The sequence below is a fragment of the Molothrus aeneus genome, chromosome 4 (assembly GCF_037042795.1).
Source record: "Molothrus aeneus isolate 106 chromosome 4, BPBGC_Maene_1.0, whole genome shotgun sequence".
NCBI lineage: Eukaryota > Metazoa > Chordata > Aves > Passeriformes > Icteridae > Molothrus > Molothrus aeneus.
Genome location: NC_089649.1, coordinates 15812730 through 16093158, shown reverse-complemented (window position 1 = coordinate 16093158; position 280429 = coordinate 15812730). Strand labels below are relative to the sequence as shown.

The 280429-nt window shown below is 41.4% G+C and overlaps 3 protein-coding genes across 8 annotated transcripts; 2 read left to right on the top strand and 1 right to left on the bottom strand.

Annotated features, from left to right (window-relative positions):
- The first annotated feature begins 58773 nt into the window (after positions 1-58773).
- SMAD1 (SMAD family member 1) lies at positions 58774-102387 on the top strand. 4 transcript variants are annotated; one of them, XM_066547984.1, is made up of 7 exons: positions 58774-58926; positions 79168-79791; positions 91139-91396; positions 94092-94208; positions 96984-97205; positions 99354-99610; positions 100988-102387. In XM_066547984.1, exons 2-7 carry the CDS (start codon positions 79392-79394, stop codon positions 101129-101131), a joined length of 1398 nt encoding a protein of 465 aa, XP_066404081.1. In that variant the 5' UTR covers positions 58774-58926; positions 79168-79391; the 3' UTR covers positions 101132-102387. The 4 variants fall into 4 exon arrangements, with proteins under 4 accessions (XP_066404081.1, XP_066404078.1, XP_066404080.1 ...); XM_066547981.1 differs by having other exon boundaries at positions 79158-79791; XM_066547983.1 differs by lacking the exon at positions 58774-58926 and adding an exon at positions 59070-59172 and having other exon boundaries at positions 79158-79791.
- A 16062-nt stretch (positions 102388-118449) lies between these two features.
- MMAA (metabolism of cobalamin associated A) lies at positions 118450-124695 on the top strand. Of its 2 annotated transcripts, none has more exons than XM_066548963.1 (7): positions 118450-118473; positions 119095-119571; positions 120597-120719; positions 121796-121966; positions 122272-122357; positions 122709-122858; positions 124167-124695. In XM_066548963.1, exons 2-7 carry the CDS (start codon positions 119151-119153, stop codon positions 124452-124454), a joined length of 1239 nt encoding a protein of 412 aa, XP_066405060.1. In that variant the 5' UTR covers positions 118450-118473; positions 119095-119150; the 3' UTR covers positions 124455-124695. The 2 variants fall into 2 exon arrangements, with proteins under 2 accessions (XP_066405060.1, XP_066405061.1); XM_066548964.1 differs by lacking the exon at positions 118450-118473 and adding an exon at positions 118494-118861.
- A 21968-nt stretch (positions 124696-146663) lies between these two features.
- On the bottom strand, positions 146664-258753 carry ZNF827 (zinc finger protein 827). 2 transcript variants are annotated; one of them, XM_066547979.1, is made up of 14 exons: positions 258687-258753; positions 220235-221245; positions 216178-216350; positions 205800-206283; positions 194019-194252; positions 182525-182749; positions 181772-181829; positions 177170-177273; positions 157969-158106; positions 156272-156443; positions 154635-154801; positions 151507-151698; positions 151235-151412; positions 146664-148517 (listed from the first exon to the last, which is right to left on the bottom strand). In XM_066547979.1, the coding sequence occupies exons 1-14, from the start codon at positions 258742-258744 to the stop codon at positions 147710-147712; spliced, it is 4002 nt and encodes a 1333-aa protein (XP_066404076.1). In that variant the 5' UTR covers positions 258745-258753; the 3' UTR covers positions 146664-147709. The 2 variants fall into 2 exon arrangements, with proteins under 2 accessions (XP_066404076.1, XP_066404077.1); XM_066547980.1 differs by lacking the exon at positions 258687-258753 and adding an exon at positions 245163-245249.
- Positions 258754-280429: the final 21676 nt, after the last annotated feature.

Here is a 280429-nt window from a genome sequence, read left to right as displayed (position 1 = left end):
TGCCAAGCCACACAGGTTGGAGGGATCTCGCCACACCAAAAAGGTTGGGGGTGTCCCCCCTCAGCCACACGGGGGGATCACCCTACGGCCACAGAGGTTGGGGTGGACACCCCTCAGCCACACAGGTTGAGGGGCACATCCCACAGCTGGTTGTGCTGCCAGAAGGAGAAGCTGCTGAGCTGTGCCCTCGGTAGGTGCGTGCTGCCACAGTAATTGTGTATATTTCTGAAATGTGACCATATACAAAGAGTGTGTTCTCGTATCCCATTGCTCTTCCTTGGAAATGCTCTAGCAGACATGAAGAAATATGTGAAATGCTTGTAAAGAAATAGTGGGGAGGTTGTGAGAAGAGTAAGCAAGCGTGTAGCAAATTCAAATTCGATTTTTTTTTTCCCCTTGACTAAAAAGCTTATTCAGGCTGGGAACTCAAAAGCAGCGTGGCCAGCAGGGCAAGGGGGGAATTCTGCCCCTCTGCTCTGGTGAGAACCCACCTGCAGTGCTGCATCAGCTCAGGGTCCCCAGCATTAAAAGGGTGTGGAACTGTTGGAGCCAGTCCAGAGGAGGACCATGGACAAGCTCAGAGGATTGGAGCACCTCTCCTATCAAGACAGGCTGAGAGGATTGGGTTTTTCAGCCAGAAGAAGGTTCTGGGGAGACCTTACCTGCAGCCATTCAGTACCTAAAAGGGGCTACAAGAGAGCTGCAGAGGGGTTTTTTACAAGGGCCTGTGGCAATAGAACAAGGGGACATGGCTTTAAACTGAAAGAGGGTAGGTTTGTATTAGACACTAGGAAGAAATTCTTTACTCTGGGGATGGTGAGGCACTGGCACAAGTTCCCAGAGAAGGTGTGGATGCCCCATCCCTGGAATTGTTCAAGGCCATGTTTGATGGGACTCTGAGCAACCTGATCTAGTGGAAGGTGTCCCTGCCTGTGGCAGAGGTGCTGGAATTCGAACCCTTCCAACCCAAACTGTTCTGTGATTCTGTGAGTCAGCTGTCCTGGCCAAGCTCCCTCCCAGCTTTTTGTGCACTTCCTCACTGGCAGAGCATGAGGCACTGAAAAGTCCTTGACTAAGGGTAAGCACTACTTAGCAACAACCAAAACATCTGAGTATTTTTCTCATACTGTATCCAAAACAGAACACTGTACCAACTACTTTAAAAAAAATGAACTCTATCCCAGCCAAATCCAGGACATCATGGCAGCGGTGTTGGAACTAGGTGATCTTCAAGGTCACTTTCAACCCAAACCATTCCATGATTCCATGATTCTCTGATCAGCACTGAAACACATGATCAAGCCAAAGAGTTTAGGGGACATTAATAAATAAATACTTCAAGCTAGCTAGCATGAATATTAATAGTGGTGATAAAGCCTGATGCTTAAGGGAACACTGTTTAAAAAAATAAGAGGGTGATCTGGTTATAAAAAAATATTTTAAGTTGCCTATTTGCTTAGTAGTCCATGATGAGATTTGTGTCCTGTCAAACCCCAGCCTGAGAGACAAAGAATGTTAGAGTTTGAGTTGTCCCAGCCCCTTCTGAACTGAATCTGAACAGCCTGTTAAAAGTTTTAGTTTAATTCCTGCATTTAATTCCATTTTATTTATGGATGTCTGTGTGTGGACAAACTTGGATTTAATTCTGCTGGTGAAGACTAGGCCTGGATTTCATGTCCCTCAGGCAGAATAGAAGTTCAGTTATAGCAGAATATAGTAATGGTTGCACTATTCCTACATGCTATTTATAGCTGACTGCATCTTTGTGCTTCATGTGTGAGCCAAAGGTTGTACACTCCCAGCATCTGCATTCCTTCAGTGCATCTCAGGGAATTACAAAAAAACGCAGTCTGTTTGACTTTGAAATTTAGAAAAAAATGAGTAATCATGTAACATTTTGCCTTCTGGAGAGCTTTGGTCAAGGCCAGAATTTTAAAAGATTTAATACCACATCAACGTTCAGGTGGGCAGCACCCAAAAAATGATGGGCTGATGGCACGGGCAGCAGCTTAGTATCTCAGCACAACAGAGCAAGCAAAAGAAGGCTGGTTTGAGTTTGTGGAATGAATTCCTGTGGGAACAACTAATTAATGCTGTCCCACATAGAATGAAAAAGACAGGATAAAAGGGCTGCATGTGACACGAGGGTCACCCTTCTTAGTTATACCAGAAGTATTATTTATGCTGCTGTGAAAGGTGTGTCTTCAGACTCTGGGCAGAATATCCCATTGCAGTCTCTAATTTGGGGAAGAGTATTTTCCTTGGTTGGATTTTTTTTTTTTAGACAAATGGTTACCATTCAGTATAACACAAATGACAAAAAGCATGTTGTGGTAAAAGCTATTCTTTCCACCCTTGAAGAACACTTCATAAACTGTCTTGAAGCTGTTGGTCTGAGGATTTGTAAAGTCAAGAACTGCTGAGAGTTGAGGCAAGAAGGTATTTGAGGTAAATTGAGGCTTGTAAGAGCTCTCAGAACTCCTGAATGGTGGTACTATAAGTACAGGAGGAAGATGGCAGAACCATATCATTTTAAAGCAGCATTTTTAGTGGTGTAAGGATAGAACATGAGTAATTGGTTGTGAACTGGGGGCTATCACTTCAGGTAATGTGAATGGCTGTTTACATATTTACATTGTACTAAAAAAGTACTCTTTTCACAGTTTCTTTATGCTACCAGAGTTTTGTATAAGGTTTGTGTGGCAGGGTTTTGGCAGAGGACGCCCACAGGGATGGCTTCTGCAAGAGGCTGCCAGGAGCTTCCCGCACGTCCAAGGGAGCCAATGCCATAATCCTGTTTACAGAAGTAACTGTGTGACTGCAGCAAGAAAAAGCCAGGAGTCTGGCAGCAGTGTTTGCAGAAAAAATATTTCCTGGAGCTTGGAATGAGTAAACAGTAACACTTTGGAGGAGTGCTTTAAATCAGTCGTCATGAAAATTAGTCCTAAGCCAGTGAACAGAAAAGTTTGATTGAAATGATTGTTTATATTAAATTACAGTTCTATTGTGTCTTAAAGACTGATTTTTCACTGTTTGGTAACCATTAAAATGTGCTGATTATGGTCTTCATGCATAATTTACCATTTCTTTTTGCTAGCAAAGAGGACATGGTACAGTTACATACATCTGAGACATTTCAGACTTTAACATAACATCTTAATTTGTACATACATTTCACTATTTGGGAAGATGAGGACTGTTTAAGTTCTTTTTTTTTCCCTATGTAGTTGTTACACTTTTAGTTGTGGATCATACCAAACTCCTAGTGGATAAATATAGGAATTGAAAGAAAATAATCAGGAAAAAAAACCCTCTTTATAGTTGCTTTTAGTTGAATAAGGTAAATGTATTTGATCCTTCTTCTTAAGGAGATTCTCTAAATATGTTTTGCATGAGAAAGCTTTTATTAAAAAATTGAAGTATACTTGCAGGAAGAGAATGTGATTGGTTGGATCTCTCACTCATTCCAGTGTGTAGAACTAGTAGACATCATCCTGTAATCTCCACCTCTTTTTTATTTATGGATGGAAAGAATGAAAAAAAAATCAGCAGAGGTAATCCATTTAAGTGAGCTGGTTGAATGAACAGAAATGCAGGAAATACTGCCACCTTGCTTGCAGAAAAAGATGCTTGTCAGAAACTCATTCAACACTTCAGCAAACCAAGATTAATCCTTCAGCAGCTTGATCAAAAAAAGTCCATACTGCTTAATAATGCTACTTCTGTAGTATTAGTATTATTATTATTTTGTTTTGCAAAGTAAACATGTTTAAAATTAAATTTTAAATCAACCAACTTGATTGATTTTATTCTTATTATTTTATTTTAGAGACCCAGAGAAGTTACCAGGGAAGAACCATTTATTTGCCTTACATTTAAATCAGGCACAAAATCAGAATCTTCCAGAATCCAGGTACTTTTCTTCATGTGTATGGAGGCTGTATGTGATTGGATGAGCCTGTCTTTTAACAAGGCAAGAAAAAATATCACTCAAATATATAAATCTCAAATATTGCAGCAGAACATTTATTCTTTGAAGTGTTTTGGAAGAGGCAGCAATTCGTAGCACTATCAACTTTGTTTAAAGTAAGTGCAAGTGCATGAAATGATATTCATCAATAAAATCAGAATGAGTTATGTTGCTAATAGATATTTAGTGGCAAATAGAAAAAAAATACAAAGAGATGGACTTTGTAGGAGCCAATCTTGCTGAGTAATAAGAATTATTTTTGTATTTTGGCATTCCAGCTCTAGCCTTCTGTCGCCTCTGCCGTTCTGAGCCCCGGAACAAGTGACAATCTGGGGCGTTTAGGGGCAGTGGTTTTCCTGTGGCTGCCAAGGCCGGGGCCGTGGGTTGTAGTTCAGCTTTCGGTCGTTAGATGCCGGTAGCTCCCCGGGCATCTCGGCCTCTGGGTTTTCTGACGTGTCCAAGCGCAGGGACTTCGGACTGGTGTTTTGGTAGTGGGACACATTCCGTGCACGCTGTCCGACTCCAGAAAAACCCAAACACAATCTCCCTTCCCCTCCCCACAAATCCCCAGCAAAACAAACCAAAACCACCCCACAACAGAAAAAGAGGTTTTTGACTGAAAATGAAGGGTGCAGCCCGGCTCCAGAACAGAGGGCTAAATAATGTCCATTTCTCTGGGCTCAGTCTGTCCCCAGCCGTTGTGCTGCAACAGCTCTGAGGTGTAAATAAAGCAGCAGGGGATTGCCAGGTTGTTCTCCCATTTGTTGTGCTGCTGCCAGCTGAGCACAGGCACAGAAATGCATCTTTTGTTGGCTTGATGCCACCAGAGGCTCTTTGTATGCATTAGTGGCTCCCTGTGCTGTGGCAAGGTCAAGTCCTACTGTTGATGTGTGCAGGGACAGAATTGCAGTGTCTTCTTGTGATTAGGATTATGCAGAGGAGTGCCACTGACAGCACACTGCTTTGCTGAAAATACCACTGTGATCCTGGCTTCTGTCAGTGCCTGCAAGCAATGCTCTTTGAAACTGTAGATTTCCCACATGCTGTGTTGCATTTCAGTGGGATGCAGGCCTTCTGCACGTTTTCAAGTGCAACATTCACGTGCATTTTGTGTAAGAGTTAGTATTAATTCAGCTGATGGTGACACTTTGGGGCATTTAAACTGTGTATGCCTCTACTGCAGAATGTTTTCAGTGATAAGCCAAATTAACTGAAAAGGAAAACAATTAAGTAAGGCTGCCATAGTTAACAATGGGCAGTTCCTCCTTACCTGCAGACCTTTTTAAGCCTTTTTTTCATCTCAGTCTCAAAGCACAGAACCTCTTGAACAAGAGCTTCCCTGTCCATTTTGTACATGAGGAAACTGGAAGAACAAAGTTTGATGATAGGTACATGATCATGCAGGAAGTGTCTGATCCACCTGGAAATGAAGCCTGGGTGGGTTCCTGATCTCAATTCTTGTGCCTTCACTGCCACATTCATTTTTCCATTTGCTGTACAGCTTTATACGGTAACAGTGGTGTTGCTGTTTTTCACAAGACAATCTGAGCTGGTGTCCAGATTAGAACAATGGCCATGACAACTGTTTTCTCTTTGATAAAGTACCATAAAAATGCACAGTGCTTTCAGGCAAGCACATGTATCAACAAAGAATGCAATGCCTGTTCCTTGACTTAAAAGTTTCTTTTGTGAGCATGGAGTTCAAACTTCACAGGATGCTACTCCATGGACTTCCACTGTTTTTTCTGAAGTCAGTGAGGCTGCAGCTATACAAGTGAAGTCTGAATTTTGCCTTCTAGTTTCAAAGTAAGCATTTAATAATCAAGTAGACATCAGAGTGTATTTTATGCTGGCTTTTAACCCAATGATATGCAGCGCTGCAGCTGAGAAGGCTTTCATTGCAGCTATGTCTCAGCTTGACTTGTAAGGTTGCTAAAGGAATGTCTTGTTCTCATGCCATATTTGTCTTGCTCTTTTTTTTTTGCAATTTGTTTGCTTTAGAGAACAGAACCAGACATAAGCATCTGTTTCTGAATGAGGTTGGGTATTTTGGGGGGGATTTGGGGGTGTTTTCACCCAGTGTTACAGATGGTTTCACTAAAGAACATAACAGTTAACTGAGTAGCCCAAGGTGATTCAGTGAACTGATCAAACTCCCTGAAAATGTTAAACTCTTCTGGCTCCTTGTCTTTTAAACTTGTCTAGCCACTAAATCATATTGGCTCCCAAATGAAACAAAACTTTGGGAACTGGAAGTCACTTTTCATACTGCTTAATTGCCATTCTTATGTGGGAAAATTAGTATAAAAATCCTGCCTGGGAATGCTACCAAAATTGTTTTAATAATGTTAAACAAACTCTTTGCATCAAATAATTTATTATCTGTTGACAGTAATTCACACAGAGTATACGTAGGAGAAGTTGAGCATGTTTTACTGGGCCAAAGCTGGCGTGTGTGAGGTGATGTTGTATTGATCTGCCCAGCAGAAAACAGATGCTGTTTTAGAAAAAGACAACAGTTTCTGCCAGTGTAAAAACAAAGGGAAGAATTCTCTCAGAAAGCATCTTTTCTTGTATAATGATTTTAAAAAACAAATATTTCCAGTTACTCTAAATTTTTCTTTCCAACTATTATTCAAAGACTTTCTTCTCTCTATGCTTTTTCCTTTCCCATTCCTTCTGTTCCAGTTTGGAAAGTGTTATGATGACCATGACAATTTGAGGCAGTAAGTGAGGAAAGGTTTGTGAGGAGAATTGGTTATTAGACTGACAGAGTGGTAAAAGATTACCATACTTTAAGGCACAGGTGTGATCTGAGGAAAGATTTGTTGGTTCAATACCTTATCTGTGTTTGTTACCGTGTCACCTGATGTAATAACAGGAAAAAAACCCAAAACCTTGACTTTTATTTTCCATTTGTCTGTCCAATTTCTCTGCCCATCCTCTGTTTTCAACTCTGAGAACAAATGATAAAAACAAAGGGAGATAAAATATGGAGAAATTTGAATAGAAAGGGAATGTTAAAACTTTTTTCTTATTTATTCATGGTGTGGGGAGGGGCTTGTTTGCTTTTAGGAGAGGGAGATGACTTCTAATAGCAAAACATTACTTAAAAACAAATGAAAAAATGCTACTGCATAAATAAATTTTGCATATAAATTTATGTAAGACAAAACCCATTAACTGAAAATATATACCTCAGGTTAAAGCTGAGCTCACATCTTTGTGTCCTTTGAAAAATACCATTTTATTTTGCACACCAACTTTTAAAACAAATTATGTTTCTTTCAGTTATGTGGCTTACAATGTAGTATTAGCTACTGATGTAAAGATATTTTACCCACATTTCTTCATATTTCTTTTCACTTTCTTAAAATACAAACTGTTTTATGTAAATGCTTCTCTAAAATGCTCTAAATGCTTCTTCTCTATGAAAATCTTTCCTAGTTTGCCAATAAAGGAAAGATAAATATATATACTCCAGGAAGCATTGACATAGCTGTTGCATAATCCACTATTCCAGGATAACAATTCTTGCTTGGATAGGCTTTTCCAGAACAAAAAATCGGTTTACTCCAAAATAATGAATCTTTTTCCAAAGTAGAATTACTCTGCACTGATTAGGTTCTTGTGTGCTGAAATACAACACTTGCCTGAGAATAGGTGTATACAAATAACCCCTTTGTAACAAATACTTTTCCAGGGCAGCTCAGGGAAGATGTTGGCATCCCAAGGTTTTCAAACAAGGGGAAATTATGTAAGTTTTGACTGAAACAAGTACCTACCCAGCTCATTGAATCACTCCTAACTCACTGAGACATGCAGTTTGGAACTTCAGAAGAACAGCAATTGGGAGATATTTCTCTACAACAAAATGTTATGGTTCAGGTGGAGATTGCTTGACTTCTTGTTCAGTAACATTCACATTCCATTCTCTTCAACCTTATCTTATTTACTCTAGCAACAAACTCAGCTGATGGGTTTGGCTGGCACTGTTCACTTCTGCTCTGAGTCTTGGCCACTGGAATTTTTAACATTCCCAAAGGTGTTTCCAGGGGTCACAGACTCAGAGTCCTTCCTGCTGACCAGCAGACCATCATCTCATCCGGATATTAGTCCAGTGCTCAGGCAGCAGAGTGGTGACTGAGGCAGACAGATAGTGTCTTCTCCTGCTAGATTAATCACATAATTGTCAAATTACTCAACTTTCCTCCACTGGCACGGGAACTGAGACTGTCTCTATTCCTGCCAAAGAGTATTCCCCTATCTTTGGCTGTATTTTAAGCTTTTCCAACTTGTGCAGGCTATCTCTGCCTATTATTTTTCTGACATCATACATTTTGCTGTCAGTAATCCTGCAACACACAAATAATTTGTTTTTTATGTCTGTAATTTATGCTTCAGAGTTGAGTAAATTGCTGCACTTCAGACCCAATCCAAAGTCTAATTAAGTCATTGGAAACATTCCAGTTGACTTCACTAGGCTTTACATCAGGCCCATAAGTGGTACTTGCCTGCCACTGAGTCAGAACTTATAAAAGACAAACAAAGCAGGACACTTTTTTACCATTCTTAGTCAGAAAATGCCAAGGTAAGAAAAAACAGTAAAAAAGAATCAGACTATAGTTTAAATTGCAACTCTTTCAGCTGCTAGTCCTAAATAGTGCTTCATTCAATTAAAAAAAAATAAAAAGCTATTTAAGCATCACTACATTAAAGGATTTATGAAGAAGTTTCTTTTATTTATTTCTGGGTTTTTTCTTGTATTTTAATTGCCTATTTAGTGGATTCTACATCATGCTAATATGAATAGAGCTCTTGTGATTGCTAAATGTTACTTTTATTTTCCAAGTCTCACTTTATATGTTATGGGCATCAAAGTGCTGCAGGTAACACCAAATGTGTGACTCACTTGATGAACAAGAAAAATTGAATAGATAAGAAAATAACCCAGTATTTATTATTTCTTCTACTGAATCCAGGTTGCAGTGTGAGAAACAGGCGCTCTTACTCCTCCTAGTAATGCTAACAATTGTGCAAACTGTTAAACCTCTCTTGAAAACACAGAATTTGAAATGTTTAAAAGAAAATACCCACCACACTGATATTTTCCCCAGGGGTGCAGCAGATTCTGTAAGGTAAACAAGCTGTAGCACTGTGCTGTGGGTGCAGGTGGCTAATTAGTGCTCATCCCTATCTTTAATCCCAGGAGAAAGGAAAAAACCTTTTAAATCTCTCTATCAAAAATGGATGTAGTCAAGCTTGAAAAGAGACTGTGACAAGCTGACTGTAGAAGCTGCGTGAACAGTTAATTCAATTAGATCTTTAATGCAAATATCTTTGGAATACAGTTATATTTGCATATCCCTCAGCTAGGACTTAAGCCAACATTTTTAGTACATTTTTCAGCATCCATTGAAATTAAATTAGTGAAATATTTGTGAAATGTAACTGCAGCATCTAGAAAACAACAGATCAAAATACCATTTATGGAATAAATGAAAAAGAAGATTAACTGAGTTTTAAGGTGCCAGGAAAGAATCTGAAGAACCTGCCAGAATCCAAAGAGCTGGATTCTCACAATTCTAAATAGGTCATATAAAGTCAGATTAACAGATTTAATTAGGTATCTCATTTCCTTTGGGCTTCTTAGTGATGTTATGAAGATCTGGTTCCTAGCTTTGCAGCTCTTGGTTCTGTGGATGTTTCTCTCAACAGCATGCCCTCAAAAATAGGAAAAAAAAGGGAGGAGAGCTTTTAATGTTGGATCAGCTCTCTGCTCCGGTTTGTTACTCAGCTCCACAGACAATCGCAGCAGAACAAACAGGGCGTGGGCACAGGCGTGCAAGTGATCAGGGGTGAGGAAAGGGGGCTGGAAGCACTTAGCTCTGCCCATGTGAGAAGTGGCCTTGGAACCAGAGAGCCTCATTTCCTCAGCCCTCAGCTGCACCACGAAGTTTTCCAAGCAAAGTTGCCTTGTGTTCCCACACGAGTTTGTAAGCTGGCAAAACAAAACCATTACTCTGGGTGAAACTTCCCACACCACAGCAGCCCTCAGCCACCAAGCACTCTGCTCATGACAGCAGCAGTGGCATCCAGGAGCTCCTGCCCCAGCTCATAGCAAACATTTTTTAAACAGTCATTTTTTATATAGGGGTGCAAATCTAACAAGTCTTCTGAGAGGTGATGGCAAAGTGTTCTGGTTATATAGATAATACCTATTTTGTTCCATTTTTCTATGGAAGTGACCCCTTTGCAGTCAGACTGTTTGTTACTGGTAGTACACTGTAATAATCTTTAAAAGCTTTCTATCAGGAAAATCTTCCATTTAAAGACAACTTGTAAATCATAGTTATCAAGTATGAAATACCCAAGTTTAAAAAAAGAGAAAACATTTTCTATTCCATTCACATCTGGGAATGAGAGAAACGAGAGAAAAAAAGGAATTTTCTCTCTGTGAGCAGGTTTCCAGAATTTAATTTCATTTCATTTGGGAGACTTGTCTGTTGGTGTTGTAGCACTTACACTCTGTGGTGACTGATACTGCATTGCTTGGTAACTGTTTGGACAGGAAAAATAATATAGTACAGAAGCAGAAACACCTGCAGTAAACCAGCTTTGTCCACACAACAGCAGGAAATCCTTGTGAATGCAACAAGTGCACGAGGTAGATACCATGGCAAAGAAGCCAAAACCAGGGTAAATATTTTGTGCTGATTTCCTTAAGCAAGGTACTTGGATCAGTTGCACTCTCCTGTGTTTAAGCCAACAACATGTTTCTTTTCTATGAACACTGACAGTGGCATGTGGTTATGCAAAGAGGTCCTCACCAGGGAAAGCAGTGGAACTGAATGAAAAGTCTGTTCCTGTTTCTCTCCTCAGTGTTCAATCAAATACACTAAATGGAGAGAATGGGTTTTATTTTTAAAACTTTATTAGTTGTCTGAAGAATGTCTGCTGCACAAATAGGATGACTGTTTGCATTTTGAAACTGGTATTTTTTTGCTACATCAGTTAAATTCTAGAAATGCCTACTAAGATTTGCACAGGGGCATTCTAAGTCCTCACAATGTCCTTATTTAGTGGAAACTTGAAAAACTAGGCCATGACATACAAATGTATATGTCTGTACTAATATAGGCTAGGCTAAGGCTTTTACAAACTTTTGATAGTAATTCTCATTCTGATGGCAGGTGCTGAGAACTGTGTGGAACAACAGTCCAATTTGGAAAAATAAGACCAAAATATGCATCATTTCAAAATATGCATAATTTCTGCTCTTGATTTACCTTATTACTCTTCTTTATGCAGTAGTATCAGTAAACACACTATCATGGCAAATTTTATCTTAATCATAATGAATGTAGTTCTCTCCTCATCCTTGACTATAGCTATATAAACCATTATTATCAAAAGCACAGAAAAAGCTAAGAAATCTTTTAATATTTCTTCACTGACTCCATCCTCATCAAAATGTGTGATTGCTGCAATTGGAACATAATTTTCCCGGAGATCGTAATTTCCATCAATTTTGAGTTTAAGATTAAGACATCTTTTACACACTGGCCCTTTATTTCAACTAAAAGCCTCATTCTGTGATTCTGTGATCATATAGATTTAAAAACCTTTTTCTTAAAAAAATTCTAAAAATCCTTTACAAATTACAATAGCTACAGTTGATAGACATGGGATGTAACACTATGGAATGACTATTTTATATGAAAAAAAGAGAAACAATGAACAAGCAATTCAACCCTGCAGCACTAGCCCTTCTTTACTATCAAATAAATCTTTACATATACTTTCAAACACCACTTCTATCTAGACTCTGCAAAATTTGAAAATAATGTAACTTTAGACTGAGAAATGTTGTCCCTGTCATCTGTAGTGAGAATAATGTACAGGAAAAGGTGATGTAATGATCATATCACTTACATTATTCTCTCCCTAATGAATAATCTTCCACACTAAGGATGAGCTCACTTACTATTATTGGAGCCACATCTGTAGGCCACAGCACACTGCTGAATGCAGCAGAGTTTGGATGCTGTATAATCTGCCTGTAGCTAACACTTTCCATTAGAATTGCAAAACCATTCTATGTACTACATATGGAGTAAATTTTTCTCATGAGGAATCGGACAGAATCAAAGAAACAAAGCTTTTATTCACAGCAGTTGTACTTGGGATTCACACACTTCCTAAGAACAGCTATGTCTTTCTTTGAAAACCGGTCCCAGACTATTATTAGTTTGAAACATCTAAAACATGTGATGAATGTTTTCTCTTCTTATTTCAGCCAGAGCTCACATGATTAGTACGGTAGTCTGAGTTTGATTTCAAACTAAGGATAGAAAATCGGCTCTATTTCCATTCCTATTCCTGTTTGTACCTTCAATGCAGACAGTCTGTGTGCTCAGTTGTGCAACTGTGTAACTGACTTATGTAACGCGCTTTCTGTAAATGATGAATCATATTCTTATTTATACCTGGTAATATGAGTATGGCTGGGAGTCAGTTTGGAACTCAAGAAATAACATAATTAGAGCCACTGAGTAATGTAATTCAGTATTACAAATGTCTTGAATACACAAGCTTTTATTAATATTAATGAAGCAGGAATGGACAAGGAAGAATACAGTGTGTGTAGAAAGTCTAAAATAAATAGTCTGTCCCATAGAATAGGCACATTGCCTTATGCTGTTCTCCTCATGTATCTCATCCAGTAATTGTACTCGGCTGGGAGGAATACTGGGAACATTTTAGGCTCCAATTCAGGAAAGGGTTAAGTATGGGCTTAAAATGACATGTGTTTCTATGTGTTTTGCTGAGTGCAGTACTAGGAGCAGAACATAACAGACCAGATTCCCTTTTTGTGCTGGCAGTGTGTGTGTCTATGGGTAACTATAAATTTCTCATTTAAGTAGGAATAAAGTTTTCTCATTTCAGTGTTTTGGCTCTGTACTCATAAAATTGGTTAGAGAAGTCAATTTTCATATAAATTTTTGAACTAAAAATATATCAAGGATTTCAAAGGAAACTTGAAAACCATTTCTCTTCCAAATATGGTCCAAACCCTGGGATCTTCCCCCTTAGCTACACCACCTGTCATCACAAATGCCAAGCTAGACTTACACGTGTGTGTCCCTATGAACACAGGCACACCCTTGTGTAAGCAGTAGTTACACTGTTTCAGATTTGAGAAGCTGACCTCCAGCGATAGTGATGGCCCCCTCAGGCTGCTCCCCGCTGACACTGATGTCCCCATTGTCACAAGAACTGACCCAGCTCCCAGCCCACCTTGACTCCTCCATAGCACTCTGGCTCCCGGTGTCCCCTCTCAGAATGAGCCTGTGCTGCCCCTGGGAGTTCAGGTGAAGCCGGTGAGCTGCTGGCCTGATCTGTGGGCCAGATATGCAGCTCTGTGGAGAGTTCTTCCCAGCTGACTCCTGCTGGAAGCTGGAGCAGCTTGTCGCATTTGTGCTGAGGCCTGCACCAGCCTCAGGACTTGCCCAGCTGGACTGTGCTAACAGAAAAGTTCCCGGTTTGGATTCAGCCTAGGAGGTACCACAGCTCCTTGAGGATTGCCTGTCATCTGTCCCTGTGGTTATCTGTGGGAAGGAAGCACCAACAATTGGCATTAGTGGAAGATGGGCCACTCACTGTGAGAAAGACATTGAGGGGCTGGAGTGAGTTCAGAGAAGGGCAATGGAGCTGGGGAAGGCTCTGGAGCACAGGTCTGATGGGGAGCAGCTGAGGGAGCTGAGGATGTTTAGCCTGAAGAAGAGGAGGCTCGGGGATGACCTTTTCACTCTCTGCAAGTGCCTGAGAGGAGTTTGGAGCCAGGTGGGAGTTGGCCTTTTCTCCCAGGTAACAAGTGATGAGACAGCCTCAGGTTGTGCCAGAGGAGGCTGAGATTGGACATTAGGAAAAATTTCTTCCCCAGAAGGGTGGTGGCAGTGGTTCCAGGCAGTGGAACAGGCTGCCCAGGGAAGTAGTGGAAGTGTCCCTGGAAGTGTTCAAAAAACATATGGTTGTGCCACTTAGGGTCATGGTTTACTGTTGGACTTGGCAGTTCTGGCTTAACAGTGGGACTCCATGAGCTTAGAGGCCTTTTGCAGCATTATCAATTCTGTGATTCTATAATCGTATGTGTAGAAATTCTTATTTGCTTACTAAAATTTGAACTGGACTCATTGCAATGCAGTGACATTTTGTCTTCCTCTTATGCTTAACTGGACGTCTTTCTTCTATTACTTCCATCACAAAACATTTTAAACTTTAATTTTTTGGATATGGATGTGTCTTCTAGATTTACTAATTGGAGCCTACAATACTTGCCTTGACACATTTCGTAAACATTTTTTATGTTCTGTTTCTATTAGCTCTCTTTCTCCTAGCTGTCTCCTCACCATTTCCTTTGAGAGGCATCAAGATTGTTCCTCTGCCCTATTTCAAGACCTGAATAATTCTACAAAATTAAGGCATGATGTCAAGTATGGGTAGAAATAAGCCATTATGTCCCTCATCACTATATTAGTCATTGATTTATTCAGCTCACTCTCAACCTCCATACAAATATATCACATCTTATAAAATTTCTGTCTGTTGCTATTTTTAGTGGATAAACATCAGCCAACAAAATAAACATTTCCATGCCATAGTATAAGATAGAATGGAGGAAAATAGATTTGGTTCGTCCTATTAATTTCACTTGTCCAAGTGGTTTTTTCCTCACTGTTTGTGTCTAGTCTTTGTCTGTGTAGACATATTTCTATAAATTCTGGAACAGGTCAGTTTTATCCTGTGCAGTGCAGGATAAAAGCATCAGTGCAGGGGCTGATGCTTTCACTTTGAAAGCATCAGCCCCTACACTGACAAGCCAGTGAGTAATTTTCCCCTCTCTCAGCCTGCAAAATATTCAGAAGTATATATGTATATATGTGCATTTTTTAATTACAATATATTTTTTCAGAGAATGTGAAATTTCTATAAGTGCAGCCATGGGCACAGTAAAACAAGAGTAGAGATGACTATAATTTGCACAAAGTGAATGGAAGTTTGTTTCCCATAGTGAGGCAGGTAAGGAAAAGACATAAAACCTCTTTGTTGAAAAGGGATGATGTTTCCACATCTCTTACAAAAAGCACTTGTTTTGTAAATTTTCTTAGTTCCACTAAAAAAATCAGGCCCAAGAAGTGTGAATCGAATGCAAAATAGAAATAAAACTCTTTACTGTAAGGAAAATAGAATGGGGGTAGAAGTACAGTGTTCTGAGACACTGGTCAGGCTACTTTTGTACCCCTCAGTCCTGCTTCAGCATTTACTGCCATGCCTCATTTCCTTTCTCAAAGCTGCAGCAATCCTTGAAAGGGATTTTTTTTCCCCTCTTTGATTTGAAGTTTTTGAGTTAATAAACTGGTGAACGACTTGCAAGAACCATGTGATGAGGACATGCTTCTTTAGGAGCATCTGACATTGAAGTATCGGCCATGCAACCTGGAGTTAGTGTCTGTTTAGGGACAAATTGCTTACTGCCTCTTATACTACATAGTAAAAGACAGTCCAAAAAAGAATATAACTCATTGGAATTCTGGTGTTGCTATAAAAAGAGAAGTTCTTTCAAGCATAAAAATTATGAGTTCAGCTGGATTTTTTCCCCGTAAGAATCCAGATTAAATTAGTTTCTGAAGTAAATCGAAACGGTTTCGTTTGAAAATCAGATTGAAAACCTCAACATCTTGCATGACTTAAGTGCTTTCTTGTTTCATTTGTGCCTAACATACCACAAGAGTCAGAACTTTTGTGTTCATGTTTCAGTGAACACAGTACTCAGGATAAATCAGTATTTACACTTGAAGTGTCTTCACAGTTAATGTTAAAAGGCAGCGACTTCTGAGCTTAATCGTGGTTACTGAGTATCAGTGCAGAGCAAAACCTGGGACAGCTAGGCAAGAAGTGAGGTTCAGCTCAGTGGAATACATTTACCCAGGCCAGATTGTCCCTATTCATCTTCCTTTCAATCACAGAGTGCTACAAGCTGTCTCTTTTCCTGGTAGGGAACCAGCTGTATCCTCCTTGCATACATGGAATCCACTAGGCCAGGACACAAGGGATACAGTGTCCAGCTCAATCATGCAACGGTATTCGCCCTAAGGAAACTGAAACTCAGAGAGAGAAACACGATTTTCTCAACCATCTCTCTAGGGCACATGAGAACCATTCCAAATCATCCCACCATGTTTGCCCTGTCCAGTATGGACTTCTTAACACAATGCCACTATTAGGAATATACAAGAAGATAGATTATCTGAAGCAAAATAGCAAACACTTAATGAGATATTTCACAACAACCAAGCAACACACTGCATACCATTCTACAAGCTAAAAATTATCACATTTCATTTCAATTCAATTCAATTTCAATACTTGTTTTTCAAATTGTGCAATAATACAAAGTAGATTTGATTTCCAAATGAAGTAGCTTATTAGAACAGCTGGTTTCACACACAAAAGCTGTGAATATTAGCTTTGAGTGAATATTAGCTTTGAGTTCTACTTTTTCCAATGCTTTGAGATTCATGACTAATGTATGAATTGTAGAGAGGATGTTTTATAGATTTTATTTAGCCTAATGTATAAATTTGTGATTGATTCTCAAGTTCACTACTGGTAAACATCCATTTGCCATCTTTGAGAACAAACGTTTAAAGTATCAGAAAATTAGCTGTAATTTTAGCTGTATGATACATGGCTAAACCCTATACACCAAAAATACAAATATTGTAGCTACTGTTAAAATTTCCTGTATTACAGATAAGTAATCTGGTGTGCTTTTCTATTTATATTATGTATTCTGATAATTGGAAACTTAAATATATACATTTCATTTTTTTCATTTCACGTTCCCTTTGTTGTAACTCTACTTCTGACTGAGAAAGGATTTTTGAAGCCAATAGCACTAAAATCCATGCAGCTACTGAAAATATTCTCCTCTCTCCAGCGGCAAAGCTTGCTGCCTAGTGCCAGAGAATTAATAAATCACGTCAAAGGGACAGTTAAGGAACAACTTGAGAGCTTGGGAAGCACTGTCAGCCCCTCTGCCCATGGGTTCCCTATTGATGTCTCCTCCAGTGGCCCAGCTCAGGGCTCTCACCAGATGTGATCAGCCGCATTTCCCACTCGGGGCAGTGGGGACACAGAGAGCCCATTCATCCCTCTGCACCCGTGCATGGGCTACTCCCACCCCCCCAGGCAGATCCCCAGGCAGCTCAGAGCCCCATCTGGTAGCCATTCAGATCATGTGAACCCAAATATTATTTGAAACTGCTTCTTTCTTCTTTCACTAGGCCCCATTGTTGTGATGAGACATCACAGCTGATGTGAAGCCCAGAACTTATTTCATGTTACAGCATTAGCAGCAAACAGTATTATGAACTTCTTCCAGACTGCTCAGAAGCTTGGAGGATGCTTCAATGTGGAAACTGCCAAATTTCATCAAATGTTTAAATAAAAGGATAGATTTAAGTATCTGTAATATAATTTATTTCAAAAACAGCTAGGAAAGGAACTGGATAATTATTAACCACTTTGGTTACCATCATCAAACATAGCTGGCAGTGAAAAGCATCTAAATTGTAGTTCTCTTATGGTGTTTAATGGGTTACACCAGAATAGGAACAGAAGAAATAGTTCCATCCCTGGGCAGCAGTATCTTTCACATCTCATTTTACATGTTGGCACTGCATTATCGATTACAATAAATGGGAGGAGCTAAGCAGATTTTCCAGATACTTCTCTGACTGTCACTGCCTGTAAATTATGGTACATTATGTAGTATTTAAACTTACGTAATACCAAGTTCCCTCTTATTTTACTCAATTTGTCAATGAGATTGCTGTAGAAATAGATCTGAAAACAGGAAAAAGTATGATATAATCAGAAGAGAAATGAGTCATATTTGCTGCCCTGAGATCTAGCCTGATCTATTGACACCATACACTCAGAGATCTTAATTAGCTGGTCAATTGTAAAATGAACCTCTTGGTACATGTGGAGTCTTCAGCTGTGCACAAAAAAAGGATTACATCAACCTGATTTGGTTATGAAATCAAAGGGTAGGATTTTTAAGTAAGAATTTTAACTAAAGGTTATCTAGAATTACTTGGATTTAAAAAATGAGACTTTGTAAATACGGAGATAATTATAGTAGTCTTATGTGAGGTCTGAGAAACAAATGCCTTCTTTAAAAAAACAGGTGAAACAAGGAGCAGAAATTAAGGTTTACCAATTCAGAATTTGTCTACCTTAGATCTTGCATCTAAACACAGGAAAACCTTCAACTCTCCAAGTCCACTATGGGTAATAGTAGTCTCCTTATAGACAAGGAAAGCCCTACTCTACTTTCATAAATGCCAAGAAGAAAGTCGTGAAATGTGTAACTTGAAATCAGAGGTGTCACCACCAAGTTTCTTCAGGAAAACACCTGACTTTAATTAATTCCCTGAATACAAACTCAACAAGTCTGCTTTTCACTGAGGCAGATCTTGAGCTAGAAGTATCCTGTTATCAGATGCAGCTCAATGCAATAGAAAGCCAGTAAAAAGGCCCAGGGTTTGCATCAAAACTAAAGCAAAAGCTCCTAGGATGGTATTGCAATATAGCCAACTCCCCATCTCAATTTTGATGTCAAATTTGGCTAGTTTAACCCTATCCCAATCCTAAAGTGTATGTGCTTTCCCCTGGTGCCTCAGTGTATGACACAGTCTTGCATATTTAAAGACTTTAAAGGCAGGATTAAGAACTGGTTGGCTCTTAGACCTTTAAATATAAAAGTGTTTCAGAGCACTCTACTGAACTGCTCTGAAACTTCAAGCACAACTAAATCCTGTGACACTTCACTACTGCTGGTGCACTTTAATAACAGAGATATCCACACCAGAATCCTCAAGTGTGGTGCCAGGATCACTTGCACTAATCTAAACTCAGGGCTGGTGCCAAAAGGAAAGATCCTACTCTGCCCCAAGGTGTGCATTTCCACAGCCTCCCTCAGGCTTGACATGGGCATTAGAGCAGCCAGGAAACAGGCCAGATGACAAAATGGATGTGGCTTAAAACTGTCTCACTAGAAGAGAAGAATCCATCACAAAAAAAAAAAAAGGTGAGCTGGAGTAGAATCTTTTCTGTATCATATAATGATCATATGGGCTTTTTAAGATACAGGCTGGAAATCCTCCTGGCAAAAGGACCTGTGGGTGCTCAACAGCCCCTGACCATGAACCAGCAGTGCCCAGGTGGCCAAGAAGGCCAGTGGCATCCTGGCCTGGATCAGCAACAATCTGGCCAGCAGGACCAGGGCAGGGATTATGCCCCTGTTCTGGGCCCTGGAGAGGCCTCACCTCAAGCTCTGTGTCCTGTTCTGGGCCCCTCACTAAAGAAAGTCACTGAGGGGCTGCAGCAAGCCCAGGAAGGGCAGTGGAGCTGGGGAAGGGTCTGGAGCACTGCTCTGATAAGGAGGGAAGTCACAGAGTCCATTAACTGTGTGGAACAATGAGCAATGGCATGTGAATAGATTCCTTTTTTTGAGAATGTTGTTGCAACATAAATTTGTTTTAAAAGGCACTGTAAATAAAAGAATATTATGCAGAGGTCTATAAAAGTATAATTCACAGGGCAAATATTTCAATTGAGTTAATGTAAAAAGTAATCTGCAATATTAGGTCATAAATGAAAATGAACATATAGGCACTTTTGTCTCCAACTATTCCCAACACCAGAATAAGAGACACTTTGGCAGAGGTCTATGAAAAGAATAATCTCTCCTCCAAAAATCTCAAGCTAGTGATAGTGGGAATCCTACAAGCCATCAATGGGAACAGGCTCATCAGTATTTGTATGGGCACGCACAAAGTCTGTCTGTGCTAAGCTTGGCTGAAGCCACCGCTATGAGTCACTCACAAATTTAAACAAAAAGTGTTGTGGAAGATTAAACAGAGACTGAATAAGGAGTTCACAGTCTTCACCATGTGTATTTAAGATTCTGGTCATTTTACTACAGATTGACAACATGAACAAAACAAGGGGGCATTTAACAAGTGTTGAAGACAAATGCCTTCAGTGTTCCAGGTTTTGCCTCATTTTCCCTTCTACTCCTTGCAGCAAACTGAAGGAATCTAAAATAATTTGTTTAAAATAAGTGTTTTCTCATTAAAAACTCTCATCATATTTCAGTGCAGCTAGCTATGTTGGTGTTGTAGAGAACAAAATTTAAGATATGTTATTTGGAATGGTTATTGACAAATATGTTGAAAATTTAGGTCTCTTGCCATCTTTCTCCCTTACTGAGGAAAGCAGAACGTTGAGAAGGGATATCTCCAGGTTTCTACATGGCAAGACAGTAAGATAGGGCATTTCTGTCAGCTTTATATAAAGCAAAGAGGTAGAAAGCAGTAACAAGTGATACAGTAGCTGTTATTCTGTTACTTTACCAGTAAGTGCTGGTAGTTTCAGAAGGATGCAGAAAAAAAGGGATTGATTCTTCACCCTTCCTGTTCTGGTTTTATAGATCTCTGATATTCAAGGCCTGGTATTCATTTTTTGTAAATGGAGGCTTTCTAGGTATCTAGAATAGATAAAAAATAAATACAATTTAATATACTAGAAAAAGGATCCTATCTTCTTTGCCTTTTAGGTGATTGTCTAGTTAAGTTTGTACTTACACTCTGGATGTTTGTCAGTTGCCCCTCTGGAAGTAACAAATGCAGGATATCGTTCCATTATCTTGTAAATTAAATTACATTCTAGTTAGCTGAGATGTGACACCACCAGTGTACTGCAGCACATAATTCAATCTGATTTCAATTTTCTCATCTTTGTGTGCCACTTGTAAAATCCAGCTGTATTGCCAAGCTCTTCAAACACATTTCCAGCAGCAACATGAGCTGAACAAGAGCCTCTCATTCCTTGACAGACTCCTCAGGCAGCTGCGTGGGTGGCTTTGGAGTTTCTTTGTGGTCTTTCATGTGGTTGAGTTGCTGATGGGCTGTTTTGTCTGCTTTGCCCTCCTGGGTATCAGCTCCCATCTTTATCCATCTGAGAATATAGTTCTGGGTAAAACTCTTCTAAATTATGCAGAATCCACTTCTTTGTTAGAAAAATGTATCTTCTAAATCCATGACTTGGATTACAGTGGGACTGCATAAAAACTCAAAATCTGACATTGAACATTTCATTTAAATTATTTATTTATCCATTTTTAACAACAGGCATCCTTATGGCACCCTGATTATAGTTTATGAAATATCAACAGAAAAATAGGAAATAGAAATTAAATGTTTTCCTGTCAAGTTTCTCAAGCTAAATTTTATGACTGCTGTATCCAAACAAATCATATGTTTAAGACATGTTGTTGTGTAGAAACTGGATGGCACTGAATTGTGATTTTAAACAAACTGTCAGAATTTTAAGAGTACTCTTGTTCTTCCTTTTTTTTTTTTTTTTTTTTTTTTTTTTTTTTTTTGACTGATTGCAGCTCCTGTCTGTGATCCCAAGAATTTAGGGGTACTGTTCTCACTGTTCTTCTCTACCTGGCTACAAAATAGTACCATATGTAATCACATTCCTGCTTGCATTTGCTATTTCCCTACACATAATAGATAACACAGAATTAAACCACGTAATGAATACACCAATAAAGATTTTTAAAAATAGTTAAGATTAGTCCTGGGCTCCTGAAAATCTTTGCTTTGAACTGCTGAAGTGTGACAAACTGTTAGATGTAAAATCTTGGAGTGTTTGTCACCACCTGATAGCCTGTTACCACTTGTTACTGAGCTGGGCACTGTTTTTTTTTCCCTGAGGGTGGCTGTTTGTCAGGGAAGTTTTATCACAGCAGGGCTCCTGACACAACAATGTTTATCGTGGAGCAGGAACAAAAAAGTGCTCCTGGCATCTGCAGATAAATATGGAGAATGTGAACAGCGATGACAGAAGGAGAATATATTTATGATAGCTCAGCTAATTAGTATGATTAAATTAGAAACAGATGGGATAAACTGCAGCATACAGTCTAGTATTTTTTCTTGAGTTATTTTAGTTCACAAGATATTCTGAGTGAAATGGAAGAAGCCTCTAGACTGAACAAAGCACACTGTTGTAGTAAGTAGGATGACATAGTAAATCTTTTTGCCACTAACTTCTGGGCTATATTGTTCTATGTCTTTATGATCAAGGGATATAGGAAGCTCTCTGACAATAGAAATGGTAGCAGTGAACATGTAAATATGTTTATTTCTCCCTGATAGACTTACTCTTTTCCATTGGCAAAACTTTATTTGGGGCTCTCTTAAAATTATGATCCCATAAAGTGGTTTATATTCCAAGCATAAATTTTCAATATACCAGTTTTTAAAAAGAAAAACTCACAGTAAAATAAAAAGCCCCACAGAACTGATATTGTAAATGACCACATAACACATCTCTGTCATATCAATGACAGAGCTGGTTGTGTCCATCCATTAACTGCATAAACTGAAATTTATTGAAAGGGTTGCAGCAAAAAAGGTGGGTTGCAGGTCTGCTTTGATGTGCCAGTGAAGCCAAGTCTATCCCTGTCCATTTCACACCATGGAAAAGTTTGTCTGGTTAAGGAGAGTACAGGTGAGAGCTACCTAGAGATAAGTCTGGGGCAATGCTGGCCCACGGGAAGCAGGCAAAGCTAAGGTGAGAATTGTGTCTGTTTCTGTCACAGGTGGTACAGAGCTGCCACCTTTGTTCTCCATGGGAGTAGTTTGACCTTTTGACCAAATCTATCAACCAAATCCATGATAAAACACTGTTGAGCTGAGCATGGTTATTATAATTTACTGTTTGGTAGGCATGGTCTCTTTTCCTTTCATAAAGCAGTGAAGAGAGCAGGGAGGAAAAATGGGATCCAGAACTCATTTCTCTGTGTGAAAGTGCCTCTCAGTGCTTCATCTGATAAATAAATCAGTTTGTACTCCAGCCATCCACCTTGTAGAAGAGAAGTGCCTTGAGCCACTCTCTGGGCCTAAAAGAAGTGAGGCATGGATGAGAATGACAGACTCATCAGCTGCTACATCAAAAAATGGAAAGGAATTAGCAGAAATTTTACGCTACAGTGGTTCTGTCTGTATTGATGATAATTTCACCATCTACCATACAGACTTCAAAAATTATGATTTTCAGTAATGCTTTTCAGCAATAGTACAAGGGAATTGGATTTGGATCTGTCAAATCATGGCTACATGAGATATTCAAACACACCATCTGAGTCTGCATTTTTCAATCTGTTGTGGTGTTTTTTCAGGCAGATGTTGTAAATTATCTATAAAAATATTAAAGGCAGGCAAAAAATCCCTTCTGGTAGTTTTAGTGTGATGTGGAATCCACAGACTTGCTCACACAGACACTGAAACTGATATGACTCAGCAAAGATCCTGAAGTAACTTGAAATTATTTTCTGCTGCCATTTGCCCACTTCTTGGCTTGCAGCCTCAGCCACACATCTTATTAGCTTCCCAGAAATCTGTGAAGTACCGAGCTCTGATGCTTTCCCTCAGCCACAATGAGACATGAGTGCTTTAACCATTAGTCTCCTTTAGCACACCAAATAAATAAGGTCTAGTGAATTTGAATTACAAGACTTGTCAATATAGAGCTGCAGCACCTTGGCAGTTTAGAAGTAAAATTCCTATGATCCTCATAAAGGAACTTCAAGGAAGCTAAAATTTTGCTCTGTCTTTTAAATAAACTCGTCTATATCACTGGTCAGTTATCAAGTGTTGCTTATTGAATGCATAAAATACTGTCTCCAGTTATGGTAAAACATGCACACTATTTTAATCAATATTGAAAGTGGTTATCGAGAGGATTTTGACTGTATCTGCTGACAGATAAATGTGCATGAATAATGTACACTGATATGCTTTTACTGCTCTGCCAAATTTCTCTGCTGTAAGCATAGATGCAGCTAATACCAAGTAGCTGTACAGAAAGCAGGTTTTTGCTCCTATTGTCTTGAATTGCTTGTATATAAAAATCTAATAAGCACAGTCCAAATCATGATCTTCTACTCAGCAGCTACATCACTGGGGCCATATTGTTAAGGAACTGAGTTTGAGGTCTGTTTGAGATAAAATAACACTAATTTGTTTCCAGCCTGATACCTGCCGGCACATAAGTGTGTGCGATAACTGGTGATAAATAATCTGCTATGAAAAATCAAATTCTCTTCCCCTCTGTCCTCACAGTGAATTGCTGACAGGCTTTCTTGATGCTCTCCTACAAGTAAAAAAGCTGCAAGTATTTTAAAAAATACTTATTCTTGAGAGCAAATAGATTCTGAAAAGCAGGGAGTCGGTGAGCACAAGGCTGCTATTTGGAAGCACTTTGCCTCACCGTCTGTGTGCGTCCCTGCAGTGTGAGGAGGGAGGGAGGGAGGGCTGCTGTGTGTCAGCAGTTTACCTCATCAGGAACCCAATCCCAGGGGCTATTTATTGGCCTCACTTTCAGAGCAGTGGTCAGGACACGAGTCTCAGCACTTTTTATAGTTTTGGGTGGAAGGACAGAGCTGCTGCTGTGAGGGAAGCCCAGTAAGTATCTCTTTAGCAATCTCTTATCTCTGTAAAGTGTCTCTTAAAGCTTAACTTTTAAGGAAGTGTCAAGAGACACTTGAGCACATGAGCACAAGGTAATTTATTTTCTCACATCAAGAGACAGACTATGTTAGAGGAGAGATGTAGCTGGAGTCTAGGAAAGTGCAAAGTGCTTTCATCTTTATAATTGAGGCCTGCTGGTTAGGATAAAGGAGGTTGTGGTAGTGCTGCTTACTAAATATGGCCCCCTCAAGGATATCAGTCTAATATTTTTCTTCAAAATTTGCTTTTTGATTTTTTATTTATGACAGACCTTCCAGGTGTCCTTAACAAAACAGACAATATCCTTGCTTTCTCTTCTTGTTTCTGTGATGGTGACTACATCATAGCTCTTGTGTGATAATTACTGAGATTTGAACATGAAGTTTATTCATATGCTTGGAGTAGGTTATCCTTTGGGAAAATGACAATATTTGAGCTGACTGGCAAGTATATTATTGTTGCTTGTAACACACCTGGTAAACTAAATATACCTGTGTGGGTTACTTCATTTAGGATGAGAGGACATAGTCTCAAGCTGCACCAGGGGAGATTCAGGTTGGACACCAGGAGGAATTTCTTCACAGAAAAGGTGATTAAACATTGGAATAAACTGTCCAGGGACATGGTGCAATCACCATCCCTGGAGCTGTTTAAGAAAGGTGCCATAGTCTGGTTGACATGGTGGTATTCAAAGGTTGAATTCGATGATCTCAGAGGTCTTTTCCAACCTAATAGATTCTGAAATTCTCTGACTCCTTATTGTCAGCTGCTACTCTGAAAAAAGACTATGAACATACATCTTGCATTTTCAATAATACTGTGATAAAGCAAGTATCTTGCAAGTCAGTCTTGGCTAACAGGAGAAAATCAAGAGCTTACTTTAGTGAGTGAGACAAATAACTGGACTTCATAATAGAAGGAGCACTTGGGTTAAACCAGAATTTGTCGTATATACAAGTCACTCAGAAAAGATGCATCCATACACTTCCTTTCTTATAACTGATGCCAAACAGTCTGTTGTGTACTAAAGGATGTCTACCTAGCCATGAAGGCCTAGCTCAGCCTTTCCAGCACCTAGAAAGCAGAAGTGGTTTTCCCATCAGGATGCCTGTGTTAGGTACCCAGACCCTGGCTGGTGTCACTGGAGAACCAGAGCTCAGAGCAGGTCACTTTGGTGACCGTGTGAGTGGAACCTACGTGTGATGGGGAGCATCACAGCCCCCTGCTTAACACCACTGCTGCTGTGTCAAGTCTTAGAGGGACCACAAGCCCCACACATTCTGGCTAGCAATACCATTTCCATTTTTGTTTTTTGTACTTAGCCTACATCGCTTAGAAACCGAATTTTCCATGGAGCTTCTCTATCTTGCAAACATAATGTTTGTTGCAACTGCAACAAATGTTTAGATGTATCACAGATGTGGGTGTATGTTATCTGTGGTTGTAAAACTTCCTTTGCCTAGGTGCTACAATGTCTTGGGTTTTTTTTCCCATCTGAATACAGTAATATATCATTCTTCAGTTTATCTGCTCTCTCTATGCCATGTACATATGTTCTCAGTTTTCTTCACAGGGACTGTCTTTTTCAGGGCTCTGCATGTCAAGAGATGCAGGGATAAGTGGAAGCTGATGAGTTACACAAGATGCAATAACATTTCTTTCTAACTCCTCTTTCAGTAGCTTCCAGCTCTACTCAGATAACCAATGTGTAACAAATCTTAGTTAGTAATTACATTAGTAATTAGTCTAGTAATTACATTACCAGTGTTAGTAAAAATACTAACACTGGTAATGTAATTTTTGACATTTAGAGCCAATGCTCAGCCTAAGGTAGCTTGAGGCAGTAGTACATAGGTCCTTAGGTATGCTTCCCAGTTATCAGTATCTTTTCTTAATGTTAATTTTTACATAATTGCTAAAGAATAGCAAAATTTTTGCCATAAAATAAAGATCTGAAGTGTTTATTAGAAAAAGAACTACACTGAGGAGAGAGCTAAATTGACAAGTCTGGAAACAACCAGAAATACAGATTTTTGTTTCATATGGTAGGTATTTTCTTTAAACCAGAATACCTACAAATTTTCTTTAAACGGTATCTAAGTCCTGTATAGACTGAAATACCACAAAGTGGCTGCAAGAAAGATTTTAGTAGAATAGATTATTAGCAATTGCTATTCCTATGGCTGCATGGAACTGGAAACAAAGTCTAGTGACTTTCTAAATTGTTTAGAATCAGAAGGGCCAAGGTCTCCCCTTATCCTCCAAACAAGCAGTTTCAAAAAATATTTATCAATATGAAAAAAAAAAAAAATGTATGGATAGGAGTTCTGCATGACACAGCTAAATGACTTGACAGCTATTTCTGTCTCTAGATGTGTGTTTCTGATACCACTGCTCACTTTCAATTAAATAAGGTTTGGGTTATTCTGCACTTTATCCAGCTCAAGTGAAAGGCTGCAGACAGGATTTGCATCCATAAAGATTATAGGGTTTATTTCTCTCCCTTTTAAACAAATTCCCTTGCTATCAATGATGCCAGTTCAGAAAACAATATGAATCTGAGTATAAATTTAAGCATTTTAAATCTAAGGTCATTAGCTCCAGTTGATCTCAGACAGGTTTTTTAAATTATTTGCTCAATAGGTGACAGAGTTCTTAGCTACATTAGGATTAATATGCTTTTCACTCTGAGCCTTTCTAAGCAGTTAATCCTGTGCAAAATCCACTTCCACACTCCTGATAGCTCTTTTTGTTGTTATTGTTGTTTTGGGGGGTTGTGGGGTGTTTTGGGTTGTTTTATTTTCCTTTCTTTTTTTTTTTTTTTTTTTTTTTTTTTGCTTGTTTGTAAGATATTTTTGAGATTATTTTTATTTCATTTTTTATTTCATTTGTGCATCTAAAAGTATTGGAATGCCTGGTTGTCTATCAATCACAGGTTTAACCTTACTGCTGAGGTTTGGTTATGTGCCACAGGTAATGGAAACAATATAACCATTCTAGTGTTTTCAAGTTAAAGCTTAGCACCTTTGAAAATGTTCCCAAGTACAAAGGAGTTCATTCCTAGCTGTGACATTGGCATCTGCTACTACCTTTTCTCTTTATTTCATTTTTTCAAAACCAGTGAATGCAAATATTTGTGAAAGACATGAAACTTGTTTGATAGTCACAGAAATTCTCGTATAAATGCATCTGTGGCCTCTGAGAAGAACATATATATATATATATATATATATATATATATATATATTCTTCTCAGAGGCCACAGATGCAATTATACCAGAACTTGAGCATATAAGTTTTTATGACAGGTATTTTTCTGTTTGTTTTATCTCTTAAACCCTTAACTTAATCATGTGGCTTTTAAAACTCATTGTCCATATGGTGTTAGAACTTATAAAGAATAAACCCTGTAAGTTAAAGTCAAATGTTCCCTTTCCTGAATAAGCAGGAAAAAATTTGGTTATGTCCCGACTAAAACTGATAACTGTAGTAGTGATAAGCTCTCTAACAATATTGATATTTTAATTGATACTGATAGGATTCAAGGCCAACACACAACAATGACTTTGCAAACTTCTCCAGATATTTCTGTACATGGACCTTGTACAAGCACAGATGGTTCCTTTTTAATTGTTGATAACAGTCTAGATCAGCCTCCCTGTTTGCAGATTCACAAAACATTCCTTATGGCACTGCAGCTATCTGCCCAGCAAACTTTCATTTGCTGGTTTTAATTCCTTATCTCTCCATGGCCCTCTGGAAGCCACCCAGAGACATCTTGAATTCCACAAGTTCCAGCATTTTTGTGGCTCAGCAGCTGAAAATTGTTCAAGGTTCTACGCCTATCCAGGGACCTGCTGAAAAAAACTGTCAGAAAAATCAGGTGATCTTGAAAATCTGTACCCTTTCACACATGCACAAACACAATCGCTTTTATTTTCAGTATAAAACATTAATGGAAGTTTATAAAAAATTTATTAATTCTTTAGCTGGTTAAAATATGAAGAGAAAAATTTGTGAATGTTTTCCATCTTATGTTCTCTTGGTTTTAATCTGCATTTAAAACCAATAGGTTTTTAGAACAGCTTTTATGTTTTTAAAGAAGTTGAAATAAAATTCTGCTAACATAAATGAAAATACTTTACACTGCTGTGGCTTGTGTTGGGATTTGAGAGGCTGAAACCATGATTTTCCCACAGATTTTGAAGTGACCCGGACAGCAATAAAACTGCCTATGGCTCTGAAAATCCTGCTTCATTGGCCAGAATAGCTCTTCAGAATAATTGTGCATATGTGAACTGTTATCCAAAATAAATCAATGATTTTGTGGAATAAAAATGTCACAGTAGGGAGTCATTCCAGGCTGACACCACCATTCCAGAATAGCTGCACTATTTGCTTTTCCTGTGCAGTCCTGCAGTGTTGTCCATGCTTTGCCCATGTTTTATTGCCTTGCCTGATTAAAAGCTTCTACTTGCTTGCATAAAGTAAATTTTAAAAGGAAGAAATATATTAATGGAAAGTCCCAATCTCTTTATGTTAGCAACAAATATTAGCTCAAAGCCTGGATCATTTAAAAACAGTGACATTCTGGAAAGGTGCTTCTCTCCTCACTGCCACCCTCACATGCAGTGACAGTATTTTTTATGAAGCACCTATCAATCATGGGTAGAATGGTTTGGGGAGAAGGGACTTGAAGATTTTCCAGTTTCACCCACCCCTGTCGTGGGCAAGGAGGCCACCCATTAGATTTGGTTTCTCAGGGCCCCCATCCGACACCTGAACACTTCCAGGGATGGGGCATCCACAATTCTCTGGGCAACCTGTTCCAGGGACACAGCACCCTCTGAGTAAGGAATTTCCTCCTACATCCAATCTAAGTCTCTGCTCTTCTAGTGTAAAACCTTTTCACTGTCTGATCACTATCATGTAAAAAGTTGCATTCCATCTGTTTTATAAGCCCCTTTTTGGATACTGGAAGGCTGCAATGAGATCGCCCTGGAGCCTTCTCCATGCTGAACAGCCCCAGCTCTCAGCCTGTCTTCACAGGAGAGGTGCTCCAGCCCTCTGATAATCTTCCTCACCTTCCTGTGGACTCACTCCAAGAGGTTCATGGCCTTCTAATGTTGGGGGACCCAGAGCTGGCCACAGCTTATGACACAGACTCTGGACAGTGTTGCTAAAACTAGAGGTTGAGGAAGAGCTAGGAAGTAATTTAGAACACAGTTAGAATACCTGAACATAAGAACTGCTCACATGAAGACACATGAATCTGTGTAGCCTAACTTCCATTTTGGAGCAGCAGTGGGCAGTCAGAAACACTTAGGATAAAGACAATAAGCCAACAGACAGCACTAGCTGCTTGTTAATTGTCTGAGCTTGTGTGCCATCACATTCTAAAGGAGCTGGAAATTCAGGTGGCCCTTGCATCAGTGTACTAGAGCATGCTAAACAGTTCACCCCTGTTACCCCATTCAGATGTTAGGTCAAGGTCTGATGTGCCAGGACAAACAGAGTCATTGCGGGCTGGATTTGGAAATTCTTTCAGACAGCTGGTGTGCCAAGGCCAAACGGAACCCGGTGAGATAAACCGGACTGTTCAAGGTCAAAACCCAGGAAAACAAGGACTCTGTCATCTAGGCCAAGTGCTGGAATGAGATGGGCTGGTCTAGAGATCTATTCAGTTTTCCACTCAGTTTGCATCTTGTTGTTTGACAGAGTGTACAAGAATGTGCAAGGTCTGACTGAGTTTTGTTTTTCTCATAGTCTCAGGAAAATATCTGTAAAGGAGGACTCTGTGGATTTAATAATTTTATGCTTCTGCCTTTCCCTGATAGGCAGAAGCATAAAATAGCTGATAGGCATACACAGAGAAATATTTTCAGAGTGTTTGCCCTTTGTGCATTCCCTTTCTACATAAAACTTTGTAGGAATCTGATTACCTTGAGATCTCTGTGCTCTATCAAATCCAGCCACATGGATGTGAAAGGTATTCAGGTTGACAGAAAGATGGGCAGGGAGGCATTGGGATCATAATGATTATGTTTCCATTAGTACAAAAAATAAAGAGAAAGGATTTCAGTAACCTTTCAGCTTTCCAAAATTCCTAATGATAAAGGGGAAATCTCATATGTATTAATGCAGCAGCCCTGTCCTTTACCTTCTCCAAAATGGGACTTGTCACAAAATAATTGCAGCTTACCAGAGGAGGGTGGCTCAGCCTGAAACCACAATTCCATCACTGTGTTAAAACAAAGAGCTCCCATTCCCAGACTGTGCCTTTAGCTTAGTAACCCCAGGGAGGGGAGAGATGTATTATTGCTGAGGTGGGAGGTGTCAGCATTCCAGCAAGCTGCTGCTCATCTGGAGTACCCCTGCTCCATGTGCATCCCATTGATTCCTCCCTTGTACTTAAATCCTAGGAGTCACAGTGGGTGTGCAGTTAACAAAGAGGGTGTGTGCATGCTCTGAGCTCTGTATAGGGGTACTGGTAGTGCTTTTCAAGGTGTCACTGTCAGTGGCTGTGTATTTAAGAGAAATATCTGCATAGCATGACTTTAATTTGTAATTTGGGCAAGAAAAAATACAGTCTGGAAGACATCTCTAGAAAGTTGTCAATCCTAGTCTTTTTTTAGCCATATAGGTATCTTTTTCATGTATTATTGATTAGATCATATTGGTCTTCAAACTGGATGTGCTGCTGTGGAAGCTTTTTCCATCTGACAGCAAAATCATTACGACTAGCATCACAGCTATTACCTTTGCTGGTAGTCAAAGTAAGAAGATAAAGTATCAGCTGCAAGTAAAGGCTAGCACTCTGTAGATTGCCAAAGCCTGTGACTGCCTATCCTCTCCAGTTTGTGAGGCCTGGAAGATAAAAGAGATTTTAAAATACTTCTGGTCTTTTTTCTTATGAGGAATGTCCTGAAAATATAGCATGATTAAAAAAAAATCACTCAGGTGGAAGACTGGTCACAGATTTTTCTGAGATTTAATAGGTTATTTGTGGTTCTCTGTCAGAAACTTAGATCTGGAGAGAAAAACATACCTGTATGCCACAGAGTGTTCTGGGAAGGCAATCTGTGATGCTGTCAACCAGAGCAAGAGGCTGTGGCAAACTCCCTAATAGGTATCAGGAAGGATAATCTGGGTATAACACAAGGTGTAGTTTTACCAGGTGGAGCAGAGAGCACTGATAGGAACTACCTGGCTGGCCTATGTAATATAGGTCAAACATTCAAAGGACCTAAAATTGCCTTATGTGTTGCATTGTGGTGTTATGGTATCACTGCTTACAAGGTTTTCTTGTTCCAAAGAGCTTTACAGGATAGGAAAGCTGGATCTTCTCCTCCTATGGAAAAAAGTTAAGGTTTCAGAACCTGTTTTATGTATTGGAAATTCTGTAGGCCTTACACCTTCAGAAGATTTAGGGCAAAAATGAAAAGTGCTTCTTTCTGGCGATAGGGAAAATACTTTCAGTACCAAGCTTTTATTCTGAAAGCAGGTATAAGCAGACACATTAGGAACAGCTCATCATTTGTGCTATGCAGGCTCCTTTTTACAGACAGATATCTTTCTCTGGTGTCTGTGCAACTCATCCCTGCAGGGACTCTGACCAGCTCCACACTGCTGCTCATGCAGCTACAGGCTGCTCATAGCTGACATGCTGACACTCAGCTGTAGTTGTTTTTTTTTCTGAGCCAGAGTACCTGCAGGCATTACAGGTGAATTGACCAGCATTCTGCTCTGTGGGTCCCTCTTGCCATTAGTATTGTTGCTGTCACTGTATCTTTGCTAGTCTGGCTGCTTCTACGAAAGATGCTCTTTAATTGTAGTGGCAGCTAAATGTTGGGAATTTGATAGACAAACACTGATGCCAAAACAAAATAGGCTATGATTGAAAATGTCCATACTAGTCCCATGACAGTGTCCTAGCATCAGTATAGTACTGAAAGGTTGCTGAAAGCCCTGGACCTTCTTTATTGGCCACAATTGGTTGTCTCTTGAATTTCTTAAAGGTGCTGTCCATTGTTTTCTGCAGGCACTCTTGAGGAAGTGTTTTTCTCATTAGGAAAGCAACCCTGTATGTAATCCTGCCTGATTTACAAGAGAAGATACACAACAGCCCGGAGCTGAAGCTGCTCCACTCCTGGTGTGACTCAGAAGCAATAACATGAGTGGTACTACCAATGTAAAATCAAAACTGCTGGCAGAGGCTGCACTGAAAGCATTTGGAGCTTGTTTCAAAACAGTTGTGGTCAATATCAGGGAAAGGGTAGAGCAGAGAAATTAGCCTTCACATGTAAAACTACAGCTGAAGACAGATAACCAGTACCTGCTGTGGAACTGAAAGTTCTGAAGGCAGAGGAATGCATTTATGTTGTGGACAACATCAACTATAAATCTTAATTGTCTGCAGCATTTAATAGTCTAGAATTCAGCTCAACATGTAGGCAGCATCACCTCACCTTTCACTGCTGTTAGCTCAGGCCCTGACTTGTTTGGAGAATTGTCATTTGAAAATATTATGTATGCCAGCAATTATGCCAAACTGTTCTGTCAGTGGAGTGGATCAAGCAGTCAAAATGATGCAGCATTTACAAAGTGCTTAGTTTCTCATTTGCTTACTACAGCATATGAATAAACATTAAGCCGTGGTCTACTCCGAAGGAAAACTTTCCCACAAATTCTTAGTGCTTCTAACCTATATTTGGGAAAGATATTTCAAAATTGCTGGTGGTGTGCAGCTCCAGCTCTGGGGACACAGTGCACTTGGAAAGTGTTTGTCGGGCTGGGACACCCTTCTTCATTCTGTTTCCAGTTCAGGATCCCGATGTATCTCAGGCTTTGCTGACAAAAAAGGGTTTCCTTCCAACAGCGCTGTGGGAAAAACACGGCTCCATTTGAATATTGTCTGTATGACAGCTTCCTCAGGCACTACAGCTGACAGCAATCCTGATTAAGGGTTACACGTTCAAAAAAAAATCTCACAGTAGGCAAGGCCCTGCTGACTTTTATTAAAGTTACTCACATGATGACTACAAAATCAACAGTTGTTTTTCCCATATAGAGACCTGTTTGAGAAAAGGTCTTCAGGAAGAATTGTTTAAATACAAACTAAGTATTGGAATTGTTTTAAGAAGCTGCCACTCAATTCACACTAGAACAAAGTCGGAATAATTCATTCAAGGATTTCTTTTTTTTTTCAATAGAACATTAGGTAGATTAGCAAAACAAAAGCTCAACGTCCTTGCTGCCTATTGTAACTTTTGAACAAACCCATTTCTGAGTTTTCCCTTCGGACCTTTTTCCCTAGACTGATTAGCCAATGTTTGTTGTCTGTAGTTTTGTAATTTCCACTTCTTGGGAGAAATGTAAATCAAGACAACTTTATTATCTCGGAGCTTTGTATTTCTGTGAAAAAAAGGCAAAAGGTTTACTGTTAAGGCTATGTGTGAAAAGCCACCTTCTCATATGTAAAGAGCTCAGCCGTCTGTCTTTGTTTTGATGTGGGTGTGGATTAAGCGTTTAACAAAAAGTGTTGGTAAAGTTCACACTACTTAATGCTTTTGTGAAAGCTTGCTTACATACAAACTTTCTAAAATAAAACGTAATTCGAGGCTTCTCAATAAACAAACGTATTTTAATTCCTTCTTTAACTCATTGATACTCACCTGGGAGCCTTTGCTCAATTATAATATTGTCTACATCAAAAAGACGTCCTGTCTTTTATATGTGAAATCTTGGATGATTTTCCCATCCCTAACACTTGTTCTAATGAAAGACATTACCTCTTCCTGCAAACCTTGGTTTATAATATTGCAAAGATGGAATTCGAGAGGTTATTATGGAGAGATTTTTTGCATAAGAGTCTGAAAAGATCAGAACTCTTTTAGAGAGGGAACAAAATACCTGGCAGATTTATATTTTAAAAAAAAAAAATTAAAACACAGAAAGGAAATAAATCTGATCTGGTTTCATTGCATCAGTTTATAGCCTGGTGACCAGAATGATGTTCGTGTTAACTGTATTTCTGTTGCATTGGAAATAAAGTTTCTTTTCTTTTTTTTTCTTTTTTTTTTTTTTTTCTTAACTATAAGGGATTAATAGCTTTACCAGGAAACTTCTGTGATTTGAAAACTCCCCAGGGAAACGTTTACTTCCATTTCTTTTGCAGTCAGGGTAAAGTGACTTCCTACATCTGCATGGTTATATCATTCATACATGATAAACATGGACAGGTCATCATGATTTGTAATTAGGACATGTTTTTGGGACCCAGGAAGATCTTATTTTCTAACACCAACTCTGCAACTGATTTAATGAATAATTGTGGGCAAATCATTTGGTCTTTCCACTTCAGTTGCTGCATTTATAACATCTCACCTCAGAAATAACCTCTGATGAGTCTGTGTGTGAGTTTTGGTCATTATAAGAATGTTCCTTATGTTAAAAAAAGATTAAAATTTATCTCACCAGTATTACAGGCAATATCATTATATACTGCAAACATTTTTGAATGTCAGTGGACTGAGACTTGGGAATATATTCTGAGCTAGAACAGTAAGGAGTTGACAATTTTCCTGTGGGGTTTTTTGTGGTTAATGGAGAGCCAAGCTTGTCTTACTCACACTTTTGATATCAATGTGACTGCTGTCTTGTAGAATGGGATTGGTGACTTGCAGAGTAAGAGTTGTGAAGTGTTGCCCTATGAGGTAACTTTCTGGAAGATGCAAAAAAATTCTGTGATTTCTAGCAATGCTAGTGGCAGTTATGGGTGAAAAATATTGTCACGGGGCTGGAAAAATAGGGGCATATACGATTCATTTTGACTTAAATTTTTTTATTTAAGTTAATATCCATTATTTCTAACAAGAAATAACATTCCATAGTTCTTTGCCTTAAAAATAGATTTCTTGGGGAAATGGGTATAGTCTGTTCAGGTCTTCCTTGTTCACCAGGCTAAACCTATCTGCCTAATTGCATTCCACAGCATCCAAACTCTAGCATTGATTGGAAAAAGCCCCCAACAAACAACAAACTTCTCTTTGCATCTAGATTATCCAAAAGCATTTAAAATGTATCTTTGTAGAGCCTAGTAAAGCAAACACTTCACTCTGTTAGCAGTTATCATATCATGAGTAATTAACTGTTAACAGTGTTCTCAGGAAAAGCGTGACATTTTGTTAATGTTCTGCAGGGACACAGAAATACAACCAAGGGAGAAGTTTCTTAGGAACATCACAAAGATAGCTGGCACAGAAGAACTAGAGGAGATTGTAACCTTGGAGGAAAGGAAGGAAGATTAATTACTGATACATTTCCTGGCATTCACCTTTATGGTTTCAAATCTTGTGGTAGCATCTCTCCTCCAACCCATGAAGAAATCTAGGAGTCTGACTCCTGTGAATTTAGTGTGTTTGTAACAAAGATGTGTTCTGTAGAGGGCATTTTTTGTTAAAAGCAGTGTTTCTTTTGAGTTTTCAGAAGCAATTGCCTTTTCCAGGTGGGTGATTTCCATTTCACTTAACCCAGCACAGAATTATTATTTTGCTGGCTTAGTGAAAACTCTTTAGTAACTGAAAGTAATATTCCTATTTAATTTTTCTGATTCTGACTGGGACCTTTTAAAAAGGCTATTCTTCTGCTAATGAAAGGGAAATTATTATGACAAAGTGATACCAATCTCATAGCTATAAGGGCCAGGCCACTGTCTGGCTAAGGGCACCAAAGCCTACTCCCAGCAGGACACTGGTATTATGTGTATTTCAGTCTTGCACTTCTTTTGGGCAGGGTATCACCTCTCCAGGGAGGTCTGCCTAATATTTGAAGAAGCTTTAGAGGGGGAGAGAAAATAATATGCATATCCTGGGAGAGGAGAGAAGTGGGAAGAGAGAAGAGGGAAAGGCGTGACTGGAGAAGGTATGGCAGCAGTTAGCACAGTAAATTGAAACTGGGGAATAACGTGGCTCACAGAAAAAGCCTTTGCTTTCAAGAGCATCCAAACCACTGCCTCCTTCTCCTCCTCTGTGCCCTTCCCTCTGCTGGCCCAGGGTGAGCAGCGCTGCTGCCACGGCAGCCCAGTGGTTCTTCCTGTGCTGCCCCAGCCCAGGCTCACCGGTTTGGGCACGGCCGCTGAGGAAGGCAGCTCTGAAGGGCAAGGCTGCAGGGCAAGAGGTGGTTGTCTCAGGAGGTGCCTTAGCAAGCAGAAGGGGCTGGTATTAGGGAAATGAAGGGAAGGGCCCGGAGGCAGTGCTTTGATGAGGCTCTGAGGAGTGCAGAGAACCAGCTGGAGATGCTGGGGGCTCCTGCTGAACATGGGCAGCAGGACTGCCTGGATGAAGCCTGCACATACTCTGCTATATATTTTTTCATGCAAAGACTTGGGGCAGGGAGAACAGAAGGTGGGCAGAGTTTCACTTGAAGAACTGGAGCACCTGGGTTGGGACAGGCAAGAAAGTGAAGATAGGAGTAAACAGGAATGGAACAAAGAAGGATGACAAAAGGACTGAAAATGGCAACAATACTTTAAAAAAAAAAAAACAAATAGGAGTTGGAAAATTTCCCAAAGCTGGGAAGTTACTTAAACTGGTTGTTACTTAAACATTGTATCAGCCTTGAACTTTCTCTTGCTTTAGCAGCTGGTGCAGACTTTTCTGGGAAGCACGGCTGGAGATAAAGATACCACCGTGAATGAAAAGTGGAACATCTCTCTGGCTAGCTAGGGATGGAAGAATTTCCTGTGTCTTTGTTTCTCCAGAAATTATGTCTGGTCATTTTAAGTACTTAAACATAAAACCTTTCATGTAAGCAATGTGTCCTATTGTCCAGTATTAGCAATGGCTTTGTCTTGATTGCAAGTTTGTCTTTCAGTGATATGAAGTGGTTAGGAAAGACACCCTCCTTCTTGTGAGGCAGCTCAGTAAACAAATGCAGTTTTTTGGAATACCTGACAAGATCTGCATTTGTGTTACTTAAAAAAGATCAAACATCCCACTGCCTCAGTGGGCTACTGTGGTGTGGGAGGAACAGTCAGTGGCAGGAGCAGAGGAAAACTTAATGCCTGTGTTTCTGTAAAATCCACATTGTTCTTTCAATCTGTATCACTTAGGATCCTATTCTACAGTGGCTTTTTTAGAATATTTGCAAGTTCCTTAAAATTCTTGCCTCTTACTGACATCAGTTTGAATTTGCAAATTGCTTTTCTCACCTTCACTGATCACTTTCTAATACTTGCCTGAGGATGCAAAAGCATGACTCAATGGATTATCACCTGTTTATTGGTAAAGTCAGCATATGAGCCACTAGAATCACTCACTCTTCAAATGTGCTTGTCTAGACTTGGATAAAGTCTTAATTTTTGAGAACATATTAGCTAATCATCTAAATCCCATGATCATGCTAATGAAATTGCCCAGTCAGTATCAGAAATTTAGACCATTTTAGAGTTCACTCATCAACAAGCAACAAAATAACCTCTCTATTATTGCACTGAAGGCAAAACTTGACTAGTTTGGGGCATGTGATAAAAAGAAAAGGGGGAGTCCTACATCTTAACAGGCTCTGGACAGTAGAAAGATAATTGTTGGAAACTAACTCCCCACTTCCATGGCTCTCAAATGTGTTGTGCCCTCACTTTTGAATCACTTCTGATCTATATTGCATGCTGTTACGCTCTTTGTCCAGAGTATTTGCCCAGCAAAAGTCTATAGACACCTCCTTTCTGTACTTGGATCCTTTTTCTGCTCGATTGGTGATTTGAATGGCCTAGGAGATGGGTCTGACAAGCTCTGAGGAGTGCAGCTGGAAAGCAGAGTGCTCATGCTGCTGTGAGAAGACTGGGGAGGCCAGGAGAGCAGCAGCGGTGAGCTGTGAACTTCATTTCCACCAACTGAGCAATTTTGGAGGGTTTAACAAAGCAAAGACTTCCGATAGCAGTGGAATCCACAGATGACTTGAGCCCTCTAAGGCCCTCTCCTAAACTGAGCCCTATTCACATGGGTCATGGAAAGACAGCAGGTTGAATTGCTACTTTGCTTGCCTGGGCATCTTGATTTGTCTTGAATATGTTTTGAGTTCCATTGAACTTTTTTTCTTCAGAGGGACAGAAATCAAGGTAACTCCAAATATTATTGAACTGTGGCACCAAAATGAGACATTGCTCACAGTTAATTGGGCAGGTCTGTGACTTTATCTCCTGCCTACTGCTGAAATAGTTAACGGTGTTGACATGTAAATTATCTTTACTGTTTGTTTAATAAAGAGCAGAAATTGTTTCTTCCAAACAGGTACAGTCCACCCAATGAACCATTACACAAATACCCCAAGACTTGCTCCCAGCTACTTGGTTGCTTAATTACATACCCCACCTCTTCCTTATCAGACCAGGAACCCTATTTCATCAGCAGCAAAACTATCACAGACACAACATAGCCAGCAGCGCTCCTGGGATAACTGCAATCCCTTCTCCTCACACGCACTGCCAAGACACTGCTGGCCAGCTCATCCTCAGGGACACGGCTCTCACCAGTGCTAGGCACAACCTGCCTACCACAGTGCACATTTCACTGGCCTGGGATATTTGGACATGGCAGAATTGCCATCTCCGAGGCTCACACACTTTCCAGTCTTATTTGTCAGCCCAGCAACCCCAGTAATCAAAACTGACAACAGCAATGGGAAAGAACCTCTGACACTGTTTTACTTCTGTATCCGTCCCAGTCAGGTGAACAACTACCTGCCTTTGGGCTCCTTTGCTGCTTCTGGAGCCAGTTTAACTGGTTTGGATCTGGCATGGTCTGCTCTGCCAAAGCCAATAGTGCCTGGGGCACCCAGGACAGCTTGTTGTGCCTGTTGGTAGTGCAGAAGGTGCTTTGCTCTTGCTCAGTAGCTTCTCTATTCCATGCTGGACAAACTTCTTAAGAATGCTGCTACAGATTTGGATGACATTGATTGTTTTGTGACTGTTTGGGTGAGTTTTGGAACTGTTTTAAACCTTGGCTTGGTTAAGATACAAAATGCTTGCATAAATAGTGAAGTGGATGGAGAATTTCTGTTTCTAAAAGTTATCTGCTATTATAGACTTTAACACAGAAATCAAATTGCTTGTGTTCTGGCACAATGTAGGAAGATGCTTAAGGATGGGAATATGCTGGGGGGAAGCAAAAAGAACAGTGGGGATTTCTGTAGGGAAAATATCTTCAAATATCTGTTTAAGTATGGCCTCAGTCAGATGAGCATATCACACTATCTGTGTAGCTTTGCTGTGAACCAGAGAAGGGAATTAAGTGCCTTTGTTTCTTTTCCTTTCTTACAGCTTGATTAGGTCCCTTATTCCCATTCCCAGGCACAGCTGTGCACACTGGCACAAGGGGACGGATGCTGTAAGTGAAATTTGGACAGGTATAAACTCTGTGTATGTGTGCAGGGGGAAATTGTAGTGCTCAGCTACACAACAAACCAGTACTACTGCTGAAGCTACAGCCTGGGGCACTACCTCCCCTCAAAAATAAAAGGGGGCAGCTGGAATATTTTTATTTTGCCTGAGTTTAGATATCCACTTTGCAGCATAGTCCCACAAAGTGGCAAAGCTGAAGGAACAGGATGCAGCAGCTTCAGGTCGGGACAAACAGAAGGGGGATGCTGGGAGTTCCTGCAGCCTCAGTGTCTGCACAGGGAACCACAGCCTTGGGACTTCTGGCAAGCTGATGGAGTAATTTATGTGAAGGCTTGGACAGTAACTCAGCACAAATGAAGTTGTAGGTGTAATGATGTTTTGAATCAAAACAAACTAGTTCAAAATTTAAATCAATAACAACTGCTTAAAGCTATCATTCAGGAGAGAACTACTACTGGCATAATGGTCCACAGTTTTGAAATGCAGATCAGCAAACCTCTCTGAAGGCCATTTGTTGGGCTTCCTGTGAAAGTATATGTGGTTCCTAAGATAGGGCTTTAATGCAGAATGTGTATCAGCATATTCTTAACTGTAGTTATGTGAAGTCTTGTTTACCTGCATGGCTGAAATGAGACAGAGGATGTTGTTTCACTATGCTTTTAGCTGACAAAAGCCAGCACTGCTGCCCAAAATAGTGCAAGAGTGGAATTAGAAGGTCCAGTTGAGCCAAACTAACAGGTCATTGCTGCAGAAAGGGGGAGATTCCTCTGTCCTTCTCCTCAGCCTGTCTCCCTGCCTACTGGCCATGCACTCCTTCCACTCCTCTTGCCCTGGCTCTGTATTCCTCTGCTCCTTCGGTGAGCTGTTCCAGCTCCACTGCAGTTAAAACACATCAGCAGTGTCCCATGGCTTAATGAGCTGAGCTGGCTCACTGCAAGGTCACTTGGACTTCAGGGATGCACAAGCAAGAAGGACCTGGCTCCACAGCTGCAGACAGGTGCAGAGGAGAGGGGGAAGGAGGGTGTGGGACTGATGTTTTTGGCAGCAGCAAGCCAGTAAATCAGCTTGGCTGCCTCTTCTAGCTGGAAGCAGAGCTAACCCTGCTGCAGTCCCACACAGCTCTTGGTTTTTTCTCCCCCCCCCCCCACCTCCCTCCTTGTGCCAGCACCAGCATTTGCACAGCCAGCTGATGAGCTGTGCCAGGCTCCAAAGCCAAACCAGACAAACAATTGCTCAGCTCTAACCAAGATCAGCTTCACAGATGAATGGCAAGGAGGCATGAAGAGTGGGGCATGGGAGTGCAAGGAAAAGACTCTGGGGTTTTATTTCAGCAGCAGAGGCTGCTTAAGGTGTTGGTGAAAGTACATCCCTGCAGGCCTGCTACTGTGGTTAAGCCCTAGAAAATGAGACATAACTGAGTTTCCAGAGCAGATTTGCATGAAGCTCAGAGGGTAAAGGCAGTGGATTCCTCTGTTTCACATTTTGTTCCCTGACTTCTTCCAGAGGGTAACTTGACCCAGTTATCCATGTCAGGCAACCCCAAATTTCTCCTCCTGTTAAAATCACCTCGTGATTTAGTAAGGAGTGTGGAAATTAATCACCTTGTCAAACAAGTGGAAAAAAATACACTGCCTTTCACTTTTTGAACAACATCTTAACTGTTTGTTTGCTAGATATTTGCTTTAAAACATAATAACTGTTATTACTGCTGAGACAAACACAATGCAATGCCAAAAGCTAAACTGGATTCACTGTCGACTTTGCATTTTTAAGCTCCAGTTACCCAGGCTGTCTGTTTTCAGTTCCAAATCATCACAAAACAATCCAGTTTTATCTTCTCAAGAAATGTTGGATTTACTTGAAAGAACTTCATAGATATTAAGAGGTTGTTGGATGTGTTTTAGTGTTGGCTGTAATGGCTGAAGCTTAAAAGCTTGAATTTTAGATTACACAAGTCTAAGGAGGCTAGAGCCAAAAATGGAAAAGCTGGAGTGGCGATGGGAGTGTAGCTCACACATTGGCTGCAGGGCTGAATGCGCAATCACACTTTTCCCCAAGAAGAGCCCTGATAAGCTGCCCCACAGAATGCTCATGATGTGGCTTGGAGGAGGAATGGTGCAACAGCTGGGCCCCTGAAAGGAACATCTGTATGGCTGTAACCTGCAGGGATGTGTAGGTGGGCTGCAGGGAGAGGGAGTAATGGTGATGTGGAGGGTGTGAGACTGTGCTGAGGCTGCCACCAAACACCTTCAGGGAAACCTCACCCCCAGCTGTGGCCTTGTTTATGTGTTTATTTATGATTGGGGAAAAAAACCCTCACTTTTCCACATTACAGCATCTTTACTGCATTGCTTGCACATTTAAAAAGCTCTTTATTATTTGCTTTATGCCAGTGTTTGCTGGCTGTTATTAGCTAGGTATGCTATTTTAATGTGCAGGAATTTTCTTTTATCTATTCTCTTTCTACCTGTGAAAATAAATTGAGCTTCTTCTGCAACTGAAATTTGCTTTCTGTATACATGCATACACAAGCAACTTCAGTGTTCATGGGGAAAAAAGAAAGGTCAAGCAAAAGATGAATAAAACTAATTTTAAAATCTGAATTCACTTTAGATTTATAATTTTTTTTGTGCTGCAATTACGATTCTGAGTTCCCTTGCTCTAAGTAATCTGCTCCATTAATTGAATGTGTGTGTTTTCAAATTAACCCTTGGAATGACAGGCTAGATGAGGTCAGAGTATTTTAAAAAGTATTTCATGAGAGTCAGAGCCATAGTTACCACCAAATGCAAGAAATTATTATAAGTCAGTCAAAACTTGGGGTGAGTAAATACAAATCCAAAATACTCACTCCATGAGCATTCCATTTAATATCAGCTTGAGCCAGGTTGTCCATGTACACAGATTTTTAGCATGCTATAAAATGCTTTTAGGAACAGGCCATCTTTGGGCAAAGTCCACTATCTGGTAAGAAGCAAGAAGAGAAGAACTTTTTCACTCCAGAAAGAAATATCAAGAGACAGGCCCATATTATCACATCACTCATGATAACATCATATTTCATGGTATTAGAGGTATTTAAAAAGCACCTCCTTCAAAGCAGCAGCTCTTTTTTCAGTCATCTAAACCAATCTTGCTGCTGCAGCCCTTCCTTTGCACTAGTGCTGACATCTGTCTGAGCTGCCCCGTTATGCTCATCCAGCAGAAAGTAAATTCAATAGTTTTCTGCCACATAAGGAGTATCTCTACTACTCCTAACATGTCACCACTACATTTGCTTACCTTGTGTCTATAATCCCCTTCTCAATTCTTCTTGCTATATGAAAACGTTATTTGGACAAGGGAAAATGGTTTTAAACTAAAAGAAGAGAGATTTGGATTAGATGTTTGGAAGAGGTTCTTTACCGTGAGGGTGGTGAGGCCCTGGCACAGGTTGCCCAGAGAAGCTGTGGATGCCCCGTCCCTGGAGTGTTCAAGGCCAGGTTGGATGGGGCTCTGAGCAGCCTGATCCAGTGGGAGGTGTCCCTGCCCAGGGCTGAGGGGCTGGAATGAGATGATCTTTAAGGTCCCTTCCAGCCCAAGCCTTTCTATGATTCTGTGATTGCTATGATTCTATGATTCCATTTCTGTAATGTTCAAGTTGTAGCTCTCCAGAGGAAATCACATGGCATTTCTTCATCTTGCCCAATGACTATAAATGAAAATTTACTTTTTTTTTAATTTATGTTTGTTCATGCATATATTTTTTTGATATTGGTTACCTATTTATGGCTTTGTGCTCTCCAATCTCTTAGTACATTCTAATTGCATCAATTTGCACTGCCCATTTGAAATCTCACTTATTTTTTAACCTAAATGTAGTTTTATACTACAATAAAGATAAAAAGGAATACAAATATTTTATTAATTAAAAGTTCCACTATTCAAAATGAGGGCAAGTGTAATTGCATTTTTATTTGGTTGACCTTTTTTATATACACTCAGAACATATTTAAGAACAACTCCCATATTTTACAAGCATGGGGCAATAACATACAAATACCCCACTGACACCTGAAAGTTTAGATTCATATTATTCAAGCCTGGGATTTTAGTACTTTGTGTCATGCCTGCTGCTGAAATAAAGGCACATTACACCTATGCAATTTCACCACCTTGTCATTTAGACTGGACCATAACAGAACCTGAGAAGATGCAGGCAGGGAAAATACAACATACCACTCATTTCACTAACTCACATGCAACATGCTGAAAAATGTTGTTTCTCCTTGTGAATAACCTTGTCATACCCATTTCTACTGAGGCTTCACAGCTCAGTCCTTGGAAGTTGCTAGAGAGCTTGAAAATGATGAAGAATGAAGAAAATACCATATGAACTAAGCTGTGAATCTCTCTGTCCTCTCTCATTCTGTTCCCACTGTTGCTTTCCCTCACACATGGTGTTGTAAGGCAATTAATATAAATTGAGATTATTCATTTTGCTCATCCCAGAAGTATGAAGTTTCATGTATGTATGCCAAACTTATTGTCTCATATATACTGTAGTTCATGTTTATCCATGTTTGGAAGTTTCAGAGAGCTCATCAGAGGAAAATAGACGTAGTTTTTCCATTGCACAGTGGGGCAGACACAACGTTAGTCCAATATTGTACCTGTGTCCCATTGTAATATCTTTGTTAGTTTAAAGACTCTAAGTCCCTCTGGGAGTGTCACAAATCCATATAATGTCCCTCAGTGCTAGATTTTTGTGTTTCTATCTCTGATTTAGTAGACAGATGTGAAAAAGCATATGATGCCAGATAACTCCCTAGTAACCACACAGCTGCAAGATGTTGAAGAGAGCAAGTTGTTCTGGCTAAGGTCAATATTAATTTGTGCTCAAGACTTTCCTTCCAGACATGCCATTTTTGATGGTATAATATATCTAACTGGTATTTTGGGCTGATCCCTCCCACATTGATCAAACTGTTTCCCCATCTGTGGCCTCTTCTAGCATGAAGTTGCTTTTCCCAAGCAAGGAGAGTAGTCTTAATTCACAGTCAAAAGCAAGACTGGGTTAAAAAATTGAGACAGCAGAATTTCAAGGCTTTACGATCTTTTATATCTATGAGAGTTTGCAAAACCCATTTCCTCTCTCCCTTCATCTTGTTATTTCTGCTCAGAAGGGCAAAACAATAATCAGAAAATAAATTCTAGGGGTTTTTTTCTCTTTCTAATTGCCAAATTCTGAACACTCATGTCTCTTTTTCTCTTCCCTTTGATCCATCTAAAATTCCTACCAAATTGCCATTCTGCTATGACCCCAGGTTTGGCAGAACCACATGTTGAACTCTGTTTAATGTAAACAGATAGATACAAAATAAAAGAGCTGCTTTGCAGTCATTGGCGTTAGCTAGTGGTCATTCACAGTAGGGTAATGTGGTTGCATAGTACTTTAAAATTTGGGGTGGGCTGGGTAATGATGCAGTTTTAAAAGCTATTTTTAAACCATAAACTTATCTTGTTTAGCTTGGACAACTGCCTTTCCCATAAAAGAAAAAGTTAGTTTTAAAATTTTAAAGCATATTTTAAAAGATTCTATGTTAGTGAAGGTAATTCAAAAGTCTGAGAATCCCTTCTGGCATCCTTCTGAGTTTAGTAGGAGCCTTCCCACCTTTGTCAAACATCACTGGGTGTTCAAAAAGCACAATCATCCCACCTTCAGTGAGAAGGCTTGAAACACTACATGGAATGTTGCAGGCATCTGCCTTTTTGCTGTCCACCAGCCAGCAAAGTTACAGAGCTGCCCTAACCTGGCCCTTTTAGCAGTTCTTACTAGTTCCAGCTCAGTACCATGGTCATGAAGCTGAAGCACTTCAGCTCAGCTTGGAGCATGGATCAGGAGCAATTTTCATCTGCACATAACAGGTTGTGTAGATGCACCTACAAAAGATCACCCCACACACATTGTCCAGTGTTGAGGGGATCTATCAGTGTCCCAACAAATAATCTACTCCCAGGGGATTAGGTCAGTGTCCCAACAAATAATCTACTGCCTCTGGGAGCAGAGCAAGAGGAATTCATTTGGGAAGGAATTGATTCAGGTTTGGAAAAGAGTACCAAAAGAAATGTCATAACCTACTGGGTCAGGCTAAGAATGGTACCAGTGCTATAGTTTCCTTGGTACTATTACACAGAAATTAATTGTGCTTTGAGATGAATACCTGTCTCCGAAATATATGTCCTAAAACTTTCCTCACCTGACACATAAACACTAGTCTCCTCACAGGAGAATCTCAGTCTTGGTTCATGATCACAACTGGGAACAGACTTTTAATTGGACCTGAAGCAGCAGGACAAGGGACAAAGGTCTTAAACTAAAAGAGGGTAGGTTCAGACCAGATATATGAAGGCAGTAGGACAGGGTTGCTCAAAGAGGTGGTGGATGCCCCATCCCTGGAAACATCCAAGGACAGGCTGGATGGGGCTCTGTACAATCTGATCTGGTTGAAGATGTCATTGCTGGGGGTGGAAGTAGATGATCTTTAAAGGCTCCTTCCAACCCAGTCCATTCTGTGATTCTATGACTTGTGTCACAACACACAGTATTGTGGTGTTCATGCCTGGAGATGGAAACAGCTATTTTGTTTCTGCTCCTTACCAATTTTGCCTGCAGGTTTTCCTCCACGTGCAACAAAGGTTCAGTGTTTGCATTTAAGGCAGTGGCAGAGGATTTTTTTTCTTCCTTGTAGCCACTTGCACTGGAAACAAAGAGACAAAGTCAGAGGAAAATGGTCTCAAGGGAAAACAACAGCAACAACTACAAAAACAAAAATAAAAAATTGTTTTTGCAAAATTCATATCTGGGGAAAAAATATGAGTAGACTATTATTGTTTGTAATTCAGTGACCAGGGGTCTGGCCAAAGCATGCCCTCAGCTAGTGTGCCTGTGTTTCTCCCCCTGTGGTGGAAGGCGAAGTGGGAGCCTGATGAATGAATGCATCTGTCTCACTCAGATAAGGCTGTAATGTGGCTGGCTTGCACACCCAGGAGTTTGGGAGCATTCTGGGTGCTTAAGTTAAGGTATAGTTACTGTGATCTTTAGTAACAATAATCCAGCATGTTAACTGGGTGGGTTTAGTGTGGTTGTAACCTTTTGCATTCTTTGGACTTTGGTGTTTATCTGGTATTTGTGCTATCAGACACACATTTAAGACACTCCCTAGATCCTGGTTTTGTTAGTGTGTCTCTACTGCTTATGCCAGTGGTTGTGATCTATTCTGAGAGGTGTTACTTTGTCAATATACACTGCCCCTTAAAATCACTCTTATTTATTGCCTACAGCACACATGTAATACCCATCTCGAGCAATTTGCAGATGATCTCTTGGAAATGCTGCCAAAATTCCAGGAAGGCTTCACGATGGCTCCCTTTACTTGCTGGATAGAGTGTTTAATGGCGAGCTCATTTCATAAATGCTTGCCATGTTTGTTCAGCTGTGCACCTGCTTTGGAAAGAAACTTGCAGTGGAGCCTGGTGCTGCCCTCACAAGACAGAGCAGGCTGACCCCAGGCGCAGGATCACACCCGGCAGCAGAAATTCCACTCACCAGGTTTTGCAGATGCCAGATCCTAAGCTTCAGCTCTCCAGCACTGAGCTGCAGCGTGCCACGGATCTCATGCCAGAATCAAGGCTGCCTGCTCATAGCATAGACATGTCTTTCATGTTTGAAATTATGTCTAAGGAAGAACCGGAGATAAGACAGATATTGGCAAAGGGAGAGAGGAGAAAGGAATTTCTACACTTATTAGTCATGTTATTGAAGAAAGAGGGAAGATTTTATCATGCCTGTCTTGCTGAAAGCAAGGCTCTGGGTTCACAAGATTGCTGGCTAGAGTTTGTAACCAAGTCTACTTTCCTACAGGTTGATGCTCGAAGGTTACCACTGCTTTCCTCACAAAAAGGGAGAAAAAGTTCTGTCAGCAGGGTGTGTGCTGCATGTGTGCCTCTGTAGGCACGGCCAGGAGGTGAGAATGAAGCTGGCATTTTTCTAACCTTGCTAAAATGAGTGTGTGTGGTGGGGAGGAACACGGGACTAATCCCCACAGGGATGGAAGGAGAGCTATGGAATGCCCAGCCAGATGAAAGGGCTGAAGTCCTCCTAGCTCCCCACAGCTTGGTAAACAGGTACCTGCTGATTAAAGCACTTATCAAAAACGAAATAAAGACTAATGGTGTGAAGAGAACTACAGCATTCCTACCTATGGAAATCCCTTTAATGGACAAAAAAAAAAAGGCTGGCTGACTAATGGGTTTTACTGTTTCACTGGTGAGAGGAGCATGGTCCCTTTAAGAGCCTTGGCCTCCTTTTCCAAACGTTGTTGCTGAGCTGTGCCCCACGCCTGCATAAGCAACACCTGCATACCTGCAGGGTACTGTCTGATAGCTTGTACACCTTAATAATACCTGGTGGTGGAGTGGTCTGGGCTTGGGATGTTTCTCTATCCAGCCTATTAATGTGAGGACGCTGAGGGAGCATCTGCCAGATCCCTGGTGATGTAATAACACACAGTGCTCCTAATATCCTTTTTACAGCAGTTGTGTTCTTGGTAGCCACTGAGCTGATGAGTTTTAAAAGGAAAAAAAAGGCACACAAAGGCACCTCCCTCCAAGATAAACTCAAATGGCAAATCCTAGCAAGCAGAATACAAAACAATTCCAGATGATGTGGGAGCTGTGCACCACAGTTTTCTCATCAAACCAATAGTGTTCCAGTTTCTCAGTGCTGACTGACTGCTTGTGACATATGTTAAGCTGAACTGGGGTATGTGCAATTGCTCTGGATACAGAAATGCATAACATGTCCAGGAATCCTGAAAGTACAGATCCTATGTGGTCTGAGGAAGCCTGATGGATTTTAAGGAGGAATGAGGCATTTGGGAGTGATAGAATATTAGAGGCTTCCAGAAATCTTTCTTCAGCATGCTGTATATGTGTGCATCACTCTGAGAAGAAATAGCTAACTTGCAGAAAAAATGTAAATGGAGTAAATAAAATACTCTTTTGACAGAATTAATTAAATCTTCATTGTGTGGGAAGGAGGAAGAGAAAGAACAAAATGTTAAGGGTGAGATCAGGGAGGTAAATACACATAGAAAAGTAGTTCCAGAGCATGAATTCTGGAAATGTAAGCTGCAGAAGGAGACATAGAAGAAACAAATGTGGGGCTTACTGGGTTAGGACAACAGGAGTCAGGGAGATGGTTGGCAGGGAAAAAACCCAAGCCATGTGCATGCCCACCAGAAAGAGCTGCACAAATATTAGCTGTGCTCTCCAGGACCAAAGAGCAAGTGCAGTGTTTCAGTGTGTGTTTGTACAGGGTATAACACATGCAATTTCACTCCTGATTACTAGTAAAGACAGTGTATACACAATCAAGAATTATCACATAAAAGCCCCAGTAGGAAACACAAGACAAGGGGTTGGCAAACCACTGGCTGACCTAGTCTGTCACTCCTTGTTTTGTTCCCAGTTACTCATTGTAGAACTAATTAGTGGCAAATTGCAGAACTGAGGTCATTAAGACTTAGAACTCCTTGCATCTTCCCCTCCTAATTTTAAAACCATCTAGAGTGCTTTGGTACGTTTTCTTTCTGTAGGCAATGCCACTGCATTCAAACTGCCCCCCCCTTATTTTGGCATTTGGATATTTGCACATGGTCACTGCCATTAGTAGGGTTCTTTAAACACACTTTAAACACACAACACACTGGCTGGAGATCTCCCAGTGCAGACACACTGCTGTTCTTTCCTCTGGACCACAGTCATTCCCTGGAATAGGCAGGAGCAATACCCAAATTCTGCCCCTCATGCTTCACCACCAAAAGGACCTTGGCTGTAGATGGGAAACTGAGCTGCACTAGGAAAAACTTCCAGGATGACAGACAGCTCTGGAAAATCCAGTCAGCTTTAAAGAGAAACACTGCATTCAGCTGTCTCTGTGCTGACAATGAGCATTTACAGTCCTGAGATCCTGACAACTGCACCATGCAGGGGTAATTGTCTCTTATAAATGGCACCAGAGTAAGGAGGAGACCAGTGATCTGTCCTTAACATGATTATACACCACAAACCAACGATAAGGCAGGCATTGCTCCTCTGATTCTCTTTCAGCAAAGATGAATGACCATAACACAAAGAAAAACAAAAGTCAAAACAAAGCACATAATGTGAGGATGTTTTGCAGACTAAAAAAAAATCTAGAAATTAATTCTTTTGTATGCTGATAAAATCATAGAGAGAATGCAAGCTTCATAAATTAATTTTGGACTTAGCATTCACTCTGCAGCATCCTGCACCAAACAGCATGCAGGAGGTGTTCTGCTGAGAGGGCAGCTGGAGAGCAGAGTGAGTCCTGACCACTTGAAATGACCTAAATCTTTGAGGATCATATTTCTGTTTAGCCCATCATGTAATTTCAGTGTCCTGGCTAAATTTCAGTTTGATTTGTTACATTCTGACTACTTAATGTCCCAAGTAACATACTTGTCATCATTTTTGATTATTTGGAGATAAGAACTTGCTTTTTTTTTAGAATAATAGTTATCCATAAAATTCTACTATGATACTATATTTTTCAGACAAAGAAAAAGATAGAAAATTGAAACCAAGGAGCTGAAAATCATTCTAAAAATGAAACCATATTAGACCAGTGTCTGGGGAAATGAGTTGAGTCAAAGACTGTTAGGTGGGAGTGTGAATGGATGGGAAATGTGAATGTAAAGGAAAAGGAATGTATCTGTAAAGCAACAGATGATATAATTTGCTTTATTTTGCATGTGTCTTGCTCAAAAGTTCTCATGGTGTTTGCAGTCTTAGAGGAATTTAAATTTCTTGAGTCTGGTGCCCTAGTATTGAAAAGCTTTAAAATGGGATTTTGCAGAGAGAAGGCTAGCAGGTTGTACTAGGATCATAGAAACCAAACAAGCTCCTTTTCTTCATTTATGTTGCCTCTGAAAATGTCATGTCCACAAGCAAAGACAAGCATGATTTATTTAATTAATCACAAGGCATGACTGTAATTTTATTTCTGGTCTGAAAAATGAGAAATGTGGTTCCAGCAGTACAGTGCCCCTTCTGCATAACAGACCAGGGACCTGTTTGGGTACCTCAGACGTCTGGGAATCTAGCCTGAAATTGGGACCGTGCCTTGGGAGCTCTGTCAGATGAACCCTAAATCTGAATCCTAAACTGTTTCTTACAGTATCCATATTTTCCCTAGAGTATATCTCATCTGAACACTGACCAATCTTGACCTATTTTGTGCAAGATTTGATTAGATCACAGTGCAAGGCTGCAGGCCATAAATTGCAATCCTCCATCTGGTTGCTCTCTGACAAATGAACATGGTCCATCAGCGCTGTCTGCCAGGTGCTGCAGCCTTGGGCACACAAGCAGGGTGGAGTAGCTGGAGGGTCCCCCAAGATCCTGTCAAGTTCTGTGCAAATGAACATCATAGCAGCTGGACTGTGTGGCCTCTGACCCCAGGTTTTCAGACAGAATAAGGCACCACTGCTATCCCTTGCCACGTGCACTTTTCTTCTGGGGCCTTCTGTGGTAATGTCCATACTGAATGTTTGATCCTTGTCTGTATATATGGGACTTTTAGACATCCAGATAAAATGCTTCACACTGAAAGCTACTCTTTGTCTGAAGAGTGGGCCTTATTTTTTTTTTTTTAATGTGCCCTTTTTTTTTCATTTCCACCCCTTTCTAAAGAGCCACTGACTGTGGTATTTAAAGCCATGTATACCTTTCCCTTCTCTCTGACACTTCCAACAACAGCAGGATCTCTGGATGTGGACTGGATGCTTTGGTCCTTTAAACTGTATTATTAGTGGACTGAGATCATCACTTGTAATTCAAGTTGCCCAGTACATCGCCCATTGAGACTATATTGATTTTATGTGTTTAGAACATCATCAAACATTAATTGTACTTGGTGTGCGCTTTGGGCAGAGTATATGTAGAAAGTCAGTGAAACAGCTTAAGTGTATCTCAAAAGAGGATAAAAATAACGCATTTATTTATCAGGACTGGAAATACTAGAGAATTTTTTTTTTGAGAAGCTCTAAAGCTCCTGTTCACTCAAGAAGAGAGCTTAAATTTGGCAGGGAAAGGGAAGATGAGGGATGAGCTGTGTTGAGGATGAGCTGTGAGTTGCAAGGCAGTCTTAGTTTTGCAACTAAATATTGCAAAACCAGCATTCATAATGACTAGCTCCAGCATGAACCTTGGGAGAAAACAAAATAATTTCCCATTATTTGACCACTATTTGTTCTGTTCACTGAATAAGACAGAGTCTTTAGAAAGGAACATAAATGAGCACTCAATTAAAGACAGGTACCAGGATGCACTTAAACTGAGTTCTTAACTAAGATTATACTAGCAATGCTAATTTGTATTTATTGCAACTTTCAAGTGTTTAACTTAATTTTTTTTTTAAATTACTTATACAGAGGATTTATCAGCGTGATTTGTGTAACATTTTATGAAATGTGGAGGGTTTTTATTTAAAAGCTGCTCAAACCTGTTTGTCAAAAATTTGACAATTTTGGGTGAAGCAAGAAAATAGTGGCATTTGAAATTGGTCTAAAAGCTTTTGTCATGTGGGCAATCTTTTCCAACACTTTGTGGGACTGCCAGGTTGTCTGAAACCTGCAAGGTAATTTCCTCCTCAAAGTGCAAAAGGAAACTAATGTAATACACGTACATTCATTGTCAGGGCTGCCTGCTATTGAGAACTCACTAGGAGCCCATTGCCTTGTGATGACTAATTAAATCTGATTTACTTACTCTCCAAAGTTCAGTTTCTTCCACGCCTTAAGCAAAGAGCAAAGGAAGATTCTGGAGAACATGGGAAAGGGAAAAACCCATGGGCATGAAGGCATACCCAGTGCTGAGCTATCGGCTTCTTTTAAGACAGCTGAGAATAACTGTTTTCTGAAGAGTCAATTAATAATTTTTGGTGGGATCCTTGCAATTCTTTGGCCTCTGGTTGGTTCATGAATGGCAGAAGAGCAGCAGGTTTTTTTCTTTTTACCATGTAGTGCAATGTCCAACAGCTGCCTTTTCTAATATGCAGTGATCACATCAGCTCACTGAATTTCTCAGTCCAGTCACACATTCTTCTTGTCGTTTGTTATTCACCAGTGAGCCCTGTGCATGTGGTTAGTGCAGTTCTGAAAACATCTTTGCAGTTATGCTCAAAATTAAAGTATTTTTCCTCGGTTTAAAAAAAATAAAAAGTTTGCTTAGTCTATCACTAAGTTTCATAACCACCTTAAACTGGCTGAAGTCAACAGCACAATCAAAAAGATAAGTTTCACCCTTCCTCCTACCTCAGTCCTGCCTCTGCACAAGATCAGCACAAGGATTTGGACAACCACACAACGAGCCAGGTCAGGAAACTCATCCAAATTAAAAATGAGCTTGGCCCCTGAAACATTTGCTCTCCCCAGCCATCTGAGTTCCCTAGGCCTGCTCAGCTCACAGCTGCACAACAACTGTGCCAGCACGGCGCGGGTGGGTGACACGGGGTTAGGGCTCAGCAGCCCTCGTGGAGGAGGGAGGGTGGGACTGCTTCACTACTGACTTACTCAGCCAAGAGTGACACTGAGCTCAGGCAACCTGACTTAGAATCCAGAGCCTTTTCCTTTTATGTTTTTAATCATTGTATAAAATGGGCTGAGTATTTTGTCACAAAACATCAACAAAAACATGGAAGTGAAGGGATGCGTTCAGATGCAGTATGTGCAATTTCTTCAGTCTTCCAGTGGTGTGATATAGTGGTGGTCTCCTCTTTGGGTATAAATGAGACAGAACCCTCTGTTGAGACAATTACCATGGTTTTTCCAGCCTTCACACATTGCCACAAGCAGTCCTGCTCCAAGGCTCCTTATCCCATGGATGCGAGTGCAGCTGGGTGACCATGGCAGTCCTGAGTCCTGCACAGCAAGCTGTGGCACACAGCCACTCAGCCCAGGCATTTGGACCCTGCTTGAGCAGCCACAGCAACCAAGGGACCAAGAAATAACACCTCAGGATTGCCAAACCACCTTTGATTTCTTTTCTCATAGAGTTATTAGCTTTAATTTTGTCTCTGCCACCTGTCTGAATAAATTTTAATATATCATTCTCTGGTGGTTTTCACAACAAGATGTAACTGGGACAAGGACTGTAAGAACTTGAAAACGGTAATTAAAGTGGGAGATAAGGTTAATCTTAGCGGTGTCTTCCAAGAAACCAGCAACAGAGATAGGTTATTCCAGTTATGTAAATCTTTTTAAGCTGAATGACTGAAGAGAAATTTAATTTTCAAAGAACCAATAATGTTTGATTGCACTGAGTCCATTATCCCTTGCTGAGGTGATAGCCAGGAGAAAGTGAAACTACCTTCAAAAGCTTCTACGTGCATTCAGGCAAGATCCAAGGGCAGAATTCCATTCTCTATAAAGTACAATACTGGTGCAGTACAGTGAGCAGGAATACTGCGCTTTGTGGAAGCACGTGATGAGCTGTCAGAACAGAGGGCAACCTCCCTTCTTTACCAGAAATGTAACATTCCTGGAGCAAAGTCCTTGCATCCGAGTCTGATGAGAAAACAACCAATAAAGGAGATAGGGGAGAGCCCTGCTTAATACTTTATTTCAGCCCAAACCTTTTGGAATTGTAACTTTTAATAAGGATCTTGGCAGCTTTAGCTGGGCACATTAATCTTAAGAAAGTAATGAATTTAGGTCTGATTCCCATCATCCCAATGGTGGAAAAGATGAATGACTACTCAATCTGATCAAAGACCTTTCTGGTATCTGCAGATAGATTTATGGCAGAAGCCTTATTTAATATAACAGAGGTATTATACACGTAATAACCTTGTAAAATTATCAAGTTCTACATTTATTCTATAGGAATCCCACTTAATCATGGTAGGCCAGTTTAGGAAGAACTTCTGAGAGTGAAATGGATTCTCTGTTCTTTTGCCTATGACAGTGAGTCAGAGCACTAAGGCAGGTCCCAAGCACATATTTGACTCTATATAGAGTCAAACTCACACAGGTCCCATTCTAGATAATGGCCAGACTCCCCAAAGCAGGACTACAGAGAGCCCTCGTGTTACAAGTGCTGCCTTCAAGGCCTTTCACAACTTAGTTCCTTTTTTCCTGGGCTTGTACTGTGCCTATAGAGGAGCTTGTATCCAGATGGGCTTGGAAAACCCATATGCAGTGCTTCACAGTTATGATGACCTCCTTAAAATGCTCCTTACCTTCTCCCACATGCTGTCTTCTGCCTGAGGCACCTTTCCCAAACAGATCTATGTAGTTGCTAAGCAGTCTGCATATCCTATGTTAATAATGCTGAGGTGGGAGGCTTGTTTAATACCTCACCTACTCAAAGACGAAGCAGACAAGCCATGGATGATATAGGGTGATAAATTTTAGCAGCCAGCCTAAGAAAGAAGGAAATAATGAAGTCCAGTATCCTTAGGAAGCTATTATTCTTCTTGGGAGAATTGCCTCTTCTCTCTGAAGATATTGTTGGTATTTTCCCACGCTAGGGCAACATACATGGCTGAAAAGAAAATTACTCCAGTGATTTTAATGTAAATAATAAGTCGTCTGTTTGATATAATTAATTATTTAATTATCCATGAAACTCTTAATTTCTGGCAGAAATAAGGTGTACATGAAGGTAAAGCAAAGTTACTGACTTTGGAGCTAAACTATCTCCAGAAGACACTCTCCATCCCTGGAATCTCTTGAGTAAGCCTGATGAAGCCTGGCTGAAGTTAACAAGAAATACCAAATCATAACCTACATACAAACTTGGATTTTGGAGGAAGATTGAAAGCCAGTAGTGGTTGTAGCCACAGCATTAGTAGTAGTAGTATTTCTTAAATACTTGTTACATAACAGAAGAGTATAAAATATGCAGCATAATGAATGTCTTTTAGCACTCAGCCTTCTGATAATCGGTTTCCAAACACAGATTTTAAAGGTGATTGGGCAGGTGCTTGGTGAGGTGTTAGAAAGTGTCTGTGAGATTAAAGTTTCCTTTGAGAATCATAATAGACATTTATCTGCCTAAGTGCCCCAACTCCTTTAAAATTCAGGTTCACAGGCCTTATGACTGATGGTGCCATCAGATTGTGCACCTAATCCAATGAAAAGCCAGGTAGTTTACAGAAGGAATGGTTCTTCTCTTTCTTCATTGCCCCAGCCTCACAGCCTGTTTTCCTTGCACTAGTCTGAATGATCACATAGTTGCAGAGCGAAAAGAGAAAAACCCATTCTCTGTTGTCTCTTGAGATAGCACAGCCCAGTGCAGAGGAGCATCAAGGTTGATACCCAGGTGTACACACCTCCCTGATCTTCTTTTTTCAGTTTTCTTATGTTATTCAGAAAGGGCAGGAAGAAGTTAATGATTCAGGGTATTTAAGTAGCCAATGGAGTTGGAAGTGGTGAGTGTGCAGTAGGACACTGCTGATACTGCTCACCCACAGAGCAATGGGTTTGGGCAGTCAGCTCTGCCTGTACATCCTAAAGCAGGGGGCAGACTTGAAGTTTTGTTCTGGCCAGTGTGTGCCAGAACAGCCCAGCCAGGGAAGCCTTGAGGCAGATCTGGGCAGGGAACACTGTTCTGCCTTGTCCCCTGGCCTTCTCACACCACTGCTCTGTCTGAAGCCAGGCTACCCAGCCCTCTCCAGGACAACCACTCTGGTTATTAAACATCAGAGAAAGATTCTCTTAGGCTGTTTTATAGCCTTTTTTAGGGAAAGCAGCATATTAATGTGGTCCATCCCAAGCCTCAACGTTAGTAGAAAATAATTTAATTCTCTCATGCCAAAGCCAACCCACCGGTCAACCCTAACAACAACAACAAAAGCAGTAAAAACATGGTTCTAACAAGACACCTGACAAACTGCAGTGCTTCCCTAATTATCTCCTTGTCATGTCTGTTTACTGTGAATCATGAATTGATACTTCAGCAATCAGGATCCAGTGGTGGAGCTTGTGCCTGCCAAGTCAGGGTGCAGAGCAGAGCTCAAGCACACATAAGGCCTTTTCCATCTATTTCTCTGTGTGAAACCTAGACTGCCAAGCTCTTGGGGAAGATACTACTGCTGCATCCACTACTCTTGATCCAGGACACCTGGATTCAGATTAAGCACTACCACAGTACAAAAGCCAGTATCGGTTTCATGTTTCTTCTGTACCTTGCTTGCAAATGTCTTCATTACACTGCCAAAATTTAAAGACCTTTCAGTTTGTCTTGAGATAAACTTTACCAGTTGTATCTGCAGTCCAGGGCTGCACTGTATCTGTGATTGCACATAAAAAGAAAAGTTTACTTGTTAAGTGTAGTCATGTAGAGTGCAAGCACAAAATACACATTAAAGCTGATTACTTGAATCATTCAAGGTTCAAAATTTAAGCAGTAAAAGAGTAATTTAATTCCAGGCTTTCCCCATCAATATTATGGCATCATCCTGTCTGGGAGTTCCTGTACTATTATTGTAGCATTCTACCTAACAATATGGTAAAATTCACCTGTTTGCAATTTATGTGGTATTTATGTGGCAAAGAAATGGATGAATTTTAGATTATGAAGTTAGAAAGAAGTGCTGATACCCTCACAGGCATAGACCTGGGTATTTTTTACTGCTGCTCCTTCTGTGACATTGGTCAAGCCATTCCAGTTCTGTGTCTTCAGACTCATAATGCACTTGGGTGGGCAGGACAACTGTTCATCTCTCAGAGCCTTAAGTCCTCCAGGCCTCAGTGTTGCTGGATTTTAAAATTAGTTTAAGGTCACACCAGAACTGCCTATACATGTGAAAATTTATTGGCCTAAGTATAGGGATATAATTATGCATATAGGTGTATCAGAATGTTTTGCAAACATCTTGCACTTGTTGCTTCAAATCTCCTTCCAGGAACGATGACTGGGTAAAAGCCAAAGTGTTTGTTAAAGAATCAGTTTCAGTTCAATCTTGCTTGCGCAACACTTACCTGCCTACTGCAAAGATCCTGCGAGCAGGCAGGACAGGCTCTCCGTTCCACATGCGGGCTCCAAACTTTCAGCCAGTTCCACTCTGGAGCTGACACTTGCAGGTCCAAATGGAGTTCAGGTCAGAGGGACAGCGGCGTGAGGCTTCATTACTGTGGCTCGGGCTGCACAAGAAGCCTCACGCACTGGAATGGCTTTACTCGCATGAGCGAGGACTAAGTGCAGCAGCACCTATGGGCAGGAGGATGTCCACGTGTAAAACACCTGGGGCTAGAGAGTGCTCTGTCATTGGCAGGTATTACAGCAATTACTTCAGTATTAAGACTAGACCAAGTCAAGGCTGAATCACCTGTGGCAAGCGGCAGGACATACTCCTATTCTATCAGGAATAGACTTTAACAAGTCGGACAGCATCTGCCGCTGTCCCCGCAGCTCCGCTGCCGGAGCTCCCCAGCCTCCCCGGCGGGGCAGGAACGCCTTTTGAGCCGCAGTGAGGGTGTCGGAGGGGGCTCACACCCGGGGCGGGGGTCGGGCTGTGGCTTAGGGCACACAGCGGCCGCGCCGTGCCGGGCTGGGCTGTGCCGTGCCGGGGCCGCTCTCCGGCGGCGGGCGCAGCGCTCCCAGCGGGATCCGGCGGCGCGGCGGCGGGGGCGGGAATTTGGGGAGGATCCCTGGCCGGGCCGGTGCGTGTGTGTGTGTGAGTGTGTGAGTGTGTGTGTGAGTGAGTGTGCCGGTGAGCGGCGCGGGGCGGCTCCGGCCGCCTGACGCCAGCCAGGCCACATCCATCCCGATCCCAATTCCGATCCCGACGTGGAGGAGCTGCCTGCTGGCCGCCCGTCACCGCCCGCCAGCCGGTAACAACTTCGCGTCCCCCGCGCCTCTCCCCGCTCACTGCCCCCGGGGCCGGGCGGCTGTGCCCGCGCATCCTCCTCCTCCTCCTCCTCCTCCTCCTCCTCCTCCTCCTCCCCGCTCCTTGCCCGCGCTGCCCGGCGGTCCCCGGCGGCGGGAGCGGCTCCGGGCAGCGCTGCGCTCCCGCTCTCCTCCCGGCATGATGGCGTCCCTGCGGCGGCCCGGCGGGCACCGCTCCCGGCTCCAACTTGGTGGGTAGGTGCTGCGCCGGGCCCGGCGGGCGGAGAGCCCTTCCCTGCCGGGAAGCCGCCGTCCTGCGGCTCCTCCCCGGCCCCGGCCCCAGCCCCAGCGTGGCCCGCGGGGACGCGGCGGAGCCCCGCCGGCCGGGCAGGGGCCGCCTTTGTGTGTGCGGGAACAGCCCTTCGCCTCCCGCCTCGGCCCGGCCGCGTCCCTCTCCCTCTAATTTATCTGCTTTCTTCTTTTTTCCCCCTTCCTTTCTTTCCGCAGCCCCTTACCCTCCTGGTTTTTTTTTTCCCTCCCCTCCCCTGCTTTCTTCTTTAATGACAAATCTGTGCTTAGAGGTCAAGGAAAGTTCACTTTTTTTTTTTCCTCTTCCCTGTTAGAGGGTTTGGATACTTGAGATTTTCCCCCTCTTCGGTATAGTTGCTTCATATACTCGTACAGCCAAATAATCTTATCCTGAATATAGATCTTTAAAGCTTATTAAAATTTACTGGCGTGGAAATATTCAGTCATGCGTTCGAAACGATCTGGGCCAAATGCTGACTTTTTTTTTTTTTTTTTTTAATATAAACTGAAGTCAGAGCGAGTTCTGACCGAGCAGGGTTGCTGTGATTGCTCTTTTGTTAGTAGATCAATCTGAAAAAGGTACGTGGTCCGACCTTACAGTTTGCTTTTACAGTATCTGGTTAACAACAGCTTATTCTGAAAATTAATCGTTATTTTGATGTATTTTAGGATAACATGATGCTCACTGCATGTCTACAGTTTTATTTAGGGAAATGTTTTCAACAGAGGTTAATAAAAACAGTATTGTTAGAGCCAGATGGGGAGGAGTAAAAGTAGATGTGTATTTCAGATCTAGGCAAATGGAAAAGCTCATTGCCTGAAACATGTCAGTGTTTAATGGATGTCAGTGTTCAAAGATACTGCACCTTAAAACTAACATGCTTCTTAGGAAAGAGCTGTCATAGCTGATAGTTTGAATCTGTTTTGCACACAGAGGGGAAGTCAGAAAAAGAAAACTTGTTTAAAATTTTTTCTTCCGATAGTTATATGTATTTTTAAGCAGCATTGAGGAGTAAGAATTAAAACTGTAGCTTACCCAGCCCTTGGAGAACACTTTTCTTTGCAGGTGTGTGTCTGTAATTCTTCATGTGGCTGACTGCATGCAGCTTGTCATGTTAAACAATAGGAACAAATCATGTGAGGGAACCTAAGTTTGGCTTATTTTTTTCTTTTACTTGTGAGTAATGACTTGGCTGAATTATGGGATCTGAGTTTTTTAGTTGCAGCTGATTAATACTTAATTTCCCCCTTAAACCAGAGAGCAGTGCTGTGAAGCTTTTTCAAGGTTCTCATTGGATCGTAGTGCAGGTTTTGAGTGCTCACTTCTCTGTTGTGACTGGAAGAACATCAGTATGAAAATGAGAGCAATCTGGCCCTTTTTGGAGTCCTTGCTGTGGTCTTAGGGCTGAAGTCTTGCAATTTACTTCAGACTTTAAGTAGGCACTTGAGAGAAATTTCGCTTGATTTGGGTGATCCAGAAGGCTTCCACAGCTATGAGAAATGATCAGTTCAAGGCATGATCAGGTTACCCTAAGGGTAGGGATTTGTCCTTGCATCTGTTTTGACCCCATTACCATTGGGTATGTAATCAAATACATTTTTTCCTACTCTGTTCTGTTCAACTTGCTTTTTTGTGTACCCTTGAAGATGGGACAATCTGATACATTTAAGAGAAGTGACTGAGTAAACAGATGGAGATCTTTCTGTTTTCATATAAATAGTAACTATCAAATCAAATATTTGAAAACTGATGAGTTTGGTGCTTGCTTTTCCTCTGTAGTTTGAAAACAGAAGTAAAGAGTTGAACATGAAGAAAAACAATACAAAGGTTAATAAAAGTGCTACGTGTGTTTCTGAGTACTGGGAAATTATTCAGATGAAACCATGATTTTGTTTGCTTGCTATAAAGATTTAAATTTTAAAAATGAAGGGGTTAAGACTGTTTTGGTTTGGTTTTTTTTTTATATTAAAGCATGAATGCACTGGTTATTATATATTGCCAGTATTCTGCTCTGTGCAGCCCAAGCTGTGTGCGTAAAATATCATTTGAGTAGTCTTACAGGCCTAATGGAGGCATCATCTCAGCTTTATAAATAATGTAAGTTGTGTATAATGTGGAGTCCCCAGAGACTGCAGAGAAAGCATCATTACCAGCCTTTTCAACCTGCTGGAGATCTTAAATTGATTTACAGCACTGAACTGGTGCAAAATGATACATCAGGATGACACAGGGTCAACCTGTAAAAGTCTGTGATGTGAGCCTGTTAGTTCAGTCATCATAATTAAAGCATATTATGAGGGCAGCGAAGCAAGTGTCTGTGACATGTCCCATTGTGCTTCAGATACAGCTGCTTGAAGAATCAGATAAAGAGAGCACCGTGTGTATTATTTAAGTTATGCAAAGAGTAGTTGGAATTAAAGTTGGTGGCCCTGTGAAGAGTAAAAGCTGAACCAGTTTAGGTTGATTCTCAACCTCTTCCTTGCAGTCTTTAGGAGCTGAAATAGATGAAGGCACGTGCAGCTATGGGATGGATGAGTGGGGAAGTGGTTGTGAGTGAATCTCTGAAATTTATACATCCTTTTTTTAAAGGATCAGCTAGACTTTACCTGCAGACTGTGCTATCAGATAGCAAAGGAACAACTGGCAAACAAGCTAATTGTTTGGATTTTTGCCCCCTAGTATTTCTGTCCTACTGAAGTTTCTACTTGCCTGTTGAAACATTCCTGAAGATCTGAGTTCTTGTATAAGACAGAGCATTTTAGTCATTTCTTGAACTATATGGCCAAACTTCTAGAGCAGAGACTATAATTTTGAATATGAGTTGGCATAGGTCACTTTTCTTAGTGAAGACAACTGAGGCTTCAGATTCGTGTTTTCCTCTAACAGCCCTAGAAAACAGCATGCCACAGGTAGTAAAATGTTTGCTAAGTACTCAGTACCTTAGGTCTTGCTGTTTCTGCTGCTAAAATCACTCTGATGTGTTTGGGGAAAAGTCCTGCAAAAACAACTTTTTTTTTCTTCTTTCTGCTAGTCTGTGCTGCTTGGGGATTTGAGAGTTTTGCATTTGTTAGTGTTTAAACCAGCTCCTCATACCTTAAGCGGTGTGAGTTTTTAATCTCCTGAGGTTCTCCCAGCCCAGAAAGAAACATACCTTATTTTTAGTCATAAATATAAGTAAAAAAATAATTTTGAGGCATGCAAGTGGAGCAAACAAAATAAATGGTCAAAATAAGTGGTAAGAGATTTATTAGTCTCCAGGTTCAGCTGCACCTCAAGAGTATGTGCTTTTGCTAAGGTGCATTTCAAGTGGCAGATAAAAGAATTAAAGCTCACTTTGGAGTGCAGTGGCTTTTAAAATGTGGATGTGGAGCTGTCTTCTGCTGTGTCAGTGCAGATGAAGAAACTATAATATTGGAGAGTGAGCCATAAAATCTGTGAAAATGAAAGTCAGATTGCACAAATTGCTTTATGCTTGATGAAGTGATCTTACCGGTGTGTGGGGCTTTTGTTTTTTGTTAGTTTTGTTTCTGGTTATTTTTTTAATTTCTGGTTTAGGTTTTCATGACAAACTCACTCAGTTTTGCTTTCAGAGTGGGGAAAGATCTGTTCTGTCCATAAAAACTCACTGTTTTTCCTTGTAGTAAGAGCAGACTAATGTTCTTCCACGGGCCTTTCTTCTGTGCATAGTAAAAAACTGAATGCATACCAGTCCTAATAATTAAAAGATGATATGCAGTTCCTAGAAGTTTTCCTTTGAAATGTACTGAGTGGAAAATTCGAGTTTAAAATACAAACCCCAGCTTGGCAAGCGAGGTTTGAAATGCTGGTGACTTACAGGCTCATCTACACAGGCATCTTGCAATTTTCAAGCTGTAGAACAGCACAGAGAAATTTTATATTAGAATGGAGGGTTTTGCTCGGGGTGGGAAGGAAGTTACTGTAAATTGATATTTTTAAAGTTTTAGTGTTGCATCCCCGCAGTCTGAGGTATAACTATTTCCATTAGAATGTTGCTACTCTTCAAGATTTGAAATAACCAGAGAAAATGTTCGATTGGGCCTTCTGTGGAGGGCTTTACAGAGGGTGGATTCAGGGGTGAGGACACCCTTGGCTAATGGTTGCCACAAAGATCCCTATCCTTCTCCTCAGACAAATGGTAATTTGCATTACAGAAGCTTTTCGGGTTGCTGTGTATTTGAGTGGGGAATGCCCCACGTGTTTTTTAACGGGATGGAGAAGGCAGATGTTTCATAAAGTATGCTGATTTCAAGGAATGAAGCCATGTTCTAGAATGACCCCAGATCATACAGGATTCTTTCCCTGCATCCATTTGTCACCTGCATGTGCTAGCACTGGAAGTTCCTCCCAGTTTAATGGGAACAAAGGTTGAGCACAGTCCTCCTGATTAGACTGTGAGGTCAAGTGTTCCATGAATGAAACTCCAAACTCCGTCGAGCTGTGGGGATGGGTCCATTTGTGTTATTTTTTTATTTTGGGAAAGGTGGAAGGATGTGTCGGGAGCTGTGGCAGTGGGATTGCTCTGGTGGAAGGGTTGTGGGGCTGTAGTGCCACACAGCAGCTGGGTTGAGCCATCATTGGATCCCAAAGGGTTTTCTGCAAGCAGGGATTGCTTGGCTCAGTTGTACACTTCTGGTGACTACTGTCTTGGGAGACTGTGTAGAAGCTGAGTTTAGATCAAGAGTTGAAGCTTTTTTCTTCCTGTCTCTAGACTTTGCAGTGTAGGGAAGCTGACCAGTAGAGCTGTTCTGGACACTTGCACAATTTGGTTGTTCTAACATAATTCTGTAATTGTTCTGGACTACGTCACTTTTATTCCAATATGTGTTATCCACTCGGGAGAGTGATATTAGAACAGATGTCACCAGTCTCTCCCATTTGGTTCTTCCCTCATCCTTTCTCCAGCATGCACAGGCAAAGTCTAGAGTACAAGGAGAAAAACAAATTATTTTTAAACATGTCTTTATATAAGTCATTATATTTAGGCACTGTTCAAAGCAGTATCATCCAAACCCAACTATTATGTTGAGTTGGCATGTAAGCAAATGATTAATGTGGTTCACCAGTGATTTCTGAAGCATTATTTCATATTTCTGTACTTATAAAGGGAACACTCTTCCCAACATGGCAGCAGATGAGACTGTCTAAGCCAGTGTAGACAGTCTGAATTATAGCACTTAATGGTATTCAGAAGTATATCACTTGTTGCATGTTTTTGTCATTAAAACTACTAAAATGCCAATCCACATCAAAGTGATCTATGGGCTATCAATCCAATATTGGGTAACTTGAAAATAAGATACCCATTAAAATTTTTTGTAGCGCTGAAGTGATTATAGACAGAATCATGAGAGTTTTCACTGTTTCCTTGTGTCTTTCCCCAGCAGGGGTGTAAGAATCTCATCTACCCTCCAGTTTTGACTGATGGACTTGATTCCTTCAGTACTTGGATCTTGTTTGAGGGGAAGCTGAAAATATAGATTTCAGCTCAGTACAGGTTTCATCCCTGAGTAGAACTTGGATTTCAGGGTTTGCAGCATTACAGAGTTTCTTCTCCAGAAGTGGCAAGACTGATGTACATGTTTAAGGGCATATCTAAGTAGATGAAAGCAAAAAAAGCATATGTGCACACACTTGACACTTCTGTAGCAGCTTGAGAAGTTTCCCGTGAGTTCAGAGAATCTTGTATGTTCAGATTGATTGGTGCATGCAGTGACCACAGTTGATGATACCTCTACTTGGTTTTCTTTCTCACTTTGTTCCAACACTGCAAACTGGTATCTCATTCTTCTGTGTTGACATGAAAGATTAAATTACTGAGATATTTTTCTTGTAAATAATTTCAGACTTGTGATTTCAAGCATTTTAAGGCATTGAAAATAATATCAGCATTCTGTCTGAATGTAGCATGTTGAAACCAGGGCATGAGACTCTTCAAGATATTTTTAGTCTTACAATGGTGTGTATATAGGAACCTTCAAGTGGATAGGCATGCTGTATATGTGTGTGCACAAATGAATACCTAAAACAATATCACTGCTGTTGAAAGTTAAATTGTTTGGATCAGATAAAGGTAGGCTACACCTATATATAGTTGAGAAGAGACTGTAAATTTATCAAGGTCTGTGTATGTAATAACTATTTATATATAAATACTTAAATGCTGTTTAAATGCTTGAAATCAGTTTCAATTAAAGATGAAGTAAATAACTGGAGAATCATGTTGCAACAAATTGTGGCTTCCCCTTAAATGTGTTCCTAAGGGTGATAGGAGGAGGAAACATCTGCTGTTTGGTCAGATGCTGTTAATGAGCTGTGTATTTGACTTCATTCTGCCAGTGTATTTCACCTTTGTATCTGTTAGGTTTCGTTTGAATATTGATGTGGGAGGAATTAATCAAGTGCCCTTGTTGTCTTACATGCATCTTACTTTGTAAAGACTTTGATTCAACTGATCTGTTGAGGGAAAAATATGTAGCTTGTAACTGGACATATTTTCTGTGGCAGGGGAGAGAGGGCTCCCAAAATTTTGCCAAGATAAACATGGTAATATGTGTAAGAGTGAGCATGGATGTAGAACTGATATCTCCTACTCTTTCAGTTGATGGTTTAAATCTCTGGGGTGTTCCTGTGATTTATCCAGAATTATATCCTGAAGAACAGCAAAAAATATATGGGTTGGGTTTTTTTTGTTCTCTGTTGTTTTTTAACTCCTTGTCCTTTTCTTTCCAGCCCTCCCAAGATGTTGTAAAACAAACTCTGCTAGTGGTTTGGTAGGACAGAATAGTTGGCAGAACACCCTTGCTCACTGTTGGCCAGTTGTCTTTTTTCCAAGGTTTTCCAAGCTGTCTTACATGAAGCAAAAAATTTACTTTCAAGTTAGGCCACACACTAGCACCTGCATAGGAGTGGAGATTCTGCTCCCAGGTCCTGAGAAGTTACTAAAACTGGCTCATCAATAAAACACTGTCCTGTTTCTTTTGGTACCTAAATGCTCTGGTGTGAAATTTGACATATTTTTATGGTTTCTGGGCTGAAATATACCTTGGGGAAGGTAGGTTTGGATTTTTTTAATCTAGGAATTTTAATCTAGGAAGGGCTTTATTTAGGTTAGTAAAACTACAAACTACAAGATGATTTTTTTTGGCTTAATTCCAGGTGTAATAAAATAATCCATCCTGCCTTTGCAGATGGGCTGGCAGGCAAACAGGATGTGAACATGGCAGGGCTTAATCATGGTTGCTTAAGGTATCTGGTGCTATAGTGATGAGCATGGGATGGGAACCTCTGTAGATCAGAATTTTCCAGTAGCTCACAAGCAGTGAAAAATGGGGTGGAAAAGTGGCTTCTTACCAGGGCTGTATGTGAAGCAAAGTGACAGTGATGAGGATTTGTGTTGTAATTGAACAGGGCCATACATGAAGCCAAACTTCAAGGGTACAAGCATGAAGGGAGGAAGAGTGAGGCAATTCAGAAGGCTTCTGAATTCTCTGAAGTGGTCAAAATCAGGGAGAAAGCAGCTTTCTTGTGTGTCTGCCTGTGCACAGAGCTCAGTCCCTACCTCAGTGTAGTAGCCCTTGATGTGATGTTGTAGTTGTGCCAAAGCAAGTGGAGTTCTACCCAGCTTTCTTGAACCAGTTGCTTTTCTGAAGTGTGACCAAGTTAATTGGTCACACTTGAACCACAATTGGTGGTTGTTTTGGGAGTTTCACAGAATCACAGTATGGTTGAAATTGGAAGGGACCTCTGGAGCTCATCTGGTCCAGCCCCCTGCTCAATCATGGCCATAAAGGTTGCCCAGGACCATATCTGGATGACTTCTGTTTTTCCAGTTGTGTGAGAACTGCTCTATTGTTTTGTCCCAACAGTGAATAAAGTAGAGTTGAAATTTATTTCAACTTCAAAAGACCTGCCAACATGTACATGATGGCTTTAGGGATTGCTACATGCATAATGCCATTACACTGGTTAATTTCAAATGTGTGCTAGTATTCCAGGAATCCCAAACACATCTAAAGCATGTGCTTGCTTCCCTGTACAGGGAGGGAAGAGGGAGATGGGAGGGACAGAGACCCAACTTGAGTGGCTTTACTGAGGTCTTACCGTGAGTCTCCAACATTCAAGACCAGAATTTCATCTCCCTTCACACAGTCTCTTGCTCTTTGCTCTTGTCAGACACTTCTTTTTCTTTTTATCATCAAGAAGATGGATGGATGGATGGATGGATGGATAGATAGATAGATAGATAGATAGATAGATAGATAGATAGATAGATAGATAGAACATTCCTCGGTTATGTCATCATCTTAGTTCTGCTAATTACCTGGTGAATGCAGTGATGAAGTATACTAATCTGAAAAATGTGAATTTTGACCTTGCTGAATGTCTTGGAAAAACTGACTTACATATAGGTTGCCACCTTGACTGTTGCAGTTTTCTGTTCTGCTTTTTTGCCTGCTGCTGGTTTTACAGTCTGACATATTTAATAACAGGCCCTTTATTATCCATGCTAGCTAGTGTCAGTGTTAAGTGCTTTCTCTTGGATGTAGTAGCCAAAGGAAAAGTCTTTGTCTTTATTAGCTTAAAACTTAGGCTAATGCAATTATAGTTTCTGTAATGTGTCGTATTATATTTCATGTGGAAAATATTTTATAAATGCTCTTGGGTTAGAACTCTGCAGTGTATGGTATTTTTGGATAGATGGATATGAAATTGCTCTTTTTTTTCCCAAGTTTGCTCTGTAGTTACTAGAGCAGAAGGCTCTAGTGTGTGTGGTGTTTTTGGATAGATGGATATGAAATTGCTCTTTTTTCCCCAATTTTGCTGTAGTTACTAGAGCAGAAGGCAGTGGCAGTAGAGGGGGGTTGAATTGCTTGCTGGAGTGTTTGGTTATTCAGAACCAGCCAAGGCTGGGCTCCTTGCTCTGGGGATGAGAGCAGGTTTTGCAAATCAGCTGAGGTACTCGTGTCTGAGTTTGAGCTCATCTTTGACCTGGATATCACTTAAAATTTGAGGGTGGCAGCTCCCTGAGATGGAAAGACCTCTTATGAGCTGGGTTTCTCTCAGTCTCAGGCATGAATTTCTTTGTGTAGGCTGCCTGGGTGACTTTGGTGCTCTGAGCTGATCCTGCAGAAGGTGTTTTTTGGTTTATATTGGTTCTGCCAGGTTAGGAGGGTGAGCTGACTGGCAGGTAGAGGGGAAGTTGTGTTGCAGTATCAAGGCTGGCACAAGGGAGTCGAGGGAAACCTTTTCTCTCTGGGTGGGAGCGAGCACTTGTGGCTGCTCGTTGGCTTGTGGACCTGTGACCTTGCTGGCCCAAGGCAGCTGCTGGAGGTAGCCAGTCACAGGCAGTGCTGTAGCACTCCCAGATGAAGACTTCCTTAAAGTGCTTGCCAAGGAAAGGTCTAATTTACAGGGTTTTTTTCCCAGATACTTATGTTGGTGATTAGAGAGACTTGGCTGCCAGCAGTGACGTCAGCCACAGAGCCCCCGTGTAGCTGTATTGGCAGGAAAAGGACAGTGATTAATGGTGCAGTATCTTTTATGGGGGGTGAGGGAGGATCCATGGAGAGCAGCACTTTAGCAAGCTTTCCTGGGCAAGTGTTGTTTTGCTAGTGTAAACTGCAAGCTGTCTTAGAGATGTTTTTCTAGTTTAATGCAACTGCATGAGCAGAACACATCTAGTGCATGTCCTGTGTGAGACAGGACAAGTGTTTTCCCTCAGGAGGAAAAGAATGTCCAAGTTTAACTTCTTGGTAGTATAAACTTTATTTTCCTCTTTAGAGGATGAAATAACTTGAAACAATTGGCAAACTGGGTACAGTTAGCAGCATTATCAAGAAATCAGAGAAAAGGCAAATACTAAATCCACTAAAAACCCTTCTGTAAAGGCAGATTGGTGTTACCAGAAATCACTACCAGTGATGACAGTTGGGACACCTGAAGCTGATCTGTGCTGTGAGCCAGTGCAGTGTTTGCAGCTTTCCTGGGTTCTGCACCACTGCATAAATCACTTTCAAATTTTTGGCTTTCGATCCACTTTTCTCAAAAGAAATTTGGAAAGCATTTGTTTTGGTGCTATATGATAAATGTGTTTAAAAGCCCTTACTCATTTTTGTTCCGTGCATCTTTGTAGTATATTTCTTAACTTTAAGGAATTAGACTATTTACAGATTTAATATACAAACTGTAGGTATTTCCCTAGTAGCAGGAGCTACTACTTTTCCCAGTGCTGGAACGAGGTACTCACTGAATTCCCTTGTAGCCTTCTGCTGTGCTGGGGAAGTCTCCAGAACATGGGAATCTGACTGTAAGATCTTTCTAATTTTTGTCTCTGGCTTGGCTAGGCTTCTTTGTAGAAAGCATTGGCATAAATGCTCCAGGGCTGTTTACTGTATTTGACTGGATAGCTGTTCCCTTTGCCCTTCTCCCCACCAGTTTATCAGGAATGACTCTTGCTCATGGTCAGACCCAACACATCTCCTGTGGTTTGTGAGCAGGGAGCAGTTGACAAGTGGCAGTGCTGGTGACAGGCTCTTTTGGCTCAAGTCTGATACCCCTGATTTTTTCTGTCACACCTTAGCCTACTTTCTTGCTTTCACTGATTTGGGACATGAGGACTCTCAATCTTCCAGGCCAGCCAGAAGTCAGGGTTGTTTGAGCCTAAAGGCTTCTTATAATGGGAGCTGGGGAGTGCTGGTTTCAGCCCCAGAATTAAAGACATCTATGGAATAGCTAAAAGCCAAGGAGTCTGAAATCTTTGTGTGTTCTTTCCTTGCAGTAGCTTGTAGCCTAGAAGTAAGTAGTCTTGGCAAGCAACTTTGGAACTTGGAGTTCCTCTGTCCATCCTCAGTACCAGGCCAGCTGTGACTGTTTGTTCAGTAGCAGGCAGCAGTGGAAAATTTGGAAGCGTTGTGGCTGTTGTAAGCTAGCCTGCTGCTGACCTTGCAGAGCATGGGGTGTTTGGAAAATGCTGTGTTTTGGTGTCTCAGCTGTAAGAGACTTGCAGCTTTGCAAAACCTGACTTTTGAAACTTCAAACTGGTCTCAAAAAATTACGCTGGAGTGATTAATAGGTTGTCTTATTGCCATATGCAGAATCATACAGGCTCTGTTAAGAAGAAAAGCTTGCAGATAAGGGAAGAGTACTGAGTAATTCTTTATGTGGCTTGGTTCCTCTTCCAAAAGTCATGAAAAGCTTACAGATAACCAGGGAGTCAGACAGATTACAGCCCTTTTCTCCTGTTGTAAAACCTCTGTATTCCCAGTAAGCAGTGTAGGAGGATATCTCCCACTTCCTTTCAGGCTATGCTGTTCCCGACTGCTGCATTAACTATCAGCTCCTATCTGTGGGTTGAAGCCTTTGTACAGAACACTCCAAAGCCTTGATCTCAGGAATATGAGAAAACAGTTTGACGTGAGATTCTGCAGATGTTCTGGCACAGGGCTGTGACAGCTGCTTTTGCCTCATCCCACAGTTTTTTGGATCTTTCTGACTCCTCCTGAATGTCTGCACCCTTGTTTTGCCCTTTTGGGAGGGGAAAGGTGTGTCCGTGACTTCTGGGTCTATCTTTGGTGTAGACACACTCAGAGTTGTACCTCAACTGCTGGTAAAGGCTGCAATCAACCCTTTATGTGTGTTTGTGGGTGTATTTTGAATTTTTTTAACCCAGAGTGTCCTTGACTTGGTCTCAAGAGGATCCCTGATTTGTACTCGCCTGTAAGTCATAAACTTTAAAGAGTTTAATTGTCTTGTGTGGAAGCTGAAGGGGCATCTATAAACACTGTGATCTTCCATTTATAAAGGGTCTGTGACTTAGGATGGCTTGATAAATACCTAGGAACTACCAGGGGGTATTTGCTGATGGAGTTGTGCTCCTCAGTGTCCTGAGGACCTGGAGCACACTGGACTTTGTCATCTGGAGTCCAGTCCCGGTTTTCAGTGGGCCACTCGTGTCATGCTGTAATTAAATAATGTTTGATTGGACAGTGGAAGTCTGGCAAATATTGGTGTTTGTGTCTGAGTTGTATAAACTTGGCTTGGAAAGCTTTGTCATCTTTAAACACTTTCTCTGTCTAGAATGGTAGTTGTGAATTGCAGGGCACTTGATGAAATTCAGCATGGACATTTTAAAGACATGAAGAAGGTACAGCGTTTTAAAGGTAGTTTAAAGGCAAAAAAATAGCTCTTTAATTTTACAGATAAGGCAAAAACCAGGAAAGCTGGAAGAATCGTTTAAAATGAGGAAAGCTGGAGGAATCCTTTAAAAAAGTAAAGAAAGCATGCAATCTCATGAAATGCACTGAAATGTCTTCAGGGTTGGCAAACTGACTATTCTTATTTAAGGTACATAAATGGTGGATGGAGGACTAATTTGTGGAAAGATTTATTTAATTTAACAGCATTGCTTTTTTGGTTTAATTTTCATCAGTTTGTTCTGTTTTGCTGAGACTTGAGCCAATAACTCTGTTATTGGTGAATAAGTAATTTTTCTTCTCAGTTTTTCTCATCTTTTGATTTGGTGAAGGATTCTGCTTTAAAGCTGGGGATCTTGAGCTGTAATTTAACATCTTTACTTAATCTCTGATAAATGAGGTCTGGGTCACAGTCTTTAGAAGTGGTTTAATGCAGCTGATGTAACTGTATTGGTGCAGGCTCTTGGTGAAATGAATCATTTGTAGGAGCAGTGGCTTGCCTCAGCTGAGCATAACTGGAGTGCATTTGGTGGGGTTCCCCTCCTTAAAATATACTCTGTTGGAGCACTGCTCTGGCTGGGGCTCACAAACCCCTTTTTAAATTCATGCAATCTGTGCTAGACTGTCCTGTTCTCTGAAGACAAAACACATCTTGCATTTTATGAGCTTCAGTCAAAAATTTTGATGCCTGAGTGGTGATGGGCATTTTTCTTTCTTTTCTGTTTTAAAGGTTTTCCTTTATGCTGCAGATGTATGTTTTAACTGCCTAAAAAAACCCCCTGAAAGTGACATGTCAGTAAATTTTCTGCATCTCACCTGTGAAGGAAGTTCCTCCCGCCCTGTGCTGATGAATTGGAGGGAAATGCTTTTTTCAGCTGATAAAAAGAAATAAAATTCCGTGCCCTTCCCAAAGGAGGAATTCAACAATTGGACAAGTGATGTGGGACCATGTGTTGGTTTGTAAAAGGATATAGTTTGTAAAGATGTTTCCTTTGATGCCTGTGATGAATATGGATGTGTTTCCCTTGGAGAGGGTTTTGATTAAATTATGCAATTAGAGCTGACCAGACAGATCTAAATATAGGAAGAGGTTTCAGTTATCCTGCCTTTGTGTGTATTAACACACCCACACAGATGTGTGTTTGTTATTGTTGTAAACAACACCTGTTTTCTAAAGACAGTTCAAAAAGTCAGGAAAGGGAATGGTCTTTGTGGAAAAAGGGAGTTACACAGGAGTTTTATGATGAAAGGGGGAAAACAAAATCAGTTTTCCCCAGATTTGTCACCTTTAAGAAAAGGTCTTCTAACTTACTTTGATAGGTGGGTGTTCACAAAGCCATGGCCAGTGCTGCAGACTGGTCTTAGAGGTTCTCCTGCATTTTTCAGGATTTGGTCTGTGTCATCTAACAATGCTGACTGAGATCCTTGGCTGCTTCTGTAGTCCTGAGTGCTCTTAGTGTCCTGGTGGGACAATGTGTGGAGTTTAAGTACAACACAGCACAAATTAAATGGATGAACCTGCCCCAAAGATGCACAATGAAATACCCACTGTGATGGCTGGTAATTCATAATGTCTCTTGCCAACTGTTTCTTTGGATATGTTTTTCTTTTGAAGGTCTTGTCATAATTTGAGGATTTCTTTAAGAGACCTTTAGCTTGGAGACAGTGAAGAATGAAGAGTCTCTTCCTGCATAGCATTTAGGGAAAAAACCCCACCTTATGAACACTATTCTGGCAAGTTTTGTGATTCACAGCCTTGTATTCATCATATAGGTTATTTTAGTGAAGTTCATATTTTGCAATCCCATTTGTGCCAGAGTTTTGACTGAATCATCAAGTTGCAGTTCCTTCCTGACCTTGGTTAAAGTACTAGGCTGCGGTTTTAGGGATAATCTTTGAAAGCACATCCGATTCAGTTCGGTTGCTCGCCGACACCAGAAGGGATTTGTGCACACCTGGGTGGATGTTTTGATCTATCCTACTTGTACTAGCCCTGCTGTGCACCAGGCTTACCCAGCTTCCTGAACAACCATCTTGGCAAACTTGGTTTTAGTTCTTTCCTGTAGTCTTGGCAATATAAAATCTATATAAAATAAGCACGGCAAGGAGACCAGCAGGAGGTAAAGGAAGAGCTGGTGTTTTGTGACTTTGTGGAATCTCACATGCACCTGAATGCAAGAATGAGTAAAATTCCGCAGTGTGTTTCTCATCTCTGGTGAAAAAGGCAGGATATGAGGATCTGGTGATCACTTAAGAGGCTGAATAGTGTTAGTGTTTTTTGTAAACATGGTGGAGATAAAACATATGAAGGATATGGTGTTTATGTTTGTTTTCATGAGTATGGTTTTCAGTAGGTCAAAACAGTTGCAAAGGTATTGGGAAGAACTGTTCTAAACCAGGACAAGGGCAGATCTAATTGTTGATGGATGTCTGTTAGAACTGGGAAAGAACCTTTGCCATGTTCTTTTCTCACAATGATATACTTGCTTTGAAAGACTGCTGTGCTATTTTAGTTACATTGGAGCACAAGATTCGGTGTCTCACGTCTATGGAAAGTGGGTATTTTTTCTGGGGAAGCAATAGCAAAGTCACCGTAAATCTGGCAAATCTGACAAATCTAGTACCTTCAAATCCAGAAAACCTGTAGGAATTTGCTGTTGTCTTACTCCTGCAATCATGATAGTTGAGACTTCAAGGGCAAGGAGCAGTACCTTGTCTGCCAGAAGCCAAGTGGGGAGGTGTGTGGAAGAAAAGCTGTGGCTCACTGTAGAAACTGGCCCAACAATGTGTTCTTGGTTTGAACTTTGGGGAGCACTTGGAAGAGGCTGTCAGATCCTGATAATGTAAGGTTATCCCTTCATGCTCTGGACTAACAGGGCAATGGGCTTTTTGGGTTTTTGTTGCCTCTTGCCCTCCACTGGTAAATCCTACATTGCCCCTGCAGTTTCATTTTGCTCTCCCCCCGCCTGCTGAACTAAAGGGTGTTTGTGGGTATCTGGCAGGATTTTCCCTGAGGGCTGTACTGTGATACATGGGAGATTTTCTTGGAAGGGCAGTGCCTCGGCCAAATAGCTCGAGGGATGGCTCAAGAGGAGTTCTGACAGAGTGGGTATTTTGGGCTGTAACAGAGGTTGCTTCACAGGACAGGCTGCAGATACCCATCCTCCTGGCTCTTGCTGGGTCCAGGTCAGGAAAAACTCTGCCTACTCTGTTAGGTACGATGAGGTGTTTTCAACACCAGTGTGTTCCTCTTTCCTTGAATGATATGTTGCATATCAGAACATAGGATCACATATTTCAGTGTGTTTTTGAATTCTTTGTGCCATGCCAAGAGAACATAAAAGAGTTAATTTTTTTCCTTTTTCTTCTTGTCGTTTTCCAAAGCTACAAAGGAAGCCAAGTCAGGTTGTCAGCTCTCTAATGAGTTCTACAGCACTCTGATGTGAAATGTGCTTTCTTTTTACATGTGTGTTGTAATGTTACTGAGGTTTCTACTAGATTTAGTGCATTTTTCCAAGCTGAGCAAGATCTGATCTTCTGCCATAAGAAGGTGCAAAGAAAGAATTTGTTGACTAAAAGAAGGCTAATTCAGCAGAAGACTCCGGACTCTTCTGTTTCGCAAATGACATTGCTTGAAGAAAGAAATTGAAACTTTTTGCTACTTGCTCCAAGAATAGGGAGCTAGATTAAGTTAGTGCACAGTATGTTGTTACACATTCTAGCATTGCAGCTGCTTAGACTTCATGCCTTTTAGTAATACATGGAAACTGTATTTATTCCTGCTGGAATAAAGAGGCAGCTCCCTGTCTTCTATGCCAAAATCTGTTTGGGTTTGTTTCTTTTTTAAAAACGGTCTAAATATTGTACTGATTACATGAGTTGCTGGAAATATGTGTCTCTCAGAGAGGGTGAATGACTAAATATTTTTAAAGAAGCAAATTAAAATCTCTCTGCTTATTATTTCTTTATAGTGTTACTAAGTAATGGATGCTGGGAAGAGGTATGTTGACTAAGATAAATTGGATTTTTAAAATGTAGTCATAGACTAGACAGTTTTCACTATTAACAATTATTCTCACTGTGGTTCCTGCCCATTTTTATGTCTAACTGTGCTAAGCATATATTAAAAATATTTAATAGGATCCTTTTTGCCTGCATCACTGAGCCTATAATACAAATAATAAAATTGGTAGAAGAGTTAGAGTAATTTCTTGTTTGCCTGAAACTTGGGCTAGAAGTTGTTTTCCTCCCCCATCCACCCCTCTGGGAGAGGATCATCTAATTGTCCAAACCCTTTCTCCACCCATCAAAAACAGTCATTTATGCAAAGTGGGACAGTTTCCTATGGGATCTCCTGTGGGAATTTGAAAGCACTCTCATTGAATATTTTAATGTCTGCTTCATGTTGCTGATGGAGTAACTATCTTTTCTTTGAGGGCTAGAGAAATAGGACTTCACTCTTAGGCATTTTGCCTAAATATGTTTGTTTAAATACAAGGCTGGCTGGACAGATATATATAAAAATATAATGCTTACTTATTTTTTTATAGGCTGCATACAGGTTTGTGTGTTAATCCAAAAATTACAAAAAAAGACAACAGCAGTGAAGGAAGACAAATAAAACAACATCAGGATTTGAAAGGAGTTTGTTGATTCCAACACATGCATCAGCAGACAGAACACATAGTAAAAAGTGCATGGGTTTGGAAGTGTAGAGAGTGTCTGATAAGTGGGTAACAACTCAATTTCCTTTAAACTGATGCCAGATGCCTTTCGGAGAGTGTTCTGTTGTTTGGCCCAGGTTTCTGTTTCATCCCTACCTCGTGAATAAGCAGACCCTTCCAGGGCTGGTGGTCACTTAACTGCTGGAAATACTAACTCCCATTTTCCCAGAAGGGCACGTGGATTTGGGGAACAAACACACAGACTGTGTCATCTGCTGACTCGTGGTTTAATCTTTATTTTGCACTTCCAGCTGATAAGACCACTTTGTGCAGAAGTAATACAGGAAATGATGCAGTGCAGAAACCAAGAGTGGCAGAAAGGGAAATGGAATGTACTGGCAAGGGCTCAGCCCTGCAGACAAGCTCTCTGCTTCTTGGAAACAAAAATCTCAACATACATTGTGGTTTGGGTTTTATTTGTTTGGTTTTGTTGTTGTTTTTTTGCTTTGTCTGTTTGTTTGGTTTTTGGGTTTTTTAGGTTAATGTTGGTTTTGGAGCTTAGAGAAAGTAGTGTACAGCAGCCTGTGAGTTTTGTCCCCCTTCCCTTATCTTGCTGCTTGTTCAGGGCTTGGGGTGTGCTTTGGCTTTGTTTTGGAGGCAGGACTTGAGCAGGAATCCCTGGCTGGAGGCTGGTGCCCAGCTGGGTCCTGCTGAGCTGCGTTATTCCCAAGCTCACCTCCAAGCACTGTGCCTAATGCTGTTCCTCCTGCTCCCAGCAGCTGTTGCCACAGAGATGCCATCACAGCTTTGATGGTGAGGGTGAAACTTGTTTTGGAGTGCATGATTGTGGGAGTGGAATATGTGTGTGCTGCAGGATTTGATCCAAAGACTTCAGAGAATCTGTTCCTTTGGTCTGACTGCTTGGGGCTGCATCCGAGCGTCATCTTAGTCTGTGCAGAGCCCGTGTAGTAGCCCGTGTTAGGGCTGGATTTTCAGGCACTGATATGAGCACACAGTCTTAACAGACAGGACTTTTCCTTTTTCACAGCAAGTAGCTGGGTGAAAAATGGGTCAGGCCTGGGTAGAACCACATCTGCAAACATTATCGATGTTGAATGAAGCTCGGGCCAAAATGTAGACTTTGTACTTCCTCCTTTATTAGAGCTTCAACTCAAGCCTTTTAAGTCTCTTCTGTTTAATTCAAATGGAAGTGCTTTACTTGATAAACTACTGGAACTTGTAACTTTTGTGTGTGGAACTTGTATCTTTTGTTTGAAAGATACGTAGAATATTGATTGAGGTACAGACTATATATGAATTGGGAATAACTCAGTTACAAACATTTAAAGCACATGCACTGGGGTTCTGGTAATTCAGTTTTTAAATTAGCACAGCATTTTAATAGAGCACTTTACAGTGCATGTAAGGATAAAGTATACCTGGAGTACAGTCAGTGACAGTAATGGGGTTTCAGTTCATTTGACAGTATAGCACATGCCCACGTAACAAAACAAATTCTTAAATTTGCCCCAGGCTCATGCAAATCTTTCCTTGCATGGACATTATTATTTCAAATCCACTTTTTAGCATAAAAGAAATGTACCAGTTTGAAGTGTAGGTAGATGTGGCCTGTGTCTTAGTCCATAATCATTATTCCCATAAATGTAGTTTCTGCAGTCAGCCTAGTAAAACTGAACCTCTGCAATTAGGTAACTGTTCTAGTGACAAGTTAATTTGAATAAAGTAGATGGTTTTCAGCTTAAAATTCTTCAAATGTAGTGGAATACTATGAAACCATTGCAGTGTATGACAGTCAAGAGGGTAAGTGTGCCATAGCATTTGCAGTTTTCAGGTCTACAATCTTGGTATAGCTGTGAATTCCTGTCTGATGTGGGTGTGCTGACACCTTCTATTCTCTGTGTCTGTAGATTGCTGATTGGTTGGGTGTTTTTTGTGTTGTTCTGATGGCAACAAAAACATTCATATCCTTTTCCCCTTCCCCCTTCCTCTGCAACCTGTTGGTATCCAGTCCAGGATATGTTTCCTGTCTTGTCTGTCTATTTGAAAATCAGTGGTGTGGTGCTCTTTGTCTCATTTTCCACCCCCTGCCAGTCCTGGGTCTCTTCTGTTTCCCTTGCCAGAGCCTTTTGCCTGCTTCCATCCTGGACAAGGACAAAACACTGTTGGGACTCCTGCAGATGTGGCATTCCTCCCCCTCTTGACCCATCTCTTCAGTCCCATTCCTTGTCTCCCAGCTTGAGGACAACTGTGCTGTCTAAAATCCTCTTATGACTTCCTTGTCCTTCCCACTCCTTCATGAGTCCTTGAGTATATCAGGCAGACATTGCAGCACGAAGGGTCAGTGGATAATCAGTGAGGTTCATGATAGCTTTCCCTTATGGGCTGCTCAGGAGCTCTGAGGCCTCTTGGGTGGGGTGGGCAGATGCAGTTTTCTTTCTCATGTGAGTGAGTGAAGGACAAGATCTTTCTAGTTTCACTTTTTTTTTTTTTTTTTTTTAATTTGTTCCTCAAGTAGGTGAAACTGAACTGGTTTGTTTTTGGTTTTTTTTCAGATTTGAGTTATGCTCAGGTCTAGTGCAGTGATTTTTGAACTTCATGCCTGGCAGTTTTAGAGAGAGCTGGGCAGCACATTGCTGTTGAAGAATATTGCTTCCAGCTGCTCTCTAAAATAAATAATAAAAAAAGCACTAGTGATCCTGCACTGTTTCCTTGGGATGTTTTGCTGCTTAGGGTTGCAACAGCTGACAGGCAGATTGTAGCACCCCTCACACTTAATAGTGAAAAATTTAAACTAAGGGACTGTTTTAGGCTAGATTTTACATTTCTAATATAGGGATGTACTGGGTTCAGCAGGAGGTCCTGCTGCTTAAATTTTCATCAGATGTGCCTTGTGTCCAGTCCTGGAGGTTGTCAGCATTTGTTGTTGTTTTGTTGTTAGTTGTTTTTTGATCACACCACTCTTCTGGGTTGAGGTGGGGGATATTTTTAACTGCTAAAGGTAAAATCCTTTTTTTCCTTCTTTCTGATAGTCTCCTTTAGGTTGTCAACCAGAAGGATTTAGAATAATGAGAAGGTTGTGACCATCACGGGGGGATGTCAGCGCTGCCTTCCTGGGACTGGAGGATCGAAAAGGAGAAAGGACCAGAACTGTTTGATCCAGGCTGCTTTTGACTGCTGACTCAATCTGCTGTACCCTGGTGGTGGTGGAAGAACAGGGCAGTTGTTCCTGCTTGGTTCTGTGGTATCACCACGGCAGGGTCACCATGAATGTAACAAGTTTATTCTCCTTCACCAGCCCAGCAGTGAAGAGGCTGTTGGGGTGGAAGCAAGGGGATGAAGAAGAGAAGTGGGCAGAGAAGGCTGTTGACGCATTAGTGAAAAAACTGAAGAAGAAAAAAGGTGCTATGGAGGAGCTGGAGAAAGCACTAAGCTGTCCTGGCCAGCCCAGCAACTGTGTCACAATCCCTCGTTCCCTGGACGGCCGGCTCCAGGTGTCGCACCGGAAGGGGCTCCCGCACGTCATCTACTGCAGAGTGTGGCGCTGGCCCGACCTGCAGAGCCACCACGAACTGAAACCTCTGGAATGCTGCGAGTTCCCCTTTGGGTCAAAGCAGAAGGAGGTTTGCATCAATCCCTACCACTACAAGCGGGTGGAAAGTCCTGGTAGGTTCTTCCTTGTTTGTACCTTTACACCTTATCTGAGCAATGCAAAGTGTGGCAATTAATTATGTGACTCATCGGCTTAAATAAGCAAAAGTGGCTGTTTGCACATGTCAGATTCTTCCTCTGCAATTTATCTGGATGTAAGCATTAATTAGCAGTTCTCCCTTTCACAGGGATGAAGGCTGCACTTGTGCAAATGTTTTAGCACTACACAGAGGTAGTCTTAGTATGTGTCTCAGGCTGCTGGGCCTGGTATCATCTGGGAATGTTGGTACCCACTATCCCTCTGTTAATTTGTTGTTTACTCAACTGTGCAGATCTGTAATTTTGTATGAAGCGTTGCAGGCTAACATAAATGATTTATTTGCATTATCTGTGCTTGAAAACCATTCTGACTCACAGCAGGAGTAATACTGCTAGTATTAGTAGTAGTATTTTGAAATTATCATTTCAATTTATCACTTCAGTTTCTTCAGAAAATAATATTGTTTATAGTGTCTCTCACAATTGTTGCCTTTTAAAAAGATTCTGAGTTTAGACAGCAGGTTATAATCCTCTCATTTTGAACTTTGATAGCACTGTTTGATTGTATGTGAAATTCTACTGCCAACTGTTCTGCAAACACAGTTTGCTTACCTGTTACCCACTGCCTCACTTTTTTTCTTAAGGTGCCACCCATCCTCTGTCCAGTCTCCTCTTCAAGGGCCAAGCCTCTTTTGATAACTCCATGCTTAATTTCACTCATGCAAGTTTATTATCAGGGAATACTTGCAGGGACTAAGATGAGCTGTGCTTGAATGTGTCATCACTAGTCTCCAGCTGTTTGTGAGGGTGTACAGCTGCAGAAATGCACTGCAGGCATGGGTGGACTTCCCTGGTTTAAGTGTGGGAAGTCCATGAGTGTTAGCCATTTCCCAAACTCTGCAGCTGTCTGTAGAGTGGCAAGGATACACAGAACCATGATGGAAATGAGGTTGTTGCAAGATTGTTTTGCTGTGGATGGAAATTGCATTTGTCTTGGATCTGCAATGCACAGTGCATATCTTGATGTTAAATATTTCCCTTTGCTGTGTTAGTATTAACTTGGAAATCATGTGAATGGCAGATGCAATACCCATAATGTATGTATTTACACAGCAGCAGCTTGAACAAAGGAACTCAGCTCTGGAAAATTTTAAAATTAAAAAAAAATCTCAGCAATTTCATGTTAAGTACAAGAGGAATAATAAAATAGTAATATATTTCTACTGCTAGTTGTGTGCATATGTCTGGGTTGGTTGCTTGCATTCAGTATTCCAAAATACTGAAAATGAAGATTCCTGAAACACCTCTCTTTCAGGATATCAGACTGAGCAACAGTTGGGCTCTTACTGTAATGCCAGATTACGTGTTCTAACTCATTTTGATTTAGTATTGAAAACAACTGCTGAGTTTGAGAACATTCTCATCTGGACCATTCATGTCACATTTAAAACCAGATGTTTGTAAATATCCTGTCACTTCACAGAATCACAGAATCACTTAGGTTGGGAAAGACCTCTGAGATCATTGAGTCCAGTCTTTGACCAGACACAACCATGTCAACCAGACCATGGCACTCCACATCCAGTCTTTCCTTAAACACCTTCAGGGATGGTGACTCCATCAGCTCCCTGATCATCCTTTCTGTTGAAGGAATTCTTCCTAATATCCAACCTGAACCTCCGCTGGTGCAGCTGGGGACTCTGTCCATATTCTGTGTTTACTTCAATGAGTTATGCAAGACAGAAGAAAACTTTCAAAAGATATCTAACTAAAATGTACATTTTTGGCTGGGTATGTAATGTAGGAGGGGTTTGTGTTTGGTCAGACACAGATTGTTTTGAGGGATGCTGCACAGAGCTGAGTGGGAAAACAGCTTTTGGAAACAGGGGGTAGCTGAACTCCCATTTGGCTTGGAGAGCTGTGCTCTATAACTTCTGACTTCTTTTTTCCTGTCCCTTTCTTGTTCTTGCTGTCCTCCAAACATGATCTTCATCTTCATTTCGTGACAGTCACTCCCAAATTCTGCTAACCATTTTTTCCCGTTTTTGTCAGGACATTAAAACACCATTATTGTCACATAAGTGCTTACACTTTGAGATTAATGGGTAGTGGGAATTCGTGCATGAGTCACCACTTACAACAATCTATGGACTCGAGCAGGTATCAAGGTTTGTGTTTCCCAGAAGGCTTAGACATGTGTTTTCTCTTGACAAAGCAAAATTGGAAACTCAGATTGTGTATGATACATGGTTTGTGTGCAAGGTACATCTTGAAGCTCTGGCTCTGCTTGGCAGCGTGGTCTCTGTGTTTAACTGTTTTGTGCAGAACCAGTTACTGGAGATCTGTAGGGTGTGATCCGTGCATGGGATGGCATCTATCCCTTCATTCCTCTGCTGATTGTTGTGTGATTTGTTTCAGTGTTGTGCAAGGTTTGAGGAATGGATTAGTGGTAAATCCTCAAATATGTAAAGTAAGGTAGTGCTCTTTGTTGGGAAGCCACTGCTGTGGATACATCTCAATTTCCACAGTGCCAGAGGCATGAATGGATTTTCTACCTTGACACCTTATTCCATCCTCACCGTTTAGCTTGTGAAGATAAGCTTGGAAAGCATGAGAACTGGCATTCTGTGGTGTGTCTGCCAGCTACAAAGCTACACCTGAACCCAAGTGAGATTTTTCTGTTAGGCAGCCTGGATAGGAACAGGTAGTAAACAGTGAGAGGAGGCAGAAAACTATCAGCAGTCTCATGGAGGGAATCTCCCAGTGTCCCTGCACAGGAGGGGAGTGTGGCATCTGGCAGGCACATGGGTGTGACATGATAGCACCATGCTGATGCCTGACCTGACCAGGAGGCTCTGCACAGGCACAGGGGCCTGTGGTGTGTCAGTCAAGAGAAGCTAAAGTCACAGAAAACTGCTTTTGGGCACTTGGCAAGCTCAGTGCCCTCAGTACGCTCATGTGGGCACAACAGCGTGGGGACCCAGGGTGGAGGTGAGGAAGGGGGGCCCTCCTGTGACACTGTGACACTCTTCCAGCCTGGAAGCAGGGAGCTGATGGAGCTGTGCTCTGTGGTGGGGTGCATGGGCTGCTCCTGCTCCTTGTGTTGTGCCAGCCCATAGTTCCCTTGTGCTGAACCAGATCACAGGCACTTGTCCTCTCCCTGCTGTGTTATCTTCCAGGCTGATCAGGGCAGCACAAGGGCTTTGTTCTGGCTGCAGGAACATCTGTACCAACACAGCCCTGTGGAGAACATCTGGGAAGGAGTGGAGGTGGAGGGACGTGAGAGGAGAAAGTAGAGACTTATTGCTGGGAGTGGGAACACAGCCTTGCACTTTGAGTGCCAGGGGAAATACCTCCTTGAGATGGGTTAAAGTAGCTCACTGCTGCTGTTCCCTAGTCTGTTGTGTGCAGAATTATTTCTGGAGCAAGGTAGTTAATGGCTGTCAGATTTCTCCCTTGGCAAGGCAAAGCTTTTAATTAAGGAGGGCAAGGTCTGAATTTGATGCCTCTTGAAAATTGGCACACTTAGCTGAGCTACTGCTTGCTTGGCTGAATCTGCTGCTTCTCCTCAGTTTTATTTTTTGGTTTAGAGATACCTGTTGGGATTATCCTTAACTATGATCAAGACTTGCTGAATAATTAGGTGTACTGCGTACACAGAGGCTGGGAGGAAAAACCTGACACGATGTTTCTCTTCCCTCTGAAAATGCCACAAATGACCTCTCAGGGTTTGCTGGAGCATGTGTCCCTCCTGAGACACTTCCTTCCAGTCTCTTATTCCTCAGGTTTCTGTGGAGATACAGCCTCTGCTGCCTCTGTCCTCAGTTATGGCAATGGGAGCAGATGAAAGCTGTCATCCAGGATTTTAGGGGAAAAAAGGGCCTGGATCCTGTTTGCTCTAAGAGCAAAACAAAAGGAATGGAGTATGGAACAGGGAGGATGAAGAGGTGCGTAAATTGCCACTGCTATTAAAAATAATAATAATAAGTCACACCTCTAATGTGGCTTTAGGGGAGGAGGTTCGGTTCTTTTGCCTTAGCTAAAGGGGAAGGAAGGAAGATGAAGAAACTGAATATTTAATTTTCTTAAAGTGCTAGTGAACACTAGCTCTCCTCCATTCTGATGCAGATTTGTGTTTGCCTCTATTGTGTTTGCCCCATCATCCTGCTAGGTTCTGATTTTATAATATGCTACAAAGGAGGCAGAAGAGAAATTAACTTTGTTTTCATGTTTAACGTGTGGAAGTGGTTGAAGGTGCAGTGTTTCTGTAGATGCTATCCCCCATTTTTTTGCAATTACCAATAAAACATAGCTAAAAAGGGCTGAATGGTTTTCCTCTGTTAAGCTTCTCTTCTTCAGAGAGCTGGCTTTACAAAGCTGATGGTGCCAATGTTCCAGCCAAACTGGGGGCAAGCAGTGGTGGCTTTTTGGTGATGCAGACAAATGGAGTGTCATAACAGTTGAATTTTCACAGCTAAAAACTGTGATGTTACTTTCAATTATAACCATGAATTCAAAGTGTGTTTCTGCTTCAGCAAGCTTGTTGCTGGCCAGAAACACTTTACCTGTATGAACAGCTGCTTTTTGCCCCAAGAGCAGGCCAGGTCTCCAGGCTCTGAGTAGAGTGGTAGGTGTGTCATGCTGCTTTTGCTCTTGGTGTGGACTCTCTGCCTATGACTTTAACATGATTATTTTCATACTTGTCTTTGATCTCCTCTGCTTTTTGCTCTCAGTGAGGCTCTGAAAGGCAACACACCTACTGCAGGCTCCCACAGATCCAGGCCTGGTGGAGGAGAATGCCAGCAGTGCCAGGCATCTGGGAGAAGGGGAGGGGAGGGGAGGAGTGGGAAAGGCGAATGGAAATTTGCTTTTTGTTGCTGCATCCCTTCAGACTTAATATGTAGAACCAAGTTACAAAAATCCTCGTTCCTGTATGATTCCCATAGCAGGATTTCTGCACCTCTGCAGGCTGGGGGTGAGGGAGCACAGTGTCATCCCTGAGAAATTTTGCTGTGCAGCCATGTGTGCACTTGGGTGTGACTTTAAAAATAGCATTGCTACAACAGGTGGGCACAATTATAGGATGGCTCCCCAAAATAGCAAAGGCAACTGTCAGTTTGCTTGGCAAGCAGAATAAAACTTCCTTCATTTTGGCTTTGCAGAATTCAGTTCTAAAATTCCTCACCAGAGCCGAGCTGGGGGAGAGGAATTGAAATGAGGAGGTGGAAGGGGGGAATGGTCTAACAGCAGGGCTTTCCTTGTCTAGCCTCACCACATGTCAGAAAAAGAAAGTGCAGTAGAGGGATAAAAGTTGTCAAGAAAGATATGTTTCTGTCGTATTCTATGTGTGTTTTCTTTCTTCAAAATTTACCAGACACAGATGTTTCTTCTGATTTGAAAGACCAGACTTCCAAGTTTTAACCTACTCAGTAGGATGGTGACTGTGGCTTTGGTACAGGTAATTTGAACTCTGGTCTGTGTAAATGTCTGAGTTAATACACACTATCACTGTGACTGCTCCTCCACCAAATCTGCTTACAAGAACTGCCTCACTAATGTGCATACAATTAGTGCTGAATTCTGAGATTGACCTTGGCAAATGTCAGTTTAATCAGAATGTCAGCTTATCAGAGCATCCGCAAATAAAATCTAATGTTAGCTGAATATTGTAATGCAGGAAATGTCCTAATATTACTTGTCAAATGCAGTTGGACCAGATGTCTGATGTAAAAGCAAAGTCAGTAAAGTAACAAGTGTTTTGCCTTTTTTTTTTTTCCAAGACATACAGTCTTCATTTTTAACTATGCAAAATGACAAATCAAGCTTTGGGGTCTCCCAGAACTGCAAAATAAAATTAAGAGTTGAGAAAACAAGACAGCTGTCAGCTTTCTCCTGGAGTAGAAAGTTTGTCTTTTTGTCACCCAAAACAGACTGCTGAATAGCTATAATTACTAGAACAGAGGTTTGGAGTGAAAGTTTCAAAGACTGGAATTTCTCCTTTTGAGAAACCAGCAAAGCAAAGCTGTGATAGATACCACAGCCAAGGGTTATTGGAAGAGCTTTAAGGAGTTCGATCCTCAGAGATTCCTTTTGACACAATGCTTATTAATTTTATATTTTTAACCAAGAATTACTCAGGCAACACAAGAAAACCTAATGACATGAAAAGTGTTCTCTCTACACACTGTTTTACTGTTTACAAGCAAGATCTTGGCAAGGCCTGGCAGTCAGAATGACTCCCTGGTGCTGCAGAGAGCAGCAGGTCCAGCTGAGCATGTGTTGGTACCTGCTCTGTTCCCACCTCCCACCGTGGGACTGGAGTGCTCATCAGGATGCCACAGCCAGCTTCAGCTGCTGTGACCTCAAAGGCAGGAAATGAAGCTGGGAGTCTTCAGGAGGGTCCAAATTTATTAGTTTAACACTGCTGCTGCCGTTTGTTGCTTTTGTTTTTTTCTCCTTCTCCTAACTCTTCCTTTTTGTTACAATTTAGTCTTCCCAGGATTTTCTTATTTCCAGATAGCGTGAACTTTTGGTTTAGGATTTTCCTCCTTCCCAACCTGCAGTTCTGTTTTTCTGGCAAAACATACGTGGCTTTGCATAAATTCAGATGAAAATGCAGCTATGTAATGCTTGGAAATTAAAGCACTCTGTCTAATGATAGTGTTGTCAGGTCTTCATTAGCACTGAGGGCCCTGTTGTGGTACAAACCCTTTTACAGAACATATGTCAACCAAGTCGTGGTTCTTAATTGCTTATATTTTTCTTTTTTCATTTATTTTATAATTTCTTTTTTTTTTTTACAGAAGAAGTAGAATCTACTTTGGAAAGGAAAGTGGATTAAAGTCTGCTTTCTTATATGTGGCCCCTTGTATTTCCTTACATGCTCTTTCAATTTCCATACGTGGAAAGAGAGATAGCTACCCAAATTTTCACATAACATGCAAAGGGTGTGGAAAAAATGAGCCCTTGAGGGAAACTAGCTGTCATCTGGGCCTTGTGTAATCAAAACCCATCTGGATAGAAAATATGCTTCTTTGAAAGTACAGCAGGTCCTTTGGATTGGATTAATTTGAGGTTTTTCATAGAGAAACTTAAAGAAGTTATGTTCATAAATTGGATACTTTCTGTGTTTGCTAAAATCATTATCTCTGGAATGTGAAAATAGAACAAAAAAGAAAAGTAAGAAGATCTTTATTTAGGATAGCACAGCTGTTAGTTTTCTGAAGAAGAACAGCGTGACACGCTGGAGATAAAAAGAGTAGAGATCAGTTAGTTTCTTCAAAGGGCCACTATTACATTTTCATAAAAGCATTTCTTCCTTGGCGTCGTTAGTCAGAACATTTATCTGAAAGCCAGGTTGCCTTTGGTCTATCTTCTGTATTTTTGGCATTCTTGGCTCCTAGATGAAATAGCCCTGTGGGTTAAATTGCCCTGTAGCTCTAATTTCTTTAATATAGCTCCTCTTGTTTGGTGCAAGCATACTTGGTCTTATTTGCATGGTAAAAACAAGCTCCCCGATTCCCAGGCTGGCTCGACAGACACGGGATCTCAGCTACAGTTCCACAAGCATACCCAGCCTGCTTCCTGCGGGTTTGTCCCCCTCTTCCTTACTAGTAACCTTCCTGGTACCAGTCCTCAGCTGCAGGTCCACGTCCATAGAAAAACTTGGGAGCAAAATTTAGCCACACTATAGCACATAAAACCTTTTAATCTGGTGCTTGAAGAATTACAGAAATCAAGCTGTCGGATGACTTGTGGTTCTACTCCATTAACTTTAATGAGCTTGACTTGGCAAATCTGTTGCAGCAGCTTTTTAAGACAACAGTGTATTCAATATTATGTTTCCTTTAAATATATGCTGATGATACTGATGTTAAATTAAAAAAAAAAGAAAATTAATTTTTTATTGTATCAGCATTCCCTTCCGCTGAAGAGGAAGGGAGGAATTGTGTTTGCAAATGGTCAGAGCCACATCCTGCGGAGATCTGCACAGCAAAGATGTGCACTGCTTCATTAGTTCATAGCAACAGGTGTGCTGGCTTAGCACCGAATAACTCTCTCATGCTCTCTCCCCTTCAATTATACCTCTTCCTGGAGCTGGCAGCTGCAGCAGAGATCAGCCTCCTCCCCTGCTGCACTGAGCCTCAGTAATTTGTTATTCCATGTGGCTGAGGGCTGCAACCTGAGCAGAAGCTCAGCGCCTCACACAGGGGCGAGGGGAGCAAGAAGGGTGTGTGTCCCCCTGTATGGTTTGAGCTCCTGGCAGCCTTCCATGCTCCAAAGGGCCCAGTCCCTGCTCATGTCTTTACTCCTGAGTGAGCAGCACTCAAATTAACTCCTCTGTGGCTCCACTAGGAGCAGCTTCCCTGCAAAGAAGCTGGGAGCTGCAGAGAGATCAGGTTCTGGCAGTGACTTGGAGTTGGACTAATTGGAGCACTGCAGGCTCTGTCCTACCTGATGTGGCCTTTCAGGGCTTTTCCTCCTCATTGAAGGTTTTGTGTATGCAGGGAGGATGTGAATTAGGGGCAGCACTTAATATAAATTCTGCAGTGATATTTTTGAGACTATTTGTGTTGTATCAATACCAGTTGTATTCTTTTTCCCCCTTTTCCATGTGCATTTTGAAGAAGTTGGCGTTTAATCACTTGTGGTTGGCAGAGTTGGACAAAAAGCATTGGTTTGCATGAAGGACACCTGGGAAAAGGAGACTTGTTTTTATCTCAAGTCCTTCTAAATTTTGCCAGTGGTTCTGCCCAGCAGGAGAAAACATGTATATATACCTTGGGAAAATCTGGCACTGCATTAATTTAATTACAGAAAACATACAGAAAATATCCTGTTCTCCTGCTATTTTAAAATGCTGTAAGTCATTTGGCTTCCTCTGATGTCATGTGTGTCATTGTTTAATGTGAGGTAGGGGATGGGAATGGTAGGTGATGTACTTTCTGCACAAATTAACTCCATAAAAGTTAATGGTTTGACCTTCATCCACAGGAAAGGAAGAGATAGGAAAGCTGTGTTGTTTTAATGCTTAGAAAAGTAAGGAAGAATCATAAAGACAGGAAAGGGAAAATACATTTTAACACATGATCTCATTGTTAATTTTTTCACTGGTAATTTATTATCCCAGCAAATGTTGACTCTGACAATTAAATAGTACTTGACCTAGCTGCAAAAGGACTGTTTGATTTAACAGAACAAGCTTAATTCTGAGAAACCCTAATATTCAGAGAGCTTGGCTCTGATATGTTGAGGATGAGGGGATTTGTGATGTCCACCCGAATGCTGAGTAACTTTTTTATAATAGCCTTTTCCAGTGGCATGTCAGAATGGTTGTGTTGGAGCAAGAAACCGTCTGCACAGCTGGGGGAGATGCAGCTTCTCCTGGGGTGTTTTGCAATTGAGAACTTCCACAGAATGACAGATGGATGTGTTTTGTTCCAGAAAACACATAATTAGGAACTTTGCCTATGCCTTGTAAAGCGGAGTTGGGTTTTTTGACATCTAAACAAATCTACTTAAGGGTGACATCTGCCTCAAATATTTGAGATCTCTTGGACTCTCAGTAAAGTTGCTGTAAGAAATTGAGAGATCAGATTAAATGCTTAAAACCTGCTTCTGCTTGGGGAGCCTAAATTTCAGTAGTGAGGGTTTGGGGTTTTTTCAGTGTATGTTCAATGAAGATTTCTGGGATCAGACTGCTCCTGCATTAATGCCACTAGCAGGCAAAAATGGGAGCTTAATTACTCTCTTAGGCATATGCAAAAAAAAAATCTGAGCAAGGGAAGCCTACTTCTTTTCTTTTTAGTTAATCTGTGACTTTAGGAATAGAAAGTGAGTTTTTAGTGTGACATTCATTTATATCCCTTTTAAGCATGAACCTATACCTCAGACCTGGGCTATGTGTTGAGTGTTTATCCTGGTACTCTTGGACTTCAGGACAGTAAAGTAAATACCTTAGTGCTGCTTCTGTAATAGCAAAGTGCTGGAGGAGTAAAGATGCCTCAGTGTCCTGGAAGAACCTGTTTGTCATGTGAAGAAAATGTTGGTTTGGTTTTTTTTTTTTTTGGCAATTAGTTTGTAATTCAGGCTTTTAATAAAGCAGCTGTCTCCAAAACACTTTTCTTAATCTGAATGGTAGCTATGTCTGTGTAGGCTTGTTGACTGCAAATGCTCCTGTTCCTCTTCTGTGTGCCCATGTGTTGAGGCCATAGCAGGAGTCTCAAGGAGAGGCGATGGTAGCCTTGGCTTGTTTTTCCTGGGTTTTGTTGGCTTTTTGGCACCCTCTCTTGAAGGCGGACTATCTGAGGGGGGTTGTTTTCCAGTCCTGCTCAGACATGGAGTTGGGAAATGCAGGTTCTAAAGGGAGACGACGTGAAGAGGACTTGATTTTTTATTTCTCTTGCACTACATTTTGCATGGACCTCCCTCTTCCTGACCTTGTCTCTCCTCTCCTATCCATCACCCAGACATTTCTGTGGAAAGAAGAGCTTTTAATCCTTCAGTTAGCTTGGACTTTGCTGTGAGGCATTCAAAGATAGAAGCCGAGGAACTGGAAAAAGAATTGATTCTTTTATCTTAGTGTATCTGGTGTCATGTTCATATTCCCAGTTTGAAAGAGACCTTTGTTTCACAGCTGAGAAGGCTTCAGAAGTGTGGTGAGACTCGTACTTTCTGATCTTTCTCTGATCCCATAGTGGCACATAGTTGCAGCTCAATTGCTGCTCAGTTGGTTTTTTTGAACTACATAATTCTGTTTAAATTGCACAGTTTGTAAACTGACTTGAAGAGTTAATAACTGTTTTAATAGAAACTTGTAAGAACATAGTCTAGGTTAAAAATAAAATTACAGCTGTTGGGAACAGACTGAGTTCAAGGCTTATTAGTATTGTCTTCAGAAAAAAAAAAAAAGTGTTCTTATTAGCAAAGGTTTGGGTTACAGGCCATTAGATGATTAGTCCAATGACAAGTGCAGCAGGAGGAACTGCATGTCAGCATTGTCAGGCTCTTCCCAGCACCTCTTCGTGCGAGTGAGACTGAAACACAGAACTGTGGTTTGTTCTTGGCTCCTCTTCCCTGGCCCTCTGTGAAAGCAGGCTCCCATCTGGCAATCCGGGGAGCTGCGGGTTGGAGCTGTGCACTATCCGGATGTGAGGGAAGGAAGGAGCTCTTGCTTGGACATGTGCTCCTGGCGTTGGCTACCTTGTTTCTGAGGCACCTGCGGATATGCCGGGGCGGGGGAACAGTGTGGGGGTTTCTCCCCTCTACACCTTCAGGACCGAGTCTCTAACGCTGTGGCTTTTCTCCCTTTGTCCCTTTGCAGTTCTTCCTCCGGTGCTGGTGCCGAGGCACAGCGAGTACAACCCCCAGCACAGCCTCCTGGCGCAGTTCCGCAACCTGGGGCAGAACGAGCCCCACATGCCGCACAACGCCACCTTCCCGGACTCCTTCCAGCAGCCCAGCAGCCACCCGTTCCCCCACTCGCCCAGCAGCAGCTACCCCAACTCACCTGGGAGCAGCAGCAGCACCTACCCACATTCTCCAGCCAGCTCAGACCCAGGAAGCCCTTTCCAAATGCCAGGTACAGTCAGCTTCCCTTGAGAATGGTGTACAGATGTTCCAGATGCCAGGCACAGTCAGGTGTACAGGGTGTTCCAGATGCCAGGCACAGACAGCTTCCCTTGAGAAGGGACAAGGTGCTTGGACATCACTGCTGTCATGGGCTTTTTTGCTCAATAACACCAAATGATCAGCCAACACTTGTGTTTAATAGCAAACTAACAGATGTAAGGTAATAAAGTGTATAGAACCTCTTTGTCTGGTAATATCGAAGGCTTTAGTATCATGCCTCTTTCAAACACACTTAAAACATTACAGCAGAATTCTTGTGAGGTGTGTGGGGGGATCCAAAATGCTTTAGGGACCAGTTCAGCAGTTTAGCCCACAAAGTGTAGTGTTCAATGCACCAGAAGTGGTGGTGCTAGAGATCATCCTTGCTTATGATCAGAAGTTCAGAAGGCATATCAGAAGGCATATTTCTGAAGGTGATCACATTATTGCTACTTGATACACAATTTCTTCTCATAGTGGTGTAATCCCAAGAAGCTTCAACTGAAAAACAGGCCCTTAAAATAAGTCTTCAAGCTGTTTTACTACCTACAGTCAGAGAAAAGTCTCCTTTGTTGACTGGTGTCTGTAGAAAATTCTGTGAAGCTATCTTTTTTTGCTCTTTACATGCAGCTGGATAAAAATACTGCAGAAGCAGTCTGTGGTGGATTTCTTGATCTAAATGCTGGGAGAAGGATGCAGTACAAATGCTTACTGATGCTTGCCTGTTTCCTTCAGGGTCTGAGTGGAGGGTATGTGTAAACAAAGCAGCAGATTTGTGAAAATCTGTTTCCTATTACATGAAATTAGTATCCATAGATTTCTTCTCTTGCTAGTTGTTGCAAATTTTTCTCTTGTGAGTGAAAACTACCGAATTTGCTGGAAGGAAGGAAAGAGTTTGTATTGGCTTTTCTAAAATATGTGAGAATTTGCTGTGAAACCAGCTGTCTTTTTTTTCCTTTTTTCTTTTTTTTTTAACATGATTGCTGTGGTTGGGGCTCTTCCAACAGAGATAAAGACCTAACAAGGTCTTCCTGAATGCTGGCTTGTGGAAGTTCACTTGATCTTTGAAGGTCTGTTCTGTCCACATGCCCTTAATGTCAGCAGCTGCAGTGAAGAAATTGAGTTAGAGGGGAGGTCAGGATACTGATGTCCTTGATGCTTAGCTCTGGACAGTTGTCCATCTTGCACTAATGGGGAAAGAGGCTGACATCTGGAAAATACAAAAACAAAAGGGCAAAGCAGTTAGCCTTGAAAACTTTCTAGATACTGCTTAATTAGTTGCCCGTGGCCTTGGAATCTTGTGCATGACCAACATCATGTTTGCACACACACAAGCATTTAAGGCTTAGTAAAACATGAGACTCAAAATCCAATGCAGTTTGTTAAGCTTTTAATGCAACCTTATTGCCATCTCTGTCTTTCTCTGCTGCTTTCTCATCCACCTGGATGTGTTGAAGAAAGAGAATTAGCCAGGCACCTGCCAGCATTAGATCTAAAATAAAAAATACATGCTAAACAATAAGTTAGTTAATAAATTTCATGAACATATGTTTTCTTAAAAAATACATTTAAAAATCCAAACAGAACCACCACTCCACAAAAAAAAAAAAAAAAAAACCAACCAAAAAAAAAAAAAAAAAAAACAACAAACTTACAGAGCATTCTCCTGCCTTTTGTTGATGCTAATTTGGTTTTTCAGAGTTTTGGAATCCCCTGTGATTATTTGCTGTGGTAGTTTGCAATCCATACTCTCAGTAATGGAAATAAATGTGGGATGAGCAGCAGCAGAGACATCACAGTGGTAATCTAATCCCAGCTTTTGCAGCAAAAGCTTGCAGGGATCAGGCAAGGGTTTCTAGCTCTTGGATATACATCTGTGCAATTGATCTGGAGGAGAGTGTCCTCTGGTCTATTGGGGAATGGTGACATTGGCAACCTCCTGCATCTTGTAGGAAATCTTTTGGGAAGCTTTCCCAGGAGTGGAATAGGCAGCTGAAGGGCAGTGCTGGCTGGGGCACTTCAAACAGAGCTGACACTCATTAACATATGTTAATGAGTGTGGGCATTGTGCATGAGCTCCTGTGCTGGTGATGCAGCCCTGAATGGGACAGGACAGAAACACCGACAGACAAATTCCAGATCCACAAGGCCACTTTTGTAGGATTTGGGTTCCTGAACACTTTCTGCTATTCCCAGTCTAGGGAAACAGAGCTAATACTTTGCACTGACAATGATAAGGCCCTGGATATAGCTGGGATGTTTAAATAATTTGCTGGTAGAATTGTGTTGGAAACAGAAAAGCTTCTGTTCACTCTTAACATATTCAGTATCTACTGCTGGCTGGGCCCTGAGACCTCTTTGTGCCATGATGTGTGTATGGCACTTTCAGCCTGCAGAACCGTGGGTTGGAAACACAGCTGAGCTTTCTTTTGTGGCTTTATGTGGGGGTGAAGTGACTTGTTTTTATTGCAGTTGTGCTTAATATACACAGCAATTCTTTGCTTTCCTTATTCGAGGTCCATGATTGCTTTTTCAGATTTCTGGTGGGTGGAAGTTTATAGCTGAGTCAGGCTGGAAGCATTTCCAGGCTCAAGCTGTTTATGTGGATATGTAGATGTGCTTTAAAGAGAGGAAAGCACTCATGTATCTGCCTTTTCTATATTTAGCTGATACTCCCCCGCCCACTTACCTGCCTCCGGAAGATCCGATGACACACGATACCTCGCAGCCCATGGATACCAACATGATGGCACCTGCAATTCCCCCTGACGTGCACAGAGGAGGTAAGAACACCTCCTTCATGTTTTCTGCTTCGCTTCTTAAGAGTAAGGAACCTCCAGAACTTAGGAGTAATAACTGAGCTTTAATTTTGGATGGATGTTGTTCATGAAAATTTTTGTCTGCAGAAAAGAAAAAAAACGGCCGTGTAATTTTTCTTCTGTTGTTATAAAAGATGAAATAGTAAAGCTGGAGATTATTTATAAATGTAAATATTTATTTAAGAGAGGAATCTATCCTATGACTCTTTAAAAATGCAAAATGTATGGGGTTTATTACTTTCTTTCTCCCAGCCAACTCAAAGACCAAAGTAATTTTATGTTTTCTATTGGGAACTTCCACTAATCTCTGAATGGAAAGAACTCCTCTGAGGCTGCAGAACACAGAGTAATCTGCCTGAGGTGTGGCATTGTTAGAGACTTTAAAATTCTGTCTGAAATAAAGGCCTATTGCTTTATGTACTGTGACACAGACATCTTTTTACACATTGCTTGTTAAAGCGGCAGCAGCAGCCGTGGCTGCTGAGCAAAGGGTTCAGTGCATTCATCACCACCTTGTGAGAAATGAGCCCTTCAGAGAACACTTCAGAACACTTGCACACTTGTGGCCCATGCCAAGAAAGAGCAGCAAGCTGCATGCTGTGCCAGAGCGATTATCAAGATCACAAACACATGAACAACTAAACTGTTGTGTGTTTTGGATTTTTTGGTGTTGGTGGGGTTTTTTTGGGTTTTGGGTTGTTGTTTGTTTTGGTTTTTTTTTTTTGGTACTTGTTTTGTTGCTAAGCTCAATGTCTTGTTTCAGGAAGTGTATCTGCCCTCTTAGCACAATTTGGATGGCTTTTGTGTTAGCCTATTTACTCTCTGCTTGGAACGAATTTTACGTGTGATAAACTCAGTCTGTAGCACTTCCATTTTTTGCTGATCACACAGACTACACTTTGAGGATATGAGTATGAAGGAATTTTGGGCCAGAAATTTACTGCCTCAAAATAAATTTATCAAACTTCCTGCCTAACTGCAGACTTGTGCATGTGTGTCCCTCTTCCAAAATGCATATTATAGAATTCTTCTAATACATGAGAGATGATAAAGAAAAAAGAGTTTACATTTTTCTTCTTGCTCTTTATCATTCAGTCTTTCAAAATAAAAATTGTCTATTGATATTTTTCCATTCTAGTAGTTTAGTACAATGGATTTTCCTCTCTGTCCCTTCATTAAAAAGAAAAAACTTTTAGGTGCCCTCACATGTTTATTATTCACATATGTATGCTGTGATAGCATGACTTAAAAAAAATCTGCTGCAGGTTGTAGAAGAAAAGTTTTTACTGTGAACTTACTGCATCATTTTTTGTTGCAAACTTTGTAGAAGCGTGTTCTTCATGGTGATTTGTTAGTCTTAAGAGATTTGATTGAACAAGCTGCATCCTGTCAATGAAGTTGGGTAATTTCCATTGTTGGCCCATGCTGGGAATAGAGAGACTAAACCCACCTGCTCTGCATGACTTAAAGCAAATGTGAGGAAGTCAGTATGAAATCTGTGTGAGAGAGATATGATTAATTCTGTAAGAATGGCCAGCTGGCAAGATTTCTTCCTGACTTTGAGAACTGGGGCAAAGCTGCAGCTTTGATAATTGCTGGCATCTTTATGGGAATTAAAAATGTAGCAACCTCTTACTAATAATTAAAGACTGTTTTTTCTTCTTTTTTTTTCCTTTTCAACAGTGATGTGAAGGGATAGAAAAATGCCAGATTATCAGGAAAGATCAGCTTTTTACCAGTGTTTTAAAGCAAGTTATTAGCAATAAATGCTATACTCAGAAGTTTTGACACAGTGATGTAGGATGTGTTATCCTGCTCTTGATTATTTGCCACCTTTTGTATCTACTGTGTACTGCTGGTTTGAGGAGGACTTTGGTTTTTGTAACAGAAACTCATAGTGGTGTGATCTGTGAACAGAGGAAAATATGAACACTAATCTTAGTGGATTGATATCAGTAGGAAGAAGGGAGAAGGAAACCTCTGGCCAGAAAAAACAAGTTTTCCCATATTACCAGTCTGATTTTCATTTTAGCACTTTGCCCTGTAGTGGGATCTGCACAATTGGTGTTTCAGCAGCAAGTCCAACTTTTCTAGTCTTAGCAGTGAAATAGTGTCCTTCATTTAAAAGAAGGCACACATAAAGCAACCACAACCCCTCAGTAGCCTCCTTTTATTTGGGGCTGCGCTTCATGTTCTGCAAACAAATGTCAATCTCTCTCGGGTTTTTTGAAGTGTCCTACCATTCTCCCAAAAAACCCAGGAAAAAGATTTGGTCATGTTCTGAATGCTGAAAGATTGATCTGCTGACTGTATATTTAAGTTGCCTGGCTGTACTTTGTAAAGTGAGAGATGGTCTTTGATGCAGACTGTGATGCTGTTTCTTCCTGTTGCTATACAACTTTGCAGTAAGCAAACAGGTGACTTGTAGTTAGTTAGTAAAATGAACTGAAGTAGAAATCTATCTAAGGGTAGGAAAGAAAGCTGGGTTGTAGAGTTACAGCATTTCTCTGCTGTCACTGTAAGAAAATGGGGCAAGGATATTGGGGCACTGCTTGGGATGTGCCCATGAGCTTCCTATACATTTCTGTTCATACCTAGTGCCGGCCTTTGTCTCTTCTGAGTCTTGAGTTGAAGTTATTTTACTCTATGTAGCCCAAATGTGCTGGGTTAGGGCTCTTTTCTCCTCAAGGCTGTGTTCCAGCACTGTTGGGCTGTAAGGTTTCCATTGTGGCTTTGCAGATGTCCAGGCCGTCGCTTACGAAGAGCCCAAGCACTGGTGCTCCATCGTCTACTACGAGCTGAACAACCGCGTCGGGGAGGCGTTCCACGCGTCCTCCACCAGCATCCTGGTGGATGGCTTCACTGACCCCTCCAACAACAAGAACAGGTTCTGCCTGGGGCTGCTCTCCAACGTCAACCGCAACTCCACCATTGAGAACACCAGGCGGCACATTGGCAAAGGTGAGCTTGGGATCTGGCCATCCTTTGGCAAAGGTGAGCTTGGGATCTGGCCATCCATTGGCAAAGGTGAGCTTGGGATCTGGCCATCCATTGGCAAAGGTGAGCTTGGGATCTGGCCATCCTTTGGCAAAGGTGAGCTTGGGATCTGGCCATCCATTGGCAAAGGTGAGCTTGGGATCTGGCCATCCATTCTGGTGGGGGTGATGTTTCCTGAGACAGGCCAACCTAGGCCACTTCCCTCAAGAGCAAACTGCTCTTCCCTAGCATGTGGGAGAGGTGCTTGTGTTGGTAAACATATAATTTTCTGGCCTAGTCTTATAAACAAAGTATTGTTCCTACCTGGTTTGTAATTACAGGAAGCTTTTACCCTTAATCAATTTTTATTTGCCTGAAGGCTATCGAAATCTAAATTAGAGGTTAAGGCAGTTTGTCTAATGAAATGTCTTGATTTATCTTGATTATTGCTGTATATGGAAATCCAAATTGTGGTTCTTGGCACCAAATGTTTTAGCTAGCTTTAGTTCTAACATAAATTAGCTATCCTAACATGTATTTTGGGAGATAACCTGCTAAAACAGTTTATTCCAAATGCATTTTTCACAGGCTGGTGATTCTTTCAGTGGGAATTTTGTGCTTCCATTCTGTGTCTGTGTCTCAGCAAAAGAGAAAATCTTCACCTTTATGCCTGACTATTTAATACAGTCCTCTTTTCTGAGAACTCACCTGTAATGCAAATGGCAGGCAAAGCCGAGGTTGCCCCCTGCAGTGCACCATTCCTAAAAGGCACATTTTTTAGGTATTTACATTTTTGGTAAACTGTAAATTTTCTGAGACAGTTGAGGGCTCAGCATGCCTAAGCAGTGGGGTAGATGTGCCAGTTCATGAAGAGGAGAAAAAAACTGAAGCTGAAGAGAACTGTCAGATCCTAAAGTCTGAGCCCCCAGTCTGGAGAGCTTTTCTTTTCATGAGAACTTGTGCAGCTCTCAGTAGTGCACCACACCTGTGTTCTGCCACTCAAGTGTTAATACTTCTTCCTTCTTTTCCTCCCCATCCATCTTCCCAAGTATCAGGATATTTATTTAACACCTCATTCATTTTTCCTGTTAGGAGCAACCCAGCTGCAGGCAGAGTTCTGCTGAAGCACTTAACTGCGTGTGTACCAAAGCAGAGCGTGGGAGAGACAAGGATGCAGTTCAATAAGTAAAGCTGTACAAGTAATGGTGATGTAGAACTGTTCGTCTTTGAGAAAGGAGGAGTAAATCCCAAACTTGAAGACATAGCCATAAATGTTTTTGCAGATCAGGTGGGACTATGTGTCTACCCACACAATTAGTGGCAAAATCTTACATGACAGAGCACAGTCAAGGCTTTCTTACTGGACTGCAGTCGAGTTTTCTAATTCTCTGTGTTCACCTCTGTGATTTGTGACATTGTGGGAGGTTTAAGTAGCAAATAAACGGTTTTTAAACACAGAAGTTAAATTTTCTTGCTTTCTCAAAACCTTTAGAATTGACTTCTACTGACACAAAGGTTCTCTGTATGTTACTTTTTTGGGGCTTTGCTGCTGTGGATGACAGGTGAAGGAGCAGGCACTAGATGGGGAGAGGACTGTAAAATTGGTGTGTACCCTCATTTGGCAGATAGGTCTGAGGAATACAAAGGCCTTTTTTTCCCACCTAGCTTTCTGGAATTAAAGCTAGCTGACAAAACTCAGGCTACCCAAATTACCCAAGACTTTTCCAGAGAATTGAGCTTGGGGCTTCTTCAGTATCTACAAATGATGCAGCAGGTTTCTGCTCTCTCTGCTTGCATTTCTGCTCCCAATTACTGCTTCACTTAAATATAATGAGAAAAAGTTCAAGTGGTCAGGTTGTCCAATGGAAGGCATCAAAACTCCTGTGCTTGCTAGATTGGTGTTGTTGAATATACAACATGTTGATTCCCCATACATACATACATACATACATATATACATACATGCATACTCTTCTTTCAGATTGCCTGCTGATGAAAGAGAAAAGTAGAAATGAAGATAGATGATACTCTGATATGTAATTAAGGTTTATCTCTTTGAACAGAAACCTATCTCTGTGGACACAGAGCATGAAAACAGACACAGAGTGTGAATTTGCCACCTTCTCCTCGCAGGTGTCCATCTGTACTATGTTGGAGGGGAGGTGTACGCTGAATGTTTGAGCGACAGCAGCATCTTCGTGCAAAGCCGGAACTGCAACTACCATCACGGCTTCCATCCCACCACGGTCTGCAAAATCCCCAGTGGCTGCAGTCTGAAGATTTTCAATAATCAAGAGTTTGCTCAGCTCCTGGCTCAGTCTGTGAACCATGGCTTTGAGACAGTGTACGAGCTTACTAAGATGTGCACTCTCCGGATGAGTTTTGTAAAGGTATGTGGGCAATTTGCTTGAGATTATTTTGTAAGCAAAGTAATTTTTTTTTAATGCAGTGATTTTGAATGGTCCAGTAAGTCCCTTCATCAGCCTACTAATGGCTGTTTAATTTTAAGGATGGAATTGCTCGTTAAGTCTGACAGCTCTTAGTGAAATTAAGTATTTGTGGACAAAAAACCATCTGACCCGCATACTCAGAAAGCTTGAGGTGACTTACAGAAGATGTTTCTTCACATAAGTCCTCTATATCTTGACCAGCAACTCCCAAATTAGGAGCTGCAGTCATTATTTAGAATAATATGCATACCCTTCTATTCCAGGAAGGCATGCAAGGTCAGGATTTGTGATGTGGCTGTTGTGTGAGTGTCTGCATCGGTACTGATATGAAAGGGTTGGTCCTTAAATGAAAGTAATCAAATGAAGATGGTGATATGCTGCAGTCCTCTCCATGATGGGAGGATGAGAGCTTTCAGATGTGTTAAGACAGGGGTTCCTAAAATGAAATAGGTTGTTTACAGCTCTGCATCCATTGCCTAAACAGTCAAACAGGACCTCTTGTGCATTGGAAGTTGCCCTGCACAGTGTTCAGAGCTGCTGCCAGCTGTGCTGGGAGCTGGGAAATCCCTTCATTAGGGATTAAACTAATACAGAGCAGAGCAAACTGTACCTGTAGATGTCATAGTCTTCTCTTCAGATCTGCCCCAAAAATGATTCACTTACAAAACAATTTTGAATGCTTTTAAATATCTCTTCATATCTTTGGTAATTACTGTAACAGAATCAGGTATGAGCTGAAACAAAACCTGTCTTAAGTAGAGAAACAGCCTGATGGGGGATGACCACACCCTCTTTCTCCAAGGAGGAATGCTTCTGACTTACTGCTCAGTTTATCATCCCCATCCTGAGAATGATACTTTGGTTCTTGTCAGACAGATGCCTCACTCCCATTTCCACATCAGTCTTATCACTTCATCTTTTAATTTTTTGATCTGTTTGGCAGCATTTCCACCCAATTTGTTCTATTTTCAGTCTTGGCAGAGAAGATTTGAATATCCCCCTCTTCAGAGGCTTTATAGGGACCTCAGGCAGCTGGCAGTGATGTATGGGGAAATTCTGCCCTGCTACAGATTTTGTCTTTAAAGACTTCCATTCCAAGAGACCTGAAGTGATACTTTTCCACATTTATGATTTTTTTTAGCTTCTGATTTGTTTGTTGAAATGTGATAATAGTTGGTGGGTGCTATGGGTGCTGTGCCACCCTGCTGATAATGACTGTTGAAAGCTATTTTGGTAGGAAGCACACTTATCATGTATTTATTATTATAATATAAGGTGATTTGTTTTTTCTTTCCCCACTTATGATTCTGTTTCCAGGGCTGGGGAGCTGAATATCATCGCCAGGATGTAACAAGCACTCCATGCTGGATAGAGATACATCTCCATGGTCCCCTTCAGTGGCTGGATAAAGTACTTACTCAAATGGGCTCTCCTCATAATCCTATTTCTTCAGTGTCTTAAAAGGTCCCAAGCTCCTGCATTTTGGAAACAGTTGAGCCTTGCATGTACTTGAAAGATGTATGAGTCAGACACACGTTTTTTTGTTTTTTTTCCCCTCAGCTGGCAACAGCTGAAAAAGAGCCATGAAAACACTTGACTTCTGTGACCAACTGCTGGGTTCAGAAAACAAAGATAAATAAACCCCTTTGACATACTGTTGGTATAAAGAATTTTAGTTTACATTGTAATATACTGTTGTGGAGTTGATTTACAGGGCTTAGTACAAGAGGGACAACAGAGCCAAAGCCAAACTCAGTGTGCTGGACAGAGTTCCCGAAGGATTTTCCTGCAGCCATCACTCTTAAGGTTCTCCTTTCTTACATTCAGCACTCACTGGTTCCCCCCACGTCCTCTGGAGCTGAGAGTGGATGTTGGCCAAGTCTGCTCCTTGCAGCCTCTCCTCAGTACTTCTTGGAAACACTACACTGATGGCTGCTGTTCTCTTTCAAAGTAAAAGAAAGCATAAGGTTTAATCTCAATAACTGTGTGCTATCTCTGAAATTGTGTCCTGACCATACTGCTGTAAGAATGTTAGGTATGTTCTTTTGCTAAATGTATGTACGGTGTATTTGAAAGTTTAGAAATTAATTAGATTTAGACCATAAAGGAATTAGGAATATTTGAATGGGGGGAGGTGGGACTGGGAGGGGAAAATGACAGCTGAAATGTAGAATATATTGTAAACATAGCGTGTTAGTTTAAACTGAGGTCTGAATTTTGTTGTGCATTTTGTTTTCATAGTGGCTTCATCTTGTTAGTTCTGACTATTTTTGCCTCTTCCTTTTCCCCCAAAGCAATTGTGCAGCTTCTTTTACCCATGAAGAGGACAAAATTATTAATTACTGCAGTTTGAAGGCTGTAGCTCTATGTATTTCAAGACAAATTTGTACAGAGTGCTCTTTAACTATTGAGCAGTTTTATACAGTTTATGTAACAAAAGTAGGCTTTTAATTTTGTGAGAGAATCTTGTTTTGCCAAACCTAGTAACTGTTAATTGTCTGGAGGAGTTCAGTATCCCTGTGGGGGTCTATTTCAAACTTTAAAAAATATATATATTTTTTTAATTTTTTTTTCTGCTTGGTTTATTTGCTTCTCTTTGCTCTTTTATATTCATGTAAGCTGTAGTACTTTCAAGTACTTTTATTCCAAAACTAGTGGGTCCTCTTTACTGGAAATTTTGAATAAAACCTGTTGTTACTGCTTACATTTGATTAAAACCTTGTCTTGTCCACTTCTTAGCAGACTCTTAACAAACCAGATAAAGGTGTGGTCTTGGAGGAGGAACAACTAGAAATGAAGATGTGCTGAGCTTAGATGTAATGATTAGCACAGGTTAGTAGCCTTGCTAAACTCAGGAGCAAGGGGAGGCTGAGCAGCAGAGCTCAGTGTATGTTCAGCCAGACACAGAATGCATCTGTCTGTCTCTGTAATGAGTAATTGAGTGATAGCCCTTTCTGGAGTATGAGTCAATGCCACCTTTTTCTCTTCTTTTTTCCTTTTTTTTTTTTTGGTGGTTTTGTTAAAGTTAATTCCACAGCTTGGCTCTGTATATACATTTTTTTAATTAAAAAATTAAAAGTTCTCCCCTTGCTCAGGGGAAAAAAATCCATAATGTACAAGTTCCCTATTGAGAAGAACCTGCTGCTTTTACATTCCAAGAACAGGTTTTTTGGTTTCTTTTCAGAATCAGTTTGACTTATCTTTTTCATAAAGAAGTGGTCATAGCACAAATGTACGTTTAAAATAAATAAAATCTAGAGATGACCAAAAAGTGGAAGAATGCTGTTTGCTGCTCAGGCACTGTCTTTGTTTTTGATATTTTCAGCCCCTGCTACATAAACTCCCAGCTGTTCCCAACAGTTTCATTGCTTTTTATGGAATGCAGCTGTGAGGTAGTGACTTCTTTTTTAATTAGTGCTGTAACCATGCATCATGCAAGTCTTAAGGAGTGTTTCTACTTGGATGTTTTCCTATTTGGATGATCCTGTGCAAGTTTTGATAAACTTTGAAAAAGCGTTGGAGTAAGAAAAGAAAGTTTTATGTTGTGGCTGCTTTGAATGTTGCTGTCTTTTATGTTTTGGGCTGTAATGCTTCTCTATTTTTCCTAAATAGGGATTAGAATTAGAAAATAGTAGCTCTGCAGTGCCTCAGAAACTTTCAGCAGTAATCTGAATTAAGTGGGACATGCAGGATCCCAGTTTTTCTGAGTTCCTTCTGTTGACAATTTTTCTATAATACTGTTGAAGTGCTGGGTATATAATATTTTCATTATCTGTTCTCCAGCTTTTTGCTTGTGGTGTGGAGATATTAGGTGCAAGGAAAAAGTGTACCTTCATATGAGGGCACAGAATATCTCAGCTGCACTTCATCAAATGAGATGAGTGGATTGGAGTAGCACCTGAGACTCTCAGGTGCTTTTGTCTGGGTTAATTTTTTTCACAGTACTGGTATGGGGCTGTTTTGGAATTGTACTGGAGACAGTGTTGATAACACAGTTCCTTACTGCTGAGCAGGGCTTGCACAAATCCAAGGCTTTTTCTGCCTCCTACCCCACCTGTGAAGAGACTGGGGGTGCACAAGGAGTTGGGAGGGGACACAGCTGGGGCAGCCAACCCCAGCTGACCCAGCATATATCCTGTGACATATGGAGTCATGCTCAGCATGTAAAACGTGAAGAAGGAAGGGTGTTTGGAGTGATGGAGTTGTCTTCCCAAGTTACAGTTATGTGTGATGGTACCTAGATTTCCTGGAGATGGCTGAACACCTGCCTGCTCATGGGAAGTGGTGAATGAATTCCTTGTTTTGCTTTGCTTGTGTGTGCAACTTTTGCTTTGCTTATTAAATTGTCTATATCTCAACCCACAAGTGTTCTTACTTTCACCCTTTCAATTTTCTCCTCCATCCCACCCGGGGTGAGTGAAGGAGCAGTCTCTGAGTGGTGATTAGTTACCACCTGGGGCTAAACCACAACAGACTGACAGTCAGAAACAGAGGAGGTAGGACAGAACTTACCTGGGAAGAAGCAACTGCTGGCTTCAGGCTGCTGTGAAAATTTTTGGAGCATTTTGAAGAAGTCTTCCTTCTGATCTGCCCTGCTTTGTATAGTTGGAGTCAGAAAGCTTTTAAAGGCAAATGACAAGAATGAAAGGAAAAAGAGTTTCTTGCTGACCTCTCACAAAACAGAGAATGTTGAGAACTAAAAACATGGACAGAGCCTACAGTGTCAGCTCTGTAACCAGGTAAGTTCCTGTTGCTTATTTGGTTTTATTTCCTCATAGTTTGCTCCATTTAATCTCCTTGAACAAGAGTTAAACACAGAAGATGCTGCTTAAAAGTCAAGACAAGTCTCTGTTAGGAGTAACTGAAAAGACAGGGATATCTGTATTGAAGAAAGCAGTATATGTGGACACAAATAATTCTATGGAGCTGAATGTGTTTTGAAATCTCTGCTTTGGCTTTTGAGTGCTGTAAAATCAAATAATTCTCCCTGAGCAGAGATGACTTTTTAATCATTTAGGAGGATCTGGTGAATGCTTAAAAGATTTGTTGAAGGCTAAGAGAGGTAGTCATGCTTACCTGTGTAGGTTTAGGAAGGTATGGAAAAAATAATTCATGTTTTATCATATCCTGTATCATAATCATGGGCCTGAGCTTTTAATGCTTACTAACCTGGTATTGCTGTCTACTTTGCTAAAGCATTTGCTGCTAAATCACTGCTCTTGCTACTGTAGCTATTGTCCTGTACTGTCTTAAGACAACTATAGTTGTCTTTTTTAGCCTCTAAGCAATACAGGTGTGAGTATCATTGTTTGAAGACAACAAATCAGTGTACAGGTGTCTGAAATTGAAATGGACCTTTCTTGGTGTGCCTATCTCCTTGACTTTTCCTTTGCCTTGTCCCACTCTAAACCTTTGATGGACACCTTGGAAGTTAGCTGTGATTTGGTGCTCTCTTTAGTAATTGCTGCTGGTTGGTTCTGTGAAGCACACTGTAGCCTCTTACTGTGCTCCTGAGATTTGTGATTCATGGCCATGAACTGGCAGTCACCTTTTTCTGGATGCTTGCCTAAATATACAACATAACTCTACCATCACCAGCAGTGGTGGAGCAGTACATTTTTTACACGCATCATCTCACAGTTCATTTTCTTCAATACATTTGTGATTCTGTGCAGGAGGGAAGGGAAAATGGCTTGTATTTTCCTCTGGCCCTCTCTGTCCTTCACTTAACTCAGTGAAGAGAGACACCCTTGCCATGTTGTCCTTCAGGGGATGTTCTCTCTTCTCTTAAGCTTCCCTCAGTGACTTCCATATTCTGAATGACTTCCCTTGTTTTTTTGAACTCTGCAAATTGCTTTTTGTCATCCCCAGGAGGTGCTGTCCCTGTGCCACTGTGGGTCATGTGTCTGTGTGTCTTCATGTGCTGGGAGCTGCTGAGGCAGAGGGCTCTGGTTCCCCACTTTTGTTCAGTTTAATTGAGGTGTCTGATAGGTGGCTCCTGTTTCATCCACCCCACCTGCAGTCCCTTCAGCTGGGAGGGCTGTGTCCCCTGGGGTATGTGGTGAACTGTTTTTCATGAGGCAGGTGTGATGGAGAGGCAGCCTCTGATCAAAGCCTGCTGCAAACACAGAAGTGGCTCCAGTAAAATTGACAATGCTTACATCCACTGGGCTTGATGTGGTTACAGAGCTGAGTGGGTCTACTGCAGGGAATGGACAAGATGGGTACAGTTTTTGTGCAGGTCTGATGAATGCCTTGCAGTTAAAAATGATCCTCAGCGTATGTTGTTAATTGATCTTCTGTGACTGAAGTAATCAAAAGTAATGTCAAACAAACCCCAAATTTTACAAACAGTCCAAAAGTCTGGAATTTGATTCAATCATCTTTCAGGAATGTTAAGATTTTTTTATTCTACTGTGTGCAGATTGATCATTTTTCTTAAGAATTGGCTTGTGATTTCCCCTTTTTATCCTGCCACTAAGGCATAAATTGAATGTTCTGTATGTTCTCTTCATGATCCTGCCAGCTCATCTGAGACTCTAAATCTTTAAAGCTCAGAGGAGGCTGCTGTAGTTTAATTTCGAAGAAGTAAACACTGTCACTTGCTCCAGATTGAAGAGAGGAGTTAAGATATCTCATAGCAGTGCTAAAACCCTGCCACTTACAGTTGTGTACTACAGTAAATAGAAAATGACCTATAGTTATATTACAGGCCTTCTTTGCTCAGAGTTTGCTTTATGTGGAGTGGTCACTTGCTTAGATGTGCTGGGAGAGCACAGTTTGCTTTTGTAAAACATATTCTGATTTTCCTGTTGCAGCTTTCCCCAATGTCCCTGTAACATGTAAAAACATTCTTTTCTATAAAGAAAAATGGTATGCATAACTTTGCCTTCCCCTTTCTCCTAATATAACTTTGAACTTCTCAATCTGCTGTTCCTTTAGATTACTGAGCAGAGCTTAGAAAAAGCAGGAGAATGAGACTGGATGTGTGCAGTGCTGCAGTAACACTTAACTATTTTTTGGAGCACTTGGTTCTTGGCAGGAAAGCAGGGTCTGTCTCATCTCTGAGCCCTTCACTTCTGCCTTCTGTTGATACTTTAGGGATTGGTAATCCTGAGTGTTTTCAGATATACATGTGGAGACTGAAAGGTGGCTGCTGTCCCATCAGATATTTCTCCAAGTTTGTGGACCAGTCTCCTCAAGTCAAAATCACCATAGGCCATAGTGTTGGCAACAGCACTGTTTAGAAACTGGATCCAAGCATGGCTTCATTTTGAACATGATTCAGCCAATGGTTTGACTACAAACGCTTTTCAAACCTCTCAAACACAGCTTGATCCCTCTGTATGCTGGAATTGGGCCATGCTGTTTTCTCAAGCAGCACAGAAAGAAGCTACCTTGATCTGCATGCACTGGAGACTCAAAAGTTCAAGAATTGGGTTTTTATCTTGTGCTAAGAGAGCAGTTCTGTAAATACTCTTTCATGGGGTAGCTTTTAATTGTAGTGTGGGGTTTCTTTGTAACTGTATTGCTAATGATTGATATGGCTCTAATTCAGAATACACTCTGGGCACTGTGGCCAATTCATTTTCTGACCCACTGTGTTGCTCTTGGTCTTTCAGGAATCACATCATTGCCTCAGGTGTCCCTGTGATTTCCCCAGGTCACAGGAGCAAGTTTGAACAGATAAAGTGGTAGATCTTTGGTTCAATTTGATCTTACACTGATAGAAAGCAGCTTACAATCAAAATATTAAACCACTGAACTCTCTAGAAATTGACCATCTTCAAAAAGATTCTTAGGAAAGCACTGAGATGTCTTAATGTTGGCAAAGGCACATACAGCAGTCTGAGCTGTCACCTCAAGGTGGGAGCCTCAAGTTTGGGGAGCCTGATTTGGCAGTGTGTACTTTGAGTGAGGGGCCATCCATTCCCTCCCAGGATCTGTTGGCACCATAGAGCCCCAGATGAATCCATACTGTGAGTAATCAACAGAAGCACTGGAAAAAGATCCATTGTGTACAGCGGTAAGGGAAGATTCACAGCCAGATTTTCTTACCATCACCTGAGAAAGTACAGGAAATGCCCAATTCTGTGCCAGCAGCAGTGGGTGGGTGACAAGGGTGTGGCAGTGCCATTACAGGGAACAATCCCAAGCATGGTCAGACCTGGAACTTGGCAGCTGAGTGAACATGGAGGTTGATCTTAAATGTGAGCGTTTTGTTGGATAAAATGGGGGAAAAGATCCTGACCACACTACGAGTGTTCTTGTTGTATTTGGTGTTTATTTCACTGTTGTTTCAGAGTTGTCTGGGTGCTCTTGCACTGTTGTTCTTTGATAATAAGGATATGCAGAATATGTGGGCTTTCCTCTTTTTTGTCCATGTTCTTGTCACCCCTTGTGTTTTGTAAAACATTACTGTGTCTCCTTGTGTTGAGAATTACCGTGGCCTGACACAGGTGGGGTATACAAGAAGCCCAGTCAAAATTCATTCTCTACAACTGTATCTGAAATGCCTGAAAAATGTGACATTGCCCATCACATAGACAGGAAACAGCCCTTGTAAGGGGGACTGAGTGTAGCTGAAAGCCTAAGCCAAGTAACATCTCCATCTGGGAACCTTTCAGTGCCACACAAGTTTGGAAAACGTGGTTGTGACTGGCTTCCACATGTGGGATGAATGGCTGGTACCAGATGTTGCCTTACACATTCAACTCTTTTTCTCTAAATTCCATCTGACACACAAATGTTCTATCTGCAGCACTTGTGGGTGAAAGCCTGCACATGTGAAGGTTTTGGTGTTTGCACAGGAACAAGGCTGGACCTGCACCACTGGAACCAGGGTCAAGGTTTCTCTGGTCATCAGAAGTTTCTGATGACAGTAAGCAGTAAAAACCAGCAAGGTAGCAAATTAAGTATGCAGTTGTCAGGGGGTGGAATGCAGTGTACTTCTAAGTGCTGGCTAGTATGTCTGTGAAAGCTGGCCTCATTTCCTCCAAAAGAACACCATGGAATGTAACAATAGACTGATGATATCCTCCTAGGGCATATGTAATAATTAGGCCCTCTTAATTTCCATCTTTTCAAATTATGGGCTATGGATTATATCCTGTGTCTGGTTTTAGTTTTCCAAATGCAGAAGCTCCTTGTGAAGTTCCTACCTCTCAGTACTGTGGCCTGCTCCCTCCTTCCACAGCCTTTTTTCCTCCATACTGACAGAAGTTTGGAGAGCACAGTAAAAGGGCTGGTTACTGAAAAAAGTAGAGCATGAGTTCATGTGATACCATGAGAAAATACTTAGTGTATACCTTGAAAAACAAGCAGTTGTGTGGGGGTTTTTTTAATTTCTGTTGTTGGGCATTTTTGAAATATCCTGTTTATTTTTTGTAGGTTTTTTAGACATGTAGCTTCTAGACTACAAGTCTGAGATGGTTAACCTAGTATTGCAGGTTTGTTACTAAGGTACAAATTATAGAATTGTAAATAATTTAAATATCCCTTTTTTATAGAAGACACATTCTGTAAGATAATATTCCTACTTTTAAGGAATAGTTTTGGTTGGGTTTTTGTGTTTTGTTTTTCTGGAAAGCTGGATGAAAACAGGTGAGAAATTTAAGTTCTCATACCTGCAGTGGGGGAGTACAGGGATCTGCTTCACTTTCTTCCCTTCCACCTCCCTGAAATGAATTATTCTTCTGTAGTTTTATGGGAGGAAAAGGAAAAATCTGGAGGGACTTGCTCCATGTGGTTTCCCTCTGGCTAAAGCTGACCCAGCCACAGGGAGAGATCTCACAATGGAACAGATGCTGTGTTCTTCAGATGAATTATGAATTTCTGCCTCTGAAAGGATCAATCTAAAAGCCAGAGGGCTGTGAGGGGAGGGAAAATAACTTTGAAAAACTAAAACATCACTTTGGATGCATAAAGATATGTGAGAAATTCTTTGAGGAATGCTGCATTAGAAGCGTATTTGAGCCTTGTACATGTTCTGCACATGCAGAAGTGCAGTAAATGCTGGCCAGGTGAGGGGCTGGCTGCATAGTGCATCCATTCAGTGGTGTATGGGATAGTCAGAAGGGCTTTCTGTAGGATTAAAGTAAAATTTAGAAGGCATTTTGCAGCTTCTCTACATACCTTCTTCCACTTATTAATCACTTTTGTAGTTAGAATGTTTCTTCTACTATTTGGTTAAAGTTTGCCTTTCTACAATATGGGTTTGCTTTATAGTTATGTCTGTGTGTTTTTTATTGTCTTTTGCACTTGCCTTTAGTGAATTGTCACTCCACCAGAAATACAGTGGGTTTCCATCATGTTTTCCTGTGAATCCTGAGGCATTCTTCATTTCATGATGCTTTCATAAGGCTCTTGTGAGAATGAGCAATGATTCTATGAAAAAGTTGGCCTAATCTCAGGACTCTTACATAATTGAGCTAAAAATTATGTTTTTAATTTTTATTAAAATTATAAGTTTTAATAATTTTAAAACTAAGTTTTATATCTTCTGGAAATTGATCATGTAGAATGTCCAGATTAGTGCTCAGAAAAGATTAGTTAAACTAATTGACAAAGATTACCCCCTTAGATTAAGCTATTATTTTTGTTCTTGCCCCTTCTTTTTTTGACTGTTACTCTGATACCTTTTAACACTAAAACTCTTAAAACTGTTGTTTGCCAAGTATTCACAGTTCTTTTTTAAATAAGAGTTAAAATATTTATCCAAGAAGCATCTGAGAGTTACTGTTTAAAAAAATTGACTAAAAGTGAGGAGGCAAAAGTTGGGTGGGTTTTTTTTTTAATTTTGTCTTATATCAATGGAAAAAAATGGATGTGCTGTCGTCTTTTTCTTAGATCACAAGGAACAAAAAGAGTTTTCTTTTACAGGTCAGACTTTAAAATGTGGTCTTTGTTATTTAGAATGCATTCATTAAGAAAGTATGTGGTTAGATAACTAGAATTAGGTATTTGTAGTCTTCTTCCAGAAAAGCTGACCAAAGGGTTTTCAGAAGTAACCTTTGCTGAATTACTTGCTGCCCTGCTGTCTGAGCCTCTGAGACACTGCAGTCATCAGTAACTAATGCAGGAGTGTTTGTGTGCATGGTGGCAGAATCAAGCAAGGAAGCTTCCTGCTCACTAAGTTTTGTTCTAAAACATCATGGTAAATAATAAATGTGCTTTAAAATTAACAGAAAGGGTCAAACCTGGAGTTTTGAAGCATGTGTAGGTAGCCACTCTGGGGAAGAAGAGTTCAATTCCTTTTCTCTGCTTTGCAGTCTTAAACTGCACAGAATAAAATTGAGTCTAATACTAGGGGCAGGGAGAAGAGATTTGTGTCAGTTAAGATATTAAACACTAAGAAGTTATCTGGATAGGTTTTGGAGAGTTGGTCATTGGAGATTGTCAATGGCAGGTTAGAAAAATGCATATTAGGAATAGGAAAGGCCTTCTTGATGCCTTCCTGCTGTGTGCTGTGTTTAGGGCTTGGTCTGAACTTTGAAGAGCTAAATTCTGCCAGAGATGTTGAGGATGCCTTCGGATGCCTGAATATATTTTCATACCTAGTGAGACATAGTGATTTAATGTAAAGCTGGCAAAACTATTTTCCCCCTCTTGTCCTTGTTCCATATGCCTGTGTAGTTAAGGATGAGTTGCAGCTAAAAAATGCATTGATTTGCACAGCTATCCTAGTAACAAACCTCACTTCTGCTCAGGAGTGTGTTCTGTATGAGCATTTAGCCATCATGGGGAATGCTGGAGTATGAATGCCTCATACAAGACCATCTGGGAAAGAGCTTGTCCTGAAGCTTATGAATATTCCTAACAGGAACCCACAGAGTCTTTGCTCTCAGAGCAGCAAGACTGAAGAAGCAGTGACAGCTATAATGGCAGGGCACTAATGACTTTGGAGAAGTGTTACTTGTGTAATTGGAAATGATACAAACACTGTCATTATAACAGATTGTTGATGCCACCTTTATTCTTTTCATAGACTTAGTTACAAGAATGGATGCACTCTAAGGAGATGATATCAGAATTTTTATGCTTCCCACAACTAGATGGGTAGATCATGACACTTTAAAATATGAAATGATTTTCCAGAGCACCAGCTAAAGGAAGTATGGATTTGAATGACTGCATACTTTTCCTTCATTGGAACAGGAGCACTGGGAAGGTGAAATGTCATTGACATGTGATTCTGAAACATGGAGTAAGAGCTGAGAGTTCTGACTGAGCTGTAATTTTCTTGCATTTTTTGATGCTAGCAGAAAATTTTTTATAGCTCAGTGTTCAGTATAAAATATAAGAAGACAAAATCCATCTCTCTTCCCTTCAAGAAACATCTCATTTTGCAAGTAACTGCTGTTTTAATCCTTTCAGTTTCCACTCATTCTGTCTTTTTTTGAATAAGTCCATACAAGAAGTTAGCAGCAGAAAGGGATGGTGATGAGGAGAGACTGCAGCACAGGAGGCCTCCTAGAATACTTCTAATGCAACACTATCAGTTTTTTGCTTAATCCATCCTTTTAGATTATTTTCAAAAACTAATAGGTTTGTTAGGCCTTCTGTCAGACCTCCACTATTGGTGACTGCACACTCGTTGACACACTCAGCATCTGTTTTAGTATTTGTCTTGCTTCATGAGAAGAAGGTAGCACCAGGGATATGTTCTCCTGGAAAAAATGGCAAACAGGGGCAAGGGATGGTGTTTGTGTGTCTGTGTCTGTGTCTGTGTGTGTGTGTAACCCAGACTCGTATTCAAGACGTCCTATGTCCATTTTTTAAATGTTTCATCCACTGACGATTTGAATAGTCTGCCTCTGGCTGAGCAAGAGAGAGCATTCCTGGAAGTTCCTAGAAGTGAAGTATTCCTGGAAGTTTCTTTCCAGAAATGGCAGAAAGCCTGAGTCTAGGCCAGACTAGAGACATGCAGATAGATAAAAAACTAGAAATTTTGGACAGACCTAGTTACAGTTTTTGGCATCTGACTGCTGTTGTTTCTTTCCACAGCCCTGTGGAAAGAGCCATCTAACATGTCTGATAGATTGGCTTAAGTCAAATAAACAGCTGAGTTTTCAATGCTGAGAAACTGAAATGGAATAGCCGATCAGAAAAAAATAAACCCTCAGTCTATCCCCTTCCATACTAAAATTCAGTTGAATCTGCTCTGAAAAGGATGAAGGATGCTGATAATCACAAACCATCTGAGCTGTGAGTACTGCAGATTTCTTGTCTTCATTCTAAACAATAAAAAACCTTTAATATTAATGCAACAAGGCAACTATTCATATGTGTCCGATAAAGTTTTCTGTTTGTTTCCCACACTGATACTCTGAGCAGGTGTCTTAACACAGTAGCAGAATTTTGGTTAAAATGTATGCCTTGTATTTTGTTTCTGGTTTAGGTGGGGAAATAAGACATTTCTATGTAAGCCTTATGTTACCCAGAGATCCCTGACTTGCTGCAGTGACTAGAGATAGGGCAGCAGCAAAATCCTGCTGGGAAGTCAGAAACTCACTGTAAGGGACTCCTGAACAGGGTTACAGCCACTTGCTACTGGTGTTCTGTGAGCAATTTTCCAAACTGAGATGGAACCCATTTTCCAAACTGAGATGGAACCCATGCTTGCAGAGAGGCTTTTGTATTTTACACTCTGAAGGCTCCTGGATGCACTCTCAATAAATGTTCAGTATGTTTAAGTTCCTCAGGTGGTTACACTCTGCCATGGCCAAACAGGGCAGATTTTCCATGCTGGTGGTGAACTGAATTCCCGTGTGTTCAGTCCACCCGGGCTGTGTGAGTCAGCCGCATAGCGCTAGCTTCCCCTTCTGGCCAGAAGAGGTAAAGGAAGCCTCATGGCGAGAGTCTCGGGAATTGTTTCTCAATTTTATTCCTCTGCACTCAAATTTTCAGACAACAAAATAATGGCTAATTTCCAGTGGGGGGAAGTGCAGGTGGAACATCTTTGATTCGTGCAGCATAATATAATGATATATTGAGATGGAGTTGCTGCTTGAATGTAGAATTCTTTTCTAAACCTGGACCTAGTTGGGAAAGCAATTAGATGACAATACCAACTTCTGAACAAAAAGATTCCAAATTTCCCTACTGGACCTCTATTAGCTGGTCCTCAAAACAAATATTTGACTTTTTTCCATATGCTCTATGCTAATTTTCCCCATGCAGCTGCATCAGTTATGACTGCAGTGGTGTTTGTTGTTTGGATATTGGAGTTTTTTGCTTCCCTTTTTGTCTTATTTAAGGATTCTTCTTTAATCTTAGTTCTGTGGTACAATATTTTGTATCATTAGGCTAAGCTTTGTAAATGTAGGGTGTACTTGCATGAAGGTGTTTGTTTACTTTGTGGTAAAGCAGTGACACACAGTATGATCCAACAGGCTTTTTAGCAAGCCCTTTCTGAGTCAGACAGCCTTTCAGAATGCTGTTGTGCTCTGTTTCTGGATGGGTTGATCATACAGCATTAAATCTCAGCAGAATCTACCCTTTTTGTCCTTTTCACACCCATCTGCTACAGCTGCCTGGAAAAATGGGACATTTAGCTTGCACGCAATTTTGGATTGTAAGACCAAAGTCTTGCTTTTGTGGGCATGTTGGAGAGTAAGCAAGCAAATGTCCGCCCAACAGAGACTTCCAGCATGAGTTTTTGGCAACTACAGAACTTAAGAACTGCAACCAATTAGGCCTTTCCTTAAGCAAAAAGTAGCTGGGAATGAGGGTGTCTCAGCAAAGTCAGGTGTCAGATTGTATTATATTTTTTATGTTTACAAATATGCTTAGTATGGTTTCATTGCTGTATTAAAAAAAAACCAGGAAGAGGCAATTCATTATTTCCTTTTCAGCTATGTAATAATGAACTACATGAGAAATATTTTGATATCATGAGTCATTGGTGGCCATGGAGAAAAACATACTCTTTAAGCCAAGCTTTTAAATACTTTTTTAATTGAAAGAAAAAGAAATATTATTTTACTGGCAAGTGACTTGCTCTTCCAGGTTTATAATTTTAACAATGAACTGATCTTGGAGAACATTATTTAAACAGCTTTTACAATTTTACAATCAGTAGTAGTATAGGAATAATGTTTGGGGGTTTTGCCTATATAGTAAATGTCTTTCCTTTTTTTACAGAAAAGACAGTGGCTTTTGTAAGAAAAGATGGTTTTATCTGTCCCCTTTAAAAATAATTTCACATCAGGTAGTGCATCATTAACAATTAAAAAACTTGTGCATAAGCAGTAGAAAACTTTCCTGTAATGGCTGATGTCATTTCTCACTAATGTGCAATCACTGCTCAGTTCATACCAACAAGAAACACTGAAGTCACTGCTTTAAGGTTTTGTCAAGAAGCTTCAGCTCCCTTGTTTATAAAATTGTTACACAAATACAAACCATAATTATTTAAGATCATTTTTCCTTCTGCTTTCTTCAGATGCTCTCTTGTAGGTCTCAGCCAAAGCTCAAAGAGCAAATTTCCTTCTCCAGGCTTTCAGGCTCCAGCAGCCCTGACAGCCTTATGGTTCCCCACCAGCACAGGTACAGAGAATCTGCTCAGCCATGGAGTTGTCCTCCTGTGTAGGTGGCTGGCCCTGGGAAGCTGTGGAAAGGCTGTTTTCTTCACACCTAGCCAGGCAGCTGTCCTGCTGCTCTGTCCTGGTCTTTGTAAAAACACCTTGGGATGCTCACAGTCAGCAAACACCTATTGGTGTAACAGTTGCAGAGCTTTTGGCCTTTTTCTCTGGTGTTTCCTTGCCCGAGGAAATCTTGTAACTGCAGATCTGAGGCCTGGGCTCAAGTTGCATTTCAACAGGCAAACTTTCAGCTGTGAATATGCTTTCTAGTGATTTCATTTCAGGTGTCCAATTATCTTCTAAGATAAGGTAGAAGGTATATTTTGTCTAGAGTGTTAAGACTGTCCTTGAAAAGCTTAGCCTTTTTTCTTGAAAGGAAGGCTGTAATCAGTAGTTACCTTGCTTCCTGTTTTGCTGTAAAGAGGTGGTTAGATCAAACTTCTCTGCTTCTGTGAAAACTGAAATGAATTGAAGGCTGCCTTCTGAAATAAAGGGCAAATGGTCTCATTTGGTCCCACTGTATTTTCAGTTTGTACCATGGCAAGGACTGTGGTTTTGTATTGGCCTTTACAGCACATTGCTGTAGAGAAATGTCTGTGATGATATTAAGTATCATTGTATTAATTATGTGCACAAAGATTACTTTAGGTTTTCTTAAAGAGGAGGTGAACAGAGCAAGGAAATCTGTGTTGCCAGAGAAAGAAAGAATGAACTAATCCAACTAAAACTGCAAGGGGAAACCAGTTAGACGGAATGTAAATTTGCATGGTTGAATTTGGCAGATTCTAGTGTTAATACTATTCCTGCTGTGAGAAGTTACAGAAGGGTCTTTTTCTATTCTTTTGTAACGATCTGGATTTGGTTGCACATTTTGCCTGAATGTCTGTGCCTCCCTGCACCTTTAGCTCATGGCACAATATTTATAACACTTTACAGGATGTTTGATTTAGTATTGGCTCAGAAGGAAGACTGCTATTTCATGAGTTACCAGCAGTACCCTTTTCTTTAACACTGGGATAAATTTGCAGCAAGGAGGTTAAACCAAATAATTTTCTTAAATCTTGGAGAAGTTTGCAGACTGTGATGGAATAACTATGCAGGGTGCATTTTTATTCTTCTTACACCCTTGGGGAAAAAAAGCAAAGAGAACACAGAATATGAGTTAATTTTGAAATTAAAAAAAGAAAAAAAGCCCAAATCCACAAACACACTCCCCCCCTCCCCAAATTTGACAGATAATTTTTAAGAAAAAGGAGAAACAGAGCCTGATGCAGAAAGCTACTGAATTACTCTCCTGAATAGCTCCGCAATGATATTATGTAAATTAATGATGAACAGATAAAGAATACAGAAGCCAAGAGAAATCTCTGTGTTGGTGATTATAAAGCACAAATGCAGTGAGTCTGCCCAAAATGTATTGGGCTCTATTTAACAACAACCAAACCCCCCCCCCTCTATGGTTGCATACATTACAAGACCATAGGAGAAACACAAGAATACTGTGTAGCATGCAGGATGTAGATTAAGAAGATTCTAGATATGATCCAGCCTCTAAGAGAGTATTTTGCATATTTTGGATGAGGTTATAGTAAAAAGAAATCAGAGGTGGTAGAAGTGCATATAGTTCTAGCAGACCTATATAATCCCTGATATATGAGAGACTATGGAAAGAAAGGGTGTATATCATTGACAAGGCAATAGGAAGTCTTCCTCATATCTGGCATTTGGAGACTGTAGCCTCTGACTGGTGAAAAGCAAACTTGTTGAATAACAGAGCTGGGGGGAAAGGGGAACAAAAAAGAGGATGACTTGAGCAAGTTGGAGTTCCAGACCTTATCAGTGTGCAAAGTCTTGAAAACAGTTCTCGCAGGGAGATGACTCTACAGCACATTCATGCCTGTTTGTGGCCATATCAGATTGGCAGTACAGCTGGTGGGCTGTATAAAAGAGCAGCAGTTTTGTTCTGAACTGCTGAGTGCACACTTTAATCTCACTCCTATTATTCCGGTCCACAAGGTAATCATAGAGAACTGAACAATCCCCTCTCCTCTTCAGCATTGATGAAATGTGCACTTTTCCATGCCTGTTCACCAAGGTCACTGACAAAAGTACTCAATTTCAGAGAACACAAAGGGGCATAAACTGAAGGATAAACTAAGCAGTAGTAGAATGGTTTTTTTGTTGTTTCTACTGCTATTAAAATAGTAGTGGGGATGTGCTACCTAGGTGTAAGTACAGCACTTGAAACAGAGAGCCTTAGAAAGCTTGTTAATGAAGAGATTATAGTGATCCAGGCTAACTCTGGTGAATAAAGACCTGCTTAAACAGAAAGACCTCATGAGGCTGTTTCAAAATGGAACCTCTTGTCTCTTTCTGCTGTGGTTTCATCCCATGCTGATAGGCACACAAAATTGCATATTTTCTTAGCCCTGAAGTGTTCAGTTCTCTGTGTATCATCAGCTTCTGGACCGGAATAACAGCAGCGAGATTAAATTGTGCATTTAGCAGTTCAGAACAAAACTCCTGCTATTTAATAGTCTCTCACTGCCCATGTGATGGAACTGTGAAAAAGTCTTTGCGGGACAGTGCAAGGCACTGGGAACAGCTCAGCCACTGGATTCTGTGTGTTCACATTCACTGGAAATAGATCTGTGTACCTTAACAAGAAGATGGGCAGAAAAAGGGTTGTGAGATGACTGGAGAAATAATAATAGTTAAAAAAAAATAAGCAAAACAAACCCCGCCTCACGATAAACCAACATTCCACGACAGGAAAGTAAATTTGAAGAGAAGTTTAATAAGGCTGAAAATAAACGTGATTTTAAAAGCATATGTGGGGATTTAAGCATTTCTTCTCTCTTCCTGGTGTATGAAACGAAGGGGCAGGACCAGTAAATGGCCATGCACGGATTGAGAGTGGATACCACTAAATCAGGAGGGAAAAGATGGTTTGAAACATGCATCACTGTAAGGCCAGGGCAGGGAGACTGTGACTCCACGGCCATGGAAGTTTGTGTACACATGGAATGGCCAGACCCGAGGCCTGAGGCCTTGACCCCTCGCTCTGGGAGGCCCGGGCAATGGCGGGGTAGCTCCTTGCCCTTCGGCACCCTCCCTTCCCGGCCCTGTTCGGCCCTTTCCCAGCCCTTTCCCTGCGGGGCAGCGGGTTCCGGCTCAGCCTGAGGGCGTCACTTCCCGGGGCGGAGCGGGGCGGCTCCGGTAGGTGCCGGGAATGGCGGGTAGCGGCCGGGAATGTCAGGGATCGGCCGGGAATGGCGGCTTTTGCCTGCCCTCCTCCCCTCAGCGGCCGCCCCGGGCTGAGGCGGCGGAGCCGGGAGCGGGGCTGGGGCCGCCCGGGCGCCTCGGGGAGGCCTCAGCTCCTCCTGTTTATTTCTAAATGTTCTTGTGTCTGAACTCTCTCCCACTCCCCTTTATTCCTCTTTCTGGTGGAAATAAGTGCCAACATGCCCTCGTTCCGAATAATTGTTAAAAACAGCCCTAAAAATAGCCCGTCAAACTAGAATGTGCCACCATTTCCGTAAGCGTAAGGATTGATTGCTCCTGGATTTGTAGTGTGCTGCGTGTGCTCCCAGAGGCGTATTTAAAAGTACTTTTTTGATATTTTCATTTATGAAGCATGATAATAAAGAGATGCTGTGCTTTTGATTCTGTAGCGTGTTTTTATTGGGTCTGTTTGACGGGAAAAGGGGGTGGTCATTTTTTTATTCAAGGCAGAGGATACAGATAAAATCAAAGCTGAGGATCAGGGGTGTACATAAACTTAATTTGAGTCTTCACAAGTACTTTGAGGAAAGTAAAAATGTTTTTCCTTCTCTTTAGGGTGTCTGCAAACAGAAGTGAACTGACAACTCTGGTACTTTTTGGTCCCAGCCAAGATGAAGATCTCCTGTTTGCTGCTGAGATTCCCTCGTTGTTATTTCTCCAGAAGAACTTACTTCGTGACCTTTCGCTTCACTTCCCAAGCAGATTTCCTGGGCCTTGAGTCTCCTGGGCCGGCGCACGGCTGTCACACCAAATGGATTTGCTCATCAAACGCTTTGAGGAGAGAGCTGTGCCAGCAAGCAGCCCCTGAGCAGCAAGCAGAGGAGCTTTCTGACCGGGAGCAGAGACTTGTAGACAGACTTTACCAGGGGCTAATCCAGGGCCACAGAGCCTGCTTAGCTGAATCCATTACACTCATAGAATCAACTCAGAGTAGGAAGAAGAAAGTAGCCCAGGTGCTCCTTCAGAAGGTATTATCCTACCACAGGGAACAAGAAAAGTTAAATCAAGGAAAGCCACTTGCCTTTAGAGTGGGTTAGTCCTTTTATGTCTTGTCTAGTAGTTGCTTACACATAATTACTGTCCTCACCTTTTATTATCACTGTTGTTTGTGGTCTGTAGTCTTGCATTGTTATTTTTTTGTGGTTTATAACCAATCTAGATTACTTCTGTTGTCCAGTGGAATTATGGCTTGAGATGAAAAATGCTTTTGAAAATGCTTTAGAAATTATCATTGCTTCTTGGGAGTGTGTTATTCAGGGTCGGTTGTGTAACCATTATAAGGTGAAACATTAGTTACTTTGCAGATTGATGCAGATGTTATCTACACTTAGGGAAAGATGTGTTCAAGCGCACCTGGTCTTTTCCTAAAGGTGTTTTTTGGACATTTCCTGAATCCCTTTTTTAGTCTACAGAAGGAAAAACATGCACCTTCCTGTTTTATGGCCCCTCTGTTAAGCAGCCTGATTTTCAGCTGAAGGAGACTTGAACCTGCTTCTCCTGGAAGCTGTAAAATGTTTTTCCCTTAACAAAGAGAAGGACTGCTAACATGTGTCATGCCCAGCTGTCATCTCTCCTGTCTGTACAAAGGTAGTAAGAACAAGAACTAGGGCATGGGAGTGAGAAAAGTTTGGTGCTAATCTTAGTTTGTGAGCTTTGACATGCAAATAAATGGCCTCATTTTTTGGAAAGAACAGCTCTTCAAGGTACAGCCTTGCTTTTCCTTTTCTTTTGTAGTAAATCTGAAAAATCCAGTTGTAATAGATAACATTTTGAAAGTTCTGAAGGATAAGTCATACAGTACAAGTAATTTTATTTGGAAGGGAAGAAATAGATGTGGATAAACCCAGTGTTATGTTGGTGTCAATAGGAGGAGGGGTGGTGAAGTGCTGCTTTGTTGCCAAGCTCCTATTTTGTTTTGGCATAGCTTTTATTTGCTTTTATTTTGCGATGCTGTGTTAGAGTATGAATTGTTATCAACTAGATGTTGATGGTATTCATGAGATGTATTATTTATTTGACTAACAAAATGTTTTTATCTTCCTAATGTGATTATTTAGGGTTGTCTGGTCCTCCTGGTGCTGGAAAGTCGACCTTCATAGAATGTTTTGGGAAGATGCTTACGGAAAGAAGCCACAAAGTGTCTGTGTTGGCTGTAGACCCTTCCTCTAGTACAAGTGGTGGTGAGTGTGAATTAAAGTTTGAGTCAAGTTTCTTCTAATACCTTGTCAACTACTGAAGTATCCCTTTGGGCCAAGTGGAAGAAGATTTGACGCCTATAACAGTAAAATGTAAAAGAAATTAAGTTTTCATATTTTTTTCCTATGTGATACAAAATTGGAAAATTTGTATCAGTGTTGTAATTCTTTCAGACTTCCTCTTTTCTAGTCTTTTACAATTTATTTTTCTAAATTTGAATTTTTTGAAGTTGTGCAGGATTACTGATGACAGGTTGTGATCTCTAACTCTCCAATAAAAAATTGTAGGGAAATTACAAGTTGAGCATGCCTGATTCTTGATATCTCTGATACAAATAATACAGTCTTGATTTTGATCTTTCCATAAGGGGCAGCTGCCAAGCAGCATCATTAATTTTTCCAGCTTCTGTGCTGTTAGAGGTGTGTAACTATTTATAAAGAAATAACTAGAGCATTGCAATGAGATGGAGCTAAGATGGACTGTGTTCTTTGATGCATGCCTTCAGGATGCATGAGTAGAGTAGCAAAATGTGGAAGAAACTGTGTTGGAAGAATCGATCATCTCTCATCTTTTGGAGCGTGCATTGAGTGCGTAGTTCTCGCTGAATCTGATTTGCAGTTTGTTTGAGTAGAAGGAAGGCAGGGACACGTGTCAGCTCTCCTAAAACAAAACATCCAGCATCAAGGTGTGTCAGAATTATGATGCAGAGATTTGTCCCTTTGGGCAGGAGCAGACACGAATCAGCTGTGTGGCCTGATGTGTGTAGGCTTCAAAAAGCCATTCAGGAGTTGTAGAATTGATTCTGACCTAGCACAAATTCTTCATATTTGGTAGCAGTAAGGTCTGCCTGTCAGGCCTTTCCAGCTTCTGGGAAGTAGAAGAACCAGACAGTGGCTTCCTAGTCCTCAGTTAAGTCTTGAGCAACTATAACTAGGATATTCTTATTTGACTGACTTTTTACGAGAGATCTGTCTTGTCTTTTCTCACTCATTTATTGGTGGGGAGGGGGGAGAAGGGGGACTTTGGCTGTGTTGCACTTCTGAAACAATTTAACATTAAGGTTCCCTGCTGGGTGATAAAACACGGATGACTGAGTTGTCAAGAGACATGAATGCATACATCAGACCATCTCCAACCAGTGGGACACTGGGAGGTGTCACAAGGACCACAAATGAAGCCATTCTGCTCTGCGAGGGAGGAGGCTACGATGTTGTTCTTGTGGAAACAGTAGGTATGTGCTTAGGGATTGCTTTGATTGTCGTGTTGTGATATGGAAATAAGCTGTGCTAATAACTGCATATCCCTGCCTTGATTTTGCCCGTGTTTTTGTACATGGTCACTGCTTGAACACAAATGCTCATTCTGTCTTGTTTTCTAGTTCTGTATGTCTTTTACTAAACTGTTGTGTTTTCTGTTCTCTTTGTCTTGTTATAGTGGGATTTGTTTGTGGGGCAGTGCTGGGATCTGTCACAATTACTGTTATTAATGGGACTGAAAGTTTGTAGTAAATGGTAAATTCTGAATTTAATTTTTTAGGTGTGGGCCAGTCAGAATTTGCTGTGGCTGATATGGTTGATATGTTTATATTACTGCTACCACCTGCGGGTGGAGATGAATTACAGGTATTTTTCAGTTTCTCTTATTGGTTACTGCCTGGGACTAGAAAGAGAAACTTAAATTCAGCACGTAGTAGCTGTGCAGAAAGTTCATATCAATAGTGTTTTGTCCATAACACTGTTAAGTATTTTCAGTGCCATCCACTTACTGCACAGCTAAGCTCCCTTTTTAATTTTAAAAGTATTAGGATGTAAACTTTTGATACTCTGTAGCTTAACTTTGACATGTTTACTACTTATATATATTTTTGGGGAGAAAACTAGAAACTACCAAATCATTTTGACCTGCTTTTTGTGCTGAATCAGCATGCCACAGCCCCTCTGGGTACTCCTGATTGCTGTCCCTGCTGCATTTAGGGCATCAAACGGGGCATCATTGAGATGGCAGACCTGGTTGCTATCAACAAGGCTGATGGTGATTTGGTTGTGCCTGCCCGGAGGATCCAGGCTGAGTACGTCAGTGCCATGAAGCTGCTCCGCAAGCGTTCCAAGGTTTGGAGGCCAAAGGTTTGTGGACTTCCCTGTGTTTTGTGGGGCTCTTTGGGTCTGGTTTGCTTTTGTTTGGGTATTGGAGATGTGTTTGGGGTTTTTTTTTGTATTTTTTCCCCCCAGAAAACATGCTGAATGAGTTAAGATTGGTATCTTCTCACCTAGCTGTCCTAGTGTCCTTGGGCTGTTTTTAAAAACTGCAGTTGGTTGTTCAGTCTCAGTGTGCTGGAGAGGTGATTGCTGCTGTCTATGCCTCACCTCTGATCTCAGGGTGTGCCACATGAAACACTGCAAAGCCAGTTCTCCTCCCCAGGATTTCTGCCCCGAGCTGCAATCTCTGCACTAGCAGAGCTATTACTGACATCAGAAGTGGTGCAAACTTCACTTGCTTTTTGTAAACTGTGCCTATCTAAAAATGTCCCTTAATCTGCTTCTCCCTCTCTTATAACTCTGAAGCCTGTGATTATCTTTGCTCTTTCACTAGTTCGTGTGTTTCCTTTATGCCTTTAATTTTTTTTTTAGTTTCTCACATAATAAAAATGGCTAGAAAATGGGAATTTTTATCCTGTAGGTCTTCAGTTTTAAAGCTATTTTTCTGTATTTTATCTATTAAAAAGGTTTTGGTGGATTTTTAAGGAGAAGATTCAGTACTAGTTTTTATTATCTGTATATAGAATAAGCACACACTCTCACTTCCTTTATAAATAAACTATCTGTAAAGGAGGTTTGTTCTGCCCTGGTGTTGAAATTGACCCATTAAGCTGAGTTTAAATCAGCTGGGCTGCCTGAGGATTAGCCTTCCTTTTCTAAGTGTGGAAAAGGAGAGAAGCTTTTTTAAAAAAAACAAAAACAAACCCACCAGGCTGTTCTATTTGAAAGATTGTGCTGGATTTCTGGAATATTATTGGCAACATTAATTCCTGGTCTGGAAAGCAAAGATTAAAAAAAAAAAATTAAAACACCTTGTTTCTGGCATATTTTAAGTGAAAGAATAGCTACCAGAATATGCACTTAACTCTACATTTAAGTAAAGGAGCACTAATGTGCTTCTTAGCTGAAGGATTTACTAAAAATGATTCTCATAACAAGCAGTTGGACAAATATCCCAAATAGTATGGATCTCAGGGTCTACTTCTAGTCAGTAGAATCCCAGATTTTTGGGGGGTTGAAGGGAAAGGCACAGAAATGCTTAGAGCCTCATGAAGCAGGTATTGAAGGAAGCTTCCCTCACACACGTCTTGATTTCCATGCAATCTGCCTGCTGCAGTCCTGGCAGCCTCGAGGCCAGCAGGTAACCTGGCTTTGGCCATTCCCTGACCCCCCCAGGTCATGCGCATCTCCGCCAAAACTGGCGAGGGCATCTCGGAGATGTGGGATAAAATGGCCGAGTTCCGCGACCTCATGCTCAGCAGCGGCGAGCTGCTGGCCAAGCGGCGCCGGCAGCAGAAGGTGTGGATGTGGAACCTCATCCAGGAGAACATGCTGCAGCACTTCCGCACTCACCTGGCCGTCAAGGATAAGATCCCGCTTCTGGAGGAAAAAGTTCTTACAGGGGTCTTGTCTCCTGGGCTGGCAGCTGACCTGCTGCTGAAGGCGTTCAAAGACGGTCTCTAAGCGTTGTTTGTAGTCTGTTCTTGATGAGTGCTTTATGTAAACATGAACATTAAATGCACTTTTCCTATGTGTGGATTCTGATGTTTTGCTGCAGCAGAAATGAATGGAAAACCTATCCAGCACTCTGCAGAAGAATTCTGTTGGATTCTGTATATGCAGCGATCATGACAAATCTAAACACTCACTAAGAGACTCCTACATGCTATTGGAAAAAAATAAACTTCCAAATCTTCTATTTCTACATGCCTTAGATCTGTTGATAAAAACTGGATGCCCGTGTAAAATGATTGGGTTTGGGGAGGGCGGGAGAGCGAGGTTTGTGGTGGTGCAGGGTTGGATTCTGGTTGTGGGGTCATCTCAGAGCAGTTGACACTGCAGCTTTCCATTCTAATATAGCAGCAGCTGTTGCCAGAATGGATTGCATTTTCTTTCCTCACCTTGAGTGACAGCAAGAACATTGCACTGCCTGACAGCACCAGACCACAGCTTTAGTTTTAAATAAATTGTGTGCATATAAATAGAACATAGTGGTGTTTGGTCCCTCTTTGGAAGCTGTAGTTAGTTATTACACACTGTACAGTAGGAGAAGGGAATTTTAGCCATCTGGTTTCAAAATAGATGTTTTATTAAAAAGCAAAATGTAGTTAGACTTTTTTTTTATATGCAGACGTCACATTAGACAAATGTTACCCATAACGTTTTAATAGCAAATGCCTTTATACTAGAATAATTTGTCTCTAAAAATAATGTTTTGTGGCTTTCTGATCTGACTTACGTTTTTTGGATTCAAACAAAATGGCCAGTCGTGTTTGGTATTTTTTTCTTTATCTCATGCAGAAGACAGGACTGCTTCCAACCAAAAGCACTTTCATTTTCTATTTTCCCTTGAGAAAAATCTGGAGGAAACATTTTCCTGATCTATGATCTAGAAGGCAGAGCTCATCTGGTACCCACTAAATGTGAAGGATGAAGTGGAAAAGTGCTGATTTTTGGAGATCTGACAGTAAAACCATTAAAACAGGAGAATTTGTGAGCCTGTTGGTACTTAGGTAAATTAATTTTTAAAGAAATATATTGGAAGTGATAATTTTCACAGTTGTGATTTTCTAGACATGTATGTAAAAGGTATGGTGACTTCAGCTCAATTTCACCTGTTTGGCTTCTGGCAACCCAATTCCAGTAAAGCAGTGAATTGGGTTACTTAAATCCTCTTTTTACCTTCATGGTGTTTGGTTTTGTTCAGGGTTTTTTCCCCCTCTAAATATTTTTTGCTTCATTCCCCTTGTCCCAGTTGTTACGCGGTGATCCCAACTTTTGCCTGCTAGGCCCTGTTTGCAGTGAAACACTAAGGAAGGGCATTGTGGTGTTTTGGGGACCATACAGCTGTGGCATTTCTTTGGTAAGTTTGCACAGGGCTAGCTGGTGGTAGTGGTTTCCATCACCTAAATTGTCAGAACTCCTGACCACTTACTCCTGTTTCTTAATCACTGCTTTGGGATTGTTGCAATGAGTTACAAAGAGGCAGCTGAAGGAATGTATAGAGTGGCAGAAGCACAATGACTTTGTAATGACCATGCTGAATTGTGAGAGAAATGCAGTACTTACAGTTTCTTTTTTTATTTAAACAGCCTCTATTGAATATGACAGAGTGCCCTGAGCCAAAAGCAACTTCTTGGGTCCTTTGAGTCCTTTCAGCTTTAAATACTGACTGTATTTTATAATACCTTATAGAAGAAATGACAGTCAGATGGGGAACGAATTAATGAGAGCAGCAGCGTTTTAACCAGTGAGTTCTCAATTTTTTGATAGTTCCTTTGTTTCAGGTGACAGTTTTTGAGGTGACCTCATTTGTGTTTATCTGTTAGATCAAACCCTTATTATGGTCATTGCTTCTTCTGTCAGGACTGCTGTTTTCTTTGTCTGTCATACATGAGCTGCCAAGCAAGTAAAACAGAACCTGCAGCTTTGTTTAAATGACACCTGCTCAAGCAGAATATGTTTTACAGCTTCTTCAGTATTTATTTTCTGGATGCAGATCTACTGATCCACTCAAGCCATGGGCTATCATTATTTTCTCATTTTGTTGCTTCTTTTATAATATCGTTAATTTACAAATGAACTCTTAGCAGAAGTAGAATGGCTTAAGCAGGTTCTTCAAACTGCATTTTCCTTTTAAAGCAGAACATTAAATGAAAATCTGATTTGCCTTCTTTATGTGTTCAATTATGCCTCATGCTTCAGTAGATGGAGAAATACCCTTATATTGAAAGGAGTCTTTGGAAATGAAAGAGTAAATGAGGGTCCCTGTTTTGTTTTTCAGTGATTTCCCTACCAAACTGAAAAGCTGTCCTGTGCAAACTATGAACTGAGCCTTCCATGTGGTAATGAAATAGTTTGTTTTACAGCCTGTAAAATTTTGCTGTGATGTGTTTTGGAGTCAGCTGCTGCTCAGTTTATTGTGCAGTTTTGTTCATGTTCTTGTGGGCTGGGCAGATGGATTGTCTTCAGAAGGGCTGCAGAGCTTCAGCTGGTCAGCTACAACTCCATAAACAATCCACTATGTCCCAAGATGGGGAAGAATGTTTCCAGCTCATAATTTTTAGCTCTGTGGGATTAATTTGGCTAAAATGCATTAAAATATTGTTATTCAAGTAAACAGGCTTCTGAAAAAAGATAGTAAGCAAATCTGTTGAGTAGGATGTTGACATATTCTTAGTTTCTGGAGTTGTCAAACTGCTCTCATGTTAACACTTAAACCCACAGCTATTGCAGAACAGTATGGGAAAATAATATAACTTCTTGAGAAGCCAATAGCAAGAGGGAGTTTGTAGCTGGAGGCATGACAAACTGACACAACTGAGAGACAAATGAATAGACAAATGAGTTAGGGAGGTAAGGAATAAACTGTTTAGATACACAAAGTCATTTTCTACAAAGTCTTGCAGTTGTCTGTAAGTGTGAAACTTTTCCCCAGGTCCCTGTGTAATAGATGTTGCTGGTGTTTCACAGCTGGCAAAAACAAGTGTGGTGAGATCAAGTGATTTACCCAGGACTCTGAAATGGGTCAGAGAGGGTAAGGGTTACAGTTCAATAGTCTTTACTCTGAGCCCCACGTATATTTACAGCCACGTTACTTAAGGTTGAAAAAATGCTCTTAGCAAGTTCATGCTCTTAGTGTGACTTATTCCTTTCATATCTAATCTCTCTGTTTTCAGTGACAGGACCCAGTGACCCCTTCTTGACTACTGTTCTGTTGTAATGTCCTGCTTTAAGTAATAAAAAACTTTCCTTTGATATCTAATCTGCCCTCGCCTTCTGCAAATGCATTACATCCTGTTGTGCATGCTGCTTCAGCCTTTATGTTCTCCTCACATATATTGCTTATTTGTGAAATCTGCAATGTGTTGGCTGTTTGAGATTTTGGGGCATGGGAGTTGAGTAAAGCTAAAGAATACAAAGAAACTTTTTTTTTTTTTTTTTTAACTGTACACAGTTCCCTTCCTAAAGTTTTCTTTTGTAATGTGGCAAGATTCAATTACTGACTTGCTCTGTACTGGTACAAACATCCTTATTTCCCTTTTATTTTCCTTTTTCAGAGTGCTCTGTTGCTCCCCCTTGGATGCACAGTCAATAAGTAGCATACTCCGTGACTTAAAATCAGAAAAACGTTTTTACAGAGTTTAGTGCTTCTGTAACTATTCCTGCTAGACTGTTCTAAAAAATTTATAATTTGATGAAAGATTGAACAAAAGTTGGTAAAGAATGTATTAAAGAAAACATTAGCGTGTTCTCCTGAGAAGTTGGACAGTCATCAGTGCACAGACTGACTAGCAACAGGATTCCTCTTCCAAAAACCAGTTCATCTACTCCACAGTCATATTCTTACAGTTTATTTAAAAGTAGCCCAACCCCCTCATAATGGAACATTTGAAAATTGAGAATAAAAATTTCAAAATTAAAAACTCAGAAGCAATTAGAGTCCATCCTTAGAATGGAAGTATGACAGACATACTCTGTTCCCTCCTGTCATACTAAGGTATGGTTCAGCTGATGAACAAGGAAGGAGAAGAGGGCTGACATTCATGACATTGTATGGAGAAGGTACATTAGGGAGCAGCAAGAGGAATGTGTATTTTTCTCTATTTTTCCTCCCGTGGGAGCGTAAGAATTATCTTGGATAATTCACTGTGAAGCCACGGAAACTGATGTGACTGACAGTGTTTGCTGTGTGAGGCTTACAAAAATTATAAATTCAACGCCTGTTCCTATCTTTTGGATTTGTGTGTTGCATGGGACCATGGGATGCTTGTCCTTTGGCACTAGGTGGGTTTGTTTGTAATTGTGCTTGAAGTGGGGAATAGTTAGAAGTTCTTGTAGTTTGAGTAAAAGATTGTTTACTTGTAACAACTTAAAAGCTTCACCTTTCAGAATGCATTATAAGATTGCTGTATTCTTCCTTAAAATACTGCGGCAAAATGAGTTCCTTCTCTGTGTCACTATGTCTTCATTTCCTCTTACATCTCTTCCACTGTTAGAGTAGCCTGTAAAAGCTTTAGTTATGCACCTTTTACCGTGACTCAAATATTCATGAAGTTAATCAGGGGCTGACAACACTTCTGCTTTGTTTCTTCAACTGAAAGGGACCACTACAACCTAAAGATTACAACCTGTGAGAAGCCAAAGGCTATTACAGCTTCAGAGGCCTGGGCTGACCTGCCCTGTGCAGGCTGCAATGGCTGGGGATGCTGGTGAGTGTCTAATGAGAAGTTGCTGCACGGGCTGTGTGGCTGGGAGCAGTGCACACTCACACTGCTAAAGGTTTTCTCCCGGCCCTGAATCTGTGATCCTGTTTGTAGTTCTCTAATTGCAACCAGCAGAAGACAAGGGTGATGTTGGTTTTTATGACTTGTTGCTTAGCAGCGTTGTACAACCTTTTCTTTTGCTGTGACCTCGGTGAACCCGGGCTTGGACTGAGCTCACCAGCGGGGAACAAGGGTTTCTGAAGCTGTGTGAAACTCCTGTGCTGTGCCTTGTTAGTAGTGTCTGAGGGAAGGCATCTCTTCTTGACCTCTTTGTTGCCTTTGCCCTTTACTCCTCTTTCTCTCTCTCATCACATCTTAGAAGAAAGCAGGCACCGTCCTAGGAAGATTTGGAGGATGGGAAATACAGGGACAAGTCAACTATACTAAGATGTATCCTGCCTCTTTTCAGGAAAAGGAGCTAAGCTGGTTCCCAGACTGTGATGTCAGACCCTCCTCTCATGGAAGGAGAAGTGCTTCAGCCATCACAGTAAGGTCTATTCTTATTTAGAGAAGCTTTCCTAGTGTTTCAAAGTAGGCAAAATAATCCATAGAGGAAAGGGAAATTAGGGTGCTAAGAATTTCTTGGTTTACATCTTTTAGAAAAGATTTCACAAACTGAACCAGAAGTGGTATTGAACGTGGTTGGAAATGATTGAGGGTTTGCACTAAATGTGTGCCTTTATCTGATCACATCTGACAAAGCCTGTAAAACAAGAGTAAGGAGTAGGTTGCTTGTTTCACCTTAAGTCTAAACTGTAAATTGTTAGTTTGACTGGACAAAGGCTCTTTAGTGACACCAGAAGCTGCAACATTTAATGTGCCTTACCACATCAGAAGCTTAGACCAGGAGCTTTTACTGTTGCTCAGATGCTTGTCTTTTACACCCAGATCTGAGTAAGAAACAGCTGAGTATTTGTATACTTTTTCTGCCAGAAATGTTGTTATCCTGAGCCACTTTTATGCTCATGGACACTAGGTCACTGTACCTTGTCAGTGTGGTGGCTTTCTCCTTTCCAGCTTGTCACCTCCAGCACTGGCTTCTCTCCTCTATTCATTGGTGGCTTTTCAGAGCACTACAGGTCAATGTATTAAAAGGTCAGCATGTGTTGCACAAGCCTTTTATGCTCTGGTGTCCCTCCTCTTCTGAAGTTTAAAGAGAAGCTCTGCTGTTCAGCTATCCTGATCTGGTAAAATTCGTGGAGGGGACAAATATTGCTGTAACTGCAAAACAGATCAGATAGATCAGGTGTTCATTCCAGAACAGGCAGCTACATAAGAAACTGGTTTCTGCCCTACATGCCATATCAAAAGCATGGCAAGTGCATGGTATCTGGCAGAGCTCAATCTAGTAAAATAATCAGCAAATGGGAATGGGAATTACATTGCAAATAGCGTTCCTTTTATTTTATTTATATTGCATGAATCTTAACAAAGTTATCTACCTGGAAATCCTGACTGCTATCTGAGGCTGAGAGGAATGACTTTTCATGCCCTTGCTTGATGAACAGAGCAAATTGTGTTCACCCAAACAGGATTTCTTTATTTTGAGCTGTGAGTATGATTTGTCTGTCTTCACTGAACAACAGCTGCTAATATCTGATATCTGCAGGACTCAAAACAAGAGGGTGAAGTAATGTTCTTAACTTCTGATTTACAGAAGTGGGGAACTCTGGTTAAGATCAATAAGCTTTTAGAAACAGTTTCAGAAAAAGTAAAAAAACTCTTTTTTTTTGTTGTTTATGAGTGGTACGATGCAGCATTTATAACCTGATTGGTTCTTTCTGCATGCAGTGGCAATAGAAACTGATTAGATTTGAAAATTAATGTTTCAAGCCTTCAAATATTGTTGTCCTTCACTTTTCCTTTTCACTATCCATTAGAATGTGACCTTCTTAGAAATGAAGGAGTCTTTAATATGGGCCTCTTTAGTACTGTCATTTCCACACCTGCAGCAATGGAGCAGAGCATGGCTACTGTACAGCACTGAATGCTGTATTTATATAAAAGCCACTGAATGCTTTATTTCTGTACTGACATTAAAGAGTTATTTTGGATTATGATGTGTTGAAAGTCCCAGTTTTATGTCTTGCACATTGCATGTGGCTTTCAGTTTAGCTGGAGACACTGCTCCAGACACTCATTTTCACCACTCACAATTCCTTCCCTGTTAGAAATGCTGCTGCTTCTCCACACCCTGAGGTCAGGAGAGGTCAGCAGTGGAGCATGTGCCTACACGTGATGGAATAAGGTCCTAGAATAAAGGCTGCCTGAGGTCTGTCCTGCTAGGCAGGTCAGTTTTCCTTTTTTGGGGTGGTAAACTTCATATGCAATGAGACAGGAAATTTCAGAGGGAAACTGGGATAATTAAAATAATCTTGTTTGGCCCGTTGCCAATTCTTTCATCTCAGAAAACATAGCTGTGGAGACAGGCACAGATCTTGTAAACTAGTCCAGTCTGAATAGCTCTCATCTAACATTTTTGAACATTGAACCCTGGTGAACACCTAACATGCAAGGGCAGTTCTGTGGGACAGTTTGAATACTTTTACTTTCATAGGGTTTTTTTTTCCTTTATTGGGTGTTCCTTGAGATTAAGGCTGGACCAAGTGGATCTTCAGGTTAGTGTGGTATTTCCTTATGTAGATTGCATCACATAACCACTCCAGAAGAAGATATTTTTATGAGCAAGATTCATATAAATTATGAAGAAAAAAAGATTGCCTGGAAATAGAAATTAGCTGAAATAGGGATTTAAATACTGCACAAGCTGGATAGAATTAAAGCTACTCTTGTTTTTCAGTTTCTAAATCTTGAAGCAATAATATTTTCTCATCCTGTGCTTAATCTAGAGTGTTTGTAGCAAACCACCTTGTCTGCATGCCAAGAGATTGCCACAGAGAGAAGCAAATTGCTGATGATGACAGAGGTAAATCTTGTTATTCTGAAAATTATTTCTTGGGCAGCTTCTCGGTAACTTCCTTTTCCAGATGATTCCTGATGAATCAGAGGCAGCGACTCAGAGGGGAAACAGTTGCTCAGAGTTGAGCTGTGGTGCCACTGCTGTGTGCTGGGAGCCTGGCAGCTGGCTGGGAGCATCCAGGAGCCAGTCCATGGGTCTCATTCCATACATCCCCTCAGCAGTACTTATGGAGAGCCCTTAGATGGTGCTGTATGGCAGCGCTCGGCCCGCCGGCACCGCGGCTGCCTTAGGGATGCCTGTGCCCCACCTCAGGGCTCACATTTGGCCACGGTTCAGTCTGAGGAAGGTGAAACAGCAGTCTCTGGGCGCTGTTAATTAGGATGAGTAAATGAAATCTGTCAGTAGAGACATATTAAATATTAAATTCAAACATGGATTTCAATAGCTGCTGTAATTTAATCCTTATAAACTTGAATCATGTCGTGCTTAAACTTCCATGCCAAATGTATTGCTGTCTGTCCGTAAAACAAAGGGCTTTTAAATAATAGTTAAGGAATTTTTAAAGGGCATTTGAGGATCATCCTGATGGAAGAGTAGTGCTCAACCTGGGAACTTCCTAATGTAAATATGGGTGTGGTGGTGTGGCTTTCGGGTTAAATCTTCCAGGCTGTGAAAGTCTCTTCATTTCTGAAGAACTAGGGATGCAGATTTAGGAATTTGAGTTGTGATGTCAATTACAATGGAATTGAAATGGAATTTCCTCTAGCAGGATGGGTTTCAAGCCACAAAGTAAATTTTATTTGGAAACTGTTGGTTAAATTATTAAAGAGAGTTATTAGACAACTCTAAAATACTGATGGTATCTTTTGTAACAACACAGGAGAGAAGTGAGGTGTGGAAAATTAATTGATCTCTGGCCCTTGGAAAGAGTTATGTGACTGTTTTTTTTCCTGAGTTGGGAATGTAGCCTTCCTATAGTTTCTCTGCGTGCTTATGCACGTTCCTGTATTCTGGTAGTGCTTTCCACCTGTTCCTGCAGCTTGAGGGGGTTAAGCCTGGGAATATTCTGCCAAAGCAAATGAAATATGAAATAATTCATGTTTTCAGAATGACTTCATTTAGTCATGACTTTTATTTATTTAGAGCGAGAGAGAAAGAGCTGGTGTTGTTACAGTCTCCACTCTCTCTGCTCTATTTTTTCAATCTCTGGAACTTCCTATAACCCAGCTTTTTTTTTTTTTTTGACATTTGAAATGTCCCAGGCTGCATAAACTGAGTATCTGCTGTGTGTTCCTCTCGTCCCAGTAATTCTCATCCTGTGGTCCCTGTGTGCTGTTATTTTAGGTGTATCCTTTACCATCATGTGGGTTGTTAACATTACCCTGAATCCTGCTGCCATGTAGGTGGGACCAAGCACTGAGATTTTCTTTCTTGTGAGTTGAGAAAGAAACTCTGGCTTGAAAACACTGACAGGTTACTGGGTGATGATTTGTAGCCTAAAGCTGGTGGCTATAAATTCTCACCTGCGAAAAGAGAACTTTGTAGCTCTGCACAATATGTTCTTCCAGCTGCAGCTGAATTTCTGCACTGTTAATATCCTTAAGCAGCTGCAGCAGTGTGTCACACTGATCTGGCATTTTGCATCCCCAAAGCTCTGCTCAAATATTTGAACTTAGTAAGGCATTCCACCGAGCCAAGAGGGAGGCCAGTGTCACTGCAGCTTTAGAGAAAAAGAAACAGCACCTGGGAGGTTAAAGCAGCTTCCCCTCACCATGCAGCAAGTCAATGGTAGAGCTGGAATTACAGCTCAGGAGGTTCCTGGCTCGTGCTACACCGGGCTGTGGAGAAAGGTCATTTCCCAAAATAGTGCAGGAGGTTTGTTATTGATAATAGGGCAACAAAGGGCTCTAGATGTATTAATAGATGACTGTGTGCCACTCTTAGTAATACATAATTTAGCAACATTGCAAAATGGGCTACATCATATTTTTCTACAGCAGTATCACTTTCACAGTTAGCTTTGTCTGCTTTACTCTGGACAGGTATTTTTGTTTTGGCTCTTCTAACACAGTTTTATTTAAAGTAAATAGGGACATTTACTTAGTAGGCATGAAAAGCCTCCTGATTAGCAGCCACATTAAACTGCAATACCCAGCTCACCTTTCAGGTCAGCACAGCTCCTCTGCCCCTTGGAAGCCACCGAGCACAGCTCTGTCTGCCTGAGGAGAGCAGAGGTGACAGAGGATTTTGGTGGCAGTCATACCTGGCAGTGCAGGAGCTGGGGTGCAAGGATGGGAGCCCACAGGGCTGCCAGGTTGGGTGATGCCTTAGGGAGGCAGGCAAACCCCATCCCCACCCAGTGGGACAGGGTAGAGGGTGCTGATACTTGTGAAAGGGTTTTCATTGAGATTTGGTCCCAGCTGTTCCTCAAAAGACCTTGGGGATGGGATATTTGGTAGCTATTGTTGGATCTTGTAGATTTCTATTTCATTTTGCCTTTTATAAAATGCTGTTGATCCCCTTTGAACTCTTTTACTTCAGCAGTTTACTTACTGAAGGATTTTATTTCTTCTCAAAATGAATTATTTGACCTGCTAGGTTATTCAGCAAATTCAGAAGTACTATGTAGGAAACAAGTTTATTTTTTCACCAAGCACCTGGATCTGTGTATCTGCAATTGAAAGAAGAACAAAATGGTATTTTGCCTTAGCCAAGTCTGAGGAATTGCAGTGAATAATGGTGGGAAGAATGACAAAGCAAATAAGTATTGAATCAATTTATTCAGTCTCATTATGGTTTGAGTTTGGGTGAAGAGTCTCCAAACAGGAAAACACTAGGGAAAGGAATGTGGAAACCAAAATGTGTAAGGAAAGTTAAGCAGAGCACAGCAGCATCCAGAGATGGCAAGGGTGCTGTTCTCTCCTCTTTGTGTCTGTGGATCCATGTATTGGAATTACCAGAGCAATGTCAGCTGTATGTGCTGCATGTGCCTTTTAATGCTTGTTGGTTGAAGTAATTGGATCCATTGTTGTGGGCATTGGGAATGCCAGCTTGGCTCCAAGGTCACTGACTTGTGAGCATGACCTGCTGGAGGTCCAAGCACTGGAGAGCTTGCTCTGTTTCATCCTCAGAGGTACCAGCCATAATAGTCACTGCTTTGAAAAAGCAATGTCAGTGTTCCCTGCCCTCATCTAGTTTGCTGTTTGTGCTGAATTATGGTGTGTTTTGTTTTGTTCTTGTTTTACTAATTCATCTCTTAAACTATTTTCTGGTGGATTCAGAGTTTTTGAAGTTTGGTTGACTTTTTTTTTCTTTCCCCTGTGTGTGGTTTGGTTTTTTTGAACTACAGTTGAGTTTTCACAACTGAAACTGGTTGATCAGAAATTGAATTGTAAATGTTAGTGGTTTTGTTTGGTACTTGATTGGGCATCCTGCTTTCATTCTTGCAGATGATGAAGTCAGCCAGATGTAGTCAAGCGGTGCCACACAGGAAAACCAGTACACTTTCTGGGAGAGACAAAAACCTCTTCTTGTGATTGAGCCAAATGATTCATGGCAAATGCTAAAGGATGCATAATTTCAGCCTTGACTACATCTGCCTTCCCTACTAGAGAACTCGAGAGAGACCCAGTAAAACATCCTGTACAAAAAGAGACAAATGATCTCTCTAGAGTGTCTCAGTTCATGCTCCTGGTCTGGAGCATGCTTGAGCTCTTGTAGCAGAAAGGGAGGTTTCAAGGTCTGTGTGGTTTGTATTTTCTGGCATCAAATGGTTTTGTGGTTCTTCACAGTATGAATCCTTTCCAGGAGCTCGGGGAGTAGCTGTCAGTCCTCAACTTTCCTGTAAAAACCTGTCACAACATCCAGGATTAAAGTACCAAGCATGGCATGGAACAACCCATAGATTTTGTGGCCCATCTGGGTTGGCTGGACTTGGAGCAAAGCAATCATGGTGCTGGTGATTAGATTGCCCACCATCAAATTCCTGGATGGTTCACATGGGGACAGCTGTGCTTCCTCAGAGCCTCTTTAATTCTCCCTAAAAACTCACCAGGCTATAACTATCATGTTGCTCCTATTAAAGATTCTGTTTCAGCTGATTTGAATATGTTTTTTCCCAATCTTTAGCCTTCTTGCACCACACTGCTCCTTAAAAATGCTCACATTACCAGCTGAAATTTGCATCTGCTATAGGAATTCTGTTTGGGACTGTGGGTGGGCTTACTCTGTCTAGGTAGTGGTGTGGTTTTTCTGGAGTTAGGAGAGTTCAGACCTCCTTAAAACTGAACTCCTGCTTACAATGGATTTGAGTATTTTTATGTCTTGCTAGAGAGCCTTATTTTTTTATGCTGCTCTGTGGCGTGATCAGGGCAAGCAGCACGTTGTATATCTGCCTGCACTTGTTTGGAATTGATGCTGTGCCCTGGGTGTTGTGCACAGATTTACAGCTGAGGTAAAAAGAACAACCACTTGTTACCATCTTTTCTTTTCCCCCCTCCTCAATGTGTCAAACTGCTCCATGGTCCTTTGGAAGCCTATTGGGATACCCAGAACAAGGGGGAAAAAAATGGTGAGCAGAGTTCTAAATCAGTTGTCTCAGGTCTCATTTTCTTCAGGGTTCTGCATTTCTGACTCTTTTGGCAAGGTTTTTTCACTACTTTGCAATGGGCAAGAGCTACTGAAGATATAAAATGTTTTGTTTCTGGAGAAGAAGCAGAGCTGGGAAAGTTAGGAGTCACAACTGTTGTGTAAATAGCTTTAAGGGCATAACTTCTTTGAAAGAAGAGGCCTGTTTGTGGTTAAGTAGTTCAAGGCATTCTCTTAGTCAGGAAACCTGTTTTCTGTAGCCCAAACAGAATAAAATCCACTTGGATCATCTCACAAACACCTTTTTTTTTTCTTTTTCTTTTTTTTTCTGGATATCTTTTGGTATGTGGTATGTGGTATGTGGTATGACCTTGCTAAAACTATCCATTTCTCAAAGCTTCCTTCTGCTCATACTTCTAGATTCTTAGGAAGGTGTATTATATAATTCACACAATAAATTGTATTGTGTATTGTTCTCCTTTTCCTTATTTCTCCCTGTAGATGGAAAGCTGCTAGAGCTGGGGTGAAATCCATGCTACCTTTAATTACTAAGGGCAAAGTCCCACTTTTGCAAAGCACTTCTCTCTTCATTTCTTTCCACTCTGGATCTTTGCATCTCTGTCTTGTGAGTTGTTTGGCATTTCTAGCCTGACAGGGCAATGCTGGCAGGGCTACCTCACAGGTGCAGCCCTCTTCACCACTGTTAGATGAGGGAAAACGCATTTTTCATCTGGAGTTAGAAAATGATCCACACTATAGTCTCTTGCTCAAAATCCAGGCTGTTTCTCTTCAAGAGATGCTGAAGTTTTATCATGCATCTGACTGGCTAATGCCGCAGTATGGAGCCTTTATTTATAGATGTGTATAAATAAAATCAATCTTCCTCTACAAACTGTCAAATTGTATTGCCCAAAAGCTGAGGAATCTGCAGTTCATTAAATCTGGAGATAATGAATGACCCCAACTCTCTAGAAAGAGCACCTTCTGTTCAGAATGGCTGGTTTGTTTTAATCTGGCTGCTGACGTGAGTTGTCTACAGTTTTTTCCTGCAAAAAATGAAACTATTGTTTTTGATGTGTTAAAAAAGTTACTGCACGATGGTATTTAGTGTAATTATGTTAATTCATGTTATGAATTAAAGAGATCCTGAATAGTTGAAGGTGTGTGTGGTGATATGAGCACAGACAAACCAAGATGTGCAGGCAGATGAGGGAGGGGAATTACTTAAAGAACTTCTTCATCTTCTGACATTATTTGTTCAAGGGAGAGGGCAGATTATTGGCAGCAGGTGCCCTGAGCACTTGGTATGGCTGGCTGCTGCTCACCTTTTTGGGATCTAGGTTTGAATTACAGTGTTCTCTTTCATCTTTATCAGGAAAAAAGAACCACATTTTGAACTGAAGTACCTCAAGGTTAACTCCCATGACTTATAAATTAAGAAAAAAACCAATTGCTTGTCTTCATGGCCAGCCTATGACACGGAGGATGCATTACCCATTTCCTAGTTAAGCTGCATTAATCTGTTTTCTGACTCCTCTCATGTCCAAAACAACCTGCAGGCCCTGTCAGGGCACAGCCATATTGAGCTGGCTGGAGAAAGGGTTGGTTTCAGGACCCTCCAACAGGTTTTTAATTAGAGTCTGGAACTCCTGCCTCTCCATTCTTGGAGAGTTTTATTGCCAGTCTCAGGTCCTCCCTGTAATGAGCTGAAACTGGATGGGTTTTGGCATATGCCTGATTGTCCAATAGCAAGAGAACCTGTGCTAATTGCCTAGAACCCCCCAAGATCCATAGGGCTGAGCAGATGGACGGTGTGGGACAGGCTGCTGTCTCCTCTTGCCTCTGCCCAGGCTCCCAGTTGCCTGCTGGGGTCAAAGAGGGTGAGACCTTTCCCTGCAGCCAGCAGCAGTCTCTGTCTGTGGCTGGAAGGTTCCCTGTGCTCTCTCACCTTGCTGGGAGACCTTCCAAAGGTCTTTGGAAGAGGTGGGAAGGTATCTTTTCCTTGAGGGTGGCTTTCTTTGCTGGCTGTCCTCTTTATAGCCAGGAGGGAAAGGGTAAACAAGGATACTGTCAGAATTCAAGCTGAACACATCCTTGGGATGGTGTAAGATGTCAGATTTCACTTGGCTTGACTGACAATATTAATTGTGTTCTTGGGTAAGTGCTTTTTGCCTTTTTGTTTACAGGAAAAGAGTCTTCAGAAAGTCCCTCTCAGAAAGCTTGCGATGAGATGATGTGAGGGACATGGCAGTCTTACATTGGAAGCAAGATAATTGATTTGAGTTTATTCTGACACTGAGCTGGTTACAACAAGCAGTCTGCCCTCTGCAAAAGCAGAGCAAGAGGAGAGCGGGTCTGAGCACTTCTGCTGGGGTGAAATTCTCTGGCTTTCAGTGTTTGCACAGTGAATTCAGTGTCAACATACACACAGACAGCAGATCTCAGAGGAGTCAGAGGTAAGTAGCCTGGCTTTTTGAGGTTTCTAGAAAGAGCTGCAGAGCTAAGGGATTTCTTCTGAGTTTTTGGTCTGTCATGAACTGGCAGGTGACATGGGAGGAGGAAGTCCCTGGTCATTTGGCAGTGCCAAGAGCAAGCTTTGAACCATGCAAGCTTCTGGCAGGTTAGGAAAATTGCCACTAGACATTTCCTGGCCTCTTGGCTGCCAGTGACAGTTTTGGGTGATCTTTTTGTTTATAAATGGTTGCTACTATTGAGTTGTCTCAGTTCCTCTCTTAGACTAGCCCAAGAAACTGAAAAAGTTCAATGGGAAACAGATTTTCTGAACAGTGCAAAACCGTACCCCACGCGTTTTCTTGTGGCTCTCTAAATGTGGAGGATTCTTGAAGTCTCTACCACCAAATAAGAGCCTGGATCTTGACAAACTGTTGATTAGGTGACAGAAAAAACTATTGACAACACTCATGTGACTTGGGCTGAATAGCAAATACAAAAGTTGAGTGCAGTTATTAGTTTTAATAGAGTAGCCAGAGGAGAGTAATAGTGTGAAGATGGGGAAGAAGACTGGCCTGGCTGAATAGGGATCTTTTGGTGAACTCAGGGAAGGAAAATAATTTCTGACCTTTAGAAGAAGAGGCAGACAACTCAGGAAAAGTACAAGGATGTCATTAGGTCATGTAGAGAGAAAATTAGAAAGGTGAAAGCTCAGCTGCAACTCAATCTGGCCTTCCCTGTGAACGATAATAAAGAAGTGTCTTAATAAATTCATTAATAACAAAAGGAGGGCCTTGGAGGTCTTTTCCCACCTTAATGATTATAGGACTCTGTGAAATGCATTTATCCTTGAAACATGATACCCTAATTTTTGTGAAGTACTTAAATTCACCCTCAGTTATATTTTCCTGGTTGGAGTTGCTGGAGGACTGAATTTCCTGGCTCTGATTTTGAGAAATCTGTCACTTTGAGTAGGAATGAAACTTGACTGATGCAATCTTATCACAGTATCACCATATAAATGGATCTTATTTATTTTTAATTGAAATGTCAACTTAAAAGATGCAGTGCATATTTTTAAATCACATTGACATTATATTTAGATATTTTCATTAAGTTCTGGGTATGCAGTCCCATTAAAAATAGGGAGCTAAGTATAAAAACATGAAGTCTTAATGCTTGCTTACTAAATATTCAAGTGCAAGTGGGCATTGCTCTGGTAACACCTGTGAATAGAGCTATTCTGGTACATTTAAAAAGTGTCACTGCCATGAGTGACAGCCACCAATGTATTCATAGTACTTCAGAGCCCTGCTGATGGAAGGAGCTTTCCTGCAACCATTTATCAGTTCACTTACATTCCCATCCCATTTTAAATGTTTTTCTCTGTTTCAGGAAAGAGACGTCCAGTGATTTTTTTATTGTTAAAACAAGCACTGCTTCTAACTCTGCTGGAATGCAGCTGCACACTGTGTACTGGAAGTCTGGATGCCAGGGAAGTGTTAATCCCTGCAGTCGAGGGATACTTTAGTTTGTCTTCATTTGTTTTGCTGGTTCTTGCCCCAGGCAGGGCCTAGACCAGGCTCATGTGCTAATTTGTGGCAACTTGAGGCATTGAGAGCAAACTGGGAGAAACCCGCTCCCGTTCATGGATGCAGTCCAGCACCTATGGCTCCAAAGTCCTGCTCACCCATGTGTGAGCACCTTAGTTAGGGCTTTGACCCTCCCACCTGGCTTCCTGGTAAATCTCTTAAAAAGCAAATTCTTCGGCCTGGTGTGTGAATGAACATTCCAGCCTTAAATAGCAGGGAAAGAATCAAGAAAGTATTTGATGCTTTGTTGATCAGCCGGGAAGCAAGGCCTATTTTTGGGTTTGGTCACTTTAGGCTGTGCTGCAAGCATTGGCATGAAGGTCTAGGGGCTCAGTGAGAGAACATTTTTCTCTTCTTTATTTAAACAGGCAAATTCTCAGAAAAGTAACAATCTAAAGTTTACACTTCCAGTGAAATGCTGTCTGAGAAGTGCTGGAAAGAGAAAGGTATGTGATAGAAAGTAGAGGTCTGAAAAGTAAAGTAGAGCAGAGCTAAATGCAAACAGAAGAGGAACTTCTACTACAGAAACTTGAAGTTTATTTTTAATTAACTATAGCCTAAACTGGAAAAAAATGGGGTGGGTTTAACTTTTTTTAGAGTTGTACCATATGTTGATTTTAATCATGATTAAGGTGGCAAGAAATGAAACAATTACAAAGAAAACCAAAACAAAGCAAAACCAAGCAGGGAAAGCCCTTCCCATTTTAAATAGGGAAATAGGCTGCCACAGGCTGCAAAAATAGTGCCATGCTATCACTTGATGCTCTTCTCTTCTCCTGTGCAGTTGTTAGGATTTTTTGGGGTGATGCTTTCTTTTTCTTTTTTTTTGACTTAATGAAACATTTCCAGTCAGTGTGTTCCCCTACTCCTGCTACTGCTTACCAGCCCTAAGTTTCCCTTTCCCTTTCCCTGTCAGATATGTAAATCAAGCCCCTGCCAGGCTGGTCAAAGGCAGGTGTTGTGGAAGCCCAACAGCTGCATTCCTGATGTACTGCCTGGCATCCACCTGGCATGGCTTTCTAGGATATGTTCCCAAGAACCCTGCAAGGAGCCCAGCAGCCAGGAAAAATCCCAGTATTTGGTTCAAATGGAACCTGTGGGTTCAGTCAAGGTGTGCCCCCATCCCTTTTCCAAGGGCTGTGCTGGGCACTGAGGCATTGGCTGCCCCATGTTCAAGGTTAGCTGTTAGTTCAGGGATTTTTTAATTGCATCTCAGGGAGTTTTTCAAAGTTTGGTGCAGGAGAAGATGCCTTTTTCCTTTGCAGACTCCTTGAGTGCTCTGCACTGGGGAGATGATGTTCCATTTGCTGCAGCTCCACAGACCCCGTGGTGGCTGGCAGACTCCAGGCAGGAGTGATTGCCCTGGTGTTTTATTAGCTCCCAGAAAATATATAGCAGGGAAAGAGGCCATGCAGGCTCCAGCACAGTCTGCCTGAGCTCTGACCCCTCGGCCAAAAGGCTACATTGCTTTTACAGCCAGCACTTAACCTTGCTGCTAAGACTTGTCAACAAGGAGGCCAATTAGCAGCAGATAAGATGGTGGATGATATAATGCAGATGTCTGTCCGGTAGGAGCATAACTGATGTATTTTTAACACAACAAGGATCTTAAAACCTGGCTCTGCATAAATGATGCCATCCCCTCCACTGTAGAGAAGCCCTCTCGACAGTGAAGAGTTACAGAAAATTGTAGGTTTGTTGTTTTAGTTTGGTTTGGCTTTTTTTTCCCTTCCCACAAATTCTCTCTTAAAGCCTTGTTCTGCTGGGCTCATGATGACTATGGCATGTGTAGGATTGTAAGAAATAGCTATGCAATGATGGCAATTTTAAGCTTATTTTTTTTAAACATGGATTAAAAATGTGAATATAGATTCAGAATGCAAACAGGGCACTTCTTGTTTTCCTGAAAGAGTCAGTACACAACTGGAGCTGTTTTCTGTAATCACACATGGATATTGGAATATTATCAGAAAATACAGACTAGGGAAATTTGAGCTAGTTGATTAAAATCATGCAGGTCGACAAGGCTGTTCTAGCCTCCTGCTGGAAAGGGCAGGGGCTCCTTATCACATCTCAGCATGTCACACTGACACCCCTGCTTGGGTGAACACAGGGCTTTTCTCTCAGACTAAAGCTACAGGGGCTGATTGCAGGCAGTTTATGTTTTGGTTGAGACTGGCAGCCAGGATAATTCAGTGAGATAATTCAGGCCCCTCCCAGCTTATTTTAAGTAATTCTTCAGTCTGATTTTAGTGGTTTAGAACTTATTTAAACAATTAAGCCACTTCTTCATAGAATCACAGAATGGTTTGCACTGGAAGGGACCTTAAAGCCATCCAGTTCCAATCCACCTGCCATGAACAGGGACACCTTCTGCTGGACCAGATTGCTCAGAGTCCCCTCCAGGCTGGCCTGGAACATTTACAGGGATGGGGCATCCACAGCTGCTCTGGGCATGATTTGCATGATTGCCTTTTAATTGCTAGGATAACTATTTATGTCTAGTGCAAAAAACTCCTCAGAGAGTCTCACTGTATATTTTCTATTATAGTGTGGGCAGGAAGAGAGGGAGACACCACATCTTCTTGAGAGACACCATGACTTACCAACTTTGTGTCAAAGCTTTTCTTTCAGCTAAGGAGCCAGCAGCAGAAGAGGAGCAGTGAATTCCAACACCCAGCAACATGTACAAGGTACTGATAAAGGCCCTGAAAATTAGTATTCATACCTCAGGAGAGTAGAAATAACTGTGAGAAGTTTCTTTCAGTTGAGTAGACATTAACACTGCCCTAACTGCAGGAAAAAGGCAGTCCAGATATATTTAATGTTAACATTAATATATGTGAGGGTAATTCTTATCTAATGAACAACCAGATTATTTTCTTTCCTCGGTTAGTGTTTAAGTAGTCTAACTTCCTTTTAGGATGTTGGGTATCTTTTCTTGTTCAGTGGAGTCAATTGTACCTTTGCTTCTTGGAAATTTGTCTGCTCTTAGGGTTTCCTTCTTTAGTATGCTCTGTGCATTTCAATCGTTCCAATAATCTCTGGTAAAAAAACCCAGGTTTTTCTAAAATGCTGATGAAATGAGTACACAATATTTTTATAATTAAAAAGGAATTATTGTTGTGACAATGTTTTAGTGCACCATGTTCTTTCATTCCCTGCTTAGTTCATCTCAAGGCAATTTCCTTGACTTCACTTGGTTTACTTCCAAGCAAGAGCAAGTCCACCAAACTACTGCTTAAGGATCTGATTTGTTTGAAATGCTTGACTGAGCAGAGTGTGCAGAAGAGGAATTATCCCCCTTGCAGAACTGACCTGGAAGGTTGCTACAAGCACAGAGCCCACAGAGTAAAGTCCTGGAGCTGTCCTCAGACTATGTGCTGTATTTTCTCATCAGGAGTGAGAGACAGAGCTTTCCTTTTCAATTTCAAAATTGAAGATTAATATCATTGATAAAAAGAAAAAACGTGAAGACATTATCTTCTTGTCTTGTAGGATAATCCTTTACTCCTCCCTCCAAATCAACTCTAAATATATTTAAGGTGAAAAAAAAAGAGAGAAAGGAAAACCAAAAGAAACCAGAATATAGCCAACCTTTTAATTAGAGTATATTGTACTTCCAAACTGGATACACTAGAAATTGGCAATGCAACATAAGATGCAAAGAAATATACCAGTTACTGTCAAAATGACCCTGTACAGCCTTATAATGCAAAAAGCTTTATACAATACAAATTTTTATTAATGTACACAAACCTTGACAGAATGATATTTGAACATAATACAACAAGTAAAAAAAAAAAAAAAAAAAAAAAAGAAGAAGAAAGAAAAAAGTGCTGAGAACTTTAACTGAATTACTGAATGGAAAAACACGCCAGCTTTCATTAAAGAATGCATAGTGAAAACCAGTATGAAATTACCTTTATGGCAGGGGGAATTTATCAGAACTGTTGGTCATTAATCAGTAGGGGGAACCTCTGGAGAACATTCCTGTCTTTAGTCTTGAACTGCAAACAAATTATTTTAATATGCAAGAGCTCTGATAAATAGGGTATTTTTTTTTTCTTAAAAAAATAAAAACCTCCTAACACCCTTTTCCTTACAGAGAAAACTTCTGTAACTTGCCAGAAAGGATGAATTTATCCTTTCCAAAGTGCTAAACAAATTTCCCAGGTACGCTAAACATTGCCAGGTCAGATACTGGTGCAGTGGAACATGCTCAAAACACGTGGCGGTCGCATGCGGGCAGCTCATTCTTGGAAGCTCCAGCCCCATTTATCTGCCATTTAGGTTTAGGTACAGTGGCCTACAATTATAACATTCCTCCTTCTTCTTCCTCCTGGACAGCTGTACCTTACCTGGAGTTGGTGTGAAAAACAAGCTTCTTGATTTGGGAGTGTTTGGTTTCCAGTGGTGTGGTCAGAGATGCGCGTGTGGAGCGTGTTTTACAGAACTGGTAGAGCTGCTGGATACAGATTGCAGATTTCATGCTGTCAAGATAGCAACTATTTTATGCTCTGAGTACTTCCCAACACAGTATTTTCTATTTAGTCTGTGCTCCCAGGGAGGTGTGAGCAGGAGCTCTGATGGAGTAAAGCATGGTGAGCAGGGCCCTGAGTTAGGTAAGTTGTTTACAGAGGTTTACACGCAGTTTGGAGCAGCTGGGTTCTCTGCACTGCATAGACAGACCTGCCAAGTGCTCATCTGAACCAAAACTGTCTGCTGGAATGTAAACAAATGGTGAGACTTCTCTGTCCTGTAATTAATAATGCCAAAGGATAACCTGCTATGGTTTTGGATATTTCCCCCTTGTAACTAGCTTCCAGTATGGTAACAGGAGCGTGCAGATTAGGATGGGATGTCCTCCATATACAGGAAGAATTTGGTCATGACAGTGGAGAATGTTTGGCTATCTCAGTACAAAACAAATGTAGGAATCTTGCAAATAGGTTAAAGTGATGCAAGTTTTGCATCCAGAAAGTCTTTCTACACAAGCTTCATTTAAGAACTAATGAAGACTGAGTTACATTTCTACTTGTCCATATGGCTAAGAGCCCTTGTGGACAAGAAATGCCTTCCTGCACCGGGTCGTTGCTTTCCTGCTGGGGTGGTTGGATCCCCCCCATCCCACAACAACCTGTAGAGGAAGTTCCTTCAGGACAGCACAGGGTGGGCAGATAGCATGAAAGATGTGACTCAGGGCACCTCCTACAGTGGCTTGGCCAAGGGACAGGGAGGGGACTGTGGCAAAAGCTAGGTCAGACACTTCTAATAGCTGGTAAAAGACAGCCAGACCCAAATCCAAGAGACACCACGGGAAACAGTAATTCAGTATGAAGGCATTCCTGTACATCACATGATCATTTTGAAAGGCTTCACATTTTATACTTCCAATTGTAAAACAGAGTGCTTTTAATCCCAGTCTTTCTTCCCACATATTAAGTTGTCTAAGGAACAGAAATCAATTAACGATCAGTTAGCTTCTCTTGCATTAAGATCACTCTTGGCATTTTGAGATTAAGAAAGGTTATACAACCAATCTGCATTTGCTTCTTCCTGCAATAAAGTGCTACATATAACATGTCATTTTAATGACCACAAGTAGGAGCATTAAATAAGTACAAAGTTAGCTTCCTAGCAGGACACACTCTATCTGCCATCAACAGAAAGGAATAAAGTATTATTGATGACATGGAGGGGAGTGAGAGGACTGTCAAATTTTGCAAGTACAATTGAAATACTGAGGGTATAAAAGAGAACTTTATGGTTCCAAAAGCATCTTTTTATAGCTTTATATTTCAAAGAAGTTACTGGTACCTTTTCAAATAAACAGTCTTATTAACTTCAGCCCACAATTTGTTTTTGTTCTTTTTTTTTTTTTTGCAAGTGAGAAACAAACTAGTGCAAGACTAAAGCACTGTGCAAAACTGCCTTTTTTTTTAGTCTGAGTATTTATACCCAGAATTTATCCATACCCTTTTTTAAATCCCCTTGTTGGATTTTTTTTCCACCATAGAATTCTAGTTATACAAGTTGTTCCTGCAAAGTAAAAGGTAACCACTGCATAATACAGTATATATATATAATATTTATATGCCCTTTTAAAACAAAAGATGTATGCTGTGGCCCAGAGGCAGGTGTTTGTCACACCTGTGTGAGAGCTGAGAGTTGGGCCTGCTGTGTGGGTGTGTAGGCTGCACACACTGCATGTGTGTGGACATATACACACTCTTTTCATTGTCATGCTCTCATCCTGCAGTGCTGAAAGCAACTTTTTTTTCCTCACCAGTTCTACCCCAAATCCTCAAACCTTGACGACTGAATACAAGGCATCAAACAAGTAAAGGAAGCCGCAAACAGCACTGAAATAAAACACCAGTTCTCGCCCTGCCCCGCCCCAAACATTGCTCCTGAACAGCTCCACGGTTCAGGGGGAGGCCGGGGGAAGGCAGGGAGCGAGTGTGTGGAAAGGGGAAAAGAAGGATGATTAAAGAAGCCAATCCAAGGGATGTGCAAAAGCAATGTCATGGCACACTACAGGCAGCCTCTCTTCCACGCACCCGCACGCACACAAAGCCCAAAAATAAAATGCATCAATATGTCATCTAACAAGTGCTGATTGCCAATAAGGACACTCTTTTTTTTTTTTTTTTCAGCTTAACAAGACAAAATAGTTTCTTAGATAAAGAGTGCTGGGAACATGCCTCTGAAGGTAGAAGTATGCAGTAGGTCACCTCTTGGAGATTTAATAAAGCAGCTTTCATGTCAATGCAATAAGTATACACACAGAGCCATTTGCTAAACCTTACTAATGATATAGTACAAGTGTTTGTTACCTTTGCAGCAATGTATAACCTGCTGGGTTCCTCGGGGGATTTTTGGTACAGAATGCAACTGCCCTCAGACAGTTTCTGCCCTTTCTGTTAGTCCAAGGTAGGCAAGGAAGGAGTGTTTAGGTGAAGAGGCACCTCCCGGTGCAGTCTGAGGTCTGGGTGGATGGAATGTGAGATCGTAGTGGTTTTTGGGGAAAAACATTGTTAAAGGAATAAGGTGGGCAAACTCTGAGTTCCAGTATTTATCGAAGCACAGGGAAGTGCCGTTGATGGCCAAGGCTTTCACTGCCAGGTTTGGCTCTGCCCCGCTGCCGTGTGCAGCCGACATAGCTACTGTTTGCAGAGCCTGGGAGGCAGACATGACTGAGAGGGGTGACAGAAGGTTCCTGGAGCTGATCGCTGGCAGGAGCGGACTGGCTTCCTTGGAGGTTGAATACTGGCCCTTCTTCTCCTCTTCAGAGCAGTCCCCGTTCTGGTGCTTCTTCACGTGGCGGCTGAAGACAAAAGGGTGGGTAGTCTTGAACAGGCACTCGTCACAGCTGAAGGTCTGGCGTGGAGCGTGCTTCAGTTTCTTGTGCAAGTTGAGATTGTCTTTGCGTTTGCAGCTGTAGCTGCACTGGTCACAGTGAAAAGGGCGCTCGCCGGTGTGGACACGCACGTGCTCGATCAGCTTGTTGGCCGTCTTGGACAGGTAGCCACACTGGTCACACTTGTAATGGTTGCCAAGGCGGTGCTCTCGGATGTGCATCTCCAGCTCCAGCTGGTTGGCTTTCACTGTCTGGCAGATCCGGCACTTGTACTCCATCTTGTAGTGAGTCTTCAGGTGGCACTCCATGGCTGCGGGGCGGTTCGTGGAGTAGATGCAGAACGGGCACCTGGCAACACAGCAAGGAAGGGCGGGGACAAAGAATAGAGGAGTCACTCAGCTGGCAGACCTGCCTTCCTTCCTGCTTCAACCCTGGCACTCAGCCCCTTTCTGACCTACTAAGGAGAAGAAAAAGGCACTCAGTTCTCCCTGTGAAGCCTCTTTCCAATATCTGGTTCACCTTGACACTTCTCTACTTAAAGGAGGTTCGCCCATTTAATGGCATTCCTAGGAAAACATTGATTCACTCTGAAGGAGCATCCCTTTAACCTTCTGGCTTACCTTGATGGGGTCTTCCCCCAAAGCAGGCCGGGGAGTGCAGGGTGGGTGACTGATGCACGGGTACTTTGTGTAACGATTCCTAGTGTTTGCACGAAGTCACTTGGGCCATTTTTTTCCATTAAGAAGTGGTTTAAAGTGAGTGTTTACAGATGAGTATGAAAACAGCTGTTTAAGTAAAGATGGAATAAACTTGTAATACCACACGTACAGCAAAAGCTTAGGAATTCCCTTTTATGTGACCATGAACAATAAGCTTGCGGGGTATCCTGCTAGGAGCAGCTGAAAGCCAGGCTGTTTTGCCTACAGCCGCCTCTGCCATGGTGGAAATTGCTCCTGTGTAGGAACAGGATGTGGCTTCTTCTTACTCACAGCAGCAAGCGTCCGGCCTGGGGTGGACATGGCAAAGGGCCTCACCCCAGTTCCTGAGCCAGGAGAGGCCAAGAAGGGTAGAGGAGGGAATCATGGAAGTTTGGAAAGAAGCCTGAGCTGCATGCTGAACAAGCCTGGCCACCCACCAAACCCCAAACAAACCCAAACCAGTTGCTTGGTGCAGCTGAGAGGAAGTTGGTGGGGACAGCTCCCTGCCAGGGTCTCTGCTGTACTGAACCAAGCACGCACCTTCCACATGGAGCTGGTGAGCTCAGAGAGCCAGGCTGGGTAAACACTTACAGCTAAGGCAGCTGGCTGCTGTCTTCTAACATCCCTAGCTGCCACACATCTGTGTTCACTGTTTAGCAGGTCTGCTAATTGTGTTCTGGCATTTTGGATAATTTCTAAGCTGAGATTCTCCCTATGTGTGTTTTCCTTGCTACATCTGGTTGCACCTACAGATATAATAATGACCTACAAGTTAATCAAGAGATTTTTGAGGAAAGTGAGTAATAACAGGAGGACAAAGAGATACAAAAACACCTGGACACATTTCCTGATGCACATCAAGTACTCTGATCCAGAGAGGGACCTGTCACTGAGGCTTCTAATGTGATTATCTCTTTCACCAGAGGACTTGGCTGTCAATGCACACATACCTCTCCTGGGCTGGGTGCTCTCTGGATCAGAATGTCAGATTTTGACCTGGAGCTGGAAGAATCATGTTTTTTTTCTCTTCCCCCACAGCAAACAGGAGACAGAAAAATACAATTTACTTAGATCTCTTCAGGCTCTTCTGGATGCCTTAAAAAAAAATAAATCAGAGCTTTTTCTTAGATGCAGCTTTCAAGGTACCTAATTATTACTTGAACTGGGCAGGAATATAGACTGAGAAACCCATTCTGTTGGGAAGACTTGAGTCATATTATGGTCATGGTTTTTCCTTGGTAAATAGAACAGATTTTACGCAGCTTAAACCAAATGTGCATTAGACAACTGGTCTGTATTCCAAGGCAGACATCCCGTCGTTCTGACACAGTGCTTGTTTCTCAATCTGGTCTTCTTTCCACATTCAGTCATCTCATCTCAAGTGACCACAGATCCCAGTCTGTGGAACTACTGAGCTGCAGACCAGAGGCTGCCTGGCAAACAGGACCAGTTTTCCAAAGCCGCACGCGGTAACGTTGGGCGCAGTGTGCTCCTCGTGTCCCAGCCACAGCACACCGACATCAGCCTGAGCAGCAGGAGCAGCAGGAGCTGGGAGCCCTGTCCTGCACCCTAGCTGGGCTCCCAGTGCTTCCAGCCTTTATTCCTGCAGCAGCTGGACCAGACAGAGGCCAGGGTTGTGCCTCTTTCATAACATCACACTGCCTGCCCAGAGACAAGCGTTTGGCCCCAGCAGCCCCTCCTTCTCTCAGGCGTCAGACTTTGACATAAGGGCACACTCATTCTCTAGAAACACTGCTCTGCACCAAAAGACCCTAAAGATACCACCACAGCCAAAACCAAAGGGCTTTTATCTTAAAAGACTGTATTACTCATTACATGTTAATTTATACAACAGTGATTGTTGTGGGGCATGCAAACAAAGCAGGAAGCATCCAAGTTATTCATTCTTGGAGAGAAATGACTTTGGATTTGAGTATACAAAGGCTATAACCTTTAAGGTTGTAACTTCATACCTAGAGGCTGCACAGGATTTAGTTTCTTTGAGCCAGGTGCAGAATAGAGCCTGTGCTGGGAGCTTCTTTTGCTCGGATGCCTTGGAAAAAACCCTTATTTTGCCAAAAGCTCTTTGCAGTACTGCCTCATTCTCTGCAGGACCCATCACATACTGTCACCTCTTCGACTTGAATGGGGAAAGGACCACAGTTTGTTAGAGCTCCTCTGCTGCTAGGTTACCAATCTGCTGTAAGGATGCAAGCCTGAAGGACAGGCCTTGGGTCATCTAAACTCAAGGAAGCCCCAAATCCGGATTATTAGTTAACCAACCCTTTCTGACTGACTTCTTTTGTCCTATCCCCACAGTATTAAAGTGCTTAACACAGTAAAAGTTTGTGTACTTGCTTTCCTTACTTGAGCCCACCGGTGGGGACAGTGTGGCATTTCTTGTGCTCCAGTAATTGCTCAGGTGTCTTCATGAACTTGTGGCACACGTCACACTCGAACATTCGTGTGATCAGGTGGATTTGCAGGTGACGCTCAAACATATTTTTTGTTTTGCAGACAAAGTTACAGAAAACACATTCAAAGCCTGAAAAATAGAACAGCAGAATTTAGTCCTTACCCTGTGGCCAGACTTACTGCAGAGAGAGTGAGAGTTTGTATTTGTTAAACTAATTTTTTACCTTTCTCTGACTTCTCTTCAGTGTTCACTGAGGTCTGACTACCAGGCACTACAGAAATGACCAGTAGGTTGTTTGACCCCTTGGATTTTGGGGCTACATCTGCATCTTCTTTGCTGTTGGCAGAGTCACTCAGTGCTGACAGCGAAGATGAAGATGGACTGTTAGACTCACTGGGTGTCTTCCTCTCTTCAGCTGAAAAACAAAGAAAAATAACTAGTTCAGCAGATCAGATGGAGTCTCCATGATTCTGTTTTAAACTTCAGGAAGTACTTATAGTCAGAGTTAATTCAAAACAAGTCTGAAATTAATTGGGCTGATTAAAAAACATTGTTGGGCCTCCTTCCTTTTTATTAGTGTTTAACCAGAGTACATCTCTCAGTTTATCCTGCAATTGAGTGCTACTGTGATGGTAGAGGGAAGGGATCATACAATTCTACCTCATTACTGGACCGAAAAGAATCCCAAGAAAACACTTTGATTACTCTGAGTTCAAAACCTTGTCACTCAGAAATGGAACTGAATTTCTGTACGTTTGAGAGGCAGAAACCAAAAGAACCTACTGGTCCAAGCTAAACTTCCCCCTCCTCTCCATTTATGTGGGTCCAGTGAGTAAATTTGAGATGAAGGGTAAAGGAGAATAATCTTCCTCATTGTACTGAAGGGTGTCCTCAGTAATCATTGCAGAGGTAACAATGTGGTCTCAAAATTTATATGCCTTTATTAGGATCTCCTTCAAAGATAATTGAAAAGCATGTTATTTAACTGGACTTAGAGCTTCTTTATGGAAGAAAGAAAGAAAGCATCAGAACTTCCTTATGTGTGCAGTAAATGTATGAAGTCCAAATCCCAAGTCCTATCACACACTAGAACTGAACAAGAGAGAGTTCCCATATGAGAACTGCCATGAGCAAACGAAGCAAGGATGGGCAAATTATTCCCTCCCACCCATGTCCTGGTTCAATGAGAGCTGTGTTAAAAGCTGAGACTTCACTAAAACTTCAAATTCTCCATGTGATACAATCCCCTGACCAAGGCCTCTGTGAACACCAGCACCTGTGTACTTAACTTTAAACTGAGTGGCACCTTTAAGATAAAAATGTAGGAATGCACTAATGAAATCTGATGACCTGAGCTGCCAGTAGGGAGGATGACTGGATATCATACAGAAAGATTCACTGACCTTGGGGACAAGAGTAATACAAATGGAATGAAATTTAATAGCACAGAGAACAAGGTTATGACCTGAAGGGCCAGTAACAAGAATTTTTGCTACAAATGAGAAGTGCTTAGGTTGGAAACAGTCAAGGAAAACAAAAGCAGAATTGGAGCAGAACAAGGGATGAATATGAGCAATCAGTGTTGGGGAGCCTTCAAGGAAGGTAAATGTGATCACAGAATGTTATTGTGTCACCTATTCCCAGTAGCTGCTGCTGGTTTGTACTGCCACCACTGCTTATTTCATTTCAGCATGTACAGCTGTGATTGCATATGTCCAGAGCAGGGGGTCCAACAAGAACACGTGCAGTGAGGGATTGGTACAGCAGGAAAACTGTGTTCCATATAGGAAAAGGCTCAGGGTACATTTAGAGGGCAGAGTGTTGTTCTCCAGAAATGCACTTAAGGAATAAATACTGTGGAAGGAGGGATGAAAGGTGGAAGGAGGAAAAGGAGGACTGCTGTTTCAGATAGAGGGCAGTTTTGGACACGAACAATGTTTGTGTACTCTGATTATCACTACAACACACACTAGAAATTTTAAAAAGATCCCTAATCTTTAATGCAAGAAGTCTACAGCTGCCTGTCCCTTGAAATAGTTAATTTAAAACAATGATACTTCTTTGAAGGCATATGCCATATCCTCACAAACAGCCCCTTTATGATCTGGCAACATCACAGGATAAGGAACTGGAGGCAAGTGACCCAGAAATCCATTCTATTTTTCACTCTGTATTTGCCATATGTGTGAATATTTGGCTGAATCCCCAGCTGAGGGGCTCACTTGGGCAGGGTGAAGGAAGAACAAGGGGGTTTTGCCTATCATCAAAAGACAAGTAGCAGTTTCAATCTTTTAGCCACAATAGGAAAATACAGCAGAGCACAGCTCACTTTTGAGCTCTGAGGCTTTTCACATAGCTATGGGTGGTGTTTCTCATTTGCCTTGAACTCCTCTTTATGAAGTGAAGTAGTGCTGAGAGCTATGCTGGCATAAAATCCCTTGAGAGCTTTCCAGTAGTTCATATTTCTGTGGTTTCATTTAACTAATGTATCTGTGAACACAACCAACTGTATTCTTCTCTCCCCTCTTCTTCATCCCTCCTGTTTTCCCAATTTTATTCCTGGTAGGACAAGAAAAGCAATTTAGTGATGGAAAACTTGTGCTGGATGCAATCAGGTTCTGTATTGTAAATACAACTGTGAGTAGTTTGTGGCAGCAAAAATGCTTCTGCCTGGTCTTATAAAAGAAATTAATTAAGAAGATTCCAATTTTCTTCTCCTTAAATTATGCCAGACTTCATTAATTGGACTAAGCATATGGAGCTTGTTTGAAAACTGCTATTGCTCTTATCCTTGGCTATTAAGTGAGCAGGACCAGGGAGCGAGCACGACTTGTTCTGCTATTTAATATAAAGTACATTTATGGTATTGCTGAATCACAGTGTCAACTAAACATCAGCATCAAATTCCAAACTGATAGACTGGGGGGGCAAACACAGAGAGGAGCAAAGCTCAACATAATGTTTATTTCAGACTTAGAGCCAGGTATGCACAATTAGCCCTCAAAGTCACCTTATCATTGCTCAAGTCAAAGCAGGATTTTGATGAAATAGTAAACCAGAAAAACAAATGAAATATTTGACTGACTCCAGCAGGAGAGGGGATTTGGGGGATAAGGGGAATAGGAAGAAGAAGGGCTAAGTACTCCTTCATTTGTTTCACTAAGCTTGAAAATTGATCTGCACTACCAGATTATTTGCCTGGCTGGAGTCCAATTCACTTCAACTTTGAGAGATCAGGCCTTAATTAGCAAGCATTTCAGTGAAAGCAGAGTGCTAATGGGAAGTGTGAAGGTTGCACCTAAAAAGCAAGGAAGAGAGAGATCACTGCAGCTGGGAGAGAGGGATCATCACCTGTGTGCTTGTTGTTGACATGAGCCTTCATATCTGCCTCTTCCATAGTGACAAAATCGCACGCCGTGCAGCAAATGGAGAACATCCACTGCTCCTTATCCACGTGGAGGGACATATGACTGACAAACTGGACATTCATCTCTGTCTCAAACCCACACACATGGCAGCTGCAGGCAGAAGAGAATTCAAGAGTTAAAGAAACATTCAAAACCAAATCACAAACAGCAGCCTATTGCCTTTCCCCAAATTTGTAAGAGGAAACTCACACCACAGTTTTCTGCTCTTCCTTGCTGCTCAGTGTTCACTGCAAAACTCTTTTGTCTGCTGAACTGCCTTTGAACTGATGGCCATGCCAATGTGATTAAGGGCATGCACAATGCAACAATCCTGTACATGCTATAATGATGCTAAATAATCATAAAGTTAATTAAAAACTACAGATTCCAGATGCTGTGCATCACCTAACCGATTCCTTTGGGCAATAAGAGGCACTGCAGCTTTGCCAAGATGTTTAGTACAGCTGATACACTGACAAACAGAGAGCTTGCTGCACACTCCAGGAGTGATTTTCAAGCCCTGGAATGGTTCCCATGCCAAACTGGGATCTTGTGCAAAACTGCCTGGCAGTTTCAGTGTAAGCAAGTAAAAATGGGTTCAAACACTTCTTATGCTTGACTGGAAAACAGCAGTCTTCAGCTATGCAAATAATTAGCAGAGATACAGATTTTGCAGCCAGCACATAAACAGAGTGATACTGAGAGGCAGCGGAAAGGACCCTTTAATTTAACTTTCTTTGTAGAGTCCTCCTCTTGCTTTGATTAGGCCATTAACATTTAAAACAAGCCAGAAAGATTGGAAAAGGCATATACTCCAGGGCACTATTTTGCTTTCCCAAGGGGAAGCACTAGATAATCTAATCCAGCAGGTCTCATTTATTTCTTACTTCTATGATTTTGTAATTAAATCTGCTCTTGGCACTTTGACTAAAAGTAAGAGTGATTTGGTAATCTGCTTGGCCACTAGAGTGCACATCACAGTTTGCAGAGTGCACAACAGTGCATACAACAAGAAGAATGTCTAAATATCCATTTTATCTGGGCAATTCCTTTCAATTTTTCAGGCAAATTCTCCTGAAGGTTTTCTTTCTTTCACCATGTTGGTCACAGAATGTATATACCTCTACCAAACAGAGGAAATGTGTAGATTGCTATAACAATTCTTGATAACACTTTTAAACTACTTGATTTCATGGATTTGGCTGAAGACAATGGAACAATCAGAGGCAACTGGAAACACTGGGTTTTAGATTTGCTGTGAATCCGTGTACACAACAGGATGTTTCCAAACACAAAACTTAAAGGAACACTGCTTAAAAAGTTAGAGGGGCTTCTAAGAGCCCAGCTGCCTCACAAAGCCACTCAAAAAAACCAATTCCACAGCAATCCCCCGAGTCCTTCCCAATGGGCAGCCAAGTCAAACAGCACGAAGCAGCCAGCCGGGCTTCGCTGCTCATCCTGAGCCAGATCCGGGCAGGACCAATGCTGCAGCCATGGCTCCAAGCCCGCAGCACCAGAAGGGTGGCCCTGTCCCACGCCCTCAGCAGGCACACGAGGCAGTGCTGGGGGCTGGGGGCTCACCTGTAGTAGTAAGGGTGCTTCTTTCCATCGCTGCCCTCGGCCGTGACGGCGCTGACGATGTCCTCGGTGTCGGTGCTCACCAGCTTCACCGAGTGCACGGTCAGGTGCTGGTTCAGGTTAGCGCGGCACTTAGCAGCATAGGGGCACAAGTGGCATTTGTATTTTCTCTCTTCTGAAAAAAGGAGCAGAGAGATGTGAGTGTATACCTCAGCCTGAAGCCAGCTGCTTTGAAAGCTGCCAGTAACCAAGCGTGCATTCCTTTGGGTTTCTCCAAGTGCCTTTCAGGATGAGGCACTTTGGAAGCTCGACATTTTAGAAGTTTATAGGAGTCCACAGCAATTACTCAGAAAAAAAACCCAACTAATTTGAAAGTAGTTTAGGGCAAGCTTTTTTAATTTGCTCTACCATTTGTAGTTGGATAATAAAAACTTTATAAACTGGAAAACTGGGGCAACTGCTGTTCTGGGAGCTGCAGCAAAGCCAGTGGAGAAACAGGTCAATAGTCTACAACTCCTTCCTTTACCCAGCATCTTTTATTTGATTTTTGGACTTATTGTTGAGGTTGCCCATGAAATTGCTTGCAGAAAGCTGATAGTTGATGATTTTTTATTAAAATCCGATGGTAGGAGGAAGGGGAACACTGTATATCATCAGTCCAGCTCTAAAAATGAACAACTGAAAAAGCTCACTCAAAGAACAGTGGAAAAAAATAAACTAATTCATCATGAGTTTCTGATGCTTCACCATTTTAAATATTCCTCATTTTTATTTTAAATTAATAATTTCTAGATCCTGGCAGCACAGTTTTTGTGCATGTGCCAGGCTGCATTTTGTAAAGGGTTGATTAAAATAACCAAACATTATGTCTGCTTTTACAACCTGTTCCTTTGAAGGTCTGCTCCTCTAAAACTGAAATATAATGCTATAAATGTGAGGGGAAAGGCATTCCATAAAGCAGCTTAGGACTAAGGAAACCCCACTAGACCATGGAGCATCTGAGCCTTTTCAGGATGGATCTGCTGGGTGGCCCAACGTACACTGGCATTATACCAACAGGATTTCTCAGCACTACATTGGAAATTCTTGCTTCCAAGTGTTATGTTATGCACCTCAGCAGGCTGACAGAGTCCATCTCCCATATAAAAACTCTGTTTGTCTCAGCTGATTTGAAGCAGATTCACTTCAAGAAAGTTGATATGGGTTAGAACAGCCCCTGTTCCTCTCAGAACTGTATGATGACAGCAAAGATGAATGAGTTATTCAATTCTTTCACAGATCTAAAACACCAAAGCTAAATCTTTTGTTGTTCAGTGACACTTGAAAAGTTCATCAGGTGAATGATATTTCTGTCCAAAAAAACCCCAAATCCGTCCAAAAAACAAAAAAAGGCTGTGCCTTCTCTTCAGAGCTCCATTACCAAGCTTGGTTATCAGTTGGTGTCTACAGTCTGATCTGCTGGAACCTGGACGAACTTGAATCAACAGGAGAAATGTCATGTAGGCTGCAAAGAAATAAAATGTTCACTCCCTCAGCCTGCTCTGACATTGTGTCCATTGTGTGCTGCTCCTGTGCTTGGCTCTGCCCCAGGTGAGCCGAGGATGGCTCGCACACTCCTCTCCTTACGATCTTTCTCCTCCTGAAACAAACCCCACAGAATTCCCAAGTGCTGTGACAAGCACAGGCAAGGCCTGCCTTACCTGTGTGCAATGAGAGGTGCCGGGACAGAGTCTGCTGGCGACCAAACACTTTTCCACACACGTCACAGGGAAACAGCTGGTCGTTAAATTTCCAAGATGGCAATCCATTTCCCACCTCCAGCCCCAGCTTTTCTGTTTCTATGCCAAAAAACACAAAGCAATCTTCAGAACTCTGAAGACTTGCAGATTTCATTCAGTAGAGCCCTGTAGGCGTCATATAAAATGCAGCACTTTGGTGGTGTGCTGTGTGATCTGGCACATGAGTTCATTTAGAAAGGAAACTCCCATTGCTGGAAAGGAAATGAATCTTTCATACAGCATCTTTCATACACACTCCAAAGCAGAACGCTGAGCCAAAGTGTTCTGGACATAGGCACAGGCAAGGAGTTGAACCAGGTTATGTACAGAGAGAAAGTCAAGAGTGAGCAGGGCAAGCATTAACCTCTAATTATGGTTTTGTGGAACAGCCACTCCTTTGGCTTTTTCAGTCACCACCTTTCCCTGGTGCATGAAGAAGCCTGGTCTGAGATGGTCTAACACTGGATTATTATTCAAAGCTGAATAAAGATTTTCAGATAATTTCTTTTCTCCTGAGGCAGGAATTCTTGCTACACAGAATGACAGAATTATTTAGGTTGGAAAGGACCTCTAAGATCAAGTCCACCCATTAACCTAACACTGCTAGGTTCATCACTAAGGCCATGTTCTAAAGTGCCACATCACACACACACGAGCAGTGTGACTCTGAAGACCAGAAGACTGCTCAGACAAACATTAAAACAAAAGGACACAGCACCCCAGTATATGGCTGACATCCAGGGTAAGCTCTACCCAGCACCGCTGTCCTCTGGCATCAAGATCCCCAGCAGCTTAGAGGGCCACGGAAAAACTGTGACCCAGAGCGATCTATTATCTTTTAATAAGTGGTTCTAATTGTTTCAGGAGCAGACAGAGTCTGCAATACAGAAAAAAAGAAACCCCACAGAGCATAGAGCACAGATATGAAAGCACTTTGTAAGGAAGTCGAGAGAAAGGGACTGGGGAAGAAGAGGGAAAAAGGTTACACAATGCTTCAAGAGGTTGAAAGCATGGCAGTTTTGATTTGGACAGAATGGAGCAAAAAGCAGGTAGAGGCTGGGGACAGCAGTGTACTGCTTAAAACAATAAGAGAAAGAGCATCACCAAGTCTTGAGTGAAAAAATACCCTGTGCAAGGGTCCTGTTCCCTGAGGAGAAGGGACTGCTGTTGTGAGAGATGCATAGACCTCCAAGGGTACTTTTTAAACACAGCAGCCAGTAGTGAGGGGCTTGGTGTAATTGTTCTAGTTCCACTGGAAGGAAGGAAGGCACTGGCAGAGCACCTTTCCCCAAACCAACAGCAGCTCTGGGATCACTGCCCAGAACAAGCTCCACCAGCACGTGTGAACACGCCCTGATGGAGGAAAACCACTTGGCTGGCATTTCCAGCTAAATGGGGGGAGAGGAGCTGGGGACAGGACTTCAAAACATTATAGTGAGCATAAGTCAACACGGTGGAGTTTGGCACAAACAGCAAAATCTTCATCCCATGAAGCACTGAGGAATAAACACTCCCCCTGCACTGGCAGCCCCTCCCTGACAGTCAGCTACCACTGCAGATGTGACTACCATGGCTGAGAGAGTCTCTCTTTCAGAGAGAGATTTTCACACAACTCCACTGTGGTTTAGGCAAAGAGCTGTCAAATACTTGTATTTAATTTAAGCAATAATAAAAACAATGCCTCATTTGGGGCAGAGAGTCCACACAGCAATCACAGCAAATTTAGGGCTGGCCATACTTGCCAGCCTCTTCTCCACTGCTGTTTCATTCTCATGTGACCCTGTATTATGTACAATATTCACACCAGAGGAATTCTGAGCCACCTCTGAGTGCTGCCATCCAACAAAACATTTTTCTTAAAAAAATGTCTAGTTAGAAAACAAGTTCTGCCTATTCAAAATACTTGTTTTGTGAAATTAAAAAAGAAGACACCCCCCCTCCCCCCTAAGGGCTGTAAGTGACCCATAACCTCTAAGAACTTCAATAAAGAAGGACTCTTTTTCTTGCTACCCTTGAGTTCCAAACAATGGAAAAATCTGACTCTGTGGTAGCACTACAGATGTTTCAGCAGAGCTTTTTGAGTACATAATCAAAACAGTGCTTCAAATGAGGAAAATAGTAATAATTATAAGAGAAGGTCACAAGGGTGAGGGTTGCTTCAATATGGTCCCAACAAAAATGAATTAATTGGGACATGTACCAAACAAGCAGGTTCAATTAAGTAAATAAGTCTCTTAACAATTCATTTCAGTATTAGTCATCAGCCCTCTTTTATCTCTTAAGAAAAAGAAATATATCTTCTTCCCTATGAGGGATTGTCCTGGTAAGCTCATGGGAAGCTGGAAAAATAGCAGCTTTCTGATTATGTCAAACTGGTGACAGCCAGTCCCTTGCAAAGCAGCTGCATATTTTTCATTGATGCAAAAGAGGACACTGAGGTGTTTTGAAAGTCCTTCTGTTTACTTGAAAGATGCATTTGTGGAGTCATAACTACAGTGCTTCTTCCTTCTGACTGAATCTTCTCTCTGCAGCAAAGTCCTTTTTCTATTCAGCAGCCTCTTAGTTTGTTCATGGCAAACCAGAGCTGGTGTCTTGCAACAGGAGCCTCAGCACTTTGTGAAACATTTCTCAGCACCAATGAAAATCACCTATTTCCACCCATCCTACCCTCTGGGCAAGCTTTGACTGCGTGCTGGAAACTGCAGCTCTGTGTCCATGCAGTGGTCCAGAAATCTTCCCAGAACATGCCTGGCCCCTGAGCTCTCCAGGGAGGTCAGGTGAATCAACTTCTACATTCATTCCTTGGGCTCTGGTTTTAATTAATTAATTAATTCATTAATTAATGCCAAGGAATGGTGTTTTCTGGGAAGTGAGTCACTGTGCACAGCCCAGTGACTCCAGGACCACAACACTGGGCTGTGCACAGTGTTCTCTGTGCATGCCTAAGCCCTGCTCCCAGGCAGTCAGTGTTGTTAGCCCTAAAGAACACCCTACACAGGGGCCAGGAGAAAGATGGACTGAGACCAGCTAATGTTAAATAATAAATCAACACTGTGAATGATGTCTCACAGAAATCCATCATTCACCATGACATCCCCTATACTGAAATGAAAAGGAAAACAAAAAGAGAGGAGGAAAAAAAAAAGGACTTGCTACAAGATTTCTGCTTTAAATGTCCACAGCAAATTCCAAAACTCCTATGTTAGAAAGTCATACAAGACAAAGTTATATTGAAATTATTAAGCAATAGATTGCATTTCTGTGTGAGTTTTGGAGTTTAAAACAAAATATGCTCAGTAAAATGGAAGGCCTCCAACATCTCCAGGACAAGATTAAAAAGAAACAGAAGGATTAAGACTCAGGATATTATAAAACTAATGATAAAATTATTTTGAAATAACTTTGCATAGAACACTTAAGAGCTAAGAATCTTATATAAAGGTAAGACTTAATAAATATAGTGAAATACATCTTTATGGACACCTTTCCTGCCCTCCTGCATCACCTGGTATTGCTCCCCTTCTAGCCACAAGTCAGCTTCATGATGAGTAGCTGTGTAGAGCTGATCATCCAAGAAGGTTAGGAACTGCCACCATTTGTATTTCCTCTGAGAGGAGGACATCAACTGCAGAAACATTGCTCTGTGCCTCCTCTTCCCCTTCCAAATAGATTTAATTTCTGGCAAACAAAGCACTGCAGCTTAAAAGAGTCACCATTTACCCCTTTCCTGAGGTGTTGGGCATACTTCTGAACACATGTGTATTTTCAGTTCTCACATTTAGTAAGTAACTTTTTCGTCTTCCTCTCCAACTGGTGATATCAATACAGAGAGTGTGTTAATCACCCCTTCTGAAAAGTCTTTATCCTGACTTTTGTTAGGATATGCTTGGAGAGAGGACACCATAGCTGGTGGAAGCTGTAACTGAAGAAGAGGACAAGGCATGACCTGAATACAAGTGACTGTCTGGAGTCACCCAATCAGCCTTGTGACTGCTGGTGGCTGTCAGGCTCAAGAGCTCCCCAGAGACTGCCTTTGGACTCTCATATTTTGATTATTTCTTTTCTTTTTACTTTGATGTGCTTGTCAATTCTTCACAGTGGTTTATGCTACATTATGTTTTAATATGCTGCCCAATGCCCTGCCCAACTTCATCACTTTATACAAACAATGAAAAGAATGAAACTACTATTTAAGTGAAAAAGACAAGCCTAAGAAGAGAAACAAAAAGTGTGCTGAGTGTAGTATATGGTAGAGATAATTCATGCTATATATGTGTATAAAATATTGTAGAATCTAAGCTATGTCTGTGACCACCCCAGCTGGGAGCAGAGACTTATGTTTATTCAATTAGTTCCCGGACAACGTTGAGATAATATCAAGTCTGTTAAGGTATGAAAGAAACCTTCCTGGGCCATGAGTGCTAGTTTCCTTGGAATGTCTGAATCACTCACAGGACCTGCACCTGGGAAGATTGCATATACCATACTCAAGAACCAGGGTCACTCTGCTACATGCGAATACAGGCTCTGCCGAGGGGCTCAGACCTCCCTCTGGACCTACCTTTGTCTATTCCTGCACATGCATGGCCCCAGCTCTACATGTGAAGAGACACAAAGGAACGTTGGGTCATCCCTGCCTCAGGCAGAACAAACTGTATATAAGCTGGCTGCTGGAAGCATTGGGGTGAACCACAGGGAAATGCTGGCACTTTGTCAGCTGGATCTCGGTTCACCCAGCGCTTGGCTGTGGTGGTTTTTCGAAATTCTATTTTTTGTTATCGATCCAATAAATCTTTGTTACATTTTTATTACAAATTTGGCTGCCGATTTGATCATTTATAACACTGAGGTATCATTCAAAGAAGATAAATTCATGTTTATGACCTTTGTTGGTTTACTGTCTGCTCTCACATCCTGTAACTCACTTAAAACAGCTGCTTCTCTGTTTTATCCTCACACCTCCATAGACCTTGGGAGCTACCAAATCCACAAGGGAGATCCTTATGGTCAGATGGAATCCCATGGGTACAAATGAAACAGATTGTTCTCTGCAATAAGGATTCCATGTAGAGATGGGATTGAGAGGTGCTGATAAGCCTTAACATGGAAGGTCAAAATTCCTTTTCTCCCCATTGTTCTGGAAGTGTATGTCAGGGTTATATTTTGGGTTATTCAGACACTTTGACACCACACAAATGTTCAAGGAGAAGCTAGGCCAGTAATTTTGAAAATTAGGTGCACAGAAATCCTGTGAAAATAGAGAGTGGTTGCTAGAGTGTTTTCAGTAAATGCTGCTTGCAGGCCACCAAACTAGAAAATTAATAAACTGACTAAGAAAAGGTGGACAAGGTAACCATGTTCTGTGAGCTCATGGCAAGAGGATGAACACTCCTGTGCAGATGTCCAACAGCAAGGCATCTCACTTTGCTCAGAAGGATTTGGGACACTTAACAATCATTGGGTGACTTTTGGCTGCTCCCAGCCTGAGGTGAATTGCTGCTTTTTCCTTTGGGATCTGTCAAGTACCCCACATTTACCCAAGAGGTAAATCCACTGCATGCAGCTCTACAGGAAATGTCAGAAAAGCTTGCTCCATTAGTAAGGTTATTTCTGTTTGGTTATGTCTAAAAGACAAAAACTTCAAGAAATTATTTATTCAGAAACAAGGTATTAAGGTCAGATAATCGTGCAAACATTGCTTTAAAAACATTTATTTGCTCAAAGAAATTTTCTTTCCTTCTTCTATCTGCATTTATCTATCCTATTATAGAGTCTTCCTATTTCTGCAGTGTTCCCATCATCAAAGATGCATTTTATTGCTTTGGAGTCTTCCCCTTACATGTTCATCCATCACCTCTGGCAAGCACACTGTATTTAAAAATTGAGAACTCCTTTTATGAAATATGTAATTATGGCTCTGTTGCAAGCTTGTTTGCCAAAAGCCTGTGAAAGGTTCCCAAGCTTAAAAATATATTGACTATACAGAATTGCAGTGCTCCAAATATTATATATCTTACTCCCTTTCCAACTTGCTTCCACAAAGGTTTTATTTGTAGGGCCAGAATCCTTATTTCTAGTAAGTCAGTTAAAATAAACAGTGGAATCCTTCCAGGTACTGTAGTTCCTGAGTAAGATATCTCTCAATTTATCTAAGCTATCAGAGATCCTGATTGGCCCTGCAGTCTTAATTTGTCCCCCCCTGCATCGTTGCATCCTGTCTGCTCCTGGTTCAGGGTTATCTTTTATTGTGAGCTGACTCATCCACTATTAAATGAGATAAGCAGTTGCTTTCTAGGCATAACATTCTCCTATATTCCTCACAAAAATACAAAGAACACAGAAAACTCTAGTTCCACATGTGAGGGAGTCATGTCCTTTTTGTTTCATAAGCCCCAAAAATCTGCACATAATCAATCTTAATGACAGAACAAATGCACAGAGGAAGCAGAAAAAGTCTACTTCCCAATACAAAAACTTTACCAATTAATGCTCTTATTTTTTTCCCCTCAAAAGCTTTGCAAATGTGTAATGTTACTATGGAGCTGATAAAAAGCAGGAATGTTATGATAATTTAAAATCCTTGATATAGAAGAAAGTAGAACCCAAGTGATTTTATCTATCAGTAGCACAGTGCTTAAGCTGCTCTTTCTGAAAACAGCAACCATCAAAGTTGGAAATACTTCAGTGAAGTGCTTGCACAGCCCACCAAAAGAAACATTAATATTGTGCACAGAAGCAGTCCAAGTGCACAACAGACAGCAGCACTTGAAAAGGTTGCTGAGAAACAATAAAAATGCCAGGGTTTGGGAAAAGAATAAAAACAGGTAAAAGATGAACTTTAAAGTTGACTCCATAGAGAAACATGGAAAAAAAGTTAAGCCCCCTTTACTGCTAAGACTTAGCCCATCGCTCAAAAATGGACAATCAGAAGCAGAGGAGAAAATCATGGCAAAGAAAAGATTGGGATGACAACATCTGACTTTAAAACACAAAGCCACTCCCACATTCTACTTTTGCATCAAATCTCACACCTATTTTCACTTCTCTTTTACTTCTGAGCAAACCATGAGATACCTTGTGATAACCTTCATCTGCATTACAAAGCTCTGGGATTTGCTTTTATTCTCTGCATTAAACTCAAAACTTAAGAAACAACCAAGAAGAGAGAAAAATATCCAGTAAATTCTGTGCAAGGTGGCTGAAGTTGCAGATTTTTAAGGAACCCTAAAGCTACAATAATGTTGCAGTCATTACTTGAAAACCACTTTTACAAGGTGTACATCATGGCCTCAATTTGAGGATAATGCTAGGCAACAATCTCTCTGTCCCCAGCTTGTATCACCACTGCCTTGCTAGAGCATAAAGCACAACCAGGACTGGCTTGTGGTAACTGCATCCATTAGACAACAAGACAGAATAGAACAATGTAAAATTCACAACAGATGCAAAGTCAGGCCCTCCCCAAGCTGTGAATTTGCTGGCTGAGAAGCAGCAGTCCTGGGAGAATCCCTTTATCTCACTGCATGGCTCCAAGAGCTCGTCCATCGTTCTATCACAAGGAACATCAGCTGCATTATGTGGCTGCAGATGAAGCAATGCAATTTGGTCCAGATGAAAAATGAAAAATGGCTTTTTTTTTTTTCACTGAGGGTGCTGAGACATTCCAAGAAAGGCAAAGGAAGCACCAACAAATCTGCTCCCCAAAAAGTGTTTTTCAAAGCTTCATCTGATCATTGTTGGCCAAGAAAAATTGAGCCTTCAAGTAGCAAAAGGCTCTATCACCATTACTATTTCTTGTTTAGAAATAACAGCTAAAGTTAAATCCTGCATCTATTGTCAGAGAAAAGCCTGGTAATGTGCTCTCTTATCTTTGCATAATATATTTAATTTCATTTCCTCCTGAAAATATATTCATGACAACAGTTAGATGGACATAATAAACTTACATCAGTTTCCTCTAACTCACTCCCAAGCAGGTGGCCCTCACATCTGTCTCAAGCATTTACACTGCTTGCAACACTTCTTTTGGATGCTCCAACACTGAGTTCCTATGGACTTATGAAAGTATAATTTGCTCCTATTGCTATTTTTAAACCAAAATTAATTCATTTCCATAATGCCAACAGGTTTCTATCTTTTAAATTTTTTCCTTAGAATTCTGCTTAAGACCTGCTTCCAAGAAACACTTTTAAAAATCACTCAAACATTTGTGCATATTAGGACCATTAAGGGACATACAAATTTTCCTTTTTTGCTTTTGTTTTTGTCAATGTGACAATTTCTGCTTGCAAGTCAACAGGAAATATGGGTGTTTCTTTTCTATAGAGAAGATAATAGACACAGCTAGGGCACTTTGCAGAGCCTAACACTAATAGTTCCCCATCCAGCATTCAGATACAAATAAAGACAAATTTGCCTTTAGATTGTATTTTTCTTTTCAGCTTTCTGCCTCTTTTGGGGTGAAGCAAAATCTTCTGTATTTGGAAGAAGCTGATAAGCAGAAACCTCAGTGGGGGATAAAAATAAAATAAAGTGCCAAATGCAGGTTGAATTCCTGAGCTGAGTGAATTAACACAAAATAATCAACACTGGATGAACAAGAAACTACAAACATCTGGCCAGAGCCACCTTTCCCAAGGTGCTTGTGATTGCTGCTGTGAAAGAAAATGTTTTTGCTGCTTTTATTGCAGATTCCCCAAGTGATAAACACTGAATCATTTTGCCATCACACTGCCATTTCCTTGAGGCCTTTAAGTCACTCTTTTTAAGATACTAACAGCTCTCCTTGCTCTCTCTCCTATCACCAGCCCATACCTGTAAACCATCCCCTCCTTCTGCATAATTCTCCCATCTGCCTTCTGCTTTTGCAGGGCACCAGTGAACACCACAACTGCCCCAAACTCAACTAAAACACACAATAAAAAAATAGGGTAAATTTGTACTCAGATTGAAATCATCCTGTAGAAGAAAAAAACCCCAAACCTGTCTTCAGCTTGGCTTAGATTACTTTTAAACAATACTCTTAATGTCTATCTATCCATCTGTCCAAACAGCTGATGAATTTTGCATTTAATTTACTCTTAGGCAGACAAATGTTATAGAAGACAAACTTGTACAAGGTAAGATAGGTGAGGACTGAAAGTCTCAAGGTAACTCTAAAAAGAAATGTCAGGAATGATGTGTTCCAATTCCTTTTGCAGAGCTAAAAAGTAATTTTAAAATCTGTCTTTCTATTTCAAGTTGAGCTTGTATTTGGAAAAGTTTCATCTTTGGGAAACAATTTGACTCAGTGCTGGTGCTCACATTTACAAAAGATCCTGATATTAGGAAAGACAAAAGAGGATATGAAACCAGAGATAGGTTTGAATGAGATGCAAATTCTAAACCACAGCATGCTGAGTATCAGTAAGCCAAATGCCTCATCTATCAAATCTTTTTCAGGAGGTTGTTCAATCACCGCTGCAGCTTTGTTACTGAATTTATATCCCAGAATTAGAGCAGGAAGGGACTCCCAGAGGCCAGCATGTCTCTCCCACACCCAGAGGCACATCAGTCACTCACCAAACTTACCCATCAGTCCCAACAGATGCTTTTATTACTAATTTTTTAAAAAAACCCTCCTGTGACAGGGGCTCCAGAGGCTCCTCTGACAGTTGTGCCAGTGCAAAAACACCCCACTGCTAGAAAGTTTCTCTTGGTGTTTAGTTGCAATCTCCTCTGCTGTCATTTAAGCTGGTTATTCCTTATTCTGCTCACATGAACATAGGCAAGGTTTATAATTTTCCTCTCAAAGCTGTCATTTTACATATCTGAATGCCATTATCATTATCACATATCATCTCCCCTCTTTTCTTCTCCAGACTAAATAAATTGGTAAAATTCTTCAACCTTTGTGCACAGCTCATGTGTTCTAAACCTCTGACCGCTGCTGTCTCCTCCACATTGTTCTTGGATTAGAGCCCAAAATTGAACTCTGGGCTCCAGCTGCAGAGCAGAATCACCACATGTGCCTTACAGACAACATTTCCAACACCTCAGCCAGATGTTTGTCCTTTCTGCAATGCCACCTCTTAACACAGAGTCTGACCAACATTACTCCAGATCCCTGCCTTGAGCTGCACTGCCTGGCATTCATCCCTCCCCTTCCTTCATGGCACTCACCATTGCCCCAGGCACAGAACTCTGATCTCACTGCACTGGCTGCTATTTTCCACAGTTTCTTCAGTTCCTCAAGGCAAGTCTGGACTCTAGATCTGTCCTCTGAAGTGCTTATAGCATCTCCTTGCAAGGTGTGCTGCAGACATTCAGTAAACATCCTTTGTCCTCCGTCATCCACAGCATTCATGAAATGAATGAAAGCCAGAGCAAGCAGAGCCTCCTGCAGACCCCACGTGCTCCCTGGGCTGTGACAGCTACACCTCAGCCTTGATCAGAGCTGAACCTACCCTGGCTTCCCCTGCTCACCATGGGCACACTGTGGGAGAGCACAGCAGAAGCTTCACTCAAGCCCAGAGGTCATTTACTATTGTTAGGCTTTTTTCCATATGCATCTCCAAGTTGGTTCCAGTTGTCCTTCCTGAAGCCAACAGGCTTTATTCTGCTGTTTTCCCTTCTTCCTTTCCCAAAACCAATTCTACAACTTTGTGTCATTCTCCCCCAAGCTGTCTTCTATCATCTGCATCAGAAGACAGCTCCCTTGCTGGGTAGCCCTGTGCTGTCTCAAATTCACTTCCTAGAATAATACATGGTAGACAAAGTCCCACATTTCTCACTAAATACTTCCAATTATTGTAGCTGCTCAAAAAACCCTTCTCAGATTTGACCTCCACTTGTGTTACCTGGTTAAGAATATTTATGGCAACAATGATTTTACTTTTTCAAAAATCACTTGCTATTGAGTAACTATTACTCAGCAAACTTATTATGGTAAGTTAAATAATAAGAGTTGCCAAAATAATAAGAGATGTCAATTTTTGCCTGTATGAGAACACTGCATGGTATTGGAAAAGAAAATTTACCCTGTATAAAGGCAGCCTATAGTAAAACAAGAAACACAAGTTTTCAGATAGATGTCAAGTGCCTTTCAAGACAGCCATTAGACATGAACTCTTCTGCTTGTTTTAATTAACACCTTTCATCTTGAAGGTCCTGTAAACAACTGGCAAAATAATCAGTGCAGTGACTTCACAGGGAAAAGAAGTGGAGTCTATGTGGCCACATCAATTTGTGCAAAGTCCTGCTGTTTAGCCTGAGAGGCTGGCCAATTCACCAGGAGCTTCATGGGATGCTCATAAGGATATGATCACATTCCCTGCCCAGTAAATACTGATGGTTAAGAAAAACTAAGATGTACAACGATGCACATGCTGCACATTTCACTTGTCCTGCTTTAGCTAGAAAACACACCAAACACACGCTTGAGCATGTTTTTTTTTCAAATTTGCTGATTTGAAATTGTTTGTTCTGCATAACAAATTATATTTTCAGCTCTGAAAGGGACTCTGCTACTAATGAAAACCATGTGGCTGCTCAGGAGACAGCCTCTGTTGCTGCACCACAGATCTGCACCACACGTGCAGGAGATGCAAACCTGCCTGGGAGCGGATCCAGAAAACTGCAATCAGTTGAAACCACCCTGGCTATGATCCCATGGAAGGAACCAGAAATGTGGAAGGCTCTGCTGATGGCTGTGGTGCAAAGTGGTTGTCAAGGCAGCTGAGAGCACAGGGAGAAGGCTGCAGGCAGGCAGGGGGATCTAAGGCAGGATGTGATGGATGGAAAACGTGCCAGAGCCGCTATCAGGCACTTTAGCACTGAATGATGGAGAACAAATTCTGCAAAATCTGTCTTGCTTTGCAAAACTATGCCAAGTACAGCCCACTTCTAGAGCAGTCCAACTATCTCACCTTCCTAGAATGACTTCCACAAGTTGCCAGCTATCTGTCTCCTGCTATCAGAGTGCAGAGAGCCACCCCAGTGGCTGACAGTCCCTGGCCTTCCAGAGAGCTCCCACCAGGCACTTGTACCCACAAGACACTCTTTTTGTGGGAGGAATTAGCATGTTGGTGATAAGGAACTCAAATCAGTTACTAAAACCAATCTGCCACTCTGTCCCTAAAAAAAACATTCCTACCATCTATGAAGCTGTCCCACAGGTTGGATTTGTCAGAGGGACGTCTCTGCTGGATCCTTTTGCATGCACCTGCATGGATTTTTACACAGCCATACACATGCACAGCCCTGTGTACACACACACAAAAAAGAGTATTTGGTTGAATCTTACTCCCAGACAAGTACCAGAAGAAAAATAAAATTAAAAGGGTGCTTTTGAGGACTGAGAGAGGCAGACTTTGCATGGCTTAGGGAGTACCTACAATTGTGCCCTGCAGGCAGCAATGACTGTGTGGCACCTGCTTCCACCACCACTTTCCCCAAGCACATTTCACAGAAATTCTAAGACAGAAATGAACAGCAGGACCAAGTGCCTGATGGAACATGCCTTGGTAGTGAATTAAGTGCCACTCTCATTTTTCTACCCTGACAGGAAGCCAACAGGGGTAAGGGACTCCCATCATCAGGAAACTGAAGGAGGTATCCAATGTCTTGGATGGGCAGAGCTCATAACTCAGACCAGAACTGAAAGCAGATAAAATGATCATAAGCACTGATAATGGGATAAAGCAAGGTGGGGAAAAGCACTGTGGAAGTTAATTCACATGTACGTGCACTCCCCCCCTGCAATTACACTGGCCATAAAAATTGCTGTTCCGTCACGGGGACAGAAACAGCTGCCAGGGGCTTGAAATATTCTTTTAGGCTTTCAAAAAAGTCTGAAGTCCAGCAAACATGATTAGGGGAATGGAGCAGCTGTCATACAAGGAGAGCCTGAGAGAACTAGGGCTGCTCAGTGTGGAGAAAAGGTGACTTGGTGGGATCTTTCCAACCTGGATAAATACCTGATGGGGTGAAATAAGATGAAGTCAGGCTCTTCTTAGTGATACCAGTGGAGAGGAGGCAAAGGCACAAATTGAAACACAGGAAAATCCATTTAAACATAAGAAAACAATTTTTCTTATGGTGAGCAAGGTCAAACATTGGCACAGCTGGCTCAGAGATTGTCTAGAGTCTCCATTCCTGGAGATATTCAGAACCTGATTGGACACAGCCTTGACAGCAAGATGACTCTGCTGTGAGGAAGGGACTGGAACTAGACTTCATACCTCAGCCATTCTGTGATTCTCTCAAAAATAATAATCCATGGGTTCTGCTGTCCTAAATAAATTCAAAATCAATTGCTTGTAATCATGCTCTTAAGCCCTGGCTTTCATTTACAAATTCTAACATTTGAACATTTTAAGAAAGCCTTCCTTCAGTAAATAGGATTACCCACAATGTGGAGTTAGAGGCCTTTTGGCAGATGTAAGCAAACAACAGTAAGAAGGTGTGAATCATTCTAATTAACTCCATGGGTACATAGCAGGGAAGCTACACAAGGGCAATTTAAATGCCAACATTTCACTGCTGGTCACTTCAGTGGAAATTCACAGGGTTTATGTGTTTCATAGTACCCTAAGGCCATTTTCCAGGGTGACAGAAGCAGCAGTGATCCCACACACAGAAATGAAACCCTCAAGGTGTCCCTTCATTTCTCAGTGTGCTTATAGTGGTCTCATGGTGATGACCCAAAATTCAGAGCTGTAGAAGGTTGCAGAAGTTTAGGTTCCTGCAGAGCACAGGAAATCAGAACAGAGCATAAATACTGCCAGAAAATAGTGGATATGAGCACCTCTGCTGGTTGGACCAAAAGAGGTCTTGCTATCTACTGTCTAGATGCTTGGAGTCACAGGAAATTACAACATCAAGAGCTATATCAGCCTTAAAGCATCTTTAAAAAGGAATTAGGCAGGAAGATACATGCAAACTCATACTAAAGAATGTGGTATCTGCACAACACCGCCACCATGATTATTTATCATATTCAAGCTAAAATTCTAAACCCTCAGGAGGTATTTTCCAGCTACAGTAACAGAAGAAAATAAACAAGATGAAGTGTGCTCATGGGCATGCCAGTCTCACCCAAATGCTGAAATTTCACGTGGTTGAAGGATACAGTTCCCTTCACCCTGCTCACATCCCACCATTCCCACAAAGTCCCAGTGAGAAAAGGAGATCAGCTCACTACTTGCCCTGCTGTGGCCACACAGGGGTTAGTTAGTGCTGCTGTGAGCAGAGTGTGCCCTGGTGAGGCCCTGGGAGCAGGCAGGTTTTCACCTTTCAGTGTTACTGAAGTTACAGTGGAATTACTGCTCCAGAGAAAAGGCCAGAGTATGAACAGGTACAGGAGAAACCTGCACATTTGCAGAATAGCCCTGCAGTTCCAAACATACTGGAATCTTTCTTCCACATATTGCCTTAGAGCCATAAACATAAAAATGGGCTGATCCCATTAATTGCATTATCAATAAAAGAACAACTGACAGTGCCAAAATGCAAAATTTTTGCACTATGTTTCCAAATGTCTACTGAGCTAAGCACCATGCTACTGATTCTGGACAATCCTGAAGAGAAAGCACATCCTGTCTGTCATCCTACAGGTCAGTGCAGAGTGTGGACACACATGGCAGAGGAGGCTCTGATGCATTTCAAAAGGGGACTGGAGCTTTACTGGCTTTATCTCACTGAAACAAACCAACACCCAGTAAATTAGGTTGTGACAAAATTTTAAAAAAAAAAGGACTATTCCTGGACTGCAACTCATAAGACCTACATCTTCCAGTTCCAAAAGTTTATTTTAGCCATGTGAAATTCATTCATCACCATTGAAATTAGAATGCTGCAAGTGGTACTAAATTCTCACCAAAAAAATGGATTTAAAAAAAATTAATCCACTACAGATGAGATTATTTCAATATTTGGCATTGTCAATGGAATTGAAGAAGAATACCAGGTCCTTGATAAACAGAGAAAATAATGAAATATGATTATACTACACACAGATAGATATACATGGAGAAAAAAATCCCAAAAAGCCATGGTTGAGGTTTTCACCAATATTAATGAACCATCCAGAAAAGGAATAATGAATATCACTCATCTGGCTTCCATGAAGGCAGGTTTGACTTACAGAAAGAGTCAATGAGATGGTGGAAAACTATTAAAGTACATTAAAGACTGACTAAGGGTCAGGAAAAGCAGCATAAGATCAAGTTTTTAATTTATCCAGTGATCTGAACTGAACTCCATAGTCTGACATAAAGCTATTCTGTCAAAAGAAGAATCTTATAAAACAGAAGATGAAAATGTCCTTTTTTAAAGTGACTGACATAAAAATTTTAATTTCTTATCCCTACCTTTTGCTAGATTAAAAGAGGCCACATTCTTATAGGGAGCAGCTGAAATTATTGAATTGGTTTGGATATGACTTTGTAATAGATATTACTTTGATACATGGTAAATTTTGAGCAAAGTGTGTTTGCTTGATGTAGATATCAAAACTATTTTATTTCCATTTTGGAGTAAAAATGAAGTTATTTGGACAGTAAAACTAATACAGAAAAGTGCAATGTAATAATAAGGTTATTAACATAGAAAATACCTTAAAAGGTGAGAGAATCAATTCCCCAAATCTAACCAGTAAATTTGAACTATATACCCTAGAAAACTCTGTCTTCCCTTCTCAGAGCATTAGGAATTCACCACAGATTATCAGGGAGATACCATGACTTCTGTGGATCTGATGAGTCCCTTTCTGACAGCTGGTGGAGATTTCATTGTTAGTTCCTTGGATACCTGAATTAAAATCAACTCTCCTGCCTGTGATACTGCTGCTGATTAGGAATCCTCCACCCTTTTTCAGGCCAAATCCATCACAATATCATTATTTATTTAGGATTTTTTCCCCTCCACTAAATGCCCTGATCAGTGCATTGCATTCACACATCTTTTTATATTCTTTCCTAATTATTTCCTACTCCTTGGGGGATCTTATCTACTCAATGCCCTACAAAGAGTGCTCTGCCACTTAAAGACCCGAATTTGCAATTTTGTTATAAACTGGCAATAAAGTGAAGTGGTTTGTGCTGAGGGGGCCACTAAGCTTAAGTCTCAAGGACTGAACTTTGGACCCACTGTACTTAAAAAACCTCTTTAATAGCTTCAACACACACACTTACACAAAACCCCCAAACAAACCAGAACTGCATTAATGGAAGCAATATCAATATGCAGAAATTTCAGAGTACTAAAGAAATCATCTTGAGAGCTAGAATAACAAGTGAAACAATTCAAATTACAAGGTCATATGCCTAAGAGTGTAGGAATGAGAATTTCTGTTGCATGCTGAAATCATCAGCTGAAATTATAAAGGAAAAGAAAAACATGTTACTATTTGACCAGCAAGAGAGACACCAGCATGTTCTAGTTACAAAGCTGTGATTAATCAGGAGAGGCATTTCCAATATGCACTCAGAAGATTGCAGGCTGCTGAAAAAGTCAGGGATAAAACCTCCTATGAAAGAGCACATATAGCTCTGACTACTCATATTTGCAGAAATTAATGCCCCTAAACAGAGGCAGAAAAGGGTTAGGAAATGGAAACCCTGTCGTTTCAAAAACCCAAAAGACTGGCTGGCTCACTTTCCCAAAATGAAGGCAGGATTAGAGGAATATAAGGAATGGCACATCAGATGGTGAACATCTCAAGGAAGAAGAATTATCAAAGTTGAAGGACAGCCCTGGTGAGATAACAGAAGCAGAACTTGCTGTGAATAAATTCAGGCTGGAAAGAGAGTGGTCCCAGTTCTTCAAAGGGGTGAGCTTCTGAAACAGCATCCTCATAAAAATAATAAGGATGATGGGGTTTAAGATGGAGCTTGGTAATGAACAAGACTGCATAATGTTACCTAGTACAGAAAAGAATTGAATTTGACACATGAAATATCTTAGTGTCCTATGTTCCTGTCACTTTTCCCAATTCCTTTGCAGCTAGAGTGCCAAAAAGTCTGCAGACAGAAAGTTGGCAGGAGGCTGGGGACACCGCGCCCATTTTGGTGCTCACTTGAGCAGTGGCAACCGCGTACGTGGGGTCCCACCAGGGCCACTGGCCTGGGAGTTTCCTATCACTTTCTTGTGCTGCCCTTTTCTACTTCTTACTGTCCTATTTCAGGGATGGAGTAACACAAAACAAATCCCAAGCAAAAGCATTTTTATATGGGAGACCACATACACAGTTCCACAGCATTTTCTGTAATGCTTTCTGTAGGCCTTGCACAATGGTTTGTTTCTGTTCCTTAATGCTGCTCTTTGAAGGGATAAAATGTTTTCAGAGCTATCCATAGCAGTACATAGGCTATTTCTTCTTGCAAGGCTGAAAATAATAGGAAATTTACCTGTGGGTATTCTGCTGCTCTTTTAAATGAATATAATATTTGTAATTGATTATGTAAATTATTTAAATCACATTATTGGTGCTACTGTGAAGTTGCACTTCAGGCCCAAGAATTTGTTGTGAAGCTGAGAAAAAACAACATATTTGGAATTGTAAGAGTTGTTCCAAATATAAAAATGTAGCAGAAACTGGCATTTTAAAAATTTCAGTATACTTGCTACTATTATATATCACTCTTATAACCACAGAGCAATATGTACTATAATCAAGGTTCCACAAAAGAGATTATGGAGCAGCACAAACTTATGAAAACCCTCAGTTCCTCAGAGGCCTTTCTAACACTCCAGGATGACCTAACCAACCAGATACTTTATATCATTTAAGCACAAGATCAAACATGTCACCAAAACCCACTCATACTTCTGTGGCCTCACTGAAAGTGAAGTCTTAGACAGAATTGAAATTCTTCTGCATTTATCTCGGTATGATGTCAGACTCTTGCTGCTGGAGGCCGTGTCCTCTGAGGTATTGAGCCCTGCCTGAGGAGTCTGTGAATTCTCATCTTTCATCTGGGCATATGAATATTCCATGTTATGCCAAGGTCAAAAGCCAGGATTGAAAGTGCTAACCTGGTTTACATTTTAATACTTAAAAGCACCACACCTGATCTGGTTCTCCTCATCTGGAGGTACAGAATCCACTGCTTCCTAGCAGAAGCATGTCTGTGCACAGCCTGGAGACCCTTGTCCTTATCCTACAATTTTTTTTCTTCCTGCTATGCATATTTACCCTTAGACAGCATCTAGCTCTTACCCTCATCTGCCACTTTGCAAGCTGTCAAATGACTATTCAAGCATTAAAAAAAATGAAGGGTCTGTTAAGTTGTAAATTAAATGACAGTCTATAGCTGAAAATTAGCAGTAACGTGCCCAAAAGTTTATTGATTGCTAAGAAAAGGTGAATAACCCCCCCTACAGCTGACTGTGTAATTACTGACCTTTAGAACCCCAGAGCTATTAATTTAAGAACAGATAGCAGTGAACTAGCAAACGAGTTATTTTGCAGCAGAACAGTGAAGGCACATATCAAGTTTTTGCATGTGTTCAGTGCGACCTTGAATAGTATTATTACATGCCTGTATTTTCCATTTTAATACAGAATATAACCCAAGCTATATCTGGACATAAAATGCCTGTCAACTAGTTCAGAAAATCAGTGGGAAGGCACCCACAGACACTGTGGCCTTTCAGTACATTTGAAGAACTCCACATCCTTCCAGAAAGGTTCTAAATTACTGCTAAAGGCAGGAAAATTGTATAGCCAAGCTCAGCCACCCTGGTACATGTCCTGCAAATGTTTGATCTGTGCTCCAGAGATGGAAGTGGAAATGGCCAGGAACAGGAGAATAGCATACAGTAATTCAGCATCAGTACAGCAGCAGATACATACACACAAAAACCCCCTCAACTCTCCTGATATTGCTAAATTTAATCTGCTATAGACTATTGCACAATTCATAGAAACAGCAGCCCAAAGACTATTAACACAAATGCTCCAGCAATATTTAACTTTTCTCTTTTTCTTCTAAATTATCAGCACTTATTATAATGGAGAAATAGCTACCTTTTGACAAAGCAAACCATATTTTAAGAGCATTGGTCAGGTGGCAGAGTTTACAGTAAGAAAATGTAAAAAGTATCTGTTAACTGGAAGTAATGAGAGGAAAGGGTATCTGACCTGGTGCAGACGTCCTTCCATGAAGAGCAGTCTCGTTGGGCAGGAGATCTTTTGAGTTGGAAGTGAATGGTGATTGTCTAAATGTGTCTTCAGAAAAGAAAGGGCTATAGGAAAAAACCAAGATGCCTTTTTTTAAAGAAAACAGCAGTTAACAGCAGAAGAAGTAAATATGAATTTTAACCTCAACATCTTAATATTGTAAGAAATACCATCTTGTTAAAGAAACAGTTTCATTTACAGAATTCGTGCTGAAAAATAGGCAGACCATGAGGCAGTGTGCTTTGGTAAAAATGGATTTCAGAGTGAAAAGTGAAGACCTCACAAAAGGCTTTTAGCTACATTTCAACATCTCACATTTGCTATATCACAATACAACATGGATCATTAAAACTAAAAAAAAAACTTAAAAATTTGCATTCCATTGTCATATCTGGAGATGGCAATCAGAAAAGGTAAAAATATTATTATTTAATAATCTGAAGCGTACAATAGTTATCTTTAAAACAAAACTTTTCAAATATTAGATTAAGATGCTGAACAGTTCTATTCTGACATGGCCTTCCATGAATGAAACTGCCTCCATGAATTTGATTTTTAAAGCAGGAAACAAATCATAAATTGAACAGGTGTATCCCCAAGAGCACAAAGCACAAAAATTACCAGCTACATGATTCCAAAAAGAATATTTTGCTTTAGTTTTAATTAACAGGTAAAGTTAAAAAGTTAATTTCAACAGTGAAATGGGATCTCTGTCAAAGTATTTGATTTCTGCTCAATTAAAGGTCATAACAGAAATAAGAATTCCTTGTCTGCAGTACAGATAGACATCAGCAAGAGGTACATAAAAACAGTCAAAACTGAAAACTGCAGTCTTTCTTGGAAAAATGCTTTCTAAGGGAATGTATTCCACCTGCATGCAAACTATCAATTTCTTCCAAGCAAAGCAAGAATCACTTTAAATCTGATCTCTCCCAGACTGAGAATCATTAACAGGCTGTTGTACAGTGGGTGTTTTAAAGGTGCAGAACAGGAGGCCAGGCCATTGCTGCAGCCTTTTCTTACTCAGGAATAAAATCCAAGAATCTTTTCAGGATAAAGGACCTACTATGAGGCCTTACAAGGTGTTACACAGCAGGTAGTCCAGACTCAGAGTACGTGCAAGCTGCACCAAGCTGACCTCACCAGTCCAGATACCCAAAGTTTCTGTCCAAAAGTCATCACTTGCCTGTGCTTTCCTTCATGCAGTTTTTCTGCAGAGAGTGAACAAGGTGTCTCCACCAAGTCACTTGTATTCTTAGTCAGATCTCTTCTGCTTCAGGGAAACTTGTTGGTAATTAGTTGACTTGATTGTGAAACACTTTTGGCAACCACGTTGTTTTACTTTCCTATTAAGTTTTTTGGACACTATTCATTTTGTGCTGTTCCATATTTGACAGTTAATGGGATATTTTGGTATTTTTACAGAAGTCTGAACATCCATAAGCAGTCAGCATTAGGCTGTGCTGAAGGGGAAGGCGTGAAGTTGCCCCAAACCCAAACAGTTTGGTGAATGCCAATATCTGAACAATGCAGGATACTCCAGAAAACAAGTGACCAGGATAAACTAAAACAGCTCCAACACACATGTGCAAAACTTAACTTCTTCCAAGACTCACACTCCCACTCAGGGGTGACATAATACAAAACAGACTGACACTGTATAAAAATACGCCATGATTTATTGCAACATTCCTCTCACTGGTTTAATAATGATCTGAAAGAAAAACAGCAATAAAAAATGTTTTATTACTATTGTAACTCTTCAAAATCTTGTAATCCACTCAGGTTTCCATGTTGGCCTTCCTGCTTGTGTCTTAGATTCAGTCACTGGGACACTGCTCACTGCTGCTTCTAAGCAAAACAGATGGTGCAGGGTTTATCTATTTCAGGTTAGGCCATAGATCATGAGCAGGTGCTGTTGAAGGCCACATCATGTCATATCCCAAGGATTTCCCTCTCGTCCACTGACCTCTGGTGAATTACAGAACCATCCTTGGATACCTCTTCTCTGCCTTCCTCTAGAATGGCAGCAGTCTCTTCAGAAGAGGCCCTATTATTATTTCTATCTCAGCAGATCTGTCCTCTGATTCCCAGTGCAAAGTGTGAAGGGAGGGGCTCCTGCTTCTTAGCAAGAAACGACACATTGTCCTCAATCACTGTGCAATTCCTTTCTGATGAAGGATAAGCTTTAGGATATTTTTTATTTTTCCTCTGGCTGCACTTTTCCAGTTTCATGGCTACACAGTTCTCTAGATGAAAGAAACTTATCTTGGCATCTTAGGCTGGCATACTCACTTCCAGATCACTTGCTTCTCCACTTTCTGTCTTCTCATCACAGATGGCAGGCTCTACCATCTCATTCAGCCACTGCACTGTGAGGAATCCTTGCCAGTTCTGGCTGCTTAAGCAAAGTCATATGGAAGTATATGCTGGCAAAGTCCAGGAATACTCACAGGAGGAACAGCAACAGATAGGGGACAGTTAGAAATGCTAATAAGGAATAAGGCAGCAAAAAGTGCTTGTGTACCCATCTTGCTGGGGTTTGCTGATTTAAGCCTCAGCAGTGACACAGCTAAATCTTTGTGCTTCCCAGCTACTCACAGGTGGACAACACTGACCCCACCTTGGCTCTCTGCAGCTGTCAGCACATTTCACACAGCAATTGTGATCCAAATGCCTTTCTGTCATTACTCCAGATGTGGGTTGGTGAGCCAAACTGCAACACCACATGTTTTCTTAATGCAGTCCAAGTGCCTCTATCCTCCACTGGCTGCTCCATCACATTCTATTTTTGAGAAGGCGTCATACCCTCACCAGTAAAGACTTCCAGCTGTTTATTTGGTTTGGGGTTGGGTTGGTTTTTTTTTTTTTGGCAAGGTCTTTCAAGTCAATCTGTTTGAACTCACAGGATTTAGTAGACTGACTCACTTCCCCTCTTTAAGAAGCTCTCCTCATTCATGTCTTCTTCTGCTGATAAATAGGCAAGATAAGAAAAGCACCCAAAGAAACTGAACCAGGCACTCAGCATTTCATGCCCTGATGGGTAGCAGCCACTGTAAGGACGTCTCAGTAAAGCTCAACACAAGTTTGACAACAGCCAACTGTGCTATCCTCTTAAAAGTTGGCAGCCAAAAGAAGGGCAAGTTATCTTTGAACTGTCCTCAACCTTTCCAATTGGGATTATCTTTGATAGATCCAAAAGTAGCTCTGGATTCTCACACCAGTCCTGCTGGTAACATCATGAGACACTGAAATCTATTTTCAACTATTTGTCAGCCCGTCCCTGCAGTGCACCCTGGATGGTTAATGAGTAGTTGGACAATATATGCATTTCTCTTTGTTGGTGTCTCAGGCTTCTGCTTTTTAAGCAGCACAGAAAGGCTGAGCAGGCTGCATATCTGACAAATTCCCACACTAGCAAATATGGGAAGCATTTGCTGTAACCAGAAGCCAAAAGCTCAATTGAATTATCTTTCAACTTGTAACATCAAAAAGTCCCTAATGTACATTTACTGAGCTGGTCAGTTTATTAAAAACAAGTTATTTATTGCAGCTACCATGAATGAATTGTTTAGGCCTAGAAATTTAAGTACAGTGTATTTCAGAGACCTTTTCTTTGCAACTGAAATGCTTTTCCATTCAGTCTGGGCAAAGTTGTTATAAGTTAGCACTGAGAACTTCTGTAAAGGGGCTGCAGAGGCAAGAAGCTCTTACTCTATCTTTGAATGAACTCTTCATCACTTCAGTGTGCTCAGTCTCCAACTCATCCACAACAATTAGGGAGCTTTCAGGTAAGAAATATATCCTTGTCAATTCCTGCCTACTCCTTCTACCCTACCAAGGGCTCCTAAGTCTTTACCAACTGCAGATACCACTTACTGCACAAGGTTTTTAAATCTTCCCATAGGGACAGTCACCTTGCTGCTCATGGACACATAAACACCTTGTGGGCTTGTTCCCAGCCACAGTGCTGTAAACTGCACATTTCTTTAACAGCACAGGCCACAATAGGATCGTGTACTTAACTCCTGATTAATTTAAATTATTGTAATAATGTAACTGTAATCTTTAACACATCTTGTTAGCACTGTCTTACAGTCTAACTTTTAAAAATTCATCTCTAGGATGTATTGAGATTACAGAAATACTAAATTGAAATTTTTCTAAAGAAATCTAGCTAGACATAAAACAATCACAATCACCTCTTCTTACATTGGTCCATGTCTTAAAATCCAGTTGCCAGCCTGGTCTTCCCTCCAAGCACTGCATATACCATGCAGTTTCTTGTAAGTTTCGGTTTTTGTTGAAAAAAATAGAATAAATAATTCTTAAAATGATGTGTTGATCAGAGGAGAACAGACAAAAGCCCCCGGGCCTTTTTGACTTATGAACCCTAAGCAATCAGATCTATAATTGTAGCTTTTCAGATATGGGCTCCATTACTCATGGAAATATCTTACATTTGTACTATCAGGTCACATTTGCAGGAGACAGGTTTGAGTTCACAAGGCAAAAGGAGGCAATGCTGTTTACAGTGCAGCTGTAACCATGGGCTGTACTCACCTGGCTGTAGTTCTGATGGTGTTATCTTTATTGTGGTTGTGCTCTTTGCTCACCTTTTCTGCAGAGGAACACACATGAGTTTTGTGATTAGGGTATGCCATATGTTCTCTATCAAATTTTATTCAGCAGAACTATTTTAATGCTTTCAGGTAACAGCAAAACCCAGGGTAATTTAGGGTAAATGGTTCCAGCATTATTAGAGAATGGGCATGACTTTATTTAAATTAACACCCAACAAGTTTTTTCAGCTCCACATGTCAGTGTTAGAACTCCATGCAGAGTGTGCAATGCAAGTGTTCATTGAACACAGTGCTGGTCCCACTGCCTTTGTGTGACAGGTGAGGTTCACCTTCTTTGCCAAGGGAAGTGGGCAGTGCAGCCCCAGGAGTGCTGCATCCTGCAGCCATGGCCACTTAGGCCAGGAACTGCCATCTGCAGATTCCCCTCTACAGGGATCAAAGCAGTCATCACAAATTATTTAATTAGCTTTCAAAAATACAGGAGCTGAACTCTGGCTTTTCAACTCAGCTGAAATACTGTGAGCCTGACCTGGCTGCCACAGTGCTTTAAAGCATATGCAGACTATGGGGGGCATTTGGCAAGGCCTCTGTGTTTCAAGTGTGAGAGTTGGAAGGTTCCTATTAGCTTTCAACCCCGGTGATCTCACAGTTTCATAGAACTTTGGGGTCACACAAAAAAAAATCTGATTTTGCTCTTTAACTCCAGTTATGGAGCAGTTTGCACTAGATTTACCTGATAGCTGGAAGAGCAGCTCAGATGCCATCTTCACTGATATGTCCTGGCTGAAGAGGTTTCTCTCTGGCAGCACACGGCCCTCGGGTGCCTTCTGGTCGCGCCCCAGCAAAGCGCTGTAGCCAACGCTCTGCCCGGGTGACACCGAAGCCCGCGAGTCCTGGATGTCAACTTCCATCGGTTCTTCCTTTATCTTCACCATCTGGGCTTCCTTGAAACTCTCAGCTGCAAATATGTATTCAAAAAAAAAAAAAAAAAGGAAAGAAAAAAGAATAAACAACCGCCATAATTATTTAATTAGGCTGTAATTTTTCAGAGTGCTCAAAGCAGAAATCACAATTACCGAGTTATAATTTGTGCACCGCATCCCTGCAAATGGGAAGGGAAGCAAGCAGCTGACAGCCTCAGTATTCTTCTGGCTGTTATAAATAGAAGCAAGCTCTTGAAAATAATTTTTCAAACTAGAAAGCAGAAAACAGTTGCGTATTTGCAAATATGAGAGTTACATGAATTTCTATGAATACTGTGTGTGTGATGACACACTAGTTAGTGAAGCTTTGTTTCTATTTATTAAATGAAGTTGCAGCTCCACCCCAGCTCTCCTGAGGTTGGCACTGAAGGCCTCTTACAAACTCCAAATTACTCTGTTTCAACAGAAGTACCAGCAGCAACAGTCAGAAGTACCAGTATGGGGATAGGGGCAGAGGAGGGAACCTCATCTTCTCCTCTCTCTTTCTCTTCTATGGAAAATTCCAGAAAACCATGTGAAGAACCTGTTCATTACACCTGCACAAGCTTTCTAGACAACAGGAATATTCTGAGGCTCATGCTTTTCTCAAGGCTGACAGATATTTCCTCATGCCTTACAAGGTCCATTAACTTTAGTGAACAGTTTTCTCAAGTCCATATCATCCCCTCCTTGCCTTCCTCTCCAGTGTCCCAGGTCTAGCAAACAAAACCATAGTCTAGAAGCCAATTTCTAGAAACTCCAGAGACAGCATAAAAAAGGCAATATGTCTGGAGAGCCAAGAACATAAATAAATGCATGAACAGAGTTAAATACCAGAAGGAACATCCCGATAAGGAATCATTCCAACAAAATTCAAAATTTGTTTGTTCTGGTTTTCCTGTCCTCTCTAACTCACACGTGACTGTGTCAGCTTCACAGATTTTATTCCAAGTGTGAAAGATTCAGGCCTTTCATTTTCAATTACCCAATATTCCAATGGATCTCAGAGGCACCAAAATACGGTTTGGTTATCGCCAAAAATGTTTTCAGCTTCCTCAGCTGGTTGGTGTCATGTTGTCACCTCCAGCAAAAGATGGGCAGAACCCCTTTATCATGAATGCATCAGCATTCTACCTAAAATTAAACGAACATGTGTCACCAAGTCCTTTTACACTACTAGGTTTTGCCTCTCTCCACATTCATGGAGTAGAGAAAAAGTGGCTTTACTTCCTACAGCTCTTAAAAAAAAAAAAAAAATCGAAACCAGGAGATAAACACCACTTGGATATGTTCCAGGAACAATTTACATGAAGTGCTTTCAATCTCTTCTTGTAACATTTCTTGACCTTTAAAAGACACATCTAAATATTGATAAAAATCTTTACCCTCTACTATCCACAGATACATCTCAGACTTCAGAAATTTTTATAGTGAATTCTCAGCTGAAGACCAGTTAGAAATATCATAATGCCTTTTTTTTGCCCTGTTAAGAAGATTTTTCTCTTTCTAAAATTTTGTTTAAAGCTTCTATTACTCTCTTATTATAAAACCACAGAACCCTGCATCTGTGATAAAAAGTGTAAAAATAGCATGCTGTGCATTGAAAGTGAGCACAGAGCAGCAAAAGAACGCATCAGGTAACAGTGTCAATCAAGAGCTCAGGTAACTCCACAAACAAATGAGTTCTTCAGATGTCTGACAGACTGAGCTCTGCACCCAGCTGCCAAATTTAGGTGCAGAGTCAAGCTGACCTTTGCTGCTCTCTCTGCTTTTAAAATATTCTTTCTATTTCTGTTCCTGCTCCACACAGTTTAATTCCCTGTCCTGCAAGCGCTTTTGTATCAGACAAACTGACAGGACCCCAACTAAGGCAAGAGTCAAGCAATACCAGTGACCTTCTCTCCCTCACCATCAGCGAGCACTGCAATTGCCTTAACTACATCTACATATTTGATCATTTCCTTTGACCTTTATCCTTCCAGCTGCACCCTTTTGATCTGACAGAATGTCCCTGCCAAATGTGAATTCTGTCATACTCTAAATCCCCAAAGCAAACACACAAAGAGAAGACTGAAGGAGGGTTTCTGATAATTTTACAAGAGCTAATGAAAGGGAAACACAGTCAGTCTGTCCCACAAGAAGCAATCATAGGCATAAAACCCTGCTGTGCTAGATCTTGTGCTGGCAAAATACTGTAATTAAGGTTATGCCCATACCTGTCTCACCATATAGGCAGTCCAACTCCAGCTTCTTGAAGATTATTTTCCCTTCTGTGCTGTTCATTGTGGAGTAAGGTGATAGCCCTTATTTCTTTACATAGGTATCTCACATGGTTATAGCACAGCTAAAGTTTTTCAAGTCAAGTACAGGCACACAAAAAGGTCTCTTGCTTTAAATAACAAAATCATTTTATCTTTGACTTTTATAGGAGACCTAGTAGGTGAGCTGGTTAAATAACCTGCTATGTATCAGAATATGAAGTTAGTATATAAGAGTCAGGTTTTATTCTTCAGGTCAGATTTCTATAATAGTACAGCAAAATCTGTGGGCTAAAGAGACTCAAACAACTCAGAAGTATCCAGACCATGATCTCCAAAACACAGTCTGCTATTCATTCAAAACTAACCTGGGTGAAGCTCAGAATAACAGCACAGCAGTGCTGAGACACTTCATAGGGCAAAAGATGAACTAAATCACCCAATATGTCTTTTTCTGCTATTAACTGTGTGATACAGAAACACCTTAACAAAATGAGAGGAAACTATTTTATACATGGATGTACTTTATCAAGCCACAGAGATGCTGTTTCTTTACAGAGCAGTGCAACTTTTAATCATCTTATCTACGAAAGCTTTAATGAACGTCATCCTATTCACATTGAGTGAGCCATTTTTCCACATCAGATATGAAAAATAGAGCACTGGACAGGCTTGTTCCAGGAGGAAGCAATTTCTTCCACAGTTTTCAGGTTCCACAGATGTAAGGAAACACAAAGTAGTGATACTTGCTAAAAACCTCTCCAAACCTAGAACAGCAGAAACGTAGAACAATACTTGTGCTGAGTAAGGCCCAAAAACCCTAAAAGCTCAGGGTAAAACATTTATACCTGAAAGGCTGACAGTGTCACCTCTATAAGGTGCAGCAGTAAGAGCAGTTCTGGAATTTAGTCTCAGACAACACCACTCTACAGCCTAGAACAGAGTCTGGCAAGTTCTACAAAGACCTTACTCAATCTCTCTGAAAGTTGGGGCTATCACAATCCAGCTCCAATTGAGCACAGGTCAGCAAAGTGCCCTTGTAGCACCCAAGGCCAGCCCTATTTCGGGCCCCATTATCAGATGTGCAGCCATCAGGGAGAGGGAGGGGATTCTTACCCTCTGTTCTGCACTTAGAGGCTGCATTTAGGGTTTTGGTGCCCTATTTGGGGCTCCCCCAGTACAAAACAGACACTGACATCCCCAGGGCATGTTCAGTGGAAGGCAACCAAGGTTGTCAGAGGGCTGCTGCAAGACAGAAGAGGAGATCAGCTGTGAGAACTGGGTTTGTTCAGCCTCAAGAAAACAACACTAAGGGGACACTTTATTGCTGTCAACAGCTCTCTAAGGAATAAAGGGAAGGTGCAGAGAAGCTCAAGTCAGACTTCTCTCATAAATGCACAGCGATTGTATGAGTCAACAGACAAGACAGAACATGGGGAATTCTGTTTATAGATACAGGAAAAAGAATTCCCATCAGGATGGGGAAATGCTGACACACATTCCTGAGAGAAGTTGGGTTCTCCCTCCCTGAACACATTCTAAACTTGGTAAGACCCTCAGCAGCCTGCCTGGCTTGACCTGCTCTGAGCAGAGGTCTGAAATAGATGACCCTGGAGGTGTCCTCCAAACAAAATTATTTCCTGAACCTTCAGCACTAGGCCAGCTGCAGGTTCATCCTGCAGAACTTTCAAAAGGAATATTGTTCTAATGCACCACTAGAAACTTTTCTTAATGTCCACTCTGAACTTCCCAAACTGCAGCTGGCAGCTGTTACCCCTTCTTTTACCATCTGCCAGGAGGGAGAAAAGTTTAATTCCACCTCTTTTCCAAGTTTCCTTCAAGTAGGTGCAGGCTGCAATTAGATTGGTCTTTAGTTCTCCTGTGCCAGATTGAACAGGCTCAGCTCCCCCAACACCTCCCAGCACAGGGAAGCCATGACCTGATGGACCTCATCAGAAGGTTGGAACAGTTTCCCTGTGGAGACAGGCAGAGAGAGCTGGGCTTGGTCAGCCGGGAGAAGGGAAAACTTCAGGGAGACCTTACAGCAGCCCTTCAGTACTTCAAGCAGGCTGAGTTCAGACTGTTTAGCCTATTGTGACATAAGAGACAGTGGTTTTAACAAAAAAGAAGGTAGATTCAGACTATATATAAAGGAAGGATTTTTTACAATATGAATGTTGAAACATGGGAACAGGTTGCCCAGAGAGGTGGTAAATGGCCCATTCCTGGAAACGTTCAAGGTCAGGTAGGACGGGCTCTGAGCAACCTGATTTTGATGAAGATGTCCCTGCTTGTTGCTGAGGGGTTGGACTGGATGACCTTTAAAGGTCCCTTCCATCCCAGACCATTCTGTGATTCCATGCAGCACTCACATCCTCAGCATGGGACACTGAACCCTTCCTAATGCAGCACACTTCTTTTCCCATTATTTGAGAGAGAAGTCAAAAATAAGGGATAGATTTCATAAAGAACACAAGTCATGCAGTAAATATTGTTTTGGCTGACAAAACAGCTGTCCAATAAAGTTGCATTGCCAAAATCAAATGAATACTTGTTAAATCACTCCTGTTTCTTCCCACCAATTTACTTAAAACTTCACCCTGTGACTAAAATTCGAAGTTGTTCGTATTTGCTGAAATGCCCATCAGCTTTACAAACCAACTTTATGAATCAACTTAGAGAAGAAAGCCTTCCCCATATGTCTCATAAATTGGACTCGTGTACCAGTCTCCACAATGAAGCAGACAGGGGTAAATAGTGGGTCAACTTGTACCAACTTCAAAAGCTTTCAGCACGGAGAATCAGGCATTTTGTTATGCTAATTGTTCTGATTTGCTAGAAATAAACATGCCCTAAAACAGCTTAAATAAAACCTCAGAGGTAGGGAACAGTTGGCAAGCCCTGAAGGTTCTGCTACAGAGACACAACAAGGAACATCTGACGTTCCCTAGGGCGCTGTGCTTGATGCTTTATTTTGCTAGTATTTTTTTCAAACTGCTGTTTTATATAAGACAATGTCAATGAATCAATGTAACAGGATCCTGCATTAAAAAAAAAAATCATGAAATGGCTCATATTTATTAAAGTGGAACCTCTGAACTCCCATGTTACAGAATTTTGCAACTACAAGCTGCTTCACAGAAATGCGATCCAAGGAAAAAAAATGGAGCAAATTAAAGCCATAAACTAATTAGAGTTGTGATAGACATCTGCTGCTCCTTCCATTTAAATGGTAGGATGATGGTGGTACCTGCAAGACCCTACTTGAACAATCTGGTTAAAATAAAAACCAAAATGAGAAAAAGCCCCAACAAAACCCACTTGGCTAGTAGCAGGGTTTAAACTGGGAATGTGACTTGCTATGTTTTGCCACTCCCCTAAATCCCACAAAGAAAAAGTCTTATTTTGAACCATACACTTCTCCATTTACGTTCTGGGCTCCTACAGAAGCCCCAAGGAACAAAAGACTTCGCTGTATTTTCCCTTCTCTGCCCTCTGCTATTGAGGCTTTCCAAGCAAGGATGAAAGCCTTGACAGCTCTCCTGAACCAATCCAGGAGCAGGGACTCTCACAAGGTACCAGCAACAGAGATCTCCAGAGACAGCAGCCTAACTCCACATGGGCACTTCCCAGAGCAATCCACAATGTTGTGGAAAAGAAATATGCAGCAAGATTAATCTGGCCTTCACCTTATGCTAGAATTGTACTATTGTTCTCTTCTCCTTGTTTAACTCTTTTAAAATAGTTGCTCTAATCTATGTGATTGCAATTAAATGTATGATACAGTGTCAAAAAATTAATGACAAGGCACGAAATACAAAATTACCATACACATTTTTAAGTGGATATAGGCTTAATAAAAAAAACCACCCAAAAACCCCATCACACCCCTCCCCTATAATAACCAGTTGTTCCAAAAGAGGAAGTATCATATAATTAGCTGTAATAAATGGAGATGATCAGGAATGCTTTTGGACTCAGTTGTAGGCAGCACCTCACTTTGGGTGCTGAGGTCATGAAGTAAGTCTGCACTAATTGCATGTGCTGATAACCCAAAATTAAGACACTTTGCTGGTACTGGTGTATTACAAGAAAACACTGTGTGACCTGAGGGTTGAAGAACAAAAAATCCAAAAGAAACCAAAGGGTACAAATGTCATGCACTTGCTTGGGCTAACAAGGAGATGTGCAATACATGGGGAACTGACTCACAGAAAAAAGAGGGGAGGAAAACAACCTGAGTTACATGTGAAATGAACACAGTTCAAAAATAGGATACATCTGAAATAAAGGTAAATGTGATTCAGACAACATTTCTGGCAAAGACAAGGACATACTAATGTCCCTGGGCAAAACATTACTTAAAAAGTGCTACAGCCTGGGATAGATTTTATACTCTTCCACCTATACACGCATTTCTGGACAAGAAGACAAAACATTGTATGCTTCTAAAAGCTAATACATGCCCCAAACATATCAGCAGCATGACTATTTCAGCAGAAAATGAGTTTTTCAGCTCTAACAATGGCATGTAAATGCAAATATTTATTTTTAATTTCAGTCTCCTCTGAAATGTACTTTTCAATTTACAAGACTGAGTGTATAAAACTGACCAGGAATCATTGAGGGTGCCACTTAATTAAATTAGCTTTTCCATGAAAGAGAACTGATAAAAATGTAAAAAACAGGTGTATTTGAAACACTTTACTCCCATTTCTTCTAACTGATTTTGTACAATATTTTATTGGAATTTAAAACTTTGCAGGGATGGCACCCCACTCCACTATCTCCTCAAACCTGTTTGCTTACCACTGGACCTAGTCTCAGTTAAGACTCAGCAATGGAGAGAATTCCCAGCTCACCTTTGTGCACTCATACATATCACAATGGTAATTTTATTTTCTTCTGTAGAATGGAGGTTGAAAATCTGCTCAAACTTTGCCTGTTAACTTCCAAACACCATTTTTTTCAAATGGGTGTTTGATTTATTCTGAAATAGCAGCTTGATTATTAGGAAGCTTTGTCCTGGCTGTTTGGGTGGAAGCGGGTTCTGCCCAGACGTGCCCAAGAGACATGAGCCCTCTGAGCCTGGATAATCCTTTGGAAGAGGTGTGAGTAGGAATCAAGTCTGTGAACTGTGGGGTAGGGGACCTGAATCCCAGGGGAACATGGAAGAGAAAGAACTGGTATAAAAGGTCAAATTCCACCACAGTAATGTGTGGGGCAAGGGCTTGATCCCAAACTCTGGTCATGTTGCTAGAAGCAAGTGTCCAAAGAGCCCTTCAGCTTGAAAGAGAGTCTTGTCTTGTAGAACTAAAATAGCTGTGTGCGATTTTCTCTTCTTTCTTTCCACCTGCTTCTACAATGACAGCTAACAAATGTTCTGTTAATGTTCTAGTACAGGAAAAGATGTTGATTCTTCTAACTTTTCCTAGCTCTAGAGTAATTTCTGAGTAGCTGAGAAATGGGGGCTGACAAAGGCCTGGTGATTTGGAGTAAACCTACCCTACAGTATGCACCAGACCAAACCAGGCTCCAGAGATGGCAGGGCCTTCCACTACCCTGTACAGCTAAGAGCTGCCAACACAGCACCTCTGTGTGGGAAAAGAGATTTCCCAGTGAAAAATAGAAACCAGTTTATCCCTTGCATGGAAGGAAATAGCAAGGTCTATGCCCAAATCCCAGTTGGCTCCCACCCATGAGGCTGAAACAATCAGCAGTACTCTTGCTCAGAGGATAACAGCAGCATGTATGTTCAGGAATGCAGGAAGCACAACACTGTTATGTTGGAAATTCCTTCCTGAATTTGTATGTGATGCAGGTTGTGGTGATTAGTATTACACAGAAGAAAGGGAAAAGAACAAAGCCAGAACACAATCCATTCAGTCCTTACGAAGCATAGAGAGAATCTGAAGGGACTTGACTTAAACCCAATTATAAAATATATCAAATCTAACAAGGGCACTTGACTGAGGATTTCCCACAGAGAGTAAAACATCAAGACAGACTTGTTCCATTTTTTTTCTTTCCAGTACCATGAAAAAGGAGGAAGTTTGTTCTTGTTCTCCTTTTAATCTCAAGACGTGGCTCAGGAAGAAACGTGGATGCCTCCTCCCTAGAAATGTTCAAGGCCACATTGGATGAGCAATACCTTCTAGTGGAAGATGTTCCTGCCCATGGCAGGAGGGTTGGAACCAGATGATTGCTCTCTACAGCTCCCTGAAAGGAGGCTGTAGCTTGGGAAGTCTCTTCTCCCAGGCAGCTGGCAACAGGACAAGAGGAAATGGCCTCAAGCTGCACCAGGGGAGGTTCAGGCTGGACATCAGGCATAATTGTTTCACAGAAGGGGTTGCCAAGCATTGGAACAAGCTGCCCAGAGAGATGGTGAAGCCATCCCTGGAGGTGTTCAGGAAACGACTGGATGTGGCACTCAGTGCTGTGACCCAGGACAAGGTGGTGATCAGTCAGCGGTTGGAGTGAATGACCTGGGTGGTCTTTTCCAGCCTAAATGATTTTGTCATCTTTAATGTCCCTTGATGCCTTGAGAGCAGAGTCTAGACAGTGTTAAAGGAATAAAGCAAGTATTTATTGAAAGGCCTTCAAAGGATACACCTTGGGCAGCACAAGAGCCTGGCTGAGGCTACACTCAAGATGGACGACAGGTCACATCTTTTCATGCTTTTGTAAGTTTTGGTCCATTTACGTATTGGGGTTAACTGTTCAAACACAGCTTCAGGTTATGAAGTCCCATCCTCCCAGATTGCTCTCCTCAATTTGTTGCTGTTTGTACTTTTTGGGTGCAAGACAGCAGCACTTTGGCTGCACTGAAGCTGCAATGTACCCTTGGTTGTCAGGCTGGGAAAGGATTGTTTTGTCAAACTAAACTGTGAGTAGAACTTACTAACACCTTATATGAAGTTCAGAGTCATATACGAAGGCAGTACAGAATCTGGATAATATGAAAGCTAAAACTTAAGGCATCACCTTCTATGATTCTATGAAGTGGCTTAATTAAGTAAGTTCTAAGTCACCAAAACCAGGCTGCAAAATTGCTTACAGTAGGCTGTGAAGTCAACAGTGATATGGGAGTATTCTACCGCATAAGGTAAAGATTCAAAAAAACCCAAAATAAACCACTAAAGAGGCTAATCATCTTAAGATTTTCCTCTTGTTGTCCCACATTAAACTGTATCTCAGTGTTTTCCTCTCCAGTTTCTGCCTTAGATGGTAATTCAGGGAAGTGCAGGTTGAAAACTGTCTGTGACAAACTGGGTGTAACCCCACCACCCCCTGGCTGATGCAGGAACACCGACAGCAGCAACATCGACTCCATAAATCCCAGTCACTCTTCACATCCTAATCTATGCATTAGCCAAAAAGACCACTGTCAGCAAAAACTGCTCAGTCCCTAAGAGCTTGTAAGAGAAATGTTAGACTGCTGTATTTCTTTCTTTCTTGTGTTGGGATCTCCCTTTAAAGCCTTGGAGATCCCAACACAAGCTGAAGACTTGACCAAGATTTAATACACACTGGATTTCTCTCATAGAAACAGGTATTTAAGGGACAAATATTCTAACATAACAGGCAGCAATAGAACTATTTAAACACAGTCTGCCAGTGCTGAACTCCAGACTGACAATCCAGAACCCTCGTGTCTCTGAAGTACTTCACAAAACATTAAATTACAGAGCTCTTTCTTTATAAAAACAGTTACATGAATTTATATGCACCAAGAAAAATAGTCACAGCTTAGCATTCATTAGGCTGCAAAATTTTGTTACCAAAACACCTCACTCAAACCAGTTACCAGCAGCAACTGTGAATTACACCAATAACCAAGTGTTTTATATTTGGGAGTCTGAGGAAAAAAAATCTGGAAATTGGTGCTCTGGTCGGCTTTTGTACTTGGGAAACATTTTTGCACCATTAGCATGGAAGGCTTGATTCAAATTCTTCTGCAAATTAGAATGTGAAGGTATGAACAGGAGTGAATTAATTACATGTTTTATGGGGGAGATCCTAGTCAGCTCAAGTCTTTCAGATACAAGTTTGAGCTCAAATTCACAGCTGACAGGGTCCAATCAAGACAACCGATTTCAAGTAGGTTTGACAGGGATCTCAGAAGTTACTAAACTTGTAAGCATTCCCACCAGCCCTTGTTGCATGACTTTGGCACAATTAAAAAAATAAGTCTTATTCAGCTTTGGAGAAGACTTAAAATCTATCAGATCCAGTTCAGACGCAGAAGCACAAAACCCAGCCTGCCAGACTGACTTTAATGTCTTGGTCCTAAAAATTGGTCTGTTAGAAGTTCAAAGCCCTTTCATCATTAACCTGATCCCGGTGGAAGAATTCAACCCTTTTACCTTCTCTTAAACCTTGATTCTGAAAGGTAGACAAATAATAATTAGCAGAACATACATTTTATTTGACTCCCTCCAGCTTAAACACTGCCTATGTGTGTACACTGCCTACTTGTCTGGCAGGAGAACCTATCACTGAGGCAGTTTAAGTGTTCTTGCTAAATGCAAAAAGCTGGCTCAGTTTACACAATTTTTTTTACAGTGTATCTTATAATTTTGAGTACAATGTATTGCCAGAAAAAAAGAAAAGCTTTAAAAGTAATATTCTATAAAGCTATGTCAGGTACAGTAAAGTACAGAAATGTTCTTATGATGTTAATGAAGAGACACCTGTGAATAAATTGGTATTAACATGGTTTTGTACATTTAAAAAATTATAGCATCTAAAAGCTTTAAGGCATCATTTCTTTTTACTTATTCCATAGTCATTAATTTGAAAATGAGAGCAGAGATAATTAGATAGTGTGGCTACAGACCAAACTGAGATATTTCACATATATGACACTTTGTAGACAGGCCTTTTCAATTGTTCCTTGGCTTGCTATAAAGCTGCAACCTTGCTTCTTGCAAGGTAACCTTGCTAGCATACACACACACACAAAAAAAAAAATTTAAAATTCAGTATTATTAAATGAAATATCTACCTGAGAGCTTCATGAGAAGCTCAGATGCTGCCTTGACTGACATGTCCTGCCTCATCACATTTGCCTGTGCTTCTTGTGGCTTGAGTTTCTCTTCAGGGACATTTGGAGCTGAGGCTTCAGACTCTTGGCTGAACACGTAGCTGGGCTGAGACACAGCTGAACTTCCAGCTTCTTCATCCTTAGGCTCCTCTTTCACTTTAAAATTAGGAGTCAAGGGCTCTTTTTGATTTGCAGCTGTTAAGAGAAGGAAAGAAGTGAGACTTAGTGCAATACATAATCCTGGAACAGCTAGTAACATGGAAAAACCATAACCTGAGAAATGCTAGAGGCAGGTACAGGCAGCAGACACATCCAACTGTGCTCAAAGATGCCTCAAGGGACAAACACACTTCTGCACCTTTTCTACAAAGGGGCAGTTTTGAAACACAACAACTGCAGTACCAAAGCTCAGAAGAACATTCTCTCACTTGTTTCCCCCTACTCCTCCTAAAAGCTCCTCCCTTGTCATTGGTTTGTAGGTTTTCTACAGGCTTGGTGGAAGTTTAAAACATTTCACCTAAGGGAAAATTTGGCAAAGCCCATGGGTATGACATACTAAGGTTTTAATGCATGGAAGAGAGGCAAGATATGAAGAGTAGGAAGATAGAAAATATAAGAGGGGAGTAAAAGGGAAAAGATAGCGAATTCTTAGGTCCTAAAAGTTGCTGCATTAAGAAGAGAACTAAGGGATTGTCAGAAGAGAGGTCTGCACTGTTCCAAGCTCTAAATCCATAAAAAAAAAGTAAGTTTAAAATATTCCTTTTGAATACTCCTCCTAAGCAGCTGTACAGCCTCAGAGGAGGGTAAGGAGACTTTGGGGAGCTCCTTAAGATCTACACACTGAGCAATGCTTGGAGGGACTTTCTGATACCTCTTGACAGCAGCAGAACCTCTGCACAGTGTTTGGTCAAAAGGATAAAACCAGAACAGCTCTTAGACAATACTTCCATGCCCAGCCAACAGAAATTCATGGGCAGAGGCATGACAAGCAGAAGCAAAAGAAGTTACATTATTCTTCAAGTAAATCTTCTAATATTTTTTTTAAATTTAAGTATGAAGAGATAGTTCTCTCCCTGTCTCTTCGTGACCTTTTCTTGGCCAAAATGTCACTTTAAATTCCCAGTAACACACAGCAGATGATTTGTTGAGTGCCTTTAACTTTAGCAAGTTTACATTTTTCCCACTGCTCTAAACTTCTGTCTCCACAAACACAAAAGACAAAATCTGGCAACATTCACCTACTTAAACCCTTGGTCTACTTTCTCCTCCAATTCAGCTTCTTACCTACTCTCAGTTTCCTCACTTTTTTGTCTTATTTCCTCAGACACTCTCCTTCTCAGCAACTCCCCCAAAACTCCTAGAGAACCCAAATTCCTGCATCCTACCATGAAGTGCTCACCATCTCCCAGATACCTGAACTCTAAAATATGGGGTACAATTTGGCAATTGTACCCCATGTGATGAGCACTTCATCATTATCAGAATGAAACACTTACATTTGCTACTCTGAGCCTTTCATTTCCACACAGCTCAAATCTTTTATGTTTGTCTTTGGGGGTGTGCTAATGATTTTTAAAGCTACTGCATTACCCTGTAACACACCACATCTTTCCAATCTATATTTCAGAGTTGTTTGATTTTCCTCCTTGTTGCTGGGCAAGCCATTACCAAAGAACTGGATTAAAGCAATTGGTATAAAGAGTGCACACAAAAGCAATGTGCTCATATACATTAGTTCTAGTCACTTCAGGAATTACATTACCTTATATCTGGAATTTTTAACATACCCTATAGGAGCTTTTACCAGCATTAGGAATTGCTTTTGCATTTTTTATTTTTTAAAGAAGAGTAAAAGCAAAAATATGAAACATTAAAACATGCTTTAAACCATAAAAATACAAGTTAGAGCTCTCAAGCCAAATCTTAACTTTACTAAGGTACTAACAAAAAAATTCCATCTATCTTCTTTATCCTGGCCTCAGTCTATTCTGGGGTTTGACCTGGGGTGATGAATGGTCACAAAAACAGAGACCCAAACCTTCTCTGCTGAATTACCTACTACTGTCCTTTGCTTTTAAAACATGCCACTCCAGCTGCTATGCTGATATGAAAAATACCTCCACCAGGATCTGAGTGCAACTGAGAGTGAGCAGTCTGCCTCAACTTTCAGAGAACACTGGGGAAAGAAAAGGTCTTTTGAATTTATTAATTTCAAAAAGGTTCTAATTCAAATTTGTCCCAGAAAATAAAGGAAGCATGAGTCTGAGTGAAGAGGTAAAGATGACCCACTGAGAACAACCATTAACCTGTGGACCCAGCCTTGTCTCTGCCATCAACCAGGGCAGAAAATGAGCCAGGCAGAGCAAGCACTACAGGCTGGGTGAGCCTACTCTTCCACCACTTAAAATAGAGGTGATATTAAACTTGCATAGGTCAGCGTAAGTTTGCAACCATATGCCATGGCAAAAACATCCATAAACAAACAGAATGGAACAGAATTCAGATAGTATCACAGACTTAAGCAAGGTACTGATTACAAGAGTTAAGTGCTATAGTATGCAGTGACAGATGCTTATTGCATTACCTTACCACAAGAAAAAAGATCAAAAGGAATGTTTTTGGAAGTAATTAGCATTTTTTAAACCCTCTTATCACCAAGTCAAAAGTCAGCAGCCAATGTGACCCAGTCTAAGGGTGGGTGTAAGGTGGTGCCTCAATGCTCTTCATCCCAGGGTATCCTCAAACCCTACTAAGATGAAGACAAGTTCTAATAGCTCAGAGGACCAAAATTTCAAGGTAGATCATGCCAGAGTTTAAAGAGTTTAGTGATAGTCCAGTTCTTGGCCCTTCAATTCGGGAAGAACATTGAGGTGCTGGAGTGAGTCTAGAGAAGGGCAACAGAGCTGGTGAAGGGTCTGGAGCACAAGTTTTATGAGAAGTGGCTGAGGAAACTGGGGGTGTTTACCCTGGAGAAAAGAAGGCTTGGGGGCTACTATCACATCACAATTCCCTGAAAGGAGGCTGTAGCCATGTGGAGGTAAGACTCTTGTCCCAGAGAGCCAGTGACAGGATAAGAAGAAATAGCTCCAAGCTGCACCAAGGGAAGTTTAAGTTGGACGTCAGGAAGAATTTCTTCCAGAAAGGTTGGTGAGACATTGGAATGGGCTGCCCAGGGAGGTGGTGGAGTCACTTCCCTGGAGGTGTTTAAGGGAAGACTGGACATGGCACTCAGTGCTGTGGCCTGGCTGACAAGGGGGTGTTTGGTCATGCATTGGACTCGATGATCTCAGAGGTCTTTTCCAACCTGACTGATCCCATGAAGTGAAAGATCCAGAATGAATCAAGTCTCCCTCCTTTCCCCAGCACACCTTTCCCTTTCTGTCCCTACCCCACATGTGATCCCTCCTGCAGTGACAGCAGGTGCTGCTAGGAGCTACTGCCTCCTCACACTTCTGAGCCATCATCCAGGGTAACAATGATAAACAAAACCGTGTTGATAACAAATCTACCAGCACAGCATCAGACATAATCTAAATGAGCTCTTCATGAGATATTAATACTCTGTGTGTTTACAATACTTCACCAATGAGAAAAATAAAACATAGTCAGGGTGCCCCAACCTGGAGGAAGCCCTGAAGGTGTGCCTTTGGCAGTATTACAAGAAGGAAAAGAATCCCAGACTGTTGTTCTTACCCATGCCACTGATTCTGCCTACTCTACCTGCTTTGTTTTGGACAGAAGAGGGAATTAATAAATAAGGAAAGAAATAGAGTCCTATTTCTTTAATTAACTGGCAGCACATTCCTTGAACTGATGATGTGTTCTAAAAACCAAATATTTAAATTGTAGATAAATCACAAAAATAGAAGAGTTATTTGCCTCATTTTTCTTCCCCCAGAAAATAAAAACAAAATCAGAAAACTACTGGGTCAGTTTCAAGTCAATTGCTATAATTAATAGGGTTTTTACTCTTTCTTGAAATATACTAAAGCAGATTCTAATGTAAATGAAGCCTAAAACAGAAGGACAAATGAAAAAGGGCAGGTTGTCTCTATCATCAGATCCATACATAAAAGCTAGAGGGGGGGAAAAAAATCCACAACAGAAAAAATACCCCCTAAACAATAAAAGTCCCCACCACTCTTGTCTCTGTCCCATCTTGAATCCACAACTATGGACAAAATTCCTAACACATGGGGAATAGCAGGCGTTATGCATCCACCAGTCATTTTAGGGAAAACAATAAACAGATGTAAGAAAAAAATATTGCAAGTAAGGGAAATAAAATTTTACTATGACCAGTTTTTAAAAATCCCATGACTGAGGAATCCTTAAAAAAAATTAGAACTAGACAAGAATTAAAAAGAATAAGTTGAATGTTATTAAAGTATATTTGAACGACAAAATTATTACTCTCCAGAAGGAAGAGTATCTTCTATCTACATACAAAAATAGATACACACACATATCCTAATTTGTATTTAATTTACATTCATTCTGAACAGCAGTGAGAACAGAATGAAGGATGTGTTGTCTGCACACTGAATAAAAAAACCCCAGCAATTTAATTTTGAAATACGCAACGAGGAAACAAAACAAACCCACAGAGCAAATGAAACCAACAGGCAGGAATCTCTCAAGCACAGTGGATAATGCTCCATTTGTTCTATTCCATATCCAGAAAAAACACAGATCAAAGAATATTCCAGACTGCTGATTTTTATCTTCCTGGCAACTGGAACCATTTGAGCCATTTGGCAAAAATAGATGATGAAAGTTATAGCACTTTCCTGAAACTGCCAAATGCCACAAGAAAAGCTTTGGGCATCTGCCACTAATCTGAAACACTCTGGTAGAAGCTGCTAACTCCATCGGTCCACTTAAGAGGATTTCTAAATGCTCAAAATGTTTGTGACTGAAAGAGGAAAAATGGGCTGATTACTTCCAAGCCAAGCTCAGTGTTACAAGTCACAATCAGCAAGAAGCTGGTCACTGCTCCATCAGTCTGAGAGAAAACATGAAGAAAAAACCAAATCCACAACAAAAATTCTGCCACTAAAAAAGGCCATGAGAAACAGCATCCATAGAGTCTGGGTTGAAAGGAACTATGATGAAATTTCCATCCCAGACAGTAAGCTCTAAGCTGTGGTGGTTAAAATGAACCAAGAGCCTATGACAGATCAGTTCTGCTGTATTTGGAGGACACAGTCCCATGACAGTGGGCATCACATCACCCTGAAGGCAGCTGTGGTCAATAAAGGGTGTGACTTGAGTCATCTACTATTTTATTCTCAAGCAGTTGAAATGTCCAGGTAGGAATTACCATTCTGCATGGAGACCATGGCTTATATTTGATAACATTCAAGAACTGGAAAGAGGCACAAACACTGCAGAAGCAGCCTCCAGTGAGCTAATTGCTTTGCAAGAAAAATCTATGGTTTTGGAACCTGTTGGAGAACCTCCAGACTAAAATCCAATTGGGCTGAAAAATTATGTTCACCTGATTAAACACAGAGGCTGCATGCACAGTAAGTGGCCCAAAAGGTGAAATACTGTTCTTCTGGCAGGACATTCTAGCTGGTCTAGCATTTCCTTTCAGTGCCTCTTGCCCTGGAGTATTAATATGTCCCAGAGCACTTCATGCTACCTAACCCTCCTAGGAATTCTCAGTCAATTACACCTGAATTTTAAAGCTCTCTACTCTGCCCTAACTAACCCATGGAGCTTTAAGGGACAGAATGGGCATTACCAATGAAAAAGCTACTTGTGGCTCAAGAGTGCTCAGCATGACAATATTTCTTTTTATCAAAACAGTGCAATGGCAGAATAGACAACCACAAATATGATGATGCCATGACTTGACACCCCTGAGCTTCAGGAGGTCACTCAAAATATGAGGTCTTCCAAACCATATTGGTTAAGTACATTAAAAACTGCAAGCCTAGGTTAAGAAAGGCCAGCTAAGTAAACTGATCTTCTTTAAAGCTGCTCTGTGTTTACAAAGCTGGAGTAAAGCACAATGAGACATAGCAAAGGAGAATGACCAGTTCAGCTACTGCTCCCTCAAAATCTCCCAAGTTCTAGTCCAAGTGGAATGAAGGAATCAGGCAAATTGCTGAGGCAGGAGCAGAACCACATATCCCTCCTGACACCCCAAGATTCTGCTGCTCAACCAAAGTCCCACAGGGTAAACTAGGCTGTAGCATCTGCTATGAACATTTCCTCCTTTCCAGGTGAAAACCAAAACAGCAGCAGAACAGGTAAGATTGCAAGGACACTGGAAAAAAGAGAAGAAGCAGTGAAAAGAGCAAGAAGGAATTTATTGCTGATAAGAAAGAACTACTTGCAATATCGGAATGTCTTCTCTCTACAAAGGAGCAAATACAGGGGAGAGAAATATCACCAGACTGGCCTTTATATTTGTTTAACAAAACAAAAAACAAAACAAACAATCAGAGATGATTGAACTAACAGTGTTTTCAAATCCCATTTTGGATAGATGAGAGAGAAAGGCTCATGAGCTCGGACTTCTGCCCAGAGTAATGGTGTATTCAGGGAAACAAAAGAGCCATTAGCCTAGTCCAGTCCTATACTCCTAATGTAAGAGTTTGTGTAGGCATTAAAATGAAATTGTAAGCACAGATCTGGTCCAGAATTATATTGCTGGCTTCTTTTAAGTTGTATTGGACTGAGTACACACAAAGAAAAGGTTTGTTATTCTGCATTTTAAATTGCTGGATTAGAACAGAGACTACACTGCTCTATCTTGCTAAATTCTACATGTTCCTTCAAGATGTAAAACACAACGGTGTGATTTTAAGGATGTTGGGAAATTGTGGATGCAAGACTAGAAATTGCTGAAAAGAGCTTATAAGGGTGATGATGTATCAGTAGCAAAGATTAGAACAAGATTTCATTTGCCCAAGTTTTAAGTAGATGTGCTATTGCATATCAGAATTTTACTTCAAATTAAAGGTCTATATGGAAACTAGGAAAATGGGAATCTGGAGAGACTTCAAAGAGAGAACTTGATGACATCAGGGGTATTTACACTGACAGCAGCATTATGGAATTCACAGTATTTTTAAATTAAGGACGTGGCTCAATAATTGCCAGTCCTGTGCACTTACATATTCTAATTTAAATTTTACATTCTGACATAAACTAAGACTCCCAAACATAGACAGCCTGGTCTTTTCTTTGGAACTTGCTACTCAAATACATAAATTATGGCAATTAAATGGGATAGGATTTTATTTTATTAAAAATAACTGTTTGAAGAGTTCAAGCCAGCCAGTTCAGCACAGTCAGTGGCAAATGATAAAACATTTCAAATTACTTGTATTACCTTTAAGGAACATGGTAATTTTCAAGAGCCAAACAGAACAAATAATCTAAATTATTAGTTAGCTTTTCTACTAATATGCTGTATGTAGCTGTCTGATGATTTACTCTCTCATTATTCCATTAATGGAATCAGCTAATAAAACACGAATGAAAAGCCCAAATATTTTGGACAGTCACCAAAGTCCCATGGTGGCTTTATTTCCCAAAATAAAGACTTGACTCCTCACATGACAGTGACAGCAGATATGACAAACTGACAGAAAGCAGTTTCTAATTGGTTTCACACGGCCACGCCAAACCCTCAGCATGTTAGCTTCTTCCTCCTGTCTTCTTTTAGGATTTTCCATGTAAGTAACTTGGGGAACATAAAAAGAACAGCAGAGGCAGGGCACACTTGATACCATTCCACAAGATGAAGAGACCTGCTTGCTGGAGCAATGCACTTGTTTAAACCCAGAGAGGTGGGGGAGAGAGGCCAGCAATGAAGGATGTGTACCAATTACTGTTTCCACACAGAACCCCATGGAGAGCAATAGTGCAAGAATCCCATTCATTTTGTTGGGATTCATTTATTTCCAAATGTTAAAAGTTACTGCAGCACATAACGTAGGCACAGTAATAACATCACTAGGGTACACTGGCCATTGTAGTTTGGATCATTGTGAAAGAAATTTTTATTGGGGAAAAAAAAAAGCTCAAGCCTGAAAAGTGGGTGGAAGGACACCAGTATTTAAAGAGATGTGTTGCATAATGTCTGCCACTGAAGCCTTTGAAACAGGAAAATCAAATACTCTTTAAATTAAGATATGAATGCTGTTATAAAGTTTCAACATGGAATTAATGGACTGGGGGAAGAAAACATTCTGACAAAGCACTGCTGCAGCAAAATACTGGAAACATTGAAAGTGTACAAGCAGACCTACTGAAATCAGAGGGGCAAGATTTGAAGGTAAAAACATGCCCGTGCTTAAATATTTCATGCATTGAGTATCTGCTAATTGTCTTTACAAAAAACTCTGAATAAAGTTTCAGAGAACGCTTTTAAATTTCTTGTCAATTTAAAATCCTCTTCCACCTTAAACTAGGACTTAGAGAATTGAATCTAGGAAAAAAAAAATCAAGATTTGTTCTGAGTTTTAGATTTACATTTGGAGATTTGTGTTATGCTTTATTTCATAAAACACATAACTAAAGATCTTTCTGGCAAGCAATGGCACAGAATTGGGCATGAAGTGGTCTTGAAAAGGTCACCCACACCAGTATTTCTCAATCTCTTTAAATCTAAAGCTCCCCTGAGCCCTTCTAAAAAAACCCTGAATGGCTGTTTTGGGCAGTGTCACCATGATTCATCTCTGGCCCACTCCAAATCAGGTCTAAACTTCAAACATCTGTAAATTTCCCCCCAATTTGCATCTCTGCATCTTGCTGTTTGTTTTTATTCAGACAACATTTCTTGCCACTGCTTATGACATCCTATGGTCCACTGATAGAGATACACAGATTTAGTCCATCTTACTGCTTCCTATGTGACCAGCCACACCTGACAGGCAGCTGTTTGTACATTTCCCCAGGGGCAGAGATGCCACAATCTCTCCAGCCAAACTATCCTAGAGTATAACTACCTCAGCTTGGGAAACATTTTCCTAATATGAACTTAAACCTTACAGCAAAACAATCCTTTTACCTTTTGTCCTAATGACAATGATTTTATGATTATTTACTCTAATCTCCACTCTCCTGGAAACTGTGCTAAGGCACATGGAAAACAAAGAAGTGGTTGGAGACAGCCAACGTGGATTCATCAGGGCCAAATCATGCCTGACAAATTTGGTGGCTTTTTGTGGTGGAGCCACAGCACTGGTGGACAGGGGCAGAGAAGACTTGTGTGAAGCATTTGACACTGTCACATGTGACACCCTTGTCTCTAAACTGGAGAGACATGGATATGATGGATGGACTTCAGCAGGTTTCCCGTGAAACTGGAGGTATACAGATTGACACCAAGCAAGAAGAGGAACAATAAACATTGGCAAGCAAAAAGAAATGTTCATTTAGAAGATCAATATTCAATAAGAATAAATGCCAATTTCTAAAAGTTGATGTATCTATCTACTGCTTCTTTCCTAGCCACAAGGCCTGTCAGAGAAGAAAATTAGATTGTTTTGACATAATTTGGTCTCGGAAAATCTGTGTTGGCTGTTAAATTTGGCATATACAATTTGAGATGTCAAAAGATTTAGATCATTGGAAAGGTAGGGCAAATAATTGAAGCTCTGATGGGCCTAACAAGACTGTTGTAATAAAGAAATCACTCAAAGGAACTTCATTCAGCAGAGCTGAACCATCAGAACTGCAGCTAATACTCAGCCAACTTGCTAAAAGAGAATTACTTCTACTCTAAATTTATGCACTCTGTATAGAGGAAAGCGTGAACCAAATGTATGTAACACAACATAAATCTCAGAAGAAAAGAAATTCCCTTCATTCTGACATTGCTCTTCCTGCGCAGCAAACTTGGTGACTGGCAGTACATTTTAATCCAAATATGCACACATACAAAATTACAGATACATCTTGCTCCCCCAGCGACTTTATAACATGTTGCTAGGTAACAGTGCATACAAGTCAGGTTTCAAGACCTTTAGTAAGTCACCATAAAATAACTGCATAGGCCTTTTGCATGAATAATGTACATTTGTATCCTTTCTCTGATGCCAATAGAGCAGACACTGAAAACATGACCGTCTGCCAAACTGTGAACAGCTTCCCATCAACTGCTACATGAAAAGCCACACACCAAAATTGTTGCATCTTCTCTCAGCTTTCAGGCTTTCTCCCCTTCTCCTGCACTCTGCTCTCATTCCTGCTCCATGCAGCCATCAGGAGCAGCACCCTCCCCAGGCCAGCCTTGCTGATGTGCAGAGCCTCTTTGTGCTCAGCAGCCCGGATTTAAGATCGACATCGGCACAACAACATGTGGGGGACAGCTGTTGGACAGGGTCAGATGGATTGCATATCAAGCCCAAATTTGAAACTCAACTAAAGAAATGTACAAGCAAATCCAAACAGACTCACCCTGTCCACTTTTTATCAGTCAGAATAATCATTTATATTGACAGATTATTTAATATTTTATTCAGGGGGAGGTTCTGTGGCTTCTTCCAACCAACACACCATGCCATTTGTGCCAGCCCAATTCCCCTCCTGCTTGCCCTCAGCTGTTTTCTCTTTTCCTGGCTGGCTCCATGAAGCCTCAGTCTTGATTTCTTGTATTAACCCATTCTACTCAATTCCTCACAGAACTGTGATCCCAGAGGTATAAAGATCTGGGAAGATGAGGAAAGAAAGATTTTCCTAAACAAATGGCTATGGCTCCACCAAGGCTGGGCATTAAGACAGAACTAACTCCTTTGTTTATCTGTCAATAAAATTTGTTCAGATACAACTTACTTTCCATTTAAAGGAGAAAGTTGACTAATTATTTTCTGTTGTAAAGGTTTTCTTCTATCTCCAAAGCCTAAAATGTCCCATGGGGACTGAGATCTCCTTGTGAAACAGAAGCTCCTTGAGTGACATTTCTCCCGACTTCTTTCTTTTCAAAAAATTCAAGGCCAATTTCAAAAACGTTTGGCATAGAACACCTTCCCAGCATATCAACTGTTCTGAAGTAGTCAGTCAAATCAATAAAAGAGCACATAAAATATAACAGATCCACCCTAAACACATCCTACACTTCACTCTAACACATGAATATCATTCTTACAGCAATATTCTGACAGTGAAAAAGCTCTAAACACGTTTGGCATTAGATATGGATTTCAATCACAATAATAATAATAATTATTATTATTATTTTTAAAAGTTGTACATTAATCTCTAGGACTACTGTTCCTTTAAAAGTGTTAGCAACAAAGCCCAAAAGCAGCAACATTCACACTTCCCATGCATTTACTACATAGGCCTCAAATACTACTTGGAAAGGAAGGTGACCAATACTTTACTGGTCCTTTTTAACACAGGGGTAAAGGCAGAAAACTTAAAAACTGAATTTTTGAACATGCTGGGCACTTGGGTGACCCTCAGTGATTTCAAACTGGAACTTCAGCATGCCTGGAAAATGCATCACAATAGATTTGCCAAGGTAAATGCTAATGAACATGAAAGCCTGGATAAACATTTCTCACTCCTAATCCCAGCAATTAAACAGCAAAACCCCTCTCTCCTCTCACTGTTTCCCTTCTGCCCTTCACCATACACCTCTGCTACCAACAGAAACAAGAAATTATAAGTTAAGAAGCTACAATGTTTTGCTCCTAGCAATTCCTCGACTTAGTAAAACCAAGACAAAGTGTCTCCTAGCCCATGAAAGAGCAGCCAGTGCTGCTGCTCAATTACCTGACAGCTTCATAAGAAAATCTGATGCCATCTTGACGGAGATGTCTTGGCTGAATAGCGCTGATGCTGTATTGGCCACGAAGTCAGAGGAGTCTTTCAGCTTTGTGTTGTTTGGGGCTCTGTCAACAGTGCTAAGAGCAAAAGGTGCAGCTGGGGCGCCAGTGTCGTCTTTGGGCTCTTCTTTCACCAGCAAAGGTGGAACGCCCCCAGCAGGCTGCCCAGCCACATCGGGTGTTTTGGAGACAGATGCTGATCCCGAGAGCTCAGGCCCCGCTCCTTCCCTCTGTGCTCCTGGGCAGGAGTCACTGTTTAGCTGTGGTGACCCCTTCACCTCACTTTCTGGTATTTCCTCCTTCACTTTAGACTCTGTCCTGAGGAAATGCTGGTGGCAGCGCATGTGGAGTTTCAGGCTGAAGTGGCGGGAGGAGGTAAAAGGGCACAGCTGGCATTGGAAGGTCTCACCTCTGTCTTGGTGCTGATGAACCTGGTTCAAGAGGGGAAAGACAAAAGCTTGTATTAAGCCAAGCAGATTAATAGAATTGCAGAAATCTCAACTCTGTTTCTCATACTGTTTGGAAAAAAAAAAAAAAGGAAAATATTAACTGAGTGAACTCTTCATTCTGAGCACTGGGAAAGTGGTCAGACCCCAAGAACAGTAGGATTCTTTCACACAAGTCAAAGAACTTAAGCATCGGACTCAAGTGAAAACAACAACAACAACAACAAAAACCAAAAAAACAAAACAAAAACCAAAAAACCAAAAAAACAAAAAAAAAAAGAAAAAAAGAAAAAGTCAGGAACATCTGTTTCTGCAGCTTGGAAATGATGATGTCTGCTTTGGATCAAACAGTCCTTACAATCAGATCCTGATGACCTGTCAGTGCATAAAGATTTCCAAGCTATAACTAATAGCTTTCTTGATTAAAAAACAAACATCACTCTGTGCAACCTAACTAATAAAAATTGTTCAGAGCAGCTAAAAAAACCCCAACCAACACAGCAAAGTCCATCATTGATTTATGTATCATTAAAGTAAAAACACAGCACCTGACAATACCAAGGAGCTATTGAAACAGTTTGCTGCAAATTAATTCTACCAGAAAATAAACAGCTCTTTTATGATACAATAGAAACATGAGAGATGGTGTCTGCCATTTATTCCAGTTTATCAGTCAATTAAGGATCACAGTTAATCTTACTGGCCTCATATTTGGACTGCAGGCTCTTTGTCATGGAGCCTGCATGCTCCAGTGTGTATGCAATGCCTGCCATCCCCAGGCTCCATCCCGATTACCTTTAGAGGGAACTCCATCCATCCATGCAAAATGGCTCACATATTACATGAACAGACACACTCATTAAACTATATAAGCTACAGACATATAATTATACAATTTCTTGCTTCATACAGTACTCATTAAAGAGAAGGAGCAACTGAGCCCAGCATAATAGCAGCAAGGCTGTTGAAAAATCTTTTCGCTGTGGCTTCACAAATAAATTTTAAATCCTGACAGCAGCACTCCTGCAGGCTACTCCCTGCAAAAAGGCTGGCAAACACATACATTTGTTCCTTACTAATGGATGAACATGTGATCAGGACACACTGGCACCAGCTGAGCTCCACACATTCGCTTTCACTTGTAACTCAAGTTGGTTGGAAACATTTCAGTGAGACAGATTTTTGTTGGAAAATGGCAATTTGTTGAATGCAAAATATTTCACCTGAAACATGGAGAGGTTTGATGAACTCTTGGCAAACAAGGTGTGATTCCCTTACCCTACTGCGTAGACACTCTTCCTTCCCCCTGCTCCCTGGGCTTGGCTCAGAGGAAACCAGCTGTGCCAGGGATCTAGGGTTTGCTGCTACAGCCTGGGAGTCCAAAAGCCCTGAGGGCTGCAGATCTACACAAGGGAGCGTGGAAAACCTAGCTTTAGCTAAGGCTTTCAGCACTTTCCAGTCTCCTGCAGAGCTGAGATCCAGATCCTGAGGGTCCTGGTGCAGACACCACAGTGCTCCAGGGTAACAGCAGAATTTCCCAAGCAAGGCTCTCCAGAATTCAGGCTGGAGTTACACATAGTGCTAGACTTGGCCTGATTAATTTCCTATATTGTAAGAGGAACTCAGTCACAAGCTCAGGTCCAGGATTTCCAGTTCTACACAAGCCCTCAACTCAGGTCAGCTGAAATGTGAAGCTGGGCAATGTCCTGCTTTTCATACTTTTTGCATTCAGTGAAGACACATTTCACCAGTGCTGTGTAACTTTTCATTCAGTGGTTCTTTGGTGGCTCTGGAGGTGCCAGACAGATAGCAAGAGAGAATTTCTCTTGGCCAGAATGACATTCTCAATACTGTCTAAGCATGACATTTACAGACAAAGCAATTCTGCAATCCTATAATTGCACCTGACAAAGACAAAAAGAAAAAAACCCAAAAAAGCTAGTGCTAACCTAACACATATTTAAAGCAACCTTGCAGAAGAATAGCAGCACAATAAATTCTAAATATTAGCAGGTTACAATGAAAATGCCAACCAGATTGCCTGTGTGCACTAGTGGAGACAGGATGGTCTGTGAGCACAGCAGTGTGTGAGCACTCTCCACAGAGAACACCGAGATGTACTCAGGGCAGCAAGCACCCTCACCATGGCAACTTTATCTCTTACACCCACAGATTCTGTGTGCCAGGGCTTCTCCCCAGGGTCCCCTTCAATCAGCATTTCCCTGCCTATGTGTTTAACCACATCTTCCAGAGTTCCTTATCACAGCATCAATCCCATGCCTTCAGAAGGCTGTTCCTGCAGCAGCAGGTGACAGAGCCTGGGTGGGAGCCCACCTCCTCTCCCCAGGACTAGGGCATGCCACCTCTGCAATATCTTTTGAGAATGGAAGAAAATAAGAGCCCCTGACTCATTAGATTTTTTTTCTCCTGCCCAAAAACAGTGACTTCATCATCAATGGATTTCTCATAAAATAAAGAGCATTTCTAACTCACAGCCAAGGAATGACAGAGTTCAAACCCAAAATATTTGAGTATTGAAAGGAAAAATTTTAGACCAAGGAAAAATGAAAAAAAACATTAAGCCAAAGATTTAGCCCGCCAATATCCAGAGCCTGTTCCCACCAGAAGATTTTAAATTTTATTTTAAAAAATAAATAGAATTAATTTAAAAATTTGAACACTAAAGCTAAGCTAAATCCCTCTAAAGGAAAATCTATCCCTTATTTTCTCATTCAGCAGCAGTTAAAAGAGCCAAGAATTGCCATTCTTTGCCATTTGGGGGAAAGAGTCAAGGCAGCAAGTACTTGCTGCAGAATGAAATACAAGAAACCCCGTAGAGCTACACAGAAAGCCACAGGGGAGATTTAGGCCACGCAATATTACAGTCCAAAAAGCTGCCTGCTCCCTCCATGAGGCAGAGAATGGCTCTTATACTGTGCAAATGCTACCCAAACCATCAGATGTCTTCTTTAGACTCCAACAGGCTCTCCCTGCAAGAACCACAGGCAGGAGGAGACAAGAGTGCAGCTGGCAGGTTTTCCCCAAAGTGCCAGCCTGAGCCCAGCTGCTGCCAGATTTGGATCTCTCTGAATTACACTGCAACAAACCACAGTGCACAACCTGCTCATACACAATGCTTCTTTCAAAATCCCATAAAACTGCTGTTTGACTTATGCCAGAACCACTTAAGGGCTTCTGGCTTCAGAGTTTATTTCCTTTAACCAGGGATGTTCTCCTTGACTGGGCAAAGGACTTGTATCCTCTTGATGCTAACCTGCAGCCTGCCCAGTCTCAAATGATATTTTGTGGTTCTGCAGTTTTTCAGTGTGTGCTTGCTATGACACTTGCAGTAATTTTCAACAGAATTAGTGTCCTTACAAACTTTAGGTTTTGTTTGAGGACTTGGGTACAAGTTCTCTTGGTCAAAATTTTAAATTTTTGTTTCTCTCAGTTTCTTTTGCTGCCTCCTCATTCTCAGATTACAAGAAAGAAAAAAAGAGGCCATTCAGTTCATTTTCTCTATCAAGCATTGTTCTGATCACACCTCTCTCACCCTCCTGGCAGTCCCATTCTTTTCAGCTCCTTTCTTCAAAGGCAGTCCTTTCTTGCCATCCCATTAATAATTTTCACTACCAGCTTTTAAAATCCCTTCTATTTCTCATGTCTTTTCTAATGCAGTGACCAGAAGTGGCAGCATACCATATGCTAATAGTAACATTGTTACATTTTCAGTGTTATTTCTGTTTTATTCTCCAGACACTAAAATATCTAATGTGCTTTTTAACCACTGCTGTGCATGCCAAGAAAAGGTTTTCATTGAACTGTCTATAACAATATCCAGATATTTTTCCTGAGCAGTTACAGTTCATTATATCCAACAGGCAGGTGCATTATTAGACTCTGGTTTCCAAGGTACAGTACGTTCTATTTGTCAACAATAACTTCATTTGCCCCCCTTGTTTATCAGGCAGCCAGCCTCCTTTAGTTTCCTTTCAAGCTTTGCCTTTTTTAATCTCAATTCATGCACATAAGGTTGCACCATCTATAATTCTCTTACCCACAGTCATCACTCTGTGTAGATCATATTTGCTAAAATATGCACAATTTCACTTTTAGTAATGGAACACCCCTCTGTTAGCCTTTTGTCGTGCTTAAAATTGCTAATTCCTTCCTACCCTTTGTTTTACTGTCTCTTGGTGAATTTCTAATTTGCCATAGTACATCACATTGCTTAATTTATTTGGCAGCTTCTCTGTGAGAAGCTTTGCCAAAGGCTTTTTTTATAGACCAAATAAATTTCAACTGATTTTAAAGTCCATGATTTTCCTGACATGCTCAAACCATCTTAGTAGAGGAACACATTATTTTCTTTTACAGAAACCACATGTTCCTATTGCATCACATCACTTGTATCAATGTGCTGCTTTTTCTGTTACTCTTGTTGTTTGGTTTTGGTTTTTTGGTTTTTTTGTGGACATTGTAACTTTCCTGGTATCATAAGCCACTTCTTAAGTCATCTTTTCATACTTATAAGCAACATCCCTGCTGATTTACCTGCCATAGAGATGTACCACAGTTACAAATACATCTGATCCCACCCAACAGGGTAAAACAGGAGTAGGGGTGAGGAAAAGGGTGATACAGGCACATCCTGCAATTTTGTGATGCTGCTGAGGTTGATCTTTTCCCTTCCCCTTCCCTAAAGCCAGGTAATGCTTTGCACAGACTCTGCTTTCTGGTTATGAGACACAGGCATTCACATTTCTTTTGTGGGATTATTTTAAAAATTGAGTACGCTTTTCATTTTAACATCTAGCATGTGCCCTCTGCTTTTTCATTTCTTGCTCTTTTCCAACAATTCCCTCATTTTTAGAATATTGCATTTTCAAAAGTTTAGTTCTGTGTTGCTAGTTTTGATCTGATCTTTCCCCTCAAGACAGATGTTATTCATATAGTATTTTCCTTTTTAAAGTATTTCCTTGCTTTGCTTGAAAACAAGGGGAGGGGGGGAAAGGCCTCTCTGCAGTGCTGGACTGGATTAGGTATTAAAAAAATATTTTTTGAAAAGATTTAAGGTCCTGTCTTATCCTTGTCTCATATGCAAAAAGAAAGATTAAAAGGGAGATACTTGAAGTCATTTGTGGTGCCTGTCTGAGACTCTGGGCACAGATTTTATGTGTTGAAAAGCTGTGCAAGTTTGCATTAGCTCCCCTCAGCTGCTGGAGAGGTCATGGAATCACAGGTGCCTCCCAGGGCTCTTCAAGTTTAACTTAAAAATAAATAAAACCCCCTCCTATAAGGCACATTCAACCTCCCTCTCCCAAGAGGTGAAGATGCTTTGAAAAGAACCAGTCCTATACTTCACCAAAATGGATTAGGAAAGCTTATACAGTTTTCTGGCACTAGCTGAGGAAGAAAGAAGAAAAAGCAAATCAGCAAGGGGAACTGAATACCTGGCCCCATTCCTCAGGACCTTTCCTGATTCCTGCTGTGATATCATTAATAGGCTCCCTAAGTGCAAGGCTGACTATGACCCTCTTCGTATCAGACAAGAACATCAATCTGGACCTCACTGAGATGGTTGCTCTTCACAAGCAGGAAAATCCTGTGGCTGAGCATCACATGACCTGCCTACCACTGCACTGAACCTTCCTGCTAAGCCTCATCTTCCTTCCCTCATTTTCTATCAAACCCTCATATTTCACCACATGTTCACAATGCCAAACTTCTTTTCCACTGCTACAACAGATAGCTCACCCATTCCTGCCTTGTGCCTATATAGCAGCACAAAGAACATTTATAGATATTGTTTTTGGCCATATGCTCCTCTTCCTCACTCCCCCTTCCAAGTGCTCAGCTAATATCCTGTTGCTTTCTTGGAACATAGCTGTATGATCTCACAGCCTATCTGTCCACCAATTGCTGAGGAAGATATGTGCATGATCCAAAGGCACCAATTGGCCAAAGTCTGACTGATGCTTGTGGTATTGCTCTGAGGAAAATGTAATCCCCATCAGGAAAAGCAGAAAAGCCTGACAACATCTTGCTGAATTACACCACAACTTTCCATTGCTTTCTGCAGAAGAAGTACATAGGATACTGTCTCTGGAAGAAAACATATTCCAACTGAACATATATTTTGAAAAACAGAGAGAAGGACTCAAGAATAATACTTGCTGCCTCCTTGGACAAGACCTCTCTCAGTTACCCATTCATTTTGTCCAGCTTCATTTTCAGTTCAGTGCTCTCAGCATCCCTGGAAACCATGCTGTGATACCAGAATCAGCTCCCTCCAGATTACTGGGAACAAAAGCCCAAACTTGTGGTTATGCATGCACTACAATTCGCCTCCAAAAAAAACCCTAATAAAATTCTGCACTACAACTATTTTTAGATTTTTATAAGGTGCCTGTCACTGTGGAGTCTAAACACAATATAACAATTATAGTTAACGCTCTGTGCCTTAAAAGGCAGGCTACTCAGCCCCCCTTGTTTGTTGTGTGTCTGTGTGGAAACTTTCCTTCTGTTTCCCTTCTTGCTCCTTTCATTTCCTCGCCTCCAGTTGTGAGCTGGCCCTGGCAAAGTGCCCTTAGTGGAAGAAAGTTTCATCCATGTGGTGGGTAGCACATGCAGATCTGAATATGGGTCAGGGCTGGAATCATTCCAGCTCTCTATTAAGTTTTTCTCCATAGCAGGGGACAGGACACCAAAAACATTGGCAATTTTGTGTTCTGGGTCAGTCACTTAGACATGTTACGACTATAATAAAATTACATATATATATGTATATATATATATACACACACACGTATATGTATATATGTATAAAATATATGTGTATATATTATACAGTATATAGTATATATATAAAAAAAATATAAAATATATAGGTATGGGTCATTAGCCAAAAGACACAGTAAGGAAGGCCCATATGGATACACACAGACCACTCATGAAAATGAAATCTCCAAATAAACAGTTTCAGTGGAGAATGTCTACAAAACCTAGGAAAAAAATAAATAAGGTGGTTCAAGCTCATGGCTATGTTGTCTAGGAGGATGCAAAAGCAGAATAATCAGATTTTGAGGACTGCAGCTGAACAAAACACATTTTGCCTCTTATCAATAGAGAAAAAACCCCCCATGAAAACCAAAGAGCAGCATAAACAAAGATTTTAAGGTGATTTACCTGCCCTTGGAAAAAAGCTTGGTTTGTTACAGCCAATCCTGGAATAAAAGTTGGCTTGTCATGAATGACAAAAAACAGCCCAGTACCTTAGATTTTTCAAACCCAAAAAGGCCACTCAGAACTATCTTCACCTGTAGGCACAGCTGACACATGGGGAGAAATGGGTGGAGAAGCAGAAGCAGCTCTACCTTCATGGGCTGCCTGCCAGAAAGCAGACAAGCCCAGGTAGCTCCCAAGGGATACTAAGACAATAAGAAACCAACACACCCAGCTGGCATAACCAGAACACTGCACCCCAAGTAGCTCCCAGCTGTACTGTACCATTTCTGGTGTGCATTCAGTCCATTTTGAATGCTGTTGGCTTATATATGTTCCAGGTTTTATAATATCATATACATATAGATTTAAAGGCAGCACTGTTTATAATGAGAAAAGAAATCTCATTTTTAAAAATTTTTAATCTTGTTATCAATTTATACTTCCACCAAAAGGAATTCCAATTATGTCTGACACTTTTGGACACAAGACTAACATGCCCCTTCCCCATTCACCTGCTTTGGTTTTGATGTGACAGAAAATAATTTTATTAATGGCTTAGTCAGTTAAGAAAAGTGTATGAAACTGTTTGAAACTAAGGTAAAATATTATCTCACAGATTGTTGTGCTTGTGATTCTTTGCATCTGTCTGTAAGACCAAAAAATAAATGCAAAAACCTGGTTTTATAAGACAATTGCTATCACCTCAAATAAGGGCAGCTCTGGCAGCAAAGATGCCCAAGTCCATCGTGACCTTTATGACTGGACTGCAGTCTCCAGATGGAGAAGACTTCAGACCATGCCTCCACAGTGAGGCTGAAGGTGGCTGTAATGTCTTGCATTGAGTCAAACAGGCCTGACTCTGACCTCAGGGGTTTCTAACTGAGCATTACCCAGTCATAGTCACAGTATCACCAAATAATTAACACTCCATGCTACTTGATTGTACAAGGAAGTACGTTTTAAGCAGATGCAGGCTCAGTTAATGAAAGCATTAATGTTGGGAGGGGAGCAGAAAAAAGCACAAGGGCCTCAGGAAGCCATCACTTTGAGAACACACAGAGATAGTGAAAAAGTCTCTGATTTTGTCCAACATCCTACCTGTGACCACCTGCAGAAATCACCATGCCAAAAAGGAAGGGATAGATCCTCAGCCTTCAAACAATATTTTTTGCCAGTAAGGCAGAAAAACGCAGAGAACAATTTTTTCTGCAGGGAACAATAGGGATGTCCTTTACAAAGCAGGGGACAACAACAGGTCTTTGCCAGGGAGTAGTGAGCTTCTAGGTGATGCACACTTCTGTGCAGGTTGTCAGCAGCTGACAACAAACAAACAAAAACCCCCACACTTTCTTTCCATGCTGTGTTCCCATCCTATCTATTCATCCTCTGCTTAGGTTGGCCATCTGTGCCCTTTAGTCAACATGCTACAGCAAGTCCTAAAAGAGAGAGCCATAAGCACTGAGCTGACTTGATAAGGATTAGCATGGACACTGAGGATGCCTGGGAATAGTGCAATGATCTACAGTATAAGTGTTAAGGAATGAGCCTTCAGACTATAGGGGGGTGATTTAAGACCTAGCAACAACTTAAACCATAGCGAGATCTGATGTTGTGACAAGAGGAATCAGAATAATTTGCACAGAAGGGAACAGCTTCTTGAGTGTAAGCAAGGCCATACTCTTGTCCAGTAAGCTCAGATTCTGCAATAGCATATTTGAAACCTGAACAGGCATTTCTGTTCCCCCTCACACCAGTCTGATCCCCTGTTACACACGTTCATCTAAAACAGACAAAATTGTAATTATAATAAAATATTGCACTATTATTATAAAACTCAACTGCATTAACAAGAGAAATGTTTTCACTTCAGCTTATCAATCAAAGGGCTAAGAGGACAGGTTCCATTTTAACTTCCTCAAGAATATTCTACAGCTTGCAACACTGAGCACTTTATGTTGCACCCATGTAGTACTTCAGCTAAGCAGACAATCAGTTTCTTCTTTTTTTCATATTTTTCTGTATCAACACAGATGTTGCTTCCTTCAGAAGGTCATTTTCAGCTTAAGCCCAAAACTCAGGCTGAGTTAAAAACACACTTTAAACTTGAAAACAAAATATTACAGTATGATCTGTCATTCATTTTGGTTTGGATGATTCACTCCTGAAATGCCCACAGTTAAAAGCTACAGCAAGAAAAAAGTTAAAACTGCAGGCCTGCCTGTAGAAAGTGATGGAGAGATCCCTACTAGAGCTGGCCAAGTTGGTTTGCCCGCTTACAGCGGGCATGCAGGGTTATCATCATGCACTGGCATCCTGGCAGTAGCACTGATAGGATTGTGTGGTGTCACATCCCAACCAGCATCCCTGCTTCTGGTGCTTCCAGCTCTGGAACTAAATCAGTCACACACAGCTTGTGCTGTACCAAATTGACATAAGCCAAGGCAGTTTCCACATTGCTTAAAATGGAAAGGCAAGCAATGGAATGAAGGTTATTTCTTTCTTTTTATGGCCTCTTTACTTAAGTACAGGCATCATTTGTAGTACAAATAGGGAAATTTGGTTCTTGCAAATGCAAATGAAATAGCTTTGTTGTACTATCAGTTTTTGACTAATGATTTGGGTATTTTGATTGTCAGTAAAGGTTTTCCTTACCTTCATGTGTGATTTGAGATTGTCCTTGCGTGCACAGCGGAAAGGACAGAGTGGGCACTGGTGGCTCTTCAAACCTGTGTGAATCACCATGTGCCGTTTCCAGTAACTCTTCCTCTTGATAACCAAACCACAGATGGGACACTGGAAAGGTTTTCCCCCTTCTTCTTCTGAGGCTTAGCAGGAAGAAAAAGAGAGGATCCTTTACAGCCACTTGTCAAATACTTTCCCCTTGTAAACATACTCAAGATGTATTTCTCAATGACTTCTCAAGTTTCATCTGTAGAGACATTGGTTAAACAACAACAGGTACTAGAAGCTTCCATTCCCCCCTGCATATACCTTTTCCCCTGGATCTAGTTATTATCCCTCTGAGAAAGGTCACCATAATTTATAAAGGTTAATGCTCCAAACTTCCTTTCAGTAATCAGTAGAGGATGCTCCTCTCTCTCACCTGGGTCCTAATGTTCCTTATAATTGAACTGCACCAAGATGAATGCCTCTCATAATCATCACTTTTCAGCTTCATTTCCTATCAAAGGCTGGTTGTAGCAGAGTATGGGCAATATGCATAACTGTTAAAAAAATGATCCATTTCTACATGTGATGGTTAGCCAGCAGGGAAGCAGGATATAAAGCATGGAAGAACCCACAACTTAACTGAAAAGCATGCTGGTATTGCATGGCTGATATATTTAACACCAGAACTGAAAGACTTTGGAAGTCTTGCTGCTGAAATTGTTCACTTATGGCTCAAGCAGATACTGCTGCAGTACCAGCCATCAAAGGTCTTCAGGTCACCTTCAGCAGAAGGTTTCCTTCTGCTCCTCTAATTGCCAGGGCTTTAAATCTACTGCCTTCCTAAATGTCTGCACTTTGCTTTACTGCCCAATTCACCTAAAAAAAGGATTTGGTGGCTTTGATCAGGAAAATATGGTTAGACTTCCAAGTGCAGAACCATCACAAGGTTGAAGGAGAGAGGAGAAATTCCTTGCTGCTGACTTTGCACAACTAACCCTCCATCCATCCATCCTCTCACTACAATTTCCTCTCATTACTATAAAGGAAGGCCTACTATTAGAGTGGAGCTGGATGTCCTTTTCCTCACTGTAAAAGACAAGACTGCTTTCAAATATCCAGAGCTCAGCAATGTGCATCTTGCTATTCAAAAATTCTTTCAGACTATTTAATCTCATTGCTATTACTGATAAGAATCTAGCAAACATCAAATTCCCTTGATGAGGAACTAAGTGATAAAAACCTCCAGAAAGATCTGTCTTGTCCCAAAATACAATTCTTGCAAGTAAGTAGGAAACAAACCCACTGTAATTCAACTGATTAGGCAGTCATTATGTAAGTACAGAAAGGAACACAATGTCAAAGCATGTACTATTGCAAGTTCAGAAATTCTCCTTGTAAAATATTCTATCACACTTAAAATATCAAATTGTTCCCCTCTCTGCCTCTCTAAAGAGTAGGCCAAAACCAATGTCATTACTGCTTATGTTTGTTTTAAAATGTCTTTACTTTTTTCTTCACAAAAGGCAGGAGAGAGACAAACAACAGAAAAAATACATGGGTGGCTTTTTTACCTATCATCTCTTTTCCTTCTATCACATCTTTTCTTCAGCCTCTGGTTATCACCCAGAAGAGAAATGTGTAACAAGATATTCCCTGGTTTTGACCCCCTTAAAAATAAATCTGCAATCAAGATGAATCAAGGGTGATCTAGCACATTAAAAAAATATGCAAACAAGTGGGATGAATGCATGTGACCTCACCAATAACAGTGACAATTAGTGTTACTCAGGAATTGTGCCAGTATGCTCCAGAGCTGAACCATGTTAGCTCTGTACTACATGAAGCTCAGACTAAAAAGAAAATCAGGAGTTTCAGCTTTCCTTCATTTATACTGATATCTATCTTATATCACAATAGTGCTCCAGTGAGGAGAGAATCAGCCAGTGCTTCCCAAAGAAGTTTTGGGAATAAAATTCCAAGCATTACAGGCATTAAGTTACACCAAATAAGTATTCAGACAGTAAAAGAAAGGTCTGTCACCCACACTCTTTCAAAACAATGAGAACTTAACAGATATTTCAGGCTTCCTTTCCAACTTCATCCCAAATGTGAAACCAGTTTATAAAACTGGCAATAGTAACAGATTGATAGAAAAGTTAATCTCCTCTGTACCAATTTACTGTAATAAACATGCAGGTCATGATTAGGTTGGCCAAACCTGACATGCCATTTCAGAGGCAACTACACTCTGACAAGCCATGGCTCCAGCTTCTTGCCTGAAATAATTCTGAGCAAATAGCTCGACGTGGTGGACAAAAGAGCAGCAGGCATGCTCTTGTTATTAACTTACTCCTCTTTAAATAGCCTCCATCCTTGCTGCTCCTTACTTACATCTAATTAATCTCACTGAGTATTGGTCTCATAACCAAAGCTACACATTGCTGGTGGGGAAGTGAATCAGATTTGTAACAGCAAAGCAAACTCATCAGTGTAAAAGTTCAATGTACGAGTGTGGGGGAAAAGACCTCTCAAGCTATACCTACTGGGAAAAGATACTTCTCTCTGGGAACAAGACAAAAAAAGTCTGAAGGAACAACCAGACAGACACAACAAGATAAAGCATTATATAATTATATACCTTTTTTCCCCCAATATTTTAGTGCCATAAAGTTCTCTGAGCAAAAGGAATCAGGAATACGTAACATTTATTTTCATGGCAAATGTACGCATTCAGCTTTTAGCTTATGTTACTCCAAGAAGGACTTAATCTAAACTAATGAAAAAGTTAGGCCAGGCCCATGCCAAGAATAGTTTGCCACTTTAATTGCCTTGGCAAAACACAGCACTTAAGCATTTATAGAACACATGTATAACACAGAGCAAAAACTGGTACTGGCTGTTACTCATTGCATCCCTCTTCCTCCTCTCCCAAGGGAGGGATGAGCACTGCTGTCCATCCAATAGCTTCTAAGCTAAGAGTGTTGACCAGGAGCTGCACAGGGACTGACTGGGCCTCAGGATACCCCTAAACAAAGAGGTTACGGCAGAAAACCAGCAGGGCAATTACACAGCATGCATGTCAGGCTTCATGTCTGTACACTGGCTTGCTACAGCTGTGCAGCTAGTACTCCTGATAAAACTCAGCCTGATAAAGCTGGAATATGCTAAACATCTTTGTGCATCTCATGAAGATATCTGCCATGCTTCCTTTTCCTCTGCAGCAGAACACTGACGACACCTGAAGCCATATGTTCCACCAGAAATTTGAATCGGTGATGTGAACTTTTTATAGAAAGAGATGAAAGAAATTATTTTTCCTTATTTTGAAGATGGATCATTTAAATTCCCCTGCATGGCTTGCCAGCTCTTTAAAGCTTTTGTTACCCAGACAGTTTCTTCTTCCCTATAACCCTGATTCCTTGACTGTCAACTGGAACTGATGGAGGAAAGTCAGATGTGTAAAATGCTTCTTGTTGAGCAAATTAGAGAAACGCAGTTTAGTTGGATTTTTTTTTTTGTTAACAACAAAGGATTGTAAAAACATTTTAATGAAAAGTGGCAACACAATAAAATACTCTGGTAAATTAGGACAGGATAGTAAGCGATTACACAAAAGTCCATTTGTGACAAAGACAGCAGGAGGGAGAATTCTCCCTTGTCCAATATTTCAAAAGCACTAGTTTTGTACATCCTCACTGATACTGTGAGCTCCCTCACAGGGATTCTTTGATCTTCTCCATTAAATATTTTTGTGGACACATTCTAAACTTGGTAAGAGAGGAAAATACTATTGTATGGAATAAAAGGGGAAAAAAATGTACCAAACTGTACACTCACACCTTTAAAATAGGGAAGCATTTGTGACAGCTTGGTCTCAAAGTGGCACTTCAAAAAGCTTTTCTATTGTTCACCTAAAGTATCTATTTCTTATTTTCATAAGACATGGAATCAAACCAAATCTAGACCCACTGAAGAGATGTTATATAAGCCTATAGCAAAACAAATACATTCTATTTAGTGGTTCAAATTGTATCCATACCTGTACTGGTGGGTTTGGATGCTCTTCCCTTCGGGACTGGTAGTAACAGTAATTCCAAAGACTGCGGTGGAGTTGCTTTCTCTTGTTTCATCTCTGAAAGCTGCAGAGGATCCTCAGGAACCAGTGATTTCTTCTTCTCAGCCAGGAGGGTGCCTGCAGCCCTTGCAGCAACCTCCTTGAGAAGGGCAGCTGAAGAGGTCATGGAAGCCAGGGAAAGGAAAGAGCTGGCTGGAGGCGGGTGCTCCTGCCCAGGAGTCATGCTTCTCTCGCTCACTTTCTTAGATAAAGCTGCTAACGTGGAGCTGGCTGACTGAGAGCTAAAGGGTGAGGAAAAGGATTCGAATCGTATCGTGTCCTCAGTCCTGGAAAAAGATTTGTCCTGCAGAACGGCATTGGCTGCAGCTTTCAGCTTCAGGATAGCTGAATCAGGGGACAAACCACAGGTGGTGGTTGAGTTTGGCAACCACTTACCTTGATTCCATATAAAGTGACCGCCCGCATTGTATTGGTCACTTTGTTCCTGTTTCTCAGCAAGCTTTCTGGCAAGCACACTTAGCTGCTGGGCATGGTGAGCAGGTGGAGAGAAGGAGATGTTTGAGCCAAGATTTGCAGGGGACTCAACTCTGCCATTGACTGTAACAGCAGCATCCAGCTTGAGGGAGCCAGCCTCCAGAAGCCGCCTCAGGTTACTGCTCAGTGGCTTGTTTGGACCAGGAGGTTCCTCTTCACCCAGAGAGGACACATCTGGAGAAAGGTGCTCCTTGCTCTGCAGTGTGTCCCTTAGTGCCTCATTTTCAATGGACCCCAGCTCCGCTGCGTTGCTGCTCGGCGTTGCACTTCCCAAAGAGGTGTCGGGGGAGGTTGACTGCTCTTGAATTCTGTCCTCAAGAGACAACTTAAAGTTCTCCTGGACTTCTCCATATGATGCTTCCGAAGGAGTTTCTGAAGAATTCCCAAACCAGCGTTCTTCTTCACTGAGCTCACCTTCCGCTTCTTCCTGTCTGGTACCATCTGTGTGGAACCATGAACAACAGCATTATTCCCAAATCTGTGTAAAGCAGTTTCTTAGCATGAAGCATGCCTGACCTCTGCATGACCCTCCTGAATAGTCCCCTAGCACAGCCCCCTAAAATGCACAGGCTTGGAATCAGCCTGGATTCAGCGACCAGAAAAAAGACCTTTTCAAAATGAATAAATCTTTCTTAGAAGACATAATGATGACAAACCTGTCATCTTTCAGTCTGCGTAACTAAAGTGTCTAAAACTGCAACAACACATATAAACATAATATATATTAGTATATTGCAAACAATTCTTTATTGGCATAATCTGTACATCCTGCCAAATATTATGAACTCTCTGGTATAAGGCAGCGATTCAATAGATCAGAAATTACTGGACACTTCTGTATTTGTACAGTCAGCACAGGTGTGCCTTCAAAGGCAGATCAGGTGTGTAGCTACTCGAATCTCAGACCAATCCTGCAGTGACCCCTATCTAAAATAAAATAAAATAAATTAGTACTAATAATTCACAATTCATTCCTGAATAGCTGCAATGACTAATACACAAATGCAGACTAAACCTCTCATCTCTCCAACTACTTGGGAAAGAAGTATCATACACACAGTGTTGTCATATACAGACTCTAGCTACTCTTATTTATTTGTCACTGTTTAATAAAGTTTTAAAGATCATCCTAAACTGAACTTAGTTTAGCTGAAAAGGGAAAAAAAAAGGAAAAGTGTTGGTTCCACTGCAGTTAAGTTACATTTTCTCCTTTCTGGTAACTGCAAAACACCTGAGTCTCTCCTGAGACCTGGCAGTGTTTAAAGCACTGTGACCCTGGATTGCTCCTCTTCCTGACAGGTATTCAAAGTCATACAGATGTGACCGAGACTTTTTTTTTTTTGGCAGATCTTCCTGCCCAATCAGAACACAGTAAAGAACAACAGCAATGCTAGAATTAAATTCATATTATCTCCTCTTGCCAGATATATCCCACATTTCTTGCTTTTAGACAAAATGTCCCAAGCTGCACAAGCATCTTTGTAATCACACTACAGCAAGACAAAAGTCTTTAATATAACCCTCCACTGACATTCTGGAAATAAGCCTGCATGATATGCATTGTGTCTATGATCATGTATTATTCCCAGATTCCCAATTTAATTCCAGCAAATTACAAAACTTGGAGAGAAGTTAATGAATAAAACTTAGATTTCTATTATTGCTTTGATCCAAAGAATTTAAGGAGGAAAACCTCAGACAAATGTATCATGAGTATAGAGACACAAATGCACACTCTGAAAGCAAAGTCTTTGGAGTTTTTTTATGTTATATAGGATATGAGGCACAGTCTCTCACAAAAAGTTTGTTTTATTCAAAACCCTTTGGAAAAATGTCACCAATATTTGAGAAGCTGGCAATAAACTCAGTTACCTTAGGTTTGTACTTCAAGCAGAAGAGGGTTAGCATATTCCCTTTTCAAAACAAGCAAAAGCCAAACAAACATCCAAGCTCTTAGCTAGAATTACTTTGGTATTGTCAAAGTTAACAACACAGGCTCAGCAATAACGCACATAAAGGCCAAGTACCATGCACATTCAAATAAAGGAGAGAGATGCTAATCAGTTGAACCAGCACTTATGTAGGTTGAAGGAGAACTGAATGTATTCCCTCTTCACCCCATGAACATTAAAAAAGTAACTTGAGCATGTCTGTACAGCTGGGTGCACTCACATGAGAGATCCATTCACTCATCCCAGATGCAAACAAGTTTGGAAGCCAAAAAAGCATCTTACTGGCACTTTGTCTGAACTCATACACCAAGTGCAGGGCACATCCTCTGGGACACAGCCTGGAGCTCACCCCACTACACAGCTCTGGAGCCAGAGCCAGCCTGCTCCCTACCACTCATCTGTCTGGTGAAACAATCTCTCCTCACCCCTCCTCACCCCACTCTCTCTGGCTCTGTACATCCCATCCATTCATAGCAAAGGAGAATTGCATTTCCCTTCACCCAGAAAGCCACTCAAACATTACAGTCTGAGACACATTTAAGTGTAAATGAATCTAAGAAGAAGTGGGCTTTTGTTTTAGAGAAATCTACAGCTTACTAAACCCCCAAACTTCTCTGTTCCTTGTCGTGTACCTCAATTTCTTTTTCCAGACATGCACATTCCCCATTGGTCTTGCCTACACAAAAGGGCAGCCACCACCATGTTATTGACAGAGAGCAGCAGGAGAGCAGGATTCTTCATTTAAAGGCTTGCTCCCAAGCTCAGGATTTCCCTCCTCTTTAGGTAACACACTGAGAGCTCCCTCTCCTGTTGCTAATCTACCTGTGACCACTCAAGGCCTCTCAAAGTTCCATGCAGTTTCTATAATAAAGGGCAAATTTTCTCTCCAGTCTCACTATCCCAAAAGCCAGCAGGACACTTTTTTTTTTCCACCAGTGCAGTTTCTTTCTGTAGCCAGAAATCAGACCTCTAACTGCTGACACTGTTCTAATTTTCCTCTTCTCAGTAATTCCCAGTTGCTGCAGCATCAAGCTCACTGTATTTGAAGGCTGTAAGGTTAATGCTGAAAAAGCCAGCATCAGTGTCTTATCATGAGCTCAGTCAAGCCTCCCTTTAAACACCAGTGAATTGGTTTAGGAGCAGAACAGTGAAGCCTGGCAATTTCATTGCTAAGCAAAGTTGCCTTTCAAGGCCTTCAGGGCAGAATTTTAATTCACATTAACTTGTGAGCCTGTGAGTTTGAACAAGCTTGAGCACTCCAGGAGAAATCAACCCAATGACTTCTTTATGATTTCAAATTATATAAAAGCTTCCCTCAGAACCCAGGGGGTTCATGGGTCACCCAGATCAGGTTTTTCTGAAGCAGGACCCAACCTCCACATGTCTGTCAAGAAATTTCAGCTGTATTTCACATCCGTGGCAGAAATCTGCATGACGTGTTTTTCCTTTCTCTCACAACACAGTTATGGAGCTGTTCTCATCATGATTCAAGAGTCAAGACCTGTCATTACTGCTTCTTCCTGATTTCCAGAGCAATTCTGAAACTGCTTCCCAAGCCCTTTGCCACTGGCAGAGGCCAGTTGGGAATTACAGACAGACTGCATGTTTCAGGACTATCACATTGCACACCACCCAGGAGCCTCAAAAAATATTTTCCACTCTTGTCAGCAATGACAAAAGGCACCAAAGTACTGCTGGGTGACTGCTGCCACTGCTTAGCCCATGTATCCATCTCTGGCAAAGCCACAAATGTGTGCAGAAAGCACTGTTTGAAGAAGTGCCAGTTTCCCTTGCTCGCCAACTCATCTGCTTGCTTTCAAATACAGAGAAGTTCATTTTCCTCTTCAAGAGATCAGTTTGACAGACAAATCTTATTGATCCCAAAGTGTGTTATTTCACTTTGTGACCATCTGCCCTTTTATTTAGAGTGCTGATTAGAATCTGACCCTGGTACCAATAGAAATGTAAATATTAACTTGCTCAAACTACTTATATCTGAAAACTGAAAAAGACAAACATGTTTGTTGATTTATACACTGAGTCACTCAGTTCAAATGCTGGAAACTTTAACTGTACCCACTGCAATGTACACATGCCATTCCAGAAAGTGGCAAGTGTGAGATGATCCACAGCTTTGCTTTGTAGGACTTGGAGGGGAGAAATATCAATGTAGTCAGTTGGATCTCCAGGAAAGGGAAGAGTCTCAAAGTTGTGTTACTGAGCAACAGAAATGGGCAGCGATGGAAATAACACCATGGAAAAAACACCATTTGAAACACTAGAAATTATCTGAGAAGAGGCTACAGCTAAGGAACTCACCCCAGAGAATGATTTTTCATGCTAAGCAGGACAAAATTCTACTTTAATCATTCACTGAAATTAGTAAATTACAGAACTTCAATATAGAAATCCATATGCTGCAGTGATAGGAAACATACGGAAATTGTAATGATGGGATTACAGAATGAAAATAAAAGCAAATGCAAAAGTAGGTAGAAGTAAAATAATTTCAAATAAATGCATACAGGAAAATTGCTCATGAGATAAATTAATCAAAATTGCCCATTTTTCAGCACTTGCATTTAAAGGAAGAACTGGGAACCTACAGAACCAAGATTTAAAGATATAGGAGAGCCAAACCTCATCTTTATTATCTTGATATCAATTACCCTGATTTGCATAAGGATTTCAGATATGATCATTCAAGTTTGCATCAATCTAATAAAGTTACAATTACATTTGCTGTCCATTTGACACCCAGATCATCTTCCTAATTTGCTGTCCCAACAACTCTATCATTTCATCTCTAGCACCTACCATAAACTATCCTTTAGATTATTTTACACTGAACCCTGTAGGCCTACTGAAAGAGCTGGGATTAAGTGATAGCTTTACACCAGGGAACTGAGGAGCTCTGCAAAGATACCTAAAGAATTTAAAAGAATGCATTAAACTTAAATGAAGCAGGAAGCCACCCAAGAGGAGTGCTGTGGAAACACTGACTGGCTCGGTTGAGCAATCAGTTTAAGACCAAGTAAATAGGCAGATGCATCAAAAATAAGGCAGAGACAATACCTGAGCAAGCCAGGATTTAGCCTTGGGTGACTTTTACCAGTGACAGCAAGAAAAGTGGAATGAGCGAAGAGGAGAGACAGCTGACAACTTAGAAGGCAAAGATAACTGTAAAGGATTTAACCAGTCATGGACAAGTAGTGAACTGGAATGCTCATATCTGGCCTCCAGGATGGGCTCTCTCATTCTAGTCCTTCCTGATTTTTTTCTTAGAACCCTCAAAGGAGGACTAGGGAATCAGGCCACAGGCCAGAATTTGCTGTCCTGGCAGTCCAGTTCAGGATACCCTCTCCTGCTGTAACCCAGGTTCCATCATGACTTGTCATCACCATCATATCCAAACAAGACATGTTTGCCCATCACGTGGTGGCTGTTAATTCAAGATGAGTACAGGCTCTTCTTGTCCCCATCTTACCTCTGCAGACAGATAATATGGAGGAGAAAAGATTGAAGGAGCTAAAGATCAAATACAATGGATACCTTTAAGCGAACTAGGTAAACTGTGTAAGTGCATCACTTTAGCAAGGGTAAAGAATAATTGCAAGAGACCACTTGCTAACATTACATCACTTTCTAATTTCCATTTTCTCTGAGTGTCAGCTTCACATAAGCCCTTGCTTATTTCACAGTCAGGTACTACAGAAATCAGAAGGCACAAACCTAAAAATGACAGTCATATCTGGAAAGTCTATTCTGTGGTATCCTACATAAATTACTCAGTCTAGCTGCCTGCCTACAAACCACTCCATCGGCATTCAGGCTGATTTTTAAGTATTTCAAATTAAATTTAAAAAATTTAAAAAGGGTGAATGTAATATCTTTGGGCTGAACAACTTTTATGGGTTCCCACACTCACCAAACCATGCAGATGTGTGTGCTGTAAAACTACCTCCAAGAAGTGGGGCTCACTGTGCACCCACACCCCACAGTTTCCACCTCTAAAAAGCAATTACAGCCACATCTGATGAGGCTGTATATCCAGAGCAGCAGCCATGTTGATTTTCCCATAGGGATGCTTGCTAGAAAATCATGATTTTAATAAAAACACAAAGGCCTGCCTTAACTCCTTTTAATATATCTACAGCAGCAAATAAGACTTAAAAGTCACAGTTGCATAAATAGTCATGTGCTGGAGTGGCCTAGGTCCCCCATTTTCCCCTTCATGATTTCTGTGACCTATAATAGGTAAGCAGCACAGGAAGTCACCTCCTCTTTGAATGGAATTTCTGGCTCTCTCCTTATCAACGGGATGATTATTCAACTCTTGACCTCGTCACAAAATGGTTTAGTAGTGTTGCCGGTGCTTGAACCAAATTTCTCTACTGCAGGCTGACCTAAAGAGAGCAGCACAGCTGCAAGAAGGATCTGCCAAAAAGCCACAGCTCTTCTGTTCTGTCCTTCTCCCCTGTGTTTAGGTTATGTGAAAATACTCACACAATTAGACAGGGAAAGAAGCCCTAGGTAGGACTCTCTATTTCATCTCCACATCTTCCAAGATAATGATTTTCCTAACTGGAGGGAAGGAGGAAAGGGGAAAAGGAAGGCACAGCTTTTAAAGACAGGGCATACATTCCCTACTTTTATCCCTGACTTAAAGTGACTTTGAAAAAAATCAACATACAAGGAAACCCCAGAATATTCACCTAACAATTTCTCTAGTACTGCTTTTCTGACAAAGGACTTGGAGCCAAAAAAGATTAGAGAATGTTAGTTATTTTGCAGGAACTAGAACTCTTCAAGATGCTTTGCCTATACACACAAACAACTGAATGTGCCGAAATATTGTAATATTGAGCACATTCAGGTTTGCCAACTGCTAGACAGCCATAGATTATCAAAATGGATGTACAATATCTCAGTTTTCTCTCAAAGGCAGAATCCAGGTGTGATGGACTCTCCCAAGGAAAAAGGGAATCAGGAAAAATTACTGAAAAAACTTGTCACAGACAACATAAAACTGCCTTTATTTCCTGTCCCTCAGAGGAGAGAGAAGCTGTGGTAGATGGGAAACAGAGGCAGCAGCCTTCTCTTTTCAGCCACAAGCCCCAGAATAATTGTGCCAAGTGTGGTTCACCAACTGCCAAAAAGATCCACCTTTTACTAGCTAGCATCCATTGAAGAGAAGAGAAACACATGGATTTTCTCCTGAAAAGAGCTGTCACTACGTGTTGAAAGTTCTATGGGATGGTTGACAGACCACAAGAGAGGACCTTACAAAGACAAGTCCGATCTCCCCCAAAAGCAAGTTCAAAAGAGAACTCCTAGAATGATGGCTGTTTGACATCTTGCCTCCAAGAAAGATTAGCTATTCTTCTGTTCTAGGCAGGAGGTTATAGTGAGTAGCTGTGGGATTAATGTTTGAGGAGGGTTACTTCCACTGGGACGTGGATGTTTAAAGCTACAGAGAAACAGGCATCACCTTACAGTGCAGTGAGGTGATAAAAGCTCAAGGCCAACAGAAGTGGTGGTCCTGTGCCCTCCCTTAGACTTGCTCTGTTCTTTGACTGCTTCATGAGCCAATTTCAACTCACCAATTTGGCAGAAAACCACTCATTCTGTCAAGAAATCAACAAAAAAAAATTGATGAAAGGAGACAGGAATGAGAAAACAGGTGGAATCAACAATCTGAGGCACCTATCTCCTCTAGTCTTGTGGGGTACAAAGTACATCATGACTTGTCAGTGGAAAACCAGCTGAGGATTCTCTGTCCCATCCCAAACCTCCACAACATACCACGCCTCTCAGGGAAGAGCTGACCTGTGCAGTCAGGATGGCCACAGCAGTCAGTATCTTGTAGACTTCTCCAGAAGCCTAATCTGGGACATCTGTATCTGGCTTGGCCCATAAACTCTGATCCTAATTAAAAAACCCTCTTCGCTAAAACTGGTAGGCAGCATCTTTCTGAGAGAAGAAGAGTTCTAAAGACCCAGAAATAATATCTTAACAGTCAGGCACAGTAACCAGCAACCATGAAAGTAGGAGGGCAGAGCAGTATGTCTTATAAAGTAATCAATAACAACATATTATATGTTGTACAATATGTACATTACACGTTACATATAAATAGCACACATGTATAATAATGCATGATGATTGATATTTGCTTATTATATATGTATGATATTTGCTTACTATAATTTAGAATTAGTTGATCCTAGCTGGATTTTGCCAGTATTTCAGGCTCAGTGAGCTGAAGAACTTGAGGCGTGCATGCAAAACAGAACAAAATAGACACAGCCTTAGAGAAGGGGAATGTTTTTGAAGACCATCTCTCAAGAGGTGCACTACAAAAAAACAGCCTGCACAAAAAGCTGCCATCAGCTGACTTGGCCCAGCTTGATCACCAGGGAGGTGGTCCTGACTTCTCTACTCAGCCCTGGTGAGGCAAATCTGGAAGGTTGTGTCCAGTTCTGGACTCCCTAGTACAAGACAGACATGGGGCTCTGGCCCAGCTACAAAGACATTTAAGGGACTGGAGCATCCTTCTTACAGGCATTGGCTAAGAAACTCGGGCCCATTCAGCCTTGAGTAGAGACAACTGAGAAGGGACCATCAGTGTATAAAAGTATCCAAAGGAGGGGAGGTCAAGAGGATGCACCAGGCTCTGCTCAGTGGTGCTGGGCAATAGGACAAGAGGCAACAGCAGAAACTGATGCCCAGGAAGTTCCACCTGAATATGAGGAAGAACTTCTGTACTGTGCAGTGACCACACACTGGAACTGATAGCCCAGAGAGGCTGTGGAGTCTCCCCTGCTGGAGATACTCAAGAACCATCTGGACACAATCCAGTGCCATCCTGTGCTCTGGGATGACCCTGCTTGGGCAGGGAGCTTGGAACAGATGACCCACCGTGGTCCCCTCCAACTTGACCCATTCTGTGATTCTGTGATCAACACACAGAATAACTGGAGAGAAGGTATACAAAGACAGTTGGTTTTTATGATGGAGGTTTTCAGAAGAAACAAATATTTCTGAGGTCAGCTTATGCTGCAAAGGCTGCCTAGTAGCCTCAAGACAGGTTCATAAAACACATGAAGTGTCAGTAAAACAATAGAAAATCATGTTCCTTGCAAAACCTATTTTATGTTACCAATGTGCTTGCAACAGTTTTATGGAAGCTGAGCAAAATACCACAACCAGACTTACTGAAAGTTTCTTCCACAGGCCCTTACAAGCATCCTGTAATAACCTGTAGTTGAGGCTGGGCACACATTTCATAGAGCACAAGATACTGGTCAGACTGACTTAGACACTACAGGAATATGGCCAACCTAAAATCCGGAGTCAGTACATTAACATACCCAAGGAATACACCTCTTCTTCCTGATGTAAACAGAGAAGATGATAAACCATTTCCTATAAAACCAAGCAATTTTTAGGCAGCAACTTCTGAGCCAGATTAAAGTTCCTTATCAGAATTTCAGGCTTCCCTGTGTCTTTTAAAACCAGCTATGATATCAGTTTTTCACTCTGATATATTATTATAAAGTAGAGAAAAAACTGTATGAACAGGAGTTCCACTGTTATTCCCACAGCTCAGCTGGAAATGGGAAGCAGTATTAACAATCTGTGGTGGTATAAATGGTTCATGTGCAAGTCTATGCAGAGAGATTCCCTGCACCTGGAATGGCAGCGTATTCTTGACATCAGTGAACACTTGCCACCTACACATAAAGTTCAGCACAGCAATTAAAAATTCTACCTTTTGTTAGTTATAAAGAAGCTTTAAATCTCCTTAAAATTGTTTCTATTTTGCCAAAATTCACTTTGATTGCTCATTTGTTTTGCTCTAGAGAGATGTCTAACTCAATAGACTGCTGCAGTGAGAAAATATCAACTACCATATGATAATAGGGATGCTGGCACCTCCAAAATAAGAAGAGCTAAAGATTATTCTCAAGACTTCTCTTATCTTTAGCATGCAGAGACAAGACCTGTCATGTCAGCCTACCTCATAAAGGAGGGGAAATATTCCAAAATTTCATAACATGGGCCTTCAATGAAAATGAAACCTCAAACAATTTGCAAAAGCTGGCTACAACGAGAAAAGTCCCTAAAGGAGGAATTTTAGTTTCCACTCTAGGTCAAATTATTGTGGGAGAATCACATGAATGCCAAATATTCAATATAGTAATCCATAATATTTTAAAGTCATCCTTCAACAGCATGTAACTCCATGAATAAGATTTTATATCCTTTGGCAGGTCATTAATGAAACCTTCTTTAAGTTGCTTGTGAAACACAGAACTGGTGTCTCTATTAGGAAATTCTAAGCAGAAACACAAAACTACCTTATCTTAAACATAGTCTAGCTGCAAAGCAAAGGCTCAGTTACTCATTTCCAAATGGCTACGTGCTTTCTGGTAGTTCAGTCCTGGGTCACAGGAGCCTCCACATCAAAGCTGAAGTAATTATGAATTCTACAGTTTCTTAGGTCACATTTTGTATCCTCTAGGTGCCAAAAAACAAAACCAAACCAACCTCCCCAAAAAAACCACAGGAAAGCTTTGCTTTCTAATCTTCATTTAAGCTGGTAACAAAGAAAATTGGTGGTCTGCTGTATTTTGCATACCTGTGTTCTCTGATCTTGAGCTACATCTGTAAACTGCCTGCTCTTACTGAGTGCTCTTACTCATCAGCCAACAATTCATCTTCATTAAGGCCTGCCCCTGACCTGCCACCTCCCCAGACCTGGGTGCAGTGACAGCTGTCTCAACTCTTTACTGTGACAAAATGCATCTTCATTGCCTGAAATGCACTGCAAACTTCAGCACTCACAACCCCAACAGTAAAAAAAGGAGGCACGGGAATTCTCAAATATTCCCTGGCAATTTACAGCAGCCAAGAACAAAGTGATCCATTTGTGCTACAGATTATTGCACTGCTGATTAACCATCAATAGCTGTGACCCATTTTAGTGTGGCCTGTCATCTAAAACTGACAGGGTCACCACAGCAACATGATTTTTGTCACCCTTACAGGTAGAAAGGAAGCAGAGGAGAAGTTGCAAGCATCAATGCAGCTGGCAAAAGAAGTCAAAAAAAGTGTTCAAACATATCACTTTGTTGCATACAGACAATTTGCAATGAAAATAAATAATTCCCTGATCACAACTGCAACTTGGCATCATGGCCTGGGAATGGCCATAGGTTTACAAAAGTTCTCAAGTTACCTGAAAGACTAAAATTGATCTAAAATCTCCACAAAAAAAAACCAAAAACCTGTAAATCACCTATGTTCTGAGCTGTGCATAGCAATTCCCAACTTTCCTAGGAGACAAGCCATTGACCAAAAGGCTAATTGAGGCACCAAAACCAGGCTGGCTGATTACCTGCTCCTTCACCCATTCATTCCAAGGAGTTGCCCTCGTGTGTTGTACACACCATATAGGATCATGCCCTTAAGCAATCCAGAGTAAATTTACCATAGCCATCACCATGTATCAGAAAAAATTGTCTGCTAAGGTTGATAAATCAGTCAATTACCTGCTTCCTTGGCTTTTATTCTTGTGTAAATGTTTTCAACCTGACATTAGCAATACCTATAAGAAGATGACCCGCACATTGCCAAAACCAACTATTTAAATTACTAGCAAACCCTTAATTACTATAAACAAGATTACAACAGGCTTGTTTAAAAAAGGTTTCTAAATACCAAAGTGAGAGCTCCAGAAAATGAAGCTCCCTTGCTGTCATTATTTGAGGCTGCTGTTTCCACATTAACTCTGGCTCTGTGTAGGACCCTCAGAGCTGCCTCAGCCCACCTGAACACCACAGCAAGAGCAGCTGCTGTCTCTCCATCACTACTCCTTGCCTGGCTGAGCACAAACAGAGGGCAGGAGGTTCCCAATCCCTCAACTCCTCCTATAAGGTCTAAATCACCTTCCTCCCCAGGCCATGCACTCCCCTCATGTGTATAAAACAGGGAGAACTCTTGAACGTACAGAGGAAGGTAAAGGCAAACAAACACTACTGAAACACTGCAATTATTGATTTCATCTTCAAGGCAGAGCTGCTTCAGTGCCCCTAGTGGGAATCTAAAGAACAGTCCCATTCTCCCAGGTGGCAGAAGAGTGTTGAAAATCTACAGGCCACGGTCCTTGCCAGTGAGCTAATTTGGGCTAAAAATTGAATGTTAAACTTATGGCAAGGTAGATGTACATGATTTCAGGTAAAATTTCCCTTTCATACCTCCTCTCTCACTGGCAATAGCAAGAGATTCCCAGAACAGAAAATAGCTAATGCACAGATGCTGAAACCAAAAGAATAATTATATGTATCATCCTTCTTCCTCTACACACAGAAGTTATTCAACACAACAGACTGTGCAATAGAACTGGTTTGCTGTATCTCTTCAAAGGCATAGTCAAGTTTGGAAATTGAGAGGTGACAAACTGTGACCAGGGTTTGTACAGCAACAGACTGATGTAGCCTAGCACAGCTGTGATACTCGAGGAAAACTCTGTTAGAAATTTTCAGCAGTGCTGCAAAACACACAGCAGCATCCAGAAGATATCTAGTCATTTAAAGAAGCACGTTTTCCAACTTTTTCCCCACTGACCTCTGCTCTTCTGAGGGATAGCTACTCTACAGATGCACAACCTCAATGGCTTAGCTCAGCTTGCCCAAGAAACTACTAAGTGTATCTTTCCTACAGGACCTAACTAGAAAACAGGCTGTCATTTAGGCTGAAATTATTTTTGTTTGGCCATATGTGCCTAGGTCAGCAGGTTAACTCCCTGGCTTGTACTCCTATGCACTTTACACAACCAACAAAGGTGGAGGAAACAGAATTTCCTTGTCTCTCATGCACAAGGTAATCTTCAAGAGCACTTTCTGATGTCTTACTGCTACCACAGGAAATAGAAATTCAGGAGATATTTGTCTGAAAGAGTAATCAGAAGACCTACAGAAGAACATGGTACTTCTGATCTGCCTTCTCCACAACTACTGTTGCTAATTTCCTAAGGCAGGCCAAAAATGTCAGGGATGATACAAATGGCAACCTTTACTTCTCCTCTCCAATGCTTAAAGGCATGTTGTATCTTCTCTTGAACCAGTTCCAAATAACTTCTCTTTCTATTAACTTCTGAAACCACCAATAGCACTCAGGGTGCGACACTGATAAAGTACTGCTATTGCCAAGATGAAAAATGGCTATTTCTTTCTCTACTTTCCTACCTTTTTCTGACCAATCTACTTCAGATGGCATAGAAAGCTTATCATAAATACTGACTGGCAAAGGGTGAAAAAGAGAAGAATTATCAGCAATAAAAGCAGTGATTACACCACAAGTGTTTTTGAAGAAAGAGAAAAAGAAAAAAATCTCATGAGTGCACTATTGCTATACAAGGATTAAAGCTGAAAAAAGCCATGTGTGAAGCTCTGCCCATAGGTGTGAAGATTCTCTAAAGAAAACTTCCTGTTGAGCCACAAGTTAAAAAACCCCAACCAAGCAAGCAGACAAAAAGAGAGATCTGATGTCTGTATACTATCCTGCTGAGGCTCCAAACATCCCCACAATGATCACATACCCCAACAGCTCTGGCATTGCAATCTAGAACTCTCGGACCCAAAGCTGTTTAAGGAACACAGTTATAGCTTACAGCACCAGAAAAAATAGCAAGAGAAAAAAATCTTGCTTATGAAGGGAGGTTTTCATCTCCCAGGCACAAGGTTAACCCAGGTAGCTTCTGGGGAAGGCAGAAGAACACACTCTCTCTGTCTCTGTATTGCTGCAGGTGTCTGGCTGGCTGCTCTTCACAGAAAGGACATACTGGAATTTGAAAAACTGTCAAAGAACTGGTTGTGTTTGCCTATCTTGATAAGATGATGTGCTGCTGTACATCCTAACTATGCCTATTTGACTTTTTTGGCTAGCTCATTATTTCCTTCTCTGAGCATGAATAAGACATCTCAATTTCCCAGCAATCCCTGTGGTATCCTGGCAAAAGCAGCTCATTCCACTAAATTCAGAAGAACAGTTACCACTACATATTCAATAATGCCAACACTTCTGCCTGATTTCCAGGCAGGGCCAGGTTCTGTCCTGTGACATACGTGGGTATGTGGCAAAGGAGGAATGCAGCAGGAGCTCAGATTGTCCCTTCTGTTTTCTAACCCAGCCTCAGCCTGGAGATCAGCTTAGCAGCAGCAGCTGGAAATGGCTCTTAACAAGCAGTAAGTAGATCAGAATGCATTCCAGCTGTGGTTTCATTTCTAACCCTTCCCATCTCTGATGCACAGCCTATTCCAAGATGCAGTGATATGAAGATGTATGAAATAATAGGATTATTCCTCTCCTAGAAACATCCCCATGCAATAAGAATCCCCATCTGGGGACCAATGCAACTTCCATAGCATTTGCATCACCCTAGCACTACATGGAAGATCAGAAGAAGGCTGCAAAGATGGCCTGTTCCTGATAATAGACATTTAGTACAATTTAAAAACTAATGTTAAGGGAATTCACTGAAGTCAAATTATTCTAAATACGGAAGTCAGAAAGGTAGCAACAACAAACACTGGGAACTTTCTTTCACTTTTACTAACATACAGAAACAGAAAAGGCCACATTAAGCACTCAAAACATTAACTCTTGGAAAAGGACTTTTAAAATACATGAAATTGTTGCTTTAGAACATATTTATTAAAGATGTTCCAGGGATCAACAAAGTAAAAGAAACAACAAAGCCAACTAGAAATCCCAGTCATCTTAATATGCAGGTGGCAATAAACAGAACATGGGAAGCCTCAGATCAAGGTGCTACAGTGCCTGTAATTATCCCTACCTCGCTCACAACCCCCATCAAGGGGTCACAAAGCAAAGGGAGGAGCTCACAAACTGTGTGGATGGCAATATTCAACCACAGCAGGTGGCAACAATCACAGCACCTGCTTTAACAAAAATCCCTTTTTGTTTTAACTAGTTTCTGTTCATTTTTGCTATAAGCAACTTCTCCTGCTCGATTTCTGGTAAATAATGGGCTCCTCATTTACCATTTTACTCTGCCCCATTACTCACCCAAGGTGTTTTGTTCTCATTAACCTTCCAACTGGTTCAGAAACAAAAAGTTTAGATTTCATATACTGAAATTATTCCCTCTTGTGCCTGTCACAGGAATCTAGTTGCCTATAATTTCATCTTTTCCTCTCTCCCAAAGTCAGATTAAAACATGGCAAATTATATTCCCTGAGTTTCTAATTCCTCCCCCAAGGATGACATTATGGTAAGGTATCTAAGAGAAGTTTCAGGAAGTGTTTGTTTTGTCGTGCTGTGTTTGCTACCAAAGACAGCTGCTTTCTCTGTCCCTGAGAGGATTGCTTGGGGTTAACAAGCAAAGCCAAAGAGGAGAGGATTAGAAAGCTACTCATAGTGGTAGGAGAGCACACAGCAGCAGACCACGTGGAACAGGCACTGCCCACTCCCAGACACATGGTTTTATGCACTACACCTCAGCCTTCAACCTTAACTCAGAGGTCACATAATCAAGCACTCAATTAGAAGTGGACATTCCTCAAACCTTATCTTATTTTAAAGAAAGTTAGGATTCTGTGCCAAGCTCCAAGGACAAGAAGCCACTACTATGGCTACTTAGGACACAGGCACAGCAGAAATGAGAGCAACGTGCTTTGACATTCTGTGTAAAATCCACCTAAAATTTCAATCAAGGGGAATAGCTAGAAGTGAAGAGGAAGATTCATGTTCATGTCCAATCCAGTCCCAGCTTTTTCTGCTGAGCAAACAGGTGTGACAGTGGTAGTGGAATTTGATTTTACTTTTCTAAAGTGCATTTCTTGGCTGAGAACTCTGTGGGCTTTACCAAGAACTTTTATGAAGGCCAGTAAAAGCCTTCAAAGACAACAACTTTGATTCTCCTGAGAGTGTGTCCATACTAAATAACACAGTGCTATGTGGTGATATCTGAGCCAACTGGAATATACCCACAAGTAGTAGAGCTGAATTAACCTGGGCACACTGCTGTGATAACAGCCTCCTGTACACAAGGCAGCTTATTTAGAGCTTGCTTTGTTATCTCAGTGTGGCACAGCACTGTGCAGGAAGACAATATAAACAATTATGATGAAGCATATTTAGGTCTTATGGGCAATGTTCAAGTACCTCAAGGTGGGCAGAAGAGCTCCCTTCAGAGTTATTCACTGTGCAAAGAACTCCCTTTGGCAATGCAGAATTGACAAAAGGATTATGTCAGCCTTTCCTTTCCAGAGCAGGGTGAGAGCCTGGGGGCAGCAGAAATTGGAGCAGCTCTAGGCTGTTATGCTTACTCTGGTGCCTGAGAAGGGCTCCTCATCTGCTCAAAGTGCCGGAAACAGAGGTAGGTAAGAGGAAGTTCTGCTCCAAACACACAAAGAAATGGGTCCTCAGTCATTAGTTGCCAGGTCTAGATTTGGCACAGTGGTTTATAAAGGGAGAGACTCTGGCTGTGCTTCAAGAAAGCACACAAACACAGCTACACCACCAGCTGCTGTCTAAATACACTTGTCTGCCACCCTCTCTGTTTCTTACTCTGCACTCCAGATAATGATCATCTAGTTGAGGAAGATCTGTTCGTATTTTAATTTTTGAGATGAGTAATTATTTGTCCTACTACACAAATCAAAGTGAAGTCTAGAAGCATGCAAAGAATTTGTGTTCATTAAAGTCACACATAGGGATTATTCATTAAGCTAAAGACACACAGTAAAACCAGCAGCTCTTTTAATGCATTTTTCTAAAAGTTACTTGCCCTGATACACAATGTAACAAGCACCAAGATTCAGGACATGTCCAAAATGAGAAGTTGTAACTTTAAAGCAAGCTTGTGCCAAGTCTTTTCCCTTTCAGAAACTTTCAGATAAAACTTGAGACCATGCTGAAAAGAATTATTTGCACCTGCATAGAAGGCCCTGCAACAGAGGAAAACCACATCCAAGCTGCAAACCCCAGATGAGGGTCAGCAGAGCTACAAACCCTTCTTGAGGGAGGGAGTTCTTAGAGTAGGGCCATGCAGAATTCAAAGAGATAAGGACAGTAGCTCAGCTTTGAGTTTCTTCAAAAATGTTATTTCTACCCTAGCGAGAGCACCCCAAATAAAAGAAAAAAAACCAGTGCAGATGTTTGGAACCTAATTTCATTTGCTGAAACTGCTGATTATACCACTCATTAAAAGACTGCTACCACTTGGTAACCCTTGAATTTTTAATGGGATTTATTCTAAACAGCAACTAAATCATCAGTCTCGCATGCAACCTTCCCTCTCCTGGTCTGCTGTGCTATCAGCACTAGTCACTCTTTCCCCTCTGCTCCCAATCCTGTTGTCCAAGTACTGAAAAGAATGAGGAAAAGGACTGTTTATGCAGCCCGGTTTTTCTCTCTTCACTAAATGTTTCTCAGAAGAAAACCCTAAACATGACTTTGTGTTATTCCAAATTACCCTAACTCAGACTCTGTGTGAATTCTTAACCTGCAAAATGGAACAGCCTTATCTTAGTGTTAGGCTTAACTTGGAACTCCAATACTCAGTATAATTATGCCCCAAACAAAGAAATCCCTTGAAAGGCAGAAGAAATTTCAAGGAATAGAGCTAACTCCTAAACTGTCAGGTTTAGACAGGACATTCAAACTGGACATTCAAAATATTTGGTGTCTAGACCAAGAAGGATACCAAGCAAGGAAAAGAGAAACTGTCTTTGGGAGAATAACAGTACCATAAAGGTGACTGTCAGTCTGCAAAAAAGAAAACCTAAAAGACAAGCTTTCAAGTGAGCTTATGGGTACAAGCTGCTGAATCCTCCACTGTAGTAGCCACAATGCAGTGTATAAGTGCAGCATTGATGTTGTCTGTACCCTAGAGCATGTATCCCTTCAAATGAAGTACTGGTCTGAGGTTTTTTATTCAACTACATTTAAAAAGGAAAATCCCTGGAGAAAGGGATATCATTCACCTTTTTGAAGGTTTGGGGTTTTTTCCTTTACCCAAATATAATTTATTATTCTTCATGCCCATATCAATACATAATATGTACTGTTCAGAGAAAACATTTAAGGTAGAACAAAAAAAAAGTTTTACTTTGGGGGGCAAAAAGAGAGAGGAAGAAAACTCCCCCCATCTCCATGAAAACTGGATCCTATTATATACTGGTGGCTACTTTGTAGTCCAGGTATTTTGTATAGTATTTTTATTATTATTTTTTTTGAAAGGCATATGGTACTTTAGCTTCCAAACATCCTGTAGGGATTTGTATGCGTAAACCCAAATGATACAAATCATGTACCATGAACAGCAAACTAGGCAACAAAAAACTAGGGAAAAAACCCAAATTTTTATTTAGAAGATATACTCTTAAAGAGTATATGCTCCAGAGTCATGATTGAAAAGCTGCAATAGTAAAAGGATTCTGGACACAAGACATATCAGCTCTCCTTAACCATCTGAACTCTTGCTATATTATGATTTCTTTGCAATGTGAAAGGGAAAAAAAAAAGTCCTCTATACAGTGCTTCATGACAAATCACATGCCTTGTGAAGCTTCATGTTAGAAACCCTTTTAACTTCCAAAAAGTCCTCTTTTGTAGGTCATGCTCTCATTATCTTGCTCTGGGATCTGGTCTGATTAAATTATAGGAAATTACTAATACTTCACTTTGAACAGCCAGCTCCTCCTGGCTCCTCTTCTTCCTTCTTTTTTTTCTAAACTTAATTCCTTCTACTCCTGCCTTCTTACATTTGAGAAAGACAACAATCACTCTGCTAGAAAGATTAAGTCATACTCATTCTTCATCCATTTTAAAAGTAAAAATGCATTCTTTCTGCATGCTCTTACATTTCCCATTCCACTGCTCTCCCTGCTGGTTTGCTGTTTGGCCAACTCTAAGGTTTGTGGTTTTGTTCTAAATCTTTGGCACCCCTACCCCCTCTAAAATCTCACTCATAAGATCCTAAAGACTTAATTAACTTAATGAGCACAACACTCTTTGGTAGCCCAACCTATACTCCAGTGTGATCTATCCATATTTTGTACCATCAGACAACACTAAGACATAGCCTACCATTGATGTGCTTTAGACGTTTATCACTGAATGATCATGTAAAAGTGACTTAGTAACAAACAAACAAACAAAATAATCAGCATACAAATTTAAAGAGACAGATTTTACATGTCAGAAAGGGTCCCCATAAAGGGAAAAGGTATTTTTGAAAAATCTGTGAGGACTTCATTAGCACAAGATGGACAAAATGAGAGAAGTGTTTTCAGATGGAGTAATGGGGTTGTTACTCAATCCACCAAAAGGTTGCTGTTTATTTGAGAGGTGCATTACAGCACCACGAGCACAACCATAATGAGAGCATTGAAATTATTAACCTCATCAAAAATAATAATTTTCCCTATGTGGATTCTCTTGTGAACTATGTGCCATATCAAGATCCCTGCAGTGGTAAGAGGTCAAAAATAGTAAGCATGTTAGAAGAATAAATAAAACATGTTAGAAGAATAAATAAAAGGTTCCCCTTATACATGCCATGTGTGCTAGTAAAGTAAAAAAATTCATCTGAAAGAGAAAGATTGCTGCTCCTGGCAAAAGTGTTTTGTCTTGGCGGCAACTCTTAACTACCAAATAACAGCAAAAGCACTCCTGACATTGGGAAGTCTTTTGAAAAACCCATCCAATGCATCCTGTCTTGCTATCAGAAAGTATCAGATGAAGCAAGCTGCAGAAATAAAAAATGAAGGAAGCTCTAAATCACAGTTAATTTACTTGTTTGACAGCATTTTTTTTCCTGTAATGATATAATCAAGCAATAAAGACACAATATAATAAAAAGCTTCACAGAGCTCAAGTGTTTTTTACTGTATAGAAACAGCTGAACACTTCAACACAGTATCTGGAATATCCAAAACTGTACCTGACTATGAAAGGAAGAAGAGTTAGACCTGCTCATAGTCAGATATCCAACTTTTGATATGGAAACTAGTACTGTATCAATTCTGCATCTCCTTCTTTAACAAAACAACTCCAGAAGAAACTGCCACTGCAGTTTGTCCTGCATTGAAAACATTCCTCAGAAACTAGCAGCAGTTCAAACTTCTCAATGTAGCATTTAATTCTGCCTGAGACGGTAATAAATGCAAGCTTTGAATAAATGGAATTGTGGCATTCATTCGCAAATTGCATTGCTGACAAGCCTCCAGACAGAACCAAACCCCAAGGAGTATCGATTGCTGCACTTAAGGCAACGTGGTGCTCTAGATCTTAAACATTTACTCGAGTGCCTGAAGACTTCCCAAAACTTTTACTTCTCAGGCTGAGCTCTTCCGAGTCACATGAGAAGTTCAGAGGTAGCAGACTTTCAGGAATCCTCAGTAAAGAAAACAACAGCCTGAGGTAGAATGGGAAGCGAGGCAACAAGAAGAAAGACAGGGTTGTGTTTATATATACATTTTTAAAGATTCTTATGCTGAATAAGTGAGAAACAAATATCGAACTGCTAAAGTAGCTGGAAAAAAACCCTCCTAATGCACATACACACAGAAATGAGCAAAATTCCTTAAAACATTCCAGTGGAAGTAAATTGACTTGTCAAGGTAGCCACATCCAAATGTTATCATAAGACACACATGTACTGGGCAAAAATTTAAGTTATAGACTTAATTCTGCCATTGTAAACCAAGTCCACACAGCTGCAGTGTTTTGGTTGGGTATGAACAAGCCATGGTCTGTCAACGAACATCTAAAATCCTTTCCTCATTCATTTGTATCTTAAATTAAGAAGGATGCACTTTCTTTTTGTTTCACAGAGTGTGATTGAAGACATTCTGCTGGCATCTGCAACTCAACAGTTCCCCAAACTTGACTTCTTTGGACACAAAAACTCCACTTTACAATACGTGTAAATATACTGGAGCCTCAAAGGGCCCATCCCTCTGAGTGAACCCTGAGGTTCATCCTGCTTTGAGCAGGGGGCTAGGCCAGACAACCTCCAAAGGACCTTTCCAAACTAAATTATGTTGCGAACAACTCCAGTCACTGAAAGCTCAACCTTAACTCTGCCATTTTAAGCAGATGCCACCCAAACACATTATTATTGTATCTAATAATATCAACCCCTCTCTTCCCTCAAACACTGAGATGTCAGTATCTAGCAGCTCCCTTGGAACTGAATTAAACTCTTGCAGCAGCCTGGTACATCTCCAGCAAAGTCTTGTCCAGAGGACTTCTTCACCATCACATGTTTTTTGGCAGGGCAGTCTCCTCAAGTGAAACTACCTGCAAATGTAGGTGAGGGCTGTCCAGTGGAGTCAGTGGGCAGAAGTACAAAATCAGGGTGCTAGTCAGCAGTGACAGCAATCCTCAGGTGCTCTGCAGGGTATGTAACAATGCATGAGGGATTAATGAAGTCCCAGCAACCGTGAGAACAGGGTTCTTGCTACCCAAGCTGCACTAGAGCCAACAAGGACTTGCCAGGCTAAGTTACATTTGCTCAGTTACACTGTAACGCTCACAAATGATTCTGTGTATCGACATGTGACTATTTATTCCCAAACAACGGCAACAGGGAGGTTTGGTAGGATGCTACATCACTTAGGTGTCCTGGAGAGCATTCGGGCACCAGCAGCAACCTGCAACATGACTTGGGAGTGAATCACAGCGCGGTGCCCGCAGTGGGGCAGAGTCAAGGGTGAGCACAGCAGCTGACAGCTCCTTCTGGGATGCGCATGGGGCACTTTACATTCTTCTGCCACCATTGATACTTCAACATGAAATACACCCTCTGTCCCGCTAAGAAATGTATTGCTGAAACCAGCGAGAACCAGAGAATAAAACATATTTTACACTGAGTACCCATCAAAGCAACATGTTGCTTAAAAAAACCCCCAAAACAACAACTAAAATATCAAACAAAAAAACCATCCAAACCAAATCACTATTTACACCATCTGCACACTGAATTCCAAGATATTTTCTTAATCTAGAACACTATTATTCTGAGTTATCCAAAGTATTACTACTATTGTCAGATAATAGCTCTGGATCCAGTGCAATCTAGTTGCAAAAGAAATTAAAATAAATAAATCCCACTAAAAGGCAGCATTCGAGTGGGACTAAGGTGGGTGCGCCTTTCACACACCAGGAAAAAAAATCCCTCCTCCCATGAACTGAACTAAAAAATTAATCCGAAAGAAGTACAAATTAGGCCGTATTTAAAAAAAAAAATCAAAATAATAACACACGCCGAACTCTATGTGCACAATGAAGGCAATTGTTCCTCGGCCCAGAAAAAGCCGTGACTTCCCCCGGCGCGGCGGTCAGGAGGTCGGGGCCGCGGGCGGCCTCAGCCGCAACCCGGAGGCGGGGGCAGCGCAGGGCCGGGCCCGGCGGAGCCGAGCCGAGCCGAGCCCCCGCCGCCGCGCTCGGCAGCGCCCGGCCGAGCTAAGATGGAGCCCAGGTTTGATGTCAGCCCCAGGGGCGGGCGGAGGGCAGCGCCGGGGCGGGGGCGAGGGCAAGGTCAGCCGCCAGCCCGGCGCGGCCCCGCCGCCTCCGCCCGCCCCGGGAGCCCCGCGGCGCTCCTGCCGAGCCGGGCCCCCCGCGGCCGCCCCCCGGAACGCCCCTGAGCGCCCGGGCTTGGCCCCTGCCCCCGCCCGCCGCGCCGGGGCCGGGGCGCTGCAGAGGCGGGCGCCGCGCTCCCGCCGCTCCCCACGAGCCGAGCCGAGCCCGGCCACGCTCTGCGGGAGGAACCGGGGCTGCTGGCTCAGCTCCTCCGGCGAGCGGACCCCAAAGGGCTGTGCGGGGACAAACGGCAAGAGGAAGGGAGAAGGGGGGGCGGGGGGGGGAACCCCCAAAACCAACCTCGAACATCAACCCCCCCCGAAGCAAAGCCCACCACAACTCATGCCCTTGCCTCGAGGCGGCAGGAAAGGAAAAGGGGAGACAAATCTTGCGGGGCTGAAAGCGCTTCCCCCTCGCCCCCAGCCTGCCGCCCCCCGCGCCCACATCTCCCATGCCGGCCCGTGTGCTGGTGCGGGAAGGGCGCGGGGAGCGCTGCCCCAGCCCCTCTGCCCGCAGAGCGGAGCGGGGGCCGGGCCGCGCTCCGCCCGCAGCGGCGCCCCGCGGGCAGGGGCAGGAGCCGCCCCGGTGAACTCCCGGTGACCGAGCCCGGCTCCGGCACCGGCGGCTCAGCTCTCGCCCTGCCCTGAGCTCGGCGCGGAGGGGCTGCAGGCACGCTCCGAGCAGATGTGTCGGGGACAGACAAATGACCCCTCCATCCACCCCACGCTCTCCTTAAAGCAGCCCTGGGGCCGTGCAGGGGCAGGGTATTTTTAGGTCCCTTCCCCTCCTCTCCGCCTCCCTCTCAATAGCTGCCGAGCGCTGAATACAAGGAGACGGGGGGAGAGGGAGCGGGAGAAAAGTTAACTGTTTTGCAAAGAGGGGAGAAACAGGCAGGAAGGGAGGGGGAGGGAGCGATCGGGAGCAGGGCAGGGTGAGCAGTGTCAGGGGATGTGTGTGTGCGTGTGTGTGTGCGAGCGCAGTGGGTGCCCGCGGGCGGAGGATCGGATGCACTTTAGCCCTGTGCTCTGCTGCTCTCGTCTGGGGCAGCGCCGCCGAAGCCTGAGTCTCGCCTGGCTCGCCTGACCCTTCATTTCACTGCGGCCAGGAGGAGCCCGGAGCCCGCCGCCGCCTCCTCTCCCTGCTCTGCAGGGACCTCGCCTGCCACGGTCTGCCTCCCCGCCGCCCCCTCCCACGCCGCCGGCGGCGGCCGCGGCCCCCTCCGGGGTGGCCCCGGGGTCGGCGTGGGGTGCCCCGCCGGCCCCCTCCGCTGCCCGCCTACCCCCCGCTCCCGGGCCGCCCAGCCCCTCCGCAACCTTTAGCCGGGGACAGACCTCTCGGCTGGTTCCGCACAAGACGCCAGCAGCCGCTTCCCCTCTCACCGCCCTCCCCTCCCGTGCTTAGCCCCCCTCCCCACCCCAATAAAACAGACCCCCCTCCCTCCGGCCCCAAAGAGAAACCCACACCGCCCCCCCCTCCACCCCCCCCCCCCCCCCCCTTAGCACAAATGCACAATCACGGGCGAGGGGAGGGAGAGGGAGGAAAGGGCGAGAGACGCGAAGAAAGAAGGGGGGAAAGGAGAGAGAGGAAAAATTAAAAGGGCACAAGGCTGTTCATCACCAACATGGCTGCCTTAGCTCAGACCTAAAAGAGGAATAACCCAGGCTGTGTCTTTGTCAGTTTCACCTCTGTAACCCTAAACTAATGCACGAAACGACGGAGGCGGCTGCAGAGGGGAAGGAGACGGGGAGAGGAGGAAGGAGAAAATGGCAAAAAGAGGGGGCACTTACGTGAAGAGAGGCGCTTGGGCTGCTCCTGCTTCCTCCTGGGCATTTTCCCCCTTTTTTCACATTCTCCTCCTTGGTTTAACGGGAGATCAAATAAGACCGGGAGGGGGGGGCACGGACAGGCACAAAGCCGGGGCCCCCGGGGGAGCCGCTAACCGGGGCGGGTTTTCCCTCTTCGCCGGGGGAAAGGGGGCTTGAAGCCGGTTTTCTCGGAGCCACCGCGAAGGGCTCCCTCTCCCCCTCTCTCTTTCTTTTCCTCTCCCCCCCACCCCCCACCCCCCCACCCCCCCGCAACCCGGTCGTGCACCTGGCTTGTCCCCGGTCGCAGTATCCCTCAGCGGCCGGGGATGTGTTCCCGGCGGGCGGGCGGGCGCCGGGCGCCGTGCCGGGGCGAGGGCTGGCGCGGCGGTGCCGAGGGCTGCGCCCCGCGCTCCTGCCGGCCCCTAACTAACACTAACGCCGGGATCAAAGGGCAGCGGCGGCGCTCCCGGCGCGCCCGCGGGCGGGCAGGGACACCGCACACACCCCCGCACAGCCCCGGCGGGCGGGCACACGCACGGACACACGCACAGACACACGCGCGCCCCGCTGGAGCACAGGGGACGGTGCCCCCGCTCCCCGCGGGCTCCGGGCGCGGCGCTGCGCGGCGGCGGAGGATGCGCTACCCCGGTCCTGCACCCGCTGCCAATCCGCTCTTAAAAAAAAATTTAAAAAATTTTTAAAAATTAAAATTAAAAAACAAAAAAGGCGTGTGTGTGAATTTGTGGGTCTTGACCATTGGCACTGTAATCCCCTCGTTTGTGGTGAGAACGAAAATAATAGCATCAACCTTTTTTTTTTTTTTTTTAATTACGGCGTTTTGTCTTCCTGTGTTAGAAAAGCAAAATTGTGGTGCACAGCTAACCCCACAGAATTTTTTGGATGGGCTCAGCTATCCCTTCACAAAGCACAGGGGCCGAAGGGGTTTATGCAGCCAAACTTCGGTGTGGGAGGGAGAGGCTGCTTTATACACAACTCCCTCCAGGCCAAAACAAGCACCCAAAATAAGCCAGAAAGAAAGGTGGGCAGGTTGGTATCCTGACAACTTCTGGTGCAGGTTTTAAAAAGTGGAAAGAATACAAGGAGCGTGAAAATCACAACTCCTTGAGGGTGTGTGTGTGTGTGTGTGTGTGTGTGTGTGGAGGGGGGAGGAAATCAAGATTAGGTCACCCCTAATGGTTGATTTAACTGCTACATGATACGTCTACAGTGCACACAGCAATCTGGACTTCTGAAATTTACTTTTTTTTTCCCTGCTGTAATGCAGGTATATGAAGCTTGATCCTGAAGCAATTCCAGTGTGCATTATGAAGCCAGGATAGCAGCTTTCATTAACTGATACATACTCTCATTACTTCACAAATCACACATCTTTCTTCAAAGACAGACATGAAGGTGGAGAAAAAAAATAGAAGAGGGATTGGGTCTCACTAAAGCACAAAAGGTACTCCGTGAAAGAGAAGTGCTCTCTTTGTGACTTGCAGTCATTTGGATAAAAGTTCACACAGAGGTTGTTAATGATTTAAACTCCAAAACCTGTTACAACAATTGAAGTAAAATTATTTGAAGCATAGTTGTTTCATATAGCTCTCTCTTTGTGTAAGAAAACTTTGAACTTAGCAGAATACATAATCAAGATTGTGAGTCAGATGTTGCAAAAATAAAAACACGCATTATTATAGCATGTATACCTGTTAGACTTTTTTGGCTTTTGACAACCTGACTCATCATTTTATCACACTATTTTTCATCTTAACTTCAATTTCTTAAAAATAAACAGCTGCCTAGGAAAACACAAAACACCAAAAATCTGCAACCTAAATATTTTTAAACAGTAAATTTAAACTCCTAATCACTTCAATTCAGAATGGTTTCACATAATCTTATACTCATTTTACAGCCACACTGAGCCTTTCAGAAGGAAAAAGAAATCTAAATAGTATTTAAAAGATTACACACATGACAATCTCAGGTTCACTACCATGCCTGTGCAATTCTGAGTTTCGAAACCACATGCACAGGGTACACATCTATTGAAACAAAACAAATTCCTCCTGGCTTCAGGTGGTTTATAATTTCACAACACAGCTAAAATACTTCATTTTCATGGAGAGATTAATTTATTTTTAATCCAGAGGTAAAACCAAAGCGGGTAACTGTCAGTACTAGAGATTTTGGAGGTAGGGATGAGTCCAAACAGCTGCCTTACACTTACTCATGACCAAGAGTACCAGAGACAGGATTCCCTCAGAAGATTTAGGTCCTGCCTTTTCCCTCAGTTCTCCAGTTTATACTGGTTTTGGCGATTTCCACCATGTTAGTAGTGATAACCAAAAATATCAGAGGCATTCTCCACTGTTGCTCACAAACCTCAATTTTGACATGCCTGGGACTAGCACCAGAACTTTCTTCACTGCAGAACTTGCAATGCCAGACCTCCTTACTTATTTTTGCAATACATTCTAATGGCAACTGTGCTGAACTAAGCCAGCTTTGTGAGCAGCAATCCTGTCTGTGCAGGAGGCCACAAAGTGGCCATTTCAGAGAGGGAGAGAGTGCTGGCTCTGTGCTGTGATCCACCACAGCTGTGGCAGCCCTTCCCCAGGTGCTCCAGGAGAGCAGGACACAGGAAATACTGTGTTCTTCACTACCACTCTTTCCACCCTCTATTCCTCATGCCTTTCTGGCATAAATTAATGTTGACATTGTCAGCATTAATTTACAATGTGCTGTGTGGGTTTTTTTTCCCCTCCATCATTTGAAACCCCCTTTAGGGGAGTTGAGGTGGCTGCAGCAAAAAGGCACCACGGGAACAGAGCTCTCTGAAAGGGCCATGGGGACTGGCACACAGCAGAGCAGCATTAAATCTCTCTGAGGGTGACCTTGGCTTCCATAGACATCCTAACAGTTTTCCTAGGAGTTTAGTGGGCCAAGCCTTAAGAGTGTTCTGCAGTGGAAGAAATCCCAATGCTTGAATGAATTATCAGGGAGAAACTTTATATACTCTAGCTTTGAAGAGTTTCTAGCCCCACACCTGGAAATACTCTCTTAGGGAACAACTTGGTTTTTCATCTCTATCCTGGCTAAGCGCATTACTCCAGGTCTTGTCCTGGTCAACAGATAGTATCCAGCCTTCCCACTGAAACCATAGGCACATCCTATTTTCCCACTGTTTTACACATTGATTTCAGGAAGGTGACTAAGGACAAAATGCCACTTTAAAAATAATCCCCAATAATGTGTTTGATGGTATAGCACAAAAAGAAATAATTAAGTCAGCTGACCACACTTTTGAGCATTTTTAGTCCAAACACAAGAAAACAGTTGCAAGTTGTCCACAGATAACATAATATAAATAATGCATTGCTTCTGCAGGTCCTGCTATTAATAAGTAATGATTGTATGGCACCTTCCAAACACCAAACCTAATTACACATATGAATTAAGTTCAGCTCCAGAAACCACTTTTGAACAAAGTAAATATTTTCTTCACTTACACATGAGAAAAATGAAACAAATTGAGTAAATAAAGTTTTAAACAGTAATAAATGATGTAACATTCCTAAAACCTTTGCAGCATATCTAGCATCCAAACTGTCTTTATGCAATGTACCAAATACTTGAAAATGTTGCTAAACAGAAACTTAAATTAGCTGGCATCCTTGTTTTATTCTTTGACACTTAAAAGAATTCTGCTCCCAGGGTTAGATTTTTTTAAAAAAAGTGCATTGAGGGGAAAAATGAGACCATTTTAACCCTTTTTCTGGGCCCTCTCAAAACAAACTATGGCCGCCTCTGCTTTAAGTATCACCTACCAAAAGGAAGGCCAGGTCAGTTCTGTGTGTCCCTGAGCATGCAGCAGAGAGTTATTCAGGCTCTTTTTAAAGTTACTCCTATATTTGGATTAATTTTTTGTTGAGCATAGGCAAATACCTTCTACAGCCTCTGTATCTTCAACATGTACAATGAGGCCCACTAGTTTTAATTGAAATTACCATCTCTCTCACATGTGTTGGCCATTACCCTTAACAGCATAAACTCCTCTGGCTTTAATTTATGCCAATATTTCCTTGCTCAGCAGTAACTATGAATCAGTCCTTCAAAGACCATTTGATTACAAACTTCTCTTTGCTCTTAAGCACTTGAAAGGCAAACATAAAGGGCTGAACAAGCCCATAGGACAACAGCTCATGGATACCATCATCCATGCTTGCAGTTGCTCTGCAAACAAATAGCACTAAGTAACAGGTTTGTAAGAGTAATTAATAATGATAAGTTAGTGACTGGCAAGACCACCAACCAACCCCACAAAGGCCAATGAGCAATGATCAGAAGCCATTGCTGTCTGATGAGTCTCATCCTAGGGCAGATAACAAACAATTACCAAGTGGGAGATGCACTCACATACCAGCAGATCCTAAATGACACACAGGCTTCAGCTTTTTTAGAAGATTACGAAATTCTCCTTCCACAAGTTTTTAACCTCTTCTTTCTTAAAATGAAAGGCCCACAGCCACTTCTAGGCAAGAACTCTTGCAGAGGGTATGTTGAATCACAAATGTTCTTGAAGACCAAGAATTCCACTAGAGAATTCCACTGGTCTCAAAGCCTCCAAATGGAGAGGCATCAAGGAGGAAGAGTGCAATATGACCTATGCCTCTTTGCTAAAACACAACCAGCTTTCTCTGAATCTTGTGTGAATCCTGGCAAACTAACTAGCCATCATCACTTTATAACAAACTTTAGCACAAGATGCTTCTAGTTGAGCTGCAAATTTAACACATTAATACTTCTTCAGAAAAACCATGGTGTTCATAGTTTTCAGCTGTTAGAATAGCACACTGCCTGGGAAGGATGATATAGCTTCTAATTTCAATTTTAAAAAATCAACACTTTAAGGCTGGTGACCTTAAACCCATTCTGACATAAAACTCTAGATTTCACAGGCCAGAAATACATTGTCTATGGGTCTGAAGAAGGTCCACATAATTTTGTTGCTACTTAAATATTATAGGATGCTTCTTCAGGGTTACCAAAGAGTTTTGTGATTCTTATTTTACCATAACTGCAGTTGGCTTTTCAATTTCATATTTCCATAATTTATGTATAATGTAATGCTATTGCATATAATTTTATATATTATATATCATCTCTTCACATCCCTTTACTGTAAGCCTATTTTGCAAAAACCAAAACCCCCAAACCAACCAAACACCCAAACAAAATAAAAACAACCACTCACCTGACCCTAGGACTATTGGAGTTAGGCCTACAGATACCTGAAATGCAGAAGTTCTCCCCCAAGTCTGAGTGAGCAACCACTTACCCAGTACAGATTAAATATAGAAAAAATAAATTAATATTTTACAACTTGAAATACTAAGCAATTTCTGAACTGATGAAAAGAATTTGTTTAGTCAACTGAGGACTGGAACACTTAGCTCAGGGCTACTGCAGTTACAAATGGGGAAATAAAAAAGGATAATTATCTGCTCCAATCCTGATCTTTTTGCATAATTTTATATTCTACATTTAAGTGCATTGAAATCAATAATTTTATCCCATCCTAAGAATCGTCTAAGGTTAATCAGAGTAAGACCCAGAGAACTCCCTCTCTCATTTTGCTTCTGCTTAATAGTTTTCTAGTCACTGGTTAACTGAAGATTTAGGCACAGCTTTATTAGCAAACACCAGCCATGGTTTAAGGCATTACCTCCTCCTGGAAAAAAACACTCCCCAAACTGGCAAAACAGAATGCATTTATCCTCCTGCCTACTTCAGTGAGAAGTCTTGCAGCTTCGTTAAGTAGCAAGGCAACAGCATTTTAAGCCACAGCTGTTTGCTAAATGGAAGTGTGTCCAAGTTTTTAAACACCTTGTTACATTTACGTTGAAAGGCAGAGTCTCTGCTGCACCAGCAAGGTGGCAAATTCCTCAGGGAAATCAATTCTGGTTTCTCAATTAACTAGCTAGTTTTCTATTGTTAAAACACCAGAGTAGTGGTGAGACTGCACTGGACCATGAGAGCTGACAAGGCCCCAAGGAGCTCAGCTGCCATCTAGGACTGTGCTTTCACATCCCCTCTGACACAGGGGGAGGAAGGCAGGCACAGAGGGGCATGGCAGTGGCACTGATGCCAGCCACGCCCTCTTTGAATACCTAAAGAAGGGTGAGATAGAAGGGCATTTGGGAGACAAGAAAATACAGCGGTGCTGAGACTTTACTTTCCCAAGGGAAAGAAATCCATTGGGATAAGGGAGGGAAGGACCATGCAGAGATCAAGCTTCTAGCAGAGTTCATCTGCCTGGTGTGATGAATTCACAGGGAATTCAGCTATGCTTGACCATGCTTCATGTTCTCAGTGATTAGCCATCACGTACTGGCAGGCAGAAGGGTTTGGGCTGCATGTCAGCCTGCTGAGCATGAAGGCGTGCAGCCTGGAGGAAATCTCTCCTTGCATTGGCACTTCCCCATCGGGCTGTACAACACACAGGAGAAGGTTATTTGTCTTTTGAGATATTACAAATACAGACTGGCTTCCTCAACCCCTGCTAACACTGATAGAATTACTGTTTGTAGTCCCTACTTTTCAGCAGGTCTAAGGCCACTCAAGCTCTTTCAAGTCTGTAGTTTACAGTAAGATGCAAATTATTTGTCCAAAAGGAATAGACTAATAATAGTGAAAAACTCCACAGAGAAGCTTCATGAGTAGGAAAAAAAGGAGAAGTAGTAATACCTGGAGAGAAGCAGCTTTCATTTCCATACAAAAAAAGCTGAGGATTGCATCCTCAACAAGTTTGCAAATGATTTAAAACTGGAAGGAGTGGTTCATAATACCAGATGGTTGTGTCACCTTTCAGAAGTACTACCTCAACAGAAGTGGGCAGAGGAATGTCCTGAAGTTCAAAAGGGGAAATGCAAAGTAACGAGGAACAGTCCTAGGCACCAGCATATCCTAGGCATCTACCAGCTGGAAAGCAGCTTTTCCAAGAAGGACCTTGGGATCCTGGTAACAAGAAGGCAACCACAAGCCAAAAATACACCCTTGTAGCCAAGAAGGCCACCAGGAGGAAGACAGATGTCAGCAGGTGAAGGGAAGTGATCCTGCACTTATGCTCAGTGCTGGTGATGCTGCTTCTGGAATGCTGCATCTCATTCAGGGCTTCCTGGCACAAGAAAGATCTGGACTTACTGGAGAGAGTCCAGTACAAGGCCATAGAGATGATTAAGGGACTGGAGCATATCCTGCACGAGGAGAGGCTGAAAAACTGACGCTGTCTGGCCTGGAGAAGGGAAGGCTCAGAGGCATCTCACCCATCTGTACAAATGCCTGGTGGGTGGGAAGGAGCTTGAGGAAGTCAGACACTTCTCAGCAGTGTCCATTGATGGAGAAAAGGTAAGGGGCACAACATGGAAAAAGACCAACCAAAACCGGAGCAACACCCCAAAACCAAACCAAACAACACAATACTAGTGTGTACCATCTGAACACAAGAACATAATTCAAATTTTTTACCATTAGAAGAGTCAAACACTGGCACAGGTTGACCAGAGAGGTTGCCTGAACAACTTAGCTTACCTGTTTGAGCACTGAGGCTGGAATAGATGATCTCAAAAGGACTCTCCCAATCTAAGTGAAAGTGTTGTAATATGAGCATTGACTGTTTCCTAAACATAGTATTCATGTCTGGTTTTATGGAAGTAGTTTACAGAACACAAATATTCCACCAGGCTTTATTAGCTGCTAGGACTCTTCACCAAAAACACCCTTATGATATTCAGAACTCTTTAATGTCCAAATACGTATTCTTAGAATTGCTACTGCTTTATGAGCTACTTAATAGAAAACATTAATTAATCATTCCAAACTCATGGTTGGTGTTTTACTTTCTCACTCTTCTTCCCTCGGTATCCTGATTATACAAACTAAATGAACTTGAAACTGCAGAGCAGGTAGAAGGCTGACTGTATTTTTAATCCCTCTAAAATGCAAGCACTGGAAGTTAGCTGCCTTTTTTCTTAGACATTTGCAAAGCATCATTACCTCCACCTTTCAGCTGGGGACATGCTCTCCTGCCTGTGGTAGTTCACCAACAAAGCTAGATAAAGAATTTTAAGGCTGCTGTTCCCAGCAAACCATCATCATCAATACATCCCTGACATGTAGGTGCTGTGGCCACAGGATTTAATTGCTTTTCTCACTAACCTGCAGCCATACTTCCTTAGTGCTATTTTCTCCTTTCACCAGTAAGCACACAAATTTCCTCATATACGTTGGCTGTATGCACTAAAGGTGCCCAGGTCACAGAAGTAAAATTCATGAGGTACCCATATAATTTGACTTCTTATTACTCTTGTTCTCATTTAGGTTTTGGGAGGGACAAAACCTACTGCTGTGCACTGAGAATCACCGGGGGATTTCAGCGGTGTCACTCAGGACCTAAGGGGCTCGATGCTGCACGGAGGTCGTGGTGGCTCTGGGTGGAGAGTGGCGTGCTCCTGCCTGCAGATGGAGTCACGGTCCCAGGGAACACGGTCTCACGCACTTCTTTTCCCCCAACTCGAGCAACAAACAATTGAAGGAGTCGTGGGGCAGGGGGTTGCCCCTTTGTGTGTTTCCCTCCTCAAAAAGCAGCTGTATGAATCAAGAATTGAGGGTCTGAAAATACAAGAATACACAGATTCTCTCAAATACGTTCTAGTCTCACTCCTTTCATATGTCTCCCTCCTAACAACAACAAAAACAAAAAAACCCCACATTTTTTGTATTAAAGAAGAGGGAAAGAAAGAAGGTGAAGTGTTCTTAAAGGGAGGAATACTTTTTCCATATTTCCTACATGGAGGATTTTGCATGAGCTAGAATCACTGGAAGCAGGTGGGAACCTGAAGTATTCCCTAACTAGCCAGAGAAGGTGTGGATCTCCCACTTAGTCTTGCAAAGGCCATCAAATAGAGGATAAAAGGGGAAAATAGAGGTGACTGACTTTTAGAGAAGAGATCCAGCAAGGCCATAGACTTGTGTAAGATTCAAGATGTTATTGTTGGGTTTCCTTGGAAATCTTTATTGAAGTTTGGAGGTTTTATTCATTCTAATATATTGAATGGCAGCTTATAAGAACATGAGCAAGCCTTCTTGATCTCAATAACCATTAAGTAAGGTGGCCTCTCCCCCAGTGTGCCAAGAACAGTGTTAATCAGAAACAAAACATTTTGGTTGCCTTATGAACTCTACAGGAGCTGTATCATTTCAACTCAGAAGGAAGACACTGTGCTGCTTCATTTACATGGGGGAAAAAGTAAAATCAGGGGCTTTAAAATCGAGTTGCAGAGCAATTGGGAAGTGGGCCAAGAAGATACACAAGAGCAGCTTTCCAAGAGAAAACAGCATTGGAGAGGATACCACCATGGAGCCAAGATTAGGAAGAAACAGTGTGGAACATCTTTCTGGACTTCTAGTGTAAAAAAAAGAAAAAGTCTGCACAGTGGAGTAGAGAAACTCTCCGATTCAGGGTTTGTCAGGCTTCTATGATTCATACCAGCCTCCAGTCCCCACAGCTGTGATACCATGTCAGACATAATTACTTCTGCTGTCCAGCTGGGTATGCTAATCAAGGAAGCTGGGTCAAGTCTGACACCACACCTACTTCTCTCTCTTCCATAGCACTTCACCAACTTATTAAAAATGTTGAGAACTCCTAACACTCATCACTGGAGAGTATAAAAATGTGAAGACTGTCATTCTTCATTGCTGACATTGTTGGAGACCTTCACAACACATGGGCTTTTACCAAAGGCCCTGCTTAATATGCACTCAGTGCCTCTGAGTTATCATAAAGTAATTAAGTCCAACAAGTTACTGGAAGCTAGGTACTCCAGGTTCCAAAATAGGAAACAAAAAAAGAAAAACAAAACTAAAACATCACCCAAGCCCCACCCAAATGAAGCTAAAAAGATGAAGATATTTTAGGTTGTAAGGAAAGTCTGAAGACTTCCAGCTTGACAGCTCAAATGTTTTAGCTGGCTGAAATTGTCACACCATCATGCAATAAGTCAGAATATTTAATTTATACACATTTTAAGTTTAGGGTCCCACTCTCTTCCCCAAGTTACCTCTGAACTGTTGCCTCATCTAGTTCTTTACAGCTCTCTGTTTCTCCCATTTTATCTTTACAACTGAGGTACATCCCTCCCTTTCATCCCACCCCAGAATATTCTTGAATATTCTGGGGTGGAATGAATACCTACATGAATATCTAAGCTTTATATTCTTCCTGCGATTGACCATCCTATCTAATTCAAAGCTTCTAGCTTAATTTGTTACTAAAATTCAATCATCCTTACCAAAATCTTTCCCACCTCCAAACTGCCATGCCTTCAGCAACTTCCTGCAGTATGAAGACTTATCCGACCGGTATCTTTCAAAACAGGTTGACTGTACTTTCCAAACTGGCCTTCTCTGGCAAATTGCTCCTCTCCAGGCCCTGTTAAAGTCTCCTTATTACCTCGGTGACATTGTCTCCAGAAAGACTTCCCATACTACTGTCATATTGTTTTTAGCTGCTCTCTGTACAACCAAGCCTCAGGTTTTTACTGGTGCAGTAAAGCCTTCTTAGAGACAAAGTGGTAACATGTGATTTTGCCACAGTAAAAGAAAAAAAATTAAAGAAACTTCTAGGGCCTTTAGAGCTCTGTATTAAAGGATTGTATGTGCTCAGACTCCAGGCACCAGTGCCAGGAGGCACTTGGAAGGAAGGTACTTCTTTCGTGGCTCACATCTCAAAGCCAGGCAACTTTTCAGGCCTTGCTCCCCAGCACTTTAAGATAGGACCTCTACCCAAAATCCTGTTCCCAAAAGGGAGAAGGTCTGCTGAGGGAAAAGCCTGTGCCAATACACAGAGGATGGCAAAGTCACCAGGGCAGAAAGGTTAAGTTACAGGCCAGTACTTGTTTCCTAGTGATAAGGTAACAATACTGAAGAAAAGAGTGACTTATTATGGGTGCAGGAATAAAAAATCCTGCACCAATTAAGCGACTTTTGCATCTCTCTAAGCAAGGACAAGCTTGCCATTCCATCGGGCCAAGACACGGTAGCCTGCTAAGACCTCTGTGATGAGCCTGAGCAGAAGGAGATCGGCACCAGGCGAGCAGAGACGGGGCACCCAGAGCAGTGCAGCTCCCCCAAGGCGCTGTCCCGGCTCCGCGGATCCTTTTCCCGAGCTCTGGGAGGAGCCCCCGTCTTCGTCGTTCAGAGCAGGCAGGTGCCCGTCCCTCCCCGCGGGCGGCGGCAGCCGCGCTCCAGCGGCTCCCGGAGCGCATCCCCGGCCCGGCCGTACGAGCTGCCCTGGGTGCGCACCGGGCCCCTCTGGATCAGGACAGGGATGGAGGAAGGGCCCGAAACCACCTCGCTGCCACACACAACACACAGCAAATGTAAGGATGTTTGCCCCACTCTGTTGAGATATTGGAGCCTACTGAGATGATTCCAGTTCTAACTGAAGCTTTCCTTGCTTCTGTCCTAATCGCAGATTCTTACAGGCTCTTAGCACGCTTTGGATGGAGCCACACCATGACTCTTAGCATGCTTTGCATGGAACTGATGGAACCACACCATGACTCCTAGCATGCTTTGCATGGAACTGATGGAACCACACCATGACTCCTAGCATGCTTTGCATGGAACTGATGGAACCACACCATGACTCCTAGCATGCTTTGGATGGAGCCACACTCAGCTCAAAGGAAATGCTTTGTTTCCTTTGTGTTTAGGAGAAGTACCATTAAAACCTGCCCCCAAACCAACCAAGTCCCCGGAAACAAGCACAGCATCTGTGGCACTACTGTTTCTAGTCCTCAAAGTTAAACATGCCAAATCACTAAAAATTAGATGATTAAAGCAAAATTTCAGGCAGATCTTTAGTTACCATATAGTAATGCCAGCTTTTGAGTAAAACTAACAAGATAATTAGTGGGGGGGAAAACACAAAAGAACAACAAGCCAGAAGATTTCATCAATGCCACTTTAGAACTAACCAAGTTGGTTGGCTGTGTATTTGCATGGCTCAATTTGTGCTTGAGCATTAGCCCAAAGATATTATGTTTAGCAGCCAACTTTTCCCTTTTGCTTAATTAAAACTACAACGTGGGCAGCAATGTTTTAAAGAAAATTACACAGCGGAACAGCACATCTACCTGCACTTCTAAAGTCTCTCCACATATTCTACTAGATCATTGGTGAACCAAAGCTGCTGTCTGTCCCTTGATACCTCCCCATTTCAGAAGCTTCCCCAGTTCAATATCCCACAAGATATGCCTCAGTTCAATATCCCACAAGATCTGCTACTTGAGCAGTGGCTTTCACGTGGGCCGTTTTCCTAGGGCTTTAGCTGTGGAACTGCCTGCTATTAATGCAGAAGATGTGAATGAGACTCTGGAGGAGTTATGAATTTCACCCATTAATCTCAAACCAGTCAAATGTGTAAATGCTGGTGCTGTTAACCATTCAAACTGCCAAAACAAGTTTTCTGATACTGCAATTTCTATTCCAGACCTTCTTCACAAAGTATTTGTGCATGTTCCTCCCCCCCAGGAAAGCACAGAGAACAACTGCAGCAAAAATGCACACATTCCATAGCAGTGTCAGAGAAAGAGCTAGACACAAAAATCAGGATAAAGATGACCCCACATGGTATGCAATTGTGGCTTAATTGTGACTGAGCTTCCCTAACTGCTCTTGCACACCCTCTTCAACTGTTGTAATGGCAAATACAATGTGTTAGACTAAAATACTTTTCTTTCACTTCAAATGTGCCAGAGAGGAGAAAAACACACAGTTAGCCACCTCATTATGCTACTGTAACTCAATAGCCTGTGATAGTCTGTACAACCCTAAACCAGTGAGTTTTCAAAGTTCTGAATTGGAGAACATAGACTGGAAATAAAGGAGTCACTCTGCCAATTCATTCTGTATTTAGAAGCTGAGTTTCCAATTGTTACTATTCACCTGTTTTAGTTCTACCACTCCTATGTTTTTGATGACCATATACTGAGCACCTAGAAAATTGGTACTTTTAACCACTGACCTCAGGTCTGCACTTTCTGCTTCTTAATTTGATTTTAAGTTGGTCATAGCAGTAGCATTGCTGATGCAGTCACATTTGGATGTGACAGAAAGCATCACACAAGGCACAAATACAGAATAAATTGGTTTAAAAATGGATCTTTTTGTAGTCTCACCTTTAGGGCAGAATCCAGAATTGTGTCAGGCTACTGAGGCCCCCACATAGCTTATGACTGCAGGTGCCTCAGAACCATATCTTTGGATCTGTGACCCAACCACTCACCAAGAAGCTGCCTAGGGCTAGCAGAAAAGGGATATTACTTCTACTAGTTGTTTATGCATTTTCCTCAACAAGCTTCCCCCTCTGACATAGCCAAATATCAGGTAATACCTGCACATTTTCCTTCAAGAAAGAAATTTGGCTTAGCTTACCTGTATCCTGGGGCTCACCATACAGCAGTGGTCTGCAGTGTGAAGTTCTGTGTGTCATCAACCTTTCTTTTAGATTCTTCCCTTCGCCTCTGCTCCTTTGATCTGGAAGAAAGGAACAGCAACATTCACTGGTCAAACTGTGTGCTACGTGGTTCAGTCACAGGTGGAATTCAGAGAACTTTTAACAATGTAAGTTAAGTGCAGGTGCTTCCAGAGCCAAACTGCAGCCGAGGCTTTTTACCCTTAATTGCAGTCATAGATGTAGGTAAGGTTTAGGCTGGGTAGGTTTGGGTTTTGGCTTTTTTTTTTTTTTTTAAGACCTGTGGAACACTAACCCCTGAACACAGTCTGGGTAAGCAGAAGCTTGAGGCATCTTCCCCATCACCACACTCAACAGCCCATTTTATTTTTGTAGAAGAGAAACAGTAATAACCCTTCCTGGGTGTTTGATGGAAACAGGCTGTAAAGTATAGGACAAGTGTTAAGGAGCTAAAATAACCACATTTTGCTGTTAGCCTTCAGCTACCTTCCTGGAAGTCTGTTTTAGACTGCATCTTCATTCAGGGAAGTTCTCCTGGTTACCAGACTCTGCCTCACCATGCAGAAGTTTCCTTCTGAGGGAAACCAGGATTCATTACAACACAGACTCAGGTGGCAGCCAGGCTGCTAATTTCCAGAACTGCAGGTGCAGTTGATCAAAGGATTGTTTTTACCTCCCTTTGGTGGAACACCCCAACTGGTTTTATTTTTTTATGCCCCCCTCTCCCAGTTCCCCTTTCAGTACTGGGTGCCAGGAAAAACAGAAGATCAAACCCTGATGTTGAAATCCTACCAAGTACTTTTCTGTTCTACAGATTTTTTTTAAATGAAAACCAGCTTTTTCTCAGACTTCTTAATGGGCATAAATTTAAAATTTGAGTTTCTCTTCAACAGTCCTGATAAAACCACCAGTTTTGTCAGCTTGTTTTCTAGGCTCGTACCTCTTTCACTGACTATCACAGCTCTCTAGAAACCAGCTAGACTGGGGACAGAAGAGATCTATTCTGAAACACTGAATCTCCTCAAGAAGTATCTATAAACAGAAATGGCTATCACATCAACATGAGATGAGAATGCTTGTATTTACCACTGACATGATGCCAGCATTTTCCAGAAAAATCCTTTTTTACTATATGTTCTTTTTTTAATCAGCTTTTTCTGTCATACTGAGTACACACCTACAAATATTTTATTTAGTACACTTAGGTCAGCAAGCAGTGTCTGAGAGCCTGAAGAGGAAAGACCTCACCTTTCATTGACTTGACTGGTCCTTCCATGCATCCATTTTCACCAGCCAAGTCCTGCTTTTTGTGAGTAACACAGGGATTTATGAACCCTGCTTCCCATGCTGAAACACCAAAAAAACCCCAACCCTGGAGTTAACAGCTCAGCTCCAGGCAGCAACACAACTGTTGCACATTTGCCATAATTAGTAATTACTTACTGTGATTACCAATTAGTCATGAATTAGTGAAATCCTGGTCCCAATTTAATCAATGACAAAATTCTCACTGATCTGCTCATAGTTAGGGTCTTGCTCATAGAGGCTGATGATTCCAGCTCTCATGTATAAAAGCAAATTGTTCCAAGGTTTGAGCCACTTTACTGCCCCCAATTGCTCTTTCCTCCTCTTTGCCAGAAATCAATTTTCCCATAACAGAATCAGCAGAATTAATCATATACCTTCACCTCAGCCACTGCATTTTGCAGTCCAGGTGTTAAGACACTGCCAGGCAAACTCAGTTGCTCCTGATCCAGATGAAATGGTTGCTGGCCCATTTCTGATGCCCTGGCACCACCCTCTTCCTCCTGCTCTCTTGATTTCACATTCTGCATTACCATTTTCCAGTTCAGATTTGAAATACTGTTGTTTTAAGGTTGGTTTTTTCCCTACTTTAAGAACATAAAACTTAGGGTGATACACTGAGCTTATGGTGGGGACTGTGCCAGAGAAACACAGGTAACCTGCCAGAGCTTGAGTGCCACTTCACAATTCTCCCCTTCCAAACCAATTCCACTTAATTGAGCCACTTTGCTGTTGACAGAGTTTCAGACATGCAGCAGTGTCAGGTTTTGCTCCAAAACTCTTTTAAATTGGTGGAAGATAACAGGCTTGGGGATTTTTAAGCCATAGACAACAAATGCAAATTCTGCTAATCTTCAGTGGGATAGAGAGAGAGAGAGAGTCATTTAATTTAACCTAGATTTCTAGGTTACCTGCTGTCAAAAAAGGGAATTAAGCAATTGTTCCCCATCCTGTGGAAGTTAGGATGAATTTCTCTAGGGAAGCCTTGCTGTCTCTGTGGACTGTAGAGGGAACTGAAAGACTGGTTCAGCTCAAAACAACACATTTGTAGGTTCCTAAACCTAGTTTAAGGGCAAAGTCCAACTTTAAAAAATCAATTATTATTTATTAAACTAAAAGGAATGCCATTTGGCTAAAATTGATGGTATTAACTAACAGGAATGCTGTGTCCACATGCAATCTAACACAGCCCAGTAACATGGTATGGTTTGACATTCAGTGGCAGTACAGAGAGAGCAAATCTAAGCAATTGCCACCCACCTTGTCCATCATTCCTCCTTTTCTGCACCACACTAGCAAAAGCATTTGTGTAGCACACATTGAACAAGACTGGAAAACAGATGCTGCTAAAATTAACTCGGGAAAACAAAAACTTGGAGTCAGCATTCAGATGGGTTCCAAAGACCCTACAAACTGTCCCTCCAAAGCAGAAAACAAGGACTGCCTATGACTGAATGGCCATTAGGGCCATGCAGACTGAGACCACACACTTTGCCTGCAGTCCCCTAGGCTGTGGCACTCTGTTAAGCATTTCACTCTATTCTCTTTCTCCATGCAGATGCCCATCTCTTAAGAAAAGACCCACACCCCCCCTATCTTACTGACTGTTTTGACCCTGAAAATATGACCTGTCACGAGCGGTTAATGTGTATGGTATCGCAGAAGCTCATTTAGGATGTACAGGGGCAGAGCCACAGTGTCAGAAACCCACCTGCTAAGTCTCCCTCTCCCCATCCCAAACCTGCCCCTTCCAATGCTCAGCACACAAGGCAAGTTACACAAAGGTCGATTTGCTCACCCGCAGTTTATCAGAATTAGCTGCTACTGTGTTTGCTAATCACCCTCTGGAAGGCTTTTGTCACAGATCAGACTTCCACAAAAAGCACACTTAGGCCCACCACGATCCAGCACTGCAGGAACTACAAATGTTCATTTGTAAAATATACAATTTTTTGATAAATCCTACAAAAGACTCCTTGAAACAACCAGTTTCCTCTGAGAAGTGCAGAGAAGTTTTCAGATATCCTCCTACAGTGACTTGAGCAATTATACTTTCAGGTAAAATATTGAATGGCCTGGCCCTGGAGGTCAGTCCTAATGGGGTTTATGGTTTCTCAAGCCAGATAAAGAGGATGCCTTTCCCCCTCCACCCTGCCAAGATACAAGTGGGAAACTTGCAGGTTTTCTGATCTGAATAAATCTGTCAGAGATTCCTGTTGAGGGAACTTCTCTTCACTGCAGCCATACTTCCTGCATTGCCATCCCAGCAGGCTGCTTCCACCTCTGACAGAGATCAGGTAGCACAGTCCCACTCATGAACTCCCAGATTATATCATCCTCCCATGGGGCAGGGGAAAGATCTGGGTCAGCAGTTTCTGAACTGCAAGGTCACACATCAGCTGAGTGACCTTGGAGGATTAGGAATGGAACAGGAAGGATGTCCTGCATCCATCCCCCTCCATCCCCATTATGGCTCCTGTGAATTCAGGATTAAATACATTCCTGAAAGTTGCTTTAGCAACCCTCCCTGCAAATTAAAATGACACTTGTCACTCGCAGTGAGGCTGAAAATAACAGAAGAGAAAGTGAAGAGGAAAGAAAAATCCCAGTATTTATATTCTATAAATACTTTGCCTGTCCTTTTCTCCCTCATTTGTGTTACTGATTGTTTTGTGCTGGAATATTTGGCAAAAAATTGTCAAGTTACCTACACACCTTTTCCTGCTCTGATAACTGAAATAAGTTGGAGCCTTTATTTTCTCCTCTGCAACATTCTTCACACTTTGGTGTAAAGCACATTTAGAGGAAATGTAAATAAGCTAATCAATACTTTATACCTCAGTTAAATTACCACAAGCAAAATGTGGTTCTGATTGTCTTTCTCTTTGGAAACCCAATTAGTGAGGAAGCTTGGACCCAATTAGTGAGTTAAGGCAGAGGCAAAAAAGATCTGAGTTTTGAGGGTTTTTTATATTATTGGCTCACGGTTTTCTCCCCTTCTTTACAGTAAATGTTTAAAAAATAGAAAATAGAACTTTTTTTTTTTGCCACAATCTCTGGATGATGCTTTGAAATGTTTAATTAAGGTACTACACAAAACAATGTAATTGAGTCTGACTTCACCTGTTTTTCAGTGGCTAAAGTAATGAAAATAAATGAAATGGTAAAGAAAATGAAGGTTGAGATTAAAGAGGCCTACAGTTAATGGCAGGCTGAAGTAGTTCAACTGTCATGTAATCGAAAATATTTGAGAATGGACAATAATTAAAGTGAGGCAAAGGATGAAGCCCAGATTATTATAATGAGATATGGTGTGTTCTTCAGGCTATTTGGAGGTTAATGTTACTTGGTTTCATGTGGTTACGGGTAAGTAAGTACTGTACTACCATACAGTAAAAATAATGTAACTGGATACATTCTGCTTCACTGTGACCCAAGGTTAATGGTAGCTGCTCTTAGTATGTTTAAAAGGTTTAAAAGAGATGTAACAACCTCAGCATTACAAATCCAGTGCAATGGCACTAGAAAATGGCACCAAACAGGCTGGCATAGTACTGGTGCTCTTGGTTCCATGAAAGCAGCTTCCAGTGTAATCTATGTCAGCTTTATCTGTATAATTACACTAACTGTGTCCATGAATTCTTTCATTCCTGAATGGCACCACCTTTTGAGCAATAGATCATTGGTATGCATCACTCTGATAAGGTATTACACTAATATATCATTAAAGCAACAGATGTATTAGTGTAATACATCACTGGGACAAAGCACTCTGATGATGATGTATTCCTGAAAGGATGGCACCATGCAGAGGAGACGAGGCCCAGGAGAAGACTTTTGCTCAGTTTAATAGAATAAAAGGCATGCCTTCCTGGCACAAAAAATGTGATGCTCCCTATAAAGATATGGCACTGCTATTAATTGTATTCCCATTTGTATTGGTAATTTGAGGATCATATGGCTTGGAAAAAATTTACTGTGGATGAGGAAAAGATGTAATTTAAAACATAACCTACCAGACTATTTCACAGTCTTTTCCCATAATGTCTGATCTCCTCAGCTCTCCAAACACCTCATCAGAATCCTCCCTGTGTTAAAAGCCTCAAGACACCTATCCTGTTCTGGAGCAATGAGGATGTGGGAATGGTTCAGGGCAGCTGGTGATAAACTGGCCTTGCAGATTTTGCCTGAGGAATGGGGCTCTGCTATAGATAAACAGGCAGAGGCCAAGGAAATCCCTAAAATTGGCCTCGGAAGCTCTTGCTGAGTCACTGCTTCTAGAGGCAGGGATTATCCCCAGTCCCCATGCCAGCCAGCACAGGGCTTGTATTTAAACACTTAGAGAGCCACATGCAGCTTGAGGCACAGACTGGGCAGTTCTGTCCCAGCCTCTGTGCATCAGCCTGCCTCAAGCCTTCCCACCCCTCTGGATTCTAGAAGTACCAGGTTATCTCACCAGTTCAGGGATATGCTTCAGAGGAATCTCATCTATTTAATTACAAAAGGTGTGTGCTGATGTATGAAACAGAGGTGAGGGCTGTGAACAATCAGTCCTCTGAAGCAGTCATCCTTTGTGTTCTATCTGTTTTCAGCCCATAAAATTTCTCACACAAACTACAATTCAAATGATGAATTCATGTGAAAAAAAATTAAAATAATTGTTTAAACACAAAGGTCCACATTACAATACCTTTGGTCATGCAGAGTAGGGCTGTATTCCTCAGTCTTTGTAGGGTAAGGGAGTGTTCAGGTTCAGTGGTGATCACAGTTGTGTCCTAAATGAAATTGAGATGTAAGACTGAGTATATTGTCCGATTTCAAAATAACTCTGAACAACTGCAGTATTAAGTGGCAAAAGCAGGATGGCTATGTAGAAAGAAATAGGAAGAAAAGAATAAGAACAGAGAATAACAATAAAAGCTGTGGAAAGAAAGTAAACAGAAGAGCTCAGAGAAGAATTGGAGTGGCAAGGATAGAAGAAAACAGGACAGAATCCTTCTCCCCCTCAGTTTACAATGTCGATTTCAGTATTCAATAGTTATAGGCACTCACACACTTTCCAATGTATAATAGAAACAAATTGGCCCCCTGGACCCCCTTTTACCATCTTATCTCATCATAAACTAATGTTTATAAAAAGAAGGGATAACAATCTACCAGATTAATATAATAAAGTTTTGCAGGCCAAAATTATTACAGAGGGGATGAAGCAGATGGGAACCAAGATCATGAAGTTTTGGAAATCTTTATTCTTGCAGTGTGGTATTGCTTCACTTAGAGGGTTTTATTTTCAAAATTATAAAGTGATAAGGCAGTGGTATTAACATGAAAAAATAGCCTAACCAGATCTCTCTTTCTTTGTCTCTTAATAGGACTGTTGGGACTCTGTTAGTACCTTCACAGTCAGACCTATGTGCTCCAGTCTGGGGAAAGTGGGTGATGTAAAATAATTAATGTGTGGCATGTCTTTATATAATTTAGTTTTACAGCCCAATTATTATCTAATTCCTCTCTTTACCAAATGCTCTCCAGCAGTCTTCTATTATTCTATTAAAACATATTTGCATAATTGTTGAATAGCAAAAGATACAGGATTGTTTTTTCCTTTAATTTTTTTTTCAAGTGCATTTTTTTCTCACATACAAAGTACAGCACCAAATTCTCATTCACTGTAAATAAAATCGTCCTAGAGGACCTATATTGATTTATTGTAGCTGAAGATCTGTTTCACAATTTGATTGGTATCACACACAGGAAAATAGTTGGAGTCATTATTTTGTATTTTTTGTTTGGGTTTGTCACCCACTTTCACAAATTATGAAACCCAGTGCCTTGCAAGTCTGAGTTGAACAGATGCACTAGAAGTCTGAGTTGAACAGATGCACTTTGGGGGGAAATGATATGTAAGGTTTGGAGCCTTCTCTTTGCTTTTCTAAACAGATGAGCATCTGCCAAGAAACCTAAGCCCCAAAGTCAGCTATGCATTGCACAACTACTCAGCTCTACAAAAGAAATGTTCTTACAGGGTGACCATTGGTATTATAATCTGGTCAGTGTCCATGCAGATGTGCTCTCACTTTGCAGAAGCCATCTAGAAATAGTTAATTTCCAAGATGGTGTATTTTCTATAATACTTGTCAACCTGTAGCCTGCAAAACTCGGAGAGAACTAAGGGGAATGCAAAGGGAAATTCAAAGAAGCAAATTTATTCTAAGTAGGTTAAATTTGCCACACACCTACACTGGAAATCAAAAAGGATTAAAACCCACTGATTTATGTGAGATACAGTTTTACATCTTATATCCATCCTAAATATCTCCCTTAGCAGTTTCTTCTGTGTCCTACTTGCCTTCTATCCAATACCCTATAGTTTTCTATTTCAGTTGGTAACTGAGACCATACTTTAATTTTTTTTTTAAACAGAGAAACAAATTATGCAGTAAGTCTCTGTACAACCTGTCACAACTCTTTCCTTGAATTCCAAGATGGCCAAGACTGCCTCCAATAAAAGACCATTCAAACATAAGAAACATTCTCTGGGGTAAGACCAATGGATCCATTCAGTCTGGTATTTTGTCTCTGACAGCAGGGAAAAAATGGGGAGGAGGGGGTGTTCTGGCAACTGTTTTCATTTTCCATTCCTGGAGGTCCACAGGGAGTAATAGGCACACCTGGGTGCTCTTTTTTTCCTGTGTTTCCCTCCACTTCTCTATCTATATATTATTTATATTCTGACCCTCATAACCCTCCCCTCTTTATTTAAGATAATGCACTTGGAGCTGTTATTGCACCTCAAACAGTAGGGTTTTTCCTCTTCTCTTTTTGAACTTGGGACCTTTCTCCCGGGGAAGTTTGGGGGGGTTGGGATGGTGGTGGCTGATGCCTGGCCATCATAGAGAAGCCAGAGGGATAATAACAAAAAGAAAAGTTGTTTCAGGAGGACATGTGACTTTGGCAACAATTGGCAACGCATTCCTCTTCTACTGCTCCAGCATCCACTGTTGCTGCAGAGGTTTTAGAGGTTATACTCCTGCATAATCATTCCAGCATCCCTTCATGCTCATCCTTGAAGTTGTCTAATTCCTTTCTGAGCATTCTTACACTAGGAAAATCTAGCTAATCCATTACATCTGTGATTTTGTAAACCTTTATCACATTTCCCCTCATCCTTCTCTCCAAAATGAAGAATATCAGCTTTCTTCCCTCCTCTAAAGGCTGATGCTACATCATCACAAGCTTTTTGACTGGCCCTCTCTGTATCTCCTTTGCTTTTACTGCCTCCTTCTTGGGGGGTGGAAAACAGAACAGGCAGCACTGAATAAAGGGTGCACTACAGCTTTGTATGGTGACAGAATGTCACCTCTCATTTGTACTCCGTATTTTCCTTGTGTTTGTTTTTTGTTGGGTTGAGGTTTTCTTTGCTGCCATAGCCTTGTGGGCTCATGATTTCAGAGAACTGAGAACAATCACTCCAAGATCTCTTCCTGAATTCAAGAGTTTAGCACCTCTGCTCTGAGTTCTACATCATGTAGGTAGGGATTAGATTATTTTTCATAAGATCACACTTATCTACACTAAAACTTGTGATGCAAAATCTGTTAATATCACCTTCAAACCCAAAAATTCCACTGTTCATTCTCTTCTCTAGCTCTTTGATTAAATACTGAATGAAATTGGTCCCAGGACCAATTCCTGGGGGACCTTACTGCCAATTATTTCCCATCCTAAAAAACACCTATTAATCCCTACTCTTACCTTTGCCCAGTTTTCAGTTCATGCAAGGACCTTTCTTCAAGTCTAACTTTACTCTCTGGAATAATCTTAGACAGCTGGACTTAGATGATGTAGGTTCCTTTCCAACTGGAACTATTCTATTCTATCCTATACTTTGGAACCTTGGCAAAGGCATTTTGAAAACCCAAATAAATTATGTCCACTCGGTCCTCTTTGTCCATATTCTTACTTTGTCACCATCAATGAACTTCAGCTTAGCAAAGCTATATTTCCCCTTACAGATGCCAGCCTCATCCCTTCTCAACAAGTCAAATTTATCCATGTGCTCACTGATCTTATTTATTATCACTATCATTACTACTACTAGAGATGGTATTTCACCATTCTGCTTGGAATGAGGCTAAGGTTCACCTGTCTGTAGCTCTTGGAATCCATCCAGAGCCTTTTGGTGGATGGAAGTTGGCAATTTTGCAGATGGCTGTGCACCCATCCTCCAATATAGTGGCTCTTTTTTCTTGTGTTCCACATCATGGCCAGGAGTTCTGCAATTTCATCTCTGAGTTCCTCCAGGACTGTTGAGTGGATGTTGTCTCATCATGATGAGTTACTGACCTCTGACTTGTTTATTCTCTGACTTGTTTATTCTCTGACTTGTTTATTTGGATAAACACATCCCATGGATTTACTTCAAATTGATCTATTTTTCTGACTTACCTGCTACACAGTTTGCATCAGAATTAGGAATGAGACAGTTTCTGCTGTAAAAAACAACTAACAGGGTTCCCACTGAAGTTTCTTCATCTGCTGCAGCCCTTCCTACACCCTGGTCATAGTGTAGTTCCACTAATCCTCATCTGGCTTCCTGCCTCTGGTGTATGAGCAAATTTCTCTACTCTCAGCTACAGCATTCTTTGCAAGGCTCTTTTCACATTCTTTTTAGCTTTCTTAATTTCTCGTTTGAAATTGGTCTGCCATTTTTATGGGTTTTCCTGTTCTCATTTGAGCAAGATTTCCATTTCTTAAAAGCCTTCTTCTTTTTTTTCTTTTTTTTTTCATGGATTGCATCATTTTCACATTCAGTCATGAAGGAGATTTTTGGACTGCATGGTTTTCTTTTTGAACTGTGGCACAATTTTTACCTATGCTTCTAAAACAACTTTTAACAGCTTTTAGGTTTCTTTTAGATTTCTTGTTTTCCATTATTTTCAAGGGAGTGCTGTAAGAAGTGAAACACCTAAAACCTCAGAAAATTCCAACCTCGGACTGGACAGCTCATACTATGGAGTACCTGATCACAGGACAGCCCCAACACCTCTGGCAGCTCAAAAAGACATTCTTCATAATGGTCAATTTCAGCTTGCTGGACACCAGGATTGAAAAAGAGTCCTGGATGAATCAGTGACTTGTAGGAATCCATGCAGCAGAGGACAGAAATCCATCTAGTCAAAACACAGAGCAAAAACTACATCCCAAGAAAGATGGGGAAAGGACTGGGAGAAATATGCCTGGATTTGAAACATGAGTGAAGATCAGGGGCAGACTCTGAAAGGAGGCCCAGAAAACAAACTGCTGCATCCCACTGCAAAATCCAACAATCACATAATGGAAGATTATCTCTCATAAGGCAGACATTCTCCAAGGAGACAGGGAGACTGTCCTGCTGCACCTGCTGAAAGGAGCCAGGCCAGACAGCTGGGGAGGAACTGTTCTTGTTGAGCATCTGCCACTGGAAGAACTGGGCTGCACCTACTCTGGAAGTCTCATTCCCATCAAAATTCAAGGAACAATTAGGCTTCCTAAGTCCTAGGAGCATAACCAGTGGACTTAAAGAAGTCCCTGCAATTACACTGGTGCTCGCAATTTTGTTTGGGGCTTTTTTCCCTACCTGTCTTGAGTTGGTTGTCACCTTCATTTACTTATCTTTAATTGTTAATATAATTTTAAAATTAAACTACATTATGAATATAAATTGCCACTGTTTTTTCTCTTTCTTTGGCATGGCAAGTGAATATCTGTGTGGATATGACATTTTTACAGAGATGTTAAGTAATCTGTTGTAGGGTTTTCTTTTTTCTTTTTATTTTTGTGTCAGAAATGAATTAAACTGAGAAACCTTCAGAGGTTAGTTACATAATTTTGAGGATTCATACACATGCACATACTAGACTTTATAAGTTCTGCTATAAATTCAGCGCATTCAAAAGTATGTAATGTTTCAGTGATGCATATTTTACTAATATGTATAAATCTAAGGCAATGCACAATAAAATGGGATGTCTCCTTGGTGAAGACTTGAGAGAAATAAAGTAGCAGCAATGGCTCCTTGACCTTTCTTTCTTATTTAAAGATTAAATAGGGACTATATTGCTCTTTTGAAAGCCTTTCTGCATCTTTCCCAGTGGCATAAGAGGTCAGTACAATCACCAGGACCTGACATCCTTTCCTCTGTTATGAAAAGTCCTTAATAATATGTATAGTTAATAAAGCCTAATTGTATAATTCAACTGTAATCTCAGTCATGGTACTTGTCAAAGCCATCTTTCATCATAGGTACTTCTGTGACATAAGTCCCCCCAACTTTATTTGACTTCCCTGTGAGTAAGAATGTGCACTTTTAAATATTCAGTAATTGTAGGTTCTTGTCTAAACCCACCCAAATTTGGCACACTGTAATAAAGTGAAAGGTCATTTCTCATTGCTGCTTCTCTGAAGGTGACATTTCTTTGGTTGAGCTTCCTGACACTGTGTAATTCCTCCTTCTGTTTGTTTTACCATGCTGGTACCTCATTAGCCATTGCAGAAAAGGGATTTCTTTGACTGTGGTTTGCACAGAGGACAGGACATATCAATATGCACTTAAAGAGTGTTAAAATGCAGACTATGTAAAAGCCAGTGTTTAGGGAGAACTTGTAAATGTAACTTAATGAACCAACAGACCATAGCAGCTTCAAAGCACTGCAAATATAAGAATCAATACTGAGACTCAGGATTCCTGGGAGGTTGCTTTCATTCTTCTGCAAGGAACACAGTTGATTTCATTATGTCTAAATTCTTCTTCTTAGAGACATTCCAAATCTCAGCTCAACCATACATGGACAGCCATTTCTGCAGTCCCTGACAACCTCTCCTACAGAAACAAAGTGGGGCCAGAGTCAAGCTGTACCTGCCAGGTCTGCTGAAAACTGCCTTGCTCTCCCATGGATTCATAAGAAGGAAAACAAGGGAATTAGATTTTGCTGGCTAGGGACAGCTTTGGGGTACCAGCACAAAAATTCCATGGCAGGAGTGCTTTTCTCCTCCTGCCCCCAAGCTGAACTCCTGGTGCCCTCCTTTGCCTGCTTAAGCTGAAAGACAGGTGACTGCCACCTGAAATCCTCACCCCAGCATCCAGCATTCCACTTGATTTTCCCTGGCACAACCCTCAGATGGAGCCAGCTACATTTCAGTCTACAGTTTGGACTGTCCCTTTATTTTTCATTGGCCAGCCTGAGTCCTCTTTTCTTTATAACATACTTTTTAGTTATCTTTAAAATCATCGTGTGTCACTTCAGCTTTCCTTTTTCTAGCTGAACCATGACAAAATTTCTCAGTCTCTCTTCAAAGGCCCAATTTTTCAATTTTTTGGAATTTTTGTTGCTGTCAACTAAACTCTTCCCAACATACTGAGGTAATTTTCAAATTACCTCACAACTGGTCACATCCTTGCAAACGGGGTTTGCATAGGACTGTGAAATAGAAAAAAAATACCTTGTTGTCTCTGCATATAATTTATTATCAAAACTTGTACAGTACTAAGCTTTTAAGGACAAGGTCTTATTTTCAACCCATGGCTGGAATGTGGTATGGTTTAGTGTTTGTTTTCATTTAATTTTATCCTATTGTATATTTTTTCCTCAATTTCTTTCCAAGATGTGTCTAATTGTAACAATATTATGATATCTTTAGCTCTCTCCATCAAGGATTTTATTTTCTTCTAATTTTACTTTCAGCTGTTGTTGTCTCCCACATGTCTAACACTTAATTTTTACATTAATTTCAGCTCCTAACAAAGTGCAATGTCACATATTGAGTCCTCAGTGAAAGACATTGAGAAGGAAAGGAAATTACAATGTATGTAGAGGAAGAAAAATCACAATTACTTCCCTTAAATTTTCTATAAAATGAAAACTTTCTTCTACAGTTCAAAACTGAGCAGGAGAGACAATTGAAAGAAAAAACGTGATACTTTCTTTTACTTAGTGCTATTCAGAAAATCTGCCATTTTATACTTCTTATACTACTTTCTGGGGAGAAAAAGCTGAAAAATGAAGCAAAACACAGAACCATGAGGTTAAAAAAACTCTAATGCTTTCATCAGAGAGAAATTAAAATCACAATTTTTAAAGCCAGACCTTAATAACCTGTTACTTTTTAGGTATTTCAAACCATATTAAAAAGAAAATAAAAAGTGTTCATCATGTTCACCTTTTCTCTTCCTAAAGGAGCAAGGAAAAAAAACCAACAAAACAAAACAACAACCCTAAACGAAAAAGAAAAACAGACAGGAGGTCTCTTTTATTTAAATCTAGGAAAAAAAGTTACAAAATTTCAGCATTTTTAAAGAGAGATTCATTAGAGTTCTTGGGGTGATAAAAATAGAAAAATGTAAAAGAAAAAAGAAATCAACAAAAAATCAAACCAAACCCCCAAAATATTTAGTTGCTAATTAAAGTCACCACTTGCCATCCTTTGTTATTTCACAGAGTAGCCTCCAGTGAAATGGAAGTACTGAAGAATGACTGGAGATTTATCTCATTCCAGCCTGACTCCTACATCGCAGGTCAAATGAAGACTACTGTGTATTGTTGCCTTTAAAATAAAACTGGGGCCTGTAAATACATTGTAATTAGCAGGCTCAGCTCTCCCTGCCTTGACTTCCACAACATGTCCATGACTGCAGACACAAGTGGAATGCTCAAACGAGATGTGTCACTTGAGGGGCTCCCCTATTGTTTCCTGTGCTTGGTAATAAGGAAAGGTTAATTGTGATCCTTTGTATTTCCCAAGAGAGACCCAGGAAATGCAGAAAGGTTCAGGTGTCTGTAAACACAGAGGAGTTTGGAAACCTGTGCCAAAGGTGGTTATTTTGCTGGCCTTGCCCCTTGTGTCCTGTAGTTCTCAGCACCATCCTTTTGACAACATCCCCTGAAGTATCCACAAAATGATTTCACAGGACACTGGAGTGTCAGCAAGGCTAATAGACTTGTGCTGCTGCAATGATCCGTGGCTGTACACATCCACACAGCCAGCATTGTTCCAAATGTACTCCCGCATCTGGGAGTGCAAACTGGGATTTGAATTCATAACCTTTAGTTCCCCAAATGCAGGTCTTCATGCAGAGAGTTAAAAGAGCAGCTGTAGTCACACAAAAATACTGCTATTCATGAGGATGTTTACCCTGTTGAGGTAAGGAGCAGCAATGTGTGCTCACTTTGGCCAGAGTGACAGGTTTCCCAGTGAAATCTGCTTCTGGAGACATGCCACGGTTTCCTTACGGTATTTTGGGAATCTGTGCCTGGCTACTACTGAACAGCAGATACTGAAGTGAGACTGAACTGTCTCTGTATCTTTTGCCTCTGTGCCTCAGTTCTTGTACACCTCATTCTTCCTTTCCCTCATGTTTTGTCTGACTTACACAGAAATACAGTTTACAAGTACATTAAAGCTGCTTAAATTTAAGTATGAGGTGCACTGCTCACAGCACAATTACTGATACTGAGTTAATAAAGAGAACATGTCCATAATTGTTGTAATGTATCAGGCCTTAGTACAACTCATTGCTAAGCTCTCTATCTCATGTAATACTCCACTCTAAGGAGATCCTTTAGGATTTAAATATGTATTTAGAAGGATTTTCAATGCTTATACTTTTTAATTATATAATTAGGGATGAGGAGGATGTGTTTGCAAAAACTTTCTGAAGGATTATACTAACACACTCCCTGTTGAGGCAAGATAACCTCACCTGCCACACCACCTGAATTTGGAAACTCCTGTAGTTAGAGAAGCAATGCTGGTTACCTTCAGGAGCTTCCTCAGAACCAGGTGAGCTGTTTTTGAGGGCAGAAAAATTATGCAAGAAATGTTTCAAGTGTTCTTTAAAGAACTATTCAAAGCATCTGCTCTGGTTATAGCACATCTACTCTATTGTTTGGAGGAAAACAGGATTACCACAAAAACACCTCACAGGACTTTTTGGCTGATGCCCAAGGATCCAGACCTCCATCCCAAGAAAAAACAAGAGGCAACCTGCTTTTACATTTGTTGTCATTATATTGCAAGGGTTCCATATTGCTAGAGTTTCATACCTCCTTGGTGGTTCTTGTAGGCAGCTCCTCCAGGCACTGACTCTTCCTTGTCCTCACAGTCACCAACTGACTCCAGTCCCCTCAACCAACCAATCCACTCTTTTATATCACTCTTCTTATTGGCTACAGCTGCAGCCTGTTAACATCAGGCCTGCTCCTAATCTCTAGTAATTGACTCAGCTGCAACTCTTTAGGGGGTAAGATTACATTCTATACTACTTTTATTTACTTATGTTCTATCCCCCTACATACATTCACTCATTTCCACTCATATCCACCTCTGTGCACAGCCCAGGAATGACACTTGGAAACAAGATGTCCCCATTTGCTCACAGAGAGGCACAGAGCCTCCTGCTTTCAGTGACCTGCATGGGATCTGCTGCAGTGATACGACTTCAGGTACACCAAAACCCTACAGCCAGCGCCAGAGAGGTGGTGCCAGTTCTTTCCTACTGCCCCCAATGTGGCAGTTAGGGACTTAGTGGGAAGGCAAAGGATTTATTGTGTCTTCCTGGTGGAATACTGCATAGCCAAACCAGCAGACAGGTGAGGTCACTGTAATATGACACAGAGATGTCAGAAATGAATCATGAATCCATATCTTACAAATAGCTACAGCTGGGCAAGACTAGTACTGAACAAAAGCAAGAGAGAAGAAAATGAGAAAGGTAATACTCAGCATAAACAGAGACCTGTCCCACATAATCAAATGTCTTAAATATAAAAAAGGATTGTATACCAATTTTTATATTTTGCAAATGCAGAACAGCTACAGTTATTTTGAAACCATTCAAGGACATGAGTCAGATTCCTTCAGTGTTGTTATTCCTATTTTTAATCAAAATGCCACAGTGTGAAGTGCAGATATCTTAGTTTTGCTTTCTCATAGTGTAAGTGCAGAATAACAATCATTAAATCAATTTGTGCTTACTAGCTTTACAGCCTTTCACATCTAAATAACCCAAAACATTTTACACATCAGAAGGGTCAGTGAGACCAGGCACTCAGCAACTGTCAGTGTGAAGCTGCCTGTAGTGACATCAACCTGCTCAGGACAGGAAGCCAAGCAATACTGAAATTTATGAAGATTGAATTTAATTACCTAAAAAGGTTTGAGAAAGGCTAGGACTGCTACTCCTACAAAGAACCTTATGTGCCCAAAATGACATCTCTCTAACAGCACAACTCATTTCAGAGCTAGGACTGCCAGGTATTTGTTAACTTCTTTTGTTTCCTGGTGCATTTGTGTGTATTATGATGATATACCATTCAAATAAAACCTCTTTCCAGCTTAATGAAATCCAGATTGGTTGCAGCATCAAGATGGCCAGCTCGTAAATTATAACTCTGGTACTTTTTTCTCCAAACTTAGGGCAAAAAGCTCAACTTGTACCTATCACCAAATACTGTATCTGGTACTGGATCCATTATGTTACTGAGGTATTTTCTGAATGCAGTGCCTGTCCCCATTGCAGGGTGATTTTGACTCTTGCCTGTCTGTTGTCCACAAATAATGGTCCTAATGCATTGCATAGCTCTTCTATAAGCACTGAAGTATAGTTAAATACCAACATAAAGGATGTGACAAATGATGTTAGAAATGGGAGAAGGAGAGGGGGGAAGAAATTGAAAAGAAGAAAAAAAAATCAATTTTAATAATAGCTTGACAATTACAATTAAATAATCCAAAGCTCAAGCTGAGCATTTTTGTTACACACTGCATGAATGATGTTTGTACTTTGGAACCTTTAAAATATTTAAGCAGAGAAGAAATGAAATGAACTGCAACCAGTTAAGGTCATCCATTTAGGACAAAATTGATAAAATATTAAAATGAAAGAAATAAATTTTCAAACAGAGATACTGAGGCTTCATAGAGATGTATTATTCAAAGCAGAGGAGCATGTGTGACCTCTAGGCTATTACATAATGGAGAAAGGATATGACAGTTCAAATGTGCAGGAACAGCAGAGGCAGAGAGGGAAGATGGATTAGCCATTCCATGAGACAGTGCCAGGCTTCCAGGGTACTTTAACTGGACCTATGTATTAAAGCACTGCACCCTCAGAGCCAGTTCTTGGACCCTGTTACTGCATTGGCCTTAAAAACCTGTGGAAAGATCAGGGATTTTAAGTAAAGATTGATTTTGTGTCTAGATGAGCTTGCTGGTTCCCAGATGCTGCCATAGGAGTGGTCCCAGGCTGCCGAGTTTCAGTGTCTCAGCTTCTGCAAAATCCTCGCCCTGTCCTTACACAGAACAGCCTGGAGTCAGGGCAGCAGGGGCTGGCCCAGGTTTAATCCTCACACTTCTCCCTTGCTGTGGTCAGCTTTGCTGGCTCACAGCCAGCCTTCTCCTCATCCATCTTTGTCCTAACAGGCCTTGAAGATGCCCAGTTTATGCATTGGACATCTCCAAGGGGAACAGTCATATCTAGCAATAAATTATTCCATTTTAATTTAAGGCCAGAGTCAGTATTTATTACACAGGGTTTATTATGAAATGGGGTTTTGCAAAGATCTCAACTCTTTTATATCTGAGGTTTTGGGGATAAATCTCCCCAAAATGAAGAAGTGGCTGCCTACAATGAGATGTATTTTTAAATGCCAGCAAAATCTGCCTAACAGCAAGGTCTTTGCTCCTCTGAAAAATTAATTTCAAAGTACCAGAGGGTTCTTGCCTTCAAGCTCAGTGTTCTGAGGCAACTCCATTGCTCTCCTGTTGGCAAAATGTGTTCCATATTCGCACAGCCAGAAATGCTGTGTCTAGCGTAAGGTTTGGAACTGCACGTCAGGTGCCAGGTGTCAAAAAGTTAGGGCACATAATGCCAGAGGTTTTTCTGGGATGCATCTTAGCCTCCCTAGAGGACATACAAAAGCACCTAAAACATTAGGAAAATTAGTGCCACTGACAGTCATTTGTGATCTTGAGTCTTCCAAATGTTTTTGATCCTCTTCCCATTTTTACTCAGTTGCAATCACTTCATGTAAAAAAATAAATCTTTGCATTTGCAGAGTAAGCATTTATTTCTAGCTCTCAAAGCTCCTTCCAAAACTAAGTATAAACATTATTAGCTTGATTTTATAGCTGTCCTAAGTGGAGAGAGAGGGACCATTTACAAATGAACTTCCACACAGGTTGTAGGCCTAACCTATAATACTTCTCTGCTCCTGGCACTTCAGGCTCTTATTCTGACAAAGTGTTCCCTCAAATAATGCAAAAATTTCAGATCACATTTTAGGTGTCCATATATTTTACCCCAGAATTTGAAAATATGACCATGTTCCTTGTGCTTATAATTGTCAAAAGTGATCATAGAATACAGCCTTTGAGTCAAAGTCAATATTTTGTTCACATACCTCAGACTGACCAGAGTGATCAAATCAAAGATCCAGGCCACCAGGTACCATTCCTCCAGCAGAAGCCAACAGCAAATGCCTAAGGAAGTGAATAAGAAGTGACAAACATGCAGTGACACATCCTCAGTACAGTCCCATAGTTTCCAGTGATCTAAGATTTAGGGATAGGTTTCATAAGTTTTTTTTTAAGAGTTGCTATCTGCATATTTGAAAGTCCCTGATAGGTTTAACTCTCACTATGTTGTCTGATTACGTTTTCAATATATACAAAAAAGTGAGATTCATAAAATCCTGTAGCAATGAGTATCACAATTAATTACAAGTTGTGTGAAAAAAACCCCCTCCTTCCATGGTCTTTCTAGATTTCAGCTGGTATTCCTCTTTCTGCTTAATCCAGCAGGAAAAACCCTATTGATATTGGTGTGTGGGAGACTGGTCTCAGAATTACATAGAATAAAACAAAGAAATATGTTTAAATTAAGCCAATCAGTCTTCCTCAAAAATCTGGTAGAAGGGATTTATATGGCAAGACTGACAAGAAGTGAGCTACTCTTTTCAGATAATAGAGGAACAAAATTACAATCAGATAAGTTGGGAAACTCAAACACCAACTTTTTTGAAACTTTGCCGAAACATTCTGCTATGCCTTCAGCACAGACAGGAATTTTGCAGCCAACAGAATTTTTAAAACTGAGATAAGTACATGTGTGGGGGGAGGGAATAATAGAGCTTTCTATTAATGGAAAGCAGCCGGGCTGCAGCCTGAACTGTAGTGTCTTCCCTCTCCATAATCATGGCATTAATTACTTCATAGGTCAAATTATGTTTCTGTTTGAAAGAGTTTGGCCGTCTACGTGAATCAGGGCATGCATATTTAGATCTACTGTATCCTCCAGCATGGGCTTTTATTCTTGTTTGATGCATGCAGGCTACTAATTTAGATTTTCATTGAAGATGGCTATTTTTTCCTCTCCTGCACAATGGCAGTCCACTTCCAAAAAATAAAGAACAAGCACACATTAAATGAATCTGAGGGCAAGTATACTTCCTCCTTTGACCATATGGACAGGATTTTTCCCTAAAATAAAAAGGCCAAAAAGTGACTGGAACAATGCCCAAAGGGGAGAACAGAGACAGACATTTAAAGGTGAGCTCACTGGATTTATAATAGCAGGGGACACTATCAGCCTTTCCAGCCATCTACCCGGTTAGCAGCAATGCTTATACCACAAGAAGGGCCCAGGAGATCCTTCTTGAGGAAATAAAAGCTACAGCTATTAATATATGGGGGAAGCTGTAGGAATCCACTTCAGATATTGATAATAAATTACATTCTTCAGATATGAGATTACACACTCCAGCCAGGCAAACAGAAAAGCAGGTTTTTTGTGCCTGTCAGTGTTATTTAGAAGAGCTGCTTTGAAAAGTTTTAAGGAATTAGAGTGCTTCTGTCCAGAAAGAACAGCCAAGAGCTTTGGACAAAAATACTGCTCCTTGTTTAAGCATATTAAGAGCCTGGATGAGACAGTAGCTCAGGGCTGACAGGGAAGGTGCTGCTTCTTATATTAAGCTGATCCCACTATTTGTGGGAACAACTTGTGAAATTACATTGAATGTATCAGAAGACATAGAGAAAACATCAAAATATTGTAGCACGTAGCAGGGCTTCTTCAGTCAATGAAAGCCCTTTCGCCACAGCATTAGAATCATCCTTAAGAGGGCCAGTAATGGCCCATCAAGCCACCCACTAAAAACCAACACAAGTAATCCTGGTCTCAGAATTTTTTAGAGGATTAGCTTGCTCCCACGTGCAAAGAGATGTAAGAATTTTGTTGTTCAAAACTTAAAATAAGAAACACAATGGGGTACCAGGAAATAAGCCTGGAAATGCCAGGACTGATAACTCCAAACACATAAAAAAATACCATGAGCTTGTTTTAAGAATTACTGTATTTCAGAACCCTGTGATATTTCAGTCATCTGTCTGGTTTGCTGGTGTTGAGATAAATGGATTCAATGTTTTTACATTTTTTGCAGCCACAAAGATTAGACATTTGTTTATCTGTATAATGATAGCAAATATTCTCATGTTACCACAGCTATGGGAGCTGAGAGCTGTAGAAGCCCTGAAAAATAATGACCTTGTGGATAAGGTTGTAAGTGTTGTCATGAGTGAGCTCCAAAGACATTTCTGAACTCTGTTCAAGATCCCTCTCTTCCGATTTCTGAGCATACAGTACAAGAATTCCCACTGAAGCCCAAAGAAGTTAAAACCCCTTTTACCTGATGTGTTACCAGTGCTTTGTAGGATCAGAACATAAGCAAGGCTTACAAATGAATGCAATCAGAGATTGTTGAGGTTTTTTTAACTGTACCTTTTTAACTGTATTGCTGTCTGTAACACCACCTTTAAAAAAAAGTCAGACTGTAAGAGGATAAGCATAATACAGCAAGTTTGAAAAATTCCCTGACTCCCTGGCACCATAGATTCAAGTCTCGGGGTCACTGAACCCTTCACCTTTCTCAGATAGATAAGATGACTACTGCAATATTTAATACAAGATAAGCCACACAAGCATTTGACTGGATTTGACCTCTCAGACAGCTTACAAACCCAAGAGCTTGTGTAACCTGAATCTCTGCAAGGAAATGGATATTTGTACATTCTCCTGTAGCTCCAAGAACTGGAGACTGTGGAAACATCCAATATCATAAGACATGCTGAAGGTGTTATCCAGAAATACTGCTGAATACTTCTTTAGCTGTATCTTTAAGTATCAGCGGCCAAAGCTGCTACTCACCCAGGTATGAGGAGCAGGGGTCTGTACATCTGCAAAGCTCCTTTCCAGAAGGAGCTGCACCTTGGAGACAAACAGTAGGCACATGAGAACACCAGACAGATCTACAGGTCAGATCCTGCTCCCAAGTGACAGCAGGCTCTTTGCATGGGAAACCTGGAT

Bases quoted from the DNA above. Each gene is read 5' to 3' on its own strand.
- SMAD1 (XM_066547984.1), top strand. From the start codon at position 79,392: ATGAATGTAACAAGTTTATTCTCCTTCACCAGCCCAGCAGTGAAGAGG. The intron at 94,209-96,983 runs GTAAGAACACCT...GTGGCTTTGCAG, and splicing joins CCCTGACGTGCACAGAGGAG to ATGTCCAGGCCGTCGCTTAC. The intron at 97,206-99,353 runs GTGAGCTTGGGA...TTCTCCTCGCAG, and splicing joins CAGGCGGCACATTGGCAAAG to GTGTCCATCTGTACTATGTT.
- MMAA (XM_066548963.1), top strand. From the start codon at position 119,151: ATGAAGATCTCCTGTTTGCTGCTGAGATTCCCTCGTTGTTATTTCTCC. The intron at 119,572-120,596 runs GTTAGTCCTTTT...GTGATTATTTAG, and splicing joins GCCACTTGCCTTTAGAGTGG to GGTTGTCTGGTCCTCCTGGT. The intron at 122,859-124,166 runs GTTTGTGGACTT...TGACCCCCCCAG, and splicing joins CCAAGGTTTGGAGGCCAAAG to GTCATGCGCATCTCCGCCAA.
- ZNF827 (XM_066547979.1), bottom strand. From the start codon at position 258,744: ATGACACACAGAACTTCACACTGCAGACCACTGCTGTATGGTGAGCCC. The intron at 158,107-177,169 runs GTCAGATACCCT...TTTTTGGCATAG, and splicing joins TGGAAGGACGTCTGCACCAG to AAACAGAAAAGCTGGGGCTG. The intron at 156,444-157,968 runs GTAAGGCAGGCC...TCCTTTTTTCAG, and splicing joins GCACCTCTCATTGCACACAG to AAGAGAGAAAATACAAATGC.